The following is a 288,358-nucleotide window of genomic DNA, read 5'->3' as shown; positions in this document are numbered from 1 at the left end:
GAACAAAACAGAAGCTACATTAAGTGCTTACTAAAAACAATGAGTAGGTTTTTTTTACTTTAGCTTTCTTTTTTTTTCCCCCCCCCTTTAGCTTTCTTTTTAACTCTCATAGAACACCCTGTGTTAATTCCTTTACCATTATTAGATATTCATATTGCCTCCCATTTAACTTTCATTCATGTAGCAAAATAATATTTTTTTCCACCTGCAGGTGGAGAGCTTTGCAAGTGGTGAAGCAGTGTTGCAGGTGTCTCAGTTTCTCTCCCTCTTTACCAACCCCCCTTCCCTCTTGATATCTGGCTGTTTCTACCCAACAAAAAGAATAAAGATAATTTTTAAAAATTCTTTAAGTAACATTGCTATCTCCCCCCCTTTCTCTCTCTCTCTCTTTTAGACACAAGCACAGACGCACAGAGAAAAAAAGAGACGGACTACAGCATCAAAGCTTCCTTCAGTGCAGTGGGAGGAAGGCTCTAAACTGTGTCACACCCATGGCAAAGCAGCGCACTATCCAAATGAGCTATTCTGCCGGTCCTGGAAAGTGATGGATGGATAAGTTCCTGGCAATTTTGACTTTACCAAAAGGACAGATAAGATATGCAGGTCTTCAAATACTGTTTGAAATGACTGTTTCGACATCGGCCTGGTCTTTTTTATTTCTTCTAGTCAATGTTGTAACCAAATACTCAACTAAACGATGTCGAATGAGGAGAAGCTCAAAAAGCAACAGGAGTAAAATTTTTAATATGCTAATGAAGGCACAAAAGACTACGTACTTTGAGTCTATTTCTGTGACTCTGGAAAAAAGGTCAGTAGTCTCCAGGACAGAGGGGGGGTGGGGTGGGGTTGGGGAGCGGCAGGAATTTTGTGGGGGGATGATGGAGATGTTTTGGGTCTTGACTGCTCTGGTGGTAAAAGGTCAAACCTCAGAGGTCACCTCAAAGGAGGGGGTGACAAGAACTGCAGATCTAACCCACAAACATGAGGAAAGGGGGGGACGAAGAGAAGGAAGGAGAAAAAAAACCTCTTTTCCAGCAGCTCCAACAAGGAGGTAGCCGGGCCTCCAGAGCCTCCCGCACGCACCCCACAAAGCCGGCTGCCACCCCTGGCCCCCGAGGAACTGCGGGAGGTCAGGAGCAAACGTTTTGACAGGAAGAGAATTTATATTTTTTAAAATACTTATTTATTCCCTTTTGTTGCCCTTGTTTTATTGTTGTAGTTATTGATGTCGTCGTTGTTGGATAGGACAGAGAGAAATGGAGAGAGGGAGGGGAAGACAGAGAGGAGGAGAGAAAGATAGACACCTGCAGACCTGCTTCACCGCCTGTGAAGCGACTCCCCTACAGGTGGGGAGCCGGGGGCTCGAACCAGGATCCTTACACGGTCCTTGCGCTTTGGGCCACCTGCGCTTAACCCGCTGCGCCACCGCCCGACTCCCAGGAAGAGAATTTAAAGCCCCTCCGGGATGCACACAGCCGAGCTGGGCGGGAAGCCGCCCCCCCCCCCCACTCCTGCACCGGCCTCCCCTTTTCCAGGGGCCCCTTACCTATGTTCCCTTCGATGGAGATTTTCTTGATGCGGGTCCCCTCGGAGTTCGTCGCAGGAGACGGACAGCTCCTCTTCGGTGGGGAAGCCATTCCTCGTCGAGTAGCGGCTCGGAGGCGCCTTCAGCGGGAGAGGACCTGCCGGGACCTGCAGCTGGGCTCGGCGGCAGCGGGCTCCGGGGCTCGCAGCTGTGCAGCTTTGATTTTGGCGCGCAGAGCGGCTGCAAACGCAACCGAGGGCGGGCCCGAGGCGCAGCCGCCCGCCCAGCAGACGGAGCCCGCCCTCCTCCTCCGCCCCGCAGCCCGCGCGCCCGCCAACCCGCAGTTCTCAGGCGGCTCCCAGGACTTCGGGCGGGGCGGGATTCGGCGCGCGCGCGCGTCCGTCACGTCGGGTCACGAGGCGCGGGGCGGGGCTTCGCACTAGACGTCACACCAGGTCCCGGGGACTGGGCGGGGCCCTGGGTGCAGAAACCCGCGGGAACCGAAATTGCGAAGGGGCCGGGGGGCGCGTGTCCTCTGCTGCCGCCTTCAGGAAGAAGGCAGGCGGGCTCTGGCTCTGCCGTTCCCCCAAGCCAGGCGTTGAGATTAGATCAGGTGGTTGGTTGGACGAGAAATTGAATTAGTCAAGGGAAGAGCAGTGTGCAGCAGAGAAAGCAAACGGCTTCTCCTCGATGCTCTGAATGGAAAACAGTCCTGCAAAGTGACACTGCGACCCAGCCCTCAGGAAAAGTATTCCCGTCAGCACTATTTTGAGCGCTTTTCATGAGTTATCTGGCAATCGTTCTATCAGTGAGGAAACAGACCCTGAGAGGCTGCTTGTTCAAAGTCTTAGTCAATTGGGGTGGGAATTGAGGGGGGCAGACACCACACGCCAGGATGCTTATATGTTTTTCTTAATCGTTCATACACAATTTGATTTAGATGCTAGCTTATGCTGAAGGGAGTTGGCAGCAGAAAATGTCACCCACACATACTACCTTGGTTATTTTAAAAAGTTGCAAGAGCCCTATATTCTTTTGTCTTCCCACCACCCCACCCCTTGCTTGTGCACCCTCCCATTACATGAACGGTAGGAGGCATCCTTACCTCTTGTGAGGTTAAAAACTTAAGAGAGTCCAGAGGCTGAGGAGACATTCATTTTAACCAGAGGACTGTTCAGCTCTGGCTTACGGTGGTACAGGAGATTGAACCTGGGACCTTGGAGCCTCAGGCATGAGAGCCTCTTTGCATAACCATTACGCTGTATACCCCACCCTGTGTCATCATTTATAAAAATATATTTATTATTGCATAGAGACAGAAATTGAGAGGAGAGTGGAGATAAAGAGGGAGAGAGACAGAAACCTACAGCCCTACTTCACCACTCATGAAGCTTTCCCCAGGTGGAGACCAGGGACTTGAACCCGGGTCCTTGCTCACTGTAATGTGAGCATTTACCCAGTTGTGCCACCACCCAGCCCGTCATCACTTTCTCTTTTTTTTTCTATATTTATTTTCCCCTTGTTTATCGTTGTTGTAGTTGTTGTTATTGATGGTGTCATTGTTGGATAGGACAGAAATGGAGAGATGAGGGAAGACAGAGAGGAGAGAAAGATAGACACCTGCAGACCTGCTTCACCGCCTGTGAAGGGACTCCCCTGCAGGTGGGGAGTCGGGGGCTTGAACCGGGATCCTTATGCCGGTCCTTGCGCTTTACGCCTGTCATCATTTCCTATCCTCACTGAAATCCCTTTGTCTAGTCAATTCTTGACCACTTTGTCTAGAAAAACATGTTTCCTGCTTTGGTCACTCCTGAATGTACATTAAATGTTTTCTTCCTGTTAATGTTTTACATCCGCTTAACAAACCAGAGGGGGAAATTCTGCCCAACAATACTGTACAGAAGTTACCACACAAGGTCTGGGAACTGGCGCAGTGGATAAAGCTTTGGACTCTCCAGCAGGAGGTCCAGAGTTCAATCCCCAAGCAGCAAATGTATCAGAATGATAACTGGTTCTCTCTCTCCTCATATCTTTCTCATTAATAAAATCTTAAAAAGAAAAATAGAAGTCACTACACTGGAAAAGTTTCCGTTCATTGAAATTAATTTAGTTAACTCTTCATTACCTACACCAACAAATGTACACTGAATTTTTGAACACCCATTTATATACCATGTAGTCTCCTGCAAAGCTCATCATCTAGATGGCAGGCAACAAATGTCAGGCAGGTATGTCCAAGGAAATGCATTTTCAAAGATAGAAAAGACCAAGTCAACCAGACACTACTCAGTCTAGAAGTGAAACAAAAGGCAATGTTTTTTTTTTTAATCTTGCAACTGTCATCAAACCTAAAATTTATTTAAAGGTAAAATTAGATGCAAGGTAGTAGTGTAAATCCATTTTCAGAAATAAACATAAATCATTATCAAGTAAAGCTTACAGTGCAAACTAGTCCCAGTTTCACCACCCCAGATCTTTAGTACTACTTCAGTTCTTAAAATAGCAAGCTGTCTAGTCTTGATCTTCTGTGTGCTGCCCTTCCAGCTAAGTGCCCACCTCCACTTAAGATTTAGTATGAATAGCTCATCACTTTATTGTTTATTGGGTAGAGGAGACACCTGCAGCACTGCTTCACTACAAAGCTTTCCCTTTGTAGGTGGGGATGAGTGCTTGAACCCAGATCCTTGCACATTGTAATTTGCCCTCAGTCAAGTGTGCCACTGCCCAGCCCTGCTCTTTGTTTTTGTTTCTTTTTTTTTTATTAGATAGGACAGAGAGAAATTGGAAAAGGAGGGTGAGATAGGAAGACATCTGCAGCCCTGCTTCACCACTCATGAAGCATTTGCCCCATCCCCCCGCAGAGGCTTGAACCTTGGTAATATGTGCATTTAACTGTGTAGCCACCCACCACCTCCAGCCCCACTCTTTATTACTTTCCAAGTCTTTGGTGATGATGTTACTTCCCCCATGAAGCCAACTTCATCCAAATGATTCCTACACCATGCGCTTCTGAGTCTCATCTCCCCATTCATGTTCCTCCTCAACTTCATGTTCAATTTGCTCTCAGTGCACCCGTGAACTTGTGAAATTAAGCATCAGAGAATCACTCAACCTCACAGTCTCACAATGTGCAGACTTCCAGCTTGAAGAGCTTGGGTTTCAGAGTAAAATGAAGATTCTCCAATATTATTTAAATGGTTGAGAAAGTAAATATCAGATAATATCTCAGACTAGTGGGAAACAAATGATTATTTTTTAACTATTCTCTGTTCTTGTGGTGATAGTATATTTAAAGCAAAATAAAAAAAACATTGGCTTTAAGGCCAAGAATGTGGGGGGTGTGTGTGTGTGTGTGTGTGTGTGTGTGTGTGTGTGTGTGTATGCGCACACACACAATGCCACTGAGCCTGGTGGACTCTCCTGATGGACTATCCCCCACTACCCCCTTTTTCTTCTTCTAGCGTTTGCCACTACCCCCTTATTTACAATACCAGATAGAAGGGAAAGATACGAACAGAGCCAGAGAAAAGGGAAGACCACAGCACTGCTGGCAGCTTGACTATTGGTCCTCTTGCATGATTAAGTGTGCTCTCTACTAAATGAGCTACCTCCCTGACCCAAGAATATGAATGCTTAGAACCCAGTACTACTCAGTGACTTACACAGTTTCTAAGTTTTCATTTTGTAATAACACTCAGATATTAACTTTCAGAGTTGCAGTGAACCTTTAATATTACTCAAAGACTGTGTGGAAATACCTACCTATGGCAAAAATAAACAGCATCAAGTAAGGACTCATGAACAAACATAACTCTTTATTAACTTTTTAAATAAACATTAGGTTTTTTTCCTTTAAAAAAAAAACCCTAGATTGTAAATATATCCTATCACATACAAGTCTCTATTCTATACATTATTTACATCTCTAAATTAGAACATTATTACAGGGTGGGTTGTTTTTTTGTTTTTACATTTAGTCTACCCTTTTAAAATGAAAATGAAAGTTAAAACTCTCATCAGTAATTACAATTTCAGTTATTTTGGCACAGTTTACAATATAGTGCCCATGTTGCACTTCAGATTTTAAACCATATCCCCCTTTCTAAAGACTTCATTACAGAGATAAATTGTTTCTATCCAAGAGAGCAGGATTCTTCTCTTTGTGTATTTATTATCTGTACTTCCCTGCACAGTATAAACACTGCACCTATGCTTCCATTATCTAGCTGTGGCACTATTTTTCTGCATTTGTCCTTAGAAACTATCTCTAAACTTCAAGTGCTCATACTTACTGTATTCTCTCTTTACTTATATCTCACTACACCGTTCCTAGACAATCTGAAGCAGTAAATGTATAGCAAAAGTTCAAAGAGAACAAAAGTAATGTTCCCTGTAAGATTAGTGCCTTTACACTCTAGTTATGCATATACAGTGTCTACGTATTTTGTATGTATATAAAAATAACACAATTTAGTGGTCATAAAAAACTACTTCCCCTAAAAATAGTTATCTCTGCAGAATAATTTAAGGTCAAAGTGTCCTTTAAATGAAAATGTAGGTTATTTTGCAACCTTAATAATTTAAGAATTTTAAAAGCAGGGGCTGGGGGGGAGGGGAATAATTTTAAAAGCAGGGCCAAGTGGTTGTGAAATGGGTTAAACACACATGGTGCAAAGCGCAAGGATCCCGGTTCAAGCAGGGGGGTTGCCTCACAAGTGGTGAAGCAGGTCTGCAGCTGTCTTATCTTTCTCTCCCCATCTCTGTCTCTCGATTTCTCTCTGTCCTATCCAACAACGACAGCAATAACAACAATAATAACAGCGATAAACAACAAGGGCAACAAAAGGGAAAAAAATAGTCTCCAGGAGCAGTGGACTTGTAGCGCAGGCACCGAGCCCGCCCCATCAATAACCCAGGAGGCAAAAAAAAAAAAAAAAAAAAAAAACTAAAAAAGTGCTAAAAAAATGAATTTTAAAAGCAAAATAAAATAAAAACATGCAAACCTGTAAGGAACATCCACATATAAGAATTTAACAACAGGGGTCGGGCTGTAGCACAGCGGTTAAGCGCACAGGGCGCAAAACTTGAGGACTGGCATAAGGACCCTGGTTCGAGGCCCGGGGCTACTAACCTGCAGGGGGGTCACTTCACAAGCAGTGAAGCAGGTCAGCAGGTGTCTATCTTTCTCTCCCTCTCTCTGTCTTCCCCTCCTCTCTCCATTTCTCTCTTCCTATCTGGCAACGACATCATCAATAACAACAATAATAGTAACCACAACAGTGATAAAAACAACAAGAGCAACAAAAAAGGAAAATAAATAAAATATTTTTTTAAAAAAAGAATTTAAGTGGTCTGGAGGTGGCTCAGTGGATAAAGCATTGGATTCTCAACCATGAGGTCCTGAGTTCAATCCCCAGCAGCACATGTACCAGAGTGATGTCTGGTTCTTTCTCTCTCCTCCTATCTCCACCTGTCTTTCTCATGAAGAAATAAATAAATTCTTTTTTAAAAAAAAGAATTTAACAACAACATATAAAAGAGAAATTCTTAATGAACTTTTTTTTTTTACTTTATCACATTAACATTTTTTTAATTGCCACCAGGGTTAGCTCTAGGGTTTAATGCCTGCAAAATAAATTCACTGCTCCCAGCAGTTATATTTATTTTTTCCTTTCTAAATATTTTTCATTTTTTTTAATTTTACTAGTGACAATACTGATTTACAAAATTATAAGGTATCAGGGTATAATTCTGCACTGTTCCCACCACCAGAGTTCTATATCCCCAGCCCCTCCATTGGAAGCTACAGTAGTTCTCCCACAGTTGTTTTATCGTTCTTTCTTTTCTCACTTTTTTTTTTAATAGAGAGGGGGCATAAGCGGAGGAGGAGGGGTGTCGGGAGAAGGACACCTACAGCTCTGCTCCACCTCTTGTGAAACTTCCCCCTACAGCTGAGGACAGGGAACTTGAACTAGTGAGCTCTACCACATATGCCATCATTTTGCCCCAACAATTTCAGTGGCATAATTTAAAGAGTATTAACCCCCCCCAAAAAAAAAAAGCCCAAAAATAATCATGTTAGTTGCACCTTCCAAACAACTGTTAACCTATGTGTTGACAGAAAGTACTTCGGAATCACAAGACCACCTGCTTTGTCTTCAGAGTGTGTAGATGGGGAGGATAGATAGAAAGGTGTTGAAAGTCAATAGTAATACAAAAGTAATTTACTTCTAAGGAGTAAACATAAAACTAGAGAAACAGTGCAAGCGCTGGTGTAAGGAGCCCAGTTCCAGCCCCTGGCTCCCCACCTGCAGGGGGTCACTTCACAAGCTGTGAAGCAGGTCTGCAGGTGTCTATCTTTCTCTCTTCCTCTCTGTCTTGCCCTCCTGTCTCGATTTCTCTCTGTCCTATCCAACAATAACAACAGCTGTGACAATAATAACAATAACAACTACAACAGTGCAACAAAGGCAACAAAAAGGGAAAAATGGCCTCCAGGAACAATGGATTCTTAGTGCAGACAAGGAGCCCCAGAGATATTCCTGGAGGCAAAAAAAAAAAAAACTAGAGAAACAATGAGAACTAATTGTTAGATGAATGAGCAAATGAATCAGTTGGCAAGAACCAGGTCAGAATAAAAAAAAATTAAATCAGGAAAAAAAAAAAAACCTAGAGAAACAGAGTGATTTTCCTTTATACCTTTGAAAGCTATAATCCAAAATTTTATACTATTTACAGAAAAAGAAACTTCCATTACATTAGCAAAACAGTCATGTTTTAATCGGAATTTCCTCTTTTGTCAAAATTTAAGTGTCAAGTCAGCTACAAGTGAAAGACATGGAGTAGTTTCCTATAGATTCTTCTCTATGACCAGCTAATTATGAAAGCTGTGGAATTTCATACTGTATACAGAGTTATATCTTACAATTAAATTTTTACATTAAATCTTTAGGTTTTTTTGTATTTATTTTATTTATTTATTCCCTTTTGTTGCCCTTGTTGTTTTATTGTTGTAGTTATTATTGTTGTTGTCGTTGTTGGATAGGACAGAGAGAAATGGAGAGAGGGAGGGGAAGACAAAGAGGAGGAGAGAAAGATAGACACCTGCAGACCTGCTTCACCGCCTGTGAAGCGACTCCCCTGCAGGTGGGGAGCCGGGGTTCGAACCGGGCTCCTTATGCCGGTCCTTGTACTTTACGCCACCTGCGCTTAGCCCGCTGCACTACAGCCCGACTCCCTAAATCTTTAGTTTTAAATATCTGCCTTACAAACCAATTAACTGATATTTAAGCAACAATAAACCCCACAGTTATTTTAGTTACTTTAATTCTAGAAAAACATTTCTAAGAATGTTTACATTCTTTATCACAGAAAAGTTGTAAATAAACCGTTTTCTTCTTGGTGAGCTGTCATACTTAATGTTCAAACAAGACACCTGGGTCAATATCTTTTGAAAAGACTCACAATTTTAAAGTTATGAATGATACATGCAATATTTATAAAACGTTACCTGCTTTATCTGTGATGAGCAATAAAATTTGTTGTGATGTCTTCTACAATGATTCCTGGTCTTTCAACTCAACTGGTTTGTTTGAATGAAAACATTTTTAATGTCTTCAAGGCTCTCATACAAGATTCTTTCTTTTTCAAAGATGTCTATCTTATGAGAAAGAGGAAAGACCCTAGCACCAACCACTCCATCAAGTGCAATGCTGCAGATCAAATCCAAGTCCTCACACAGACAAGGAATACACTCTCCCGGTGAACCACAACCTTGGCCACTCAAAATACATTTTCAGAAAAGCAAGGGGGGAGAAAAGGGGGGGGGGGGTGTAGAACGTAAAGGTTGATATTTACTTGAGCTAATGCCGCTTAAATTTAAATCCACTTTTTCAATCAAAGCTATCTCACAATACTCAAGATAAAATTCAACAAATAAAGGAACAAAAAGTAGAAAACATGAAAGTAAATTAAGTCATATTTAACTGTGATCACTTAATCCTAAATAGCTTAAAGGTAAGTAAACTAAATAAAACAACATTTACCAATCCAAATAATACTGTCTACTTCAAGGAAACTATCCCTTTATTAAACAATGCTAACATGCTCAAAACATTCTCTTCTGCAAATTCAAAGGGTCTAATACATTCTTTTGGAGTTCTTTAATGATTTACATGTAAGAAAACAGCAGAGGTAATCTGTTGAATGAAATGGGTGATATTAAATTGTCAAAAAATTTGACACAACTAAACTGATAAAACTGATTTTCTTGCATAGTCATAAATCATTCTCAAGGCATCTGTGAGAGTACTCCTAAAACATTTCAAACCTTTAGAGCACAGCTAAAATAATGTTTCCACATGAGCAACTGTGAAGCTTAATTCATATATATGTTTATGGTATGACATTTATTATAAATGAAAGCCTAACAAACTTAGTAACTGCATGTCACATACCATTTCAGTGGTTATGCAAGCCTCTCTCAGGGTATAGACAAAGGTACAAAAGAAATCTAGGGTAGTTTGCAAAATGGTTATGCAAACAGACTCTCATGCCTGAGGCTCCAAAATCCCAGGTTTAATCCCCTGAAAACCTATCATTTTGCTATTTTCCCATATGCAAGGAAAGCATCAATACAGAAGAGTTAGGTGAGTAAATGTGAACTATATCCACAACAACTATACTTCCTGAACATAAGAGACTGTACTCCTGACAAAACAGGGAGTAATTCAATCTGAGATACACAGGCTACACACTAAACATGTCTTCTACCTAGTACATCTTAGGCTGAACAATTAGAATTTACAGGTAACAAAGAGAGAAACAACAATCTGAAATCTTTCAGTTTAAAGTACTTTGACTCCAAAGTCTCTCTACAAGCTCAAACATACACTTACTGTTTCAATGCAGCCCAATGCCACAGTTTTTGCAATCAAGTCAGCAAATGAAAGCCAGTAGCACCATGTGCTGCTAACAAAAAGATTTTCACTGTCACTAATTTTTCTCCACGATTATTCCATCATTTAAAATAATTTCTAAAAGTTGACTCATATCAACACTTAACCAAAGCATTGTGACAATACAGTGTTGTTTACTTCTTTATATTTTCTGGGATTTTTTTTTTTTATCAACAGATGAGAAAACTAATACTGTTGTATAAAGAGATGGGGGGGTCACTACTTTGGTTATTTATAAATTAAATAAAGATGTCTGGAAAGGATATAATAAACTTTTTTTATAATTAAACTGCTGCAAAACCAAGATTTGATCCTCATTTTACATAGGGCATTTGACAAATACTCATGGGAACCAACTCAATCAAAGCAACTTTTTATTAAGTGGACTATTTTTCATATGCTTTGGTTAATGTTCCATTACTTATTGACTAGTCAGATAACACCATATATAATGCCAGGACTCTTCCTGGCAGAAATTCTCTGCTTTGTTATCATATATACATATACACGTCTTATTTCCAATACCTTTGTTCAAATACTCAGAAGCAGGCAACTGAGATCCTGACACAGTGACAAGTCTTTTTTTTTTTTTTAATAGAGAGGACAGATGACGTTTAAGAATTTTTTATATATTTATTTATTTATTGGCTAGAGACAGCCAGAAATTGAGGGGGAAGGGAGATAGGAAGGGAGAGAGACAGAGACACCTGCAGCCCTGCTTCACCACTCACAAAGCTTTCCCCTTGCAAGTGGGGACCAGGGGCTCGAACCCGAGTCCTTGAGCACTATAACATGTACGCTCAACCAGGTGTGCCACCACCTAGCCCCACAGTGACAAGTCTTATCTGCATACAGTGAAAAAGTAGGTCATACTATTGAATACTAATTTATGAAAATATTTTCAATTTTTGAAAATAATTTCAATTTTTTTTTTTTTTAACCAGAGCACTAATTAGCTCTGGCTTATGGTGGTGCAGGGGACTGAATATGGGACTTCGGAGCCTCAGGCATGACTGTTTTGCATAACCATTTTGCTATCTACCCCCACCCATATTTCCCATTTTATACTGTACTCCTACATAAAGCTTAAAAGAAAAGGACAATTTTTCACTATTTTCTACACATGGCTACTGCAACCCCTATTACTAGGTTAGATGGATGCAAAGTCAAATCTAATGATGAAGACACTAATCACTACTTTGCTTTACTAGATAGGATCCAAATTCACTTGGTACCAAATTGTATTCCTGGATCAACCCAGAGTGACTGACATTATCTACCTGAATACTAATAGATTTCTTTTTCAGAAAATCAGTTAATTATCACTGCAGTTTACATATAAGTATTACAACTGAATGTCAAATAGATTCGACTCTATCAAGCTCTCCTACAAGTCCTACTGTTAGATGATGGCTAGAAACAAGACAGGAAAAGGCAGTCCCTAGTGATCACAACTGTGATGGCATTAAATTGTATCACTGTATTATTTGTTAATGACAAAAACTAATTTTATTGTACAATCTCTTTTAAGTGTTTCTACTCTGCATAATTTCAAATCAAGATTTCTACTCTCTTAGAAAGGAAACGGTATTCATTTCTAACAGAAGGAAGAGCACTGTATGTTTCTAACAAAAGTAAATAAGTTTACCAGAAATGAACAAATTAAAACTGTAAGTCTGAAAAGGCTATTTTCTAAGAAAAAAAACTAAAGTAAAAACATCAATACTAATTTGAAAACTAAGATTCTGAACTTTAACCTATGAGACTAATTCACTAAAAAGTCATGGCAAATAAAGTGTAAAAATTAATAACTAATAAGTTAGCACTTAAATTATCTGACACACAAAGAAAAATATTTTTTTCACAGTGAAAAATCAGAAGTCATAGTGCTTCAAAGTGAGTCTATAATAAGCAAAGAAAGTACTATATCATTTTTAAATTAAATGACAGGAAAACACCAGCTCCATTCACTGAATGGAATTGCTGAAAAGTTATCAATTTTCCCCCAAAACAGTCCTTAAATTCCACACTTAATATCTATCCCTAAAATTTTAATTTATTTTAACTTCTCACAGAAGTGTTAAAAGAAAATCTGAGGCTTTCTTTATAAGTAACTGATTCAGATCTTCCTATCATTCTATCCAAATGTCTTGACAGGACTTTATGGAACTTGACTCCCAATACTTACTCCCATCCCTATCTCCCAGAAGTAAATTTGTACTTCCCATAGCTAAACACACTCCTCCCTCCCTCCCCCTTCTCTTCAAAGCTGAGGAAGATTATAAAGATTTCTGGCTCATTTGGCAATTGCTAAAAAACCTCACAGTTCAGTATCAGTTCTGAAGATGGCAAACCTACATGTAACCTGAATTTTCATACCTATACTGCAGGTAATATGTAGAAAGAAGCCAAAATGCGATATATATTACATTTCAACATTCTCAACTTTCAATATCACAGATATCAAGAGACAGAAAAAAGACCTGTTTGTAGAATTTAAGCATTTGTTGAACAGAATTAGTCATCATCAATATCAAAAATAATTAAGAAATAACTAATTTTTATGTTCTACATGCACACCTTTACAAATAGTGTTCCTTCAAAACAGTAAAAGCTGGAGATCACCAATTTAAGGAAACTATGGCTTTTATCATAGATCTTTTAAAACATGCATTAGCAAGTGTCCTGGGTAAGAATCCTAGTATTTGTTTTAAGCCCTGTTAGTTCTATGTCTGTGCTTTGCACCTCAGAAGTGATCCTGCCAAGGCACTTAAAAACGTAAGTCTCTTAGGGACTTCAGAAATCAGCCACAAATTATACAACACAGAACCCTCATCCACCAGCCATCAGTTAATTAAATAAGTATTTCCTTTGCACACAAGATATTAAAAATTTCACAAGTAACCAAAACTGATATAAAATATATACTATATGGCACTAAAATTGTCCCTATTAAATGTATACAGAATGGTTCTTGATTTCCATTATAATAGATTATAATTTCAATTATTTAAAATTTAAAAATCCAAAGAGGCAACCCCAAACCTAAAACAAAAACAGTTGAACTAAAATAAAATACAATAAAAATCCAAATACGCTCCATACAGCTTCAACTGAGGAACAATTTGCACAGCTCTGCATGTTTTTATCTGTCCTTTGAGGATAGTTTTTCAATTAGTTCTTGAAGTGGTGCAAGTTCTCTTCTGTCAATAAGGTTGAATTCCTATGCATTTTAAAGAAAAGCAGGAGAAATAGCAAAAAAAAAAAAAAAAAAGCATCATTTACATCTCATTGAGAAAAAAAATCTCCATTAACATGTACTGGAAATTAACATTTGAAGTAAATATAAGTCAAATCTTAAAAAACTTTTTTTCCCTATTCCATTGTGCCAAATTTTAAGTAAATCACTAAACCATTTCTGACATTATATTTTTAAATCTGTAATAATATCAGGGTAGTCCTCCTTACCTCATAAAATTATTGTGGACACTAAATGCAATAGTTACTCTACGGTAGCATTGCAAACAATGGCCCAGGAAGTAGCACAGTGAAAGAGTACAAGACTTGGAAGGATGAAGTTCTAAATTCAAACCGTAGTAATACATGCAGCTGGGTAAGGCTCTAGTTCTTGCTCTCATCAGTAAATTATATAATAAAAGAAAAGACTCATGCTTGAGAGTTCAACACTTGATCCACTGTGCCACACACACCCCAGACCCCACAGTTAAGTAAATATTTTTAAATAAAATAAAAAATAAAACCACCCAGGTTCAAGCCTCCAGCTCCCCACCTGCAGGGGAGTCGCTTCACAGATGGTGAAGCAGATCTGCAGGTGTCTATCCTTCTCTCCTCCTCCTCTCTGTCTTCCCTTCCTCTCTCCATTTCTCTCTGTTCTATCCAACAACGCCTACAACAATAAAAAAAAAACCCACCCAATTCATCTATTGGTCTATCAAATTATCCAGGCTTCTTATTCAAGTTCCTATTTATGCCTTTTAACTGAAGCAAATCCAAAGGCAGACCTCTCAAAACATTTTAGATTTTCATGCCACCGCCATCAAGGCAAGTGTGGAAGAGGATGAAAACAAGAGAAATGCAGTTCGTGTGTGTGTGTGTGTGTGTGTGTGTGTGTGTGTGTGTGTGTGTGTGTGTGTGTGTGTGTGTGTGTGTGTGTGTGTGTGTGTGTGTTAATGCCACTAGGATTATTGCTGGGGCTTCATTCCTGTATGACGACTTACCTTTCCCAGTGGCTTCTGTGTCTCTCTGTCTCTCTTTATAAAGACCGAAAAAAAAGAGGGAGAGAGGGGTGGAGGGAGAGAGAGAGAAACAGAGACACGTGCAACACTGCTCCACCACTAGTGAAGCTTCCCCCTGGCAGGTGGGAACTGGTGCACAAACTCAGGTCCTTGCATGACAACTGTGCTTTCCTAGTATGCTACTGCCTGACCTTCAATGTAGAATATTTTATTCTAAAAATATGAATGCAGTATTCATCTCAAGACTCTGTAGATATGTACTCTTTACTGAACAAAAAGGGTTCTTAATCCAACTCACCTGGACAAAAAAAATAAAGTGCTTGAAAGATGTGTTGAGATGTGCTTCCTCCTGAAGCTGGATCACAGGGTCAAAATGCTGATGATAAATGTGAGCATAAACCCTAAAGAGACGTTTCAGTATAGTTTTTGCCACAGATATGAAATTTTTTGGGAATGGAACACCTAGTAAACAGAAAAACAAATAATCCACACAATTAACAAAAGATAAAAACAAGGCAAAATGAGCTTGTTGACAAATGTTAACATATCACCATGGCAAGACTAAAAGGAAATATTTGAGCTCAGAGCCAGGTGGTAGTGCAGCAGATTAAGTGCACAAGGACCAGCATAAAGATCCTGGTTCCAGTCCCGGGCTCCCCACCTGCAGGGTAGTCACTTCACAGGTGGTGAAGCAGGTCTGCAGGTGTGTCTACCTTTCTCTCCCCCTCTGTCTTCCCCTCCTCTCTCCATTTCTCTCTGTCCTATCCAACAATGACAGCAATAACAACAACAATAATAATAACAATAAACAAGGGCAACAAAAGGGGGAAAATAAATTCAAAAGGAAATATTTGAGTTATTATCCATTTATTTATTTATTATTATTTTTTAACCTCTAAGGTTATTGCTGGGGCTCGGTGCTTGCACTACAAATCTACTGCTCCTGGAGGGTATTTCTTTTACCTTTTGTTGCCCTTGTTGTTTATCATTATTATTGTTGTTGTTATTGCTGTCGTTGTTGTTGGATAGGACAGAGAGAGATCAAGAGAGGAAGACACTTGCAGACCTGCTTCACTACTTGTGAAGCAACCCCCCTGCAAGTGGGAAGCCGGGGGATTGAACTGGGAACCGAAACGAGATCCTTATACATGTCCTTCCACTTTGTGCCATGTGCACCATGTGCTACCACCCAGCCCCCTTGAGTTACTATTTAATATAACCACTGTACTTCTTAGAAGTTCACAACAGGGGGTCGGGCGGTAGCGCAGCGGGTTAAGCGCACATGGCGCAAAGCGCGAGGGCCGGCGTAAAGATCTCCCCACCTGCAGGGGAGTCACTTCACAGGCGGTGAAGCAGGTCTGCAGGTGTCTATCTTTCTCTGCCCCGTCTGTCTTCCCCTCCTCTCCCCATTTTTCTGTGTCCTATCCAACAACGAAAGGCATCAACAATAACAATAATAATAATAACCACAATGAGGCCACAACAACAAGGGCAACAAAAAGGGGGGAAAATGGCCTCCAGGAGCGGTGGATTCATGGTGCAGGCACTGAGTGAGCCCCAGCAATAACCCTGGAGGCAAAAAAAAAAAAAAGTTTACAACAAAGCATCTATGGAATAAGAACTAGTCTGTAGATACCCACACTAAGGTCCTCAAGTTTCTCTTTTCTTTTTTATTAATATTTTGTTAATTTATTATTGGATAGAGACAGAGAGAAATTGAAAGGCAAGGGGAGACAGAGAGGGAGAAAGACACCTGTAGCCCTGCTTCACCACTCCTGAAGCTTTCCCCCTGAAGGTGGGGAGCAGGGGCTTGAATCTGTCTTTGTGAGCATTTAACCAGGTGCACCACCACTTGGCCCCCGACCCTCATGTTTCTTAACATCAAGTCATAGTACACACTATTTGTTAAGCATAAATAATGCAATAACATGTTCACTTTTATTTAAAATGCTGTTGCTTCTGTTTTTCTATAAAAAATAATTCATTACTACTTCAAATAAAAATTTGTCCTCAAATTAGCTTACATTCTCTGCTCAGTCAGATTCACTGTTTAATGTAGTTATATCATTAAACAAATACAAAACTCAGAAAAATTAAAAAACAGTTATTATTCTGGATAAATTATACTGCCTGGCAAAAAAAACAAGTACTAGAGAGGCCGGGGCACCTGGTTGAGTGCACATTACAATGTTCAAGCCCCAGGTCCCCTACATGCAGGGGGAAAGCTTTCCAAGTGAAGTAGTGCTGCAGATGCCTCTCTTTTTCTCTCCCTCTCTACTTTCCCTACCCTTTCAATTTCTAGCAACCATTATCTAATAAACAAATAAAGTAAAGTAAAAGAGAGAGAGAGGGAAAGATGCAAAATTTCTTGGCAGCATTAAAAGAAGAAGAAAAAGAAGAAGAGGAGGAGGATGGGGAAGGGGAGGGGTGGGGGAGGGGGAGAAGGAGAAGGAGGAGGAGGAGGAGGAGGAGGAGGAGGAGGAGAAGGAGAAGGAGAAGGAGAAGGAGAAGGAGAAGGAGAAGGAGAAGGAGAAGGAGAAGGAGAAGGAGAAGGAGAAGGAGAAGGAGAAGAATAAGAGGAGGAGGAGGAGGTCGGGCAGTAGCACAGCAGGTTAAGCGCACGTGGTGCAAAGCGCAAGAACCGGTGTTAAGGATCCCAGTTCGAGCCCCGGCTCCCCACCTGCAGGGGAGTCGCTTCACAAGCGGTGAAGCAGGTCTGCAGGTGTCTATCTTTCTCTCCCCCTCTCTGTCTTCCCCTCCTCTCTCCATTTCTCTCTGTCCTATCCAACAACAACAACAACAATAATAATAACTACAACAATAAAACATCAAGGTGGTACAGGAGGTGACACAGTGGCTAAGGCACTAGACTCTCAAGCATGAGGTCTCAAGTTCAATCCCTGGCAGCACATGTACCAGAGTGATAGCTGGTTCTTTCTCTCCTCCTATCTTTCTCATGAATAAATAAGAATTCTTTAAAAAAGAAAAAAATTAGGGCATTCTTAGTGCTCTCAATTGATTTAAAAATAAATACAACAATAAATAAAACAACAAGGGCATAAAAGGGAATAAATATTAAAAAAAAAGAAGAAGAAGAAATGGATATGGCTGTGAAAGAGAATATTGTCTGCCCAACAGGCAGTTTCTTTTTTCCACAATATATATACCAGATACACTGATCTTCTCAATACTTAGAATTATAAGGAGGTTTATCGAAACAGTCATAATAAAGTTGGCGTGAAAAAGATAAAACACTTTTAAGTATTTGAAATCAGAAATGTGACTAGACAGGTTGGGGAAACAGCATAATGATTATGCAAAAGACTTTCATGCCTGAGGTTCTCAGTTCCCAGGTTTAATCCCTACGACCATCATAAACCAGAGCTGACAGCAGGTTAAGCGCAGGTGGCACAAAGCGCAAGGACCAGCATAAGGATCCCCCTGGCTCCCCACCTGCAGGGGAGTCGCTTCACAAGCGGTGAAGCAGGTCTGCAGGTGTCTGTCTCTCTCCCCTCAGTCTTCCTCTCCTCTCTCCATATCTTTCTGTCCTATCCAACAACAACAACATCAATAATAACTACAACAATAAAGCAACAAGGACAACAAAAGGGAATAAATAAATATAAGAAAAAAAAGGGAGTCGGGCTGTAGCGCAGCGGGTTAAGCACAGGTGGCGCAAAGCACAAGGACCCGCATAAGGATCCCGGTTCGAACCCGGCTCCCCACTTGCAGGGGAGTCACTTCACAGGCGGTGAAGCAGGTCTGCAGGTGTCTAGCTTTCTCTCCCCCTCTCTGTCTTCCCCTCCTCTCTCCATTTCTCTCTGTCCTATCCAACAACAACAATAATAATAACTACAACAATAAAACAACAAGGGCAACAAAAGGGAATAAATAAATTAAATAAATATTTTTTAAAAATTTAAAAAAAAAAAACCCAGAGCTGAGCACCGTACTGGCGTGTGTGCGCGTGTGTGTGTGTATACATATCTTCCACTGTCATTAAAGTAATGAAAATAAATAAACATTAAAAAAAGGAATGTGATAAATATGATAACCTAGCATGATTCTTGGAATAGAGCAAATAAACCCCAGAAACAAAATGAGAAGGGGGCCAGTCGGTGGTGCACCTAGTTAAGCACTCACATTACAGTGCACAAAGACCCCACGTTCAAGCTCTTTGTCCCCACCTGCAGAAGGAAAGCTTCATTGAGTAGTGAAGCAGGGCTGCAGGTCTCTGCCCCCGTCTGCCTCCCCTCTCAATTTCTATCTGCCTCTATCCAATATAAATAAATAAATAAATAAATAAATAAATAAATAAATAAATAATGAGAAGAATCGTGGTAAGATTCTAATTATATAAAAACTGTACCAATTTTTGATGGAAACAAGGTCTCATCATCCAACTGGTCCTGAACCCAAGTCATCAGGTAATCAATATACTTTGGTGCAGAACACTTAATAGGCTTCTTTATATTTGTTCCATCGGCCCAGTGATACTCATATCTGCATGGAAAGATAAAAGAACAATGTATATACTTGTAATTTGTGTATATTATGAATATATAGGCCATGTTTTAAACTCTATTCCTAATTTTTGCATTAGGCACTAAAATTTCCATTTTTAAATTTCTTCTGAGCTATTTTGAACTATCTGCCTTTATCACAATCCAAACTAAGCAGATCCCATCAAACCCAGTTTTATTTCCATGTTCTCTTCACATGTTTTTCTTGTATACCTTTCTTTCATACAAAATATTTACATTTCAAGAAATATACATTGCCATAATAGAAAACCAGTTTATTCTCCACTTCTATGGAGACCATCTTTAATTCTTATGGTTATTTTTGTTCTTTGAAAAACATTTTTTCTTATGCTGTACAACTTTTCTAACTTGGAGCTTAAACTTTTAGATTGAGAGAAAATGATAGGGAAACTCCAAAGTAAGATGAACAAAGAAGAGACGGAGTCAGTAGCTGAGTACAGTTAGTTAAAGAACTTAATACACCTATAAAGAAAATCAGAAACACAAATAAAGATGCCTATAGAACTGGACTGCTTACAGAACACTACCCTTTGGTATAATAAACATTTAATGTGTACCAGGCATATGAAAGATACCATGTCAAGAGTAAGAGAGACTGAGATGAAAGACACTTCCTTTACTCTCAAGGAGAATGGTTTAGTAGGGAAAAGTGGCTTGCAAATGAGTAAGTAAAAACAGTATTTCAGAGTATTAATGGAGCTACGCACACATGTATGTTGGCATATATAAGTGTGCACATACGCATGCTGATTTTTTTTGCTTCCAGTGTTACTGGGGCTCGGTACCTGCACTACGAATCCACTACTCCTGGAGGCCATTTTTTTCCCTTTTGTTGCCCTTGTTGTTTATCATTGTTATTGTTACTATTGTTGTCGTTAGTGCTGTTGTTGGATAGGACAGAGAGAAATGGAGAGAGGAGAGGAAGACAGAGAGGAGGAGAAAAAGATAGACACTTGCAGGCCTGCTTAACCTCTTGTGAGGCGACCCTCCTATAGGTGGGGAGCTGGAGGTTCGAACCAGGATCCTTTCACCAGTCCTTGCGCTTTGTGCCACCTGCACTTAACCTGCTGCACTATCTGGTGGTCCCCCACATGCTGATTTTTAAGTAAGGAAAAAGAGCACAGATGGTAAACCAAGATATAAAAATCTATATAGTGAAACAAAAATTAGATTTTTAGTTCCCAAAAAGTTTTTTCTACTACTTAACTTCTCTCTTTAAATAAAGTGTGTTTTTCTAACCCTGCTCCAATGTTTGGTCTGAAAGATTAATAAGCTCAGGATAAAAGATAAAATAAAATAAAATTGAAGAATACTACAATACACTTGATTCTTTTTTTTTTTTTTAAGGGGTGTCAGGCGCTGGCACACTCAATTTAAGGTCACATATCACCATGTGCAAGGATCCAGGTTCCAGCCTCCATTCCCCAACTGCAGGGAGGATGCATGAGCGGTAAAGCAGGTCTACAGGTGTCCTTCTCCCTTTCTCTCCCCTGCTCTCTGAATTTCTCTGTCCTGCCAAATAAAAATAAAATAGGAAGAAAAAAAAAAAGGAAAAAATGGCCACCGGGAACCATGGATTCATAGTGCCGACATTGGGCTCCAGCAATAATCTTTGTGGCAATTAAAGAGTCAGAGATATGGAGGGAGGGGGTAAAAAAAGATTGAGAGAGACAGAGAAACTACAGCACCAAAGCTTCCTTCAATATGGTGTGAGCTGGGCTCAAACCTGAGTCAGGGACATGGAAAAACAACGCACAATCCAAGTGAGCTATTTCACTCATCCATAAGGTACTTGAAATCATGAAATAAGGTAGATAACGGCCATTTTGCATTTAATCATAGTATTTCATACCTTAACAAGTAAATCTAAATAGGATATACCTATAAACACTCTAGCAACATATCTTACTACCTAGCCAGTGCAACTGAGATAATTGTCAAGTCTATTTTAAAGGTCACCAAGAATGGACTTTCCAATTCTTCTTGGAATCCCATCCCACTGTTTAATCACTTTGCTAATATAAAAACTCAAGTCAGAGTGTGACTTAAGCCTATTCTTGTTTGGGGCTGGGGTAGACAGCATAAAGTTCATGCAAAGAGGCTATGCCTAAAGCTCCAAAACCCAGGCTCAATCCCCTCCACACACACACATACACACACACCTGCAGGGGAGTTGCTTCACAAGCAGTGAAGCAGGTCTGCAGTTGTCTATCTTTCTCTCTTCTGTCTTCCCCTCCTCTCCATTTCTTTCTGTCCTATCCAACAACAACAACATTAATAACAACAATAACTACAACAATAAAAAAACAAGGGCAACAAAAGGGAATAAATAAATATTTAAAAAAAAAAAAGTAAGAGACTGCCTGGTGACACACCAGGTTGAGCAAATATATTACAGTGCGGGAGTCAGGCTGTAGCGCAGCGGGTTAAGCGCAGGTGGCGCAAAGCACAAGGACTGGCATAAGGATCCCGGTTCGAGCCCCGGCTCCCCACTTGCAGGGGAGTCGCTTCACAGGCGGTGAAGCAGGTCTGCAGGTGTCTATCTTTCTCTCCTCCTCTCTGTCTTCCTCTCCTCTCTCCATTTCTCTCTGTCCTATCCAACAACGATGACAACAACAATAACTACAACAATAAAAAAACAAGGGCAACAAAAGGGAATAAATAAAAATAAAATAAAATATTTAAAAAATATATATTACAGTGCATAAAGACCAGGGTTCAAACCTAGTCCCCACCTACAGGAAGAAAGTTTCATGAACAATGAAGCATAGTTGCAGATGTCTTGTCTACACTCCCCCTTCTCTCTCAATGTCTATCCAAAATAAATAAAAAACATTTAAAAAGAGGGGCCAAGTGGTGGCACACCCAGTTAAACGCATACAATTCAATGTACAAGGACCCAAGCAAGGATCCCAGTTCAAGCCCCTGCTCCCCACCTGTAGGGAGGACGCTTCACAAGCAATAAAGTAGGTCTGCAAGTGTCTTTCTCCCTTTCTCCCTTCACCTTTTTTTTTTGCATTATCGCTGGGGGTTGGTACCTGCACTACAAATCCACTGCTTCCGCAGCCATTTTTTTTTTATATGACAGAGAGAAATTAAGAGGAGTGGGGAAGATAGGGAGAGAAAATGATAAAGACATCTGCAGACCTGCTTCACCACTTGTGAAACAACCCCCAGGGGGCTCGAACCCAGATCCTTGCATGGGTCCTTATGTTTCCTACTATCTCTCTCCCTCTCCTCTCAATCTCTCTCTGCCTAACCAATAAAATGGAAAAAATGGCCGCCAGGAGTGGTGGATTCATAGTGCAGGCTCCCAGCCTTAGAGACAAGCCTGAAGGTGTAAAAAAAAAAAAAAAAAGGAAGAAAAAGAGAGAGGCAGTAAGACATGAAAAATCAACAAAATCAAAAACTTTTTTCTCCCACCAGTATAATAGATGAGGCTCAGTGCTATCACTGCCAATCCACTATTCCCACTAGCCATTCTATATTCTTTTTTTCCCCCCATGGGAAAGGACACAGAGAAACGAAATGAGCCAGGGTGGAGAGGGAGATATATAGAGAAAGATAAAGACAACTGGCAGACCTACCTCACTACTTGTTAAATGTCCCTACAAGTGGGGAGCAGGAATTTTAACCCAGGTCCTAGCAAATGGTAATGTATGCTACTACCCAGCCCCTAAGACTTTTTGAATTTGTCTTGGTGGGGTGAGCCTGTTCTGTCTGTCTCTGTGTGTGTGTGTGTTGATGATGCTTCAATACTCCCAGTTCTTCAGATAGAGAGAAAAGAGACACAAAAGAACTGAAGCTTCCTTCAACTCAGTGGGAGCCAAGGTTGCATGCAGAGCACAGCAGGCACAGTATCCAGGTGGGCTATTTTTGCCCCTCGTCCGAACCCCCTTTTAAAATCATTTAAGACAGAGACAAAAAAGAAAGAGAAAGACATGGGGTCCTAGTCAGGGAGTCCTAAAATTCCTAAACAGCCATGATGGACCTAGACCTCGAATGAATCCCTCTCTCCACTGTTATCTGTCATTTCTATCAGGAACAACACAATAGACTACTTTGTGGACCCCCATAGGACCTTGCCCTCAACATGGATCAACAACAGTATAGAATGTTCCATCCTCTGAAGAGGGGTTAAATAACATACTCTATTTACCACGTGAAGAAGATGGGTCCTGAAATTAGGGCAGCTTGGAACATTCCTACTCATGACCACAGAATGTGAGCTCAGATCTATAGGGATGCAGAGGTCACATAGGCTCCTAAGCTGACTATGGGCCCCAGATCACATCAAATCAATGGGGTTTACAGTCAGCAATATTTATATACCTTTCCCATATTTGGGAGCTACTCTCTTCCCAGATCCAGCTTTCTAGCCCTTTTTCCAGCCATGACATCATCTCCCCAGACAATAACTTGGGTTCACCTGCATATCAGATGTCAGGCTCAGGGGAAAAAAAAATAAAAACTAATATAGTTATGGGATCTTTGGAGTATAACTAAAATAGGACTACTAGCTATCTACAAAACAGAGAACCACCACCCCCCAACTCTTCATATGAACCATTCTAGCCTTTAGGTTCATGATTAGTCAACAATTTGTTTGGCTCTATATGTTAACTCTTTTTTCAGCCACCCGGTTCCAGATGCTAGCAGGATGCCAACTGGACTTCCCTGGGCAGATGACTCAACCAATGTGTCCTCGAGCTCTTCTTCCTCAGAGTCCTGCCCCACTAGGGAAAGAGAGAGACAGGCTAGGAGTATGGATTGACCTGTCAACAACCATGTTCAGTGAGAAAGCAATTACAGAAGCCAGACCTTCCACCTCCTGCACCCCATAATGACCCTGGGTCCATTCTCCTAGAGGGATAAAGAACAGGAAAGCTATCAGGGGAAGAGATGGGACACGGGAGTTCTGGAGGTGAGAAATGTGTGGAGTTGAAGGCTAGAAATGGACCTACCCTATGACCCTGCAATTCCCCTCCTGGGGATATATCCTAAGGAACCCAACACACCCATCCAAAAAGATCTGTGTACACATATGTTCTTGGCAGCACAATTTGTAATAGCCAAAACCTGGAAGAAACCCAGGTGTCCAACAACAGATGAGTGGCTGAGCAAGTTGTGGTATATATACACAATGGAATACTACTCAGCTGTAAAAAATGGTGACTTCACCGTTTTCAGCCGATCTTGGATGGACCTTGAAAAAATCATGTTGAGTGAAATAAGTCAGAAACAGAAGGATGAATATGGGATGATCTCACTCTCAGGCCGAAGTTGAAAAACAAGATTAGAAAAGAAAACACAAGTCGAACCTGAAATGGAATTGGAGTATTACACCAAAGTAAAAGACTCTGGGGTGGGTGGGTGGGTGGGGAGAATACAGGTCCATGAAAAATGATGAATGAAATAGTGGGGGTTGTATTGCTAAATGGGAATCTGGGGAATGTTATGCATGTAAAAAAAAAAAAAAAAAGAAGTAGAAACGCAAAGGAGAAATTGACTGAGTTTGGAGTATGGCACCAAAGTAAGAAAGCAGAAGTATACTAGAGTTTGCAGTGAGTACCTCCCTAATACTTCCTCTCCACTTTTCCAAGCTTTGGGTCCATGATTGCTCAACAATTTGTTTGGCTTTGTATGTTAACTCTCTTTTTAGTCACCAGGTTCCAGGTGTCATCAGGATGCCGGCCAGACTTCCCTGGATTGAAGACACCACCAATGTGTCCTAGAGCTCAGCTTCCCCAGAGACCCATCCTACTAGGGAAAGAGAGAGGCAGACTGGGAGTATGGACCGACCAGTCAACGCCCATGTTCAGCGAGGAAGCAATTACAGAAGCCAGACCTTCTACCTTCTGCAACCCTCAATGACCCTGGGTCCATGCTCCCAGAGGGATAAAGAATGGGAAAGCTATCGGGGGAGGGGGTGGGATATGGAGATTGGGTGGTGGGAATTGTGTGGAGTTGTACCCCTCCTACCCTATGGTTTTGTTAATTAATCCTTTCTTAAATAAAAAATAAAAATAAAATAAAAAAATTAAAAAAAAAAAAAAAAGAAATGTGTGGAGTTGTACCCCTCTTATCCTATGGTGTTTGTCAGTGCTTCCTTTTTATAAATAAAAAATTTTTAAAAAAAGAAACAAAGAAAAATATAACAGCACCTGCTGTGCATGGGCTCAAACCCGGGTCCTTGTGCACTGTAGCATGTGCGCTCAATCAGGTGTGCCACCACCCAGCCCCCCTTTATGTTTTATTGGAGTGGAACTAGCAGTATTTTTCCCCACATGGAAGCATGTGTCTCTTGTTGCTGACTACTGGGCGCTGGGAGTTAGCCATCCTGGACCATCAGCAGTTCTGCAAGTAACAGCATCCTGTGTGGCTAAAGTGGGCTGTTGTGTCCAACACAGCAGTATCTCCTCCCCCACCAGGCAGCCAGGGAGGTACCAAATTCCCATTTCAAGTTGTTTTTAGGTGTTCTTTACATGAATTCTAATGCCTCCTTAAACACATTCCATGTAGACCTTGGATCAAATGCACTTTTCCTTTACCTTTAAAAGTTTACTGCTTTGGGCCTAGAAAGTAGGTCACCTGGTAGACTGAACACTTTCCCACATATAAGAAACTGAGCTTGTGTCCCCAGGTTGAGTTTTTACCACCACATGAAAACAGGGTGCAAGGAGGTGGCTTCAAGATGGTGACACCTCCCCTTCTCCCTCTTTTCTCTCCCTGTCTCTCACCTGCTATCAAAAATAATAAAATAGGGTGTCAGGCAGTAGCACAGCGGGTTAAGCACACGTGGTGGCAAAGCGCAAGGACCGGCATAAGGATCCCAGTTCGAGCCCCTGGCTCCCCACCTACAGGGAAGTCACTTCACAGGCAGTGAAGCAGGTCTGCAGGTGTCTATCTTTCTCTCCCTCTCTCTGTCTTCCCCTCCTCTCTCTATTTCTCTCTGTCCTATCTAACAATGACAACATCAATAACAACAACAATAATAACTACTATAACAATAAAAAGACAACAAGGGCAACAAAAGGAAAAATAAATAAAATTAAAAATAATAACAATAAATAAATAAAAACAACAAGGGCAACAAAAAGGAGAGTAAATAAATATTAAAAATAATAATAATAAATAACAAGTCAATTGTTTGAAATTTAAATGCAAGGCACTTTTTGAAATCTAGTTTGGCGAGACCAGAAGAGATGAGTAAGAACACAGGAAAGACAAGGTAAAGGACAATACAGGGGAGATGATAAATGTTTGGAGCAAGAAATCTGGACTTCATGTAGAGAAGTAGCATGGTCAGAATCTTCTTATCTAAGAAAAATAAAATAAATTAAAAATAAGACTTGATCATTAAGCATATCTTACTTTGGGCCAGCTGACATCACTGGACAACTTTCCTCTGTGCAGAAATCTGTGATGGTTCCATAAAGCATGTTGATTTGATTGAAAAAGTCCACAGCTGCAAAGCAATTATGAGTCATAAGTAAAACAGAATTGTTTAAAAATTAAAATTAACTTTATTCAAGTACAGTCTTCAATTATAAATGTTCTTTCCTATAGAAAGAACAGATCAAAAACATACATAGAAACTACAGTATTTGACTATATTGAAATTAGAGGCTCCTGTTTATTAAGTCATTCCCTTAAGAATGCAAGTTATTTGCAACATATATAACCACCAAAACTCTCCAGCAGTTAGGTGGCAGTATACCTGATAGAGTGCATATATTACTATGTGCAAAGATCCTGGTTCAAGCTCTGGTCCCCACCTGCAGGGAGCGATACTTCATGAGCAGTGGAGCAGTGCTACCAGTGTCTCTGCTCTCTCCCCATACACGCCCCCCCCCCCCCCGCCACTGCTTGTCTTAGCCTTTATCAAAAATGGCAGGAGAGATCTTGTATCCAGGACATAAAAAGAACCCCTACAACTTAATAAGTGAAAGAAAACATAGGTAGAAGATAGTTTTAAACAAGAACCTCACAAAGAATGTTTTCACATGGCGTATGAAAACATGTTGGCAATCATGCAACTTCCAATTTAAAGAATGAAAGCTAAAATTTAGTTATGAATCAAGAATATTCAACATGGGAAGGGGCAAGATAGCACAGTGGTTATGCAAAGAGACTATCATGCCTGAGGCTCCGAAGTCCCAGGTTCAATCCCCCGCAAGACCATAAGCCAGAGCTGAGCAGTGCTCTGGTGTTTCTCTGCATCTTTCTCTCTCTGCATTTCTCTAAAAAATAAAATAAATAAAATACTTTTTAAAAAAGAAGAATATTCAACACATTCTTACAGAGGGAAAAGGTGTATATCAAAATGTATAATATGGCACTAGAAGCACAGGGACCGGCTTAAGGACCCCAATTCGAGCCCCCGGCTCCCCACCTGCAGGGGAATCGTTTCACAGGCAGTGAAGCAGGTCTGCAGGTGTCTATCTTTCTCTCCCCCCATCTTTTCCTCCTCTCTCCATTTCTCTCTGTCCTATCCAATAACAACGACAACAATAATAACTATAACAACAATAAAAAACAAGGGCAACAAAAGGGAATAAATAAAATTTTTTTTTAATGTGGCACTAGGAGCTAACCCAACAGAGTCAACACATTACCATGTATCGGTCCCTGAGTTTGAGGGCTGAAATCGTGTAGAAGCATCTCCACGGGCAGTGCCACATACCTCCTTCCCACTCTCTCTCCATACAATTTAAAATAGTAGAAATTAGGTCAGGGAGGGTACTTCATTTATACTACACATAACTGAGGCCCTAAGTCTACTGCCCGATGCCACAAAAAACAATTATATAGGGAGTCAGGCGCTAGCGCAGGGTTAAGCACACGTGGCACAAAGCGCAAGGACCAGCTGTTAGGATCCCTGTTCAAACCCTCGGGTCCCCACCTGTAGGGGGTTGCTTCACAAGCGATGAAGCAGGTGTCTATCTTTCTCTCCCCCTCTGTCTTCCCCTCCTCTCTCCATTTCTCTCTGTCTTATCCAACAACGATGACATCAATGACAACAATAATAACTACAATAAAACAAGTGCAACAAAAGGGAACAAATAAATATTTTAAAAAACAATTATATAAAGCAAAGTGAGAAATAACAGAGCAGCATAAAAAAAAGTGCACTATTAGTAAACCAAAGGAACAAAAAGGCGGGAGGGGGCTCAAAGACTTGTGAGAGCTATGGTGGTTATTATTTCCAAGGGGCCGTAGAACTTTGGTGGTAAGCATGATTTGGAAATATACCCCACAATCTCAGTATCCTGTAAAACATTATTAAATCACTAATAAATTTTATTTTAAAAAAAAGATAGGGGTATAATCCACACCATGTCCACCAGCAAAGATGAGGTATTATACTTCTAAGTTTTGCCACACGCATTAGCTAATATTCTTAAGACTTTTACATATACAGAAATAAGTTTATAAAGTAGATGATTTAGTTTCCTTTCTCATAATGTCTAAATAATGTCCATAAAGCAACATTACTCTCACTCTATAAGAGCTTGAGAAATACTGGAGATACATAGGTCTTTCTTAAATATTTGGTAAAAATGTCTATTGTGGAAATTAATTAAGATCATAACATTTTAAAAGGCAAGACTTTAGTCCTTTTTTTTTTCTTCTCAACTTTAGCAGGTTAGTGTTTTACTAAGAATTTATTCATTTTAACAACAACAACAAAAAGTAAAGGATGGCAAAATAGCTCACTTGGAGACAGTGTCTGCTTTACCACTCGAGGCCAGTCCCCAACACAATGGAGGAGGTCTCGGTGCTGTGGTGTCTTCACCTCTCTCTCTGTCTCTGTCTCTATCTCTTGATCATCCCAAAGTGGTAAAGTTCTGGCACGGACAAAAAAAAAAAAAAGAAAGACTAATTTAAAAGGAGCTAGGAAAATCATGTTATCATGAGATAAAATATATTCCCCCCTTTTGTTGCCCTTGTTGTTGTAGCCTTGTTGTTATTATTGTTGTTGTTGATGTCGTTCGTTTTTGGATAGGACAGAGAGAAATGGAGAGAGGAGGGGAAGACAGAGAGGGGGAGAGAATGATAGACACCTGCAGACCTGCTTCACCGCCTGTGAAGCGACTCCCCTGCAGGTGGGGAGCTGTAGGCTTGCAGCAGGATCCTTCTGCCGGTCCTTGCGCTTTGCACCACCTGCGCTTAAACCGCTGAGCTACTGCCCAAACCCCCGAGATAAGATATATTGCAAGACAAAAAATAATAATAATAAAGTGGGAACTTTTTAATTAAAAATACTTCAATTCGGGAGTCGGGCGGTAGTGCAGCAGGTTAAGCGTACATGGCGCAAAGACCCGTGTAAGAATCCCGGTTCGAGCCCCCAACTCCCCACCTGCAGGGGAATCGCTTCACAAGTGGTGAAGCAGGTCTGCAGGTGTCTATCTTTCTCTCCCCCTCTCTGTCTTTCCTTCCCCTCTCCATTTCTCTCTGTCCTATCCAACAACGACATCAATAATAGCTACAACAATAAAACAACAAGGACAACAAAAGGGAATAAATATTAAAATGTTTTTAAATAAAATACTTCAATTCACAAAATTATATCAGGCTTTAAATTTTTATATCTATTTTTAAAGATTTATTTATTTATTTATTTATATAATAAGTGAGAGAGCAAATAGAGCACCACACCAGCATAAATAATGTCAGACTGAACCTGTGGCCTCATGCGAGCATGCAAACCTTGCTTTCTACCCAATGAGTCATCTCCCCAGCCACCAAATTTATATACATGCATACTTTTATTTTTTTAAATTTTTTATTTTTTTGCTTCCACGGTTATTGCTGGGGCTCAGTGCCTACACAATGAATCCACTGCTCCTGGAGGCTATTTTTCCAGTTTTGTTGCCCTTGTTACGTTTTTGTTGTAGTTGCTATTGTCACTGTTGTCACAGCTGTTGTTGTTGTTGTTGTTGGATAGGTCAGAGGGAAATCAAGAGAGGATGGGAAGACAGGGGGAGAAGGATAGACCTGCAAACCTGTTTCACCGCTTGTGAAGCGACTCGAACTCGAACCAGGATCCTTAAGGGATTGGGAGATAGCTTATTTGGTAGTGACAGTGCATATAAGGCCCCAGGGGTCACAGGTCCAAGTCCTGGTACCACCTTATGACAAAGTTAAGTAGTGAGTTCACTAGTCTCTCTCATAAAAATAAACATAACGCAGCCCAGGAGGTTAGCAGTGGTAGAACTCTAGACGTGTAATCAAACGTCCTACAATCAAACTCTGATCATTCTCCCTCTTCTTGAAATAAATAAAACCTTTAGATAAAAGAGCCAGGGGGGTGGGGGTGGTCAGGCAGTAGCTCAGCAGGTTAAGCACGCAGAGCATGAAATGCAAGGACTGGCTCAAGGATCCCGGCTCATGGCCCCTGGCTCCCCACCTGCAGCGGAGTGGCTTCACAAGCTGTAAAGCTGGTCTGCAGCTGTCTGTTTTTCTCTCCCCCTCTGTCTTCACCTCCTCTCTCCATTTCTCTCTAGCCTATCCAACAACAACAACAATAATAATAATAATCACAACAATGATAAACAACAAGGGCAACAGAAGGGAAAAAATAGCCTTCAGAAGAAGTGGATTTGTGGTGCAGACACCGAACCCCAGCAATAATCCTGGAGGAATAAAAAACATAAAAGGCATCGAACTGGGATCCTTTTGCCAGTCCTTGTGCTCTCCCTCTCTATCTTCCCTCCTCTCTCAATTTCTCTCTGTCCTATCAAATAAAATGAAACTAAAAAATAAAAAAGGGGGGGATTGTTGTATGCCCTCCCCCTGCCAAGAAAATTGGTTCAAGGGCAACAAAAGGGAATAAATAAATAAAATAAATATTTTTTTTTAAAAAAAGAAAAAATTGGTTCAGTCCTGCTAGTTTTCGCGGGCCCGCTTGTCCCCACCCCAAGGAACCCCGCCAGAGTTCCAGAGTTCCAGAGTTGGAGAGTTCTTGGCGCCGCCATGTGAGAAAGAGGCAGGAGAGTTTTGTTTGGTGATTAGTTTGTCTTAGTTTATAAATTGTTGTTCCTGAATAAAGAAATACAGCTTCCCGGCCCAGCCGTATGTCTCTGGTCATCTCTGTTACCCGCCCGTGAAGCTAGCCCGGCCAGCTGGAGCCTCCGAATTTTAACAACAAGTGGCGCCCACGTGGACCTGACCTGAGCATCTCTCAGATAAGTGAAGACAATTTGGCTACCTATGTACTATGGCCTTCTCTTCTGCTTGTGAAGAGATCTCCTCTGCCCTTTCTTCACGAGACTGTTTCGCTGTTTCTGGAACATTTATCTCTGGACCACTCTGTGGTTTCTGTCAACTCCAGTTTCCTAATCTAATAAACTAGATTAAGAAAAATTATATGAGATTGTAAAAATGAAATAATGTTTGTAAAAAGAACAGCAGCATGCCAGGTACACAGTAGTTTTGAAAATACTAAACCTGCTTTATAATACATTATAAGAGAAGGACTAGAGGCACAACATAATGGTTCTGCAAAAGAATTTCATTCCTGGAGCTCTGAGGTTTCAGATTCAATGCCCAGCATCACCATCAGCCAGAGCCGAGCAGTGCTCTGGTCTTTCTCTGTTGTTCTCTAGCTCTCTTATTAAAATAAAATCAACAAAAAAGTTTTAAAATAAATAAAAGAAATGCTTTATAGTATAATAGGAGATAGGAATTTCATAAAACCTCATATTTATAAATGACATAACCATAAAACTAAAGTGGATGAATGTATTACTATACTATAATATTAGGTTACTATCAGGAGTTGAATCTTACCAGAAAAGACCTAGAATTGCCAAAACAATCTTGAGAAAAAAGAACAGAACTGGAGGCATCACACTCCCAGATCTCAAATTGTATTATAGGGCCATTGTCATCAAAACTGCTTGGTACTGGAACATGAATAGACATACTGACCAGTGGAATAGAATTCAGAGCCCAGAAGTGAGCCCTCACACCTATGGACATCTAATCTTTGACAAAGGTGCCCATACTATTAAATGGGGAAAGCAGAGTGTCTTCAACAAATGGTGTTGGAAACAATGGGTTGAAACATGCAGAAGAATGATACTGAACCACTGTATTTCACCAAATACAAAAGTAAATTCCAAGTGGATCAAGGACTTGGATGTTAGACCACAAACTATCAGATACTTAGAAGAAAATATTGGCAGAACTCTTTTCCGCATACATTTTAAAGACATCTTCAATGAAACGAATCCAATGACAAAGAAGACTAAGACAAGCATAAACCTATGGGACTACATCAAATTAAAAAGCTTCTGCACAGCTAAAGAAACCACTACCCAAACCAAGAGACCCCTCACAGAATGGGAGAAGATCTTTACATGCCATACATCAGACAAGAGGCTAATAACCAACATATATAAAGAGCTTGCCAAACTCAACAACAAGACAACAAAGAACCCCATCCAAAAATGGGGGGAGGAAATGGACAGAATATTCACCACAGAAGAGATCCAAAAGGCCAAGAAACACATGAAAAAATGCTCCAAGTTTCTGATTGTCAGAGAAATGTAAATAAAGACAACAATGAGATCCCACTTCACTCCTGTGAGAATGTCATACATCAGAAAAGGTAACAGCAGCAAATGCTGGAGAGGGTGTGGGGTCAAAGGAACCTTCCCTCCTACACTGCTGGTGGGAATGTAAACTGGTCCAACCTCTGTGGAGAACAGTCTGGAGAACTCTCAGAAGGCTAGAAATGGACCTACCCTATGACCCTGCAATTCCTCTCCTGGGGATATATCCTAAGGAACCCAACACATCCATCCAAAAAGATCTGTGTACACATATGTTCTTGGCAGCACAATTTGTAATAGCCAAAACCAGGAAGCAATCCAGGAGTCCAACAACAGATGAGTGGCTGAGCAAGTGGTGGTATATATACACAATGGAATACTACTCAGCTATAAAAAATGGTGACTTCACCGTTGTCAGCCGATCTTGGATGGACCTTGAAAAAAATCATGTTAAGTGAAGTAAGTCAGAAACAGAAAGATGAATATGGGATGATCTCACTCTGAGGCAGAAGTTGAAAAACAAGATCAGAAAAGAAAACAGAAGTAGAACCTGAAATGGAATTGGTGTACCGCACCAAAGTAAAAAACTCTGGGGTGGGTGGGTGGGGAGAATACAGGTCCAAGAAGGATTCAGAGGACCTAGTGGGGGTTGTATTGTTATATGGGAAACTGGGGAATGTTATGCATGTACAAACTACTGTACTTACTGTTGAGTGTAAAACATTAATTCCCCAATAATAATAAAAAAAAATTTTTTAAAGGAATTGAATCTTGAGATAGACAGCACTTCTACTCCTTTTCTTTCTTTTTTTTTTTTTTCTTTGCCTCCAGGGTTATTGCTTGGGCTCGGTGCCAGCGCTATGAATCCACTGCTCCCAGAGACTATTTTACCCATTTTGTTGCCCTTGTTGTGGTTGTTATTGCTATTGCTGGTGTTGTTGGGCAGGACAGAGAAGAATTGACAGAGGAGGGGAAGACAGAGAGAAGGTGAAGAGAGACACCTGCAGACCTGCTTCATTGCTTCTAAATGACACTCTCCCCCTCCCGTCCGCACGCAGGTAGGGACCCGGGGGCTTCTACCAGGGATCCTTACACCTGTCCTTGAGCTTTGAACCATGTGCACTTAACCCGCTGCGCTACCGCCCGGCCTCCTCCTCTACTTTTCTAACGTGGGGGATAGTGAGAAAGAGAAAGGCTACTTACTGTTCACTGCAACCCACTCATTTAGGTCTTCCCCCTCAGGAAGCATGACAGCCATCCGGAGGTTGCCACTGCCAAGTGTGGCTTCTGCATGCTTTAAGAGCTCATACTGGTGAGAACCTTCTGGAATGTTCTTCTTTGGTTTAAACGTTTTGGATGACCGACTACCACTATGAATAGAAAAGAGGGGGAAAGGCACTTCAGTATTTAAGGCACGACTTTCAACAGAGTATATTACTATATTATATTGCTGATAAAATAACACAGATGACATAGTAATGTGTGCTTTGCCAGAGCCACACACATCGCCATGCACAAGAGCCCAGGTTCAAGAACTGGCTTTCCCCCCCCCACCCGCACAAAGGAAGTTTTACCAGCAGTGGACAGACTGCAGGTGTCTCTTTCTCTTGTCCAGTCCCCATATGTTTTTAATATGTCAGATGAAACTAGTTTTAGAAATAGGTTCCAGGGCTAGGGAGCTAGTTCTATTTCTCATTTTACTATTTTCCTCTTATATTACTTAAGAAATCATAAATTGTGATGTGAGCTTCATTATTTTTTCCCTTTTTTCTGGAAAATAACTTCTGGGGCCAGGTGGAGTACCTGGTTGAGCGCACATGTTACAGTGCACAAGGACCCAGATTCAAGCCGCCCCCCCCCCCGTCCCCCTCTGCAGGGAGAATGCTTCTTGAGTGGTGAAGTATTGCTGCAAGTGTCTCTGTCTCTCTCCCGCTCTATCACCCCTTCCCTCTCAATTTGGCTGTCTATCCAATAAGTAGTTAATAAAAAAAAAATTTTTTAAAGAAAAAAGAAAATGTGGTCCAGGAGATGGCACAGTGGATAAAGCATTGGACTCTCAAGCATGAGGTCCTGAGTTCAATTCCTGGCAGCACATGTACCAGAGTGATGTCTGGTTCTTTCTCTCTCTTCCTATCTTTCTCATTAATAAATTAATAAAATATAAATACATTAATTTATAAAAAAATAATAACTTCTTACAAAAGGGTATAGATTTAAAATGTTATGTTTATAAAATGTGTTGTTTTTTTTTACTAAGAACTGTCAACTCCCTTCTCTATTGCTTTTAGAAATACATTTATACTTCTAAATTGCCTTCAAATCCTTCACCAAATGTCCCTTTTCATTTTAAAAATTAAATTAATTGTTTATATTAATGAGACAGGAGAAATAGAAATTCAGAACCATCACTCTGACATGGTGTGATATGGTGACCAAAGTCAGGACCTCATTCATGCCCAATGCTCTATCCATTGTGTCAGCTAGGACTGCTAATGTCCTTCTGACATGTCTACTTTATTCAGGAGTAATAACCAAGCCAATTCAATCCTCTATTTTAAAAATATTCCTTTTTAAAACTATACTCAGTTTTTTTGTTGTTTTTTTTTTCCCCGGGCTCGGTGCCTGCACCATGAATCTACCACTCGTGGAGGCCATTTTTCCCCCTTTTTGTTGCCCTTGTTGTTGTAGCCTCATTGTGGCTATTATTATTGCCATTGTGGATGTTGTTCGTTGTTGGACAGGACAGAGAGAAATGGAGAGAGGAGGGGAAGACAGAGGGGGAGAGAAAGATAAGACACCTGCAGACCTGCTTCAACGCCTGTGAAGCGACTCCCCTGCAGGTGGGGGGCCAGGGGCTCGAATCGGGATCCTTACGCTGGTTCCTGCGCTTTGCGCCACATGCGCTTAACCCACTGCGCCACCGCCCAACTCCCTATACTCAGTTTTTTTTTCCCCCAAATGCAACACTTTGTGAGAGAAACCAGATGAAAGAGAGGGATGAAGAGAGAAACACCAAAGCACTGATCCATCATCCATGCAGTTCCTTTGGTGCAGTGTCGGGCACTCCCCCGTGGTATATGAGATTGAACCCAGGACCTCACAGACAGTAAGGCATCCACCTTATTCACTGAGCCACTTCTCAATCCTTCTAATAATTTTTGTTTCGTTCTAACCATCTTATTAGGTAGTTTATGGTTTATAGTAGGCGTTGATACATGGGTTCAGTTTCTCATCTCTTTGCAACACTCTCACCCCCAATTTAGGTACTTACCACAAGGCCCTCTCCAGCCCACCCCTTCCCCAGCATCTCTTCCAACTTACATGACCACTTAGTACTGCCATTAAGGAAAAATAATTTATGGGAAACTACCAGAGAATAAATTTCCCCCAAAAGGGTGCCAAACATATTTAAGCTTCAGAAAAAAAAAATTGTTTGCATAACAAAAAAAAGAAAATGTCAAAATTAAGCAGAATATGTTCTAGAAATAATAAAGTGAAGCTAAGAGGTTAGACTTTAACCTTATTTTGGCTGTAAGTACCAAAAATGACAGCCTTAATTGAAGAATGTTAGCAATCTGAACAAGCACATCAACTTCTATTTCTAGCATTCCCTTTACATCACTATTATGAAAGCCAAGTAATAGCTCAACCAATACAACATGTGTCCTACCATGCACCAGTCCCAAGATTCAAGCACTGGAACTGGAACCAGATGGTAGAATGATGCTACAAGGCCTCTCCCTCCTTGTCTCTTTATCTCAAAACAAAAAGAATGAAGAGTCTGGGAAGAGTGGAATTACCCATGTGTGAGACTTTGGCACCAACAAATACAAAGAAAATGTTGGTAGTCTATCAGAAATTGAGGGCTTTTGTTAAGATTTAGAAAGTTGCCTCCTGGGGAGTTGTTGGTATGTTCCCTTCCCCCCCCCCCCACCTCTGAGAAGAGTTGGTTTGCCCTTTGCTAGTTTCGCGCCGCTTTCTCCCCGCCCCCTATGCTAAGGACGGGCAGAGTCCCAGCAGCAGCGGCAGAGAGAGGATGATGGAGAAAAGCACATGGTGTGGTGATTTGCCCATTCGTGAATAAAGATTAAACTGCGTTCTCAGCCCAGCCGTGTGTATCTGGTCGTCTCTGTTACACGCCCGTGAAGCCAGCCCGAATAAAACAACAAATGGCGCCTACAATGTGGGACTGGACCTGCACATCTCTCAGATAAGTGAAGACAATTTGGCTACCTATGCACTATGGCCTTCTCTTCTGCTTGTGAAAAGATCTCCAAAGGCGTCTGCCCTTTCTTCATGAGACTGTTTTGCTGTTTCTGGAACATTCATCTCTGGACCACTCTGTGGTTTCTGCCCAATGCCAGCCCGCAGGAGCCCAACGCCAGCCCGCAGGAGCTGGCTTTCCGCAGCGTGGCACGGGGCACTGGGCGTGGGCTCCCTCCACACTACTCGGCCACTGTGAGCAGGGCAGCAGACATGGCAGGGCCACGGGGCAGAGCCGCGGCAGCCTATCATGGCCGCCACCCCGGGGCACCTCGGCCTGTGCCTTCTGCACAGCTGGCCCGCCCGCCCTTGTGCTATGAAGTCTGGACAGATCCCGGACCACCTGGAGACCACGGGCTCCCTGCGAAACTGGGCCCCCTGGCCGAGATCTCCAGCTTGGGTCTGAAGGCAGACGAGCTAAAATACGCAGAGATTCGTCCAGAGATCGCAACCTGCAATTCCTAGAAGTGAAGCTGCCCAAGAGGCCACCGCTGGACAACGCACTCCCAGAACGGCTAAGACAGTATAGATCTAAATTCATGTTTAAAATGACATGTCTTCGTAACAAAAGTTTCTCTCCTTGTATATTGAAGACCATGTGTATGTGTGTGTTTAAAGTTTGGTAACATTAACTTTAAGGTTAAGAATATAACTTTAAGGCTAAATTCTTACCAGGCAAAGTTAAATGAAAAAGGTTTTCAACGTAATTCTCATAAAGATAAAATTAACTTATATTTAAAGTCTGAGGTAAAAATTAGTTAACAATCAATATATTTTAACTAAGTTGGTCTAAACAAAACCTGTGCACACCTAGGGCGTGTCTCCATCTTAAATGGGTGTAACAAAAGGTTAAATAGACTTGTTGATATGTACCTTCCCTATTAGAAATGGTAGATTACACAATGGCTATGCTAATGATACTCATGCCTGAGGTTTTCTTTCCTTGATTCTCATGTTTACCTTTTCACATTCTATTGTTTAAACTTTAACCAACCTTAAAATCATTCTAAAAAAGACTTCTAATTTTAATAGTTATCAATTGTGATAAACTTCTAACCTGCTACAAGTTTGTTTCATAGTAAGTAAATTGCAGCTGTCAAGTTCTCTACAGAAAAGCAGAATTCCGGCAGTGGACCTTCCTCATACAACGCTCCACCCCCTGGCATTCTTCCATGGACATCTGCTTTCGACTTGCACTCCTATTGGACTCACCGGTACACCCTTAGACACTTTGCACAAAAGTGCAAAAGTGCTGCTATATTTCTCTAACACTGACTGCAGCCAGCTGCCTTTGGGACTCTAGGCCGTTCCCCGCCCCCATGCTATAAAATGCCCGTCGAGGCAAGTATGCTCCCCAAAGGCAGGAAATGTTTTTTTTTTAAGCTGATAAAGTTTTCCCCACAGAGGCAAAAAAATGGCCCCCTCAGGCCCTCCCTTGGCAGCACACTGGTTCTTGTTACTGCTTACATGTTTCTCCATGTTTGTGCCAGTTTCTTTTTTGAAAATGCCTGTACGATATAGGTTTTCTGTTCACCCCACACCACTGATACTGTGGTCATTTAGTTAAAAACAGAAGGGGGAATTGTTGGTATGTTCCCTTCCCCCTGACCTTTGAGAAGAATTGGTTTGCCCCTTGCTAGTTTCACGCCCGCTTTCTCCCCGCCCCCTATGCTAAGGACGGGCAGAGTCCCAGCAGCAGTGGCGGAGAGAGGATGATGGAGAAAAGCACATGGTGTGGTGATTTGCCCATTCGTGAATAAAGATTAAACTGCGTTCTCAGCCCAGCCGTGTGTCTCTGGTCATCTCTGTTACCCGCCCATGAAGCCAGCCCGGATAAGACAACAGGAAGTGACACAGTTGATGAAATATTCTCAAGTATTAAGTCCCAAGTTCAATTCCCTGAGTAATACTCTTGTTCTTTCTCTCATAAATAAATATTTCTTAAAAAAAAAAAAAAGCCAAACACACAAGGACCTGCGTAAGGATTGCGGTTCGATCCCCCGGCTCCCCACCTGCAGGGGAATTGCTTCACAGGTGGTGAAGCAGGTCTGCAGGTGTCTGTCTTTCCCCCTCCCTGTCTTCCCCTCCCCTCTCCATTTCTCTCTGTCCTATCCAACAACGGCGACATCAATAACAACAACAATAACTACAACGATGAAAGACCAAGGGCAACAAAAGGGAATAAATAAATAAGTATTTTTTAAAAACTTAACTCAGTCTTTGAGCAAACAAATCTCAGTAATCTCCCCTGATCACTATTGTGAAAAGTTTTCAAAGTAGCAGGTATTTTAACATTTAGATCAAAACTCAGAATTTTGATGAGTGGAAGATATGCTTCTATTGGCACTTTATTAAAACTGAAAACTCGGGAGTCAGGCGGTAGTGCAGTGGGTTAAGCGCAGGTGGCACAAAATGCAAAAGAATCCCGGTTCGAGCCCCTGGCTCCCCACCTGCAGGGGAGTTGCTTCACAGGTGGTGAAGCAGGTCTGCAGGTGTCTATCTTTCTCTCACCCTGTCTTCCCCTCCTCTCTCCATTTCTCTCTGTCCTATCCAACATCGACGACATCAACAACAATAATAACTACAACAATAAAACAACTAGGGCAACAAAAGGGAATAAATAAATAAATATTTTAAAAATTAAAAAAAAAAAAACTGAAAACTCTGGGGAGTCGTGCAGTACTGCAGCAGATTAAGCACACTGGCCCGAAGCTCAACGACCAGCATAAGGATCCTGGTTGGAGGCCCAGCTGCCCACCTGCAAGGGAGTCGCTTCACAAGCTTCAATGAAGCAAGTCTGCAGGTGTCTTTCTCTTCCTCTCTCTGTCTTCCCCTCCTCTCTCCATTTTTCTCTGTCCTATCTAATAACGGTGACATCAATTACAACAACAATAAAATAAAACAACAAGGGTAATAAAATTGAAAACTCTGTTCTGTGCAGCCTGGGGTTCTGAACTTTGAAATATGAGGACTCAAGTTTGACCAGACATAGATATGTCAGATTGCTGTTCTCACCTGTCATGCTCAACTTTTTAAATTTTTAATTATTACTGGTCAGAGACATAAAGAAATTGAGAGAAGATAGGGAAGAAAGTCGGGCAGTAGTGCAGCAGGTTAAGAGCATGTGGCGCAAAGCATAAGGACCCGTGTAAGGATCCAGGTGCGAGCCCCTGCTTCCCACCTGCAGGGGAGTCGCTTCACAAATGGTGAAGCAAGTCTGTAGGTGTCTATCTTTCTCTCCCCCTGTCTTCCCTTCCTCTCTCCATTTCTCTCTGTCCTATCCAACAATGACAACATCAATAACAACAATAACTATGACAACAATAAAACAAACAAGAGCAACAAAAAGGAAATAAATATTTTTTAAAAAAATCTTTTAAAAAAAAAGAGAGAGGATAGGGAAATAGAGAAAGAGAGAAACCTGTGTCCTTTGGGACAAAATGGATAGAACTAGATGTGAAAATGCCTAGGGAAGGAAGGAAGAAAGGGTGGAAGGAAGGATGGGAGGAAGGTTGGGAGGGAGGGAGGAAGGAAAGATGGGAGGAGGGCAGAAGGAAAGAAGGGAGGGAGGGCAGGAGGAAGGGAGGGAGGGAAGAAGGAATGAAGGGAGGGAGGGAGGTAGGGAGGAAGGGGAAAAGGGCAGGGGGGAGGAAAGAAGGAAGGAAGGGAGGAAGTGAATGACAACTATCTGGTGATTTCACTCAAATGTGGAATACAGAGAATTGAAACATATGAACTTGAAAATAAATAAGTCAACACAAGTTTTCCCAAGAAATAACTTCTTGGGAGAACTATGATGGTTACCATTGGGACACAGGGTGTTGGTACTGGGAGTGTACAGAACTATGCCACTATTATCTTAATCACTATTAAATCTACAATAAAGAGTGGGAGGGGAAAAAAAGGAGACCTATATTTATACAAAAACCTGTGAATATTGGTAGCAATTTCAATCATAATTGTCAGAACTGGAGCAACACTGATGCCTTTCAATACGTAGAATGATAAACTGGTATGTCCATCATGGAATTTTGTGTTTGGTGACAAAAAGAAATAAGGCTAAGAACACAACTAGCTGAGCAAGCTAAAACAGTATCAGAACAGGGTAACAAAATAGATGAACTCCAGAAAAGAGTAGAGGGGAGAGAGAATAAAATCAATGAGGCTGAAGACAGAATTAGCAAGATCGAGGAGGAATTAGAGACAACTAAATAAGAAGTAAGTGATCTCAAAAAGAGATTAAGAGATACCGAAAACAACAACAGAGACCTATGGGATGACTTCAAAAGAAACAATATACACATTATTGGTTTACCAGAGGAAGAAAGAGAGGGAGAGGAAGAAACCATTCTTCAGGCCATAATAGCTGAAAACTTCTCTAGTCTAGACAACATCAAAGACATAAAGATTCAAGAAGCCCAGAGGGTCCCAAACAGAATTAACCCAGACTTAAAGGCACCACGACACATCATATTTAGAATGGAAAGGTATAAGGATAAAGAAAGGATCCTGAAGGCTGCAAGAGAAAAACAAAGAGTCACCTACAGAGGAAAAGCCATAAGATTAGCAGCAGACTTCTCCTCACAAACACAACAGGCCAGAAGAGAATGGCAAAACATCTATCGAATACTCAATGAGAAAGGTTTTCAACCAAGAATACTGTATCCTCCTAGACTGTCATTCAGACTAGATGGAGGCAGAAACACCTTCTCAGACAAGCAACAGTTGAAGGAATCAACTATCACCAAGCCTGCCCTGAAAGAAGTACTGAAAGGTCTCAGTACTTCAGTAAAGAGTCTGATCACCATAAATAGGCCATATGTCAGAACACTCTAAAACTCTACAAGAATGGCGTTAAAATATCTTCAATCTTTGATATCAATAATTGTCAATGGACTGTATTCACCTATTAAAAGGCGCAGAGTAGGAAGATGGATCAGAAAACACAACCTAGGGAGTCGGGCTGTAGTGCAGCGGGCTAAGCGCAGGTGGCGCAAAGCACAAGGACCGGCATATGGATCCCGGTTCGAACCCCGGCTCCCCACCTGCAGGGGAGTCGCTTCACAGGCGGTGAAGCAGGTCTGCAGGTGTCTATCTTTCTGTCCTCCTCTCTGTCTTCCCCTCCTCTCTCCATTTCTCTCTGTCCTATCCAACAACGACAACAACAATAATAACTACAGCAATAAAACAACAAGGGCAACAAAAGGGAATAAATAAATAAAATTTAAAAATATATATTAAAAATAATAATAATAATTTAAAAAAACACAACCCAACAATATGCTGTCTACAGGAAACCCACCTACCTCAACAAGACAAACACAGACTTAAAGTGAAAGGATAGAAAACTATCATACAAGGCAATGGCCAACAAAAAAAGGCAGGAACAATTATTGTCCTATCTGACATGATAGACTTTAAAATAGGTAATATTTAAAAAGATAGGAATGGACACTACTTAATGCTCAGAGAATCGATCAATCAAGAGGACTTAACAATTATTAACATCTATGCACCCAATGAGAAGCCATCTAAATACATTAAACATCTACTGAAAGAGCTATAGCAATATATTAACAGCAACACGGTCATAGAAGGGGACTTCAACACCCCACTTACTCAACTCAACAGATCTTCCAGGCAGAAAATCAATAAAGACATGAGGGAGCTAAATGAAGAGATAGATAAACTAGAATTATTGGACATTTTCAGAGTCATTCGTCCCAAGAAACTGGAATACACATTTAACTCAAGTCCACATGGATCATTCTCAAGGATAGACCATATGTTAGGCCACAAAGACAGCATCAGAAAATTCAAGAGCATTGAAATCATCCCAAGCATCTTCTCAGACCACAGTGGAATGAAACAAACACTTAACAATCAACAAAAGATTAGTAACAGTCTCAAAATGTGGAAGCTCAACAGTACACTTCTTAACAACTAATGGGTCAAAGAGGAAATCAAGGAAGAAATCAAAATGTTTCGAGAGTTCAATGAAAATGAAGACACAAGCTATCAAAATCTTTGGGACACTGCTAAGGCAGTACTGAGAGGGAAGTTCATAGCCATACAAGCACACATTAGGAAACAAGAAAAAGCACAAATAAACAGCCTGATTGCACATCTTAAGGACCTAGAAGAAAAAGAACAAAGGAACCCTAAAGCAACCAGAAGGACAGAAATCATTAAAGTTAGGGCAGAAATCAGTAACACTGAAAATAAGAAAACCGGAGTCCGGCGGTAGCGCACAGGGTTAAGCGCACAGGGTTAAGCGCACGTGGCGCAAAGTGCAAGGACCGGCGTAAGGATCCCGATTCAAGCCCTTGGCTCCCCACCTGCAGGGGAATCGCTTCACAAGTGGTGAAGCAGGTCTGCAAGTGTCTATCTTTCTCTCCCCCTCTCTGTCTTCCCCTACTCTCTCCATTTCTCTCTGTCCTATCCAACAACGAACAACAACAATAACCACAACAAGGCTACAACAACAAGGGCAACAAAAGGCAATAAATAAGTAAATATTTTTTTAAAGTTGTCAAAAAAATAAGAAAACCATACAAAAGATCAACGAAAGTAAATGTTGGTTCTTCGAAAGGGTGAACAAAATCAACAAACCTTTAGCCAAACTCACAAACAAAAAAGGGAGAATCAAATAAATCGGATACTAAATGAAAGAAGAGATACAACAACAGACACAACAGAAATTCAACATATCATGTAAGCCTTCTATGAACAACTATATGCCACCAAGCTAGAGAACCTGGAAGAAATGGACAATTTCCTAGATACCTACCAACTTCCAAAACTAAGTAAAGGGGAACTAGATAACATGAACAAGCCTATCACAGCTAATGAAATCGAAACAGTTATCAAAAATCTTCCCAAAAATAAAAGTCCTGGACCGGATGGGTTTAGAATTGAATTCTACAAAACCTTCAAAGAAGAACTAATACCTCTACTTTTAAAAGTCTTCCAGAAGATTGAAGACACTGGAATACTCCCTGCCAGCTTCTATGAAGCCAACATCACTCTGATACCAAAAACAGACAGGGACACAACCAAAAAAGAAAACTACAGACCAATATCTCTGATGAACATAGATGCGAAAATACTGAACAAAATTCTAGCCAACCGGATACAACAGTATATTAAAAGGATGGTTCATCATGACCAAGTGGGGTTTATCCCAGGCATGCAAAGTTGGTTTAATATACGTAAATCAATCAGCATGATCCACCACATCAACAAAAGCACGACCAAAAACCACATGGTCATATCAATAGATGCAGAGAAAGCCTTTGACAAAAACCAACATCCCTTTATGATGAAAACACTATAAAAAAATGGGAATAGATGGAAAATTCCTGAAGATAGTGGAGTCTATATATAGCAAACCTAAAGCCAACATCATACTCAATGGTGAAAAACTGGAAGCATTTCCACTTAGATCAGGTACTAGACAGGGCTGCCCACTATCACCATTACTATTCAACATAGTGTTGGAAGTTCTTGCCATAGCAATCAGGCAAGATCAAGGAATTAAAGGCATACAGATTGGAAGAGAAGAAGTCAAACTCTCCCTATTTGCAGATGACAAGATAGTATAAGTAGAAAAACCTAAAGACTCCAACAAGAGGCTTTTGGATATCATCAGGCAATACAGTAAGGTGTCAGACTACAAAATTAACATTCAAAAGTCAGTGGCATTCTTCTATGCAAACGCTAAGTTATAAGAAGTTGAAATCCAGAAATCAATTCCTTTTACTATAGAAACAAAAACAATAAAATATCTAGGAATAAACCTAACCAAAGAAGTGAAAGACTTGTATACTGAAAATTATGAGTCATTACTCAAGGAAATTGAAAAAGACACAAAAAGTAGAAAAATATTCCATGTTCATGGGTTGGAAGAATTAACATCATCAAAATGAATATACTACCCAGAGCCATCTACAAATTTAATGCTATCCCCATCAAGATCCCTACCACATTTTTTAGGAGAATAGAACAAATGCTACAAATGTTTATCTGGAATCAGAAAAGACCTCGAATTGGCAAAAACAATCTTGAGAAGAAAGAACAGAACTGGAGGAATCACACTCCCAGATCTCAAATTGTATTATAGTGCCATTGTCATCAGAACTGCTTAGTACTGGAACATGAATAGACATACTGACCAGTGGAATAGAATTCAGAGCCCAGAAGTATGCCCCACACCTATGGACATCTAATCTTTGACAAAGGTGCCCAAACTATTAAGTGGGGAAAGCAGAGTCTCTTCAACAAATGGTGTTGGAAATAAAATGGGTTGAAACATGCAGAAGAATGAAACTGAACCACTGTATTGAACCAAATTCAAAAGTAAGTTCCAAGTGGATCAAGGATTTGGATGTTAGACCAGAAACTATCAGATACTTAGAAGAAAATATTGGCAGAACTCTTTCCCGCATACATTTTAAAGACATCTTCAATGAAACTAATCCAATTACAAAGAAGACTAAGACAAGCATAAACCTATGGGACTACATCAAATTAAAAAGCTTCTGCACAGCTAAAGAAACTGCTACCCAAACCAAGAGACCCCTCACAGAATGGGAGAAGATCTTTACATGCCATACACCAGACAAGAGGCTAATAACCAGAATATATAAAGAACTCGCAAATCTCAACAACAAGACAACAAATAACCCCATCCAAAAATGGGGGGGATGACATGGACACAATATTCACCACAGAAGAAATCCAAAAGGCCAAGAAACACATAAAAAAAAAAAAATGCTCCAAGTCTCTGATTGTCAGAGAAATGCAAATAAAGACAACAAGGAGATCCCACTTCACTCCTGTGAGAATGTCATACATCAGAAAAGGTAACAACAGCAAATGCTGGAGAGGGTGACGGGGTCAAAGGAACCCCCCTGCACTGCTGGTGGGAATGTAAATTGGTCCAACCTCTGTGGAGAACAGTCTAGAGAACTCTCAGAAGGCTAGAAATGGACCTACCCTATGACCCTGCAATTCCTCTCCTGGGGATATATCCTAAGGAACCCAACACATCCATCCAAGAACATCTGTGTACACAGATGTTCTTGGCAGCACAATTTATAATAGCCACCTGGAAGCAACCCAGGTGTCCAACAACAGATGAATGGCTGAGCAAGTTGTGGTATATATACACAATGGAATACTACTCAGCTGTAAAAAATGGTGACTTCACCGTTTTCAACCGATCTTGGATGGACCTTGAAAAAATCATGTTGAGTAAATAAGTCAGAAACAGAAGGATGAATATGGGATGATCTCACTCTCAGGCAGAAGTTGAAAAACAATACCAGAAAAGAAAACACAAGTAGAACCTGAAATGGAATTGGCATATTGCACCCAAGTAAAAGACTCTGGGTGGGTGGGTGGGGAGAATACAGGTCCATGAAGGATGATAAATGACATAGTGGGGGTTGTATTGTTAAATGGGAAACTGGGGAATGTTATGCATGTACAAACTATTGTATTTACTGTTGAATGTAAAACATTAATTCCCCAATAAAGAAATAAGTTAAAAAAAAAAAAAAAAAAAGGTAACAGCAGCAAATGCTGGAGAGGGTGTGGGGTCAAAGGAACCTTCCCTCCTACACTGCTGGTGGGAATGTCAATTGGTCCATCCTCTGTGACCTACCCTATGATCCTGCAATTCCTCTCCTGGGGATATATCCTAAGGAACCCAACACATCTATCCAAAAAGATCTGTGTACACATATGTTCTTGGCAGCACAATTTGTAATAGCCAAAACCTGGAAGAAACCCAGGTGTCCAACAACAGATGAGTGGCTGAGCAAGCTGTGGTATATATACACAATGGAATACTACTCCGCTATAAAAAATGGTGACTTCACCATTTTCATCCAATCTTGGATGGACCTTGAAAAATTCATGTTCAGTGAAATAAGTCAGAAATAGAAGGATGAGTATGGGATGATCTCACTCTCAGGCAGAAGTTGAAAAACAAGATCAGAAAAGAAAACACAAATAGAACATGAACTGGAATTGGCGTACTGCACCAAAGTAAAAGATTCTGGGGTGGGGGGGTAGGGAGAATACAGATCCAAGAAGGACAACAGAGGACCTAGTGAGGGTTGTATTATTATATGGAAAACTCGGAAATGTTATGCATATACAAACTATTGTATTTACTGTTGAATGTAAAACATAAATTCCCCAATAAAGAAATTTTTTTAAAATGGATAAAAAAAAAAATCAATCACAGCAAGACATCTCAGCAAATCTTACCTTGTACAGTGGAAAGGAGAGGAAAAGAGGTAGCTAGTATACACAGACATGCACACATTAAGGGAGAGGGAGGGAGGAGGGAGAGAGGGGGGCAGAAGGGGTGAGAGAGAGGGGAAAAAAAAGGTCAAGAGAAACCACAGCACCAACTCTTCCTTCAATGTGGTGGGGATCGGGTTCGAACCTGGTTTGCACATGCGGCAAAGCAGGAGACTATACAAATAAGCTACCTCACCAACTCAGCTCTTATATTTTTTTAATGAATAAAAAAGTTGAAGTTTCCTCTCACAGTTTAAAATAATTTAACCATACTGTAAAAGCTAACAGGTACTTTCCTATAGGACAAGAAATTTTTTTTAGCTTTCAAGGTTTAAGAGCAGAATTTCCCCCTGCCATTCAATCCAAAAACCACAACTCATTATAAAGATTACAATAAAAGATTAAGTCTTTGTCCTTGGCAGTGATGGAACAATCTTTACATCAAGATCTCAAATTAACACTAGGGCAAAGATTGCCTGCAAATATGAAGCAGTAACACAATACCTATTCAATGTAATTAGTGACAAAGCAGTTTGTGGTCTAAATGCTTTGAAACTAAATTCTGTAATAAAGAAGTCAGTCGAACTAGAAATATACAAGCACAGTTAAAAATCAGATGGAATTTCCTTATCTCATACCATTATATTGAACATTCTTTTTTTTCTTTTTATTTTTACTAGATATCTAATCATCCCTAGAGAATTAATTCAAAGGTCATTTTTCTCAAGAAGCTTCCCTGATATCCTAAGCTGGGTGGGTAAAGGGCACCTCTTCTGTGCTCATATAGATGACTATCAAATGTCCCTAACTATAGTACATCATGCCTGGTGAATTAGGTCTGCAGATGTCTCTCTTTCTCCCCATCTCTTCTTTCACTCTCAAATTTTCTGTCTCTATCCAAAAAGGAAGGAAGGAAGGAAGGAAGAGAGAGAGAAAGAGAAAGGAAAAGAGAAAGGAAAGGAAAGGAAAGGAAAGGAAAGGAAAGGAAAGGAAAGGAAAGGAAAGGAAAGGAAAGGAAAGGAAAGGAAAGGAAAGGAAAGGAAAGGAAAGGAAAGGAAAGGAAAGGAAAGGGGATAAGAAAGGGGAAAGGGGAAAGGGGAAAGGAAAGGGAGAAAAGAAATAGGGAGTCAGGTGGTAGCAGGTCTGCAGCTGTGTCTCTTTCTCCCCCCTGTCTTCCCCTCCTCTCTCCATTTCTCTCTATCCTATCCAACAACAACAACAACAACAATAACAACAACAATAATAACAATGATAAAACAACAAGAACAAGAAAAGGGAATAAATATTTTTAAATAACCCTGGAGATAAATAAATATTAAAAAGGCCCCAAAAAACAGACCAGAGGGAAATAGTCTCATACAAAGGGTTAAGAATCAGAAATACTCTCTTATCCTATGGTTTTGTCAGTGTTTCCTGTTCATTAAAAAAAAAAAAAAATCAGAAATACTGTGTGGTCCAGGAAGTGGCACAGTGGATAAAGCGTCTGACTCTCAAGCATGAGGTCCTGAGTTCAATCCCCAGCAGCACATGTACCAGAGTGATGCCTGGTTCTTTCTCTCTCTCTTCCTTTATAATAAACAAACAAATAAAATATAAATCTTTTTTAAAAAATCAGAAATACAGGGACAGAGACACAGCTCACTAGAATAGTGTGCTACTTTGCCATATGTGTAACCTAGGCACTAGCCCAGCCGGCACAGAACTGAAGGAAGCTTTGGTTTCTTTTATTCTCTGCCTCCTTTGCTTGGCTTCTGTTTCTATAAACATATGCATACACACACACAATCACAAGTAGAGAACTTACATGTATAAGATCCTGGGCTCTTACACCCAGTACCACATATGCCAGAGCATCTTTCAATAGAATTGTGCTGTGGTTTCTCTCTCTCTCTCTCTCCCCGTTCCCTTTCTCTCTCTCACAGACACTTATACATACACCCCAAATCGTTTTGGGGGGTAAAGGAGGGTGGGGCATGGCAGGAGGGAATCTGAAATGCATTTGAACTACTAAATTACTAGGCCTTAGATCCCACAAAAAAATTAAAATTTCGGGGGTTGGGCGGTGGCGCGGTGGGTTAAACGCACGTGGCGCAAAACACAGGGACTGGAGTAAGGATCCCGGTTCAAGCCCCGGCTCCCCACCTGCAAGGGAGTCGCTTCACAGGCGGTGAATCAGGTCTGCAGGTGTCTATCTTTCTCTCCCCATCTTCCCCTCCTCTCTCCATTTCTCTCTGTCCTATCCAACAACAAACAACATTAACAATGGTAATAATAATAACCACAACGAGGCTACAACAACAAGGGCAACAAAAGGGGGAAAACATGGCCTCCAGAAGCAGTGGATTCATGGTGCAGGCACCAAGCCCAGCAATAACCCTGGAGGAAAAAAAAAATTAAAATTTCAGGGTGGGAGTAGACAGCATAATGGTTATGGAAACAGACTATCTTGCCTGAGGCTCCAAAGTCCCAGGTTCAATGCCCCACACCACCATAGCCTAGAGCTGAGCAGTGCTCTGGTAAAAAATAAATTATTTAATTAAATTAAAATTTCAGTTTGCATTAATATTTGTTAATAACATATCATTAACCATACAATATTATACTTTTTTTTTTAATTATTAACAGTCGATGGGAAATAGATTACTGTGATGTTCATTTTAAACTACATAGAGATGCTGTATATATGAAACTTACATAATATAATATGGTGGTCAGACTTCAATTTAAAAAAAATGGAGGCAGGTTTGAGATAGTTCAGGTAGGGAACAAGTACAGGTTCACTGTCAGCACATGGGGTGTTACACCACCAGGGGAAATTCCAGTACTGTGGTGTCTGTCTTTCTCTGAATGAAAAGGTTACCCAAGAAGTAGTGAATCATGCATATGCAAGAACCCAGTGACTCTCTCTCTCTCTCTCTCTCTCTCACACACACACACACTTATTTACAACTTAAACCTTATATTATGACATAAAGCAAACATGGCAGTAGAATATGTTTCCAGATAAGAGGTCTCAAAATATTTATATTCCATTTACTGTTTCTAGGGAGATTTTAGTGTCTGCCCCACCAAAAATAAGGGAATAAACTAAGAAAAAGGACATGAAATCTGAGAAACAGGAAATCAAACCCATAAGCCATATAAGGTGAGGGGAAATTCCAAAAATGACAATAGTTAAGCAGAACTAGTAATAACAAATATAGATGGGAGCAGGTCAGAAAGCTCTAGCTAGCACTCTTACTCTATTACTAATATATCTTATTCTTATTATCTTTTTTTCTTTTTTCAAAAAGAAATAGTGAAAGAACCTAAATATATCTGAAGTCCAATAGGGGGCATATTTGTGAATAAAAGAGTAATGAGGGAGTCGGGTGGTAGCGCAGTGGGTTAAGTGCAGGTGGCGAAAAGCGCAAGGACCAGCATAAGGATCCCAGTTCAAGCCCCAGGCTCCCCACCTGCAGGGGAGTTGCTTCATGGGTGGTGAAGCAGGTCTGCAGGTGTCTATCTTTCTCTCCCCGTCTTCCCCTTCTCTCTCCATTTTTTTTTTGTCCTATCCAACAATAATGACACCAATAACAACAATAATAACTACAGCAATAAAAAACATGGGCAACAAAAGGGAATAAAATAAATATTAGATTATAATATTTTTTTAAATCATAGTACAATTCAACCCAATTGTCAATAATGATTCTATAGTATTAACTACATTAAGAGGTTAACAGAATATATAAATATTAAATTATAAATTTTTTTTAAATCATAGTACAATTCAACCCAATTGTCAATAATGATTCTATAGTATTAACTACATTAAGAGGTCAACAGAATGGAAGCATGTACAGTGTGTGTGTGGGGGGGTACTAAGGGGTAAGATTGCTTTCTTCCAAAGGAATTATAAAAATATAAAGAAATCACTGGGGCCCGGTGGTGGCGCACCTGGTTGAGCACACGTTACAATGCACAAGGACCCAGGTTCGAGTCCCCAGTCCCCACCTGCAGGGGGAAAGGTTCACGAGTGAAGCAGGGCTGCAGGCGTCTCTCTTTCCCTCTTCCTCTCTATCCCCCCTTCCCTCTTGATTTCTGGCTGTCGCTGTCCAATAAATAAATAAAGATAATAAAAAAAATTAAATTAAATTAATTACATAGGAAATTTAAATGAAAACAATCCAAATGACGGAACCTAAAACCAGGAAATAGGGGGGTCTCTTTTATGACAAAGTTTTTAAAAATATTTGACATTTTTTAAAGATTTTTTAAAATATTTACTGATGGGATTGGGCAGTAGCACAGCGGGTTAAGTGCACATGACACAAAGCGCAAAGACCCGCGTAAGGATCCCGGTTGGAGACCCCGGCTCCCCACCTGCAGAGGAGTCGCTTCTCAGGCAGTGAAGCAGGTCTACAGGTGTCTATCTTTCTCTCCCCTCTGTCTTCCCCTCCTCTCTCCATTTCTCTCTGTCCTATCCAACAATAATGACATCAATAATAACTACAACAATAAACAACAAGGACAACTGTCGTATGCTTTACATTGGTTTGTTCTAGCCCTCCCCCGCCAAGAGAATTGGATCAGTCCAGTTTATTTCGAGGGCCTGCTTGGCCCCACCCCAAGGAACCCCGAGAGAGGGTTCCTGAGTTGAGAGTTCCTGAGTTCCAGAGTAAGAGAGAGTGCTTGCGCCGCAGCAAAGAGACTGCAGAGTTCTGTTTGGTGATTAGTTTGTCTTAGTTTATGAATCGTTGTTCCTGAATAAAGAAATACAGCTTCCCTGCCCAGCCGTTGTCTCCACGTCTCTGTTACCCGCCCGTGAAGCTACCCGCCCGGCTAGAGCCTCCGAATTTTAACAACAGACAACAAAAGGGAATAAAGAAATAAATATTAAAAAATTAAATATTTATTTATTCCTTTTTGTTGCCCTTGTTTTATTGTTGTTGTGGTTATTATTATTGTTGTTGTCATCGCTGTTGGATAGGACAGAGAGAAATGAAGAGGGGGGAAAGTCAGAGAGGGGGAGAGAAAGACACCTGCAGACCTGCTTCACCACCTGTGAAGCAACTCCCCCTCAGGTAGGGAGTTGGGGCTGGAACCAGGATCCTCACGTTGGTCTTTACGCTTTGCGCCATGTGCACTTAACCCACTGCACTACCACCCAACTCCCTATTTTACATATTTTAAGTTAAATATATACATAACTAACACTGACAAAAATTTTAACGTTTAAAAAGCTTAATTAAAAAATGGAATGTGGGAGTCGGCAGCACATCTATCAGAGTGATGCCTGGTTCTTTCTCTCCTATCTTTCTCATTAATAGATAAATAAAATCTTTAAAAAAAAAAAAGAGAAGAGAGAGAAAGAGAGAGAAGAAAAGTAGAACTGTAGGTCTCTCTCTTTCTATTTCTATCTCCTTCCCAATTTGTCTCTATCCAAAAATAGTAATTTTTTTTAGAACTTTAGTATATGGAATGGGATGAAAGTATGACACCAAGTGTATCAGACTTTCAAGCTTAAGGCACCAGAGGCCCAAAGTTTAATCTGCACCACCACCAGAGTTGAGCAGTGCTTTATAAAACAAAGAAAAGAAAAAGAACAACAGTGGTCTGAGAGGTGGCGCAGTGGATAAAGCATTGGATTCTCAACCATGAGGTCCCGAGTTTGATCCCCGCAGTAAATAAACCAGAGTGATGGCTGGTTCTTTCTCTTCTATCTTTCTCATGAATAAATAAATAAATAAATTCTAAAAAATAAAAAATCTAAAAAGGAAAAAGAAAAATATATCTGTATATATTAATATCTAGTCATATTGTACAATATATTTACAACTTAGAATGTTTATAGCATAATATATATATATATATATATATATATATATATATATGCCATAACATACACACAAACACCTCAATAATATATTAGGTGGTGGCCTGGTTCATCGATTTTTTTTTTCCTCCCCCACCAGAGTTAATGCTGGAGTTCAGTGTCTTCAAGACAAATCTATTGCTTGTGGAAGTTTGCTTTTTTTTTTTTTTTTTTTCAAATTTTTATTTATTTTTTGCCTCCAGGGTTATTGCTGGGGCTTGGTGCCTGCACTACGAATCCACTGCTCCTGGAGGCCATCTTCCCCCCTTATTGTCCTTGTTTATTGTTGTTGTTATTATTGTTGTTGTCGTCATTGTTGCTGGATGAGAGACAAGAGAGGAGGGGAAGACAGAAAGGGAAAGAGAAAGACAGACACCTGCAGACCTGCTTCACCGCCCATGAAGCGACTCCCCTGTAGGTGGGGAGCAGAGGGCTCCAACTGGGATCCTTACTCTGGTCCTTGCACTTCGCATCATGTGCGCTTAACCCACTGCGTTACCGACCACCACCAGCCCCCATTTTTTTTAAACAGAGACAGAGAAGTTGAGGAGGAGGTATAGAGAGTCGAGAAGAAAGATAGACACATGCAGCACTACTTCACCACACATAAACTTTTCCCTCCTGCAGATGAGGACCAGATTCTTGAGCCGGATCCTTAGTATGTTTGCGTTACACCAGTGTGCCACTGCTCAGCCATTGCTTGCTTTATCTTTCCCTGCCATCTTTAACACCACTGTTGAAATTGTTTCAAAACATTCATTTACTCTGGACAATCAATTTGATAAACCTATGGTCCCTGTGGAAAACAAAACCTGCAAGAGCAGCATGCAGCAGTAGTGGGAAAACATTACCTGCTGCTGCCTGGCATCCTATGACCCTGGAGTCATGTCACTGCTCCAATATTCAGCCTCACTAGTCTTATACGTCTCATCTACACAAGGATGAACAATGAAGAAAGCAATATGCTACAGAGTTCTTACAGCTCTGCAGTCAGAAACCAGAAAGTAAAATACTAGAGCAATATCTAACACAAGGATCAATAAGCCATCTTTAGTTATTATTTAACTGAATATTATCTATCTCATATGCAATAGTAGAAGCCTTCTTGATTTTATAACTAGATAACCTAATCTAAAAATTCCTGAATTGCTTTTGGACTAGTTATGCATAAGCAATTTAATCAATCTGCAGAAAGGAAGTCAGGGCCAGTAAGATAGTTCACTTGGGTAGTGCACCTGCTATGTCATGTGCATAACCTAGTTCCCAGTCAGACCCCTCCCTCTCTCCCACTCAGTCTTTTTCTTTTTATCTGAAAAACTTGGCATGAAGCACTGAAGCCCCAGTGATCGTGAGACACACACACACACACACACACACACACACACACACACACACACACACGGTAAATAATAACTTAAATCTATCATCTTCCATGCAGTGTGACTCTAAAAACTAAGCGATGGGAGTCGGGCGGTAGCATGGCAGCTTAAGCACAAGTGGCAAAGCACAAGGACCAGCGAAAGGATCCCAGTTCGAGCCCCCGGCTCCCCACCTGCAGGGGAGTCGCTTCACAAACGGTAAAGCAAGTCTGCAGGTGTCGATCTTTCTCTCCCCCTCTCTGTCTTCCCCTCCTTTCTCCATTTCTCCCTGTCCTATCCAACAACAACGATATCAATAACAACAACAATAAAACAACAGCAACAAAAGGGAATAAATAAATATTAAAAAAACTAAGTGATATGTATAAAAAATACAAAATAACAGTGGAAGCATAGAGCTCAATAACTGATAGCAGTTAAATATATCTACACTATTATCTTTTTTTAAAAAGATTTTATTTATTGATGAGAAAGATAGGCAAGAGAGAAAGAACCAGACATCACTCTGGTACATGTGCTGCCGGAGATGAAACTCAAGACCTCATGCTTGTGAGTCTAATGCCTTATCTACTGCACAACCTCCCAGACCACTCTCCATCATATCTTTATCCTAAATAGTGAAGTAGCTATGGCCATTTATACACCAGTTACATTTTACCTACACCGTGTACATTTTTTTAAAAAATAATCAGCTGTAAAATGAATGGAAAATCACGCAGTGTCACTGAAGGATAGTCCTCCCTACTACATTTAGAACAGGTATCCCGGAGACATGGATTATTTCCAGTTGAGGTCCACTGAGATTATACATACTCATGAGAAACTTCTACCAACCCATCACCTACTTAGGTGTATGAAGATGAGAGGAAGGCTATTATCAAGAAGTAGAGTTAGAATTCCATATTAATAACCTTTCTAGCAGAGAAACCTAGCCTTTTAGCTAGGACAATTACAGAATACTGCTCTCTGTCCCATGAATCTCCCCTTCATCATCATCACTAACCTGCCCTTCTCCTTGAAGCCCCAGGCCCTTGGTTCATTTGCAGTTCCAAAATCATAGCTCCATTTTCCTCACTGGCTCTGGAATCTCCATCTATGTAGATTCCCTGTACAAACTCATACAGATCTGGGATTTTCCTCCTAACTCGTCTGTCTGATGAAATTAAATATCTTTTTTTATTTTTTTGTATTCTGCTCTATAGACTATGTGTGCTAAAGTTGGAGAAAATAATTATTTTCTTAGTCAGTTATTACTATTTCATAATTAACTCTAACTCCAAAACACATTTACCTACAAAGGATTTTTATATTATGTTCACTAATTACTTTTCACATAGCCTTAATTTTTACTTTCATTTATTGACAAAGTATTCCATTTAAAATTTTTTTAAAAGAACTTTTTTTAAATTTTTTTTTATTTTCCTTTTTGTTGCCCTTGTTGTCTTTTTGTTGTTGTTGTAGTTATTATTGTTGTTGTTATAGATGTCATCTTTGTTGGATAGGACAGAGAGAAATGGAGAGAGGAGGGGAAGAGAGAGGGGGAGGAGAGAAAGATAGACACCTGCAGACCTGCTTCACCACCTGTGAAGCGACTCCCCTGCAGGTGGGGAGCCGGGGGGCTCGAACCGGGATCCTTATTCAGGTCCTTGTGCTTTGCGCCACGTGCGCTTAACCCGCTGTGCCACCGCCTGACTCCCCCATTTTAAATTTTAACATAAAAGATATATATAGTGGTTTGGGAGGTGGTGCAGTGGTTAAGGCACTAAACTCTCAAGCATGAGTTCAGTACCCGGCAGCATATGTACCAGAGTGATGTCTGGTTCTTTCTCTCTCCTCCTTTCTCATTAATAAAATCTTTTTAAAAAAAAACAAAAATTATATATATATATATATATATATATATATATATATATATATATATACTTTTTCCCTTCTAAAATATAAGAGGACTGGAAACAGGTAGAGTGCCTACAATGCCATGCTTACAGCCCAGGTTCAAACCCTGGCATCACATGGGAGGTGCTATGGCAAGACAGAAGGCTCTGATGCTGTGGTATCTCTCCACACTGTCTATATATGTCTGAATGAAAATAAGTGTCCTGGAAGGGTAAAATTATACATATGAAAGATGCCAGCCCCACAATAATAAACAAATAAATATGGGTGCCGGCTGTGCCACACTCAGCTGAGCATGTTATAATGTGCAATGACCCACGGTCAGCCCCTGAATCCCATCTGTAGGTGGAATGCTTCATGAGAGGTGAACCAGTGCTATAGGTGTCTCTCTGTCTCCCCTTTCCCTCTCAATTTTTTTTTCTGTCTCTACCCAATAAATAATAAGTTAAAATAAAAATAAATAAATAAATTATAAGAGAAAAAAGGCTGATGAAAAGCACACAGCCTAACTACACCATCAGAAATGAAGAAGAAAATCTTGGGGGGGGGGGTTTACTAGTAATTTATTTACTTGCTCTTAATGAAAAAAGCCCAAGAAATGTTTTAAAAATCCAAGTTAATTATTGCTTAAGTGATTCAATGATGGTGGTCATGCAGGGAACTGGGTACTCTCATTCACCAGATTGGAAATACAACTTACAGTGGTAGGTAGGAAACATGCTGTCTGTCCATCTTGGAGAAAGAAGAAAAAAAAAAAAAAAGCAGGTGTTCAACAATTTGTTTGGCTTTGTATGTTAACTTTCTTTGCAGCTACCAGGTTCCAGATGCTAGCAGGATGCCAATCAGACTTCCCTGGACAAACGACCCCACCAATATGTCCTGGAGCTCCGCTTCCCCAGAGCCCTTTCCCACTATGGAAAGAGAAAGACAGGCTGGGAGTATGGATCAACCTGGCAATGCCCATGTTCAGCAGGGAAGCAATTACAGAAGCCAAACCTTCCACCTTATGCATCCCACAATGACCTTGGGTCCATATACCCAGAGGGCTAAAGAATAGGAAAGCTATGGGGGGGGGGGGGGATACAGAGTTCTGGTGGTGGGAACTGTGTGGAATTGTACCCCTCTTATCCTATGATTTTGTCAATGCTTTTTTTTATAAATAAAGTTTTTTTTAAAAAAAAGTAGGGCAAGATCTCTATAAACAGGGAGATAAAGAGCCAGAAATTAGTATTCTGAATATTGCTGTGCAAAATAGTCATCTATTGACATTTTTCTGGAAGTCTTTAGAAAGGGGAAAATTAGAATAAGAAGAATCATTCCGACCTCTACCAATTACCATGAAAATACTTTAAAATGACATGATTTGTATACCAGGTACTATGCTAAGTGGTAAAATTAATTTTTTTAACTTTATTTATCTTATGTTTATTTGATAGGACAGAGAGAAATTGAGAGGGAAGGAGATAGAGTCAAAAAAAAAAAACACCTACAGCACTGCTTCACCACTCATAAAACTTTCCCTCTGCAGGTGGGGCCACAGGATTGAACCAAGGTCCTAGAACATTGTAACATGCACTCAACCAGGTGTACCACTACCCAGCCCCTAGTTAAAAAATAATAATAATAACTAAAAAAAAAAAAGTCACATCTTCAAGTGCGCTTAACCCACTGCACTACCGCCCAGCCAAAAGACACATTTTCAAAGAGGTCATACACTATGCTAAGAAAAGTCTGAGTGGTCTAGCACAGTGGATAAAGTGTTGGACATTCAAGCATGGGGTTCTGAGTTCAATGCCTGGCAGCATGTGTAATATCAGAATGATGTCTTGTTTATTTTCTGTCTCTCCACCTATCTCTCACTCATAAATACAATCTTTTTTTTAAAAAAAAAAAGTCTGAAAACTTATATGTATACTGTATTTTTGATAAGGACTAAAAGGATATGAAGGACACTGAAGGAGGAGAGGGTAAATTGGTTTCTGAATTTAAGAGATAAGAGGTGGGGAGGAAGGCAGTTCAGCCAGAATAACAGGTACACATTTACAAGGGAGGCATAAAAGCATGCTGAAATAAATGCTAATAGAATGACTGAGCTCCATGGGGGAGGACACAGCAGGACTTCACAGATGAGGGGTAAGCAGACACATAATCTACGCCTTGGTATTTTGCCAATTACTTCCACTCTATTAGAATTTCAACCTGAAAAGGCCCAAGTAAGTTGCAGAAAGGGGGAGAGAGGGGTCAAAAGACTCTAGTTTCTTCCTGCCTCTGTTTAAAAAAAAAGAAAACAAAACAAAACAAAACAAATCTCAGTGCTGGCTGGGGGTAGAGGGATGCACAGAGGGGTAATGCAACAGACTTTCATGCCCAGCCACTGGAGGTCCCAGCTTCAATCACCAAAGCCAAAGCCAAGTAGTACTCTGGTAAAAAATAGTAGTAATAAATAAAATAATTAATTTTTAAAAACACAATACAAATAGTATCAGCATTATCAAAACCAAGCAGAAGTCTCCCAAATTCAGCTACTAAAAGTGGTCTCTATTTAAAAGTGTTATGCACAAATCTGTAAAATTTCTGCTGTTTTGAATGAACATGCTAAACAAAGCTTACAGTTTTTTCATAAAAACATTTCAGACCCACACCCAAGAAAATTTGTATATTATCATCAATAATCTTTCTTTCTTTCTTTCTTTCTCCCTTCCTTCCTTTTTTGGATAGAGACAGGAATTGAAAGGGAAGCAGGAGATAAATATTTGGTTGGAGAAGGGAGAGGGAAGGGGGGGAGAGAGAGAGAGAGACTGAGACCTCTAGTACTGCTTCATCACTTGTGAAACCAGTCCTCCTGCAGGTGGGGACCAAGAGCTTAAACCAGGGTTCTTGTGAATGGTAAAGTGTGCACTCTACTGGATGTGCCACCACCCAGCTTCTCACCAACAATAATCTTAATAATATTTAACTGTCATTAATCAGCAGAGTCAAAACTGATGCATTAAAAAAAAAAAAAGGGAACATATCCATGTAATATGCTGATATCCAATTTAAGGCAAAAGCCTTAAATTCTGGAGGTAAAAAAAATTCTGAGCTGGGGAAACAGCAAATGTTCTGCAAAAAGTCTTTCCTGCCTGAGGCTAAGAGCTCCCAGGTTCAATCTCCAGCACCACCTTAAACCAGAGTTGAGCAGTGCTCTGGCAGAAACTAACAAAAGCCAAACCATGTCCCCACACCTATGGACATCTAATCATTGACAAAGGGGCCCAGACTATTACATGGGGAAAGCAGAGTCTCTTCAACAAATGGTGTTGGAAACAATGGGTTGAAACATGCAGAAGAATGAAACTGAACCACTGTATTTCACCAACTACAAAAGTAAATTCCAAGTGGATCAAGGACTTGGATGTTAGACCAGAAACTATCAGATACTTAGAAGAAAATATTAGCAGAAATCTATTCCGCATACATTTTAAAAACATCTTCAATGAAACGAATCCAATGACAAAGAAGACTAAGGCAAGTATAAACCTATGGGACTACATCAAATTAAAAAGCTTCTTCACAGCAAAAAGAAACCACTTCTTCTTCTAGCGTTTGCCCTTCTTCTGTAGCCAGTCAACAGCGTCAGGTTGAGCCTGATGTAAAGTTTCGAGACCTCCTTTGAATCTGGAGAGGTGGCAGTCGTTGAATATGTGGGTCATATAGTCTGTCTGTAGCCGCAGGGGCAGTTCAGGTCGTCTCTGGCTCCCCAGCGATGGAACATAGCAGCGCACCGGCCATGGCCTGTTCGATAGCGATTGAGGAGGGCCCAATCATAACGTGCTAGAAACCACTTACCCAAACCAACAGACCCCTCACAAAATGGGAGAAGATCTTTACATGCCATACATCAGACAAGAGTTTAATTACCAACATATATAAAGAGCTTGCCAAACTCAACAACAAGACAACAAATAACCCCATCCAAAAATGGGGGGAGGAAATGGACAGAATATTCACCACAGAAGAGATCCAAAAGGCCAAGAAACACATGAAAAAATGCTCCAAGTCTCTGATTGTCAGAGAAATGCAAATAAAGACAAGGAGATACCACTTCACTCCTGTGAGAATGTCATACACCAGAAAAGGTAACAGCAGCAAATGCTGGAGAGGGTGTGGGGTCAAAGGAACCCTCCCTCCTACACTGCTGGTGGGAATGTAAACTGGTCCAACCTCTGTGGAGAACAGTCTAGAGAACTCTCAGAAGGCTAGACATGGACCTACCCTATGATCCTGCAATTCCTCTCCTGGGGATATATCCTAAGGAACCCAACATATCCATCCAAAAAGATCTGTGTACACATATGTTCTTGGCAGCACAATTTGTAATAGCCAAAACCAGGAAGCAATCCAGGAGTCCAACAACAGATGAGTGGCTGAGCAAGTTGTGGTATATATACACAATGGAATACTACTCAGCTGTAAAAAATGGTGACTTCACCGTTTTCAGCCGATCTTGCATGGACCTTGAAAAATTCACGTTAAATGAATTAAGTCAGAAACAGAAGGATGAATATGGGATGATCTCACTCTCAGGCAGAAGTTGAAAAACAAGATCAGAAGAGAAAACACAAGTAGAACCTGAAATGGAATTGGTGTACTGCACCAAAGTAAAAGACTCTAGGGTGGGTGGGTGGGGAGAATACAGGTCCAAGAAGGATGACAGAGGACCTAGTGGGGGTTGTATTATTATATGGGAAACTGGGAAAATGTTATGCATGTACAAACTATTGTTCCTACTGTTGAGTGTAAAACATTAATTCCCCAATAATAAAAAAAAATTTGGGAGTAGGGCGGTAGCGCAGTGGGTTAAGCACAGGTGGCGCAAAGCGCAAGGACCGGCATAAGGATCCGGGTTCCAGCCCCCGGCTCCCCACCTGCAGGGGAGTCGCTTCACAGGTGGTGAAGCAGGTCTGCAGGTGTCTATCTTTCTCTCCCCCCTCTGTCTTCCCCTCCTCTCTCCATTTCTCTCTGTCCTATCCAATAACAACCACATCAATAACAACAACAATAATAACTACAACAACAATAAAAAAAGACAACAAGTACAACAAAAGGGAAAATAAATAAATAAAATTTTAAAAAATAAAAAATAATAATAATAAAAATTTTAAAAAAGAAAAAGTTAAAAACTATACAAAATTAAAATTAAAAAAATAAAAAAGAAACTAACAAAAGACAAATCCTAACACCTACCTATCTCCTCCCACTACCAACACCCAACACTGTTTCATACACAAGAGATGGCCAATAATTATCTATTTTATTATGCAAGAATGCCATGCATTTAATAATGGTTTACAAGATTATAAGATTACAGGGATACAGTTCCACACCACATCCACCATAAAAGTTCTGTGCCTCCCCAATGCCACCATGACAATCACCACAGATCTCACAAGTCTTAGAGACAATTTCATTACTTTTTTCTAGAAGTTCATGTGTTTCAACTTCTTATATTCCACATATGAAAAAGTCATCCAGTAGCTGTCTGTCACTTCCTTACTTCACTAAATTGCTGTGCTTTCGTAAAATAGCTCAACAAAATTTAGAAGGCAAAGTTTACACAACAGGTTTGGGATTTCCTGAGCAAGAATAACAAGTATCAATGTAGCAATCTCTGCTTTGTGAAAACTTCCATATGTATTATTTTATTTCATGCCATTACAAAACACTTGGATTCCCTAAGGTCAGGATTTTTAAAAAGATTTGTTTATCTTTTGAAATATATCATTTATTACCATATATATTCTTTCATTCAACTGTCATATTTATCCAACAGAACAGACATTCCTCTCCACCCATGAGAGACTTTTCAGAGCACCAACTTGCACGCCTGACGTCCCAGAGGCCAGAGGTTTGATCCCCAGCACCACTTTATGCTAGAACTCAGGGGGACTCTGGTCCTCTCCTGCCTCTTCTCTAATAATAAGCTTTTTTTTTTTTCCTCCAAGGTTACTGCTGGGGCTTGGTCCCAGCACTAGAAATCCACTGCTCCTGGAGGCCATTTTTTCCATTATATTGGCTAGGACAGAGAGAAATGGAGAGAGGAGGGGAAGATTGGGAGAGAAAGATAAGACATCTGCTGACCTGTTTCAACGCTTATGAAGCAACAACCCCCTGCAGGTGGCAATAAATAGAGTTTTTTTAATTTATGTATTTTTTAAAAATATTTTATTTATTAATGAGATAGAGAGAGAAAGAACCAGACATCACTCTGGTACATGTGCTGCCAGGGATTGAACTCAGGACCTCATGCTTGAAAGACCAATGTTTTATCCACTGCTCCACCTCCCAGACCACTAATTTATGTATTTATTTTCTCTTTCGTTGCCCTTGCAGTTTTTATTGTAGTTATTGTTGTTGCTATTGATGTCATCGCTGTCGGATAGGACAGAGAAAAATGGGGAGAGAAAGAAAAAAAAGAAAAATGGAGAGGAGGGAAAGACAGAGAGGGAAAGAGAAAGATAGACACCTGCAGACTTGCTTCACCGCCTGTGAAACAACACCCCTGCAGGTGGGGAGCCAGGGGCTCCAACCAGGATCCTTATGCCAGTCCTTGTGTTTTGTGCCACCTGTGCTTAACCCACTGTGCCCGACCCCCTAAATAAACATTTTTATACATTTTATTTTATATTTTATTTATATTTTATACATTTTATTTTTATTTATTTATTTATTTATTTACTTTGCCTCCAGGGTTATCACTGGGGCTCAGTGCCAGCACTACAAATCCACTGCTGCTGGAGGCTATTTTTCCCATTTTTTAATTTCTTTATTGGGGAATTAATGTTTTACATTCAACAGTAAATACAATAGTTTGTACATGCATAACATTTTCCCAGTTTCCCATATAACAATACAACCCCCACTAGGTCCTCTGTCATCCTTCTTGGACCTGTATTCTCCCCACCCCACCCCCACCCCAGAGTCTTTTACTTTGGTGCAATACGCCAATTCCATTTCAGGTTCTACTTGTGTTTTCTTTTCTGATCTTGTTTTTCAACTTCTGCCTGAGAGTGAGATCATCCCATATTCATCCTTCTGTTTCTGACTTATTTCCACTTAACATGAATTTTTCAAGGTCCATGCAAGATCGGCTGAAAACGGTGAAGTCACCATTTTTTATAGCTGAGAAAATAAACATTTTTTTTCCCTCCAGGGTTATTGCTGGGCTCAGTGCCTGCACCATGAATCCAACGCTCCTGGAGGCCATTTTTCCCCCTTTTGTTGTCCTTGTTGTTGTAGCCTCGTTGTGGTTATTATTATTACCATTGTTGATGCCGTTCGTTGTTGGATAGGACAGAGAGAAATGGAGAGAGGAAGGGAAGACAGAGGGGGAGAGAAAGACACCTGCAGACCCGCTTCACCGCCTGTGAAGCGACTCCCTTGCAGGTGGGGAGCAGGGCTCTAACCGGGATTCTTACAGTCCTTGCGCTTTGCGCCACGTGCGCTTAACCCACTGCGCCACCGCCCTGACCCCCGAAAATAAACATTTTTTTAAGTGATGTGCCAGTCACATAGCTAGCAACAGGTTTCCTCACTCATAGGTCACTGTTCTTTCCATGTCAAACATCAGTTAATTAAAAACACAGAGAGAGAGAGAGAGAGAATGAACATATTCGCCAAGCAACGTGCTACTATGCAAGGAAATTAAAACGTGGAAAAAACCCATAGTAAGGAATGTGGCTTAACACTAGCTCTTGAGACTTGCAAGTATGGGGTCCCAGGTTCAATCTGGAGAAAGACCATTATCACAATATGCCAGGATGGTAATGGTCTCTTACTTTTTCTTTCCCTCTCTCATTAAATAAGCAACTTTTTCCCCCCTGCCAGAGTACTGCTCAGCTGTAGCTTATGGTGGTGCTGGGGATGGAACCTGGGGTCTCAGCAACCCAGGTGTGTAAGTCTCTCTACATAACCATTAAGTAGTAACCTTTCCAAGAAGTAGACAGGTGGCGCACAGCGGAAGGACCAGCGGAAAGATCACAGTTCGGAAAGATCACAGTTCAGAAAGATCCCAGTTCGAGTCCCTGGCTCCCCACCTGCAGGGGAGTCGCTTCACAGGCAGTGAAACAGGTCTGCAAGTGTCTTAGCTTTCTCTCCCCCTGTCTTCTTTTCCTCTCTCCATTTCTCTCTGTCCCATCCAACAACAACAATAATAACTACAACAATAAAACAACAAGGGCAACAAAAGGAAATAAAAATAAATATTTTTTAAAAAGTAGACAAACCATATGAGACAGAAGAGGGAAAAGGATCTTAAATAATAACTATAAATTATTAATGTAGTGTGGGGGTATAACATAATGGTTATGCAAAGAGACTTTCATGCCTGAGGCTCTCAAGTCTCAGGTTCAATCCCCTATACCGCCACAAACCAGAGCTGAGCAGTGCTCTGGTAATAATAATAATAGTAATAATATTATTATTATTAATGTGCAAAGGTAACCTGAGAATTTAACTTCCATGAGTGCCATGGTGGGAGGGATGTTCAATGAAGCTAAAGATTGTTGTTTTTGCCGGGCTGGCTTCAAGGGCGGGTAACAGACAACCCCGGACTCATGGCTGGGTTGTACGCAGTATCTCTTTATTCATGCAGGACGCAGCGCAATCTATACCAAGCTAAGTTAAACTAAAAACTACCAACAATCTTGTCCTTATAAATATACTAGCCCAGTAGGGTGGGAACAGGATGCGACGCAGAGAGGGTGGAGAGAAAAGTGACTGGTGAAAATCAGGGTATGACAAGGAGAGGGGGCGGGCGGAGCAGGCAGGAATTCTACCACTGAACCACCAATGCCCTGGAGGGAGGGTGGTGCTTGTTAACAGAGGTTATATAAATAGAATACAGTGTTATGTAAATAGAATGCAGGGGGGATTAAACCAAATGAAACAGAAGGGGTTTTTAAAAGAAGAATTAGAAGCATACCAACAAAAGATGATGAGGCAGAATTTACTCAGAAATAGTGAGAGAGGTATAGGAACCACTGCAATGGGATTTCACAGCAGAGGAAAGAGATTGGGCTCAACTCCAAAACACTCGCAATTTTTAGACAGAGACGAGGGTGGAGGGTCAATGGATGGAAAGTGGGTAAGAGGAAAGGACAAGCCTGTAAAATGATTTGCTGAAGGCAGGTCAGAGTCATCAGACAACACCTCAGAGATGATATAGAATGAGGAACCTAATCAGATATCTAGCATGGAGGGTCCTGCTACAATTACTACAGATCTATCCACTTACTTCCAAATCACCTATGGACCTTATCAACATACATTTCAATTTGAGATTGGGGTCTATAATCTTGGATCTGTAACATTCCCTTTGTGGTGACACTAGGGAGTCGTGCGGTAGCGCTGCAGGTTAAGCGCATGTGGTGCAAAGCGCAAGGACCAGCGTAATGATCCCGGTTCGAACCCCCAACTCCCCCACCTGTAGGGGAGTCGCTTCACAGGCAGTTCTTCTTCTAGCGTTTGCCCTTCTTCCGTAGCCAGTCAACAGCATCAGGTTGAGCCTGATGTGAAGTTTCGAGACCTCCTTTGAATCTGGAGGGGTGGCAGTCGTTGACTATGTGGGTCATAGTCTGTCTGTAGCCGCAGGGGCAGTTCGGGTCGTCTCTGGCTCCCCAGCGGTGGAACATAGCGGCGCACCGGCCATGGCCTGTTCGATAGCGATTGAGGAGGGCCCAATCATAACGTGCTAGGTCAAAGCCGGGTTGACGCCTGCAGGGGTCTGTGATGAGGTGTTTGTTCTTTACCTCAGCTGACTGCCAACTCTGCTTCCAAGAGACTGGAACAGAGAAGTTCAGTGTAGGCGTAGGGGACCAGATTGGGTGCCGAGATGTCAAGCGTTGGACAGGGTGGGCGAAGATATCCGCGTATATTGGCAGGTCCGGTCGAGCGTAGACGTGGGAAATGAACTTAGATGATGCCGCATCCCGACGAATATCTGGCGGGGCGATGTTGCTAAGAACTGGCAGCCATGGAACCGGGGTGGAACGGATGGTTCCAGAAATTATCCTCATGGAGGAATATAATTTGGAATCGACCAAGTGGACATGGGGGCTGCAGAACCATACTGGGGCACAGTATTCTGCAGTGGAATAGCATAATGCCAGAGATGATGATCGTAGTGTGGAAGCGCTCGCGCCCCATGAGGAGCTGGCCAGTCTTGCAATGATGTTATTCCTCGCGCCCACCTTTGCTGCAGCTTTTATGAGATATTTGTGAAATGACAGAGTGCGATCGAGAGTAATGCCAAGATAGACTGGCTGGGCTTCATGCCGGATTCTCGTATCGCCAAGCTGCACATTAAGCTCACGCGAGGCCGAGGCATGGTGTAGATGGAAAACAGATGATACCGTTTTTGCAGTGCTAGGGATTAGTCGTCATTTTTTACAGTAATCAGATATCAGAGACATGTCTTTCGTGAGTGTTTCCTCGAGGATGTCGAACTTGGATGCCTGAGTTGCACAGCAGATGTCATTGGCGTAGATGAACTTCCTTGAAGAAGTTTCTGGGAGGTCATTGATGTAAATATTAAATAGCGTAGGAGCCAGAACAGAGCCCTGGGGGAGGCCACCTGAGACAGGTCTCCCCATCTGCTAGACTTGTCACCCAGATGCACCCGGAATCTTCTGTTTTGGAGAAGAAACGATATAGTGTTGGCCACCCATGGAGGCAGGCATCTTGAGATCTTGACTAGGAGACCACGGTGCCAGACTTCACAGGCAGTGAAGCAGGTCTACAGGTATCTGACTTTCTCTCCCCTTCTCTCTCTTCCCCTCTTCTCTCCATTTCTCTCTGTCCTATCTAACGATGACATCAATAACAACAATAATAACTACAACAACAATAAAAAGACAACAAGGGTAACAAACTGGAAAATAAAATAATAATAATAATAAAGAACCTGCTACACTGCCTGTGAAGCGACTCCCCTACGGGTGGAGAGCCGGGGGCTTGAACCAGGATCATTAGGCCGGTCTTTGTGCTTCATGCCACCTGCGCTTAACCCGCTGTGCTACTGCCGGACTCCCCCTTTTTAAATCTTTAAAATTTCTGTGGTCCGGGAGGCGGCGCAGTAGTAAAGCTTTGGACTCTCAAGGATGAGATCCTCAGTTTGATCCCCGCAGTACATGTGCCAGAGTGATGTCTGGTTCTTTCTCCTCCTTCCTATCTTTCTCATAAATAAATAAAATCTGTAAAAAAAAAAAAAAAAAAAAAAAAAAAAAACTGCTTAAATTTAAGTCGCTCTCCTAAATAGACTTACTTTAAATATTCTCATTAAAAAAAAAAACAGGATCAGGCAGTAGCGTAGACAGTTAAGCACTGGTGGCACAACGCGCAAGGACCAGCGTGAGGATCCTGGTTCAAGACTCTGGCTCCCCAACTGTAGGGAAGTTGCTTCACAAGCGGTGAAGCAGGTCTGCAGGTGTCTGTCTTTCCCTCCTCTCTCCATTTCTCTCTGTCCTATCCAACAATGACGACAACAATAATAACTACAACAATAAAACAGCAAGGGCAATGAAAGGAAATAAATATTTAAAAAAGAGAGAAAAAATGGTGAATTCACCTTCTTCACCCCATTAAAATAAAAAGACAAATGGATTGAATCTAGAATAAAAGTCAATAAAAACTTCCTTTTTCCTTTCTTTCCCAGCCTCTTTGTTTCTTCCTTTTCAGAATTTGAAATGGCTTATATTCACTCATAACTCTAAACCACTTTCCTACAGATTTCCACTTAAAAGCTAACTATATTTATCTCAGTTCGAAAGCTAACTATATTTATCTCAGTTTGAAACAAATAGACTTACACTAGAAAGTCACACCTTGGACTTTTCCAAGTTAAATGTTTCTGTAGAATTCCACAAGAAAAGGAGCTGGTGTGGGCCTGGAAACTGGTTTTTATGGGCCTTCTTTAGGCTCATCATCCTTGTAATGGACCAGGTTGCTTCCCACAGTGGACTCTTTCATAATTAACTCCCCTGACACAGGTGTCATTTGTCTTTTCAAAGTAAAAAAAAAAAAAAAAAAAAAAGCTGTTGGGGAAGGAAGGGGACAGTGGTTTCAGCTGTGTTTATATGCTTCTCTGTGTCTCCTACTTCTCTTTTTGCATCCACTTCATGCAAACTTCCTCCAGCCAAAAGAGAACAAATCAGTCCATATTTGTTAGACCCCATGATTATACTGCATCCATTAGAGATGACTATTTATAAACTGTCTACCACCTCTGGAGTGAGACATCTTGCACAATGCCTGGCACATAGCAGGTGCGGAGGATGTGTTTAAAGATTTAAGTCTTCAAAGCTAAGTTAGATTCCTGTTAAATTACCATCTGGGAGCTTAGCTTAATTTGAAGATACAGAGGTCAATTTGCAGCACAAGCAAAGCTTTGACCCAGTTGGATCCACATATGCCGTGCAAATTTATTTGGAACATTCATACAAAAACTACAGAAGAGATCACAGCTGCAGAGTGCCTGGGTAGCCCTTGGAGATTACATAATCTCCTTCAAATACCTATCCAGAAACCTCTTTACCCAACTCTACTTAATTCCACAGCACTGATGCTTAGTCCTTTATAGTTGCTTCCCAGAGCATAATAAAGCCCATTAAGAGAGGAATTCTGTGTTTTGTTCATAAATGATTCAATGCCTACCATCAGTATCTAGCAAATTAATGTTTTTTAGTCAATAATTATTTTCTTCCATCTCATAGCCTCTAACAGTTATAAGTCATCACCTTCATAACCTGATTTCAGGTTACTCTTACTTCCTTAGCTTAGTAGCCTTTTTTTTTTTTTTCTGTCACCAGTTATCACTAGGGCTAGGTGCCAGCACTACAAATTCACTGCTCCCAGTGGCCTTTTTTTTTCTTCTCCTATTTTAATTGATAGGACAGAGAGAAACTGAGGGGAGGGAGAGGTAGAAAGAAAGACACCTACAGACTTGTTGCATCACTTATGAAGTGAGGCAGGTGGGAGGGCCTCAAACCTGGGTCTTTGCACATAGTACTATGTGCATTTAACTGAGTGCACCAGCCCACTAAAAACATTTATGATGGTGAAGTTCTAGTTTTCTTCTTTTTCTTTTTTTCCCCCAAAGCACTTAGCTTCGAATTATAGTGGTGCTGGGGATTAAACCTAAACTAAGACCTAAGAGCATTGGCCATGAGAGTCTTTTTGCACAACCATTATGCTATCTATTTATTTATTTTCTCTTTTTTGTTGCCCTTGTTTTTCATTGTTGTAGTTATTGTTGTTATTGATGTCGTCGTTGTTGGACAGGACAGAGAGAAATGGAGAGAGGAGGGGAAGACAGAGAGGGGGAGAGAAAGACACATGCAGACCTGCTTCACCGCCTGTGAAGAGACTCCCCTGCAGGTGGGGAGCGGGGAGCTTGAACCGAAATCCTTCCGCGCCACCTGCGCTTAACCCGCTGCGCTACCGCCTGACTTTTTTTTTTTTTAAGATTTTATTATTTATGAGAAAGATGGGAGGAGAGAGAAAGAACCAGACATCACTCTGGCACTTGTGCTGCCGGGGATCAAACTAGGGACCTCATGCTAGAGAGTCCAAAGCTTTACCACTGTGCCACGTCCCAGACCACCATTATGCTATCTATGCTGCCCTCTTAGTAACCTTCTTAGTATGAGTCCAAGAGCTAGAGGGAAATATTTGTATTTAACTCCTAAACTGCAATCATTACTTTCTCTACTTTGCTGTAAGCACAGAATATGCAGGAAGCTACAGCAAATAACATGTAACATTTTCATAACGTTACCACTTTTTTTTTTTTTAAATCTTTATTTTACTTGGTAGAACAGAGAGAAATTGAGATGGAGGGAGAGACAGAGAAAGAGAAAGACAGAGAGACACATGCAGCCCGGCTTCACCACTTGTGAAGCTTTTCCCCTGCAAGTGAGGACCAGGGGCTTGAAGCCGGGTCCTTGTGCATGGTAATATATGCACTTAACCAGGTGTACCACCAACCGGCCCATAAATATTTTTCTTTTCTTTCTTTCTTTTTTTTTTTTTAACCAGAGCATTGCTTAGCTCTGGCTTATGGTGGTGCAGGGATGGAACCTGGAACTTTGGATGAGAGTCTCAGGCATGACAGTCTCTTTGCATAACCATTATGCTATCTACCTGCCCCTTTTTTCACTTCTAATAATAATCATTTCTCTCTATATGATCAACACTTTATATATTGAACTACTGGTGGACAAAAGGCCAAGACAAAAAAATGGATTAAATTTGGAGTACATGGACTAAATTTGTTGAGACTACATTAACTATTACATATTACCTAAAAAGTGTCCCCCGATACTGGAAATCCTCAAATATGCTTGTATCCAATACATTAACTATGTGTAGTCATTTTCCTAAGTGGCTAATATGCCTCATAAGAAATTAACTTATTCACTGTATTTCAGCATCTATTAAGTATCAAGTCATGGGGCAGCCTTGAAAAGAGGAATCTGGTGGGTGTGAAGGCTGGTGGGTCTAACGCCCTGTCCTGTGGCCCTTCCTTCGTCCAATGACAAGCACTCAACTTGAGCACTTCCGAATGATCTGCAAAACAGCTACCTAGTGGACGGACCTAATCAACCCAGGACACACCGCCCAGACCCTGGTGGGTAGGTAGCTGTCTAAAAAGACACATCAACCCAGGAAGCTGGGGGAGGGGGGTAGATGAAGACGCCTCCTGGGGAGGCAAACTGCTGCTCCGAACCCCGACACCCACATTTGCTCCCCAGGAGGGTCCCGACCCGCAAGCACCCTCTTTTGGTGCCCTGTCACAAAAAGGGACTTGTCACCCGCTCCCCCATCCCTGTGACACTCGTGACACCTGAGAGGGGAGTTAAAGCACAACGCTGTTTCCTCTGTGCTTGGGACCCAGAGGAAGAGCCGGGGGCCCTCCGGGTGCTGCTGAGGCTTGGGGTGCCCTGCGGAGCGCGCTCGAGCAGCCCAGGGCGGACAGCGAGGCGGGGACGCGCGTGAGGCGTCTCGGGGTCCCCGGAGCGAGGCGGGCTCGAGGGGACCTCGGGGGCGGGGGCGGCGGCCCAAGTCACGCGAACAAAGCCGGCGCGGCCCGGCGACTCACAACAAGAAGCTCATGTCGGCCGCGGCGGGCGAGGCCTCGGAGGCGGCGGCGAGCGGCCGGAGCAGCAGGCGCTGGGCGAGCGGAGCGGCGGGGACCGGGCGCGGGTGGCGAAGGGCAGCGCCGGCGGTGCGGCGGCCGCAACTTGTTCAGCTCTGCCAGTTCCAATGGCAGGCGGACGGGGCGGAAGTGGGAAGCGCACGGCCTGAATCGCTCAATGGGAGGGGAAGGAGAGGTAGGCGGGGAAAGGGCGGCTCCCAGACTCCCGGGAGAATCGCCGCCGCGGCAGCCCCGGCCCTGCGGCCCTCCGTAGCGCACACCCTCCCCAGCCTTCCCGCCAGCTCTCGCGAGAAGGTCCCCCCCACCGCGCTCCACCCCGCACCTGCCTTCTGAATGAACACCTTTCCCCACAGCTTCCCTGGCCGCCGGTGCCCCAGGTGCTCGGACCAGTGGACACCTGCCCTCCGGGTTGAGGGGTCTCTGGCAGAGTGCTCAGTGCTGCTTAGCCGGCTTTGGGGTGTCAAGAAGGAAGTGGACCTCAACTAGGAGACTGGGATCTTGGCGGCAGGAATGAAATTGCCATCAGAGCTCTGTCTGCTAGTTTAGCTAGGAAGGGATGATGAAATGTCATGGAATCTCTGCAAGTATCAACAAGGAACACTTCTGCTTGTAAGAAACAGTCTGGAGACTTCTCAGAACACTACAGATGGATCTACCCTATAACCCAGTAATGTCCTAGGGATGTTTCTAAAGGAAACAAAAATGCCTATCCAAAGACATCTATATACACCTATGTTCATAGCCGTTCTATTCGTAATAGCCCAAACTTGGAAGCTCAGATACCCTATGACAGATGAGCAGCTAAGAAAGTTATAAAGATGGGCAGGGAGTAAATGGCATAATGGTTATGCAAAGAGACTCTCATACCTGAGCCTCCAAAGTCCCAGGTTCAATCCCCTCCACCACTACCATAAGCCAGTAAGCCAGAGCTGGGCAGTGCTCTGGTGTTTCTCTCTCTCTCTGCATCTCTCTCAAAAATAAGTAAAATATTTTTTAAAAAGGCAAAGGAGCTTTGGTAAAGGCAGTCTAAAAAAATAGAAGATTTTTTTCTTAAATTATAAAGTCATAGAGATTCCTCAAATCCATGGAACCTCGTCTTTGATGGAACTTGAAAGAATCATGTTAAGTAAGATAAGCCAAAAAGAAAAGGATGACTACCTGATGATCTCACTTTTAGGCAGAACTTAGGAAACAAGTACAAGAAAAGAAAACACAAAGTGAAATCTGTGTTGTATATAATGTATTACACCAAAGCAAAAGACTACATGGAAGGAGAATGGAGAGGGTGGAGTCGAGGGTCCTAGTGCATAATGGTGGAAAAGGACCTAAGTTGAAAGTGTTCTGCAGACAGCTATGATGCAGTGATGAGAAACTGTACCTATGTGTCAACAACTGTAGTGTAAACTATTAAGTCCCTCAACCGATATATATATATAGAGAGAGAGAGAGAGAGAGATCAGAGCAGTATTCTAGCAGTGGTGAGGATCTTTTTTTTTTAATTTATTTATTATTGGACAGAGACAGAGAAATTGAGAAGGGGAGGGGAGTAGAGAAGGAGAGGGACAAAGGGACACCTGAAGCCCTACTTCACCAGTTGTGAAGCTTTCCCTCTGCAGGTAGGGACTAGAGGATTGATTGAACCCTCGTCCTTGTGCACTGTAATGTGTGCACTTAACCAGGTGCACCACCACCTGGCCACACAATGGTGGGGATATATATATATATATATATATATATATATATTCCATTTATTATGGAATAGAGACAGAGAGAAGTTGAGAGAGGAAGGAGGGTAGAGAGAGGGAAAGAGACATAGAGATACCTGCCGCGCTGCTTCACCACTTGTGAAGCTTTCTCCCTAAAGGTGGGGACCAGTGGCTTGAACCTAGGTAATTGCACACTGTAATGCATGCGCTTAACCATGTGCACCACAACCTGGCCCCATAATTTCTTTATATTTATTTGTTTTCCCTTTTTCTGCCCTTGTTTTTTAATATTTATTTATTCCCTATTGTTGCCCTTTTTTTTTTAATGCTGTAGTTATAATTTTTGTTGTTACTGATGTCATTGTTGGATAGGACAGAGAGACATGGAGAGAGGAGGGGAACAGAGGGGAAGAGAAAGACACCTGCAGACCTGCTTCACCACCTGTGAATCATCTCCCCTGCAGGTGGGGAGCTGGGGGCTCAAACCAGGAACCTTAAGCCAGTCCTTGCGCTTTGCCCCATCTGCGCTTAACCTGCTGCGTTACCGCCCATCTCCCTGCCCTTGTGTTTTTATTGTTGTTGTAGTTATTATTGTTGTTGTTATTGATGTCGTCGTCGTTGTTAGGACAGAGAGAAATGGAGGGAAGAGGGGAAGACAGAGAGGGGGAGAGAAAGACACCTGCAGACCTGCTTCACCGCCTGTGAAGTGACTCCCCTGCAAGTGGCCGGGGCTCACCAGGATCCTTAAGCCAGTCCTTGTTCTTCGGACCATGTACACTTAACCCGCTGCGCTACCACCCAGCCCCTAGTTTTTTCTTTTTTTAAGAATGAGTAGAATGGGGGCTGAGTGGTGCGCACCTGGTTGAGCGACATGTTACATGTACAAAAGGACCAGAGTTCGAGCCCCTGGCCCCCAACCACAGGGGGAAAGCTTTTTGAGTGATGAAGCAGGGCTGCAGGTGTCTCTCTATCTCCTCCTTCCCTCTCAATTTCTGGCTGTTTCTATGCAATAAATAAAGATAATAAAAAAATGTTTTAAAAAAAGAATGAGTAGAATGATTGAATTATTAATATTACTATTTTGGCAATCTCTGGTATATTAACAGATCTACATGTGGGCCAGCAGTGTAACCCTGCCATATATATATATCATAAATGTAATGAAATTGGCCATAAGCCAAGAGTTTAGTTTTGAAATTTTCTATGAAAAAAAAAAAAAGCAGGTTTCCTTTTGTAAAGACCTAGAAGAATTGGTTTGTTTGTTTTGTTTTAGGTTTTTTTAAAAAACCAGAATACTAATCAACTCTGGCTTGTATTAGGATGGGAAATTGAACCTGTTACTTTCGAGGCTCAGGCATGAGAGTCTCTTTGCATAAAAGTGCTGTCTACCCCTGCCCAATCACTGTTCATAGTGATAAGGATCTAAAATTTGCTGACATTGAAGATGATTTCTTGAACTAAAAAGTTCTTTATAGGGCCTGATGGTGGCGCACCTGGCTGAGCACACATATTACAATGCACAAGGATCTGGGTTTCAGCCTCCAGTCCCTACCTGCAGGGGGAAAGCTTTGTGAATGGTGAAGCAGGTCTGCCTGTGTCTCTCAGTGTCTCTCCCTCTCTATCACTATTTCCTCTTGATTTCTCGCTGTATCTATTCAGTAAATAAAGATAAAAAAATTAGTGGTCCGGGAGGTGGCACAGTGGATAAAGCACTGGATTCTCAACCATGAGATCCTGAGTTCAATCCCCGGCAGCACATGTACCAGAGTGATGTCTGGTTCTTTCTCTCCTCCTACCTTTCTCATGAATAAATAAATAAATAATTAGAAAAAAATTAGGGGGCCGGTGGTAGCACAGAGGGTTAAGCACACATGGCACGAAGCCCAAGGACCAGAGTAAGGATCCAGGTTAGAGCCCCTGCAGGGGGGTCGCTTTGCAAGAGGTGAAGCAGGTCTGCAGGTGTCTATCTTTCTCTCCCCTACTCTGTCTTCCTCTACTCTCTCGATTTCTCTTGGTCCTATCCAACAACAACAGCAATATCAACAATAACAAAAACAAGGGTGGTAACAAAAGGGGGGAAATGGCCTCCAGGAACAGTAGATTCTTAGTTCAGGCACCAAGCCCCAGCGATAATTCTGGGGCTTTTAAATATATATATATTTAAAAGTTCTTTCCTTTCCTCACATTAGCTGGCTTTTGTATATAGTAGACATTTTTTCAGATACCTCAAAAATTGAAAGCAAATACTATAAATGCAAAAGAGTAAAAAAAAAAAAAAAAAGGAAATAAAAAGTTCAATTCAAAAATTATGGCACTGCTCAGATCTGGCTTATGCTGGTGCAGGGGACTGAACCTGGGACTTTGGAGCCTCAGGCAGGAGAGTCTGTTTGCATAACCATTATGCCCCTTTACCCCCTTTCTTTCTTTCCTTTTTTTTTTTTTTTTGCCACTAGGGTGTTACTGGGGCTTCATGTCTACATGAATTCTCTGTTCCCAGAAGACTTTTTTTTTTTTTTTTTTTTGGCTACACGATTATTGCTGGGGCTTGGTGCCTGCACTATGAATCCACTGCTCCTGGAAGCTATTTTTTTCCCTTTGTTATCCTTGTTGTTTATCACTGTTGTTGTTATTGCTGTCGTTGTTGGATAGGACAGAGAGGGAGAGAGAAAGACAGACACCCACAGACCTGCTTCACCACTTGTGAAGAGAGCCCCCTGCAAGTGGGTGCCAGGCTAGTGTGGGGGTGCCTCTTCCTGGGCGTGTACCCTCTGGGTTGGAGAGAACTCCCAGCCAGCCTGGGCTGCTACTCACTAAGCGACGGGAGGGAGATGACTCAGGAACAGACTTGTGACAGAAAAGCAATGCAATATCTTTATTGATCAGAGAGCCAAGGCTTTTAAAGGGCAGACCTGGGAGTGGCAAGTCAGAAACAGAAATGGCTAGTAAAGGGGCGGAGAAAGGCAAAAGGGGCTGCAAGGGTTTTAACTGGTAGGATTAATAATACCCTGCAGGCAGGGAGGGTCTTGAGGGTAGAAAGAAGATAGATCAAAGGAATGGAATGGGTGGGGAATCTTTCAGGCAAAACAATGTTTATGTAGATAGGCCATAGTATCAGGAATGCAGGGTAAAGCAGGGGGAGCTGGCTTAAGGAATGGTTTTAAGGAATGCCAGGTTCCTGGAGGCAGAAAAATGCAGGGTGCTTTGTGAGGCTCCTCATAATTTTCTGACATCTCCCCCTTTCTTTTTATCTAATGGTCATAGTATCAGGAATGCAGGGTGCTTTGTGAAGCAGGGAGTCTGATAAGACAGGGTAAACCTTTGGGGTTACTCCTGTCCCTCCTTGGCCAACCTCTTGGTAGAGAGAGAGACTGACAGGATAGACACACTCCTAGGGTCAAGCCCCTGCCAGGCTCTACTACATCCTCACAATTTCCCGACAGGTGGGGAGTGGTGGGCTTGTACAGGATCCTTGCTCTGGTCCTTGTGCTTGGCTCCATGTGAGCTTAACCCACTGTCCTACCACCCGAGATCCCCGAAGACTTTTTTTTTCCATTTTGTTGCCCTTGTTGTTTTTCATTGTTATTGTAGTTATTATTGTTGTTATTGATGTCATTGTTGTTGGATAGGACAGAGAGAAATGGAGAGAGGAGGGGAAAACAGAGAGGGGGAGAGAAAGACACCTGCAGGCCTACTTCACCTCCTGTGAACAACTCCCCTGCAGGTGTGGAGTCGAGGGCTCAAACACGGATTCTTACTCCAGTTCTTGTGCTTTGCACCACATGCGCTTAACCCACTGCTCTACCACCCAACTCCCCCGAAGACTTTTTTTTTTCAAATACAAATTGAGAGACAGAAGGAACCACACTGAACCACACTGAAGCACCACACTGAAGCTTCCCAGTAGTGTGGTCCTCCCATGTGGGCTCTTGCACATTGTAAAATGTATGCTCTACTGGGTCAGCTATTTCCCAGTCCTCAAGCAGCATAAATTTCAAAAGTTCTACCTCTGCACTCATCATTAGCAAGCCACTTCCACAGTTTTGACACATAAAAGTACTTTTTTTTTTTTTCAGAGCTCTGCTCAGCTGTCACTTCACTCATGATGGTTCAGGGGGATTGAATCTGAGACCTCAGAGCTTCAGGCTTGACTGTCTCTCTGTATAACCATTATTCTATCTCCTCCATCCTGATTTTTTTTTCTTTGGCCTCCAGGGTTATTGCTGGGGCTTGGTGCCTGCACCACAAATCCACTGCTCCTGGAGGCTATTTTTTGCCCCTTTTTGTTGCCTTTGTTGTGGTTATCATTGTTGTTATTGCTGTCATTGTTGTTAGATGGGACAAAGAGAAATGGAGAGGGGAAGGGAAAACAGAGGGGGGGGAGAAAGATACCTGCAAGACCTGCTTCACCACTTATGAAGCAACTCCCCAGTCGGTGGGGAGCTGGGGCTTGAACCGAGATCCTTACTCTGGTCCTTGCACTTGACACCATGTGCGCTTAACATACTGTGCTACTGCCTGACCCCCCTGAGTTTTGTTTTTAATAAGATAGTCTTTTGGGAGTCTGGAGATAGCACAGCGGGTTAAGCACATGTGACACAAAGTGCAAGGACCGGATTAAGGATCCTGGTTCAAGCCCCTGGAACCCTGGCTCCCCACCTGCAGGGGAGTCACATTACAGGCGGTGAAGCAGGTCTGTAGGTGTCTATCTTTCTCTCCCCCTCTCTGTCTTCCCCTCTGCTCTCCATTTCTCTCTGTCATATCCAACAATGAAGACATCAACAACAATAATAACTACAACAAGAATAAAAACAAGGGAAACAAAAAGGAAATAAATCAATAAATATTTTGAAAATTTTTCAGTATAATTTTGAGAATCCTAGTCCATACAAAAGAAAACATTTTTTAAAATTCTTGCACTTACTAAATAGATATTCATTTGTCAGGTCTCTCATTGTCCACAATTAATTCTTTTCCCTACTAAACTTAAACCCTGTAGCTTCTTTTTCAGTCAGGGAGAAGGAAGATAAGAGATCTTTTGTTTTCATTTTTAAATATTTATTTATTCCCTTTTGTTGCCCTTGTTTTATTGTTGTTGTTATTATTGTTGTTGTTTTCGTCATTGTTGGACAGAACAGAGAGAAATGGAGAGAGGAGGGGAGGTCAGAGAGAGAGGTAGAGAAAGATAGACACCTGCAGACCTGCTTCACTGCCTGTGAAGCAACGCCCCTGCATGTGGGAGCCAGGGGCTCGAACCCAGATCCTTACTCTGATCCTTGTGCTTTGCACCATGTGCGCTTAACCTGCTGCACTACTGCCCGACTCCCAAGAGATCCTTTCTAAACCTATTCAAAGTTGCTTTTCTTAAATTGATAGGACATTCCCAAGGTCGAAAAGCTTAAAATTAACCCCCCAGCTGTGTTTTGGTATGCTTCATATAGCGTATGGGTTCTGGGGGCTCAGTCTGCTAGAGTCTTAAATTTTTGTTTACCTGGACCACATATTGTGCATAGCACGTGGTAACTAAGCAGCTGGTATTATATATGTGGGGACTAAACAAGTTTCTGTTTTAATCTCAACAAAGTCTAGCAACGTGCAGGGGTGGGAGGTAGAGAAGTCACTACTGAATATGTCAGATGTGCTGCTTAACTTTTTTTTTTGGCGGGGTGGAGGGGGGATGACACAGCAACACCGTGGCTATGCACAGGTGCCCCCAGAGTTGTGGCAGCTTTATTGAGTGCGGGTGGCCTTGTTGAAATTTCCCAGAGAGCAGGCTGCTGCTGTACTGTGGAGGGCCAAGAAATGACGATGTACTCCAGGGAGTGTATGTTTTTAGCCCACCCATCTCTACAGGGTCTCTGAAGCATGAAGGACCATATATAGACACAGCAAGTAGCCCAAATGACTGCAACTTAAAAATATCCCAAGAATCAGCAGTTGTTACTTTCACCCACACAAATTCACAGTTGGCTTAATTAAACAGTGCCTGTTCGCCAGAGCTGTAGTCCTTTGGGTTCTGCCCTAGGTAACTTATTCTGCTTCCCCTGTTTCAGCTCCCTGCCATTCCCCCTCACCTCAGAGTAACATAAAACAGACTATGCATGGAAAGTCTCATTTATGAGCACTCAGGATTTGAATCAATGTAAATAATGAAATATGATCATCAGATCTTCCTATTTGGTCTTGAATTTCTGCCTATGTAACCACTGGATTGCAAGGACTCTAAGCAGTCTTTAGGGGCAGGGGTAGAAAGCATAATGGTTATGCAAACAGACTGTCATCCCTGAGGCTTCGAAGTCCCAGGTTCAATCCCCTGCACCACGATAAATCAGAGCTGATCAGTGCTCTGGTAAAAAAAATAATAATAATAAAAGTAATAAAAAGCAGTCTTTAGTCTAGGCTTTTTGCTCTCCCTTATTCCTGACTTCTACCTCACCCTCTTCTTGGCATCTTTCTCACATTTTCCACAGTTGTCATATTCAGAGCCATAGCAACCTGAGCAGGCCACAATCCTCTTACAGCTGGACACATGAGCTACTGCTTTATGTGACATAATTCCCCTGTCCTGCGTCAACAGGAACCTGGTCCCAGATAGTCAAATTATTTGTTTTTTTCTCAAGAGAATCATCCCAACCTTCCCAAAATAACACTTGTTGTATGCTTTACATTGGGTTGTTCTAGCTCTCCCCCTGCCAAGAAAAATTGGATCAGTCCTGCTAATTTCGCGGGCCCGCTTGGCCCCGCCCCAAGGAACCCCGAGAGGGTTCCAGAGTTCCAGAGTTGGAGAGTTGCAGAGTTAGAGAGTGTTTGGCGCCGCCGCGGGAGCAAAGAGGCAACAGAGTTCTATTTGGTGATTAGTTTGGTTTAGTTTATGAATCGTTGTTCCTGAGTAAAGAAATACAGCTTCCCTGCCCAGCCGTATGTCTCTGGTCGTCTCTGTTATCCGTCCATGAAGCTATCCCGGCCAGCTGGAGCCTCCGAATTTTAACAACAAACACTATCCTTAATGTCTGTATGGCAGCAGGGCCACCAAGAAATATTCAAAGAAGACCAAGGTAATCAACCTCACCTGGATATTTGACCAAATGTTTCCAAGCCCTTTATTTATAGGTGCTACTCTATTTCCACACCACTCACTCTATTTGAGTACAGCAAGGAAGATAAAACTGCAGTGGATGTGGTCCGGGAGGTGGCACAGTGGTAAGTAAAGCTTTGGACTCTCAAGCATGAGGTCTGGAGTTCCATCCCCGGCAGCACATGTGCCAGAGTAATGTCTGGTTCTTCCTCTCTCTTCCTATCTTTCTATTAAATAAATAAAATCTTAAAAAAAAAAAACATTTAAATAAAAAAAAAAGTAGTGGAGAAGAGATTATTCTTTCCAAAGTAGAGTTTTCAAAAGGTGTGATATTTAAAGGATAATTTATTCCTCATATGGAATCTATCTGAGTACCTATTGGATTCCTATAGGAAGGGGGGAAACACTTGCAAGATTCATTAACAGAGGAACATTTATTGAAGATACCCTATAAAATTATTGTAACCCCAAGAAGGAAGTTACAAAAGAAGTATACAGCATCATGATGCTCCTAGAGTTTATTTCCCGTGGCAAAGGCTGACACAGAAACAACTAGAGCACAAAATGAGCACTCTTGAGCTATAGGAATGCAACAGAGAGAAAGTGTTATTTCTCAGTCCTGGGGGCTGTGCAGTGGGAAGGTACAGGACATCAAGTGTAAGGTCCCAAGTTTGAGCCCTAGCACTACATGATGATGCTCTGATGCTTTCACCCCACGACCACCTTTTTTACTCTAAGAGTGAAACTTAGTTTGAAGAGGAAGATAAAACACAGTTTAAGCAAGTTGGGCGGTAACACAGTGGGTTAAGCGCACATGGCCCAAAGTGCAAGGACGGGTAAGGATCCGGGTTTGAGCCCCGGGCTTCCCACCTGCAAGGGGGTTGCTTCACAAGCAGTGAAGCAGGTCTGCAGGTGTTTATCTTTCTCTCCCCCTCTCTGTTTTCCCTTCCTTTCTCCATTTCTCTCTGTCCTATCCAACAATGACATCAATAACAACAATAATAACTACAACAATAAAACAACAAGGGCAATAAAAGGCAATAAATAAATACTTAAAGAAACAAAACAACCACAGTTTAAAAAAAAGTGAATCTAAAAGGATATGTATTTTTTTACCAAATGAAAAAAGGACTATATAGAAATAAGAGGCAGAGAAGAAATACTGGGGAGATAGCATAGTGGCTATGCAGAAAGACCTTCATGCCTGAAGCACCAAAGTTTTGGTAGGTGAGCGCGCTGCCCATGGGCTGTTTCTCCCTCCAGCCAGCACCGAAGTTTTGAAGTTCAATCGAAGTACCACCAGAAGCCAGAGGTTAGCAGCATTGGGGAAGAGGGGCAGGAAGCAGAGAAGATACTGCAGAAACCCTCTGCAGCATATATAAAACTAGAGGAGTGAAAAAAAAGTACGTAACAACAAAAATTTTCGCTGCTATTATCACTACATCTTTTTTTTTTTTGCCTCCAGTGTTATTGTTGAGGCTCGGTGGTGCCTGCACCATGAATCCACTGTTCCTTGAGGCTATCTTTTTCCCTTTTGTTGCCCTGGTTATTATTATTATTGTTGTTATTGACGTTGTTGTTGGATAGGACAGAGAGAAATCGAGAGAGAAGGGGGAGGAGAGAATGATAGACACCTGCAGACCTGCTTCACCGCCTGTGAAGCGACTCCCCTGCAGGTGGGGAGCCCGGGCTTTGAACGCGGATCCTTAGGCCAGTCCTTGCACTTTGCGCCATGTGCGCTTAACTCGCGGCGCTACCGCCCAACCCCCATAACCACTACATCTTAGTATGATCTTTCATTTATTCAGCAAGTCTTTACTAATCATTAATTATATCCTAGTTAGTTATGGAATTACTAAGGTACAAAATAAAGTCCATGATCCTGGCTGGGGAGATAAAACAATTGTCACGCAATTTTTTTTTTCTTTTTTAAATAGACATACCTATCTTTATTTTATTATTTTATTTTAATGAGAGAGATACAGAGAAAGTGACCAAAGCACTGTTCAGTTCTAGTTTATGGTGGTGTGGGAGACTGATTCTGAGACTTGGAGGCCTCAGGCATAAACCTCTTTGCATAACCATTATGCTATCTCCCCTGCCCACAAAAGACTTTCATGCCTGAGGTTCTGAAATCCCAAATTCAAACTCTGGCAACATACACCAGAGCTGAGCAGTGCTCTGGAAAAACAAAAACAAAAAAATCCTGATCCCCAAAAGTTTGCATTCTATTGATAGTGGGGAGGACATCATATTCTAAATTTAAGTGTTCTAACTCTCTAATTGTATTCACATTTTAGTTATTAGTTATTGCATGAAATTGCAAACTTTTACAGATAACTGTTTTAAAATAGTAAAGGTATCAGGAATCAAGTAGAGTAGAAATTCTGGTATCACACCTTAAAAACAAAAGATCTCCAGACCACCAAGATAACAATAATTCCAAGGTCATTCAATGCACTGTTCTCTTGTTGATGGTACAAAAACACCTCCTACAGGAGGTGCTGCGAATACTTTAGAGCACAGCTTCCAGCTATAAACTAAATGATTGCATGACCAAACGGCAGGCCTAAAATTGGAGCAGTATATGTGTAAAAAAAATTCAAATGGACCTGCAACTCTGTTCCTAGGAATAAAGCCACTCTTGCCTCTTTCCTCCCTCAGGCAACCTCCAGGGACATTCATCATTTATCAGAGTCACTGTCACAAGGCTGTCAGGCTTGCAATTGTCATAAATTTTTCCTGGGTCATCAACAGCCCTCTTGAAGGTGGAGGTGAGGATTCACAGCTAGAGAGCTTGTATAATCATGGACTTAAATGAAAATTTATGCTAGTTCTGGAATGAGACTACCAAATCTTCAGGATATGAGAGGAACTAGTAGATATTTTTTTGTTGTTTAATTTGTTGCTGTTGTTGGATAGGACAGAGAGAAATCAAGAGAGGAGGGAAAGACAGAGGGGGAGAAAAAGATAGACACCTGCAGACCTGCTTCACTACCTGTAAAGTGACCCTCCCCTCCCTGCATGTGGGAAGCCAGGGGCTCCAAGCAGTATTATTTATTTATTTATTTATTTATTTATTTATTTTTTAAAGAATCATGTTTTTTTTTTTTTTTACCAGAGCACCAGTCAGTTCTGGTTTATGGTGGTGCAGGGGATTAAACCTGGTTCTTTGAAGCCTCAGGCACGAGAGTCTGTTTGCATAAACATTATGCTATCTACCCCTGCCCTCCAAGCAGTATTCTTGAGTGGGTCCTTGTTCTTCTCACCATGTACACTTAACCCGCTGCACCTGATAACAGCTTTTCACTAATAGTAGTTTCCTAGTTGCCGGGAGCCAAGGCCTTAGCTAAGACTCTCATATAGCCAGTGAGAGGACATTCCGACCATTGGAACTGAGATTACCATCTAGATGTTTGGAAAGTTGCTCACCCACCTCCCTCCCCCACTACCGTAGCAGAACTTCCTCTTTGTTTGTGCATAAATTGTGGCTGCAAAATAAAATTTTCAGAGCTTGATCAGACCTCCTGTCTTGCTCTCGTTCTTCGTGTCTCTTGTCCCCTCCATTCTCTCACCCCCTACCCTAGGTTTCTGTCGATAACCCCGCAGGCCGGGGCACCTATTTAAGTTCAAAATCTCTAGCTTCATACTGTACAGATTCAGCTTCTTACTAGCTGTTTGACCTTGAATAAGTGAATTAACCTCAGTTTCATCACTTGCAAAATAGGTCTAATAGTAGCATCTACCACATAGGGTTATGAATGGATTCAATGAGATATTGCATATCAACCACTTGGAACAATGTTTAAAATATACTGAGAGTTAATCATAGAAAGTTTAAAAGGAAATGAGCTGATTTAAGTCTGGATTTATGACTTAAAAAATGTTATTGGGGGATTAATAGTTTACAGTCCACAGTAAAATACAGTAATTTGTACATGTGTAACATTTTTGTTTTCCATATAACAATTCAACTCCCACTAGGTCCTACTCTGCCATCATATTCCAGGACCTGAGCCCTCCCCACCCACCCCAGTGTTTTTTACTTTGGTGTAATAAACCATGGATCTCTCATCTTTAGCATCCTGGTTTGAAAAATTCTGTAAGGGAGGCTGTACTGTGTATTGTATCACTGCCCTCCATCCACTAGATGCCAGCAGCACTCAGCTATAACAAAGGAAATGTCTCTAGACACTGTCAGGTATTCTGCCAGGGGCAAAATCAATCCTGGTTGTAAACCACAGATTTAAAAGAGAAATACTGGATGAAAGTCCTGGTGAGACATAATAGATAACTAAAATATTACTTAAAAGGAGGGGCTGTGAAATACTGGATTGTTGGAAAAGTCACGACACATTTTTGCATACAGACAAAACAAAAAAATTGTTATCTTTATTTATTTGACAGAGACAGCCAGATACTGAGAGGAAAGAGGGAGATACAGAGGAAGAGGGTGGTGTAGCGAGTTCAGCACACATAGTGCTAAGCACAAGGACCTGAGCAAAAATCTGGGTTTGAACCCCTGGCTCCTCACCTGCAGGGGGTACTCTTCACAAGTGGTGAAACAAATCTGCAGGTGTCTGTCTTACTCTCTCCCTCTCAATCACCCCTTCCTCTCTCTATTTCTCTCTATCCTATCTAATAAAAGTGGAAAATGGCTGCTGGGAGCAGTGGATTTGTAGTACTGGCACAGAGCTTCAGGGATAACCCTGGAGGTATAAATTAATTAATTAATTAATTAAAAAAGAGGTAGAGGGGGCTGGGGAGATAACATAATGGTTATGAAAATGCCTTAAAAGCCTGAGGCTCTAAGATCTCAGATTCAATTCCCAGCACTACCATAAGCCAGAACTGAGCAGTGTTCTGGTCAGAAAGAAAAAAAAAAAAAAAAAGGAAGAGGGAGTCAGGCGGTAGGTAGCACAGCGGGTTAAGCGTACATGGCTCGAATCTCAAGGTCCAGCCTAAACATCTAGGTTTGAGCCCCTGGCTCCCCACCTGCAGGGGAGTCGCTTCACAGGCAGTGAAGCAGGTCTGCAGTTGTCTTTCTTTCCTCTTCTCTGTCTTTCCCTCCTCTCTCCATTTCTCTCTGTCCTATCTAGCAGTGATGACATCAATAACATCAACAATAAAAAACAAGGGAAATAATTTTTTTTTAAATATATTTTATTTGTTTTATTTTTGAGAGAGATGCAGAGAGAGAAAGACACAGAGAGAAATACCAGAGCACTGCACAGCTCTGGCTTTTGGTGGTGTGGGGGATTGAACCTGGGACTTCAGAGCCTTAGGCATGTGAGTCTCTTTGAATAACCATTATGCTATCTACCCCCACCCAAAAATAAATATTTTTTAAAAAATTAAAAAAAAAAAGAGGAAGAGAGACATCTGCAGACCTGGTTTAGGATTCGTGAAGCTTTCCCCCTGCAGATGGAGACTGGGATTTGAACCTGAGTCCCTGTTCACTGTAACATGTGCACCCAACAAAGTGCCCCACCACCCTGCCACTGAGACAAAGTGGGAGGAATAATACTCTAAAACAGTGCTATTCAAAAAAACCAAGACAGGCAGGGGAGGACAGGGAGAAGAAACCACAGCACATAATAATAGCACCAAATTTTCTTTTAAATATAGTGGAAGCCAGATTGGAACCTGGGTCACACAAGTGGCAAAGCAATACACTACTCAGGTAAGCTATTTTTTTGGTCTGGGAATATTTTTTATAATCATGCATTTTTACCTCCTGTTTATTAAAAATAAAATAATAATTGACAGCTGAAATTTGCCATGTACTTCACAAAGTTATCATGAAGCCTAATAGTCTTAAAAATCCGTAAAATTTTCCTTTTTTTTTTTCTTTTTTTTCTTTCTTTATTGGGGAATTAATATTTTACATTCAACAGTAAATACAATAGTTTGTACATGCATAACTATTCCCCAGTTTCCCATATAACAATACAACCCCCACTAGGTCCTCTATCATGCTTCTTGGACCTGTATTCTCCCCACCAAATTTTCCTCTTTTTTAAAATTGTTGTAATTATTATTGTTGTTGTTACTGATGTCCTTGTTGGATAGAATAGAGAGAAATGGAGAAAGGAGGGGAAGACAGAGAGGGGGAGAGAAAGACAGACACCTGCAGACCTGCTTCACCGCCTGTGAAGTGACTCCCCTCCAGGTGGGGAGCCGGGGGACCCTTAAGCTAGTCCTTGCGCTTTGCACCACGCATGCTTAACCCACTGCGCTACCGCTGAGCTCCCTAAAATTCTCCAAAGAGACATGGGCATTACAACTGCCAAAACGTAAGTCCTAATGGCAAAGCATTACATATTATTCTGTATGTGTTATCTTAGTATAGCTCTGCTCATTGAAAGTAAACTATTAGTAAAGTAGATTTAGAAGCTTGGAAAGCTTCTGATCATTTCATTAGCCACTTAATGTGCCATTGGTTTCCCCACAACCTCTCCTTTTGAGTTTCCAACAAAGGCCACATAAGAACATTAACTCTGGGAGTCTAGCGGTAGCGCAACGGGTTAAGTGCATGTGGTGCAAAGCACTAGGACAGGTATAAGGTTCCTAGCATAAGGATTCTGGTTGGAGCCCAGGCTCCCCACCTACAGGGAAGTTGCTTTACAGGCGGTGAAACAGGTCTGTAGGTGTCTTTCTCTCCCTCCTGTGTCTTCTTCTTCTCTCTCCATTTCTCTCTGTCCTATCCCACAACGACGACAACAAGAATAACTACAACAGTAAAACAACAAGAGCAACAAAAGGGAATAAATAAATATTAAGAAAAAAAAAAAAAAGAACACGTGGTGTGGTCCGGGAGATGGCGCGGTGGATAATGCATTGGACTCTCAAGCATGAGGTCCTGAGTTCAATCCCAGACAGCACATGTACCAGAGTGATGTCTGGTTCTTTCTATTTCTCCTCCTATCTTTCTCATGAATAAATAAACAAAATCTTTAAAAAAAAAAAACATTAACTCTGTACAATCATATGGGGTGTAAGGTCATGTTATTAATTTTTATGTGGCTTTACGTGTAACAGTTCCTAAATTTAGTTGTATATCAGAATCACTCAGGAATGCACCCCAGGCCTACTGAGAGAAAAATAATGCAAGGGGTCATAAAAACAGTATCCTAAACAATGCCAAGTCCTTCTTATACAGACACCTAAGTACTTCTGCCTGTAAGTAACTGGGAACTTCTGGCCCATCTTACTTTAGTACAGCTTTTGTCTTCACTTTAGTGTTCTTTTTTTTTTAATTTATTTTTTATTTAAGAAGGGATAAATTAACAAAACCATAGGGTAAGAGGGGTACAACTCCACACAATTCCCACCACCCAATCTCCATATCCCATTCCCTCCTCTGATAGCTTTCCCATTCTCTATCCCTCTGGGAGCATGGACCCAGGGTTGTTGTGGGTTGCAGAAGGTGGAAGGTCTGGCTTCTGTAATTGCTTCCCCGCTGAAGATGGACGTTGACTAGTCGGTCCATACTCACTTTAGTGTTCTTTCCTTTGCTAGTGACTGTATTTCACAGGGTCCCCAATGTCAGGAACAAATCTATCTGATGTCATTAACACTCCAGTGTGACTTAATTTAATGTGCCTCTCTTCAGAAATGTTAATGGTGAGATTTGAGACCATGATAACTTGGGGTGAGGGTGGTTGAGAGTTTACTTCCCAAAATGACATTACTCAGGGAATAGCTTCCTTTTACAAACCAACCTTCTAGTAAAGTCCATTCTACATACAACTTATGCACACAGAGATAAAGTCCAGGAAAAGATGCAGTTAAGTCAGTGGAAATATCTGGATAGCACCTGGAATCTTGACCAGCGAGTTTCTACAAATACAAAACTTCCTTTTTTTTTTTTTTTTAATAAAGGGGGAGAGAAAGACAGATATCTGCAGACTTGTAATCCTCCTTGTCACAGATAGAAAAATATCAGACAGTGGTTCAGGAGGTGGCGCAGTGGATAAAGCATTGAACTCTCAAGCATGAGGTCCTGAGTTCAATCCCCGGCAACACATGTACGAGAGTGATATCTGGTTCTTTCTCTCTCCTCCTATCTTTCTCATGAATAAATAAATCAAATATTAAAAAAATAGAAAAATATCAGACAAAATTTTTATTTTTGTCATGTCAAAGAATAAATTGTTTTGAAAATAGAAGAAAATTAAAGATTATTAATAAACTCTAGTGCAGTGTTTGAACCCATCTTACACAACATCCCTGCCAAGTAGTGACTTGGTCTATGTTCGATAATTCTTGTGAGAACAACCCACTATTCCCTAAGAAAATTTTCAAACATTTGCTCTAATTTATTAAAAAAGGGAATAAATAAATATTTTTTTATTTATTCCCTTTTGTTGCCCTTCTTGTTTTATTGTTGTAGTTATTATTATTGTTATTGATGTTGTCATTGTTGGACAGGACAGAGAGAAATGGAGAGAGGAGGGGAAGACAGAGAGGGGGAGAGAAAGACAGACACCTGCAGACCTGCTTCACCGCCTGTGAAGCGACTCCCCTGCAGGTGGGGAGCCGGGGCTTGAACCGGGATCCTCATGCGGGTCCTTGTGCTTAGCGCCACGTGCGCTTACCCCGCTGCGCTACAGCCCGACCCCCCAATAAATATTTTTTAAAAAGAGAGAGGAGAGAGATAGTGGGGGCCCGAGCGGTAGCATAGCGGGTTAAGCGCACATGGCTCAATGCTCAAGGACCAGCTTAAGGTTCCCAGTTCGAGCCCCCCGACTCCCTACCTGCAGGGGGGTCGCTTCACAGGCAATGAAGTAGGTCTGCAGGTGTCTATTTTTCCCTCTGTCTGTCTTCTCCTCTTTCCATTTCTCTCTGTCCTATCTAACAATGACAGCAATAACAATAACAATAGCAATAACAACAACAGCAACAAATGGGAAAAAATAGCCTCCAGGAGCCGTGGATTCATAGTGCAGGCACTGAGCCTCAGCAATAACCCTGGAGAAAGAAAAGACACAGTGATGAAAGAGAGAGAGACAACAGCACTGAAACATCCTCTACCGTGGTAGGGGCTAGGTTTTAACATTGCATTGCATACATGAACATTGCATTGCATACATGAACATTGCATTGCATACATGAACATTGCATTGCATACATGAACATTGCATTGCATACATGAACATTGCATTGCATGCATGAACATTGCGTTGCATACATGGTAAAGAAGAGCACTAAGTCTGTTAATTTCTCAGGCCCCTCATACATAGGAGTTTTTCTTTTTAGTGATCTGACTTTTATTTTATTTTATTTTAGTCTTTTCAAATTTCCTGTTATGTTTGCACTTCTGCCACAAACCATTTGCAATTCCTTGGATTTTCTAGACCCTCTCATGCCTCTAGGTTTAAGAAAAAACTTCTATCTCTGCCTAGGTCAGCATCACCTCCTCCTCATTATTTATTTATTTATTTAGCTTTTTCCATAGGTTCACTGCTCTGGTTTTACTTTTTTTTTTTTAATTATCTTTATTTATTTATTGGATAGAGACAGCCAGAAATCCAGAGAGGAGGGGATGAGAGAGAGAGATACAGAGAGATACCTACAACACTGCCTCACCACTCCCAGTCGCAAAGCTTTCCCTCTGCAGGTGGGGACTAGAGGCTTGAACCTGGGTCCTTATGCATTGTATCATGTGTGCTTAACCAGGTGCACCACCACCTGGCCCCCTGGGTTTACTTTAAAAAAAAAGAAAGAAAAAGGAGGGCAGGGGTAAATAGCATAATAGTTATGCAAAGAAATACTTGTGCCTGAGGTTCCAAAGTCCCAGATTCGATCCCCTGCACCACCGTAAACCAGACCTGATCAGTGGTCTGGTATATATATATATATATATACAAACAGGGGCTTGAAGCCAAGTACTTGTGCATGGTAATGAGTAATGTGTGCACTCAACGGAATGAGCCACCAACCTGCCCCTTCTCTCTTCCTTCTTTTTATTGATTTATTCTCTTTTGTTGCCCTTGCTGTTTTATTATTATAGTTATTAATGTTGTCATTGTTGGATAGGACAGAGAGAAATGGAGAGAGGATTATGGAAAACTGAGGAATGTTATGCATGTACAAACTATTGTATTTACTGTTGAATGTAAAACATTAATTCCCCAATAAAGAAATTAAAAAGAAAAAAAAAAAGAAAAAAAGAATAGGGATCCTATCAAGGGAAGGGGTTGGATATGGAGCTCTGGGGGTGGACATTGTTTGGAAATGTACCTCTCTTATCCTGTGGTCTTGGCAATATTTCCATTTTATAAATGAAAAAAGGAAAAACAATAATAAAAAAAAGAAATGGAGAGAGGAGGGGAAGACAGAGAGGGGAAGAGAAAGATAGACACCTGCAGACCTGCTTCACAGCCTGTGAAGCGACTTCCTTGCAGGTAGGGAGCAGGGGGCTTGAACTGGGATCCTTATGTGGGGCCTTGCACTTTGCGCCACGTGCACTTAACCCGCTGCGCTACTGCCAAACTCCCTCTGTCTTCCTTCTTATCTCTCATTCTCCCCCCTCAATTTCTCCTTGTTCTATCAAATAAAAATAATCAAAAAAATGAAAAATGGCCACTGGGAGTGGTGGATTCATCATGTAGGCATAGAGCCCGAGGAATATCCCTGGTGACAGTTAAAAACAAACAAACAAATAAAAATCAATCCTTTTGTAGTTTAATAATATTTCACTTGTTTTCTAAGTCCATAGAATTTGCTTCCAAGGTAAATCTATTTTCCTGGATTCAGAGCTGCCTTACATCCTCATATACAGTATTTGCATGCCCCTGGTCTCACAACAAACTTACGATAAGCAGTCTCTGGTTAAAATAACATAATAAGTGGGCCAGCAAAATAGCTCACTTGGATAGTGTGTTACTTTGACATATTCAAGCCCTGCACCCAATACATGGGGGAAACTTTGGCTTTGCGGTCTCTTTCCTTCTCTCTGCCTCTCTTTCTCTTTCTTTCTTTTTTAAAATTTTATTTTATTAATGAGAAAGATAGGAGAGAGAGAGGGAGAAAGAAAGAAACCAGACATCACTCTGGTACATGTACTGCTGGGGATTGAACTAGGGACCTCATGCCTGAGAGTCCAGAGTGCCACCTCCAGGACAGAACACTCTGCCTCACTTTCTCTACCCTAGAAAAATAAAACTGACATAGTGGAAGGCTAGCTCTATTTTTTTTTAATTTATTTTTATTGTATAAAAACTGAGAGATCAAGAAGGAATGGGGGAAAAAGAGAGGGAGAGAGGAGAGACACCAGCTGTACTGCTTCATCACTTGTCAAGCTTTTGCCCTGCAGGTGGGGACTGGGGGCTTAAACCCAGGTCTTTGAACGTTATAATATGTATGCTTTACAGGACCCAGGGCCCCCTCCTTCCATCCTTTCTTCCTTCCTCCTCCTTTTCTTTTTTCTTTCTTTCTTCTTTTATTTTCATATATATATTCTTTTTTTTTTTTTTTTTTGTCACAGGGTTAACACTGGAGGCTGGATGCCTGCAAAACTGTTCGAGACAGCTACTTTTTTCTTTCTTCTCGAAAGAGGATGCGAAACAGGAAGAGAGAGAAAGGGAGAGAGGAGAAACACTGCATCACTTCACTGCTTGTGAATCTTCCCCCATGCAGGCATTCTCATATGGTGCCCATGGACTTGGATCCTTGCACATGGCAACATGTATCCACTACTGGGGGAGTCACTTACCAACCCTCCTCCTCCTCCCAATCTCTTATCTTTCTATCTGAAAAAGTCAGCCTGGAGCAGTGAAGTCCCAGTGATCAGTTTCTGGAACCATCCGTTCCACCCCGGTTCCATGGCTGCCAGTTCTTAGCAACATCGCCCCGCCAGATATTCTTCGGAATGCGGCATCATCTAAGTTCATTTCCCACGTCTACGCTCGACCGGACCTGCCAATATACGCGCATATCTTCGCCCACCCTGTGCAAAGCTTGACGTCTCATCACCCAATCTGGTCCCCTACGCCTACACTGAACTTCTCTGTTCCAGACTCTTGGAAACAGAGTTGGCGGTCAGCTGAGGTAAAGAACAAACACCTCATCACAGACCCCTGCAAGCGTCAACCCGGCTTTGACCTAGCATGTTATGATTGGGCCCTCCTCAATCGCTATCGAACAGGCCATGGCCAGTGTGCTGCTATGTTCCATCGCTGGGGAGCCAGAGACAACCCGAATTGCCCCTGTGGCTACAGACAGACTATGACCCACATAGTCAACGACTGCCACCTCTCCAGATTCAAAGGAGGTCTCAAAACTTTACATCAGGCTCAACCTGACGCTGTTGACTGGCTACGGAAGAAGGACAAACGCTAGAAGAAGTGATCAGTGATGACAAAAAGCAAAGCAAAACCAAATGACAACTACAAATACATATATACATATACACACACACATAAATATATATCTAAACAAACCAACACAATAACCATTTCCTTTAAACAATACCTAAGAACATATTAGTAACTACATTTTTGGTTCTTTCTAAATGCCAGATTTACCTTAAACCTTTATATGGTACTTAAAATTGTCTCTATTTTTATAATTTAGAAAATCAAAGCTCAGAAAAATCAACCATCAGTCACTTTAGCTAGGTGGTGACAGCCAGGCTTTCATCAGTGTCTGAAGTTTTATGTTTTGCCTTGACTAAGCTATGTTGTTAAAGAGGAGAATGTTATTCTTTCATAGCAGATTTACCTTTCATTTCATGTCTTTTTTTTTCCCCAGTGTTCTTTAGTTTGAAACAGGATCTCCTGCTTCCTTTTCCTTTTGCTCTCAGTGTAGAACACGTTGACTTGAGAATATCCTTTCACAGTAGGTAGAAAATGTGTTAGAATCCTAAATACACTGGAATTGCCACATTTAAAAGTGATGAAACACTATAGAAGCTATCTCTGAAAGAAAACACACACACACACACACACACACACACACACACACACACACCTGCCAGCAGTGTGTATCCTAAGGGGACTAGTATGACTAAAGAAACGTGGTAAGAGACAGACTCTGTTGTTGTGTAGTCCTATTACCCATTTCAAAGATAATGGCTCTTCACAATGATGTCCTTTAACAAGGTCTTCTGTTTTATGTTAAATCTTGTTACTGTCAATTGATGTTTGAACCTTGCACCCAAACTTTTTTGTCTTTTAGGAAAAGCTAGTTGATGTGGTGACTAATCAGCAGCTAACTAGTAAAACACTACAATAACCTTACTTTTCTAAATATGGGCAGAAAAATCTCACAGTCCATCACTCTACTTTTCTTTTTCTTTCCCCAGAGTGCTGATGTGCTCTGGCTTATGGTGGTGCAGGGGACTGAACATGGACGTTCAGAGGCTCAGTCATGAGAGTCTCTTTGCATAAACATTATGGTATCTACCCCTCCATCACTTTACTTTCTAAATAGCTTCTTTGTGAGCTTTACACTGTAGTGCTAACTCAGTATCTACAGGCAATTCAGTTTTGTAGCTGGTTTATCTATTTGAAGTAAGTCAGTTTCTTGTAATGCTTGTTTTGACATTCTATTCTTGTTTTGACACTATATTCTCAGGATTCCCTTAGGAATAAAGTTCTTATTTCCAATCTTATTAATATTTAAAAATATTTTCCATGGAAAATGTGCTTTGATTATAAAATAATCATTTTGCTTTCATTGTTTCTTAACAGTACATTTCATTTAAATAGCCCAGCTAACCTCTTTCCCAGAGACTTATTAGCACGGACTTGCTTATAGTGAAGATAGGCCAACTGAGAAAGTCAGCCGAAAAAACTGATCTTTGAGCTTGTTGCTCCAGTGATCTTGTTGATAAAACTCACCTCTTTGTCTTTCTTTGGAAGTAACTGGCAGCTCCAATTCCGAGAGTTCTCTTGCATCTACTCTACATAATAAGCTTCTTCCTTTAATCTTAGATGATGAATAGCACCTCAATCACAGGTTATACAAATGGGCACCAATTTTATGGTACTTGACTTCAATTCCTTTTCCTTTTGCCACCCTGGGCTTATTGACATCCTTGGTTCATGATTTTTTGTTTCTTTCAAATGCAAAGAAGACTGTGTGGTGGGGCACTTTGAGATTAACTAAACCTCATTGCATATCAGAAGAAAAGTATGCTCCCCTCTAAGAGTTGAGGGACACAGACAATAAAATGAGTTCCTTTACTTACTTATCAGCAATTTGCAATTACCTCCTTCTGCTCCAATAAATGTGTTCTTTTGAGCTCAGTGGGTTTCTTTTGAACATTCTTTCCTAGGGGTGGGAGTTAGTTGTTTTTCTCTTTCTTAGTCATTCTCCACTAAATCATCTTTCCAGCATTTTAAACTAGTTCAGATAACTTACCAGAAGCAAGCAAGCAAGAGTGAAAGACTTCCCAGCATTGAAGTTTTCTTCAGTACAATGGGAGCCAAATTCAAACTTGGGCCACACACAGCAAAGCAGCACACTAGCCAACGCACCTGAGTTTTGATGCCTAACCTCTTTTATCTTTCTAGGAACCTCAACATCAACAAGTCTGTTTTCTCCTGGTAACTCACTAAATCCTTATCAATTGAATTCTTTTCTACAATTATTTCAACATGCTCTAATCACACTCAATCTAATCTGAACAAAGCAAACCACCTTTGACTGCCTTATCCTTTCTTCTTCTAGCGTTTGCCCTTATTCCGTAGCCAGTCAACAGCGTCAGGTTGAGCCTGATGTAAAGTTTCGAGCCTCATCCCTTTATTTACTTCTCTCTTTAATCAAACTTTTTTGTACTTCCATCTCTATTTCCTCATATATGTTTAATTATAGACTCTTCCATCACCACCCCTAGAGGATTATAGATGATGTTACTAATAAAGACTTTCCTCATCACTAAATCTAAGACATATTTTCCTGTTCTCATTTCACTTGATAGGTAAGTATGGATCTTAGTAGAAGCATGACACTGTTGAATATCCCTTTTTCCTTCCAGAAACACTTTGCTATAATTACTTCTTAATTTTTAAAGAATTTTAAATACTTATTTATGTATTTTCCCTTTTGTTGCTGTTGTTTTAGTTCTTAATTTTTAAAAAATCATTATAATTAAAAAATTTTTTACCACAGCACTGCTCAGCTCTGGCATATGGTGGTGCAGGGGGATTGAATCTGGGACTTTGGAGCCTCAGGCATGAGAGTTTCTTTTTTCTTTTTTTTACCAGAGCACTGCTCAGCTGTGGTTTATGGGGGATTGAATCTGGGACTTGAGAGCCTCAGGCATGAAAGTCTCTTTGCATAGCCATTATGCTATACCCCCACCCTGGCATGACTTTCTTTACATAACCGTTGCGCTATCTACTCCCCTTTTTAAATTATTATTTTTAAATATTTATTTATTTTCCCTTTTGTTGCCCTTTTTTATTGTTGTAGTTACTATTGTTGTTGTTATTGATGTCGTCATTGTTAGACAGGACAGGGAGAAATGGAGAGGGGAGGGGAAGACAGAGAGGGGGAGAGAAAGACACCTGCAGACCTGCTTCACTGCTTGTGAAGTGACTCCCCTGCAGGTGGGGAGCCGGGGGCTCAAATCTGGATTCTTATACCTGGTCCTTGTGCTTTGCGGCAAGTGCACTTAACACACTGTGCTATCACCCGACTCCCTTTAAATTATTTTAATAAGAGAAATACAGAAAAAGAACGAAAAGACCAGAAAACAGCTCAACTCTGGTTTATAGTGGTGCTGGGATGGAGCCTCAAGCCTGAAGGTCATTTGCATAATCATTATGCGAACTCTCCAGCCCTGCTGGAATTTTCTTTTTATCTCTCTCTTTCTCTCTCTTTCTGGGCTCATTTTACATGGCATTTGATATTGTAGTACCTCAAAACTTGTTTCTAGGCCTTCTTCTTTTCTCACTCTAAACCTGGCACTAACAATCTCACTCACACCAGCAGTTCATTTATACTGACAACTCCCAAATGAATAGTTCTAGGACAGATTTCTCTTATTTAACATGAAGTGAATTTTAACACTAAGTGAGGCTGATTTGCTTTCAACACATGTATTCTGAATTCCAAAATTATTCAAGCGTGAAAAGTCATCCCCAGTGGCATGGGACTTATAAGCACAAAGTCGAGTTTGATGCCCAGCATCACATGTACCAGACTGATACTCTTTTCCCTCTAAAATTTTTATTTACTTATTATTGGATAGAGACAGAGAAATTGAAGTGAGAGGCAGAGATAGGGAAAGAGATGGAGAGACATTTGCAGCCCTGCTTCACTGCTCCTGAAGCTTTCCCTCTTCAGGTGGGCTCCAGGAGCTTGAACCGGAGGCCTTGAGCAATGTAATGTGTATGCCACTTGGCCCCCTCTGCTTCCCTCTCTTCCTCTTTTTTTTTTTAATATTTATTTATTTATTCCCTTTTGTTGCCCTTGTTTTATTTTTTATTGTTGTAGTTATTACTGTTGTTGCTATTGATGTCGTCATTGTTGGATAGCACAGAGAGAAATGGAGAGAGGTGCCCCGACTAGCAGGGCGGTGAACAGGGGCTAGGAACCTAAAAGACCTGGAATGACAGGGACAAGAGACACAAAAGAACGACAGCAAGACAAGTTTCTGATCAAGCTGCAAAATTTTATTGTGTTCACAGGCATTATAAGGCTTTGGGGAAGGGGGAGCATAGGGGGAAGGGGGAGGCAGAGATGCTGGAGGGTCCTTTGCAACTGTTTCTGTTAAACTATAACTGTATGGTATGTCACTTAGTTTCTGGCAAACATCCTTCCTACGGGAATTAGAAACTTATCTCAAGGGCTTCTGTTGTTTCAAGGATTAGCATCTATCAAGCAGAGAAATGGCTCCTGGCAGAGAGGAGGGGAAGACAGAGAGGGGAAGAGAAAGATAGACACCTGCAGACCTGCTTCACTGCCTGTGAAGCGACTCCCCTGCAGGTGGGGAGCCGGGGACTCAAACTGGGATCCTTATGCCCATCCTTGCACTTTGTGCCACGTGCACTTAACCCGTGGTGCTACTGCCCGACTCCTTTCTTGCTCTCTTTCTTAACTTCTTTTTCTTTTTTTAGATTTTATTTATTTATTAATGAGAAACATAGGAAGAGAGAGAAAGAGCCAGACATCACTCTGGTACATGTGCTGCTGGGGATTGAACTCAGGACCTCATGCTTGAGATTCCAATGCTTTATCCACTGCACCAACTCCTGGACTACATCTTGCTCTCTTATGTGCGTTCTCTGCCTCATTCACTTCTCCCAACTTAAAATAGCAACTAAATAAAACACCATATCATGTTGTCTGGGAGGTGGCACAGTGGCACTAGACTCTCAGGCATGAGGTTCTGAGTTCAATTCCCGGCCGCACATGTACCAGAGTGATGTCTAGTTCTCTCTCTCCTCCTATATTTCTCATTAATAAATAAATAAAATATTAAAAAAAACTATCCCTCATCTAGTCTACCTTCAAGTACTGCTGATACTATCTCATAAAAAATTCTTAAACCTCCCCTTTTTTTCTCCACTATTTTTTCCTCACACTATTTTATGCAGAAAGTCTCAATGTAATTTTTTTCCAAGAATCTTTTTTATTTCAGAATGGGAGTAGATAGCATAATGATTATGCAAAGAGACTGTTATGCCTGAGGCTATAGAATCCCAGGTTCAATCCCCTGCACCACCATAGGTCAGAGCTGATCAGTGCTCTGGGGAAAAAAAAAAAAATCTTTTGGGCTAGGGTAGATTTCATAATGGTTATGCAAAGAGATTCACATGCCTGAGGCTCCATGTCCCAGGTTCAATCCCCCACACCACTATAAACCAGAGTTGAGCAGTGCTCTGGTAAAAAAATAAACAAATAAATAAGAAAGGAAGAAAAATAATCTTTTTATCTCCATAGCAAAAAAATTTAACAAGCAATGGGTTTAGAATAACATTTGTAAACATAACCTTTAAAATCTAGAGTTCTAGGTGGTGGTAGATAGCATAGTGGTTATGCAAACAGACTCCCATGCTTGAGGCTCCATAGTACCAAATTCAGTCCCCCACACCACCATAAACCAGAGTTAAGCAGTGCTCTGGTACAAACAAACAAACAAGCAAACAAAACCCTAGAGTTCAGTAATTCATTATTCCAGTTTACAAAAGTTCTAGTTCTTTCTGTATAGTCTAGATTTCTAAACAGCATTTGGTTATCTAGTTTGTAAGCCTATTATATCCCTTAATACACATGCCATAGCATAGTGCCTAGAACACAAAAGCAATTAAAAATTATTGTGAGGGGAGTCGGGTGGTAGCATAGTGGGTTAAGCGCAGGTGGCACAAAGCTCAAGGATCTGGTGTAAGAATCCCGGTTCAAGCCCCTGGCTCCCCGCCTGCAGGGGAGTCACTTCACAAGCAGTGAAACAGGTCTGCAGGTGTCTTTCTCTCCCCCTCTCTCCATTTCTCTGTCCTATCCAACAATGACAACAGCAATAACTACAACAATAAAACAAGGGCAACAAAAGGGAATAAATAAATATAAAAACATTATTGTGAGATAAATGAATTTTCTCTTACCCTCCCCCAATTTCCACTAAATGAAAATTAAACCTTTCCAATATAAATCTCAAGTGTTATTCTTGATTATAATCTGCAGTTTCATTCTACATATTTAGGTTTCCTGACACATTCAGACTTATAAAATATAATAGCTTCTGTTTGGAAGAACATAAATGTAAGAGTGAACATGAGCAGAAACCCCACCATGCCCACATATTATGATCTATAATGATAGCGTGGTATGAAGGACTAGCCCCCCCACCTTTTTTTTCTTTGCATCCAGGGTTATCACTGGGGGCTTAGTGCCTGCACTATGAATCTACTGCTCCTGGAGGCTATGTTCCCCCCATTTGTTGCCCTTGAGGACTAACCTAATTTTTATGGCTAGACATTAATGTGGTACATGTGAGGCAGAGGTAGATAGCATAATGGTTATTCATAGAGACTCTCATGCCTGAGGGTCCAAAGACCCAGGTTCAGCTCCCTGTACCACCATAAACCAGAGCTGTGGTTAAAAAAAAAAAAAAGGCACAAGGAAATGTGGCACATGTGATCTGACCTGCTGTTTCAACAAAGCAGAATACAAGTAATTAATTGTGTATGGGCTTGAGGAACTAGTGGAACTAGATGAAATAGGATTCAAAAATATTGAACAGGGAGTTGGGCTGTAGCTCAGCGGGTTAAGCGCAGGCGGCGCTAAGCCCAAGGACCCACATAAGGATCCTGGTTCGAGGCCCAGCTCCCCACCGGCAGGGGGGTCGCTTCACAAGCGGTGAAGCAGATCTGCAGGTGTCTATCTTTCTCTCCCTCTCTCTGTCTTCCCCATCCCCTCTCCATTTCTCTCTGTCCTACCCACCAATGACAACAATAATAACTGCAACAATAAAACAACAAGGGCAACAAAAGGGAATAAATAAATAAAATAAAATAAAGTTAAAAAAAATATATATATATATATTGAACAGTGGCCCGGGAGGTGGCGCAGTGGTAAAGCTTTGGACTCTCAAGCATGAGGTTGCGAGTTTGATCCCCGGAAGCACATATGCCAGACTGATGTCTGGTTCTTTCTTTCTCTTCCTATCTTTCTCATAAATAAATAAAAAAAATTACTTTAAAAAAATATTGAACAATGTCTTTCTCTAGTCTTTTTTTTTTTTTTCCTCCAGGGTTATTGCTGGGCTCGGTGCCTGCACCATGAATCCACCGCTCCTGGAGGCCATTTTTCCCCTTTTTGTTGCCCTAGTTGTTGTAGCCTCGTTGCGGTTATTATTGCCATTGTTGACATTGCTTTGTTGTTGGATAGGACAGAGAGAAATGGAGAGAGGAGAGGAAGACAGAGAGGAGGAGAGAAAGACACCTGCAGACCTGTTTCACCGCCTGTGAAGCGACTCCCCTGCAGGTGGGGAGCCAGGTGATCAAACTGGGATCCTTGCACCAGTCATTGCGCTTCCCACCATGTGCGCTTAACCCTCTGTGCTACCCCCCCATTCCCTTATTTATTTTCCTTTTTGTTGCCCTTGTTTTTATCGTTGTGGTTATTACTGTTGTTGTTACTGATGTCGTTGTCGTCGTCAGATAGGATAGAGAGAAATGGAGAGAGGAGGGGGAAAATAGATAAGAGAGGTGGGGAGAGAAAGATACCTGCAGACCTGCTTCACTGCTTGTGAAGTGACACCCCTGCAGATGGGGAGCTGGGGGCTCGAACCAGTATCCTTTCACTTTGCACCATGTATGCTTAATCCGCTGCGCTACTGCCGGACCCCCTCCATCATCTTTTTATATTTCAGAGAGAGACAGACAGACATAGGGAGAGACAACAGCACCACTCCACCATTCCTGGAACTTTTCCTGATGCCACCAGGATGATCCTATATTGCTTTGGGTTCAAATCTCAGTCTTCCTACATAATAAGACCCGTGTTCTACCAGGTGACTTATCACCCAGACCTTTATATTTATTTTTTTATATGGAAGTTACTTTTTTTCTATTTATTTATTTATTTTTAAATTTAATTTATTTATTCCCTTTTGTTGCCCTTGTTGTTTTATTGTTGTAGTTATTATTGTTGTCATTGTTGGGTAGGACAGAGAGAAATGGAGAGGGGAGGGGGAAGACAGAGAGAGGGAGAGAAAGATAGACACCTGCAGACCTGCTTCACCGCTTGTGAAGTGACTCCCCTGCCGCCGTGGGGAGCTGGGCCTCGAACCAGGATTCTTATGTGGGTCCTTGTGCTTAGCGCCACCTGCGCTTAACCTGCTGCACTACAGCCCGACTCCTGTTACTTTTTATTTTTTAAAAAATATTTATTTTAACCGTTATTTAGTTACTAATGTAGAGAAGGAGAAAGAGAACCAGAGCATGACTGACACATTTGATGCCAGGAATTAAACTCAGGGTCCCATGCCTGGAAGTCCTACATTTTATCCTCTGTGCTACCTCCTGGGTTAACATTTAAAATTTTTTTTATTTATAAAATGGAAATATTGATAAGACTATAGGATAAGAGGGGTACATTTCCACACAATGTCCACCTCCAGGGTTATTTAACTTTTTAACTTTTAGCACTGCCCAGCTCTCTTTTATGGGGGTGCTGGGGTCAGAACCTGGGACCTCATGCCTTCAGGTGTCAAAGTCGGTTGAATAATCATCATTATGTTGTCTCCCCCACTCCGGAAGTTACTTTTTTCATTAGTGACTTGATGATGGATTACAAAATAGTGAAATTTTAGGGGCATCTACTTACTGCATTCTTTGCTTATTGTTTTTTATTAGAGCACTACTCAGATCTGGCTTATGGTGACGTAGGGGGTTGAACCTGTGCCTCTGGATCCTCAGGCATGATATATATATATATATATATATATATATATATATATATATATATATATATATATATATATATATATGTTGTAGAGCCAGATGTTGTAGTGCGCGGGCCGCAGAGAAGAGAGAGAGAGGGTCTGGAGCGAAGAGGAAACACAAATCTTTATTCCGCGCTGGCACCTCAGAGTTGGGTGTTAGAGAAGCAGGTTGGGCCACGTGGAGGTAGAGAAAATGGCCGCCTCACGCAGTAACCTTTCCTGCGTCTGAACACCAGAGTGGAGCGCCGGCAAGAGAACGAGGTGCGGAAAACGAAGGGTTTTTATAGGAGTGGCTTTCACGAGAATGGGAAGGGGGAGGAAGTAACCATAGCACTCCAGGATAGGATGATAACTCTCGTGAGAATGGGAGGGGGGAGGAGTAACCAGAGCACGGGGATATAGACAATGTCCTGAGGGCACAACATGGCTGAACAGGCACTCCGAGAATGTCCCAACTCTCCAGGGAACTAGCAGTAGCCTGAGGGGACAACATGGCAGATGTGACTGCATTGGCACAATTTCCCAGCATATATATATATAATCTTTATTTATTATTTATTGGATACTGACAGCCAGAAATCAAGAGTGAAGGGGGAGATAGAGAGGGAGAGCGACAGAGAGACACCTGAAGCCCTGCTTCACCACTCATGAAGCTTTCCCCCTGCAGGTGGGGACCGGGGGCTTGAACCTGGGTCCTTGCACACAGTAACATGTGCGCTCAACCAGGTGCACCACCACCCGGCCCCGATATATATATATATATTTTTGGCATGGCCATTATTATGCTATCTTTCACCCCTGCCTACCACCCCATTATTGCATTTAAAATCTTTAAAATTTATTTTGGATAGAGACAAAGAGAAGTTGATAGGGAAGGGAGAGATAGAGCGGGAAAGAGAGACACCTGCAGCCCTGCTTCAGGGTTTATGAGGCTTCTCCCCCCCCTGCAGGTGGGAACAGGTGCCTGAGCCCTGTTCCTGGTTTTGTTCGAGTGTTTGCCCCACAACACTGCTCAGCTCTGGCTGCTGGTGGTGCCAGGAATTGAATCTGGAACCTCTGAGCCTCAGGCATGAAAATCTTTTCACATAACCAATATGCTGTCTCCTCAGCTCTACATGCGCTTTAAATAACTAGCCCCCCCCAAAAAAAAATTGGCCTTGAGCACAAATCTTCAGCTTTGTGGGGAGCCGAGAGCAGATATGGTCTTTTTTTTTTTTTTTTACAAAAAAAATTATCTTTATTTATTGATTGGATAGAGACAGTCAGAATTCGAGAGGGAAGGGAGGGATAGAGAGGGTCAGAGACAGACACCTGCAGCCCTGTGGCACCACTTGTGAAGGAAGATTTCCCCCGCAGGTGGGGACTGCGGGCTCGAACCCAGATCTTGCGCATTGTAACATTTGCACTCAACCAGGTGCGCCACCACCCGGTCCCAGAAATGGCCTTTTTGCGTCTCACGTGACGAGCTGGGAGTTGCGTGGCTGCATGCGTGGCCTAGTCATAGCCCGCAGGCCCCTCGCCACTGTCTGGGGTTCAGGTTCCTGCACCCGAAAGGCGGGGGCGTCGTCCTTTGACCCCCTCGCCCCGCCCCTAAGGCGGAGTCCGGGCGGAGCGGCGCCCCCGGCCGCCTCCTCGCTTGCGGCTCCCGGCCCCGGCGCCCGCGCGCATGTGCCCGGCGTCCGTCCCCGCCCTGGATTCCGCTTCCCCTCCGCTGGCGCTGCAGTCGCAGCCGCCTCCAGGCCCCTTGCCGCCTCTGGAGTCCATGGCCGGGACGCGCTGGGTACTCGGGGCGTTGCTCCGGGGCTGTGGCTGCAACTGCAGCAGCTGCCGGCGCACCGGCGCCGCCTGCCTCCCCTTCTACTCCACCGCCGGCTCCTTCCCCGCGGGCGTCTCCGGCCGCCGCCGCCTGCTGTTGCTGCTCGGGGCCGCCGCCGCCTCGCATACGCGGGGCCTCCAGAGTGGGCCTGTGCCTGTCGGGAGGCTGGCGGGGCCTCTCCCCACCGCCGCCTCCGCCGCGGCCGCCGCCTCCTACTCTGCCCTGCGACCCCCTCTGCTGCCGCAGTCGCTGGCGGCGGCCGCGGGCCCGGCGCGCGGATACAGCCAGGTACGTGGGCGCCGCGAGGGGCCGCGCGCGCGGGACCCTGCCCCGGCCGCGCGCGCGCGCGCCCGTCCTCCCGCCCGTCTGTGCGCCCCTCCGCGTGCTCCCCGCGTGCGCGCCCGGGCACCGCGGCACGCGCCGCACACCCCCTCCGCCCAGTCCTCCCGCCTATTGGGCCTCGGGACAAGGGACGCTTTCCCGTCCAGGGCTTTTTCTCCTTGTTTTGTGCTCCCCTCGAGTCTCTCTGGTCGGTGGGGCAGTGTAAGTGGCCGGGGTGAATGTTGAGGCCTTGTTTCCCGCCGGCCCATGGTAGGTTTGGGGAGGCTGCTGGCGCCCCTTCCCAGCCCCCACCCCGCATCCGCGTCGCGCTCGGGCCGCTGGTGCTGAAGTTGGGGGGCTGCCCCGCCGAGGGTCGCGAGTCCCCGCAGCCGGAGCGCTAGGCCTGGTGGCGGCTGCACGCGCGGCTGCGTGGGCTGGTCCCGGGGGGAGGCCGGGTCCGGGGAGGCGGCCCGCCAGGTCACTGAAGGTCACCTTTGCACCTGCCGCTCCACCGGCGGAAAAGGTCCTTTAGGAACCCGGGTCGTCGCCGGCGGGGGAGGGGACCAGTTTGCAGACCGAGACTGGGGGAGGGGGAGTCTGGCGATTTGGCGACGCGGGAGTGAGTCTACAGTGTCCCCCCCTTTTTTAAAACTTTATTTTTTTTAATTATTGGATAGAGACAGAAATAGAGGAGGGGGAAGATGGAGTGGGAGAGAGACCGACAGAGACAGACACCTGCAGACCTGCTTCACCGCTTGTGAAGCTTTCCCCCTGCAGGTGGGAACCAGGGGCTTGAACCTGGGTGGGTGCTTAACCAGATGCGCCACCGCCTGGCCCCCGCCCCCTCCCTTTTTTTTTTTTTTTAAGGACTCATTGCAAATCTTTATGCCAGGTAGGACTCTTTCCTTTTTTTTTTTTTCTTTTTTTTTTTTTTCTTTTCTTTTTTCCTCTTGTTATGTGGCATCTGGGAAATGTCAGTACACCTTTTGGCTACCCAGTTCTCTCGATGCCTTGGGCCATAGTTATCTTAATTCAATTTCTGCTTCTCCTTGAATTGAAGGAAATCTGGAGGCTAATCTGCATGGCTTCTGTCTGCCAGCGACTGAGCTAATTGATTTGAATCCTGGCCCAATACTTTCTTCTGCCCATTCCTGTAAAAGCTTATTATGCTTATGGAATTTTGGGGACATAGGGGGTATGGTGTTTATTGAAACAGTGTCTACTAATCCTTTGTGAGAAAACTCGTTTTCTTCACTTGATTATTATTTTTTTCCTGTGAAATTAATATCTGTTGGGCCTCTTTTACCTTTAGACACGCTGCTTAACATTTGTAGATTACTTCTTGAAAGTATATGTAAGTTCATGAAATTTTGGGAACATACAGAGTGATGAAGTGACAGACAGCTCAGTAAACAGTGCAAATCACTGGGTTGGCCATGCTTTTAGTCAGTAGTGCTTGTTGCTTCTTTATTAAATATGTGTTAGACCTCTGCTAGAGGTTTACATTTACCATTGATTCCTTAAAGTTAGAGATAAGTAGTAATGTGAATAATGGATGATATATATGTATTACTGTCTTTCACCCTGTAATGTGAAAAACTTAACATCTGAGTTGTCTTTTTTAAATTTTTTATATTTATTTATTTTCCCTTTTTGTTGCCCTTGTTTTTTAATTGTTGTTATTGATGTCGTCGTTGTTAGATAGGACAGAGAGAAATAGAGGAGGGGAAGTTAGAGAGGGGGAGAGAAAGAGAGACACCTGCAGCAGACCTGCTCAGCCTGTGAAGTGACCCCCTGCAGGTGGTCCTTGCCCTTTACCACCTGACTCCTTTGAGTTGTCTTTCTTGATAATGATTTTTATATTAAATTCCACATCTGGCTTTGTCTTATAAAGTAGAGCTTGTTAGTTATGTGTCAGGATCCTGTTACCACATTGCTGTTACAGTCTTTTCTGATCCTTTTTCTCTTTTGACATAGCAGTTGACAGATTAATCTTTTCAAGTATCTTGATGTCTTGTTTTAGGTAAAAAGACTCTTACATGTCTTAATTTTTAAAAAAAAATCAACCATTCAACCCCCTCTTATCTGCCTTTCTACAAATTCCCATTTGCCTACCAGCTTAAGGACATAGAGAACACAACCCACTGCTTCATGGCACCAAGTTCTGCAGATGGGCTATAATAAACTCTCAGAATTATATTTTTTTTCCTTAAGGCCCATCTCATATGTCTCAGTTCTTTTTCTCCTACTGCTATGTTTTAAGTTTTTTTTTTTAAGATTTTTAAAAAATATTCCTTTTTGTTGCCCTTCTTTTATTGTAGTTATTGATGTCATTGTTGGACAGGACAGAGAAAAATGGAGAGAGGAAGGGAAGACGGGGAGAGAAAGATGAACACCTGCAGACCTGCTTCACTGCTTGTGAGGTGACTTCCCTGAAGATGGGGAGGGGGGATCGAACCAGGATCCTTACGCTGGTCCTTGCGCTTTGTGCCATGTGCATGCCCTGTGTCCTTAACCTGTTGCACTACCCCCGACTCCCTCTGATTTAAATTTTATAAGGCTTTGTTTCTTGTTTGTAGCACTTGCAGTATCTTGTCTTGTATTCTCATTTTAGTTTAGTCTGTTTTTGTAGATGAGGTCCAGATATACCTACACCTGTTTGTTAAAATGAAAGAACCTTTTTGACCTACTTTAAGCCTCTTTAGTGAGGTGTAATTTGTAACTGATACACTTAAAAACAATCCCTGAAGCCGAAGGAATGTACCTGTTTGTTACTGTAAGAAGTATACTTGAGCAGAAGTTGAAAAACAAGATCATGGTTGAGTGAACGTGGCACAAAGCACAAGGACCAGTGTAAGGATCCTGGTTCAAGCCCCTGGTCCCCCACCTGCAGGGGAGTCTCTTCACAAGTGGTGAAGCAGGTCTGCAGGTGTCTTTCTCTCCCCCTCTCTGTCTTCCCCTCCTCTCCATTTCTCTCTGTACTATCCAACAACAATGACAACAATAATAACTACAACAACAATAAAGAACAAGGGCCCCAAAAGGGAAAATAAATAAAATATAAAAAAAAAGAGAAGAAAAACAAGATCATAAGAGAAAATACTAAGCAGAACCTGGACTGGAGTGGTGTATTGCACCAAAGTAAAAGATTCTCGGGTTGGGGGTCGGGCCATAGCTCAGTGGGTTAAGTGCACATGGCACATATCACAAGAACCAGCCTGGGCTCCCCACCTGCAGGTGAGTCGCTTCATAGGTGGTGAAGCAGGTCTGCAGGTGTTTCTTTTTCTCCCCCTTTCTGTCTCCCCTCTTATCTCAATTTCTCTCTGTCCTATCCAACAATAACAATAAGGACAACAGCATGGGCAAAAATGGCCTCCAGGAGCTGTGGATTTGAGCCCCAGTGATAACCCTGGAGGCAAAAAAAAAAAAAAAAAAAGACTCTGGGGTGGGTGGGGGAGAGTACAGGTCCTGGAAAAGGATAACAGAGAACCTAGTGGGGGTTGTATTGTTATGTGGAAAACTGAGAAATGTTATGCATGTACAACTATTGTATTTAATATTGACTATAAGACATATAAAGGTAAAAATGTAAAAACAGAAAAAAAGTATAATTTAAGCCAAAATAGGATGAGTTAGATTTGTGGCGTTTACTTTTTGCTTCTGAAATGGTAGCTATCTTGAAAGAATTAACACTCAGACATGGTTTGTAAATACAAACTTTTCTGAGTACATCATCAAAAATATTTTGATTATATTAGTTTTAATTTTATTATTATTTTTTAATTTCCTTTGGAAGGAGTCTAAAAGTACCTACTTGGAAGAGCTTCCATCTCTCCCTGAGTATGAAGTGGCTCCATCCAAGTTAGGAGAAGAAGTGGATGATGTTTATCTCATTCGAGCTCAAGGGTTACCATGGTCCTGCACTGTGGAAGATGTGGTGAACTTTTTCTCAGGTATAGTTTATGTGTTTTTTTTGATAGAACAGAGAACGTGAGAGGAGACACACACACACACACACACACACACACACAAATATGGAGAGAGGGAGAGTAAGAAAGACACAACTGCAGACTTCTATCTGTGGAACTCCCTCTGATGTAGTGATTGCTCCATACCATATTGTGCTGGGACTCAAGCCCAGGGCTTCACACAATATAAAGTACACACCCTGCCAGCTGAATAATAGTTTTTTTTTTTTCCTTTGAGTTCTTGTGTTTATAATTGTAAGATAGGAAGACACTTACCTTTAAGGTCAGGGGGAGATAGCATAATGGTTATGCAAAGAAACTGTCATGCCTGAGGCTCCAAAGTCCCAGGTTCAATCCCCTGCACCACCATATGCCAGAGTTGAGCAGTGCTCTGGTTTAAAAAGAAAAAAAAAAAAATATATATATATATATATACTTTAAACCTAACCAAATTTTTAATTCCTTAAGTGGCTGGAAACTGATTATAGCAACATTGGTAAAGACACTTGTGTTGGGCCTCATTTGATTTGCCATTAAATGATTAAGAGATCATAGATTTCTATCCTCATTTGTTTATCTTTTTCACTTAGAATATATTAGAAGCTACCAACTCATTAGTTTTGGAGTGACTGCATTAATGTAGAGTTGTGTAAGATACATGACAGATATTTGCTTTGTATTGGAAAATTTGTACACTTGAGCTAAAACTCTGATTTTAGTTAATTTGACTTAAATGTGCTTAGATTGCAGAATTCGCAATGGTGAGAATGGAATACATTTCCTGTTAAATAGAGATGGGAAACGAAGGGGTGATGCCTTAATTGAAATGGAGTCAGACCAGGATGTGCAAAAAGCCTTAGAAAAGCACCGTATGTACATGGGGCAGCGATATGTGGAAGGTATGTGGTATGTGAAATCATTTCATAGCTTTGGGGACCATACCATTAGAATATTAACTTCTGAGGCATTTTTTTTTAAATTTATAAAATATAAACAGGAAACACTGACAAAACCATAGGATAAGAAGGGTACAATTCCCACCACCAGAACTCTGTATCCCCTCCCCTCCCCTGATAGCTTTCCTATTCTTTAACACTCTGGGAGTATGGACCCAAGGTCATTGTGGGATGCAGAAGGTGGAAGGTTTGGCTTCTGTAATTGCTTCCCCATTGAACATGGGCATTGACAGGTCTATCCATACTCCCAGTCTGAGGCAATTTTTATTTGATTCTTAACAGTAGTGAAATGGAGATATATGAATACAGATTTTTCTTCCTCTTTCCAGAGCACAACTGAGCTCTGGCTTACTGTGGTGTGGGGGATTGAACCTGGGAGTCTGTTCCCTTAACAGTTAGCCTTTGTACTCCACTCTGCCTTTTGTTTTCCCAGAACCCAGCTCTGGTATATGGTGGTGCTGATGGTTGGACCTGAGACCTTGGAACCTCAAGCATGAGAATGTGTTTATAAAACCATTATGCTATCTCCACAATCCTTAAGTATATACTGTTAGGTGAAAAAATAGAGAAGAGAGAATTTCCCTTCTCTGTCCTCTTCCTTCCTCTCTTCCTCCTTCCCTCTCTCTCTTTCTCAGAGCACTGTTCACCTCTGATCTATGGTGGTATGGAAGGTTGAATCTGGGACCTCAAAGTCCCAGGCATGAAAGAAAGATCTTTTTGCATAACCATCATGGTATCTCCCCAATACAATCTTTCTTTTTTTTTTTTAATTAGCAATGTAATATTGATTTACAAAAATATAAGATAACAGGGGTATAATTCCACACCATTCCACCACCAGAGTTGTGTTGTCCCCATTTCCTCCACTAGAAACTGTTCTCCCAAGATCATAGACATGGGTTGACAATTATTTTTATAAATATATATCTATATCTGTCTGTCTATATATTTTCCCTTTTTTCTATGATCCTGCTTCCCTCCCCTCCTTTCCCCCCTCTTCTCTCAGTATTCTGATGGGCCTTTTACTCATCTTCCGCAAACATTTAACCCTCAGGGAGTATGGACCAAAATTCTTTATGCGGTGCAGAGGTGGCAGTTCTGGCTTCATAACTGCTTTTCTGCTGGATATGGGCATTGGTAGGTTGGTGCATACCCTCAGCCTGTTTCTATCTTTCCCTAGTGCTAATCTTAGTTTCTTATCTAGAAGATGTCAGCCATGGTCACTTCATGGTTGGTTAATGACGTTTAAAGGAGTTATGTTTGGCTCAAGTAAATATTCCATAAAATACCTGTTATTTTATCTAGAGAAGTACACATTAAAATTAACAACGGTAGTAGTCTGGAAGGTGGTATACTCAATACAGTATTGAACTCTCAAGCATGAGATTTTGAATTTGATCCTTAGCGCATTGCATGTGCCAGAGGGATGGTCTGGTTTTCTCTCACCCCCCCTTTTTTCTTTTATAATTTCTTTATTGGGAGATTAATGGTTTACAGTCAACAGTAAAATACAATAGTTTGTACATGTGTAACATTTCTCAATTTTCCACATTTCCATTCAGTCCCCACTAGGTCCTCCTACACTATCATGTTCCAGGATTCGAGCCCTTCCCCTCCTCCCCAGTCTGTTTTACTTTGGTGCAATACACCAACTCTAGTCCAAGTTTGGCTTTGTGTTTTTCCCTTCCTTTTTTAAACACCAGTCAACCAATTAATAAATCTTTTTCTTTTTTTAAAGAAAATAAGTTTAGAATTATAAAATTACCTCCACGTGGTGACATTCTTCTTTTCTAAATAAATGGCTTCATCCTTTCGTACCTACATTTTGCATGGCTTTTGTGTTCTTTTCTTGTAGTATATGAAATAAACAATGAAGATGTGGATGCCTTAATGAAGAACCTGCAGGTCAAGTCTTCACCTGTGGTAAATGATGGAGTGGTTCGCTTGAGAGGACTTCCTTATAGCTGTAATGAGAAAGACATTGTAGACTTCTTTGCAGGTGCTTTTCAGTTACATGATATTTTATGTTGCTGGGCTAGCTTCGCGGGCGGGAGACAGACGACCAGGGACTCATGGCTGAGCTGGGAAGCAGTATCTCTTTATTCATGTGGAAAGCAGCACAATCTAAACTAAGCTATCCCTAATCACAACCCTGTCCTTATGCCAAGTAGGGTGGAAACAGGATGTGACACAGAGAGGGTGGAGCGAAAAGAGATTGGTGAAAATGAGGGTGTGACAAGGAGAGGGGGCGGAGCAAAAAGACATCATGAACCAGTGGGAGTTAAACCAGTGCCCTGGAGGAAGGGTGGTGCTTAATTAACAGTGGTTTACATAAATAGAATACAGTGTTAAACGGGGGATTAAACCAATGAAACAGAAGGGGTTTTAGAAGCAGAATTAGAAGCAGACCAACATTATGTCTTCTGTTTTTCTTTGCCCGTTGTGTCCTGTAGCTTAGGTGAATATTTTTCTAGGAGACTTGTAGTTATACTATGTTCATTAGGGGAGAATTCTTTTTTTTAACCTTTTTATTATTTATTGGATAGAAATAGTGAAGACTTGAGAGAAAGGGGAGGTAGGGAGGGAGAGAAACAGAGAGACATCTGCACTGCTTCACCACTTGGGAAACTTAGCTTTCCCCTGCAGGTGTGGACTGGGGACTTGAACTCAGGTCCATGTGCATAGTGACGTGCTCAAGTAGGTGCGCCACCACCTAGCGCCAGGAAGAATTCTTCACTTGAGATTTTAATGTTCAGAAATCTTAAGTGTTTTAAATTGGCCTTACTGTTTGGAAGATGTCAGACTTTAAAATAATTTCATGTGGGCTTATTTTTACTATTGAAAATATTCCTTCATCAAGTGGTCATGCTTACAAAAAATTTTATCTTTATTTATTTATTGGATAGAGACAGCCAGAAATTGAGAGGGAAGGGGGTGATACGAAGGGAGAGAGACAGAGATAGCTGCAACCCTGCTTCAACACTGAAAGCTTTATCTTGCAGGTGGGGACTGGGGGCTCAAACCCAAGTCCTTGAGCACTGTAACATGTACACTTAACCAGGTGTGGCACCACCCGTCCATATGGCCATAATTTTCTAAAGCAATGACAATTGATGTGGGTTTAAAAAATTTCCAGGTAGGGAGTCGGGCGGTTAGCACAGCGGGTTAAATGCAGTTGGCGCAAAGTGCAAGGACCAGCGTAAGGATCCTGGTTCTAGCCCCGGCTCCCCACCTGCAGGGGAGTCACTTCACAGGCGGTGAAGCAGGTCTGCAGGTGTCAGTCTTTCTCTCCCCCTCTCTGTCTTCCCCTCCTCTCTCCATTTTTCTTTGTTCTACCTAACAATGATGACATCAGTAACAACAACAATAATAATAACTACAACAATGAAAAAACAAGGACAACAAAAAGGGAAAATAAATATAAATAAAATTTCCGGGAGTCGGGCAGTAGCACAATGGGTTAAGTGCAGGTGGTGCAAAGCGGAAGGACTTGCATAAGCACCCAGGTTTGAGACCCTGGCTCCCCACCTGCAGGGGAGTCAATTCACAGGTGGTGTAGCAGATCTGCAGGTGTCTTTATCTTTCTCTCTTCCTCTGTGTCTTCCCCTCCTCTCTCCATTTCTCTCTAATATCCAACAATGACAATAATAGTAACTACAACAATAAAAAGAAACTAGGGCAACAAAGGAATAAATAAGTAAATAAAAAGAAATTTTAAAAAAGTTTCCACCTAATTCCTGACTATAAAATGTGAACCTTTAAAAAAGTGATCTGAATCTCTATTGTTCCATAATATAAAACCAACGACTAAAAAGGAGAGAGATACCACATGGAGTGCCTAGACCCCAACATTGTGAGACCCAGTTTTGAGGCCCAACACAAAATGGGAGACATGTAGCAGTGGAGGTCACTTTACTGCCATCCTCTCCGGAGTGTCTGAAAGAGTGGCCAGGAGTGGTACACTTCATGCAGGTTCCATTGAAAAATAAAAGGCTTAGTAACATGTGATTGAATCTGCTAAATTTAAATATCCCAAGCACCTATTAGCACTAATTTGTTAATTTTACTTGGTGTTCTAGGACTGAATATAGTAGACATTACTTTTGTTATGGACTACAGAGGGAGAAGAAAAACAGGAGAAGCCTATGTGCAGTTTGAAGAACCAGAAATGGCTAACCAAGCCCTGTTGAAACACAGGGAAGAGATTGGTAACCGGTGAGTGAAGTAGATGTTAATAATGATGACATATCTTGGTGGGTGCGTTCTATAAAAAGTTGCTTAAACGGGAGTTGGGCGGTAGCGTAGCGGGTTAAGCGCATGTGGCCCAAAGCGCAAGGACCAGCTTAAGGATCCGGGTTCGAGCCCCAGCTCCCCACCTGCAGGGGAGTTGCTTCACACACGGTGAAGCAGGTCTGCAGATGTCTCTTTCTCTCCCCCTTTCTGCCTTCCCCATCTCTCCATTTCTCTCTGTCCTATCCAACAATGACAACATCAATAACAATAAAGTAACAAGGGCAACAAAAGGGAACAAATAGATATTTTTTAAAAATGTAAAAAAATAGTTATCTAAACATAGAAAAGAGGGATAGGTATGATGATTTAAAAAAATTTTTAATTTTTATATATATTTTTAAATTATTTATTCCCTTTTGTTGCCCTTGTTGTTTTATTGTTGTAGTTATTATTGATGTTGCTGTTGTTGGATAGGACAGAGAGAAATCAAGAGGAGGGGGAGACAGAGAGGGGGAGAGAAAGACAGACACCTGCAGACCTGCTTCACCGCCTGTGAAGGGACTCCCCTACAGGTGGGGAGCCGGGGGCTTGAACCGGGATCCTTACGCCGGTCCTTGTGCTTTGCGCCACCTGCGCTTAACCCGCTGCGCTACTGCCCGACTCCCTAGGTATGATGATTTTGTAAATGCTCCTCAGATTAACAAATTATTATTTAAATATTCCCTTTTGTTGCCCTTGTTTTATTGTTGTAGTTATTGTTGTTATTGATGTTGTTGCTGTTGGATAGGACAGAGAGAAATGGAGAGAGGAGGGAAAGACAGGGGAAGAGAAAGATAGACACCTGCAGACCTGCTTCACCGCCTGTGAAGTGACTCCCCTGCAGGTGGGGAGCCAGGGGCTCAAACCAGGATGCTTATGCCGGTCCTTGCGCTTCACGCCACGTGCTAATCTTTTCATTATCTTTATTTATTGGATAGAGACAGCCAGAAATTGCGATGGTAGGGGAAATCGACACCTGCAGCCCTACTTCACCACTTGTGAAGCTTCCCCCCCCTGCAGGTGGGGACCAGGGACTTGAACCTGCATCCTTGTGCACTGTGATATGAGTCCTTAACCAGGGGTACCACTACCTGGCCCCAGAGCTAAAGTCTTTTTTATTAGTTTTTAATAGGCTTGTCAGTGAGTGATAATTCAAAGAGAGCAACCTGAATACCAGTTGGTACTTGTATATGTACTCCTGGGGATTGAGTCTTGGACCTCAGGCATGCAGGTCCAGAGCTCTACTTTCTGAGCCAACCTTCCTGGTTGCAATAACTTAAGTCTTCATTTCTGTCTGCAGCACTGCATATATTCTCCCCTTCTCCAACACAAACACACTCCATATATATGTTATTTTCAGGCTAGAGACAGAAATCGAGATGAAAGGAGGGGAGAGAGAGACAAGAATGCACGTGAGAGCGACTGAGACCTGCAACACTGCTTTACCACTTGTGAAGCTTCCCTGCTTGCAGGTGGGGACTAGGGACTTGAACCTAGGTTCTCATGTACTGTAACAAGAACTCTACCAAACGTGCCACCACTCAGCTCCTCAAGGTTTTTTTAAAGGACTTAGGTATTAATGACAGAACCACAGCAGCTCTTTGCCCGGTATAATTCTGGGGATCAGCCGCAGGACCTCATGTTTAAATCTCAGTATCTTTGAAGTTACCATACAAGGACCCTGGTTCAAGCCCTCTGTTCTCCCTTGAAATTGGGAATTTCATTCTCTCCCTCCCTCCCTATCTCCCTACTTTTCCCTGTTTCTGTCATAATTAAAATATTCATAAATAAAAAATAAAAGATTTGTATTAAAAAAGGATGCAAACAAAAAAATCTCAGTGCCTTAATTTTTAAAAAAGTTTTATTTATTTCCCCTTTTGTTGCTCTTGTTGTTTTATTTTTGTAGTTATTGTTGTTATTGATGTCGTTGTTGCATAGGACAGAGAGAAATGGAGAGAGGAGGGGAAGACGGGGAGAGAAAGAGAGATACCTGCAGACCTGCTTCATGTGCACTTAACCAGCTGTGCTACAGCCTGACTTCCCATGGGTAGCTTTCTTTTTTTTTAAAATATTTATTTATTCATTTTCCCTTTTTGTTGCCCTTGTTGTTTTTATTGTTGTTATTAATGTCATTGTTGGATAGAACAGAGAGAAATGGAGAGAGGAGGGGAAGACAGAGGGGGAGAGAAAGATAGACACCTGCAGACCTGCTTCACCGCCTGTGAAGGGACCCCCCCTGCAGGTGGGGAGCCGGGGTCTTGAACCGGGATCCTTGTGCCGGTCCTTGTGCTTTGCGCCAAACCCACTGCATTATCGCCTGACTCCCCATGGGTAGCTTTCAAATCACTCTTGTTCCTTCAAGACCATTTTCTTTCTTTTTTCTTTAAATTTTTTTATATTCATTTATTTTCCCTTTTGTTGCCCTTGTTTTTTTAAAATATTTTTTCATTCCTTTTTGTTGCCCTTGTTTTTTATTATTGTAGTTATTATTGTTGTTATTGCTGTCGTTGTTGGATAGGACAGAGAAATGGAGAGAGGAGGGGAAATAGAGAGGGGAGAGAAAGATAGACACCTGCAGACCTTCTTCACCTCTTATGAAGCGACTCCCCTGCAGGTGGGGAGCTGGGGTCTGGAACTGGGATCCTTAGTATGTCCTTGCGCTTAACCCTCTGCCCTACCGCCTGATTCCCTAGAGCATTTTATTTCTTTGAAATTAAAAAGGCCATTCTTAAACCTATTTATTTCAGGATTTAATTACAGAATTGGTTCGAAGGTCCTTGTTTAATTTTTTCTAAACAAAATTTTAAAGCACTTTGAACCTCCTACTTTTCACTTTTTTTTTCCTTTTTCCTTTTTTTTTTTTTGGCTTCCAGAGTTATTGCTGGGTCTTGGTGCCAGCACTATGAATCTACTATTCCTGGCTACCATTTTCCCCATTTTATTAGATTAGGACAGAGAGAAATTGAGAGAGGATGGGAAGATAGGGAGAGAAAGATAGATACCTGCAGACCTGTTTTACTGCTTGTGAAGTAATCCCTCCTGCAAGTGGGGGTTGGGGGCTCTAACCAGGGTAATTCACAGGTCCTTGCGTTTTGTACTAGGTGCGCTTAACCTAGTGTGCCACTGCCTGGCCCCCTCACATTACTTCATATTTACTTTTTTTTTTTAAATTTTAAGATAGAGTATATTTTGGGGAGGGTGAAGAAAGAGAAGGAGCCAGCACCCACAGCTCCACCTGTGCAGGTGCTCCCTATGCAGGTTGTTTCTGTGTGGGAATCAAGGGCCCAACCTTGGGTCTTTGCACAGGGGAGAGTGTTGCTGGGGCTTGATGCTTGCAGGATGAGTCCATTGCTTCTGCTGGGTCTTTTTAAAAAGTTAATTCATTATTATTATTTTAAAAATTTTATATTTATTTTTCCTTTTTGTTGCCCTTGTTTTTTATTGTTGTTGTAGTTATTACTATTGTTGGTGTTGTCATCGTCCTTGGATAGGACAGAGAGAAATGAAGAGAGGAGGGGAAGGCAGAGGGGGAGAGAAAGACACTTGCAGACCTGCTTCACCAGCCTGTGAAGTGACTCTCCTGCAGTTAGGGAGCTGGGGCCTCGAACCGGGATCCTTATGCTGGTCCTTCCACTTCATGCTACCTGTGCTTAACCCTCTGCGCTACCTCCCGACCCCTAGATCTATATAAAGGAGTTTTTTGTACAATTGAAGTTTAATTAGCCTAGTTTGGTATTGAGAAAAAGGAAACTGGTTCTAATGGTCAAGGAAATTAATTCAAGCTGCTGGCATGTAGGACTCACACCTCCGAGGTTCCTAGTTTTATACCTGGCTCAGCATATCTTATACAAATGTTAAGATGTTTCTCTTTGTCTTGCATGTTTAACTATATTATATAAAATAAATATATCTTTAAGGAAAATTGGCGGAAGCTTGGGTTTGATAAAGATCCACTGTCACTATTGGAAGTCAAATTGATGTTCACTTTAGTTCATGAAGTCTCATTAGAATTTTTGTGAAGTTCTGAGGGAAGGTAGTTTTTTTTTTTTTAACATACTGATAGAGAGGGGGAGAAACAGAGATACCTGCAGCCCTGCTTCACCACTTGTGAAGCTTTCCCCCCTGCATGTGGGGACTGAGGGCTTAAACGTGGGTCCTTGAGTATTATAATGTGCGCTCAGTCAGCTGCACTACCACCCTGCCGCTCTGTTGTTTTCTCTCCTAGCTGTTATCATATCTGTATTTTATAAACTAATTATATGCAGATTTTATTTGTCATCACAAGGGCTTCATTGCTTTGGGCTAACTTTTCCAGATAGCAGAAGATACAGAGAGGCAGTGAGAAGAAAAGGAAAGCCATAGCTCCCTTTCATACTGTGGGAGCCATGCTTGAACTTAGTCATGTGCATAGGAGAGCAGCACACTATCCAAGTGAGCTATTTTGCCAGCCCTGGTTTTTTTTTTTTTTTTTTTCAATGAGTTCAATACTTTATACTACATAAGCTTGTTAACTTCTGCTTTGACATAGATATATAGAGATATTTCCAAGCAGAAGGAATGAAGTTCGAACACATGTTGGTTCTCATAAGGGAAAGAAAATGGTATCTTCTCCTACTGCTAAGTATATAACGGAGCCAGAGCTGGTATTTGAGGAGCAGGAAGTAAATGAGGATATTCGACCCACAACAGCTTTTGAAAGTGAGAAGGAAATAGGTAAGGATCTGGCTTCTGTTCTATGTTCTGACTTTGTTAAAATGTTTTTAGGGTGGAGGGTAGATAGCATAATGATTATGCAAACATACTCTCATGCCTGAGGCACCAGAGTCCCAGGTTCAATCCCCCGTACCACCATAAGCCAGAGCTGAACAGTGCTCTGGTTAAAAAAAAAAAAAGTTTTTAATGATCATGTATGAAATTATAAGATTATGGGATAAGAGAACTGGGTCGGGTGGGGCAGATAGCATAATGGTACTACTACTACTACTACTATTAGCGTTTGCCCTTCTTCCGTAGCCAGTCAACAGCGTCAGGTTGAGCCTGATGTAAGTTTCGAGACCTCCTTTGAATCTGGAGAGGTGGCAGTCGTTGACTATGTGGGTCATTGTCTGTAGCCGCAGGGGCAGTTCGGGTCGTCTCTGGCTCCCCAGCGATGGAACATAGCAGCGCACCGGCCATGGCCTGTTCGATAGCGATTGAGGAGGGCCCAATCATAACGTGCTAGGTCAAAGCCGGGTTGACGCTTGCAGGGGTCTGTGATGAGGTGTTTGTTCTTTACCTCAGCTGACTGCCAACTCTGTTTCCAAGAGTCTGGAACAGAGAAGTTCAGTGTAGGCGTAGGGGACCAGATTGGATGACGAGATGTCAAGCGTTGGACAGGGTGGGCGAAGATAGCATGATGGTTATGCACATAGACTCTCATGCTTAAGGCTCCTAAATCCTAGGTTTAATTCCCCGCACCACCATAAGCCAGAGCTGAGCAGTGCTCTGGTGTTTCTGTGTGTGTGTGTCTCTCTCTCTCTCTGAATCTCTCAAAGATGAAAAATAAATAAATAAATAAATTAATTAATTAAAAAATAACTGGGTCAAAGTATACACTTCAAACATACATAGAAAGAGTAATTTCATTTGATATTATTGTCACCAGGATTATTAATTCATTTGACTTTTAAATATTTGATTTATTAATGAGATTTTATTAATTAGAAAGAGGAGGAGGAGAGAGAAAGAAACACATCACTGCTACATGTGGTGCCAGAGATTGAACTCAGGACCTTATGCTTGAGAGTCTAACCCATGTAAGAAAAAAATATATATATATAATATTTTATGTAAGAATATATATATATATAATATGTAAGAAAAAAATATATATAATATTTTATTTATTTTCCTTTTTGTTGCCCTTTTTGTTTTTATCATTGTTGTGGTTATTATTATTGTTCTTTTTGATGTTGTTGCCAGATAGGACAGAGAGAAATGGAGAAAGGAGGGGAAGACAAAGGAGGAAAGATAGACACCCTGCAGCCCTGCTTCACCATTTGTGAAGCGACCCCCCTTGCAAGTGGGGAGCCAGGGCTCAAACCGGGATCCTTATGCCAGTCTTTGCCCTTTGCACCATGTGCGCTTAACCCGCTGCGCTGCTGCCTGATCCCCCCCATGTAATATTTGTATAGATTTAAAACAAAACAAAACAAAACCAGAGCACTGCTCAGCCCTGGCTTGTGGTACAGGGGATTGAATTTGGGACTTGGAAGCCTCAGGCGTGAGAGTCTCTTTGCATAACCATTATGCTTCTCTGCCTGCCCAATATTTATAAGGATTATATTGAACACTGGTACAAATGAAAAATCATGTGAATTGACAATATTTAAACTAAAGTGTGAGCAGCCATGTATGTAAACTAGAGACTTTTGTTTACTTCTCATTTAATTATCCTGTTGACTTCTTAACCCCAAAGCAATCTTGGGAACCTAAAATGTGGTACCCCGCCCCCCCGCCCCAATGGGGCTTCACTACTACAAACAGACTTCACAGGTTGAGAGAAGTCAGGAGAGAGGAAACACACTGAAACTTCGCCAGTGTGCTGGGGGTCAGGCTTGAACACATGTTGCATGTTAAGTGTTTTGTTTGTTTATTTATTTTGCCTTTATGATTTATTCACTTTCACAAAAAAATTGCTAACCTGGTAATGGTTTGGGCCACTGAATGCTTATGCATGTGTCAGTGATACTTATTGCATGTCAGGAATTTCAGGTAGAATTTCATATAATTTTGCTTATAATATTAAAGGCCTTCCTTTGGTTTAAGAGGAATTGAAGTATTAAATATAAAGGTCATACCTTCTTACTATCTTTTAATAACTGTTGAAGTTTATGTTTTTGACAATACTTTGTATTCTACTTTTCAGAATTGCCTAAGGAAATTGTGGAAAAACTTCCAGAGGCTGAATTTGGAACTACACCATCACTACATTTTGTTCACATGAGAGGGTTGCCTTTCCAAGCCAATGCCCAAGATATTATTAATGTATGTAGGAATAATATACCTATTCTTAGTAGATTTGAACTAAAGTTTTAAAATTGAGCTTCAATTTATTTGGAGGAGGTAGAAAAAAAAATACAGTATTTCTGGAGTAACTTTTTGTGTATGTGCTAGAGTTGAACCCAAGGCATGAGCATGGAAGGCATGTGTTAGCCACTGTGCCATACCTCCCCTACTGGACTGTCTTTGGACAGTAGAATGGTAGTTCCACATTTTAGGGGGCTGGCTTCCTTCCTTCCTTCCTTCCTTCCTTCCTATCTATGTATAATGAATAAAAGCATTGTATAGGTACAAATTATACACTGTAGGCTTACTATTTAATGTAGCAAAGTTTAATTTTTTAAAAATGTTTATTCCTGTTTGTTGCCCTTGTTTTTATTATTGTAGTTATAATTGTTGTTATTGATGTTGTTGTTGATGGATAGGACAGAGAGGAATGGAGAGGGGGGGACAGAAAGGGGGAGAGAAAGATAGACACCTGCAGACCTGCTTCAAAGCTTGTGAAGCGACTCCCCTGCAGGTGGGGAGCCTGGGGCCCATCCTTGAGCTTTGTGCCACCTGCACTTAACCTGCTACGCTACTGCCCGGCTCCTGAGTTTAATTTTTTCCTTAATTTTTAAAAAATTCTTTTAGTGTTTGAGCTTAACAAACAAGAGGTTTGAAGGAATTACTTTATATGTGTGTGTGTAGAGGGTGGGGTAGGGGAGAGAGTGAACTCAATTATAAACTTATTTTGATTGCTACCAGGGTTGTCATTGGGGCTCAGTGCTGTCATTTGAAATCCACTACTCTGAGCTGCCATTTTTTCCTTTTTTGAGGAAAGGGGGTGGTAGAAAGGGAGAGAGAGAGAGAAAGAGAGGCACTTGTATACCTGCTTCATGGCTCATGAAACAACCCCCTGCAGGTGGGGAGTGGGGGCTCAAACCTGAGTCCTTGTTCATGCTAATTTGTTTGCTCAACCAGTGTGCCATTGCATGGCCCCCTATATACGTCCTTTAAAACTAATTTTATATGGGGCCAGGTGGTAGTAGAGCAGGTTAAATGCACAGACCGGTGCAAGGATCTCCTTTTGAGCCCCAGTTCCCCACCTACAGGGGGTTCACTTCACAAGCTGTGAAGCAAGTCTGCAGATGTCTGTCTTTCTCCCTCTCTGTCTTCCCCTCCTCTCTCCATTTCTCTCTGTCCTATCCAGCAACAACAGTGGAAAAAAGATGGCCTTCAGTAGCAGTGGATTTATAGTGCAGGCACTAAGCCCCAGAGTTAACCCTGGAAGCAAAAAAAAAAAAAATAACAAAGGCAACAAAATGTCAAAAATGACCCCAGGACTAGTGGATTCATAGTGTGGTACCCAGCTCCCGCCATAACCCTGGAGGCAAAAAAAAAAAAAATTAGAATATATGAGATTAAAAAAAAAATGAAATCACCCCCGGCTCCCCACCTGCAGTGGAGTTGCTTCACAAGTGGGTGGTGAAGCAGGTCTGCAGGTGTCTTTTTCTCCTCCTCTGTCTTCCCCTCCTCTATCCATCTCTCTCTGTCCTATGCAACAACGACATCATCAACAATAATAACTACAACAATAAAACAAGGGCAACAAAAGGGAATAAATAAATAAACATTATTAAAAAAACAGTTTATCAGGTGTATGAATCAAAAGTCTGACAGAAAAACATAGACCTGCCAGAATTTTAGAAATTGAGTCTAGTACCTTTTTGTTTCTTGTTTGTTAACCTTTTTGCCTTTGTTTCTTGTGTAGTTTTTCGCGCCACTAAAGCCTGTTAGGATCACCATGGAATACAGTTCGAGTGGGAAGGCCACTGGAGAAGCTGATGTGCACTTCGATACCCATGAGGATGCTGTTGCTGCCATGCTCAAGGATCGGTCCCATGTTCGTAAGTACTGAGCTTAAAGAGCTTTGCTTTGCTTTTGCTTTTGCTCTTGGCCCCTCCCCTCCATTCCCTTCTCTTGTCCCCTACATTTCCTCTCCCTTTCCTTGCCCTACCCTCTTCAAAATTTATGTATTTATTCATGATAGAGAGGAAAGAAGGAATAGAGGGAGAGCGAACCAGAGCAGTACGACCTGGCACATACTACCCCAGGGATTGAAATCAGGAACCCAGACTTGAGAGTGTATGTATATGTATATATATTAAATATTAAATGTTTACTTATTTTCCCTTTGGTTGTTTTATTGTTGTAGTTGTTATTGATGTCATCATTGTTGGATAGGAGAGAGGAGGGAAAGAGGGGGGAGAGAAAGATAGACACCTGCAGACCTGCTTAACTGCCTATGAAGCTTAACCCACTGCGCCACCGCCTGACTTACTGAGAGTCTATATTTAATGTACTGTGCCACCTCCTGGGCCTTATCCATGTCTTTCATTGCTACTTTTCTTATAAAAGTACTTTTCTTCCTGTACAAATACTTTTGTTTTATAGTTAGCTTAGTACATTTACTTGGGAGAATTGAACTATGTTGTACTGTTAAGCTAATATATATAAAGAACAGAGCACTAATGATATTATTATTGCCACCAGGGTTATTGCTAGGGTTTGGTACCTTCATGATTCCACTGCTGCCAGTGGGCTTTTTTTTTCTTTTTCTTTTGATACCAGGCGGAGGCAGAGAGAGGGAAGGACAGAGAGGAAAAACGCCTGTAGCACTGCTCCACCACTCGTCAAGGTGGGGAACAGGGGCTTTAACCTGGGTCCCCACACATATTAACATGTCCACTTTACTGTTGCACTACTGCCTGGCCCCCAAATACATTATTTTGTCTAGTTATCCCACATATTTCAACCCAGAGTATTTGGTGGTGTTTAGTTTTGTTGTTTGGTTTTAATTACAAAAGGGGTGGATAAAAAGTTTGATAGAGTATCGTGTATTATGTTAATGGTAACTGTCCACTTTGTAATAAAATTGTCTATTTAAAAAAGTTTGGTGGTCCGGGAGGTGGTGCAGTGGATAAAGCACTGGACTCAGAAGCATGAGATCTTGAGTTCAGTCCCCGGCAGTACATGTACCGGAGTAATGTCTGGTTCTTTCTCCTTCTATCCTTCTCATAAATAAATATATATTAAAAAAAAAAAACTTTGATGGGTGATCTGAACTACAAGAAGAGGGACTAAAATGTTTTTCTTTTTCTGCTTAAAAATTTTTTTTTCTTTCTTAGAACATAGGTATATTGAATTGTTCCTGAATTCATGTCCTAAAGGAAAATAAGATTTCCAAGAACTACAGATAATAAGGTAAATTTAAGAATTGCAGGTGTGGAAATTATTTTCAGCCAGGAAGTCATTAATTTGTATATTCTATAAACTGTGCTTTTAAAAAAACTTTTCTATGAAATGTTAAATCTCTAAAAAATGCATTTATTATTTTAATGAGAAAGATAACAAGGAGACACACCTGGTTAAGTGTACACATTAGAGTGCACAAGGACCCAAGTTCAAGTCCCTGGTCCCCACCTGCAGGGGGAAAGCTTAATGAGTGATGAAGCAGAGATGTAGGTATCTATCTCTCCATCTCCCTTCTCAGTTTCTCTCTTTATTCAATAATAAATAAATAATAATAATAAAAAAAGATACAGGGAGACAGTCACCGGAACACTGCTCAGCTCTGGCTTATGGTGAGGCAGAGGATTGAACCTGGGGCCTCAAGATCCTCAGGCATGAAAGTTTTTTTGAAGAACCATTATACTATCTCCCCAGCCTGAACCATCCCCCCCACCCCCGTATGTGTATGTGCACGCACATACAGATAGTGATTTGATAATGACTTACAAAATTTTAAGATAATGGGTATAATTTCATACCACTCCAACAACCAGAGTTGTATGTCCCCATACCCCTCCAGTGGAAACTTCAGTACTGGATTCTATTGCCTTTCCCCCCCCCTTTTCTTTTCTTTTTTCTTTTTTCTTTTTTATTAGTGATTTGATTTACAAGATTGTAAGACAGGATATAATTCCATACAGTTGTCACTGCCAGAGTTGTGTCCCATCTCCTCCATTGGAAATTTCCCTATTACTTACCCCTCTGAGAGTATGGACCAGAATTCTTTTGTGATACAGAAAAGGTTGAATGTCTGGCCTCTGTAATTGCTTCTCTGCTGGACATGGGCATTGGCTGGTGGATTCATACCCCCAGCCTGTTTCTGTCTTTCCCTAGTGGGTTAGGGCTCTGGGAAGGTGAGGTTTCAGGAAGCATTGTTGAGGTCATCTACCCAGGGAAGTCAGGATGGAATCATATTAACATCTGGAACTTGGTGGATGAAATGCAGTGAGATGGAGAACAGAACAGTTTAAACTTTTTTTTTTTTTAAGGTGCATGGGGACCTCAGAACATCAGGCATTAGAGTCTCTTTGCATAACCATTATGCTATCTACTCCCACCAGAACAAAATGTTTAATAAACAGGAGCCATAATGTAGGAATGCAGCAGATGAAAGCAGGGGATTTAGGGTAGAAGGAAGCTATGATGTCTATTTTATAAATGTTCTTAGGAGCCTATGTCTTAATAATCTTTGTTTGAGCTTGACAGGTAACAGTGGGGATGGATTAGAAAGATTGTCTGGGAAGATGGTGTCAGAATTGAGAGTAGAACTAGGAAGCAGGATTAAGACAGACAATTGCTTGCTAACTTGAAGAAGATACATAAATGCAATTAACTGTTCACCACAATGAACAGTTCTACTCTCAGTTCTAACCTAGGGCCTATACCCATTCATACTTAGCACAGGAACTTGTACAACCTATGAGTCTTTGTCAGACTGAGCTTACAGTCCATAGTCACAGCTGGGAACATTCTAGGCTGTGCTCATTTCAGAGCTAGTCTTCCTTTAGTGGCAGGGTAGGATGACCCAGCCTCCCTTTAGAGAGCAAGGCGGTCCCTGCCATTGCTATTTCATAATGAGGCAACTGTCCTGACTTAGCTCACAAAGGGGCTTATAATGACGTTCCCAATAGGTGTGAGTAGAGAGGGTCTAGGCCCATGTCATCTAAGGGGGAGTCCAAGGATTCCCTGTCTAGGACCCCAGTGATGGGGTGGCCTGCTAGCATCCAAAAAGGGCATAATTAAGTGAGCCAGTCTCTTGCCCATATCCAGCTTTCGTAGTCACTTCTTTATCTGACAAACTTAGACTTCCTCCTAGTCATACCCAAACCAGTATTAGGTTTATGGGATGTAGCTTCAAGTTAGGGAGGAAATAGACCTAGGATTTTAGTGGGGTCATAGGGACAGTAATTGTCCTTTACTTGATACATTGTTTTTGCCAGTATAACTCTTGGCCAGTTGTATAGCTTTTCTTCTGAAGCTTATCAAAGGCTAACAGTAATGCTGATGTTCTGTCAGAAGAGATTAAAAAAGACCAGCGGTGAAGCAGGTCTGCAGATGTCTTTCTTTCTCTCCCCCTTTGTCTTTCCCATCTCTCTCAGTTTCTGTCCTATGCAATAACAACAGTAACTATAAACAAAGGCAACAGAAAAATGTGCAAAATGGCTTCCAGGAACAGTGGATTTGTAGTATAGTAGTGCTGGCATCGTGCCCCAGGCATAACTCTGGAGGCAAAAAAGAATAGAAAATGTGGAAAAATAGATCTTACTTACTTTTGTATAGTTCTCTAGTGTCTTTTAAAGAAAGAACAGGTGGGAAGGGGTAGATAGCATAATGGATATGCAAAGTGTCTCCAAAGTCCCAGGTTTGGTCCTCACATCACCATAAGCCAGAGCTGATCAGTGCTCTGGTAAAAATTAAAAAAAGGAAAACCAGATGATAGTAATTAAATAAAACATCTGTATAAGGAATGAAAATCATCCTGTGAGTTGAATTTTATTATAATTGTATAGTATCTGAATATTTTCTTCACATAAAATCTTTCCCCGTCATTCTCAACATTGATTTGCTATGTGCTTAAGTTTTTTTCAGTTACTAGTTATAATCATACATAATACATTGAAATTGTGTTTTCTGTTAGCTTTATTTATTGCCACCTAGGGTTACTGCTGGAGTTCTGTGGCTGCGTGATGATTCTGCCAGTCCCAGTGACTTGCTTTTTCCACCACAGAGCTAGAGAGAAGGTGGTAGGGGAGGGGCAGGTTACAGCAGGGCTCCACCACCACTTTTGGAACTTCACTACTGCAGATGGGGACCAGGAACTTGAACCCATCTCTTCATGCTTAGTAATGTGTGCACTTGGCTGTGTGTCCCACAACCTATCCTGTCTGCATTAGCTTTTTTGCCTAGACTATTTTAACATATCTCCTCAGATACTGTAACACATGTCAGATTTGCCTTGATGCTTTTCTCTAAACGAAATTTTTGTGGTCTTTTTTTCTCCCCATACAATATTTCAGAATATTATAATCATTTTCTTGCATGTAGTGGTGTATTTTTTCCTGCCAACTACCTGTAAAGACTTTTTTTTTTAAAGTACAACTGGACCATTCCAGCAGTATTGTTTTGTTAACAGGGTATTTCTGGCTATCAAGTCCCATAATATTTTGATGTTAAGTATTTTAAATTGGCTAAAATCTATGAGAATGTACTCTGGTCAGGTATAAAAATTACTACCTTCAAAGTATTGACTATATTTTAATTTATTTGTTCCCTTTTTGTTGCCCTTTTTTATTTTGTAGTTATTGTTGGCTATAGATGTCGTTGTTAGATAGGACAGAGAGAAATGGAGAGAGGAGGGGAAGACATAGGGGGAGAGAAAGATAGACACCTGCAGGCCTGCTTCACCGCTTGTGAATCGACTCCACTGCAGGTGGGGAGCTGGGGACTGAACTGGGGCTCGAACCGGGATTCTTAGCCGCTCCTTGAGCTTTGTGCCACGTGTGCTTAACCTGCTGCATTACCACCTGACTCCCTAAAATTTATTTTTAAATGTTTGATAGAGACAGAAATTGAATGGAGAGATTCAGATAGAGAGGAGGGAGAGAGACTCTTGTAGTAGGTGTTGGTTAAGGATTTGAACCTTGAATTTGTAATTTTAAATTTTGTGGAAATGTGCATCCTTTCTCATTTGAGTAAATGTTAATCATTTCTGTTGTATTTTCAGGTTGAAGCAAGACGCATTTCATTTGCACATCTTCCTTGGAGATGGGATATATAAAGTTCCAGTTTCTTAGCAGCAACTGTTAGAAAGTATTTTGGAGTTTTGGATGATTGCTTCTAAGAAAAATTCAGTAGTGGACTGTTTAGAAAGAAAAAGGAAGAGATTCAGTTTAAGATTATGAAATAAACCACAAATATTAAGCTTTCCTTTAAACTGTCCAGGATCTGAATTTGAGGTGTGGTCTTTATTTTATGATTAAGTTTTTTTTTCATAGAAGATAATGTCATTCTCTGTAAAGACTACATATTTTTTATTCAGCCCTGTCCTCTAAAATTTTGCCCATATAAAAAATGACCTATTTGACTATGAGTTGATTGTGCTAATGAAAATCTTATGGAACAAAAATTCTGATTTGTTTTTAACCAAATACTCACCAAAGCAAGGAAAGGCTTTAGACTTTTGACTACTATGATTTGTCATAGTAGTTTTAGTTTTAGATGTATTGATATTTGATTACGTAGATGGGGTAGAAATTGAACCCAAAAAAAGGAAAGAAAACCAAGACAAAAAACATGAACGAATGGCATGGGTAACCAAATGGCAGCAGTTTGGCAGTTTTACACACTTAAGAAATGTTTTGCCTTTCTAAGCCTTGTGCTGAAGGCATTTAACTCTTGTGCCTGTATACTTAAGGTGGGAATTCTACTTTCAACTTAAAAGTTGTCAAGCATCTGTTTACCCCCTTTGCTTTTGGTTTTGGTTAAATCTTAAGGGGATGTGTTAAGCTTAAGTGAAGTGACATGTCAAAACAGTCCTGTCTAGGAAGGACATTAATGGCTTCACTTGAATTTAAACCAGCTCACAATAGGAAAGATCCAAGTCTCCTCATTTGCTTTTTCAATGGGATAGCATATCCCATATTTTAGAACAAGTAGGGGTGCCTTGCTTAAATAAAATAGCATTTAACGTATAATTGTGTGAAGGGTTTATGAATAAAGCTGTTCTTCTGTCACATTGTGACAGTACCTTCTGCTTTAATATTAAACAGCTTGTTGTTTAAATATTGGATTAAAATGGCTGGCTTCCAAATGTAGTCATTAATAAACTAACTTTATGTGCACCTTTATGTGTAGGAGATTAAAGTCCTGTACACTTTGTTTGCCTTGTTCCTGTTCTCAGGGTGTGACTGCCATGTAGTTCCAAGGAAATGCAATTCTAGTTCTTAAAATTGATTTGGCCCATATTTATGAGAGTTGATGCCCGGAAGAGAGACTCTCATTTAACACATAACCATCTTTTGATTGCCAGGTGAGATACAAATATCTCTATACTGTAAGTAGTCAATAATGAAGGCTTGTTTCAGGCTGGAGATTACCTAAGAGTATTTATTTTGGAGTGAGTCAACTGGATATATTTTTGTTACATCAAATCCTGGAATATTATTATCAGAAGAAATGGCTAATTTTCAGTTTATTTTTATCATCTTAACAACTTAACATCCTCAGAACTGCTACAGTGATGAGAATATGCTCTCTTGTAGGGTTTAGTGTGCTGAGTTGTAAGAACAGGTGTTTGATTGTATCATCTATTAGATGGTGATAATTTTTTCTTTCCTGTAGGGTCTGTTGATATTGATGAATAATTCATTTGCAGTTGCTTTGAAGGTTTTATTTGCACATGTGTAGAAAAATGAGCATTAAAATATTATGTGATTGGCTGGCAAGGCAGCTCATCTGGAAGGCTGCCTGCTTTGCCGTGCATGTGACCCAGGTTTGAACCTGCTGTTCGCACCCCCCCTCCCATGGGGAAACTTCGTTGCTGTGGTGTCATTCCTTCCTCACCCATCTGAAAAAGTCAGCCCAGAGCAGTGAAACCCCAATGATGATAATAAATAAATAAATGTGATGATTTGATGATAATTTGGTGTATCTTCTTAACATACTACGAATGACTGAGTTCTTAAAGAGCCACAGAAAGTGAGTGGCTATTCTTGGAAGCTAAGGGATTCATACACTTTCCTCCTCCACAGTATATTACTCAGAATTCAGATTAGTAAATTAATGCATTGTTGTTAAAAACCGATGTAGTTACTGAAAGGGGAAGAAAAACATAAAAATAATTTTTTTATTCAACAAATGACATATTTCTCCCCAAATTTGACAAAACAGGCTACATTTGACTAACAGGCTACATTTGCTCTTTAAGAAGTGATGCTAGTCAGTTGTGCTCTATTTGGAGTCTTTGTTTTTTAAATCTCCTTTGTGGTCAGATTACCAAAAAATGCCAGGACAGGAGTATGACGAGCTTACCCAAACCCTGCTTTGTCTGAGGAGAATTTTAACGAACTTGTAGGCATCAAGGAGAAAATTGCTCAAGACTGAACAGAGTAAAACAGCCAGAATGTTGGGTCCTCTATGTTTAGATGAATGTTGTTTTGGCCTGGTGGGGAGGGAGACGGTTGAAAGAAAGACAATTCTTCTCACTGCTTCTATGTGGTTGGAGATACAGGAGAAAGTCACATCTAGGTAGATGATTATTTTTTTTAATACTTCAGGGCATCATTCATATGTGATTTCACACTCTAGATGCACTTCTCTATTCAGACAGAAACAGGGAGAGGGAGAGAGATTGTAGCACCAGAGCTTCCATAGTGCCACTTGCCATGTGCTGCTGGGACTTGATCCTGGACCATGTGGATGTCAAGGCAGGTGCCTCACCAGGTGAGCTATGCTCTGGTCTTATGTGACATTTTGAGGAAACAAGCCTGCTTATTCCTAGTTGGTGTATCCTTTTAACATCCGTTGCCCTAAATAGTCCTTGATGGATGCTATTTTTTTTTTTATTTTTATTTATTCCTTTTTGGTGCCCTTGTTTTATTGTTATGGATGTTGTTGTTGCTGGATAGGACAGAGAAAATGAGAGAGGAGGTGGAAACGGGGAGAGAAAGATAGACACCAGCAGACCTTCTTCACCGCCAGGGAAGCGACTCCCTTGCAGGTGGGGAGCCGGGGGCCTCGAACCCGGACCCTTACTCTGGTCCTTGCGCTTTGCGCCACGTGGCCTTAATCTGCTGCCTGACTCCCTGTGGATGCTATTTCTATGGGTTACATCCTGTCAATTATGCCCTCCTCCCTTACTGGAATACTGTTGACAAACAGTACTGTGTAAATTTAAATATGTATTGCATTCTGGTCTGACACGTGATTACTCACAGTAAATTCAGTTATTTGCCATTATTGCAGATATAAAAAAAGCTAAATTTTACAGTGAAGAAATGTATGGGTTTGTGTTGAGTTGTGATATAGAACTATATTACAGGACATTTCCATCACATCAGGATTTCTCACCCCAGTGAGTTCCTCTACCATGTCTGTCCTTACTCCATGAGGATTTTCACTATAGATTAGCTCATTCTAAAATGTAAGCAGAATCACTGTATATTTTTTAACTACTTGGCATTTTGAGAGTTTACCCGGTTCAGCTTCTTCACAACTTAATAGTACTCCATTGTATGTACATTTTAGTCTTTCACTTATTAGGTGATTGATTAACTGGAGATAATGGGCTATTTCCTATTTTTTGGTTATTGTGAATAAAGTTGCAATGAACAATGTGTGCAAACCTTTTTGTGGGGCTACATTTTAATTTATTTGCAGTAAACAAATAGAATATACTGAATTTTAACGTGAATGTATTTTTAAAAAAACACTCATCTGACAAGAAATCAAGAAGTACAGATGGGGGGGCTGGGTGGTGGCACACCTGGTTAAATGCACATTATAATGTGCAAGGACCCAGACTCAAGCTCCCGATCCCCACCGACAGGGGGAAAGCTTTGCAAGTGGTGAAGCAGTGCTGCAGGTGTCTCCCTCCCTCTCTTATTACTCCCCCTCTCAATTTCTGGCTGTCTCTATCCAATAAATAAAAAACAATGATAAAAAAGAAGATATAGATGGGGGAAGATACTTTCAGCACTTAGGAAGATTCCCCCCCCCCCCCCCCCGCCCGGCATTGGTGACTGGGGGCTTGGACCCAGGTCCTTAGTTATATGTGCATCCAACCTGGTGTGCCACCAGCCACCCCCAGCACTGATGTATTAACTGCTAGAAGCTTATGTTCATCTTGCTGGAGTGGCCATCCTAAGCACACATCCACAAGCAACATCAGGTTTTCAGTAAGTCCACACACTTGGTGTACCAAACTGTTATTTTACCATACTTAGTTTAAATTAAAAAAGTATTATTGGATAGTGAGAAGGTGAAAGAGACACCTGCAGCCATGCTTCACCACTTGTAGTTTCCCCTTGCAGGTGGGGACCAGGGGCTTGAACCCAGGTCCTTCTGCACTACCCCCCAGCCTTTTTTTTTAAAATTTTTAAAAAATATTTTATTCCCTTTTGTTGCCCTTGTTTTATTGTTGTAGTTATTATTGTTGTTGTTGTTGGATAGGACAGAGAGGAGGAGAGAAAGATAGACACCTGCAGACCTGCTTCACCGCCTGTGAAGCAACTCCCCTGTAGGTGGGGAGCCGGGGTTCGAACCGGGATCCTTATGCCGGTCTTTGTGCTTTGCGCCACCTGCGCTTAACCCGCTGCGCTACAGCCCGACTCCCCCCCCCCCCAGCCTTTTATTTTATCCCCTCCCCCAGCCTGAAATCTGGCATGCAGGTGGATCCAAGTTATTGTCTGGTGAGATGGTGTTATGGATGGAAAAAGGACCAGAATGCTGGATCAGGGAAGAGAGTAGCTCCCAAATAAGGGGAAGGGGTATAAATATTGTTGACTGTAACCAGTTTTGGCATTTTAATCAGTGTATAAGTAGTAGCATCTTGATAGTTTTGATTTGCTTTGCACTTCTTTTCCTAACTGTTGAAGAATGGAAGTAGCCCGTAAAGAGTTCTGCTATCTAATTGTGCTGATTGGCTTTCTGACCACTATTCTAGTGTACTTGATCTTTATTTTTTGAAAAGATGAGGAAAGCAGCATCACTCTGTTTTATACAGTACAGGGGGTTGAGCCTAACACATGCAAGTCTGGGATTCTTCTGCAGGGTTGTCTTCCCTACCACCAAAGTCCACTGGACCCTTTCCACCCTTCTATCCTTTGATAACCCCAGTTGTGCAGCTGTACAGAGCTGCATTTTTTTTGGTTTTGTTCTTTTTTTTTTTCTCCAGGGTTATTGCTGGGCTCAGTGCCTGCACCATGAATCCACCGCTCCTGGAGGCCATTTTCCCCCCTTTTGTTGCCCTTGTTGTAGTAGCCTCGTTGTGGTTATTATTATTACCATTGATGTTCATTGTTGGATAGGACAGAGAGAAATGGAGAGAGGAGGGGAAGACACGGCCTGTGAAGCGACTCCCTTGCAGGTGGGGAGCCGGGGGCTCCAACTGGGATCCTTACGCCTATACTTGGGCTTTGCGCCACGTGCGCTTAACCCACTGAGCCACCGCCTGACCCCCTTTTTTTGTTTTTCTATGTGGTGCTTCACCACATATGCTGAGAGGTCTCCCATTTCTAATTTTCAGGTACATATTTTAATTTTTTTTAATGTTTATTTCCCCTTTTGTTGGCCTTGTTTATTGTAGTTATTCTTGTTATTGATGTCCTTAGGACAGAGAACTGGAGAGAGGAGGGGAAGACAGAGGAGGAAAGATAGACACCTAGAGACCTGCTTCACCGTCTGTGAAGCAACTCCCCTGCAGGTGGGGAGCCTGGGGCTCGAACCGGGATCCTTACTCCTGTCCTTGCACTTTGTGCCACCTGCACTTAACCTGCTGCGCTACCACCCGACTCCCCCTATATTTTAAGATTTAAAAAAAATTTTTTTGTTGCCCTTGTTTTTATTGCTGTTGTAATTATTATTGTTGTTATTGATGTTATCGTTGGACAGAAGAGAGAGAAATGGAGAGAGGAGGGGAAGACGGGAGACACCTGCAGACCTTCACTGCCTGTGAAGTGACTCCCCTGCAAGTGGGGAGCTGGGGGCTCCAATTGGGATCCTCACACTGGTCCTTGCGCTTTGCACTGCATGCGCTTAACCCTTCACTACCACCTGACTACCATATTTTTATTTTAATGTGAGAAAGCAGAGTACTACTGCTCTGCTCTGGTTTATGGTGATGCTGAGGACTGAACCTAGGGCCTTAGCCTCAGACATTAAAGTCATTTTGCATAACCATCATACTAGCTCCCAGCCCATTATATATACTGGATTGTCAGAAAAATGTTTTTCTATGCAAAAATGTATCCTAACTTTTCCAATTTTTTTTTTTTAAGATTTTTATTTATTTATGAGAAAGATAGGAGAGAAAGAACCGGACATCACTCTGGCACATGTGCTGCCGGGGATTGAACTTGGGACCTCATGCTTGAGAGTCCAAAGCTTTATCACTGCACCACCTCCTGGACCACTCCAATCTTTTTTTTTTTTTAAGAGAGGAGATAATTGTAGTACTGGTCTACTACTCATGGTCCTCTTTGGCATCACTCAGTATTCGCTGATGGAGCCTGAGCTTGAACCCATCTTCCACCATAGCAAGGCATCTAATTCTAACTATAAAACTTGGCTTCTTTTGACTAATTCCGTATTATCCATAGCACCTAAGGCAGTGCAGGTATCAAAGAAAGAGAATGAGTCTCAAAGGTTTTATTTATTTATTTTAAAGTAGAGACAATACAGACAGGCAGAGTGAAAGAGACCACAGCACCAGAGCGTCCTTCAGTGCGGGTGGTGGCAGGTGTGAACCTGGGTCATGCACACGGCAAAGCAGTGCTCTATCCAAGGGAGCTATCCTGCAGGCCCAAAAAGTCTTATTTAAAAGAGACAACTAGGTTAGGGCTGTTGTAATTTATTTTGCTTCTGTACTCTAAAACTCAAGTTTCAACAAGTAGTAGGCCATATTTGTGGAAGAACAACTCCTTCGCCAGGCTGTAATCCTTCCCTGGAGACATTTTAACAAATAGCACATTTTCCTGGTGTTCCCACCCTAGGGTTCCAAACCAGTTACAGAAGAACCTTATCTTCTTAGATCAAATGTTGCAGACACGTGTAACATAATCAAAATAGTATATACTCATTTCCTATATCTTGCTGACAGTCTTCCATTTTCTCCCTAAAGGGTCTGTTACAATGAGATATTTCAAGTCTCATACTTTCATAATTCTTGGCTCAGATTAATGAATACCTTATTTAAGAATAATTGAAAAAACTCATCCGTTGGAATTAGAGCTTTGCACATGTGTGATTTCACTGTTCTGGCCACTGGTTTTCAGAGAGGGAGAATGAATAGGAATCCCCCTCCTCATGCTCCCCAGACCACAGCACTGAAATTTCTTCCCTTAATTGCCATAGTACCTCTCATGTAGTGCTGGGGCGTGAACCTGGGCTGTACATTTGGCAATGCAGGTGCCCTACCTGTTGCGCTATGTCAAAACTAATAAAATAACTGATCGCAGCCAGTAACAACTTCTACTCTCCACCTAATTTAGCACTGCTTTCAGTGCTTCCTAGTCACAAAAATCAAGCCCTTTCTTCCTCTCAATTTCCATAATGATTTGCAACTGAAGTGGGGCCTAGGGTAAGAGTTGGTTTGAAAAGGTCAGATATTTACTTATGAAGTCTTTGGTGAAAAATCAGCAAAATGTTCTTCTGTGCTCTGATAAAGAAAACACACAGGTCAAGCCCAGGAGATTTTAGTCCTGAAATTATAATACGCTACAGTGTTGTCTTAAGTACATTCAGAATTTGTATTACTCTAATTTCTCTTCCCTGAGTTTAGATTCACAGTTTGGTAGACGTGTTTTAAGAAGAGGTAGGTAGTGGGGGGTGATGGTGAAGAGAAGCAATTATGTCTAGCAGCACCAGGAAAAATACATCCTAACATCTGTCATTTTGATTTCAGTTAATGTTAACCTTTCCCTCTTGAATTTACAAGTGTACTCATTTCCTTTTCTACTCTTTTCTGCTTGGACTCTTCTACTGTTGCATCTACCCCACTACATTTAACACTATTCATAAAAATGAATAGCCCTTTCGCAGGTGTGCTTCAAACTTTTCAAAGTGGAGTGGTTTAGATTTAGAAGAGAGGCTCACCGAGTAACATTTATTCTTAGTCATTAGGAAAAATGAGCAAAATTTCCAACGCTCCCAACCACTGCCTTTTCTCCCTGGACCTGGTTGATTTCTCATTCTTACCAACTCCTGAACTGATTCTAAGGTTTGGGCTCTAGAGGATCCTTTCATCTAACCCAGATAAAGGTTTTGGTCCAGGTGCTGGTTTCCAGTCTTAGGACGGGCTGGTGGAATATTGTTCCATCAGATGCTTGTGACAAGGATTGCAAACTCGCTCAGGCTTGATACTTGAAGGAAGTGGCAGTTCATTTGTTGAACAGGCACTACAGAAGGTTCCCCTGCAGTTCTTACATACATTCTACAAGAGAAAGTTAGGTGGGAATTAGCTGCACAAGACATAGGATGGGATATAAAAAAGGCCAAACATATAAATAAATGCTCAAGGCTAGTATTGATTACATGTTTTGTTATGAACCACACAGTATCTAGCCAATCTCTGTCTACAAACACACTTAGTCGTGCTCCTAGATATAAAGGAAAAGAACTATTACCACGCACAGTGTTTACAAGAATGGCTGATACGTGAATTACTTGTTTCTGGTATACATACTTTTTGTTCATTGCATTTGCTTTTTAGGCAGGCTAATTCTTTTTTTTTTTTTTCTTTCTGATTTTTTTTTATTGGGGAATTAATGTTTTACATTCAACAGTAAGTACAATAGTTTGTACATGCATAACATTCCCCAGTTTCCCATATAACAATACAACCCCCACTAGGTCCTCTGAATCCTTCTTGGACCTGTATTCTCCCCACCCACCCACCCCAGTCTTTTACTTTGGTGTGATATGCCAATTCTATTTCAGGTTCTACTTGTGTTTTCTTTTCTGATCTTGTTTTTCAACTTCTAGGCAGGCTAATTCTAAATTCTAATTCTAGTTTGAAAACACCCAGCAAATGGCAGACGAGGCAGGAAGTGACCTAGCAGTTGCAAAGTATGAATTCCTAATACACTGATGTGCTCAACATTCTGTGGAGCACTGCAAGTTTTTTTTTAAAATATATATTTTATATTATATTATATATAATATATATATAATATATATTATATATATTATATTATATATAATATATTATATATTATAATATATATAAAAAATATATATTAATATATATATATTTTAAAAGATTTTATTTATTCTTGAGAAATTATAGGAGAGAAAGAACCAGACATCATTCTGGTACATGTGCTCCCAGGGATTGAACTCAGGACCTCATGTTTGAGAGTCCAATGCCTCATCCACTGCGCTACCTCCTGGACCACAGAGCACTGCAAGTTCTTTGGGATGTCACCGCAGCAGGAACACAGCTCCCTTATCCTATTGGTGGGTAAATGTCTCTCTCTTGCTTCTTTTATCCTTGTCACTAGGGTCTTGGTGCCTGCCCCATTGCTGAATCTACCACTCCTGATGCCCCCCCACTTCAATACAGGGAGAGAGACAAGGGAGAAAGACCTGCTCTGAAGATGCCCCCTCCAGGTGTGGACCAAGGGTTTAAACATAGGTTCTTGCCTATGGCAATGTGTGTGCTCTTAACAGATGTGTCAACACCCAGCCACTAGGAAAGGTAGTAGCCAAGCAGGCTGGCTAATAGCATGTAGATGATCATTGTAGATTGTTAAGGTAGTGGCTAGCTGGTACAACTTAGTTTCAAGAGTCCCTATATAAAGGCTGTGAGGAATAATTTCCCTTAAGAAATGCTACACTCTCCAAGCCAAGTTCCTAAGAGTACAGTGGAGTAAGGGATTTTGACATTCCTTTGATAAAATGCAATATAGCAGAACTGAAAAGCCAGAATTAAACAAGAATTTCCTTCTACTTTAAAACGGGGAGGTGTTGCATAATGCTTATACAGAAAGGTTCATGCTTGAGGCTCCAATGTCCCAGGTTCAATCCCCACAGCTCTATAATCAGTTGTGCTCTGGTCTGTGTATCTCTCTCATAAAGAAAAAAGAAGAAAGATTAAAGATATTTAAAAGGGTCTGGGTTGTGGCAAACAAGTTGAGCTCACACATTACTACACAAAAGGACCAGGGTGTGCAAGCCCCTGCTCCCCACCTGCAGCGGGGACACTTCCTGAGTAGTGAAGCAAGTCAGCAGGTGCTTCTCCTCTATGTTTCTCTCTATCCTATCAAAATAGGACAAAAAAGAAAGAAATGCACTGCCCCCTCCCCAGCATTAGATTCATAGTGCCAGCTCTGAGCCTCAGTGGTAAAGTGACCCTGGCCATAAAAAAAAAATTGTATTATATAAATCATAACCTCCAATTTCTTAACAAAATTTTATTTTCCCATTTGTTGCCCTTGTTTTATTGTTATAGTTATTATTGTTGGATAGGACAGATAGAAATGGAGAGAGGAGGGGAAGACAGAGAGGGGGAGAGAAAGATAGACACCTGCAGACCTGCTTCACTGCCTGTGAAGCGACTCCCCTGCAGGTGGGAGCTGGGGGCTTAAACCAGGGTCTTTACACCAGTCCTTGTGCTGCTCAGCCCCTGACAACCTCTAATTTTATACAGGAAGTTCATCTGATACCTTGCTAACTTCAAGTCATAATTCTGCTTGTTCAAATTCAATGTGAAGGGGCCGGGTGGCGGCGCACCCAGTCAAGCACACACAATATCGTGTACCTACTGGGAGTAAATTTCAGGAGTGAAAGAACAATGCTGGCAACTTTTCTCTCTCTGACTCTCCTTGTCTCTATAGGCATTAAAAAAAAAAAAGTGATGTGATCACAAATGGTAGCATGCAGATTGGAATCGAGAATTCGGGCATACTTCCTTTTCCCCAACCATTTGGCATGTATTTCCCAGAAACCTTCTATGTGTCATATTAGATGTTGGAGGGACTGATCATGAGCTGGGTGGAGTTCTAGCTGTCAGAGATGCCTACTTCAGCCTAGGGAGGTGTAGCACTTTCTTTTATTATTATTATTATTTATTTTCCCTTTTCTTCCCCCCTTTTTTATTGTTGTAGTTGTTGTTGACACAGAGAAATAGAGAGAGGGGGGAAGGCCAAGAGGGGGAGAGAAAGACACCTGCAGACCTGCTTCACCGCCTGTGAAGCGACTCGCCTGCAGGTGGGGGGAGCCAGGGGCTCAAACTGGGATCCTTACACTGATCCTTGTGCTTTGTGCCACATGCTTAACCCACTGTGCTATTGCCTAAGCCCTGCTGGAGCACTTTCTTTGCACAAGCCCTGAGGATTTGTGGGGAAAACATCAGCTTAGAGACCACAGCTCCCCTTCCCTCTCAGTGGCTCTTCCCACAAAGAATCTGAAGGACCCCACCCCCACACCTCTCCCATCTGTTCTAAAGTGGATGGTTCTAGAGCAAGTAGATCTTCAAGATAAGGTCAGACTCTCTTGGCTTTGTTACTTATAAACTATCTTTAGGAAATGTACTGAACATCTCAAGAGTCCAAGGTTCTTGTAAAATGATGGCACAAGTGACATAAGCTTCACAAGAATGTGAACTTAGGTGGTCCAGGAGGTGGCACAGTGGATAAAGCATCGGACTCTCAAGTGTGAAGTCCTGAGTTCAATCCCCGGCAACACATGTACCAGAGTGATGTCTGGTTCTTTCTCTCTCCTCCTATCTTTCTCATTAATAAATAAATAGTTAAAAAAAAAAAAATCATGTGAACTTAGTCTATACATAGTCCATGACGTTTTTTTCCTCCCCCTCTCTCCAGCACATGGATCAGCACTGAAACAACAGGTACACAAGAGATACTTGTTCCTTTTGCTTGTTTCCCAACTTTCTGATGACAGAACAAGGTGAACGGTTGTTAACGGTTGCCACCGTTACCTGTGCTAGGCTGCCGTCTTCCTGGCACAGCTGACACATCTGCAGTTTTTCACAAAGTAGCTGCTGATCCTAAACCACATAGTAAACTGTTAGTTTCCTTTGGTTTCCAAATATTAACACTTTCAAAACTGTGCATTTTTAATTACAGCATTTATATAATGATATAAATATGCAGAAATGACAACTTTAATAAACCTATCATTATTCTTGGGACTCTTATTTTATAAGCAACATGATTTTACTTATAAAAAGAAAGTTCAAATAGATAAGTAACAGATAACCCCAGGGTTATCGTGGGGCTTGGTGTTGGCACTATGAATCCACTGCCACTGGTGGCCATTTTTTTCCATTTTATTGGGTAGGATAGGATAGAGAGAAATTGAGAGAGGAAGGAAGGCGGGGGAGAGGGGAGAGAAAGATAGACACCTGCAGACCTGCTTCACTGCTTGTGATGCGATCCCCCCTGCAGGTGGGGAGCCTGGGGCTTGAACCGTGATTCTTGAGCCGGTTCTTGTGCTTTGTGCCATATGCGCTTAACCTGCTGCACTACCCCCCCTTTTTTTTTTTTTACTATATTTATTGGATAGAGACAGCTAGAAATCAAGAGGGAAGGGGGAAAACAGAGGGAGAGAGATACCTGCAATATAGCTTTGCCACTCTCACAAAGCTTTCCCCCTGAAGGTGGGGGCTGGGGGCCTCAAACCCTGGTACTTGTAACGTGCTCAACCAGATATGCCACCACCCAACCCTCACTTTATATTCTAATAGATAAATGCCAAGGTAACTATTTTATCATCTTCAGGACCTCATGGTTGAGAATACAATGCTATATCCACTGCACCACCTCCTGGACCACAAAAGAGAACTTTAAAGAAGAAAGAACTGCTACTAAGGAATTTGTGCTACTTCCTGTTTAAGCTTAAGCCAAATTCATGTTTGCTTAGGGCACTGTTTGTTTGGGACAGGGCATTGGTACACCTGGTTGAGTGCACATGTTAACATGTGCAAGGACCTGGGTTTAAGCCAAGTCTCCATCAGCAGAGGGAATGCTTCACAAGCAAGGAAGCAGAGTTGTAGATGGCTTTTTTTCTCCTTCACTCAATTTTTCTTTGTCCTGTCAGAAAAAAAAGGGAGCATAATAAAAAGAGTGGGGGGAGGAATGGCCCCTAGCAGCAGTGCAGACATTGATCCCCAGTGATAATCCACGTGGAGGCGGGGGGGGGGGGGGGGAACGTGAGACAGAGGGACTTTAAGCATTCATCTCTCTCCTTTGTTGTCTTATTTAGAGGAAGGCCGGGTACAGCCAACTGCACAATTTCTATAAGCCATCTGAGAATAGGAAACAGTTACCTGTTCATCCACAGGGAGAGTCTGGAGCCTAAAGTGGAAACAATAAAAAGATAAAAGACATTGACTTAATTCCCATTTGTATTATTTCTAAAGTTCCAAAAAAGCAAAACCATGGTTCTCTTATGTTGGGGTACCCTCCAAAGAGAGGAAGTTCTGTTAGTTACCTTAATTACTAAAATAGATCCCTATCATACATTATATTTTATGTTTAAAAATAGACTGGTCTAAGGATCCCGGTTTGAGCCCCCGGCTCCCCACCTGCAGGGGAGTTGCTTCATAGGCAGTGAAGCAGGTCTGCAGGTGTCTGTCTTTCTCTCCCCCCTCTGTTTCTCTCTGTCCTGTCCAGCAGCGATGGCATCAATAACAACAACAATAATAACTACAACAATAAAACAACAAGGGCAACAAAAGGGAAAAAAAAAAATTTTTAAAGCCTCCAGGAGCAGTGGATTCCTAGAACCCCAACAACAACCCTGGAGGCAAAAAAAAAAAGTTTTAGAGGTAGGGGAAGAAGGAAATGGTTATGCAAAAAGACCTGCATTCCTGAAAGTTCAATCCCCCACACTATCATATGCCAGAGCTCTGGTTTCTCCCCCTGTATTTTTCTCTTTGTATCTCTCTCAGCAGGGAAGCAATTACAGAAGCCAGACCTTCCACCTTCTGCACCCCGTAATGACCCTGGGTCCAAACTCCCAGAGGGATAAAGAATAGGAAAGCTATCACAGGAGGGGATGGGATACGGAGTTCTGGTGGTGGAACTGTTTGGAAATATACCCCTCTTATCCTATGGTCTTGTCAGTGATTCCATTTTATAAATTAAAAAAAAAATCGACTTATTATTTTTTGTGGGGTTGTGAAGTAACGACAAGTGGTGGCACAGTGGTAGTGTACAAGTTACCATGTGTGAGGACCTGAACTCAAGGCTCTGTTCCCCACCTGCAAAAGTGAAGCTTCATGAGCAGTGGAGCAGTGTTGCAGGTATCAAAAAAGAAAGAAAAAGGAAACAAAAAAGAGATAAATGGCTGCTGTGAATGGCAGAGTCTTCCTATAAGCACCTGCCCCAGCAATAACACCAGTAGCACAACATAAATAAAGGTCAGATCTGGAGTTATACTTTATTATTATTTATTACCAATAAAATAGTTTGTGCTTATTTCCCAACTTGTAAACTCCAATGGCCAATGCCAAATGTTATCAGAAGCTTTTTTCCCCCTGATGTTATCCTTTTTTTTTTTTTAAGTTTTTTTTTTTTAAAGATTTTATTTATTTATAAATGAGAAAGATAGGTGGAGAGAAAGAAAGAACCAGACATTAAAGGTGGTACAGCTCAGTGGTAGAGCATTTGACTGCAGAAAGAACCAGGCATCACTCTGGTACATGTGCTGCTGGGGATTGAACTCAGGACCTCATGCTTGAGAGTCCAATGCTTTATCCACTGTGCCACCTCCCAGACCACTCCTTTACTTTTCTGTCACATTTTGTGCATTAGTCCTTTCTCCAAAGTACTCTTAACATTTATTTTTAATGAAAGAGAGATACAGAGGGAAAGAGACAGGGAGAGAGAGAGATAAGAGCACTGCACAGCTCTGGTTGGTGATGGTGCTAGGGATTGAACCTGGGACCTTAGAGCCTCAGGCATGAAAGCCTTTCACATAACTATTACATTGTCTCCCCAACACCTCTCCAAATACTCTCTCTTCTTTTAATATTTTACTTATTTATTAATAAGAAGGATAGGAGGGGCCAGGGGGTGGCACATCTGGTTGAGCACACATGTTACTATGCACAAGGACCCAGGTTGGAGCACCCTGTACCCACCTGCAGGGGGAAGGCTTCACAAGTGGTGAAGAAGTGTTGCAGGTGTCTCTCTGTCTCTTACCCTTTCTATCCCTCCCTTCCCTCTCAATTTCTGACTGTCTCTATGCAATAAATAAGTAAAGATAATAAAAAGGCTAAAAAAAAAAAGGAGGAGAGAGAGAGTAAGAACCAGCTATCACTCTGGTACATGTGCTACTGGGGATTGAACTCAGGACCCTGTGCTTGAGAGTCCAATGCTTTACACACTGCACAACCTCCCAGATCCCCAATACGCTTAAAATGTAGACTTCAGCAAATTATTCATGGGGAAAGGAAATACATGAGACTGTTATACAAAACCAATTTTGGTAAAAATATTTCTTCCTAAGACCCAGTGGAACTAACCTTGAGTTTCCCAGCTTAAAATAAAACCTAAAGAGAAGATAAGCAAACCCCACTCTTGGTTCAGAAGAAAATACACCACAGCACATGCTGTTTTTATTAATAGTTCTGAGTGGCTGTGTGACTACCAGTGCAAACAGATTTTCATGTTTCTTGAAACATAATTCCAGAAAGCTCAAGACATGTTTATGAGTGTATTTTTTTCTTTTTGACGTTTTATTATTATAATTATTATCTTTATTTATTGCATAGAGACAGCCAGAAATTGAAAGGGAAGGGTTGGATAGAGAGGAAGAGAGACAGACACCTGAAGCATAGCTTCACCACTTGTGAAGCTTTCCCCCAGCAGGTGGAGACCAGGGACTTGAACCTGGGTCCTTGCACATTGTAACGTGTGCTCAAACAGGTGCACCACCACCCAGACCCCTATGAGTATATTTCTAATCAGGATAGTCCCTGGAGGCAGGTACTGTGTTAGGCATAGGCAGGGACTAAGAAATTAAAAGGCACTGTAAGTAGAGGCACTGAGCTGCTCCTTAGTGGCCTCATCTGTAGACGAGAAATGGGTACTTATAGTTTTTTTTTTAAATGTTTTTTTTTTTTTAAAGATTTTATTTATTTATGAGAAAGATAGGAGGAGAGAGAAAGAACCAGACATCACTCTGGCACGTGCTGCTGGGGATCGAACTTGGGACCTCATGCTTGAGAGACCAAAGCTTTATCACTGTGCCACCTCCACATGGATACTTATAGTTTTATAAGGAAAATCAAATCCCCAAGAAAATCTTATGAAGTACATTTAAAATTCTTAAAAGTCTGACACACAGACACACACACACACAGACAGACACACACACACACACAGAGAGACACAGAGAGACACACACAGACACACACACACACACACACACACACACGGTCACTGACCCATATGTGATGGGGAGACTGCGACAGGGTTCTTATGAATGTAAAGCATGCAAGCCACTTCCCAAGTTGTAATTTAAGTTTACTTTTTTTTTTTTTAATTTGGTCCCAGAGATTGAGCCAAAGGTTTCACGCATACAGGGCATTCTACAACTGAGCAGATAACTTGATCCTAAAATATACAGCTTACATTCTACAGGTGGGGAATGGCGACTTGAACTCAGGTCCTTGAGTACTAACATGAATGTGTCCAACCACTCTGAAATATCTTTTCCAAGCTGTGGAGAATAATACAGATAGAAGATAGTATTGTCTTTTATTTCCAGCTCCTAAATCAGAACCTATGTCAGACACTTCTGATTGTAAATGACTTGTTATTAGTCTGAAACTGGTTGATTCTGAAAGGTACATGGAAGTCCAGGTTAATTGGGGCCTTTCTGATTCCCTCTGTGGCCTATGTTAGGAGGACTATGGTCTAAGGTTAGTCCTATAATAGACCATGATGTTTGGGAGAAATCTTTCTGGCATGGAGACAAAGGTATGCCATTTAGGCCAAGTAGCTGCATTATTGTACTAGCCTACACATTGGCCTGTGTGAGTTACCTTTTCCAACAGCTACTTTTGTTGCATATACTACTTCGTTTACTTATTTCTTTATTTTTTAAAATATTTATTTTATTTATTCCCTTTTGTTGCCCTTGTTGTTTTATTGTTGTAGTTATTATTGTTGTTGTTGTTGTTGGATAGGACAGAGAGAAATGGAGAGAGGAGGGGAAGACAGAGAGGAGGAGAGAAAGATAGACACCTGCAGACCTGTTTCACCGCCTGTGAAGCGACTCCCCTACAGGTGGGGAGCCGGGGTTTGAACCGGGATCCTTATGCAGGTCCTTGTGCTTTGCACCACCTGCGCTTAACCCGCTGCGCTACAGCCCGACTCCCTATTTCTTTAATTTTTTAAAAAATCATCTTTACTTATTAGAGACAGCCAAAAATCAAAAGGGAAGGGGGTGACAGGGAGAAAGACAAGAGAGACAGACAACTGCAGACCTGTTTCACCACTTGTGAAGCTTTCCCCCTGTGGTAGTGAACAGGGGCTCGAACCTGGATCCTCCCACATTTTAACGTGTGCTCAAACAGGTGCGCGACTACCTGGCCGCTTTATTACTTTTTTTTTTTTTTAATATTTATTTCCTTTTGTTGCCCATGTTGTTTTATTATTGTTGTTGTCGTTGTTAGGCAGGACAGAGAGAAATGGAGAGAGGAGGGAAAGACAGAGAGGGGGAGAGAAAGATAAACACCTGCAGACCTGCTTCACTGCTTGTGAAGTGACTTCTTTATAGGTGTGGAGCCGGCCGGGGGCTCAAACCGGGATTCTTAACGCCAGGTCCTTGTGCTTTGCGCCATGTGCGCTTAACATACTGCGCTATTGCACGACTCCTTACTTTTTTTTTTTTTTTTTTTAACAAATCACTGCTCAGCTCTGGTTTATGGTGGTGTGGAAGATTGATCCCAGCTCGAACCGGGATCCTTACACCGGTCCTTGCTCTTCGCGCCACGTGCGCTTAACCCGCCGCTCTACCGCCGGACCCCCCTTTTTTAAAAGATAAAGAGGCAGGTGGTCGGAAAGGTGGCACAGTGGATAAAACACTGGGCTCTCAAGCAGGAGGTCCTGAGGTCAATCCCCGGCAGTCTTTCTCTCTCCCTTCTATCTTTCTCATGAATAAATAAGTAAAATCTTAAAAAAAAAAAAAAAAAGAAGAGAAAGAGAGGCAGTGACAGAGTCAGTCCATAACACTGAAGTTCCTTCAATGCATCAGGGGCTGGACTTGAACCTAGGTCATGCACATGGCAAAGCAGTGCACTATCCAAGGAAGCTATTTCTGTGGCCCACTATCTCAGTCTTAAGGCATCTGGATGGAGATAGTTGTTAAAAACGAACACTGTGGGAGTTAGGTGTAGAGGAGCGGGTTAAGCGCAAGTGAAGCAAAGCACAACGACCAGCATAAGGATCCCGGTTCAAGCCCCTGGCTCCCCACTTGCCGTGGAGTCGCTTCACAAGCTGTGAAGCAGGTCTGCAGGTGTCTGTCTTTCTCTCCCCCTCTGTCTTATCCTCCTCTCTCCATTTCTCTCTGTCCTATCCAACAATGACATCAATAATGACAACAATAAAAAAACAACAAAAGCAACAAAAGGGAATAAATTAAAAAATACAAAAAAAAATTTAAAAAAATGAACACTGTGCAGCTCTTTGGAAACACTTATATAGCACATTTTCTTGTTACTAAACCTATCTTGTGGTAACAGACTTGGTTGTGTCGTAGAGAGCACTTTGTGCTAAGATATTCTGTGCTTTGCCTATTTATCTGCATACAGCCACTGATTTATAGTAACCACTATCTCCCTGGTTTTTGTCTTTTCTAGTATGTGATATATTTAGACTTTCTTAATTTTTTTTTTTTATAACTAGGACACTGCTTCTCTCAGGCTTGTGGTAGTGTGGGGGATTGAAGCTGGAACTTCAGACCTTAATTTTTCAATGCAATGGCACTGTGTAATATTGTATTTGTAACTGCTAAAATAATTAACTCAAAATCGTCAAAATGATTCCATGGTCTTCATAGTTACCAGATCAGATGAAAAATTAAGAAAGAAACTAAGTTAAAACACTGTGAGGTGCTTAACGTAAAAGAAATATGGTAAATTAGAGGAATTATTTGAAAAATAGCTGCCTTTTACTTTGAAAAAAAGGGGTAAAAAATCATACTCGAGTACATTTAAAAATCTAAGAAATGTTATGACATATCAATTTAGGGAGTCGGGCAGTAGCGCAGCGGGTTAAGTGCACGTGGCGCAAAGCGCAAGGACATATCAATTTAGTAAATGTCAGAGATAACTGCAGCTTAGGAGGTGGCACAGTGCTTCAGGCAACAGGCTCTCAAGCATAAGGTCCAGTACTGCATGTGCCAGAATGTTTCGGTTTGTTCTCTTACACATTAATAAATGAGTAAGACTTAAAAAAACAAATTATTAGACGTATCTCCCCCACACCCAGCTAACAGAGAGACAGGTAGAAAGACAGGTTACACACACACACACACACACACACACACACACACACACACACACACACTGAATGGGCTGGATGGTGGTGCCCCTGGTTGAGCACGTACATTACAGTATGCAAGGTTACAGGGTCAATCCCCTCCCCCTCGCAATTTATCTCTGTTCTATTAAGTAAAATAATAATAGAGGGTGAAAGGAAAAAGGGGGGAGGCCACCAGGAGTAGTGGATTTATCCTGCAGGCACTGAGCCCTAGGATAAACTGGGGGTTGGGCTCAAGCCTGGGTCATGCACTTGGCAAAGCAAAACAGTATCCAAGTGAGCTATTATGCTGGTCCAGAAACAGTCTTTTAAGTGATAATTTTAGTTTGGAGTTAACCAAGAAAAATCAGAGGGCAGTCTTCTGAGATGGATTAAACTTTTCGTTTTTTTTTTTTTTTCTTTTTCTTTTTTAAAACAGAGCATTGCTCTGGCTTATGGTGGTGCTGAGTATTGATTGAACCTGGGACTTTGGAGCTTCGGGCACGAGAGTCACTTTGCATAACCATTACACTAGCTATCCCAGTGAGTTGTTTAATGTTTTTAGTTTTATCATTATTCATTTCCCCTTCAAATGGTCTTTCTGGGAATAATCAGTGTTATAAATCAGTGTCTATGTCACTGCCAATATATGTCAGGTGTTTGCTCTTTCCCACCACCCCAAAATAATATCTTAGGTAATACTTTAGTAAGAGACACCTGTGGTTTTCTTCCAAGGTTTTTTTTAGTTTAACATTTTCCTCTTGAATTTTGTGCTTCCCATCCTGTCAAAAGAAAATAGACTAGTTTATTAGCTATTCAGAACGGTAAACAATGGTGATGCTGCACACATTTTCTTCTGTACTGTCCCAGCAGGGGTATAACACTAAGCAGATTTTTATTTGAGAAGGAACTGAGTGGTCTGACAGGTGGCACAATGGATAAAGCACTGAGGTGCCGAGTTCAGTCCCTGGCAGCACATGTACCAGAGTGACGTCTGGTTCTTTCTCCCTCTCCTCCTATCTTTCTCATTAATAAAATAAATAAAATCTTAAAAAAAAAAAAGGAATTGAATTCTCATGATGCTTTCTCTGAGATTCAAATGAAATCTAGAGTGTGTCTTATTTGTGAAGTAGATGGACTCAAGTTAGCAAATACTTAGTGAGATTAAAAAAAAAAAAAGACTTTTCCCTAGATAAGATCTGAAAATGGTAACCCAAGCATGGTTATAAACAACAGACTAAATAACCTTTTGGACACTCAGGTAGATATCAAGGCCAAAACAACTTTCACAGTCTGTATAACTTGGAGTGTTTTTACTCTGTAAGATCAATAGAAAGACCAAAAGTACTTTAAGCCCACAGGCACTGATGTCAATCTTGAAATGCTTCCCATCAGTCCCAAAATTAGGACACATGAATTTAATAAGATCACTCAAATCTCATGGAATATTTACCTTTTGTCAAAGCAATATTTACCCTTTTGGAAGTACCAGTATAAGGCAACTCAACACTGAGTGTAACATAAGGCCCTGTTAGCAAAGTCGGATAAGGCAAGGTTTTAAGTAACTGCTCGTTTACACAGATTGTTGTGTCATTAAATTGAAATAATAAGGACAGCATGCTTGTGAGATAGCACAGTAATTATGCAGAAAGTTCTTCAGGTCCATGGTACTAGAGTTCTAGGCCAAATGTCCAGTACTACAAGAAGCCTGAGTTGAGCAGAACTCTGGTAAATAAATAAATAAATAAACAGATAAATAAAATAAAACAACAAAGACACACAAAACATGCCAAACAGAGAATGCTGCTTTGCATGGTTTAACAACGATGCACACTCAGTAGCACTTCTCCATTTTATTTTTTAATTTATTTATTTTACTGTCAGACTAGTAGCTCATTTTCTAAAAATTTTAAGTACGAAGCTTATAAATTTCCACTGCTTCATATACAAAGAAGGTAATTTTCCCTCCCATGTTTGACTGTCAGAAAGTATATTTCACTATTCTAACTTTATTATTTGAAGAGTGAGGTTGTTGGGTTTGGGCCCCAGAGGCTCTCTTATCCAATTTTAGCTCCCTCACCACCACAGGTGCAAAAGGTCGCTTTCCTAATGCTATTTTGGGGAAACTTCTACTGTTGCTCTTTAAGCTATCAATACATCACTGAGAGGTGGGGTAGAGGATGGAATTTGGGGGCTCATGTTTGGAGGGCCTGGGGCAGAGCTCAGGGCTGAGCCCAGGTCACCATGGTAACTAACCACCAAGCACACCTACACCTGTCTCTACATTATTTTCTCTTCCTTAAACCCAATTCCCATTTTTTTTCTAGGTGAGCTGAGATGGAACTGAAATCCTTTGGTTGGTGAGATAACTGAGTTGGAGGATGGCTGGCTTTGGCATGTGTACGACCCAGGGTCCAGGTCCAGGTCCATGGGCCTACTACTGCCCTGGGAGAAGCTTTGATGCTGTAGTATTTCCCTCTCTCTTTATTTTTCTTTTTAAAATTTTATTTATTTTCCCTTTTGTTGCCCTTGTTGTCTTTTTATTGTTGTAGTTATTATTGTTGTCATTATTATTAGATAGGACAGAGAGAAATGGAGAGGAGGGAAAGACACAGAGGGGGAGAGAAAGACACCTGCAGACCTGCTTCACCACCTGTGAAGCGACTCCCCTGCAGGTGGGGAGCCAGGGGCTCAAACCGGGATCCTTACACCGGTCCTTGTGCTTTGCACCATGTGCGCTTAACCAGCTGCGCTACCAGCCTACTCCCCCCCCCCCTTCTATCTAAAGAAGTTGGTTCAGAACAGTGAAGTACTAGTGGCACCAAGACAAAACAAAAAAAATCCCCCTGAATTGAAATCCACATTTGAAAAGCTATAGAGATGCAAACCCACATTTAAGATACTTCTGTCAGAGGGGAATTTGGCTGGGAAGAGAACACCATACCAAATTACTAAAGTATATTCAGAGAAAAATTATTCAGCACAAGTCCCTTACAATACATGTTTTAGTTGACATATCAAAATATCTTACTTAACAAACTGAAAAAGGCTTAAGAGGGTCACCGGAAGTTATAGTTATTAATCCCCTTTTCAAAATGAAACCAAGTGGACAATGTTCCAAAGGTAGGCTCAGAATCAAGCTTTCATAGCTTCAGTCTGTTATCTATGCATTCAGCCATAGCAACCAAATGTTTTCTTTCTTTCTTTTTTTATTATCTATTTATTTATTGGATAGAGATGGCCAGAAATCTAGAGGAAAGGGGGATGTAGAGAGAGAGAGAGAGAGAGAGAGAGAGAGAGGGACAGAGAGACACCTGCAACACTGCTTTACCACTGGCAAAGCCTTCCCCCTACAGGTGGGGACCAGGGGCTCAAACCCAGGTTATCACACATTGTAACATGTGCACTCAACCAGGTGTGCCACCACTTGGCTCCTGCATCCAAATGTTTTTTCATGAAAGAAACTGTGTGGCCCAGGAAGGTAAGATCAAAGAATCAAGTAAATGAACAAGGAACTAGGAAACATTACCGATTTGGGTTCTGGCTTCTGGGAACTCTTTGCTGGGATGCCCCTGTTGTTCTGTAACCTTCTTTCTCTTTCCTGTTTTAGTTCAAATTCAAGCTGGTTCCTGGGGTGATAAGAGACAAAGGGTGAAAACTTAGATTTTTGTACTTAATATTCTCTACATAGTGCCAAGCCACGCTTTTTAAAAATAGCTTAGTATCTGAAGTTTAATGCTTCATTCAGGTAGGGCTAGCAACACAGCTCTCTTGGGTAGTGTGCTGCTGCTCTGACATGTGTGACACTCAGGTTCAAGCTCAGCTTCCATTTAATTGAAGGAAGTTTTGGTGCTGTGGTCTCTTTTCAATAAATAAACTTACCAGATATAGGGGCAACTAAGTTTGAAACTACAAACACAAGAGACCAAGTAACACCAAAATACATACAATGTTTACCCTTAAATTTTTTTTTTTTTTTTTTTTTTGGTGGGAGGCAGCACAGCAGGTTAAGCGCACTGTGGCGTGAAATGCAAGGACTGCCCGACTCCCAAGGCACCTATTACATCTTAATGAATAGCCGTGGTCAAATGAATGACAGTCAGTAGGATTTATTATAACTAAAGAAATACTGGGAGTTGGTAGCACAGCGGGCTAAGTGCATGGGGTGCAAAGCGCAAGGATTGGCGTAAGGGTCCTGGTTGGAGCACCGGGCTCCCCACCTGCAGGGGAGTCGCTTCACAGGTGGTGAAGCAGGTCTGTAGGTGTCTATCTTTCTCTCCCCCTCTCTCCATTTCTCTCTGTCCTATCCAATGATGACAACATCAGTAACAACAATAATAACTACAACAATAAAACAACAAGGGCAACAAAAGGGAATAAATATTAAAAAATTTACAGATGCTTTATGATTATAAAGATTTTATTTATTTATGAGAAAGATAGGAGGAGAAAGAACCAGACATCACTCTGGCACATGTGCTGCCAGGGATCGAACTCGGGACCTCATGCTTGAGAGTCCAAAGCTTTACCACTCTGCTACCTCCTGGACCACGCCTTATTATTTCTTTTAAAGAAATATTTATAAATTTTCAGCAAGATTTAGTATGAAAATACCAAAATTATAGCCCTAGTCCATATTAATTAGTTGCTGTATCTCTCTTTTCTTGTCATCACTGGGAATTCCCAGCTCCAGGCTAACTTTTCCAAATTAAAAAGAAAACAGCACCAAGTTTTCCTTCAGTGCAGGGGTGCATTATTCAAGTGCATTATACATGTGAGCTATCTTGCTGGCTCTAGCTGTTCTCTCCTTATAGGCATACTGTCTGATCCAGTTACACACTCAACCCTCAACCACTAGTGTTTTTAGTAACAAAGCTCTCTTTGTTTGAAGTCAGTGGCTTCAGCACAGAATTGACCTTATTTGAGAGAGAAGATAAGGGAATGGTAAGGGCTTAGAATCACAGAGACAGGATTTTAAATTAGAGTATTGCTACTTATTCACTTAACTGTGACTTTGGATAAATTTACCCCCTCCAGGGAGTCGGGCGTTAGCGCAGTGGGTTAAGTGCACGTGGCGCAAAGCGCAAGGATCGGTGTAAGGATCCCAGATCGAGCCCCTGGCTCCCCACCTGTAGGGGAGTCGCTTCACAGGCGGTGAAGCAGGTCTGCAGGTGTCTATCTTTCTCTTCTCCCCTCTGTCTCCCCCTCCTCTCTCCATTTCTCTCTGTCCTACCTAACAACGACGACATCAACAACAACAACAATAGCTACAACAACAATGAAAAACAAGGGCAACAAAAAGGGAAAAATAAATATAAAACAAACAAAAAAATTTACTCCCTCTAAATTTTAATTTCCCCTCAAAGAGGATACACGGTGATAGGAAAATATTGAGAGAAGTCATGTGAAATCTTACTAAAGTGTGTGGTACACACTAATATTTCAGGAAATATTGTTATTACTTATAATAGGTTGGTCACTGATGCTCATACTCTTTCCTATTTATCTGGTACGTTGGATTCTAATTTTCTAATTCTTTAAAGAGTGTTGGCGAGATTATGGGAATGCTGATGTATGTGAAGCTTTGTGAGTTCTAATCCAGAGAGAGGGCATTTTGCAAAGACAGAACAAAGATGGACTGAAAGTTAGGAGGCCTGTAGTTATCCAGCCTTAGAATTACCCATGACCACCCTGTCAGCTCAGGCTGCCCTCTCTTCACCGCTGCCTGGTGAGTTCCTCCACTTCCAGCTGCAGACTGTTGATCTTGTCTCCGAAGTCCTGCTTGAAGAGCCGATTGTCCAACTCAGCAGACTGGCGGCCTCGCTCAGCCTGGCGCAATCTGGATGTGAGCCACATGAACTTGTGATAAAAACAAAAGCCTTGGTGGGGGAGGGTGGGGGAGACCAAGTTCACAACACAAAATAAAACCCAAAGAAGGAGGCAGAGAGAGACAAAGGGGGACAAATAAATATATTTTAAGGACACAGGGCCAAAAAAAAAAAAGGTGGGAAAAAGATGGAGAAGCAAATTCTAAAGAAAAGCAAGATGAAGGTGAACCAGGCAGAGGAGATCTGATTTTCCATTTTTTTTTTATTCTAGTACTACAGTTTACAGCCATTAGATGATAAACAATAAAACATCACTTTTTTTTTTTTTTAGAAAATTCATATTCAAAGTCAACCTCAGGTACACTGTAATTAAAGTTAAACTCAACTTTAGAAAGTTTATTTTCCTATTACGTTTGGTACTTTGTATTTCTTCTTACACACGTGACTGAACTTGCTAGTGGGATACTACCTGCTTAGATGTGGAGATAGGACATTTTTTCTCAGACTTTACCTAAACCACAAATTATGTTAAGTCATTAGACATTAAACATTAGCCTTTCACACTGACTTTGGGATATTATGTAAGGAGAAACCTTTGTCAAACTTTGGCCACCTACTTCCTTTTCCATTTCTATCAAGTAGTGAATGTGTGACTACGTGGACAAACAACTCAGCACCAGGTTTGTGTAAGATTCCTGACCATATTCTCTGGAAGATTCTGATTAATGACAGATATGTGATAGATCCCATAACTATAAAGAAGCATATTCTAAAGCACCTATACAGAAACATATTTTAAAAGGTGAAATATTTGGGGATATGTATAATGGAATTTGGGAACATGCTACATGTAGTCGCTAATGTATTTTATTTTGCCGTATGAGCACTCCTTCTGAATGCTCCTATAAAAGGCAACTCCTTATCACAAAAGTATGATTAAGCTAGTAAGAGATTTATTCGTATAGGGGCAAAATTATCAACAACTTAATAAGTCTAAAGCTTAAGTTCTTCCATGACACGGGTCATATGCTCTTTGACTTGACGGGTTCAAGCCTTCAAGTGCCTATGAAAACATACATGACGAAATCTATCTCACTCCTCTAATTCTGTTTTTCTCTTTAAGAATGGTGGTAAAGAAGGTCAAGAATGGGAAAGCAAAGGGATTATCTGCTCTCATCTCAGCAGCTGAAATGCTGCAAACCATACCGGAATGAGAAAAGGCTTGTCAAGACTTTTTGAAGGAATGAAGGCTTAGGTGAAACCTACACTCCAAATCAAAAGTCTTTTTTTTTAATCAAAGTTTTTATAGAGTTATTTACAATGTAAAGCCTAGAAAGGGTTGGATCTGTGGTCACTTAGAAAAAAAGAAGCCCTGCTAATTATTGTTTAAGGATGTCTACTGGGAATCTTCATTTTTAGGTTAAATAATAGTAAGCTTGTCATTTTGCTATTTCCTACTGAAATGGTTTTCTTTTTTTTTAAAAAATATATTTATTTATTTATTATTGGATAGATACAGAGAGAAATTGAGAGGGGAAGGGGAGATAGAGAGGGAGAGAGACAGAGAAACACCTGCAGCCCTGCTTCACCACTTGTGAAGCTTTCCCCCTACAGGTTGAAATGGTTTTCTATTAGGCTGTTAGTTTCCCAGAAACTTTAGCAAATCCCTATATAAGCAAAAAGTTACGGTAAATGTTTCCACACAAGGGATGAAAGGCAGGAAATTGTCACTTGTGTCTATAACTTGTCTTTAATCTAAAAGGAAAAGCAGGATAGATTTGAAAAGTGTGTAAGGTTTTAATTTTAATAGGAGAGGACTAATTTTTGTTGAAATTGTTCTCTCTGAGTTACCTAAATGGGAAGAATTGCAGGCAAGTGGCAGAGGTAGAAAATAAATATTAGGAGGGTTTTCTCAAGCTTCCACATTATGTTATCATAGATTACCTAATCACTAACTTTATCTCTACGTACTTTAAAGAAATGTAAGGATGCTGTGTTTTCTTTTTTCTTTTTCTCCAAAGTCACTAAGGCAAGAAATTGCAAGCAATCTTGGTTATTGAGAGTAGAACTGTAGTGAAATATTAAGTGCTTATCCTTGGCTTGGGGAGTAAACCTATATGATGAAAGTGAAAAGAGATTATGGTCTAAGGGACACAGAACTGTTTTAGAAGAGTCCAAGTTCACATGGCAGTCACCTCTAGTTCATTACATTGCAGTGGCAGAAAGGCTTGCTGATGAAAAACAATGCACCTAGAATCTGATATTACCAGGGTCTGGGTTGTAAAGGCATCAATAATATATGTCTGGGTCTCAATTTCCTAGGCTTATTTTTTTAAGTGGTGTGTTTACTGGCTAATTCAAAAGTAATTTCTTAATTATTATTTGGCATTTAGTTAAGACTAATACTAAATTTTCTAACTACAAGAAAAATAAAGAAAAAAAATCAAAATATATTTTATCAAACTTTTTTTCAAAAGCCCAGTATGTTCAAAGTCAATTTTTGGTGACATTTTATAAAGAACTGAAGCTTAAAGGTAATAACTTTCAAATTTCTTCCTTTTACAATTAAACTCTGATGTCAGACTTGTGAGGTGACTAATTGGAAAATGCCTAATGATGTTTGGGAATCAGTTTGTTTGCTGCACTATTTAAGGTCTTTGCCTGTTTCACCAAATCCTTTTCACTAAATTAAAAATAAATAAATAAAAAATGGGGGGAAAAGAGAACAAGAAAATGGATAAACAGAAAAACAAAAATAGTAAGAAAACAAGTCAGAAAGACTTCTAGAGGTAGATACATCATTACTTTAGTTCTGCCAGTTTTAAATGTCAAATTTAAAACCACTGAAAAATAATGTGATACATTCAAAATGCACAAGTTAAAAATATTAAAATTAATTTTTAAAATAATAATCATGCAACTACTTTTAAGTAAGCACAAAAATAACTTTTTAGATAAATTGATTTCTTTTTACACAAAACCAGCCAGACCTGATTATTTCAGGATTATTTAAGTTGTAATTCACATTAAGTTAACATTAATATACAGTGTTGTTTTAGGACCCTCTCTGGTTAAGAATCATCTTAGTAAAAGATATATTCATGTATTTACTAAATGAAAGCCTTGTTTGTTCAAGGCACTGTGACAGAATCAATTAAAAAAAGATTAGTTAAAATAATTAAGAAATTCACTATTTTATTGCAAAACTTATACACATAAGGAATTTAAAAAGATGTACAAAGTGACAAGTGCTATAAGTAGTATAGATTTACCAAGTGAATTCCAATACGCATAGATTGACAGGTTTTTAGCTGAGAAGACATATCAGACAGAGGACACTCTGGGTTAGTGGCAGTTGAGCTTGAATGTAAAAAATGTTTCTAGAGTGGTCCAGGAGGTGGTGCAGTGGATAAAGCACTGGACTCTCAAGCATGAGGTCCTGAGTTCAATCCCCAACAGCACATACATCTGCATGATGTTTGGATCTTTCTCTCTCCTCCATCTTTCTCATTAATAAGTAAACTAAATTAAAATTTTTTTTAAAGTTTCTAGAAAGAGAAGGATAAATATGGGACTATTTCACGGGCAGAACAGAAAGAGGAAGGTAAGTAAAACTTGGGGCTGGGTGGTGGTGCACCTGGTTGAGCACACATGTTACAATGCGCAAGGAAACAGGTTCAAGCCCCCGGCCCCCACCTGTAGGGGAAAGCTTTGCAAGTAGTGAAGCAGTGTTGCAGGTGTCTCCCTGTCTCTCTTCCTCTCTATCACCCCCTCTCTCTAGATTTCTGGCTTTCTCTAAAAAATAAATAAATAAATAAAGATTTTTTTTTAAAAAAAGGAAGTAAAACCTTACTGATTTGGTATATTGTATCAAAGCAAAGGTGTCTGGGGAAGAATTGGGAGAGTGGGAGGTGCTCAGGCCCTAATGCACGATGTTGGACCTAATTTGGGGGTAAGAGCGTTTTGCAGACATCTCTCTTGGTGAGATGAGAAATTGTACCCATCTGCCAACAATAGTACCATAAACCACTCCTCCAAATTACAAAATAAAAAAAATAAAGTAAAAAAATAATAATAAACAGGGAAAAAAACAAAAACAAACAAACAAAAAAGAACAGGGGAGTAGGACGAGGAGGGCATTTAAAAATTTTTTTGTTTGTTTGTTTCTTTTTTTTTTTTTTTTTTTTTGCCTCCAGGGTTATTGCTGGGGCTCAGTGCCTGCACCATGAGTCCTCTGCTCCTGGAGACTACTTTCCCCCTTTTGTTGCCCTTGTTGTTTTTTTAAAATCATTGTTGTGGTTATTATTATTATTATTGTTCTTATTGATGTCATTGTTGCTGGATAGGACAAAGAGAAATGATAGAGAGGAAGACAGAGAGGGGGAAGAAAGGTAGACACCTGCAGACCTGCTTCATCACCAATGAAGCGAGAGGAGGGCCTTTTTAATGTGCCGTTGGAAAATAAATGGATGAGTGGTGTGCGAGGTGGCACAGTGGATAAAGTGTTGGACTCTCAAGCATGAGGTCCTGAGTTCCATCCCTGGCAGCACATTTACCAGAGTGATGTGTCTGGTTCTTTCTCTCTCTCCTCCTTTCTCATTAATAAATAAAATCTTTAAAAAAGAAAAGAAGATAAATGGATGAGAACAATGGCATGTTTGATAGCAGTTGAATTTTGCTCAAGTGCAAGAAGGTGAACTGTAGTGCTGAACATGCCAAGATAGGCTGACAGCATTGTATGACAATAGGTGGTGTGGTTTACTCAATCTTGCATACTCCTCCATTTTTCTGGGAAGTCAAGTTATCAGGCAGAAAATAGTGTTTTTAGGATAAATAGAGAAATAGAAGTATATCACAGTGAGAAAATATGCTTTGGTTAGACTAAATTGTAGGTTCGGCTGAGAATAAGCTGGTCAAAGGAAAAAAAATGCTAGACTGGCCTCCAGATAGAAGTCACAATGGAGACACATCTAAGAATATGAGAAGGAGGTGGCACTGGAAGCAACAGAGCAGGTCAAAAGGATATAGAGACAGAAGAAGATAGGAGAGTAGAGAATAGAATTATTTTTTAAAAAAGAGATTTAGTACCTTTTCAAACTTTAAAAAAATTTATTTATTATTGAATAGAGACAGAGAGAAATTAAGAAAGGAGGGGGTAACAGAGAAAGACACAGAGACACCTATAGACAACTGCAGCCCTGCTTTACCAATTGTGAAGCTTTCCTCCTGTAGGTGGGGACAAGCTGCTTGAAGCTGGGTCCTTGAGCACTGTAATGTGTGTGCTTAACTAGGTGCACCACTGCCTGGCCCCTAGAATTAAATTTTTGTGTTTTTTTTGCCTCGAGGTTATGGTTGGGGTTTGGTGCTGGCACTATGAATCCACTGCTCCTGGTGGCTGTTTTTTCCCCATTTTATAGGATAGGACAGAGAGAAATTGAGAGGGGAGAGGAAAGTAGAGAGGGGAGAGAAATATAGATACTATTTTTGAAGCATTCCTCTTTAGGTAGGGAGCTGAGGGCTCAAACTCGGGTCCTTGCGTTTTCTACTATGTGTGCTTAACCTGGTGCACCACCACCTGACATCCTAGAATTAAATTTTTAAAAGGGGGAGTCGGGCGGTAGCATAGTGGGTTAAGCACAGTTGGCGCAAAGCACAAGGACCGGCATAAGGATCCTGGTTCGAGCCCCGGCTCCCCACCCACAGGGGAGTCGCTTCACAGGCAGTGAAGTAGGTCTGCAGGTGTCTATCTTTCTTTCCTCCTCTCCGTCTTACCCTCCTCTCTTTCTCTCTGTCCTATCCAACAACAACGACACCAATAACAACAATAATAGCTACAACAATAAAAAAATAACAAGGGCAACAAAAAACGGAATAAATAAATATAAAAAATGTTTTAAGGGCCCTCAATACCCTTGTATCACCTGGCACCAAGTATCAAACAACTTTTGTGCTGAAACATTAAAAAAAATAGTAGTTACAGACATATTTAAAAGCCCCTGTAAGTATTGTTCTTCTAACACATGACACTGAAGGGGTTGGGCGGTGGCGCACTGGAATAAGTGCTCATAGGATGAAGTGCAAGGACCTGTGCAAGAATCCTGGTTCGAGCCCCTTGTTCCCCACCTGCAGGGGGGTTGCTTCACAAATGGTGAAGCAGGTCAGCAGTGGTCTCTCCCCCTCTCTGTATACCCCTCCCCTCTAATTTCTCTTTGTCCTATCCAGTAAAAATGGGGAAAAAAACGTTGAATTCGCAGTGCAGGCACTGAGCCACAGTAATAACCCTGGAGACAAAAAACAAGCAAGCAAGCAAGCAAGCAAACAAACAAACAAAAATAAAATGCACACATTTTCCCTCTGTCCTACAACAAGGGCAATAAAAGGGAATAAGTAAATATTAAAAAAAAAAAAAGCCATTGGTCTTTCAAGCATAAGATTCCAAGTTCAATCCCTGAAATACCACATACCAGAGTGATGCTCTGGTATCATCTCTCTCTCTCTTTCTCTTCCACCTTTCATACATTAAAAAAAAAAAAAGAACTATGGGATCTACAAAAAAAAAGTCTATCTTCTTTGCATCTTTATTGCATTTTAAAAAGAAACCTTTGTTAAAAAAAAAGAAAAAATGCACATAGAATGAAGCACATGACACTGAAATGGAATTATGTAGGAGTTGTGCTATCTGAAACAGTCAAGAAGGTAGATGTTTCTTCAAATTGTTTTCAGTGACATCTTAGAAAACAGAATTTAATAGTCTTTCTACTGGTGTTAAATCATTAGAATTTCATATACTTTGCCAAACTCATAGCACATTCTTTTCACCACCAGTACTGACAGTATAATGTGTTTCACCAATGAAACAGCACTTTTACCTTTGCTCAAGCTGTTTAATTGTAGCAGCCATCTGATTGGTCTTCTCTTCCAAGCGACTGTTTAGTTCACTTTTCTGTTTTACTCCTAAGTCTGAACTCTGTTATGGAAAATAATTATATGTGATTTATATAAAATTTAAAATTCTAAAACAAAATACACAAGCCTTTTGAGCCTGAAACAAAAAACAAAAACAAGACAAGTTTTTATGTATTTGTATACCAGTTAATTGCTAAATGAAAAACAAATGAAAAGATGTCTATAATTAATACTGAGCCATAGTGCTTTTATCATAAAAATTAGAATATTCATCAATGTATTATATTCTAGTATAAGCTACTGGGATATACCACTCAGCTGACATGTTAGAATGGAGAACAGAAATTCATTTAAAGGATAAAAAAGGGAAAACAAATAAACAAGCAACAACAACAACAAACCTCGACTCTTTAGGGCAAGGGAGATATCTTAGTGGTAGTACCCAGGACTTGCATATGAGATATCCCCACTTCAGCCCCTAGCACCATCAAGAACCAGAACTAACCCTGTTCCAAAAACAAAAACTTTCTCCCCATACAATTTGGGAAGCAGCCATGGCTTTTCAGAACAGTGACACAGGATCCTACATGGTCTGACTCCTGCAGTGGTTTACTGGCAGTTAACTTCAAAATGAGATGTGACTCTTCCCACTGGAATTTAAAATGTGGTTTTGGAGGTCAACAGAGGGAGAGGGAAGGTCAGGGGCTTTCGGAGAGCCAGTGAGTCTATTCCTCACACTCCCCTCACCTGCAGCTTAAAGGCAAGTTCATGCTTGAGAGCCCTGAGATCATCCAGCTGCTGCCGCAGGGACACCAGGGCATCCTGCTTCTCACACACATCCTTCTCCAGCATCTTCATGGCCAATTCCATCTCCTGTCTCATGCTGATTTGGATTTCTAGTTCTTTCTCAACATCCTGTTGAAAAAGATAAGAAAACTGATTAACTGTGGTCTAGAAGGTGGTGCAACGGATAAAGCCTTGGATTCTCAAGCAGGAGGTCCCACTGTGACACTGCGACAGCAACCCCTGGCAGCACACGTGCCAGAGTGATGTATGGTTCTTTCTCTCTCTTCTCCTAGCTTTCTCATCAATAAATAAATAGACTCTTAGGAGTTGGGCGGTAGTGCAGCGGGTTAAGTGCAGGTGGCTTAAAGCGCAAGGACCGGTGTAAGGATCCCGGTTCAAGCCCCCAGCTCCCCACCTGCAGGGGGTCGCTTCACAGGTGGTGAAGCAGGTCTGCAGGTGTCTATCTTTCTTTCCCCCTCTCTCTCCATTTCTCTGTCTTATTCAACAACAACATCAATAATAATTACAATAATAAAACAAGGGCAACAAAAGGGAATAAATAAATTTAAAAAATGAAAAAATAAATAGAATCTTTAAAAAAATTAACTCTCTTTCATAAGTACAAACCCACAGGAAAAGGTGGAATAAAAGCCTGAATATTCTATAAAAATAGCTACAAATTATCATTAACAGCAACAAAGAACAACTACGATTTTTATAGTATTTTTAAAAAATTTTATTTATTTATTCCCTTTTGTTGCCCTTGTTTTTTTTTCTTTTTAAATATTTATTTATTTACTCCCTTTTGTTGCCCTTGTTTTATTGTTGTAGTCGTTGTTGGAAAGAACAGAGAAATGGAGAGAGGAGGGGAAGGCAGGGAGGAGGAGAGAAAGACACCTGCAGACCTGCTTCACTGCCTGTGAAGGGACTCCCCTGCAGGTGGGGAGCCGGGGGCTCGAACCAGGACCCTTAGGTTGGTCCTTCTTTGTGCCACCTGTGCTTAACCCACTGCACTACCACCCGACTCCCACACTTGTTTTTTTATTGTTGTAGTTATTGTTGTTATTGATGTCATTGTTGTTGGATAGGACAGAGAGAAATGGGGAGAGGTGGGGAAGACAGAAAGGGGGAGAAAAAGACACCTGCAGACCTGCTTCACTGCTTGTGAAGCAACTCCCCTGCAGATGAAGAGCCGGGGGCTCGAACCGGGTTCCTTACGCCGGTCCTTGCGCTTAACCTGTTGTGCTACCGCCCGACTCCCACCAATTAGTATTTTTAAAAAATATTTATTTATTCCCTTTTGTTGCCCTTGTTGCTTTATTGTTGTAGTTATTATTGTTGTTGTTATTAATGTCGTCATTGTTGGATAGGACAGAGAGAAATGGAGAGAGGAGGGGAAGACAGAGGGGGAGAGAAAGACAGACACCTGCAGATCTGCTTCACCGCCTGTGAAGCGACTCCCCTGCAGGTGGGGAGCCGGGGGATCTAACTGGGATCCTTAAGCCAGTCCTTGTGCTTTGCACCACATGCGCTTAACCTGCTGTGCTACCGCCTGACTCCCCCAATTAGAATTTTTATAATAATATCTACTACAAAAAGCCATAGCTTTGAAAAACTTGTTAGGCCAGAGATAGTGCTATTTAACATATATAAAGTATACACTCTGATATTATGACCTATTGTAGAACTCTATTTGCACTGTGACAGTAGCCAGCGCTTATAGCTTTCTTCAGAATGTATTCTGTTGACATATTTCAAAGCCCAAGGAACCCTAATGATCCTCTGGGTCTCTCCAGTGCAACTTAGATCTAAATTACTGAGAATTTGGCTGTCACATGGCTAAGTGTTTACATTCACTTAACATTAAGCCCCTTTTTGTTTTAACCATCATTACTGCAACATTATATGAATGATCAAAGATACAAACAGCCCATGTTCTTCAGCATCCATGCAGCACCCAACACATGCACAAGACCATGCCTCTGTACTTGGCTTCTTGTATTTGTAAAGTTATCTCTTCATGACAAAGGATGGAGAATTTTGTTTAGGAGTTTTATCATTTTAACTGAGGCACTGCTCTGTACATGAAAATAATCAAGACTGCTTCTTAGAATATTTTCCATAAGGAAAGTCCTAGACATAATTTTAAGATTTAATTCACAAGTACACAGAGGGAAAATGATAGATTTTTAAAGGATATTAAAATAACCCTTCTCAAAAAAACCTGGAAATTCTGTCCTACAAACTATTAATTTGTAGAAAATTTTATCAAACAAGTCACACTAGAGCTGATTTTCAGGTTTCTTTCTAGTCTTAAGACACAATAAGAGGGTCCTTTTGTTTGTCTTTTTTGGTTTAATACATTAAGACTTGGATAAAATCTAGTATTAAGCCTTATAATTTTATCTTTATTTTTACTTTATAAAACACCTTAAGACTAGCAATGGATGATACATTTCTTTTTAATTTATGTATAAAAACAAGAATCAATTAAGAAATGACAGCTGAAAGAATACAATTCCAGTGGACAGGAAGGTGACTCAGCAGGTAGAACATAGGACTTGTGGATTCAAGGCCCAGGTTTGATTCCCAGCACCATATATGCTAGAGTGGAATGAAGTACTCTGGTCTTTCACAAAAAATACATGTATTTTTTTGCCTCCAGGGTTATCACTGGGGCTCGGTGCCTGCACTACAAATCCATTCCTCCTGGAGGCCATATTTTCCATTTTGTTGCCCTTGTTGTTGTTACTGTTATTTTTATTATAGCTGTTGTTGTTGTTGTTGGATAGGACCAAGAGAAATCGAGAGAGGAGGGGAAGACAGAGAGGGGGAGAGAAAGATAGACACCTGCAGACCTGCTTTATCACTTCTGAAGTGACCCCCCTCCCTGCAGGTGGGGAGCCAGGGGCTCTAACTGGAATCCTTAAGCCAGTCCTTGTGCTTCATGCCATATGCGCTTAACCCGCTGCACTACCATCCAGGCCCCTACAAAAATTTTTTTTTTAAAAAAGAGTACAATTCTAGGGGGCTAGGCGGTGGCACACCTGGCTAAGTGCATGCACTGCAGTGCACAAGGATCCAGGTTTAAGCTCCTGGTCCCCACCTGTTAGGTGAAAATTTCACAAGTGTTTTACCAGGTCTGAAGCTTTCTCTCTATCTACCCCTCCTCTCTCAATTTCTATCTCTATTCAATAATAAATAAATAAGGAGGCTGGTTGGTAGTGCAGTGGGTAAAGTTCACTTGGCTCGAAGCACAAGAACTGGCTTAAGGATCCGGGTTTGAACTCCCGGCTCCCCACCTGCAGGGGGTTCGCTTCATGGGTGGTGAAGCAGGTCTGCAGGCGTCTATCTTTCTCTCCCCCTCTCTGTCTTCCCTGCCTCTCTCCATTTCTCTCTGTCCTATCCAACAACAGCAATGGCAACAGTAACAATGACAAGGGCAACAAAATGGGAAAAATGGCCTCCAGGATCAGTGGATTCATAGTGCAAGCACCTAGCTGCAGCAATAACCCAGGAGGGAAAAAAAAAAAAGTAAAAAAAAAAAATTTTTTTTAAAGTACAATTCTATATGAATGATTATTTATTTATTTATTTTCCTTTTCGTTGCCCTTGTTGTTTAACATTGTTGTGGTTATTAATGTCGTTGTTGGTGGATTAGGACAGAGAGAAATGGAGAGAGGAGGCGAAGACAGAAAGAAGGAGAGAAAGACAGACACCTGCAGACCTGCTTCACCGCTTGTGAAGCGACTCCCCTGCAGGTGGGGAGCTGGGGGCTCGAACTGGGATCCTTACGCAGGTCCTGGCGATTTGTGCCACGCGCGCTTAACCCGCTGCGCCACCGCCCGACTCCCTATATGAATGGTTTTAACAAGAGAACTGCCCATTTCCTGGAAACAGCAGACTTAGCATGGATGAGGACTGAGATAGGAGTGAAAGTTGTAGAGCTTGGTAGGTTCTATATAGCTTTTTTTTTTTTTTATTAATAAAAATTCTATTAAAAAATTACTAAAATCCTACTGGATATCGAGGTTACTCAGAAAATGAACTGCTTAGAAAGTATTTTTTTAACTGAATTTTTTAAAAAAAAATTAAAAAAATTTTTTTAATTAATGTTTATTCCCTTTTGTTGCCCTTGTTGTTTTATTGTAGTTATTATTGTGGTTGTTACTGATGTCGTAGTTGTTGGACAGGACAGAGAGAAATGGAGAGAGGAGGGGAAGACAGAGAGGGGGAGAGAAAGACAGACACCTACAGACCTGCTTCACCACCTGTGAAACAACTCTCCTGCAGGTGGGGAGCTGGGGGCTCGAACCGGGATCCTTATGCCGGTCCTTGCGCTTTGGCCATATGCGCTTAACCCGTTGTGCTACTGCCCGACTCCCGTTGAGAAAGCATTATAGGCAATATGGGTTTAAGACTGTCAGATAGTTTTAAAGATCTCATAATAATGTTAGAACATACTGCTGATATTCTTGATCTGTAGGATAAAGCCTCCAGCAGGCTGGTTGACTTTTTGAAGTTTTTTTTTCTTTTTTTTTTTAAATTAAGTTTTTATTTATTTTCCTTTTTGTTGCCCTTGTTTAACATTGTTGTGGTTATTAATGTCGTTGTTAGATAGGACAGAGAGAAATGGAGAGAGGAGGGGAAGACTGAGAGAGGGAAAGACAGACACCTGCAGACCTGCTTCACCGCTTGTGAAGCGACTCCCTTGCAGGTGGGGAGCCGGGGGCTCGAACTGGGATCCTTACGCAGGTCCTGGCGATTTGCGCCACGTGCGCTTTACCCGCTGCACGACTCCCTTGAACAGTTTTTAAAAAGATTCATTATTTATTTATAAGAGGAGATGCTGGAGGGAAACAGAGAACCAGACTATCACTCTGGCATCTGAGATACTGGGGATTGAACTCATGACCTTGTTTTGAAGTCCCGAGCTTCAGTCACTGTGTTATATCGCGGGACACCTTTTCATATGTTCTTGAATATTTGAACTTAAACAAAAGTTTACCAGACGTAATTGTGTCTCCTCCTTTAAATGTTTTCTTGCTTCACTTAATGCTTGCCCTTCTGAAGCTCTGTCTTGCTTAGGACCCTTGAAAAGATAGGTAAGAGCACATATTAATGGATTTAATGATTCAATAGAGCTAATAACACTTGCATTATCATTTTCTACTAACACTTGCATTATCATTTACTGTGGGGAAATGGTTACAGTAAGCAGGTATAATAGTAAATGAAAAAGAAAAGGGGGGCAGGGGGAGACTTATTGACATTTTATTTAAAGTGTTAGAATAAGTGACCAAACCAAGTGATAAAAACATTTAAAAAAATCAGTCTCTAAAAACATATACCATTCACTATAAAGTATGAATTGGGTCAAAAGTTTTGATCCAAATGGCAATATATTCCTTTCTCCAGAGATCTAGAATCTGGATTCTCTAGTCATTTAGAGAGACCATAGCTAAAAATGAACCAGTCATTGGGAAACTCAATTTGAGCAGTGACATTTGTTTTTACAAAGTTCATGTGCTACAATCAAACTTGTCACTAACAAAAGAATACTTTAGTCCCACTCTGAGACTAGTTATTTATTTGTTAGGAATAGTATTAGTGACTGGATATTTGGACTCCTGGGTCACAGTAAAAAAAGCATGAATATAAAAGGAGAGGAAACCTTCCCAGGGATAGCAGTGTCAAGTGAGAGATGACAGTGAAGTCATAAATGGTAGAAAAAAAAAAAAGTCTTCCATAAAAAATCTGGGAATATTTAAGCATAAGTGCTAGAAGTTTTTCAATTCGAACAGTCCTTTATAGTGGGCATCATTACAATTTGGTACAGCATTGACAATGTTGATAATTATGACCTTCAATTGTCATTAGGTATGTTTTAAATTATGCCTTCAGAGGCCAGGGGTGGCACACCTGGTTAAATGCTCACATTACAGTGCACAAGGACCCAGGTTCAAGCCCCCGGTCCCCATCTGCAAGCGGAGAGCTTCACAAATGGTGAAGCAGGGATGTAGGTGTCTCTCATCTAATAAGAAGTAAATAAAAATATTTAAAAAAGAAACAAGGGACTTAAGTTATGCCCTCTAGTTAAGAAGATTTGGAATTGTGTAACAGAATGTTTGCAAAAAATCTAATTAGGGGAGTCGGGCTGTAGCGCAGCAGGTTAAGCGCAGGTGGCGCAAAGCACAAGGACCGGCATAAGGATCCCGGTTCGAACCCCGGCTCCCCACTTGCAGGGGAGTCGCTTCACAGGCGGTGAAGCAGGTCTGCAGGTGTCTATCTTTCTCTCCTCCTCTCTGTCTTCCCCTCCTCTCTCCATTTCTCTCTGTCCTATCCAACAACGACAACAACAATAATAACTACAACAATAAAACAACAAGGGCATCAAAAGGGAATAAATAAATAAAATAAATATTTTTTAAAAATCTAATTAGACTGATATTCAAACTTTGGTACTTTAAGGGACAAAATACTTAGATAATTAATTAAAAAAAAAAACCAGTAACATGGTCTAAAAATAATGGTATATTTAACACAATGAATATGTATGTCTATTAACATAGTACAAATCATTAGTATGTAAGAACATGAAACAGAATTAGATCTTTCTTGAAGTCTCTAAACAGACTTCAGTCTGGGGAAGGGACATCCATCACTCTTCCATAACCTTTATGAGTTACTAGTCACTCAATTCTGTGGAGTCTTAGTAGAAAGAGTGTTCTTGGGAAAGGCAAATACTTTAGAGGTTAAGATTCCCCCATGACTATAATGCTTCCTAGGAGCAGACTTTAAATCCACTGGGATTAACCTTGCGATTGGATTCCAGTATGTAGGAGCTTTCTTCTTTTACTCGTTCCATTTCTTCTTGCAAGGTAATAATCCTGTTGTTTGCAACTGCAAGCTGTTGATAAAATAAAAAGAAAACAACTTTTTAAAAGTATATATTTATTTTCCCTTTTGTTGCCCTTATTGTTTTATTGTTGTGATTATTATTGTTGTTATTGATGTGGTTGTTGTTGGATAGGACAGAGAGAAATGGACAGAGGGGAAGACAGAGGGGGAGAGAAAGACATCTGCAGACCTGCTTCACCGCCTGTGAAGCGACTCCCCTGCAGATGGGGAGTTGGGGGCTCGAACCTGGGATCCTTACGCCTGAGCCACGTGCACTTTACCTGCTGTGCTACCCACCAACTTTTGAAAACAACTTACTTTTATTAACACAGGATGATTCAGTGGTAGAACCACATTTCACATGCATGAGATATTGAGGTTTGATCTCCAGAACAAAAGCAAAATCTCATAAAAACTATCTGGCTCACCACACGCACACACACAAAACCCCCTACAAAAGAATGTGCTCTTAAATGACGGTTAGCTAGAACATGTATTCTTTAAATGTTTAATAAAGAGGCCACCTCTTTGAAAGGGTACTATTATTAGCACTATGTTGTATGGAAAAATAAAATGGAAGTTCTTTCCTTCTCCGCATACATTGAGCTCAATGCTCCTTACTCCCTAATGTGAAGATAGGAAAGTCAAATAGAGAAAAAAACAGAGAGGGGTTCTGTCTTCTGGGTTAGATATTCCATTCTCAGTTTCTCTTCATTAGCACTGAGTACAGGCTCTGCTTGGCTTTGTTCTAATGTTGTCAGAACAAAGCCAGGGTTCCAGCATGCTTTTGAGACCTGGAAGTCTCCTTCTCTAGAAGTAATTCTGGGCAAGAGGACCTACTCTCGAAATTCCTCAGACAGGTTCTGCTGTCTTAGAAAAATCAGAGAAAGTGTAAGGAGATTATGGCTGTAGATCCAGTAGGTTTTCTTTTTATTTATTTTAATTTTACTTAATTTTTTTGCCTCCACGGTTATTACTGGGGGTCAGTGCCTGCACTACGAATCCACTGCTCCTGGAGGCTATTTTATCAATTTTTGTTGCCCTTGTTGTTATTATTGTTGCTATTGTTGGATAGGATAGAGAGAAATGGAGAGAGGAGGGGAAGAAAGAGAGGAGGAGAGAAAGATAAGACACCTGCAGACCTGCTTCAGCACTTGTGAAGCGACCCCCCGCTGCAGATGGGGAGCCGGGGGCTCGAACTGGGATCCTTAAGCTGGTCCTTGCACTTGGTGCCATGTGCACTTAACTCTCTGTGCTGCTGCCCAGACCTGACCCAGTAGGTTTTCTAATGCTGCTATTTTACTTACAAAGTGGATGTATATGTCTCCTTATCTGCTTAATTTTTCTGATTTTGTCATATCAGTTCAGAGTTCAAGAGGAGGAAAGAAATCTATTAGTTTACTGGTTCTTTTAAATTCAAAATATGTGGAGCCTGAAAGATATTTGTTCATTTGGGGAGCTACCTGCTTTGCCCAACACATAACCCAGGTTTTAGTCTGGCCCCCACTGCACTGGGGGAAGCTTTGGTGCTGTTTATTTCTCTCTCTACTTGCCTTTCTATCTCAGTCACTATCTGGAAATGCTGGCCCAGAGGAGTGAAGCTCTACCAACAGTAACTACGGCATACCTAGTTAACTTAATCTGTGCTCATTATAAAGCCTGCAATATAGTGCCTAGCATTCATTAAGAAAGTACAAAGTTCTGGCGGCCAGGCAGTAGCGCAGTGGGTTAAGCACAGGTGGCATGAGCGAAAGGACCGGTGTAAGGATCCTGGTTCAAGCCCCTGACTCCCCACCTGCAGGGGAGTTGCGGTGGTATATATATATAATGGAATACTACGCAGCTATTAAGAACAATGAACCCACCTTCTCTGACCTATCTTGGGTGGAGCTAGAAGGAATTATGTTAAGTGAGCTAAGTCAAAAAGATAAAGATAAGTATGGGATGATACCACTCACCAACAGAAGTTGAGAAAGAATAACAGAAAGGGAAACTCAAAGCAGGATTTGACTGAATTTGGAGTAGGGCACCAAAGTAAAAACCCTGGGTTGAGGATGAAGGTGGATATTCAGCTTCACTGGGTGGAGGGGGAAGGGAAGGGGAGGGGGGATGGGATGGGACACAGTCTTTTGGTGGTGGGAATGGTGTTTATGTACACTCCTATCAATTTGTAGTCATATAAATCACTATTTAATTAATATGAGAAGGGAAAAATTGATTGAATGTCTCAAACTTTTTAAATCACAGACTGAGTCTTTTTAATACATAGGCTGAGTCTTTGATATGTCAACTCTCTTAAAAGCTTAGACCTCGTGCCTGAGCCTCCAAAGTCCCAAGTTGAATCCCCTGCACCACCATAAGCTAGAGCTGAGCAGTGCTCTGGTAAAAAAAAGAAAAAAAATTTAGACCAGGGAGAACAAAAGCAACCGGTGGCACAGCTATGTACAAATAATGTCAAAGGACATAAATTATGGTGATGTTGTGTATGATATAGCAAATCCTAACAAAGGGATATTTCAAAGTTAACACAATTGCCAAATAGTTATAGCAATAACTATCTATTGTCTTCTTAAACCGTAAGAGAGGAGGAACCTGCCGCGTCCTCTATAGAGCCTATATTTCCCCTAGTCCTGGAACCTCTAGGGTGGGGCTCACTTTCCTGCATGCTTCTCTCAATTCATACCAAATGATATTGGATCCGCTGATCCCGACCTAATCAACACAATGAGTACCACCTCAGCATGCTTCACTTCACACTGTGTCCAGAGACGTCAGGCATGGAATGTCAACTCTTCACCCTCATTACTCAGGTGAGACTTTTCCTTTCATAGTATTCTCTAATTCCATTACAGGTGGTTCACTTCCTAACAAAGTCCCAAAACCTAGATATAGACCAGATGCCATAAGATAGAGCATATGGGGAGTCAGGTGGTAGCACAGTGGCTTAAGCACACGTGGCGCAAAGCGCAAGGACCTGCAGAAGGATCCTGGTTTGAGACCCTGGTTCCTCACCTGTAGGGGAGTCGCTTCACAAGCAGTGAAGTAGGTCTGCAGGCATCTGTCTTTTCTCTCCTCTCTATCTTCCCGCCCTCTCTCCATTTCTCTCTGTCCTATCCAACTATGAAGACAATAATAATAATCACAACAATAAAGCAACAAGGGCAACAAAAGGGAATAAATAAATACATTTAAAAAAATAGATCATGTGTTTACATGTATCCATAAATTAGGGCAAAATATATACCTGAAAGCACAATAATCTGTAGTGAATCAGTATCAAGTTCATAATGAAATAGTGTCTACTTAGACTTAGATACCCTCCTCACCTACTTCCTATAACAATTGTCTCACTCACTCCAAAGCTAACCTCATCAAAGCAAGGACTGCAAAAGCTGAATAAGGGCAAGAGACTGGCATACTTTAACGATGACTCTCTAGTCACTATTAGGCCACCCCATCAGCTGGGGCCCTAATCAGGGAATCCTGAGATTCTCAAACAGACATAATGGGCCTAGACCTCAAATCCCTCTCTCCATTGTTACTGGTCATTTCTATCAGGAACAACAAAATAGACCCCTTTGTGGGCTCCCATAGGACCTTGCCCTCAACTTGGATCAACAATGGTAGAGAAGGTTCCACCTTCCAAAGGGAGGCTGGACAATATACTACACCTGAGGAAGATGGGTCCTGATATTAGGGCAGCTTGGAACGTTCCTACTTATGACCACAGAATGTGAGCTCAGATCTACAGGGATGCAGAGGTCACATAGGCTCCTAAGCTGAATATGGGCCCCAGATCACATCAAATCGATGGGGTTTACAGTCAACAATATTTATACCCCTTTCCCATATTTGGGAGCCACTCTCTTCCCTGATCCAGCTTTCTGGTCCTTCTGCCAGCCATGACATCATCTCCCCAGAAAATAGGATCTACCTGAATATCAGATTTCAGGCTCAGGCAAAAACAAACACCAAACTGGTATAGGTACAGGCCCTTTGGAATATAACTAAAATATGCCTACTAGCTATCTATAAAATGGAGACCCCCCCCCCCAACTCTTCATCTGCACTATTCCAGCCTTTAGGTCCACGATTGGTCAACAATTTGGTTTGCTTGTATGTTAACTCTCTTTTCAACTTCCAGGTTCCAGATGCTAGCATGATGCCAACCAGACTTCCCTGGACAGACACCCCACCAATGTGTGCTGGAGCTCTGTTTCCTCAGATCCCTGCCCCACCAGGGAAAGAGAGAGACAGCCTGGGAGTATGGATCAACCTGTCAATGCTCATGTTCAGCATGGAAGCAATTATAGAAGCCAGACCTTCAGCCTTCTGCATCCCACAATGACCTTGGGTCCATACTCCCAGAGGGATAAAGAATAGGAAGGCTATCAGGGGAGGGGATGGGATATGGAGTTCTGGTGATGTGAATTGTGTGGAGTTGTACCCCTCTTATCCTATGGTTTAATCAATGTTTCCTTTTTATAAATAAAAAATTTAATTAAAAAGAAAAAAAAGAATATAGAGAATTGAACACATGAACTTGCAACAAACAAACAAAGAAATAAACTGCCTCTAAGACTTTGTGAGAACTATGGTGGTTATTGTTGGGAGGAGGGTGGGGGGACAGAACGTTGATGCTCGGTATGGTGTGAAACTACACCTTGTAATCTTACAGTCCTGTAAACCACTATTAATCACAAATGGAAAAAAAAAAACTGGCTTAGGGGCAACAAAAAAGAGAAAGAAAGAGAGAAGAGAGAGAGGAAGGGTGACAAAAACACCAGTTTCCTTCAATGAAGGGGGGACCAGGGCTGAACCTGGCTCACACATACGGTACAAAAGTACACTATCCAAGTGAGTTATTTTGCTGACCCAGTAAAGAACACTTCTTTTCTTTTTTAGTTTTTTGCCTCCAGGGTTATTGCTGGGGCTCAGTGTTTGAACTATGAATCTACTGCTCCTGGAGGCCTTCCCCCCCCCAATACTGTTGCCCTTTTTGTTGCAGTTATTGTTGTTATTGATGTCGTTGTTGTTGGATAGGACAAAGAGAAATGGAGAGAGGAGGGGAAGACAGAGAGGGGAAGAGAAAGACAGAACCTGCAGACTTGCTTCACCACTTATGAAGCGACCTCCCCCGTGTAGGTAGGGAGCCGGAGGCAGTAGAACATTTCTGTATAAAATATTTTTTACTGGTACATGCAAAAAAAGAAGTCCAAAAAACTAAGAAGGAAGATGCTTTTATGACAATAAAAATGTTTGTTCTGGAAAAAACTGATTAAGCTGTATCTTAGTGTTTAACTTGGTCTTATTTAAACCAAATTTATTTCATTTGTATGTAACTGGATAATTATAATTCAAAAGAGAAGGTAAAGAAAATCTTTACTATTTAGAAATTTATATTTAAGATTTAAAAAAAAAATCAACAGTTCCAATACAACTGAAGAAGAGATATATAGCTTTGCCTTTGGCAGACATAAAAAATCCATATTAATCAGTAAAACATGAAGATATATATCAATGTATATAAACCAATGTTCACATTCTTGACTAATCTTTAGAGAAACTACAAGGGCAAAAGGGGAAGTGTATACATTATTACCTGCCAGTGAGAGTCTCTTTCAGAGGTCAAGTACTTGCTCCGAAAGTTCATGGCATTTAAACAGGGATCACTTATGTATTTTGATCAGTGCTTTTATGTTATCTACTTTACCAGCCCAAGAGGAAAATAAGATCTGTGCAAGTAAAGAACTTGCCAATCTGATACACAGAAATCAGTGCCTGACATGTAAAAATCTTTGTCAAGCTCCAGAAGTAGTCCCCAAAACATTTAATAATTGATAAATATCATGCTATACACTAAACATTAACTCTTGACTATATCAGACAAAATAGTCACCCATTAGAAAGCCAGACATTTAATCAGCCCAGTTTCTATGCCTACAGCATCTAACTGAGACCCAAAATAAGCCAGCGAGTCATTCTTAGACACAAGGAGTTGTGAATGTGCTATACCAGGTAGTATCTGAAAAATCACCTTCTTTATTTTTCAAAGTTCCTTGAAAGTTATTGAATAGTTCACTAATGCACATCATTAAATTCTATGTCAACCAAAAACTTTCTAAAACACTTACTTCCTCTGTCAGTTTAGTGTTGGATTTCTCTAATGCATCCACTTTTGCTTGAAGGTTGTTTACAGTAGCACTATAAAGAGAAGGAAAACACAGTAGTCTCTTTAGAAATGGAATAATATCTTGTAGTTCCCTTCACATGGCACAAGACCTCTCATACAAGGGGTTATGTTTTTTAAATATTTATTTATTTATTCCCTTTTGTTGCCCTTTTTTATTGTTGTAGTTATTATTGTTGTTGTCATCGTTGTTGGATAGGTCAGAGAGAAATGGAGAGAGATGGGGAAGACAGAGAGGGGGAGAGAAAGAGACACCTGCAGACCTGCTTCACTGCTTGTGAAGCGACTCCCCTGCAGGTAGGGAGCCAGGGGCTCAAACCAGGATCCTTATGCCCAGTCCTTGCGCTTTGCGACACCTGCGCTTAACCCACTGTGCTACCGCCTGACTCCCCAAGGGGCTATGTTTTAACTGCTACATCCTTGGAACTGAACTTTGTATTTAGTAAGTATTTACTGAAGCAAGGACTCCTCTACATGATCTGACTTGTATTATCTCACTTAGCCTTTTTCAACAATCCCATGTTAGGTGTGTCAAATCAGAAATAAAGAAGTTGAGGCTAGAGAAACTGAGAGTCATGCTTACATTTCGCTTTCAACTGTAATTATGTATGAGGCTGACTTTTTTTTTTTTGCCTCCAGGGTTATTGCTGGGGCTCAGTGCCTACACCATGAATACACTGCTCGTGGAGGCCATTTTTTCCCCTTTTGTTGCCCTTGTTGTTGTAGCCTTGTTGTGGTTATTATTGTTGTTGTTGTTCATTATTGGATAGGACAGAGAGAAATGGAGAGAGGAGGGGAAGACAGAGAGGGGGCGAGAAAGATAGACACCTGCAGACCTGCTTCACTGCCTGTGAAGCAACTCCCCTGCAGGTGGGGAGCTGGGACCTTGAACTGGGATCCTTACACTGGTCCTTGCGCTTTGTGCCACGTGTGCTTAATCCGCTGCGCTACTGCCTGACTCCCGAGGCTGACTTTCTTATAGTAAAGATCAGTTCTCATGAAGCAAACTGTTCTTAAATTTTCAAGCCAGAACCAAGACTAATTAATATTGCATCAATAATAGTATAGTCACATTATAGTTCCTGACTAAATTATCTTTCATAAGTAAACCATAAACTAGGTAATACTCAATGGTTGTATTAATTTCTCTGAATTATTTAATAGTCTTAAGCTTACCAAGGACATACATAAGGGGCCAGGCGGTGGCACACCTGGTTAAGCACTCACAATACAGTGTGCAAGCCCCTGGGTTCAAGCCCCTGGTCCCCACCCACAGGAGGAAAGCTTCACAAGTGGTGAAGCAGGTCTGCAGGTATCACTGTCTCTCCCCTTCCTTCTCAATTTCTCTGTCTAGCAATAAATAAAAATGCTTTCAAAAAAAATAAAATACTTACTGCCAATAGATTTTGAATAGCCCTCCTTTGTGAGTATTTAGTAAATTAATGTTAGTTAAGATGAAAAACAAATTAATCCTATCAATTCAATATATAAATGAGAGATGCACATGGCCAACAGAAAATGATTAAAGGTGCATGCAGTCTACCCAAAATCAGTCTAGCTGGATCTACTAAATCAAGAGGGCCTCCAATTTCAACTGTATAGTCACATACTTAAAAATTTTTAATTGAATGTGTTTATTTCATTAAGAGTTATTACATACTAACCTTATACTGGTTTCCACTAAAGGTCACCAAAAAGAGTTAAATGCCATTTATCTAATTGCCTAACTCAGTGACTGGAAAGCTTAAATTCTATGTATATTCGTTATGTCTTGTCTGAATTTACATTATGCACATTATTTTACTTGTCACTCCCTCCCCACCCAATAAAACCCCCCATAAAGGATTTATTCATTATTTACTTTAGATGTCTGTTGAGTTCTTCCACATAGTTCTTCTGATCCAGAATTGCAGTAATCTGCCCATCACTGGGGTAGGGTGGGGGTGGGGGTAGGAGTGGGGGCAGGGTAGTGGTAGAAGGGAAGGATAAAAGAAAAGAAAATAACATTTAAAATCACAAAAATTCTGCTCCTCTTCTCCTGACATCTTCTGATTAAATGTAGTAAGGAAACTGTAGCACAGACAGAATGATATACAATACCCTCAACATATCAACAAAAGAAACCCAGGCTATATATTTACCTTTTAAGTGTTCTTTCTATTTTAAAGTGAATAGTATAGAAGCCTTTCATAGAGATCAAATATTTATTACTATATGATAAAATAAAGTGTGAGAAAGTGAAAGTTACTTCTAGAGTTAACTTATCTATAGCAGGAAATAATTAAAGTCAAACATTTCAACATCTTCTTCTTCTAGCGTTTGCCCTTCTTCCATAGCTAGTCAACAGCGTCAGGTTGAGCCTGATGTAAAGTTTCGAGACCTCCTTTGAATCTGGAGAGGTGGCAGTCGTTTCAACTAAAAGAGCTATACATCTCTATGACAAACTAAAGAACAAGTGCTGTATCACCTCAGAGCAATGTCCAAAGTCAGACTGTTCGTGGCTAATGATTTATAAAGGGGAAAAATGGTGTTTCTGGTTGAAAACAAGAACAGAGGGGAAAACACATAGCAGAACTTGTACTGGATTTGGTGTTATTGCACCAAAGTAAAGGACTGGGGTGGGTGGTGGTGTTCAGGTTCTGGAACATGATGGTGGAGGAGGACCTAGGTGGGAGGTTAAGAGTCTTATGCAGAAAACTGAAAAATGGAGGTGGGGGGAGGCAGGTGGTGGTGCACCTGGTTGAGCATATATGTTACACTGCACAAGGACCCAGGTTTAAGCCCCAGGTCTCCACTTACAGGGAGAAAGCTTTGCAAAATGGTGAAGCAATGCTACAGGTGTCTCTCTGTCTCTCTCCTTCTGTTATCTCCCCCTTTCCTCGATTTCTGACTGTTGCTATTCAGTAAATAAAGATACTGGAGTTTGGTGTATTGCACCAAAGTAAAAAGACTGCGGTGGTGGGGAGGGCTCAGGACCTGGAATATGATGGCGGAGGAAGACCTAGTAGGGGTTGAATTGTTATGTGGAAAACTGAGAAATGTTACACATGTACAAACTATTATATTTTACTGTCAACTGTAAACCATTAATTCCCCAATAAAGAAATAAAAAATAAAGAAAAAAATGAATGTGCTTTTCAGTTGTCTTAAAAAAATGGAATATGTTACATATGTACCAACTACTATATTTTACTGCCAACTGTAAACCATTAATCCCTTTTTTATAAATTTTTAAAAAATATTTATTTGCTGGATAGAGACAGTCAGAAATTGAGAGGGAAGGGGGTGATAGAGAGGGAGAGAGACAGAGACACCTGTAGCACTGCTTCACCACTTGTGAAGCTTTCTCCCTGTAGGTGGGGGCCAGGCGCTGGAACCTGGGTCCTGTGCACTGTAACATGTGCGCTCAACTAGGTGCGGCACCACCACTTGGTACCCCATTAATCTCTTTAATAAATAAAAAAGTGTACTTCTGAACTCTACTTCCATATATATATTCCCCTATCCATCTATTTCCACCAGGGTTATTACTTGGGCTCAGTATGCCCATTACCCCACCATTCTTGGTGGATAATTTTTCCCTTTGTTTTTGGTAAAGGTGAAAATGGTGAGAGACTGAGAGAGAGAGAGAGAATGAGAGACTGAGGGAGGAGGGGGGATAGGTGGTGGCACACTTGATTAAGTGCACATATTATCATGCACAAAGACCCGGGTTCGAGTTCTTAGTCCCCACTAACAGGGGAAAAGTTTCACAAATGGTGAAGCAGTGCTACAGGTCTCCCTCTCTCTCTCTCTCTCTAGCTCTCTTTCTATGTAGCACCCTCTCTCAATTTCTCTCTGTTCTATCAAGTAAAATAAGTAAAGTTAAAAAAATTAAAACAGGGAGTCGGGCTGTAGCACAGCGGGTTAAGCGCAGGTGGCACAAAGTGCAAGGACCGGCAGAAGAATCCCGGTTCGAGCCCCGGCTCCCCACCTGCAAGGGAGTCGCTTCACAGGCGGTGAAGCAGGTCTGCAGGTGTCTTATCTTTCTCCCCTCCTCTCTGTCTTCCCCTCCTCTCTCCATTTCTCTCTGTCCTATCCAACAACGACAACAACAATAATAACTACAACAATAAAATAACAAGGGCAACAAAGGGAATAAATAAATAAAATAAATATTAAAAAAAATTAAAACAGAGAAATTTACTTATCTAGTGTGAAGTGGTACAGTAGATAAAGCATTATCTGGACTGTCAAGCATGAATTCCTGAATTAGATTCCCAGCATTGCTTGTGGCAGAGTGATGCTTTTCCCCCCCACTCCAAACTCCCCTCTCAATAACAAATCTTTTAAAAAATGCATTTAAAGTTTGAAATAATTTCAGCTACACAGGAGTTATAGACACAGAGTTTCCATTCTTCTTTCAGCTAAACTAGAAATTAATTCCTCTAGTTCACAAATATAACATCTCCAAACATCTTAAGAGATGGATGACTAGACTTTTAATTTTTTTTTACATTTTCTTTTTAAAAAATGTTTTATTTATTTTTGGATATAGATAGAAATTGAGTGGGTGGGGGAAGACAGTGAGAGAAACCTCTGACCCTGCTTCATCACTCATAAAGCTTTCTTTCTTTCTTTTTTTTTTTTGCCTCCAGGATTATTGCTGGGTCTCAGTGCCTACACCATGAATCCACTGCTCCTGGAGGCCATTTTTTTCACCCTTTTGTTGTTCTTGTTGTTGTAGCCTTGTTTCGGTTATTATTGTTGTTGTTGATGTCGCTCGTTGTTGGATAGGACAGAGAGAAATGGAGAGAGGAGGGGAAGAGAGGGAGATAGGAAAATAGACACCTGCAGACCTGCTTCACCGCCTGTGAAGCGACTCCCCTGCAGATGGCGAGTCGGAGGCTGGAACCTGGATCCTTCCGCAGGTCCTTGCGCCTTCGTGCGCTTAACCTGCTGTGCTACCGCCCGGAAACACCCCCCACCCCCAAAGCTTTCTTGTGCAGCTGGCGACCTGGAGCTTGAACCCATGTCCTTACACATGATTATGTATTAATTCAACTAAATGTGCCACCACTTGGCCCCAGATTATTATTATTATTATTACTTTAAAATGTCCCTGAATCACAAAGCTGAAAAATCATGTCACTTAATTAAAACACTTTAGCTATCAGATACTATTGGTAAGTCTCTATTTAAACTGTTATTAGCAGCAAAATATTAAAGTAGTACTGTTGCAAAAGATTTACTTGAGGGCTGGGGAGACAGCATCATGGGTGTTTTTTTTGCCTCCAGGGTTATCGCTGGGACTTGGTGCCTGCACCACGAATCCACCGCTCCTGGAGGCCATTTTTTTTCCCTTGTTGTTGGATAGGACAGAGAGAAATGGAGAGGGGTGGGGAAGACAAAGGGGAGAGAGAAAGACACCTGCAGACCTGCTTCACCGCCTGTGAAGCGACTCCCCTGCAAGTGGGGAGCCCGGGGCTCGAACTGGGATCTTTATGCCTGGTCCTTGCGCTTTGCGCCACATGCGCTTAACCCGCTGTGCTACCACCCGGCCCCGACTGCATCACGGTTCTGCAAAAGCCTCTCATGCTTTAGTTTCTGAGGACTCAGGTTCAATCCCCAGCATCACCATAAGCCAGAGCTTAGCAGTGCACTGGTCTCTTTTTCCTCTGTATCTCTCTCATTTAAAATAAATAAAAAAAAAAGATTTACTTGATTTATTACATAAGAGACAGATGGTTTCACATATGACAAAAAGAGACAAAGCACTTGGGTACAAACTGGGAACCCAAAGCATGCAAATGAAAGTCTGATACTCTACCAGGTGACATTTTTTCCCAGTACTATCAAACGTTAAAAAGAAAAACACCTTAGTTTTTATTGTACATACCCTTCACTTCCTTTACTGCTGTTACCATCCTTGAGATACATTGAGAAATCTATTACTCCAACCTACAGAGAATTTTCAGAATTTAATAAAATTAGATAAATTTTACAAGGCATAATACAATATCACTTTCTAACTCAAAAGAGTAATATTAATATAGTCATGACAATAACTAGACAACAGAGTAATTTATGTAAAACTTCTTTCTTTTTTGCTTACTTCAAGTATTCTACTACTGATCATCTTGCCCTAACATTTACTCCTGTGGGAGTATGGACCAAAATTCTTTATGGGGAGCAGAAAGTGGAAGTTCTGGCTTCTGGAATTGCTTCTCTGCTGGACATAGGTGTGGCAGGTTGATCCATACCCCCTTCCTATTTCTATCTTTCTTTAACAAAGAGATATTCTTTAACACTCCTTTATAATGGTTAAGAAATCTGGAGCATCAAGAAATGAAGTAACTACAAAATATAGTCAACTAAAAAATAAAGAAGTTAGTACTAGAACCTTAAAATTTGGCTTCAGAAAAAAAAAATTTTTGGCTTCATATCTATCACCCTTAACTTACCAAGCTACATTGGATTTCAGTATTTAGTCTGTACACACACACACACCCTGTTCAAAATATTTTAAACAGCTATTACAAGGAAGATATTATTTTAAAAAGATAATGCATAAATTTACCACAAAGAAAGGAAAAATAAACTAGTAGTTTAACAGAACTCAGTGAGTATTCTTCCCATACCTGAGAGTCTAAATCTTCACCTTTCATACAGAAATTGGCATCAATGACATTCAGACCCACCAAAAGACCAGCAATTATGGCGCCTTCTTCTTCCATCATGAGGGCATTGGGTTCATAGAACTCACTGTAATGTAAAAGAAACTCATGAAATGTTCTATTAGAATTAAGTTTCAAAATCCAATGAGATAATGAGATTTATTCCAGGTACACATGGACGGTAGCAAGACAAATCAATCAACCTAATATACTATATCAATAAAAGGAAAGAGAAGAATCATGACTATGCCAATAAATGCTGAAAAAGCATTTGCTGAGAAGGGATCCAGCACCTATTTAAGACAAAAACTTCTGATAAAGAGAAGGAAGATGAAACATGCCTCAGCAAAATAAAAGCCATATATATAACACAGACCATGAGAAACTAAAAGCTTTTTCCATGGATATAAATGAGAGCTAATACAGGAAAAATGTTCATAGTACCAAAAACACTACATAGATTTGATGCAATCAAATTAAATTCCAATGATATTTTTCAGTAAAGAGAACCAAAAATACTAAGTTATATGGAATCATTAAAGATTCCCCCCCCCCCCATGGGCGCCAGGTGGTGGCGCACCTGGTTGAAAGCACATGTTACAGTGTGCAATGACGCAGGTTCGAGTCCCCAGTCCCCACCTGCAGGAGGAAAGCTTCACAAGTGGTGAAACAGGGCTGCAGGTGTTTCTCTCTCCCTCTCTATCACCCCCTTCCCTCTCAATTTCTGACTGTCTCTATCCAACAAATAAAGTTTAAAAAAAAAAGACCCCCCCAAAAAAAATCCCAAAGAAAGCAATACTGAAAGAAAAAAGAAGAAAAAAGAAAAATGGAGGCATACTGTTACCTGTTACTGTTTCAAAAAAGTGACAGAAATTAAGATACACACACACACACACACACACGTTGGTAGTGGTGTACATGTTATAATGTTCAAGGACCCGGGGATTCATGCCCCTGGTCCCTGTAGGGGAAAGCTTCACAGATGGTGAAGCAGTGCTGCTGGTCTCTCTTTCCTCACCCCTCTTTATCTCTCCCTTCTTGAAATCTCTCTCTTTATCCAATAAATAAAGTAAAAATTTTTAAGTTCATAATAATTAACACACACACACACAGAAACAGAATTAAAAGCCCAGAAATAAACCCACATATTTATTAGTATTCTAACAGTGTCTGGAAAACTAAACAGCTTCAGGCAAAAATATGAAACTGAACTATTCACTAGGGGCCTGGATGGTGGCACATAGTAACAAGTGCAAGGATCCGGGTTTGAGCTCCCAGTTCCCCACCTGCAAGGGGTGGGCACTTCATAAGTGATGAAGCAGGTCTGCAGGTGTCTATTTTTCTTTTCCCCTCTTTATCCCCCCCCCCCCAATCTCTGTCAATTTCTCTCTGTCCTATCCAATAAAATGGAAAAAATAGCCACCAGGAGTAATGGATTTGTAGTACTGGCATTGAGCCTCAGCAATAACCCTGGAGAAACAACAACAACAACAACAACAACAAAAACCTATTCTCTAGATCCATACACAAAAATAAATTAAAATTGGATTAAAGAGGTCTAAGGAGATAAGCATAATATTAGGCAAAATGCTTTCATGCCTAAACCACCAGAAGTCCCAGGTTCAATCCCAGTACCATCATAAGCTAGAGCTAAGCAATTCTTGGGCAAAAATAAATAAAGAACTGGATATAAGACCCAAAACATAAAGTACATAAAAGCTATAATAGGGGGAATTGGTCGGTAGCACAGCAGGTTAAGCACAGGTGGTGCAAAGTGCAAGGACCGGCGTAAGGATCCGGGTTCAAGCCCTCGGCTTCCCACCTGAGGGGAGTGTAAGGATCCGGGTTCAAGCCCTCGGCTTCCCACCTGAGGGGGAGTTGCATCACAAGCGGTGAAGCAGGTCTGCAGGTGTCTTTCTCTCTCCCTCTCTGTCTTCCCCTCCTCTCGCCATTTCTCTCTGTCCTATCCAACAACAACGACATCAACAATAAAACAACAAGGACAACAAAAGGGAATAAGTAATCAATATATATTAAATTAAAAAAAAGCTATCATGGGGGAGTTGGGCGGTAGCTCAGGGGGTTAAACGCACGTGGCACAAAGCGCACAGACTGGCATAAGGTTCAAGCCGGCTCCCCACATGTAGGGGAGTCACTTCACAGGCGGTGAAGCAGGTCTGCAGGTGTCTTTCTCTCTCCTTCCCTGTCTTCCCCATCTCTCTCCATTTCTCTCTGACCTAACAACGATGACATCAATAATAACAACAATAATAACTACAACAACAATGAAAAAACAAGGGCAACAAAAGGGAAAATAAATAAATACAAATCATAAAAAAAATTTTAAAAGTCATCATAGAAAAAAATGCTCAATGTGGACTTGAGACATCTTTGGAGAATTAATCCCAACTGTAATGAAAGCAATGATAAACAATTGGAACTACATTAAATTCAAAGTGTTTGCACTGCAAAAGAATTTCTAAACAGAACAAATACACAGCCTGTTGAATGAGAAGAGGCACTGTACATCATGTTTGGATATGGGGTTAATATAATAGGTATAAAAAAAGGCAAAAGATTTGAATAGATACTTCTCTAAAGAGGACATATAGATGGCATAGGAAAAGATGCTAATGGTACTGAGCCAACCCTCTTATACTTCGGAAAATGCAGTTATTATTTACAATTGCTAAGATATAGAGACAACTAAGTGCCTATCAGTAACTGATAACTGGATAAAGAAGATGTGTCTGGGTCGGACATAGCACAGTGGGTTAAGTGCATGTAGCGCAAAGTGCAAGGACCGGCGGAATGATCCCGGTTCAAGCCCCCGGCTCCCCACCTGAAGGGGAGTTGTGGTGAAGCAGGTCTGCAGGTGTCCATTTTTCTCTCCCCCTCTGTCTTCCCCTTCTCTTTTCATTTCTCTCTGTCCTATCCAACAACGAGCGACATCAACAACAATAATAACCGCAAGAAGGCTACAACAACAAGGGCAACAAAAGGGAAAAAATGGCCTCTAAGAGGAGTGGATTCATGGTGCAGGCACTGAGGCCTGCAATAACCCTGGAGGCAAAAAAAAAAAAAAGATGTGTCAAACTGAGGAGACTGAACACATGTCATGTCAAATAAGAAAACATATTTTTCTTTTCTTTTTGTGGAACTGAGGCCTTACACATTCATGATTTTACTACTGCTGGCTTTTTCATTCTTTTTTTTTTTTTTTATAGAGAGAGGTGAAGAAAGAGGAGGAGACATCACTGTATTGGAGTTTCTCATGGTGTTATGGCACCCCCACACGGTGCCAGAGCTCCAATCTAGTTTTTTTTTTTAATGTGGTCTACTTGCTGAGCTATCTCCCAACCCCTCTGCCCCAACATCTATTCTTGAACGTGTATGCATATTGTATGAGAGGAACTATTAACTGAACCGTGTAAAAAATGCCACGCATCAACAGTTTTCATCTATGAAAACAACAACTCTATACGATCTGACATCACATGATGTGGGCCATGTCAAGGAAAATAAAATCAAAACAAGATTTTCACACCTGAGAAGTTCTTTCTTGTTGATCAAAGCCTTCATATATTCTGAAAGTTTCTTTTGCATTAATGCCAAACGAAGCCAGGCTCTTCCTCTCCCTACCGGTGTCCTACAAAAACAGAGAAAGTAAACAACTAAAAGTAGCAGAGGTAGGGCCACAGTGGGATAGATTCACTGACGCTTGCTAATAGTCCTCCAGTGTACCGTGCACTCGGAGGTGACTCTTCACAACCTCTCCCAAGACATTCTTATGCAAAGGATTTTTCTGTGGGCTAGTGCAACCAAATGCTCTAGTGAAGAATTAATGAAAGGTACTGCAACTTAAAGACACAACCTCTAGGAGCCCCAAGTGCAAATTTGCAAATTAGTACTGGTAAATTCTTACCTAGATAAGTACTGGCAAATCCTCATAAATTTAGTGGGAATCATAAAAGTAGCCAAGTATTGCCAATGTGAGAGAGTACAGACCACTTAGACTTCTAACTTATTAGAATTAAATTAATCTAATTTGGGAAGGTGACTACTACCATTTTCGTAAATTCTAAGGCAGGTTCTAGATGTTGGCTCCTGAGGCTCACTTTACAACTATTTTAATCTTGCCTCTCAAAGGCTAGCAAACACGTTGCTTTTCTAAAAGTCAGCCTAGCATATTACCTCCTTAGATTTAATTTCTCAAGACTGATTCCCACAAGTGTCTTAAAAAATAGGAGCAAAGAAAAAACTAAAAAAAGAAAAATTAAAAAAAATAGGAGCAAGTGGCATTTTAACATGAAAACCACCTTTCTTAGATCAGTAACACATTATCTCTTAAAAACACATTTGTCTTAGTGAAGACTATTTTACCTCATGATGAAGAAAATTCAAGCTTAAACTTACTTAAGCCCTGGAAGATCTTTGACACTTGCTGTTATCTCTGCTGCTTCTGGAACAAGCTTTTCTACCAGCTCTAGAGGCCCCCAAAAAGATTTATTTTGTCCAAGAAAAGTTTTCTTAGCTAAAGAGATAAAAACAAAGCGATGTTTCAATATTCTTTACAACATAAACATGCCCTCAATACATACATACATATATATATATACACACACATACACCCTCTCTAATTTATTCAGTGCTCTTTTCAAGGAGCTAATCATAGATTGTTAGATAGTTCTAAAATAATTCATGCTTTCAAAGCAGATACTTTTTTAAAGTAAAAATATTCCTTAAGGGGGGCTGTGTGGTGGTGCACCTGGCTGAGTGCAAATGTTACCATGTGCAAGGACTAGGATTTGAGTGTCTACTCCTCCACCTGCAGGAGGGATGCTTCATGAGCAGTCTCTCCCTCTCTTCTCAATTTCTATCTGGCCTATTAAAAAAAAAAGGGGGGGAAGGAAGGAGGGTAGATAGCATAATGGTTATGAAAGAGACTCTTGTGCCCGAGGATCTGAAGTCCCAGGTTCAATCCCCCCACCACTATAAGCCAGAGCTGATCAGTGCTCTGGTAAAATAAATAAATAAGTAAATAGAAAAAAGTGACCACGGAGCAGTCAATTTGTAGTGGCAGCTCTGAACCCCAGTCATAACTCTGGTGGATACATATATACAATTTCATGATAGTTTCACATGCGATAGAAAGGAGACAACATTCTCATACATGTACCAGGAATCAAACTGGGAGTCTCAGGCATTACACTCTACCAGCTGAGCTATCTCCCCAATTGTAGCCTACCTTTCAACCCATGTTTCAGGCAGTGTTCCATCACTACAAAGAACTGCTGGAGAGGTGCGTAGTCAGAATCCAGAGTCCTCCCCAGGTTCAGAGCTGACTCAATCAGTCCCTTGATACTCAGCTTAGCCATGTTCATCAAGTTCATACGTTCATTAGCCATGAGATAATTAGGATCTGCAACAAAAGACAGAAAGAATAAAACTTAGTTACTGCAAACAATGCATTTAAAGAATTCAGTATGATTTCACTGTGCTGACACTTGCATTTCATGGTTCAAAACAAATAGTGGGAGGGAGTCTGGTGGTAGTGCAGCGTGTAAAGCGCACATGGCGCAAAGCGCAAGGACCGAGTTAAGGATCCCGGTTTGAGTCCCTGGCTTCCCACCTGCAGGGTAGTTACTTCACAAGCGGTGAAGCAGGTCTGCAGGTGTCTTTCTCTCCCCCTCTCTCCATTTCTCTCTGTCCTATCTAACAACAACGACACCAATAATAACTACAATAAAACAACAAGGCAACAAAAGGGAATAAATAAGTAAGTATTAAAAAAACCAAATAGTGGGTAAGACTGTTGGTGTGTTGGCAAGAATCAGTGCAGTAGTACCAAATATACTATAGTTGTGTTTCCATCATGCATTTTCCATTTAAAGAAAGATGCCAGTTTCCTTTAGGGATATCCTTTACTATAAAATAGTAAAACTAATTCTATTTTGAGTGCAGTCTTTTAATATTCTCTCCACTATCCTCTCCTTAGTCTACACCACAGTGCACTATTGCATAAGCACTTTCTATTTGTTTTCAGTCTTCCCGCCCATCTCATTCTCTACAGTATCTCTAAAGGGGAAAAATGCTTAAATACTATTTTTTATCTGCTACTCATCATTATTAGGGCCACTGGTATTTTTTTTTTAAATATTTATTTATTCCCTTTTGTTGCCCTTGTTTTTATTGTTGTAATTATTGTTGTTGTTGTTATTGTTGCCGCCGTTGTTAGATAAGACAGAGAGAAATGGAGAGAGGAGGGGAAGACAGAGAAGGGTAGAGATAGACATCTGCAGACCTGCTTCACCACTTGTGAAGCGACTCCTCTGCAGGTGGGGAGCCGGGGGCTTGAACCCGGATCCTTACGCCTGTCCTTCCGCTTTGCACCACCTGTGCTTAAACCGCTGCACTACAGCCTGACTCCCAGGCCACTGGTATTTATCAGTATAAATATCAGCTCCTTATTAAAGCATTGCTAGACTAAAAATAGTATATTATTGTTATAGTGCAGTATTTGAACTTAACCAACTCTCAAGTTTTTAAGGCTTGCAGCCTAGAGCATATGGCTGTCATTATCCAGACAAACTCAAGAAAAGGACTGTCCACTTACTGTAAGACAACTCCAAACAATCTAGGCAACAATCTAGGCACTCACTAGTTTTCACTTACTGGTGTGGTTTTAAGGGTTGCTTCTTATAATTATGATGTCAGTTCCTACTTACAACATGCAATGGAACCCTTAGCAGTAGCACAAGTTTACATAGAAAAAAAATCAGTTTAAATAGTAAAAGCAATGACCCTTGGTATAACCTGTAGGAGAGAACAGTGACACTACACCCTCTTCCTCTGATTTCAAACCCTGTGCTCTTGACTACTACTGGTATAGTATATAATTTATTTATAAGTAAACAGTGACTCCAAATAACATTTTTTCTTGTTAACTATTCTTTTTTACTCATTAAATTCTTGTGACTCTGTCACATAAACACTGACCCTTCTTTTCAGGTGGTAAAGTAAGCATATGATAGACAGCTAAATGAACAAAATTAAACAGTTCACAAATTGCAGAATTTGAATCAGACATGAAAACAAATGTTCTTTCCACTAAGAAATATGCATCTTCCTAAACATCAAATGTGAAATTTCTATAAATACTGAAAAGGGCTCAGATATTTGTATTTTACAGTTCCTAAGGAAGGTCAAAATCATCAGTAAAACTGTTCTTGTAATACAAAGAAGCCACAAGACAGATTATTTTGTTCAAACTATTCTAAATTATTTTCAGTTATATCTTGCTTCTACAGTTAAACAAGGAGAATCAAATGGCCAAATTCTAAGCTAATAATCTTCACTGAGTTTAGAACCTGTGCATTTATAATACCAAATATACAAATCTCATTCACTGTAGTGTTCTGAGGTAATTTCTAAAAGAAACCATTTAAAGTCAGGATTGTTGACCCAGACAAATAACTCACTGGAGCAGGGTATGTCACTTATCATATGATACATGTGGACTAGATTTCAGACCCAGCACTGTTGCATGCTTTACATTGGTTTGTTCTAGCTCTCCCCCTGCCAGGAAAATTGGTTTAGTCCTGCTAGTTTTCGGGGCCTGCTTGTCCCCGCCCCAAGGAACCCCGAGAGAGTTCCAGAGTTTGAGAGTTGTTGGCGCCGCCGCGGGGGAAGGAGGCAGGAGAGTTCTGTTTGGTGATTAGTTTGGGTTAGTTTATGAATCGTTGTTCCTGAATAAAGAAATACAGCTTCCCTGCCCAGCCGTGTGTCCCCAAGTCTCTGTCTACCACCGCGACGCTAGCCCGGCCTGCTGGAGCTCCGAATATAAACATCACAGCACCAAAAGGAGTTGCATAGCATGAGGGGAAGGTCTGCTGCTATGGCATCTCTTCCTCCTTATCTGAAATACAACAGCCTGGCAGCAGTGACTTCACACATGTAGACACTGAGATAGACAGAGACAGATACACCATTACTTCTTACAAACCAACAGTGCTTTATGGTCATGCCTCAAAGGCAGATCAACTAATCCAGACTCAAGTTCACAAAGGGTCACTCAAGTACACAAAAAAACTACCCCCTGATAAAAAGTCATGAAGAAAAAAAATTATCAAAGAGCAACTTCTAGCAACCCTACAAGCATCTGTGTGCATTCTGGTGTTTCTAACTTGCACAATCATCAGGAGAAAGGAATCGCGGGGGTACGGGGGCCACTCAAGAATATCTGTGGAGAATTACTGAGTTCATCACTTAACACCTTCCACTCCTAACAGATGACTAGGAAATGAGAAGCTGACTAACCGGGTGCTCATAAGGTCCCGCTTTCTTTCCCTCAAGCCTGTCAACTATTAATTCAAGGAGCTAATAACAAATTTAACAATGCTGTTAGTCAAGGGTTATAACCTAATTTCAACCTAGTGAGAACTGATCACATGAAGAGACTTACGTTTTAAAGCAAGTACAAAGCACTCTAAGATGTTTTTCCATAAGTAGTGATTCGATTAGTTTTGTTTTTGGTGCCAGGGCCTTAGGTAAATGAAGCATGTGGCTCAACCACTGATCCTTTTTGACTTTTGCATTTGTTTCTTTTCTTTTCTTTTCTTTTCTTTTCTTTTCTTTTCTTTTCTTTTTTTTTTTTTTTGTTGTTAAGGTTTTATTTATTTATGAGAAAGATAGGAGGAGAAAGAACCAGGCATCACTCTGGCACACATGCTGCCGGGGATCGAACTAAGGACCTCATGCTTGAGAGTCCAAAGCTTTATCACTGTGCCACTTCCCAGACCACAGTATTTGTTTATTTTCTAATCGGTTATTTTTTTTCTAAATGATTCAGGAATCAGGAAACACCTCATCTAGAAAGTATGAAAGGGGGGGTCTGGGTGGTGGCACACCTGGTTAAGTGCACACATTACAGTGTGCAAGGACCTGAGTTCAAGTCCCTGTTCCCCACCTGCAGGGGAAAGCTTCACGAAGTGGTGAAACAGGGCTGTAGGTGTCTCTCTGTCTCTCTCTCCCTTCTCTCTCAATTTCTGGCTGTCTCCAATAAATAAAGATAATACAAATGTTTTAAGAAAAAAAAAAGAAAGTAAGAAAGGGTAGCTTAGAAGTGGTGATGAACTTACACCAGGCCTTCTGATTTTGCTTACTCTAATTCTTTTTGTAACCAGTAGCAGTATGTTCAAGATACCTGGTTGGGGCCTGGGGAGCATTAAGTACAGTAAGACTAACAAGTTCTTAGGGATATTAAATACCTTGAAGTCCATTAGCTATAACTTATTTGAGATAATCAGCGTCAAACACAAAAACCCACCCATTCTTTAGAAAATACTGGTATTGCTGCTGGGTGGTGGTGCACCTGGTAGAGTGCACACATCTACCATGTGCCAGGACCTGGGTTTAAGTCCCACCTACAGGGGGAAGAAGCGTCACAAGCAGTGGAGCAAACGACAGGTGTTTCTCTTTCTATCTTCCCACCTTCTCTCAATTTTCCTTTGTCCTGTCAAAACAGTAGTAAATATTTTTAAAACAGGGGTATCAGTCTTAACAGTTCTGACATATTAGATGTAATCATTTTTTTTCTGTTGGGGACTGCTGTTTGCATTAAATATAGTGCCAATTCAGGTCTTTCCTTTGTAGATGCTGGTAACACCCTTTACCTACTACAACTACAAGTGTCTTTTTAAAAATATTTATTTATTCCCTTTTGTTGCCTTGCTGTTTTATTGTTGTAGTTATTGTTATTGATGTCGTCATTGTTGGATAGGACAGAGAGAAATGGAGAGAGGAGGGGAAGACAGAGAGGGGGAGAGAAAGATTAGACACCCACAGACCTTGGGGAGCCGGGGCTCCAACAGGGATCCTTATGCCTGGTACTTGCGCTTTGAGCCGCCTGCACTTAACCTGCTGTAATATAGCCCAACTCCCACAACTACAAATGTCTTTAAAAAAAAAAAAACATTTATTTCCTTTTGTTGCCCTTGTTATTTTATTGTTGTAATTTTTGTTAATGATGTCGTCGTTATTTGATAGGACAGAGAGAAATGGAGAGGGGAGAGGAAGATAGAGAGGGGGAGAGAAAGATAGACACTTGCAGACCTGCTTCACTGCCTGTGAAGCAACACCCCTGCAGGTGGGGAGCTGGGGGCTCGAACCGGGATTCTTATGCCCTGTCCCTGCGCTTTGCACCATGTGCGCTTAACCCGCTGCGCTACCACCTGCCTCTCTTTTTTTTCTTTTTTACTCATTGATACTTATAATACAGAAGTTGAAATGATTATTACCTACGGCTTTTTTTGTTGGGCAGTGATGCACTGGGCTAAGCACATATAGTATGAAGTGCAAGGACCCCCCCCCCACACACACACACACAAGATCCTGGTTCGAGCCTCTACTTCCCCCCTGCTGGGGGATTGCTTCAGCGGTGGGTGAAGTAGGTCTGCAGATGTTTCTCCTTCTCTATCTCCCCCCTCTTCTCTCAACTTCTTTCTGAATTATCTGGGAAAAATGAAAACTGGCCACCAGGAGTAGTGGATTTGTAGTGCAGACACTAAGTCCCAGCAATAACCCTGGAGGGGGGGGCAGGGGGAAGAAAAATCCCTAGTGCTTTCATTGCATGTTGAGTAGTATACATGAGTATGATCATCACAAATTATAATTTGTCACAGAATTACTTGGGTAATACAGACTTATGGCAAACAAAGTATCATCTTTGACAAAGATCATTTGTACTCTAGGATATTTTTAATATTAAATCAAATATTCCAATATGAAATAAGGGCAAAGCTAAGATAACAGACGTTGGTTTAAGATTTCAGGAAGGCTGCAAGTCTAATACAATTTCCTCTACCATTAGTTGTACTTCAGTTCATGGAAATGTTTGAGAATAGCAAACATACAACAATAATAAAAGTGCTACCAAAGCTGTACACAGGATATTGTGGGAATATACACAGAAGAAAAGATCTGGCCGGGTCTCCCTATGACTACTTTATATTGTGAGGCAGATATGTGTATCTAAGTTCTCAGAGGATGAGGTGGTGGGTTTTTTTTGCCTCCAAGGTTATTGCTGGGGCTCGGTAGTGCTTGCACTAGGAATCCACTGCTCCTGAAGGCTATTTTCCCCCCTTTTGTTGCCCTTATTGTTTACTGTTGTTGTTGTTATTACTGATGTTGTTGTTGGATAGGACAGAGAAAAATCGAGAGAGGGTGGGAAACAGAAAGGGGGAGAGAAAGACAGACACCTGCAGACCTGCTTCATGGCTTGTGAAGTGATCCTCCTGCAGGTGGGGAGCTGGGGGCTCGAAGTATGATCTTAAGTCCTTGTGCTTCATGCCATGTGTGCTTAACATACTTTGCTATCGCCCAGCCCCTGTGTTTTGTTTTTTTAAATGTATATATCTACTATCATATTTTGTGGAAATTAAGAACTATCCATTAATATGGCTCTTTAAAAAAATTGCTTATTTACTGGCTGTTATTGGGACTTCACTGTTCCAGGCTGATTTTTTTTTTTCCTTTCATATAGACAAAGACAGAGAAAGAGACAGAGAGACAGATATCACAACATCAAAGTTTCTGTCAGGGAGATCAGGGCCAGGCTCAAACGTGGGTCATGCTCATGACAAAGCCATTGCAATGCATCATTCAAGTGAGCTGTCTTGCTGACCACAACATGCTCTTACTTAACATTGTACTAGTTGATTTTCAAACCAAAGTTCTCTCAAGACTGTGAGCCATATGAAGAAATTTTAACCAACTTTTCAGATTCATGTGACTCATGCAGTTTAATAATGACAAAACTAAATTCAAAGTCACATCTACTAAGAGTGACAGTGAGTCACACTATTCTGTAAACCAATCATCTGACCAAGACCCCATTTACAGTGCAATGACAAATATTCACAGAACAAAATCTTGAAATGTTTTATAACTGAAAGAGTATATTTAACATTATGCTGGTATTAAGTATATTATACTAACTGTAAGTAAGCCACTTTGTACCCAGTTCTTGGTGAAGTAGGGATAACTTACATGTTGCACAAGAGTAGTTTGTCTGCAAAATTTACTAGTTATGTGTCCAGTAAGAACTTTTATCTAGGGTTGGGGAGACAGCACAATGGTTATGCAAAAAAGGCTCTCATGCCTGAGGCTCTGAAGCCCCAGGTTCAATCCCCAGCACCAGTATAAGACGAGCACAGCAGTGTTCTGGTCTCTCTATTCTTTCTGTCTGTAAATCTTTCATCAAAATAATAATATATCTTTAAAAAAAAGTTCTATATGAGAAACAAGTGTCATATGGAGATTTTTTTCAATAATACATAAAACAGCATTAACAAGAGATTTAAAATGTCACATTAACAGGAATATACAGAAAAAGAAACTACCCTATGATCAGGTCAATAATTGCTAAGTAAGTCTATTTTTTAAAAACGAGGCACCAGGAAATGAATTCGCCTCATACATGAATGATACCACCGCTAAGCAGCATTTCTGAGCCAATTCTTTCATTCTATTTTATTTTTAAAAATTATTTATTTGATAGGACAAAGAGAAATTGAGAGGGGGAAGTGGAGGTAGGGAGAAAGACAACTGCTGTACTGCTTAACTGCTAGTGAAGCTTTCTCCTTGCAGGTGGGGATCACAACTTGAACTGGGGTGCTTGTGCATTCTAATGTGTGCACTAAATGAGATGTGTGTGCCACTGTGTGGCTCCTCATCCTTTATTTTTAAGAGATAAAGGACAGAAAAGATACTCCAAGCTGTCCTGGCACTCCCATGTAGTGCTGGGGCTCAAAGTTAGGTTACTGTGCATTGGCAGGCATATGCTCTACTGGATGAGCTACCCAGGCCCCAGAAAACTTTTCTTTTTTTTAAAGACTTCATTTTAGCTGCCAAGGAGATGGTTCAGATGTAGATCTAAAGACTGCATGTGAGAGGTCCACAGTTTTGATTCCTGGCACCACATAGGTTCTGGTCTCATTAACACTGGATCTCAAAGATGGATGGGGTGGGAGGTAGATGGCTATGTAGAGACTCTCATGCCTGAGGCTCCAAAGTCCCAGGTTCAGTCCCCAACACCACCACAAGCCAGAGATGAGCAGTGCTCTGGTAAAGGAAAAAAAAACAAGGGCAACAAAAGGGAATAAATAAATTTTAAAAAATCATAATAAAATATTTGTACAAGAGAACGTAGTAAAAATAACCAAGGGGCCTAAGACCCTTAGATTTTACTTACATATGCACATATATAACTAGTCTCCGAATGCCCTTTTAAACATCACATGTTCTCCTATTTAAAAAGTTGGGGAACTGGGAAATGGCTCACATCAGAGTGCCCATTTTGTCATTAATGAGGGCTTAGATTTGGACCCCTCTCCACCAGATAAGAGTACCTGCATAGGGGAAGAGTTACAAGCAAAAGAAGCAGTGTCTCTTCACTCCTCCAACCTGTCTCTCACTATCTTTCAAGAAAAAAAAAGGGAGTCGGCGTAGCACAGCAGGTTAAGCATACATGTTAACATGTGAAGTTCAAGGACCTCAGTAAGGATCCATTTCTCCATCTCTCTCTGTTCTAACAACGACAACACAATAACAACAATAATAACTACAACAACAATAAAAAACAAGGGCAACAAAAAGGGAAAAAATTATAAAAAAAAAAAAAAAACACAAAACAACCTGAAGGGAGGGGGAGTATGCTGGGAGTGGTGGGAGTACTATTCAGGCATGGAGCTCCAGAAACAGGCTTGGTCACAAAAACCAAAAGCCAAAAACAAAACAAAATCCTAATTAAAATCTATGAATCTATCGGGAAGAGGGGATATTCACTTAAGTAACATTTTTTGAGTTGAATCTGTTAATAGAGTCATAAGAACTTACCTTAACATTATCTTTACTGCATAATTAAAGATGAACTTTGCTAAAATTAAGCCTTATCATAAGAATAATCATATCTACTGACTATTCTTAATTTGTTTGATACAAATCATCTATTTATCACATGACTCCAGGCAAGGAATCTCATTTCTTTGAGATCTGTTCCCTCCTCAACAAAATGAAAGTTAAAACCTGCTCAAAGAGGCCAGGTAGTGGCACACCTAGTGGAGCTCAAGTTACTGTGCTCAGGATTCAATCCCCTGGTCCCCACCTGCAGGGGAAAGCTTCACAAGTGGTGAAGCAGGGCTGCAGGTGTCTCTCTGTCTCTCTATCTCTTCTTCCCTCTCAATTTCTGGCTATCTCTATCTAATAAATAGAAAGAAAAAAAAAACCCTTACTCAATACCCAGTCCCCACCAGCAGGAGGAAAGCTTCATGAGCAGTGGAGCAGAGCTGCAGGTATTTTTCCTTCTTCCTTCTCTGTCTTTTTTTCTCCTCTCTCCCCCATATACACACACACACACACACACGCACATGCACACGCACACGCCACCAGGAACAGTGGAGTCATGCAGACAACAAACCTTAGAAACAACTAACTTTATGGCAAACAAAACAAAAAACAAATACCCTTGCTTGATAACAGTTTTTAAAATGCTTGGGACATATTAACAACAAAAAAGTTAAGTTAATTTTTAAAATTTTGCATTATGATTATTAAATTATACCTCATAATAATAAAGTATAATGATTATAAAGAGTAACAATTTTGTTTAAAATAAGCCTTGTAGTCGGGGAACTGGCACAACTAGCAGTACATCACACTCTCATGTCTGAGATTTCTGCTTCCATTCCTTCACCCAACAAGTACCAGAGTGGCTTGTCTTTTTTTTTTTTAAGTTTTTAAAAATTATCTTTATTTATTTGATAGAGACAGCCAGAGAGACACCTACAGCACTGCTTCACCACTTGTGTGAAACTTTCCCCCTGCAGGTGGGGACCAGGGACTCGAACCAGGGTCTTTGTGCACTGTAACATGTACGCTCAACCAGGTATGCCATCACCTGGTCCCTGTCTGTCTTTCTGTCTCATATAGAACTCCGTCTCTCATAGATAATAAAATTTAATAATCTTAAACAACAACAACAACAACAACCCTTTATCATAACTTAGGAGGTAGCTCAGCGAGGAGAGGAGGAGAGGGAAGGGGGGGAGGGGAGAGCAGAGTCGAGGACATGCACACATGAGGCTCTGGGTTCAACCCCTAGTATTGCATATACTGAAACACAGCAGTGCTGTTTTTCTCTCTCTCTCATTAAATAAATAAATCTTTAAAAACAGACCTTTAGGGTCAGGCGGTGGTGTGCCTAATTGAGTGTACACAACACTATGTGCAAGTATCTGGGTTCAAGCCCCTTATCCTCACCTGCAGGGGGGAAGCTTCATGAGCAGTGAAGCAGCACTACAGGCCTCTCTCTCTCCCTCTGTCTTCCTCTCCCTTTCTACTTCCCCTTTCCTTCTCAATTTCCCTGTCTTGATCCAATAAATAAAATAAAATAAAATAATAATAAACAGGTTCCAAGGTAAAGGACTCTGTGGGGTGGGGGTGAGGGTAGGTTTCAGGTCCTGGTGCAAGATGGTGGAGAAGGACCTAGGCTGGGAGTGAGAGTGTTTTACAAAAGCCAGAAATTTTACACATGTACCAAATAACTGTTTCAACTATAAACTATTAATCCCCCCAATAAAAAAATCTGGGTGGGGGTAGATAGCATAATGGTTATGAAAAGAGACTCTTATGACTGAGGTTTCAAAGTCCCAGGCTCAATCCTCTGCACCACCATAAGCCAGAGCTGAGCAGTGCTCTGAGGGGGGGTGGTGGTGGAGGGAGATCTGCTGGATGCAAAAAAAAAGTAAATAAATAAGCCTTTATAAAATGATAATGTGACACAGTACTAAATGCTAAATTAAGATCTCTCGAGATATATATTCCCTCATTGTAAAGAGTATACTTAAGTCTTAACTCTAAACTCTAAAGTATAACAAGTAAGCAGGATATCATATTGATCCGGAATATGTCACATAGGCATATATTTTTTTAAGATTTTATTTATTTATGAGAAAGATAGTAGGAGAGAGAAAGAACCAGACATTACTCTGGTACATGTGCTGCCGGGAATTAAACTCAGAACCTCATGCTTGAGAATCCAAAGCTTTATCACTGTACCACCTCCCGAATAGTTATTTTTTAATTCAAGTAATATCCACCACTTCAGCACTCAGATTTGTAATAACCTAAACAGCTACAAGTTCACACAATCTGTTTAAAAGGCTTGTCATTGGTATAGAAAAGAATTTAGTAGTATTTTTATTATTTTAAAAAATATTTATTTATTTCCCTTTTGTTGCCCTTGTTGTTTTTTATTGTTGTAGTGCTTATTTTTGTTGTTATTTATGTCATTGTTAGACAGGACAGAGAGAAATGGAGAGAGGAGGGGAAGACAGAGAGGGGGAGAGAAAGATAAGACACCTGCAGACCTGCTTCACTGCCTGTGAAGCGACTCCCCTGCAGGTGGGGAGCTGGGGGCTCGAAGTGGGGTTCTTGAGCCAGTCCTCGAACTCTGTGCCACCTGCGCGTAACCTGCTGCACTACCACCCGGCTCCCAGAATTTAGTAGTATTTATTGAAAACACTAAACATAGTAAATTACTGTAAATAATTTTTTTAATCTTTATTTATTTATTGGATAAAGACAGCCAGAAATCAAGAGGGAAGGGGGTGATAAGAGCGGGAGAGAGATAGAGAGACACCTTCAGCCCTGCTTCACCACTTGTGAAGCTTTTCCCCTGCAGGTGGGGACCGGGGGCCTGAACCTGGGTCCTTGCACATTGTAACATGTGCACTCAACCAGGTGTGCCACCACCTAGTCTCTGTAAATGATTTTTCTTATCTCATTTAATCTGTATAATCTTCTATTGAGTCTTAAAACTGTCATAAACAAGTTAATAGGAGATAAGATGGAGATAATTCACCAGTGATGTCAATATACAATTTCAAACCTAGGTAGACACTTGCACAAGTTACAGACACGTTCAATCAATATAAAAACCAACCATCACTGTAACAAATTTAACTTGCTAGAAAAAAAAAGCTTAATATCTTTCTAAAGTTTAAAAATAGAAAACAATCTCTTCAACAAATGGTGTTGGAAAAACTGGGTTGAAACATGCAGATGAATGAAACTGAACCACTGTATTTCACCAACTACAAAAGTAAATTCCAAGTGGATCAAGGACTTGGATGTTAGACCACAAACTATCAGATACTTAGAAGAAAATACTGGCAGAACTCTTTTCCGCATACATTTTAAAGACATCTTCAATGAAACGAATCCAATTACAAAGAAGACTAAAGCAAGTATAAACCTATGGGACTACATCAAATTAAAAGCTTCTTCACAGCAAAAGTAACCACTACCCAAACCAAGAGACCCCTCACAGAATGGGAGATCTTTACATGCCATATATCAGATAAGAGTTTAATAACAAACATATATAAAGAGCTTGCCAAACTCAACAAGACAACAAGTAACCCCATCCAAAAATGGGGGGAGGACATGGACAGAATATTCACCACAGAAGAGATCCAAAAGGCCAAGAAACACATGAAAAAATGCTCCAAGTTTCTGATTGTCAGAGAAATGCAAATAAAGACAACAACAAGATACCACTTCACTCCTGTGAGAATGTCATACATCAGAAAAGGTAACAGCAGCAAATGCTGGAGAGGGTGTGGAGTCAAAGGAACCCTCCTACCCTGCTGGTGGGAATGTAAATTGGTCCAACCTCTGTGGAGAACAGTCTGGAGAACTCTCAGAAGGCTAGACATGGACCTACCCTATGATCCTGCAATTCCTCTCCTGGGGATATATCCTAAGGAACCCAACATATCCATCCAAAAAGAACATATGTACACATATGTTCTTGGCAGCACAATTTGTAATAGCCAAAACCTGGAAGCAACCCAGGTGTCCAACAACAGATGAGTGGCTGGCTGAGCAAGCTGTGGTATATATACATAATAGAATACTATTCAACTGTAAAAAATGGTGACTGCACTGTTTTCAGCCGATCTTGGATGGACCTTGAAAAAATCATGTTGAGTGAAATAAGTCAGAAACAGAAGGATGAATATGGGATGATCTCACTCTCAGGCAGAAGTTGAAAAACAAGATCAGAAAAGAAAACACAAGTAGAACCTGAAATGGAATTGACATATTGCACCAAAGTAAAAGACTCTGGGATGGGTGGGTGGGGAGAATACAAGTCTAGGAAGGATTCAGAGGACCTAGTGGGGGTTGTATTGTTATATGGGAAATTGGGGAATGTTATGCATGTACAAACTATTGTACTTACTGTTGAATGTAAAACATTAATTCCCCAATTAAAAAAAATAAAACAATTAAAAATAAAAAATTATTATAAAAAATAAAATAGAAAACAAAACAAAAAAATAATAGTAAGACAAAAAATTCCAAAGTTAACAGCTAATATCTACATCCTCCTAGGTTTATCATTTAAAAAAAAATTCAGGAAGCAGTAAGCCGATGTTCACACTTCACCTGTTAAGAAAACAAATGTTAAAATATATACATAGTAACAACAGACTTTCTCTGTTACAACAACATAGTAACAGAATTTAAAAAATTCACTTCCCCCACTTTTTTAAAAACTATTTTTCAGGGGCCAAAAAATAGCTCACATGGATAAGGTACTGCTTTTCACAGCCTTCCTGTGAGCCCAATCTCACCACACTGGAGGAACCTTTGGTGTGGTGAATCTCTCTGTGGGAGGTGGGGGGGGTGTGGAGAACTACTAAGTAAAAAAGCTTTAAGCTCCAAATTCAGCAGGACTTGAATGAATGGAGAGAAGGTGAGGCCAAGTTGTGGATCTGGGAGAAGGGCTCTGGGTGCAATGTCACAGGAACAAGGTACGAAGGAGCCTGGGGGCAGCTGAGGCAGTGGTGCCCACAAGCAGAATGGTTAATGTCTGTTAAGAGTATGGCCTCGGTGTGGTGCATTCAGGGTATAGGAACCTTTACTTCCTCAGGTAAAGTTGAGAGCATGAAAATAATAAAGTGGAGGGAGTAGGGCGGCAGCACAGAGAGTTACGTACACGTGGCTAAGCCCATGTGGTGTGAAGCGCAAGGACCAGTTATGGATGCTGGTTTGAGTCCCCGGCTCCCCACCTGCAGGGCAGTGCCTTCACAAGTGGTGAAGCAGGTCTGCAGGTGTCTATCTTTCTCTCCCCCCTCTCTGTCTTCCCCTCTTCTCTCCATTTCTCTCTGTCCTAACAACAATGACATCAATAACAACAATAATAACTGTAACAACAACAACAACAAAAAAAAAACAAGGGCAACAAAAGGGAAACTAAATAAAAAAAAGAAAAAATAAAGTGGAGACATCCCCCCATTTTATTATAAATAAATTATAAACAAATCACCTTAAGCTCTCTAAAGTTAGGTGCCAATTACAGAAAAAACAATTACTGGTTTGAGGACCTACACACATTAGAACATCTACGCTAAACTTCAGGATAATTCCACCCCAAAAGGAATCCTATTATATAACCAAGCCGAGACTGCTCACTATTATGACAATCTACAAATCACAGCAAAATTCTAGATCAAATACTTCATATTCCCAGGATTGCTTTGTTTTTGACTGCTGGAGAATCCATAGAAATCAGTATATACATGTTGTCACGAGTGATTAAATAACATCTCAACAAATAGTCTCAGACAATTTGATATGATTTTGAAATAATGTCCCTCTTAGAATTACTAACCGATAACCTAAAGGAACAACGTAAACAGACACCAGTGCTGCTTTAGTTAGATTCACAAGGATAAAGGCTCGGAAGTGCAAGGCCCTGCAAACTTGGTCCTGTAAGTACCTGCATGGGAAAGCTGCTGCAGTTATTGCCATGGGGAATAAGACCGACACTGACACTGCCTCTTATGGAAATCAGTCAAAAGGTGGTTAGAGATTTTGAAAAGGAAAAAAGAAAAAGAAAAGAAAGAAAAAACAAAAAACAAAAACCAACTGAAACGTGTTGGTGTGGCACGCACCTTCTGTATCATCACGCATTTGCTCCACCAAATCTGTCAAATCCTCCCAAGAGTCTTTGCAAACGGCAAAAGAAAGGAAAAGAAAGAAAATGTCATGCAGGCCAGGAAAGAAAAGTGCTATTAAAAACAGGATTTCTCTGCCCTGATCCAGCTTTCTAGTCCTATTCCCAATTCTGACACCATCTTCCCACACAATACTTTTAGCCCACCTGCATGTTAGCTGTCAGGCTCAAGCAAAAAGTAGTAAAGTCATGGGCCACTTGGAATATACCTAAGAGACTTCCTAGCTTCTTCCAACATGAAGACCCCCAAATCTCATCTGTTATATTCTTACCTTTAGGTTAGATTATGAAACAATTTGTTCTGCTTTATAACTTAATGTTTTTCAGCCAACCAAGTTGCAACCTGACTTCCCCGGGCAGATGACCACCTGGACCCCCCACCTCCCCAGAGCTCTGCCCCACTAGGAAAAGAGAGAAACAGGCTGGGGGTATAGATCAGCCTGTCAACGCTGATGTCCAATGGTGAAGCAATTACAGAAGAAGCAAGACCTTCCACCTTCTGTACCCCATAAAGATCCTGGGTCCATCTTCCCAGAGGGATGGAGGGGGGATGGGATACAGAACTCTGGTGGTGGGAACTGTATGGAATATATACCCCTCTTATCCCACAATCTTGTTGATCATTATTAAATCATTAATAAAACAAAAACAACAGGGTTTCCAAAGGGATAACTGACTGAAAGGGAGGATCCCTAGAACTCATTCTGCTTACCCCAGGAATGAATAATGACATGGGCTGGGAACACACCCAAAGAGGAATATGCTAATAAGCAAAAACATCCATTGTGATTATTCAATATGTTTCAAAGTTAAGGAGAATGTTTTCAAAGTCTCCAATAAAAGGAAATACAAGTAGCTACTTTTTTTTTCTCACTGGAAGTTTCCAAGTGTATCCATTACCTCATTGGACATTTCTTTTGATCACTTCAGTCAGGTTGAAAAATGTGGAATATTTTTCAAGACAATATTTGTATCAAGACAAACACTATGATACAAACTAGTGACTTTCCTTATTATAATCAAAGAAAAACCTAAATGTTCTTCTCACTGTCCACCACCCTTCTCAGCTATTCTCTCTGCCCAGAAAGGAAAACATAACTTTGAAGACAGGCAAATCAGTAACCCAACAGAGAGAGAGTTATTCAGTTGAAAGTACTTTTTTTTTATTACAAAGTTATCACTCCTGTAGATAGTACATTCCACATCAGACAAAAGAACAGGAAAGAAGAGTACAAAGATAACAGATACTAATAGATACTTTTGTAAGACCATCTGTTCTGAAAATTTTGAAAATCTTAACATTAAAAAAAAGATTTAGCTCCCCCACCTGCGGGGAGGGGGTCACTTGACAGACAGTGAAGCAGGTCTATCTCTCCCCCCCCATCTTTCCCTCCTCTCTCGATTTATCTCTGTCCTATCCAACAACAACAACAACAACAACAACAACAACAACGGCAACAAAAATAAGAAAAATGGCCTCCAGAAGCAGTGGATTTGGAGTGCAGGCACCAAGCCTCAGTGATAACCCTGGAGGCAAAAAAAAAAAAAAAAAAAGATTTAGCTCCACCCTTCAGTTATCCTGAAGCTTGCCAAACAAAACTGAAACATTCCTACCTGAACTCACAAAGTAATGCGAATTTCCTGTAAATATATACACAGGAAGCAAAGTTCTCCTGACTGGGGAATGGAGTGCATAGTAGAGTACACAGTAGCATCTAAGGACCCAGGTTTGTGACTCTGGCTTCCACCTGCAATGACCTTTAACCTGCAATGAGAAGTGGTGAAGCAGTGCTGCAAGTGCCTCTCTTTCCCTTTCTATCCCCTCTTCACTTTCAGTTTCTCTCTGTTTCTACCAACAAAAGAATGGGGGAAATGGCCACCAGGAGAGGTGGCTTCCTTGTGCAGGAACTGAAACCCAGAGGTAATGCTGTTGGCACAAAAGAATTAAAAAAGTTCCCAAGTTCAATCCCCGGCAGCACATGTATCAGAGTGATGTATGGTTCTTTCTTTCTCTCTGCCTATCTTCTTCATGAATAAATAAAATAAAATCTTAAAAAAGAAAAGAAAAAATGTTCATGATAAGCCTTCATTCTTGAGAAATAAATTACAAGATAACTTGAAATAATCTAAGAAAATAACATTTGTCCTATTTTCCCACTAGTTTATAAAATTATCACTGCAACTAAGCTGATCTTGATCTTTTATTTTATTTTCTATCTCAAAAATTGCTCAGTTTTCACTCATGGTGGTGCCAGAGATTGAACCCAATATCGTTGGTGCCTCAAGCATAAAAGTCTTTTTTTCCTTTCTTCTTATCCATTATGCTATCTCTCCAGCCCTTTTTTTACTTTGATATAGTGTAATGATTTTCAGCTGTAGAATTTTGTGCTGTACTTTAAAAAAAATTTTTAAAAATCTTTATTTTTAAAAATTATTTATTTATTCCCTTTTGTTGCCCTTGTTTTATTGTTGTTGTAGTTATTACTGTTGTCATCGTTGTTGGATAGGACAGAGAGAAATGGAGAGAGGAGGGGAAGACAGAGAAGGGGGAGAGAAAGACAGACATCTGCAGACCTGCTTCACTGCCTGTGAAGGGACTCCTCTGAGGGGGGGAGCCGGGGGCTTGAATGGGGATCCTTAAGCTGGTCCTTGCACTTTGCGCCACCTGCGCTTAAACCTGCTACACTACTGCCCGACTCTGTATCTTTATTTATTTTATTGGATAGAAATAGAAATTGAGGGAGATAGAGAGACAGAGAGACAGAAGACACCTGCAGTCCTGCTTCACCACTCGTGAAGCTTTCCCCCTGCAGGTGGGGATCAGGAGCTTGAAACCAGGTCCTGGCACATTATATCATGTGGGCTCAGCCAGGTGTGGCACCACCCAGCCCCCTAGACTGTACTTCTTTTTTTAATATATTTATTTATTTATTCCCTTTTGTTGCCCTTGTTGTTTTATTGTTGTAGTTATTATTACTGTTGCCATTGTTGTTGGATAGGTCAGAGAGAAATGGAAAAAGGAGGGGAAGACAGAGAGGGGGAGAGAAAGATAGACCCCTGCAGACCTGCTTTACGGCCTGTGAAGGGAATTTGAATTTGAAGGATCTGGGTCCTTAGGCCTGCAAGCTGATACATTATATTCCTGGCCTAGCCTGCAATGGGGATATATTTTTCTTTTTTAAAAATGTATTTACTTGCTAAATTATGACAGGGACAGAGAGAAATGGGGGGGGTTGGGCAGTGGCACACTTGGTTGAGTGCACCATTACAATGCTCAAGGACGAGGGTTCAAGGCTCTGGTCCCCACCTACAAGGGGAAAGTTTCATGAGTGTAAAGCAGTGCTGCAAGTCTCTCTCTTTCTCCCTTCCCCTCTCAATTTCTGGCTGTCTCTAGCCAATAAATAAATAACGATAATAGAGAAATGGGGCTGGGTGGGTAGTGGGAGAGCACTACTCCATCACCTGTGAAGTTCTTTACCTGCAGGTGGGAAGCAGAGGCTTGAACCTGAGTCCTCACACATGGTAACTTGAGTGCTTTACCAGTTGAACCATCTCCTAGCCCCTTGCAAGGGTATATTCTAATGTCAGATGTATGGCCAGTTCTACAACGATGTCTGAGAGGATATACAAAATGTCAGAACTCAAATCTAGGGACTGTGAGATAACTCACCCAGAAGGGTGCATACTTCACCATACACAAAGTCCTAGGTTCAAGCCCTGGGACTTCATGGCAGCATGGTAACAGTACTGGTGACGATGGCACAGTGCTATAGTGTTTCCCTCTCTCTATGCATCTCTCTGTATCTGAAACAAAAAGATGAAAGAAGGGGAAAAAACAAAAATGAAACAGCCAAAAAAAAAACCCCAGCTTGGGCTAATGGAATTTCCATGTACAAGGTTTCACTTGTCTCCTAAAATAATATTAACCACCATAATAATGACAACTTAAATTCACTGGCCTGTGAGGGTGTGCAGTGAGTAAAGTGTGATTCTCAACTATGAGGCCCTGAGATTGCTCCCCAGCATTACATATGTCAGAATAATGTTCTGGTTATTTTTTATTAAAAATATTAAAAATTAATCCTAAAAAATAAAATCTGAAGCCAGAAATACAGGTGGAGAAATTCAGTAAGTTGATATCTGATTAAAGTGGAACTTTCCATCCATCCAGTCCAAACTGGAATCACATTTTAAAGCAAACTGAGACTTAATACTTAACCTAACTGCTGTTTCAGTTGTTTTCAGAAATGACCTTCAACTGGGAAGTCTGGAATTACGAGGTCAGCACTAAACAGTGGCTAATTTCCTCTATTCTTAGCTCACACTTCCTGTCTGTAATAAAAATCTGCCATTCTGTATATGTCTTTCAACTTTTCAATTAGTATTTATTTATTTAAGGTAAAGAGAGGAACTGAAGAAAAGGGGGAGAGAGGGAAAGGAGAAGAAGAAAGAGGGAGAGAGGGTGATAACTACAGCAGTGCTTCACCACTAGTGAAGCTTCCCTCCTGCAGGTAGGGACCAGGAGCTTGAACCTGGGTCCTTTGTGCATGGTGTTCCACTGCCCAGCCTCCTTCATTTCATTTTTTTTTTATTCTGTACAATTCTATGAACTTCCTTCCTTTGTACTTGTTAGATGGAATAATGTCCAGTTCATAAAGCCAGTAAGACTCCAACTCTACTCAGATGAACTTTGTTTTGACTACAGGTTACTTAGGTCAGGTACAAGGAAAAGTAATACAAAAGGACTATATGTATCAGAGGTAGTAGGGAAGATAGCATAAAGGTTATGCAAAAAAACTCTCATGCCAGAGGCTCCAAAGTTCCAGGTTTACTCCCCTGCCATAAGCCAGAACAGAGCAGTACTCTGGTCTGTTGGTCACATTCACTCCATCCATTCATCCGTCCATCCATCCATCCATCCATCCATCCAATCTATCTATCTCATTAAAATAATTGCAATGGATAAGCTGGGCCCTTAAACAGGTCCTGAGTTCAATCCTTGACAATGCATATGCCAGAGTGATGCTCTGCTTCTCTCTTTTTTTCTCATTAATAAATGATTCTTAGGAGGAGGAACCAGGTGGTTGAGTGTACAAGTTACAAGGACCTGGGTCAAGCCCCTGATCCCAACCTGTTAGGGGGAAGCTTCAGGAGTGGTTTCTGTTGCTTTCTTTCTCTCTATCTCCCCTTTCTATTTTTTTTTTTTCTCCTCCAGGGTTATTGCTGGGCTCGGTGCCTGTACCATGAGTCCACCGCTCCTGGAGGCCATTCCGCCCCCCTTTTGTTGCCCTTGTTGTAGCTTCGTTGTGGTTATTATTATTATTGCCCTTGTTGACGCAATTCGTTGCTGGATAGAAAAGAGAGAAATGGAGAGAGGAGGGGAAGACAGAGAGAGAGGGGAGAGAAAGATAGACACCTGCAGACCTGCTTCACCGCCTGTGAAGTGACTCCCCTGCAGGTGGGGAGCCGGGGGCTCGAACCGGGATCCTTACGCCGGTCCCTGCGCTTTGCGCCACATGCGCTTAACCCACTGCGCCACCACCCGACCCCCTCTATCTCCCCTTTCTCAGTTTTTCTTGGTCTCTACCCAGCAAATGAACGAATATATACAGGGGTGGTGGAGGAAGTGGGCAATGGAGAGGAGCAGGGGAAGAAGGAAAGTCATGGGTAAGTTATAGTAAAGAACACCAGGGGACAAATTTCTAACTTTCATCAGCATAAGGATCCCAGTTCAAACCCCCCTTGCTCCCCACCTGCAGGGGAGTCACTTCACAAGTGGTGAAGCAGGTCTGCAGGTGTCTATCTTTCTTCCCCCTCTCTGTCTTCCCCTCCTCTTAATGTTCTTTGTTCATCATATGTGCTCAGTAAACATTAAGTAACTATGAGTGTTGATAACTTAATATCCTTTTCAGACCCATTTGCATTTATTTGATATTTTTTATTTTACTGTACTGTAGGGAGAAGATAGGTGTTTTCACAAATTGCAAGCTTATTAGAACAGAACTTCGCAGCGCTTTTAAAAATTAACTTGACAGTTCCCTTGGTAGTTTTTACAAATACATTACTGTGCTAATTATGTTATTGCTAGTTTAACAACACTTCAGCTATCATTTTCTCTGTTTGCCTTGACGTCTTCTTACCCCTATTTATTATTTTTATTATTTAATTTCCCTTCTGTTTCCGCTTCTTAGAAATATAGAAATCCACAGAGACCCATCCTACTAGGGAAAGAGAGAGGCAGACTGGGAGTATGGACCGACCAGTCAACGCCCATGTTCAGCGAGGAAGCAATTACAGAAGCCAGACCTTCTACCTTCTGCAACCCTCAATGACCCTGGGTCCATGCTCCCAGAGGGATAGAGAATGGGAAAGCTATCGGGGGAGGGGGTGGGATATGGAGATTGAGCGGTGGGAATTGTGTGGAGTTGTACCCCTCCTACCCTATGGTTTTGTTAATTAATCCTTTCTTTAATAAAAAAAAAAAGAAAGAAAAAAAAAAAGAAATATAGAAATCCAGCCTGTAACTAAATTAGAGTACAGAGGACACACCAGTTTCTTATAAACATTGAACACCCATGATGTACAAAATGATCTATGTTCATTAGCTTTTATTTTCACAAAAATCTACAAAATTATTTCTAATCAATAACTGAACTGGGGCTTCAGAAAGGTTTTTCTCTACAAGAAACTATAATAAACATTACAAAAGTAACACATTCAAAAACACATGACCTCCAAGAGGCAATATTAACTATTGAATATGTATTCATCTCTGACCTTAACTAAAATGTGGCTGCCTGAGGTAATTCTGTGAAGAAAGAAAGAATATGTCAAGAAGAAAAGATTTGGTAGATATGGATATTTCAACCCATTTAAACTTTCTGTGGAGGGGAGTCATGACAGCCCATAGCTGAGGTAGAACAAATGGCTTCACCCTAACTCTCTCAAAGCCAGGATCTTTTCCACCAGACTACACTACCTCTCTTTATGTACTATTACAACAAATGTTATACAGAACCACTTAACTAAATACAAGTTTACTAAAGTACACTGATTGATTAAGACAGATAAGTACTCTAGATAGGACATACCAAGAGGAAAGTCAGATCTCTTGTACTCACTAACTGCTGCTGACTAGAAATTCACTTTTGGGGGACCAGGCAGTGGCACGCCTGGTTAAACGCACACATTACAGTGCACAAGGACCTGTGTTCAATCCCCTGATCCCCACCTGCAGGGGTAAAGCTTAATGAATCATGAAGCAGTGCTGCAGGTGTTTCTCTGTCTCTTTCCCTCTCTAGCTCCCCCTTCCCTCTCAGTTCCTTTCTGTATCTATCCAATAATAAATTCATAAAAATATTTGAAAAAAGAAATTCACTTTTAAGAACTCTTTTATTTTGTAGGGCTGTTCCCATTTTACCTTTTTTTTTTTTTTAAGATTTATTTATTCCTTGGAGGGAAAAAAAAAAGATTTATTTATTTATTTAAGAGATGGAGAAGGAAATAAATTCTAGCAATTTCTTTTAAAAAGTATGAAATTTGGGGGTCAGGCGGTAGCGCAGTGGGTTAAGTGCGCGTGGCACAAAGTGCAAGGACCGGCTTAAGGATGCCGGTTTGAGGCCCCGGCTCCCCACCTGCAGAGTCACTTCAAGGTGGTGAAGCAGGTCTGCAGGTATCTATCTTTCTCTCCCCCTCTCTGGCTTCCCCTCTTCTCTCCATTTCTCTATGTCCCATCCAACAACGACGACATCATCAACAACAATAATAACTACAACAACAATAAAACAAGGGCAACAAAAGGGAAAAAATTTTTTTAAAAAAAGTATGAAATTTATCCTTGCATAATTAACAGTAAAAGCATATTCTTTTCTGGAGTTTTAGCTTAAAGAAAATGCAAGATGAAATATTATACTATTTCTAGTTGCTGAGTCAACTATTCTAAAATACCACAACTTCAAACTTTGAAAAGTTCAGATCTAATATACTGAGTACCTACCAGGGCAGCAAAAGATAAAAAATGAGTTGCAAAGAAGAATGATAACACACTAATAGCATGATATCATGCTATAAAAAAAAAAAGTTGTGGAACTTGAGGTGGTTTAGGCCCAGCAAAATAGAGAATAGAAGACAATTACCATATGGCTTCTCATATGTGGGATCCAAATAACCAAAACCAAAACAAACAAACAAAAAACTAGCAATTCATAGCAAAAATAGTTCTTAGATTCTGGGGAAAATATGATTATAAGAGAGGAGGGGAGTAGGAAGGAGTCTAATAATGAGAACAGAGATGGGTTTGGTGAGGCTTACACACAAACGGTGGAGTGAAACTATACTCCTGAAGCTTATGTGGTACTGTAAACCTATAACAGTTTCTTTACAAAGAAAACAGGCTTTTTTTGTTTGTTTGTTTGGTTTGGTTTTGGTATGTATGTGCCACCTCCCCCCACTTAGCTCTGGTTTATGGTGGTGCAAGGGACTGAATCTTGAATCTTTGGTGCCTCATGCACCAAGGAAAAAAAAAATTACAAAATGTTCACAGTAGTTTTGGAAATGTGTATAAAATTAAAAGACATCATTATTTGACCTGAAAATTTCACCTTAAAAATGGAAATTGGTAAAGTTTTCAAGTTATAAACACAATGATGTACCAAAATTGACTATGGTTGCAAGATTTAGAAACCACCTGAATGTCTGTGATAAGGGAGTCAAAGAATTGATGGCATATCTGAACAACTGAAAACAGTAGGTGAAGTAACACAGATTTCTATTTTCTGTGTGGAAAGATTCTGTAGAGGGGCTGGGGAGAGGACACAATGTTTATGCAGAAGACTCTTATGCCTTAGGCTTTGAGGTCCCAGCTTCAATCCCCAACTACTATAAGCCAGAACTCAGCAGTGCTCTGGTCTGTCTCTCTCTCTCTGCACCCTCTCTCTTTCTCAAAAAGTAAACAGAATTTAAAACAAAACAAAACAAAACAAAAAAAAAACAATTCTGCAGAGTAGCAAAGGGAGGCCACAGGACAAGTGTTATTTCATATGTATAGAATTATGTGAACTTGTAAATGAGCTCTTCAGGTATTCATTAAAAAAAAAGTTAGTTACTAAAACTCATCAATAGTTATTTCTTTTTTTATTTCTTTATTGGGGGATTAATGTTTTACAGTTGATAGTAAATACAATAGTTTGTATATGCATAACATTTCTCAGTTTTCCACATAACAATACAACCTCCACTAGGTCCTCTGTTATCCTTTTCCAGGACCTGTACTCCACTCCCACACACCAGTCTTTACTTTGGTGCAATAATAGTTATTTCCAAGTTCTAGAATTTCAGGCAAATTCTATTAGTCTGTGTTTATACTTTTCTGCATTAGTTAACTCATAACACAAAAACATAATTTTTAGAATTAGAAAAATTAAATGGTGGGTTAGGGAGACAGTATAGTGGCTATGCAAAGAGACATTCACACCTGAGGCTCCAAGGTCCTGGGTTCAGTCCCCAGCACCACCATAAGCCAGAGCTAAGCAGTGTTCTGGTGGAAAAAGAAAAAGAATTTCACTAAGATCCATATGTACACAACTCTACTAAATACATTTTCTTTACTTTTCTTTTTTTTTTTTTCACCAGGGTTATCACTGGAGCCTGGTGCCTGCACTACCAATCCACTGCTCCTGGAGGCCACTTTTTCCATTTTGTTGCCCCTGTTGTTGTTATTGGATAGGACAGAGAAAAATCGAGAAAGGAAGGGATGACAGAGAGAGAAAGAAAGAGAGAGAGAGAGAGAGAGAGAGAGAGAGAGACAGACCTGCAGACCTGCCTGTGAAATGACCCCCCCTACAGGTTGGGAGCCAGGGGCTCAAACCAGGATCCTTGCACTTTGTGCCATGTGCACTTAACCTGCTGTGCTACCCTGCCTGCCCCCCAAACACATTTTCTAAACAAACAACAACAACAACAGTAGTAGTTGAATATCCTGCACTCAAAAGCACGTCACAGCTGTTAGAATGAACGACTGGGGCTTGCAGAACCACAATGGAAACTGCACCATTATACTCTCCACACCCCCTAAAAGAAAGGTACATTGCAGCACCACAAACTGAAGAGCAGATGGTACTGAGGGAGCTCTCCAAGCATTTGCTCTCTCTCTAGCCAGGTTTCATGAGCACCCAGAATTGGAATCCAGCAAGCTGAATTTCCAATCTAAGTTCCTTAACCAAATAGTAGGTATCTAACCTGATGCAATACTTAACCCTAGAAATTTATAAATATGTTGGTAATTAGTTTAGACCGCTGGTTCTTACAGAAGCTGATAAACCAACAAAGAGCTCATTCAAACTACATCAAGAAAAGATTCAGAAATGGCTCAACAATACAAGGTAAACTGTAAGGCACTGTGCCTAATGACGGCAGATGCCAGTACAGGTGGACTGAGCTAGAAACTCAGAGTACAGGGTCAGGCAGTGGCACATCTGGTTGAACACACATACTACAGTGCACAAGGATACAAGTTCAAACCCCTGGTCCCCCCCTGTAGAGGGGAAAGCTTCATGAGTGGTGAAGCAGTGCTGCAGGTGTCTGTACATCTCTCTCCCATTCTATCTTTCCCTTCCACCTCAATTTATCTGTCGGTATCCAATAATAAATAATTAATTAAAGGAAGTCAGGCGGTAGCATAGCGGGTTAAGCACATGTGGCATGAAGCGCAAGGTCCAGCATAAGGATCCCGATTCGAATCCCCCTCCCCTCTTCTCACCTGCAGGGGAGTCACCTCACAAGCAGTGAAGCAGGTCTACAGGTGTCTTTCTCTCCCCCTGTCTTCCCCTCCTCTCTCCATTTCTCTGTCCTGACAATGATATCATCATCAACAACAACAATAAAAAACTAGGACAACAAAAGGGAAAATAAATAAATATAAAAAATTTAAAAATAATTTTAAAAAAAGAGAGAAACTGAAAGTATACCAGAAACAGGAGAAAGCTGATGTTATAGTTAGCTACGGGTCCCATGTACCTCCTCTGTGGCTTGAGTCTTTTGCATAACCATTATGCTGTCTCCCCAGTTCCTCTGCAGAATCTTTACACACAGTTAACAGAAATCTGTGTTGCTTCGTTTACTGTTTTCAGTTGTTCAAATGTGCCATCGATTCTTTGACTCCCTTATTACAAACATTTAGGTGGTTTCTAAATCTTGCAACCATAGTCAATTTTAGTATGATTTGCTGATATTCCTCTCCCTGATTACGATTTTATAAAATCCCAGAGAGAGGTGGGTAAGACTTACCTTTAAACAATGGCCAGCCAGCCAGGCTATTCCCCAAAGAACAACTAGTACAGATGAACTCTGCCCAGCAAACTTCTGACATAGCTATACTTTCTGATTTCTCACAAAAACTGCCTTGTACACATGTAATCACAATTTAGAGATTTTAACAATTTGAATCAGCTAATGGCAACAAATGTTCCAGTAATGTCACCAAGGACAGATTACAAGAGGAGACATATCATAATGAAAACAACAGCAACAAGATTCTGTGGGGGAGGTGGGGGGAGAGAAGATAACTGTAATGGTTTTCTGAATGTTTAGGAAAGAAATAAAGCGAAGGCTGCACCAAAGGAATCTAAGTCTGGAAGAGTTATCCTGGTGTACTGCAAGCAGCACAAGGCAGCTTTGAAAACAGCATGCCAGGATGGGGGTATAGCATAATGGTTATGCAAAGGGACTTTCTTGCCTGAGGCTCTCAAGTCCCAGGTTCAGTCCCCCACACCGTCATAAGCCACAGCTGAGCAGTGCTCCAGTTAAAAAAAAAAAAAAAAAAAAAAAAGAAAAGGGGAGTCGGGCTGTAGCGCAGCGGGTTAAGCGCAGGTGGCGCAAAGCACAAGGACGGGCATAAGGATCCCGGTTCGAACCCCGGCTCCCCACCTGCAGGGGAGTCGCTCCACAGGCGGTGAAGCAGGTCTGCAGGTGTCTATCTTTCTCTCCTCCTCTCTGTCTTCCCCTCCTCTCTCCATTTCTCTCTGTCCTATCCAACAACGACAACAACAATAATAACTACAACAATAAAACAACAAGGGCAACAAAAGGGAATAAATAAATAAAATAAATATAAAAAAAAGAAAAGAAAACAGCACGTCAGAAGATAAACACAGACCTATGTCCTAGAAAAATTCAAGACTATTTAATAGAAACAACTATGCAAAAAGTCTCATGCCTGCGGCACCAAAAGCCCTAAATTTAGCCCCTCTGCACCATTATAAAGCCAGAGCTGAGAAATGCTCTGGGAAAAAAAAATAAAATAAAATAAATAAGAGGGGAGTTGGGCGGTAGCACAGCAGCTTAAGCACACGTGGCGCAAAGCGCATGGGTGTAAGGATCCCGGTTCCAACCCCAGCTCCCTACCTGCAGGGGCGTCGCTTCACAGAGAGTGAAGCAGGTCTGCAGGTGTCTGTCTTTCTCTCCCCCTCTCTGTCTTCCCCTCCTCTCTCTATTTCTCTCTCTGTCCTATCCAACAATGGCATCAATAACAGTAATAACTATAACAATAGGGAATCGGGCGGTAGCGCAGCGGGTTAAGGCGTTAAGGGTTAAGCAGGGACCAGCGAAGGATCCTGGCTGAAACCCTGGCTCCGCCACCTGCAGGGGAGTTGCTTCACAAGCGGTGAAGCAGGTTTGCAGGTGTCTGTCTTTCTTTCCCCCTCTGTATTCCCCTCCTCTCTCCATTTCTCTCTATCCTATTCAACAATGATATCAGCAATAAGAAGTACAACAATAAAACAAGGGCAGCAAAAGGAAATAAATAATATTAAAAAAATAACTATAACAATAAAACAAAGGCAACAAAAGGGAATAAATAAGTAAAAGTTAATAAGAAAGAAGTGGAGGAGTCAGGTGGTAGGCAGAGGGTTAAGCGCGCGTGGCACGTAAGGATCCAGGTTCAAGCCCCCAGCTCCTCCTCACAAGCAGTGAAGCAGGTCTGCAGGTATCTTTCTCTCCCCCTCTCCCTCTCCATTTCTCTCTGTTCTATCCAACAATGACGACATCAATAACAACAACAACTACAACAACATTAAAAAAACAAGGGCAAAAAAAAAAAGGAAAAAATAAATAAAATTTAAAGGGGGGGCAGGTGGTGGCACACCTGGTTGGGCGCACGTTACAATTCGCAAGGACCCAGGTTCGAACCCCCGGTCCCCACCTGCAGGGGGAAAGCTTTGCAAGTGGTAAAGCAGTGCTGCAGGTGTCTCTCTGTCTCTCTCCCTCTCTGTCACCCCCTACCCTCTTGATTTCTGGCTGTCTCTATCCAATAAATAAAGAGGTATAATAAAAAAAGAAGTGTAAATATATATATATATATAGAGAGAGAGAGAAATGGAAACTACAGCAGCTCTGCTTCTGGACAGCTGTTCCTGCTCATAGATGTATGGAAGTGTCATGAAGGTTCTTAAGCAACATGTATCAGGTGGAAAACTGACAGTTACAGTTGTTCTTTTATAAATTTAATTTTCCTGCTTATGATAATACATACTCTTTTTTTTTTTTTTGGTAATACATACTCTTATAGACAATATGGAAGATACAAATCAGTGTGGTAAATATCATAAAAACCACCTTCATTTCCACTACCCAGAAATAATCACTTACTTCTTGGTATATTTTCTTTTTACTAGTGGGAACATGAACCTACATTTCAAACAATGAATGAACATGGAACAAATGTGGCCTAGCGGACAGATTTTAAAATTTGTGTTTGTTGTGTAGATGTTTTACAATTTACTTAATACTTTTGTTACTAGGCATTGAAGTTGATTTTAAGGCTTACTATACAACAGTGCTGTGATAAAAGTACATATATAAGTATAAAATCTGCCCATATATATGTTTCTTTAGGATGCTTGGTATAATCAGTGAGAATGAATTTTTGAAAGACCAAAACAAGGACAAATTCCAGATGATCTCACTTAAAAGTGGGATCTTAATTAAGAACACATATAGGTGGGAACTTAAGAAACAATGACAGAAAGGTAAAACACAAAGTGAAACTTGGACTGGGTAAGACATCCTGCACCAAAACAAAGGACTCTGGGAGGGGCTGGGCAGTGGCACACCTACTTGAGTGCCACTGAGTGCACACTGAGTGCTACTAAGTCCACAATAACCCAAGTTCAAACCCCAGGTCCCCACCTGTAAGGGGAAGCTTCACTGAGTGGTGAAGCCATACTGCAGGTGTCTCTTTCTCTTCTGTATCTCCCTCTTCTGTCTCAATTTCAGTGTCTTATCAATAAGATTATGCTACCTGGGCCTGGATCAAAGCATAAAGACTGAGTTCAATCCAGAGTATCCTATGTGCTGGAGTGATGCTTTCTCTCTCAGATATATACAAATCTTTTTTAAAAGCAGCTTTGTTCCAAAGAACTTCCTGTACAATCTCATAAATGAAAAGCCACATAGATTAAATTACTGAAAAATGTTTCCAAGTGCACAGAGTGAGGCAGATAGAACCAAATGATTCAGGAGATGAGAGGTGCTGGATTTTTCTCTTTGAAAGGTATTTTATTTTAATGAGAGAGAAACAGACAGAGTAAGACCAGAGCACTGCTCAGCTCTGCCTTATAGTGGCGCCTGAGATTGAATCTGGACCTTGGGAGCCTTTGGCATGAAAGTTATTTGCATCAACATGCTGTCTCCCTGTCCTCTAGCTGGAATTTTTGTTACCAAAGTCTAGTGCAGGGAGGCTGCATAAGAGTTGAACTGTGGCAGCATGAGTTTGACGACTGGTCTACCACCTATCATACAGTTTAATATGTTTATTTTATTTAATTATAGAAGCAAATATAAATATAAGTATAGCTTACTCACTGCTAAAAATACTTCAGATTTTGTTGTTCTTACCAGAGCATCACTGCTCCAGGCTAACATTCTTCAGCTAGAACAGAGATAGAGGGAGAGACACCAGGGCACCAAAACTTGCCTCAGTACAGTGGGGTTGGAACCTGGGTTGTACACATAGCAAAGTAGGCACCTCCCCAGATGAGCTAGGTTGCTGGTCCAATGTTTCTGACTTTAATGCTGAAAAACACAAATGCTGCATAAAATCAGAAGAGAAAACAAAATCTCTTTCACTCCTACCGCTAGTATTTTATCTCTAGCACCGCATGTGGTTTTGTGAGTATTTCTGATCAAAGACATGAAAAATTCACTGGAAAGGAGCTGAGGATATATATCCAAAATTTTTCAACTCTAGTGTTTGGCTCTCTGCAATTGCTGTCTGCTTCCTAACACCCTTGCCTCCAGTATATATCTTAATTCAAACACTATTTCAACTATAAATCCCTAAGACAAAATTTTGGTTATCCATTTAGTGTAGAAATGACAGCAGCTCACATGTTATAATGTGCAAGAACTGGGGTTCAAGCCCCTGGCCCCCACCTGGAGGGGGAAAGCTTCAGTGAAGCAGTGCAATAACCCTGGAGGCAAGAATAATAACCCAGCAATGACCCTGGAGGCAAGAAACAAACAAAAAAACTGTCTCTTTGTACATTATAGTATAAACCCCAGGTATTCTAAATGAAAACGAAAGAAAATGGGGAAGCACAAGGGGGAAACTACAGAGTTATGCAATAGAAGTGTCATGGGGTTTGCCATCAGATACCGTTCTCTATAGTAAGACTAAAATCAGAAATCTGACCTCTTTTTTTTTTTTTTAAGCATTTTAAATTATTTATTTATTTATTTTCCCTTTTGTTGCCCTTGTTTTATTGTTGTAATTATTATTGTTGTGGTTACTGATGTCGTCATTGTTTGATAGGACAGAGAGAAATGGAGAGAGGAGGGGAAGATAGAGAAGGGGAGAGAAAAAACAGACACCTGCAGACCTGCTTCACCACCTGTGAAGGGACTCCCCTGCAGGTGGGGAGCCAGGGGCTCGAACCGGGATCCTTCCGCCGGTCCTTGCGCTTTGTGCCACGTGCACTTAACCACAGCGCCACTGCTGGACTCCCCAATCTGACCTCTTTCTAATGTGTCTGTTCAATATATTACTTTTCAGTCTGTCTCTATCTGTATTTGAAATGGAAGTTTTCCAAGTTTAAAAAAAAAAGTAATTTCACAGTGTATAGTTGTCTGTATAACTAAATAGACATTTATTTTACTGTTAAACAGATCATTTGTACAATACCTCTCAATGTTGAATTTCTAGCTCCAAAAGGTTAATGGGAAACAATTATTCCCTGAAAACTTGAGTTTTTGTTTTGTTTTACCAGAGTACTGCTCAGCTTGGCATATGGTGGGGATTGAACCTGGGACCTTTGATGCTTCAGGCACGGAAGGCTTTTTGCATATCAATTATGCTCTCTCCCCAGTCTAATTTGAATTTAATTTTAACCAAATGTTTTCTTTTTATAGAGGTCCAAGAAAGTACAATGTTAAAACGTAAATTTAAGCTACTCATGTTTATCTTTAGTTTGTCTAGTAAACAGGTAGTTTAGACTGCTCCAGAGGTTAGACAATTTTTGGGTACACAGATTTTTGGTGATGGGACTGGTGAATAAATAAATAAACAAACAAACAAAAGAAAGAAACTGATTGTTAAAAATCAGCTAGGCAGGTTGGGTAGATAGTGGTTCTGCAAAGGACTCATGTCTGAGCTTCTGAGTTCCCAGGTTCAAGTCCCAGCACCACTAGAAACCAGAGCTGAGCAGTGCTCTAGTCTCTGAATCTTTCTTTATATCTCTCATCAAAATCAAATAAAATATTTTTTTAAAAAATCAATCAGTAGAACAAGGAAATAAAAACCCTATGAAGTACTAGATTGTTTCCTATCATTAAAAATTTAGACACGGTTTTCTGGACGTTTTATTTATTTTCTATATTTATTTATTTTCCCTTTTGTTGCCCTTGTTGTTTTTTATTATTGTTGTTGTTATGGATGTCGTCGTTGTTGGCTAGGGCAGAGAAAAATGAAGAGAAGAAGGGAAGACAGAGAGGGGGAGAGAAAGATAGACACCTGCAGACCTGCTTCACCGCCTGTGAAGTGACTCTCCTGCAGGTGGGGAGCCCAGGGCTCAAACTTGGATTCTCATTTTATTCTGTTTCTTGCACTTTGTGCCATATGTGCTTAACCCGCTGTGCTACAGCCTGACTCCCCCTTGATTTCTTTTATTATTTCAATTTCTAATCATTTGAAATTACTGGTTCTTCTTTTTTTTTTTTTCCCTTTGTCTTTGCTCAACCTATGGTAAAATTCAAAATCGACAGTATGTATTTTCTTCTGTATCCTCTATGATAGATTTTAAGATACTGGAAAATCCCCCTTTGTCTGCCTTAATCAAAGGATGTGCCATATACGATTCAGGTTGTAGCTTCATGCATTTCTCATCACACAGCTCTCCATGAAGATTCAAACAATGCTACTAGAAATATTTACACGAGACAAACAGTTCGGTTTTGGCTCATTCAAGAATCTTGCTCAGAAAACAGACACATACTACAACTTTAAAAATTAATTCTGAGACACTCATACACTTTTTTTTTTGTAACTCAAGGAATAGTTCATATTCTATGACTTCAAAAATGAATGGGAATTTCATAAAAAACAAAACATTCAAATTAAAGCACACAAAAAAAGGCATCTTGGCTGCTTTCTGAAAATGTGGTTTTTCTTCTCCAAAGATTCAGGAAGCTTTGGAGGCTGTTTTAAATAGTACTGGTATTATATGAAATTCTAACCCTGATGTCTTCTAACCCTAGTGCAGTCTGAAATTTACAGTCAAAGGCAACTGTCCAGCTGACAACCAATTGTTAAAAGATGCTAAGAGTCTTAAACACTACTGAATGCACTTCAAGTCATATCTCAAAAGACTGCTTTGTGTGCCAGAAAGTTGACCCTGTCTAAAACTTTCTCAAGGCTAAATCTGAGAAACAAAATCTGTACCAAACACAAAAGGTGAAATCTGAGTACTGATAAGATTGCATCAGAGGTCAAAGGCAAGAAATCACTTTTCCTAATAGGATCTAAAATGTCTGATTTGTCTTATGTTTTCTGTGCTGCGGATATGCCTAATCATCAGAAAGATGTTTATGAAGATTCTTCTCCCCATAAGGGCTGAGAATGGACTCGAGTTGAAAGACCACTATATTAAAAGCAAAGCAATCTGTAGCACCAACTCAATTATTGTTGCTTATGGTAAGAATTAAGGGGTAGAGGCTGAAAAATAATTCAGCAAAAGTTCTGATAAAAAAGTTACAAGGTAAGAGTCCACAAAGGTCTCAAATATATCGATAGTGGAAATTTCTGGGTCATCACAATGACCATAAATATCTTGTGGAAATCAATAAATAATTGATTCAATGGTTAAGGATTACCTTATTGTGTTTACAAGACATGCTTTTAAGAGTCCACCTTCATTAAATACATAAGAATATTTAAAAATATAAACACTGAATATAAAACTATTTTCTAATCTCACTTGATAATCTGTATTATGAAAAAACCAAGATGTTTTTCAAATATTTTCTAGATGTCAGTCTATTTATATCCAGATGTTGTATCCTAACATTATCATATCCTCACATTAGGGCTATATCTTGATATAGTCCTCATATTATACCCCTCATATTAACTATATCATCATGTACAGTCTTATAAATAGTCATGTTTACCTTAACTTACTCTAACACAAATCACTACAATTTTTGTAACATTTTAACACATGATCAAAACTAAGTTCTTTTCAATCTTGATTAGGAGCAAATGTGATAATGGCATCAAATGTTTTCTTTAGAGGTTTAAAGAATCCTAAACAAGAACCTACATTTTCTAAAATAATAATTATAGAGGGGAAAAAAATTCCCCCACCTCTCTCAGCAAAGGACAGAAAGGGTAGGAGGTAAGGATGAAAGGTTTTCAGAGCTATTAACAGTTTCGAGTATGGGAGTATGGGTACTCCCTGCCTCCCAACCTGCCTTAACAATAAGGGTGGTGGAGTCCTAGTGAATGGGGTCTGACCATACCTTCATGGGTAGGCTCTGGGTCAGGTGTAAGAGAGATGTCATCCAGCTCTCGCAGGCAGAGCCATTCTCCATCCATGGACACTCGGAATTTGCAAAGGTAGATGGTCTCCATGGCAGCCTGTGTGATCTTGTCAGTGGTGGGGGTTGGCATATCGGTCGGAGGTGTCAGAGCAGACATGATGACTCAGCTGAGACCACAACACACACACAACACACACCAACAAAAATAAATAAAACCTCCTCACCAAACCCCCCCTAAGTCCAAAGCTCTGAAACAAAAGCTCTCAAGAAAAGGGGTGTGGGAGGCTTACACTTACACACACACACACACACACACACACACACACACACACACACACACGGAAAAATACCTTATGGTTTAAGAACCAATGGTTCAAGATAAACAATTCTATCTTTTCTCATAGACAGCTCCTACCACTTATTAAAGTAAGATGATGCTTGTCTTCTCCCAGCTTTCTCTTCTTTTATCTTCCCTTCCCTACCCCCTTCTTTCAGTGGAGCTATCAGCTTTAAATCCTGCACAGTCGACGCCACGTTAGCTGGCTTAAAAAAAACTGGTCTCTGCATGAATAAGTGAAAAATCCTCCTTCTTTGTGCAGGAACAAAAAAACACAAAAGGGAAAAAAAAAGATGGATGAAAAAATAAAAACCTGTATTTTCAATTTAGCTTGAAAAAATCCTGAACTGCAGAAATCACTTCCAGGGTCTGCTCAGAGGAGGTGGGATGCTGAGTTCTAATAGGATTGGTTGTGCGCAGTAAGCAGGGTGTTGACCAAAATGGCTGACTAATGAACTGAACTGAAAATTCAGGCTCATGTGACCAGCTGCTCTGAACACAGGGCAAGCAAGCAATTCCCAGGATGCTTTATAGATTCTGCAGCTGATGCAGGGAGAGCAATTAGGCTGCTAGCTCTCATCCTGCACAACCCACTTCCAGACTGTGCTAGTCAAACTGTGATCAGACATAACACAATGCACATATCCTCATCAATTCCCCTCACTTTGAGATACAGTAACTGGATTATAAAAGGACAATTAATAATGGGAAATACTCAATGACAAAGACTGTAAAAGAGACAGATTAATTTAACAAGCACCTATTTAACTTCTATGTACTACCTTTATACAAATAGTTATTAAAATTCTTTTGTGTGCTAAAGGTGATGTTTTAAGAAAAGCTGGAGCAATTTTCATTTGAATATCATACTGAAGGCTTTATAATTTCCTTCTCCCAGGTACAAAGACTTTTTTTTAGACTAGACAGAAACATAAGAGAAAAAAAAAAAAGACTGGGTCAACCTACTCTGCCACTCTGGTCCAGAAATGAGTGCAGCCTAGAATATTCCCAGCTTGATGCAGAGGTTACAAAGGCTCCTGTGCTAAATATGAATAGATGCAGGCCCCAGGTCACATTGATGAGGTTTACAGTTAATAATATTTATATACATTCCTTTTGGAAATCATCAGGAAATACAGTAAGGTATCAGGCTACAAAATTAACATTCCTCTATGCAAACACTAAGCTAGAATAAACTGAAATCCAGAAATCAATTCCTTTTACTATAGCAACTAAAACAATAAAATAACTAGGATTAAACCTAACCAAAGAAGTGAAAGACTTATATACTGAAAATTATGAGTCACTACTCAAGGAAATTGAAAGAGACAGAAAGAAGTGGAAAGATATTCCATGTTCATGGGTTGGTAGAATTAACATCATCAAAATGAATATACTATCCAGAGCCATCTACAAATTTAATGCTATCCTCATCAAGATCCCAAGCACATTTTTTAGGAGAATAGAACAAATGCTACAAATGTTTATCTGGAACCAGAAAAGACCTAGAATTGCCAAAACAATCTTGAGAAAAAAGAACAGAACCAGAGGCATCACACTCCCAGATCTCAAATTGTATTATAGGACCATTGTCATCAAAACTGCCTCGTACTGGAACATGAATAGACACACTGACCAGTGGAATAGAATTGAGAGCCCAGAAGTGAGCCCCCCACACGTATGGACATCTAATCTTTGACAAAGGGGCCCAGACTATTCAATGGGGAAAGCAGAGTCTCTTCAACAAATGGTGTTGGAAAAACTGGGTTGAAACATGCAGACGAATGAAACTGAACCACTGTATTTCACCGAATACAAAAGTAAATTCCAAGTGGATCAAGGACTTGGATGTTAGACCACAAACTATTAGATACTTAGAAGAAAATATTGGCAGAACTCTTTTCCGCATACATTTTAAAGACATCTTCAATGAAACGAATCCAATTACAAAGAAGACTAAAGCAAGTATAAACCTATGGGACTACATCAAATTAAAAGCTTCTTCACAGCAAAAGTAACCACTACCCAAACCAAGAGACCCCTCACAGAATGGGAGAAGATCTTTACATGCTATACATCAGACAAGAGGTTAATAACCAACATATATAAAGAGCTTGCCAAACTCAACAACAAGACAACAAATATCCCCATCCAAAAATGGGGGGAGGACATGGACAGAATATTCACCACAGAAGAGATCCAAAAGGCCGAGAAACACATGAAAAAATGCTCCAAGTTTCTGATTGTCAGAGAAATGCAAATAAAGACAACAACAAGATACCACTTCACTCCTGTGAGAATGTCATACATTAGAAAAGGTAACAGCAGCAAATGCTGGAGAGGGTGTGGGGTCAAAGGAACCCTCCTACCCTGCTGGTGGGAATGTAAATTGGTCCAACCTCTGTGGAGAATAGTCTGGAGAACTCTCAGAAGGCTAGACATGGACCTACCCTATGATCCTGCAATTCCTCTCCTGGGGATATATCCTAAGGAACCCAACATATCCATCCAAAAAGATCTGTGTACACATATGTTCTTGGCAGCACAATTTGTAATAGCCAAAACCTGGAAGCAACCCAGGTGTCCAACAACAGATGAGTGGCTGAGCAAGCTGTAGTATATATACACAATAGAATACTACTCAGCTATTAAAAAAAAAAAGGTGACTTCACTGTTTTCAGCCGATCTTGGATGGACCTTGAAAAATTTATGTTGAGTGAAATAAGTCAGAAACAGAAGGATGAATGTGGGATGATCTCACTCTCAGGCAGAAGTTGAAAAACAAGATCAGAAAAGAAAACACAAATAGAACCTGAAATGGAATTGGCGTATTGCACCAAAGTAAAAGACTCTGGGGTGGGTGGGAAAAGGTCCAAGAAGGATTCAGAGGACCTAGTGGGGGTTGTATTGTTATATGTGAAACTGGGGAATGTTATGCATGTACAAACTATTGTACTTACTGTTGAATGTAAAACATTAATTCCCCAATAAAAAAAAGAGAGAAGAAAAAAAAAGAAAAAAAATTTATATACATTCCTCATATCAGGGAGCTACTCTGACCCCTAATCCAGCTTTCTAATCCTATCCTCAACTCTGACACCATCTTCCCAGACAATAATTTTAGCCAATCTGCATGTTAGCTATCTAGCTCAGGCAAAAATCACAAAAGTCATGGGCCCCTTAGAACATACCTAAAAGACTTCCTAGCTTCTTTCCACACAAAGACCCCTAATTTCATCTGCTCTATTCCTACCTTTGGGTTCCTTTTATTATGCTACCATGATTCCATCCTGACTTCACTGTGCAGACGACTTCATCAATGTATCTTGGAAACTCACCTCCCCAGAGCCCTACCCCACTAGGGAAACACCCATGTCCAGTGAAGAAGCAATTACAGGAGCCACACCTTCCACCTTCTGCACCCCATAAAGATTTTTGGCCCATTCTTCCTGAGGGATAAAGAACAGGGAACTTCCGTTCCAATGGAGGAGATGGGACATGGAACTCTGGTAGTGGGAACTATAAGGAATTATACCCCTGTTACCTCAGTCTTGTTAATCATTACTAAATTACTAATAAAAAAAAAAAAAGAGGGCAGTCGAGCAGTAGTGCACACAGCGCAGGTAGCACAAAGCGTAAGAACCAGAGTAAGGATCCCGGTTCGAGTCCCGGCTCCCCACCTGCAGGGAAGTCACTTCACAAGCTGTGAAGCAGGTCTGTAGGTGTCTATCTTTCTCTCCCCCTCTCTGTCTTCCCCTCCTTTCTCCATTTCTCTCTGTCTTCTCCAACAACAACGACATCAATAACAACAATAACTACAACAATAAAACGACAAGAGCAACAAAAGGGAATAAATAAATAAATATTTAAAAAAAGAACTTCACCAGTGTGTCCACCGATGTGTCCTGGAGCCCTGCGACACTAGGGAAAGAGAGAGACAAGCTGGGAGTATGGATCGACCTGCCAATGCCCATGTTCAGCAGAGAAGCAATTACAGAAGCCAGACCTCTCACCTTCTGCATCCAATAATGATCCTGGGTCCTGCTCTCAGAGGGATAAAGAATAGGAAAGTTTTCAAGGGAGGGGATGGGATACAGAGCTTTGGCGGTGGGAATTTTGTGTATTGTACTTCTCTTATCCTCTAGTCTTGTCAATATTTCCATTTCTTTATTTTTTTAATTTCTTTATTGGGGATTAATGTTTTACATTTGACAGTAAATATAATAGTTTGTACATGCATAACACTTCTCAGTTTTCCACATAACAATACAACCCCCACTAGGTCCTCTGTCATCCTTTCCCAGGACCTGTACCCTGCCCCCCCACCTCACCCCCACCAGAGTCTTTTACTTTGGTGCAATACACCAACTCCAGTTCAGGTTCTATATGTGTTTTCTCTTCTGACCTTGTTTTTCAACTTCTGCCTGAGAATATTACCAATTTTATAAATAAATAAAAAGAAGAAAGAAAAAAAGCTAGGGCCAGGCAGTAGTGCACTTGTTTAAGTGCACACACTACAGTGTGCAAGAGTCCAGGTTCAAGCCCCTCCCTGGTTCCACCTGCAGGGGAAAAGCTTCAGGAGTGGTGAAACAGGGCTGCAGGTATCTCTTTATCTCTCTTCTTCTCTATTCCCCCTCTCCTCTTAAATTTTCCCCATCTCTATCCAGTAATAAATAAATAAAAAGAAAAAAAGGCGTGAAGTTAAAAACACTTTTAAAAACACTTCTCAGTGATAATCCCCTTTCCTGATGTTGCCATTTTAATTAAATCTGCACTAAGAATGTTTTTATGTTTCTAATCACAAGGTGACAGTGTTATATTTTAAAAGTTCTACCATCCTGTAATGTCCAAAAGTACACATTAGCATATTTTCTGAGCATTACCAACCAGCTCACCCAACTGACTCACATATCAAGTTTATCCAATGAGGCATTTAAATGCTTTGGTAGTGCAAAGTGTGGTCCTTCACTTCTGAGCTAGGAAAATAATGGAGGATGTGGAATGATAAAGACTTTTCATTGAAAATGTGAGTGTGAATAAAAGCGTTTTTCCAGGGAGTCAGGCAGTAGCTCAGCTGGTTAAGCACAGGTGACGCAAAGCGTAAGGACCAGCGTAAGGATCCGGGTTCAAGCCCACAGCTCACTGCCTGAAGGGGAGTCGCTTCACAAGCAGTGAAGCAGGTCTGTAGGTATCTTTCTCTCTCCCTGTCTTCCCTTTCTCTCTCCATTTATCTCTGTCCTATCCAACAATGACAACATCAATAACAACAACAATAATTATGACAATAAAACAACAAGAGCAACAAAAGGGAATAAATATTTAAAAAAAGAAACTTAAAAAATATTTAAAAGTGCAAGCACCGGCATAAGGATCCCGGTTTGAGCATCCGGCTCTCCACCTGCAGGGGAGTCGCTTCACAATCCGTGAAGCAGGTCTGCAGGTGTCTATCTCTCCCCCCTCTGTCTTCCCCTCCTCTCTCCATTTCTCTCTATCCTAACAATGACGACATCAATAACAACAATAATAACTACAAAAACAATAAAAAACAAGGGCAACAAAAGGGAAAATAAATAAAAAATAAACATCTATTTATTATATATATATATATTTTTAAAAAGTGTTTTTCCATTTAAGGAGGAATATACAACTTTAAGAAATATATACTGAGAGTCAGGTGGTAGCGGGTTAAGCGCAGGTGGCACAAAGCCAAAGGACAGGCCTAAGGATCCCCGTTAGAGCCCACGACTCCCCACCTGCAGGGGAGTCACTTCACAAGCGGTGAGGCAGGTCTGCAGGTGTCTCTGTCTTTCTCTCCCCTTCTCTGTCTTCTCCTCCTCTCTCCATTTCTCTCTGTCCTATCCAACAACATCAATAACAACAACAATAATAAATAACAATGGCCAGTAGTACTTCACCTACTGTGCCACATCCTATTTTTTTTTCTAGCCCTAGTGGTTAGCACACAGTATTGTCATATTCATGTGAAATGAATAAATCTATTATGTATAGAATAGTAGGACCTGCATAAGAGTAATGTGTTTGAACTATAAATAACTTGAGTTCTTCAAATTTGGGGTTTTTATGAACTAAAAGGGAGAGTAGAGATACACCGTTGCAAGAATATAGAGTGCTTTAGAATTACTTATTTATCCCGGTTTGAGCCCCGGCTCCCCACCTGCAGGGGAGTCGCTTCACAGGCGGTGAAGCAGGTCTGCAGGTGTCTATCTTTCTCTCCTCCTCTCTGTCTTCCCCTCCTCTCTCCATTTTCTCTCTGTCCTTTCCAATGACATCAATAACAACAACAATAATCACTACAACAATAAAACAACAAGGGCAACAAAAAGGTAATAAATATTTTTTAAAAATTAAAAAAATTAATGGACCTACCCTATGACCCTGCAGTTCCTCTCCTGGGGATATATTCTAAGGAACCCAACACACCCATCCAAAAAGATCTGTGTACACATATGTTCTTGGCAGCACAATTTGTAATAGCCAAAACCTGGAAGCAACCCAGGTGTCCAACAACAGATGAGTGGCTGAGCAAGTTGTGGTATATATGCACAATAGAATACTACTCAGCTGTAAAGAATGGTGACTTCACCGCTGTCAGCCGATCTTGGATGGACCTTGAAAAATTCATGTTGACTGAAATAAGTCAGAAACAGAAGGATGAATATGAGATGATCTCACTCTCAGGCAGAAGTTGAAAAACAAGATCAGAAAAGAAAACACAAATAGAACCTGAAATGGAATTGGCATATCGCTCCAAAGTAAAAGACTCTGGGGAGGGTGGGTGGTTGGGAAACATGAAGGATGATAGAGGACCTAGTGGGGATTGTATTGTTATATGGGAAACTGGGGAATGTTATGCATGTACAAACTATTGTATTTACTGTTAAATGTAAAACATTAATTCCCCAATAAAGAAAAAAAAATTTTAATTGGGAGTCGGGCAGTATTGCAGCGGGTTAAGCGCACATGTGGCGCGAAGTGAAGCACAAGGACGGGCCTAAGGATCCCAGTTCGAGCTTCCAGCTCCCCACCTGCAGGGGAGTCACTTCACAAGCTGTGAAGCAGGTCTGCTGGTGTCTATCTTTCTCTCCCCCTCTCTGGCTTCCCCTCCTCTATTTCTCTGTCATATCTAACAAAGCTGACATCAATAACAACAATAATAAAACAAGGGCAACAAATGGGAAAATAAATTTAAAAAATTTAAAAAACATATATCCCAAGAAGATTTATTCCACTCTAGGGATTTCTAACTAAATTCTAAAAGTTAAAAAAATATCTTTGAATATTATTTAAAGTTGCTTCATTCTAACTTGAGACTGGGTTCAAAGGGGGGAAAACACAAAAAAACCTAAAAGTCTGATTCTCTGTAAACAGGCATTTATGCTGTCAAAAGGAAGACAAACTGGTAAGATGTACTATAAGTAGTGTGTTTCTTTATACTTCTGGAAAAATAGAAAGTTATTAAGTAAAACAAAAGTTTACAGGTCTACTTATTTCTGTGTAAGTCTCTTCCAATATAACCAACCTCTGGTTTCTTTTCATTCTATCAGTATTCACTGAGAGCCAGCACTGCACACACAAACAGCACTGGGTATGCAGCAGTAAGGCAGGATCACTTTTTGCAAGAAAGCAGGTTTACATATCCAAATACTGAACACAAACCCTCATTTAACACATTCAAATTTAATTACAGTTGAGGCTCTTCTTTCTTTTCGTTTTTTTTTTTTTTTTTGTCTCCAGGGTTACAGTTGGGGCTCGGTGCCAGCACTAAGGATGCACTGTTCCTGGAGGCTATTTTTTCCCCTTTTGTTGCCCTTGTTGTTTATCGATGTTGTCATTATTATTATTGTTGCTGTCGTTGTTGTTGGATAAGACAGAGAGAAATCAAGAGGGGAAAGGCAGAGGGTGGGGAAAGATAGACACCTGCAGACCTGCTTCACCGCTTGTGAAGCGACCCCCCCACACACACACACACACACACACTTGCAGGTGAGGAGCCAGGATCCTCACGCCCGTCAGTGTGCTTTGCGCCATGTGCGCCTAACCTGTTGCGCTACCGCTCTGGCCCGGAAACCCTACTTAGACATACTTTCCTTTCATACATTAAAACTTAAGAGAGATACAGAGTTCTGGTGGTGGGAATTGTGGAGTTGTACCCCTCTTATCCTATGGTTTCGTCAGTTTCCTTTTTATAAATAAAAAATCAAAAAAAAAATCATGAGGACTCAAGCCATACCCTAATTCAAGTTGGATGTGCTAAGATCGACCCAGTCTGGAAAAGAGAAATTTCCCATGAGTGGTCATCCCACTTCCGGTTATCTTGTCCATCTCCAAACTCTCTCCCTTTACACTGTCTGAACTGGAAGACGCTTTGAAGAGGGTTAAACCGGGAACAGCTGCTGGCTATGATAACATCACCCCAGAACTCATTCTTAACCTGGGTCCCGCAGCAAAGAAGTGGCTCCCTTCATTCCTGTCCCACATCTTGGAATCTGAATCTATGCCCAAAATTTCGCGTCGTGCGAAGATAATAGCAGTTTTGAAACCAAAGAAAGACCCAACACTGGCCGCCAGCTATAGACCAATTTCTCTCCTCTCCGTGTGTTACAAACTCCTTGAGAGGCTGCTTCTGTCACGTATTTCTCATCTTACAGAGAAATTCCTATCACCCGCCCAACCTGGTTTCCGCCCAGGAAGATCTACCTGCGAACAAGCCCTGGCCCTCTCAACTTACATTGAAAATGGATTCCAGAAGAATTTAAAGACGGGTGCTGTCTTTGTTGATCTCACAGCAGCCTATGACACGGTCTGGCACCGTGGTCTCCTAGTCAAGATCTCAAGATGCCTGCCTCCATGAGTGGCCAACACTATATCATTTCTTCTCCAAAACAGAAGATTCCGGGTGCATCTGGGTGACAAGTCTAGCAGATGGAGACTTGTCTCAAGTGGCCTCCCCCAGGGCTCTGTTCTGGCTCCTACGCTATTTAATATTTACATCAATGACCTCCCAGAAACTTCTTCAAGGAAGTTCATCTACGCCGATGACATCTGCTGTGCAACTCAGGCATCCAAGAAGTTCGACATCCTCGAGGAAACACTCACGAAAGACATGTCTCTGATATCTGATTACCGTAAAAAATGGTGACTAATCCCTAGCACTGCAAAAACGGTATCATCTGTTTTCCATCTACACCATGCCTCGGCCTCGCGTGAGCTTAATGTGCGGCTTGGCGATACGAGAATCCGGCATGAAGCCCAGCCAGTCTATCTTGGCGTTACTCTCGATCGCACTCTGTCATTTCACGAACATCTCATAAAAACTGTAGCAAAGGTGGGCGCGAGGAATAACAGCATTGCAAAACTGGCCAGCTCCTCATGGGGCGCGAGCGCTTCCACACTACGATCATCATCTCTGGCATTATGCTATTCCACTGCAGAATACTGTGCCCCAGTATGGTTCCGTAGCCCCCATGTCCACTTGGTCGATTCCAAATTATATTCCTCCATGAGGATAATTTCTGGAACCATCCGTTCCACCCCGGTTCCATGGCTGCCAGTTCTTAGCAACATCGCCCCGCCAGATATTCGTTGGGATGCGGCATCATCTAAGTTCATTTCCCACGTCTACGCTGGACCGGACCTGCCAATATACGTGGATATCTTCGCCCACCCTGTCCAACGCTTGACGACTCATCACCCAATCTGATCCCCCATGCCTACACTGAACTTCTCTGTTCCAGTCTCTTGGAAACAGAGTTGGCAGTCAGCTGAGGTAAAGAACAAACACCTCATCACAGACCCCTGCAAGCGTCAACCCGGCTTTGACCTAGCACGTTATGATTGGGCCCTCCTCAATCGCTGTCGAACAGGCCATGGCCGGTATGCCGCTATGTTCCACTGCTGGGGAGCCAGAGACGACCCGAACTGCCCCTGCGGCTACAGACAGACTATGACCCACATAGTCAACGACTGCCACCTCTCCAGATTCAAAGGAGGTCTCGAAACTTTACATCAGGTTCAACCTGATGCCGTTGACTGGCTACGGAAGAAGGGCAAACGCTAGAAGAAGAAGAAAGCCATACCCCTGGAATTATTGAAAATTATGTTTAAGAAACAATATAAAAGGGCAATATTTATAAAAATGATAGCAAAACATGGCTAGGCTATCAACCTATGACCTTTCAAAGCTATAAAATATATATGATTTTCTGGAAAAAAAAACTTAGAGAACACAGTAGTTTTTAAAAATCTTTAAATCAGAAGCTTGGCGGACCAGGCAGTGGTGCACCTGATTAAGCACACACACTACAGTGTTCAAGCCCCTGGTCCCCATTTGTAGGGGGAAAGCTTCACAACTGGTGAAGCAGGGGTCTCTCTGTCTCTCTCCTTATTTCCTCCTTCCCTCCCAATTTCTATCTATACCTAACAAACAAACAAACAAATAAATAAAATTACATAAATAAATAAAACAACAAATCAGAAGCCTGGGAGATGGCCAAGCAGGTAAACTGTGTGTATGTATGTATGCATGTATATATGTATGTGTGTATTTTCCCAGAGCACTGCTCAGTTCTGGTTTATGGTGGTGCAGGTGATTGAACCTGGGACTTTGGACTCTCTCTCCCACCTCCCTCTCAATTTTTGACTATGTCCATCCAATAAATAAATATAGTAAAAAAAATTATTTAAAAAAAAAGAAAAGAAAAGAAAATATCACACATTGGTAAGAAGGCTGAATTACAGTCTATAGACCTAGGTCCACATGAAGTTCAAAATGAAGCTCTAAATTCCGGCAGGTCCAGCTGTTTACAAAGTCTTTTTTTTTTGGTCTTTCTTTCCTTCTTAAGAAATAAATACCATCAGAAGTGTTATAATGCATAATCTTCTAAATTAACCAATGTTTTGACTAAGAATGCAATTCAGTGGCAGAGCATGTGGAATGAGACCATGAGTTAAAATCCAATCACCAAAACTGGCCCCCAACAAACAAAGAAATCAATAACAGTTTAAGAGTGTTCCTGGGAAATTTACCCTCTTGTCTCAACTTACTAAATGGTAAAATGAAACTAAGTAAATTAGCTGTACAAAGACTATCATAAAATCCATGAGTAGAATTCTGCTTGCTTTACATACCCACTGTAGGCTTAAAGTGGCGCCTACCAAATACTAAACTTTTAATAGATGCTTGTTGGAATAAATAAGTAATTCTTTTTTTGTTGTTGTTGCTGTTGTGGTTATTATTGTTGTTGTTATTGATGTCATCATCGTTGTTAGATAGGACAGAGAGAAATGGAGAGAAGAGGGGAAGACAGAGAAGGGGAGAGAAAGATAGACAGCTGCAGACCTGCTTCGCCTGTGAAGGGACTCCCCTGCAGGTGGGGAGCCGGGGCTCAAACGGGGATAAATAAGTAATTCTAAAGTACTCTATATTCTTGCAACAGTGTATCTCTACTCTCCCTTTTAGTTCATAAAAACCTCAAATTTGAAGAACTCAAGTTATTTATAGTTCGAACAAACATTAGTCTTATGGAGGTCCTACTATTCTATACATAATAGATTTATTCATTTCACATGAATATGACAATATTATGTGCTAACCACTAGGGCTAGAAAAAAAAATAGGATGTGGCACAGTAGGTGAAGTACTACTGGCCATTCAAGCATGAGGTCCTGAGTTTGATTATTAGCAGTACATTTCCAGAGTGATGGCTCTGGCTCTCTCTTTCTTGTAAATATATAAGTAAGTCTTTCTAAAAAGAACAAGACAACAAGCAGGTAATTAGAGGTGTTGAAGAAAACACCAAACTGCTATTCAGTGTTGTTTACATATATATAACTACTTTCTCTATTAAACAGATGACTTGTGATCTTTACCCTTAGTAATTAGTTTTTAGTAAGTAGAGATTTAATGAGCAAGTGGTCCGAGAGGTGGCATAATGGATAAAGCACTGGATTCTCAAGCACGAGGTCCTGGGTTCAATCCCCAATAGCACAGTGTACCAGAGTGATGTGTGGCTCGTTCATTCTCTCTCTCTCTATCCTCTCCTATCCTTTTCATTAATAAATGAGCAAAATACTTTTAAAAATAAGAAAAAGGGACCGGCTGAAGAATCCCAGTTCGAGTCTGGTTCCCCACCTGCAGGGGGGTCACTTCACAGGTGGTGAAGCAGGTCTGCAGGTGTCTTTCTCTCCTTCTCTGTTTCCCCCTCCTCTCTCCATTTCTCTCTGTCCTATCCAACAATGACAACATCAATAACAATAACAATAATAACTACAAGAATAAAAAAAAAACAAAGGTACAAAAGAGAAAATAAATATTTTTTAAAAAATAAGAAAAAGAGCTTTAGTGAGTAGAATAAAGAACTAGCAGTCTGCTGCTACCTGAACAGGAGCCTGTGAAGAAGGCTGAGAAAGCACAGTCTCTAGAATCAGAATATCCACGGCGAATCCTAAATTCACCACTTACACTTGTTTCTTCCCTGACAAAATGGTCATATTAACTACTCCAGAATTGAATGATATAAGTAGAACGCTTATTAGCATGGCACAAGACAAGTAGTCAGTAAATGTTGCCATTAGCATTGTTATACTAGGTGCTTCTACCTTTGGGAGTTCCGGAAAGAAACAAGTACACTGTCACTACATGAAGTGACAAGCCAGTGAGGATGAGGAGTAGGTGATGTAGCTCAGTGGTAGAGCAAACACTGTGCATGTACGAGAGTTCAATCTTCAGCAACAAAATACAAAACCAAAACTCAACAAACAAGAATGACAGGATGAATTTTCAGGGGACTGGGGCACTTCTCAGCCTTGAAGGAAGGGGCAAGGGAAGGGTCTAAATTCTACCAAGCATTCACATCACATGACCAGACAGTATGCAGAAAACAAAGGCAGCGGAAACAGGTGTCTGTGGAGAGTCCCCTAAACAGATCTGAAAGTAAAAAGAGCTGCTTTTTTAAAAAGGCAGAATGCTAAAACTTCTGCTTTCTATATACCTCTTAACTTTCAGAGTCTGCTAAGGTCTCCTTTCTTATGCATTATGAGGTTTCAAACTTTCCAATCTCAGCCCTACTCTTTTTTAAATTTTATTTTATTTAGTTACTTTGGATAGACACAGAAATTGAGAGGGAAAGGAAGGAGGGAGAGACAGAGACAGAGAGAGAGCTGCAGCACTGCTTCACTGCTTATGAAACTTCCCCCTGCAGGTGGGGACCAGGGCCTTGAACCCTGGACCGTGGGCATGGGGGTAATATGTGCCCGCAATGTGTGTCACATGCACCACCACCCAGCTTCATCAGCTCTACTCTCCATGCTGCACCTTGTCATGCTGTCATATCCACTTGGTATAAAAGAAGTCTAGAATCAGACATCACTAACACACTCCAAAGTAAGAATTACCACCTTGGTCAGCAGCTCTTAAATTCTGTTAAGTTTTAGGAAGACTATGAATTTTTCATATTTATTCAAATACAACCACAGTAGAGCACCTGACTATTTAGACCTGCCTTTTCAAATACTATTATTCTGTAACTGCTAAAAGCATTTCCTTTCCAGCTGGGGAAGATATCATAATGATTATGCAAAAAGACTTTCATACCTGAGACAGAAAAGAGCTCAGGTTCAATCCTTAATACCACTATAATTCAAAACTGCGTAGTGCTCTGACAAACATAAAATAAAATAGCATTTCCTTTCACCTAATTTAAAGCCAATTCTCATATTTATAATGAAAGAGACACACAGAGAAACCAGAATACTGTTCAGCTCGGGCTTATGGTGGTAGTAAGGACTGAACCTGGACCTCAGAGCCTCTGGCATGAAAGTATTTTGAATAACCATTATGCTATTTCCACAGCCCAAAGCCAATTTTTTTTTTCTTCCAGGATTATCGCTGGGGCTCGGTGCCTGAACTACGTATCCACTGCTCCCAGAGGCCACCTTTCCTATTTTGTTGCCCCTGTTGTTGCCCTTGTCACTGTTACCGTTGCCATTGCTGCTGCTGCTGTTGTTGTTGGATAGGACAGAGAGAAATGGAGAGAGGAGGGGAAGCCAGAAAGGAGGAAAGATAGACACCTGCAGACCTGCTTCACCACTTGGGAAGTGACCACCCCTGTAGGTGGGGAGCTGGGGCTAAAACCGGGATCCTTACGTTGGTCCTTGTGCTTCGTGCCATGTGCACTTAACCTGCTGTGCTACTGCTTGGCCTCCCAAAGCCTTATTTTTTATGCTTATGGTACAATACTAATTTTACCAAATTTTAAAGCCTATCCATGGATCATTTTGCACTATAGGAAAACACTTATTTCAGTGTTGGTAAACTCTGGCTAGAAAAGCAACAGTTATAATGCACTGCAAAATATATTGAAGTGGGATGCTACCTTTATTTATAATGGTTACCGGCTACCTATTGTGCAATGACAACGGAGCACCACATCTTCTAGGCAAGTATTTCAGTTATGTAAGTAATTTTCAAAAATATTAGCTAACAAGGAGACATTACGTCATTTCGTTAGATAACTATACATCTGTGTCACCAATATCCACAGACATTTCCTACCTGTAACCATCACTGGAAAATATGTTCCCTTAGCTTCTTGATAAAACTCTTCTTCTTATCTAATTTACATGAACTTGTCAAAAACAAACAAACAGGGGCTGGGTGGTGGTGCATCTGGTTGAATGCGCATGTTACAGTGCGCAAGGACCCGGGTTCGAGCCCCAGGTCCCCACCTACAGGGTGGAAGCTTCACAAGTGGTGAAGTAGGGCTGCAGGTGTATCTCTGTCTTTCTCCCTCTCTCTCTCCTCCTTGCCTCTGAATTTCTGGCTGCCTCTATCCAAGAAATAAATAAAGATAACAACAACAAAATAAAACCCTTAATTAAAGTTTAAAAAAAAATCCAAAGAAGGCAAGACACAGGGTCAAACCCCAACATGCCTTTATGCTAGCGCTGAGCAGTGCTCTGGTCTTTTTTCATAATAAAAATAAACATTAAAAAATAAAAAGTAAAGAGGGCTGGGAAAAATAGTTCACTGCTTTGCCATATAAATGACCCATGTTCAAACCCAGCCCACTACAACGAAGGAAGCTTCTGTCGTGTGGTCTCTTTCACTTTCTTACCCCTTTCTGCTTCTTTGTCTCCATTAGGCAAGAAAAGAAAAAAGATAAATAAAAGACCAATGGTTATCACAAGAGGATCAAAACAAAGTGCAAGACTCAAAGATGACAGCTAATATTCTGAAAACATTATTTTGTCAATCAGAGACACAACCTGACTTTGATAATACTACGCTAGAAGAGTACATGAACACTTAGGGAAGCTCTCAAAACTGGAAGAAAAAAAGAATGTCAACAGGGAGTCGGGCGGTAGCACGTGGCGCAAAGTGCAAGGACCTGCATAAGGATCCTGGTTCGAGCCCCCGGCTCCCCACCTGCAGGGGAGTCACTTCACAGGCGGTGAAGCAAGTCTTCAGGTATCTATCTCTCCCGCTCTCTGTCTTCCCCTCTCCTCTCCATTACTCTCTGTCCTATCCAACAATGACAACATCAACAACAATAATAACTACAACAACAATAAGACAATAAGGGCAACAAAAGGGAAAATAAATAATAATAATAAATTTTTTTTAAAAAGAACATCAACAGAATATGGGTACAAATACACAAATGGCATCAGTGCCTTCTCCTTTTAACACCAACGAGTAACCTTGTAATCATATCCACAACATGACCTCTAAGGTTAGAATGAAAAATAAAGTCATCAAGGGAGGCCAGGTGGTGGCACATCTGGTTAAGCACACACATTACAGTGTGCACGGACCCAGGTTCAAGTCCCTGGTCCCCAACTGCAGGGGTGAAGCTTCACGAGTGGTGAAGGAGGGCTGCAGGTGTCTCTCTGTCTCTCTCCCTTCCTATCGCCCCCTCCCTTCTCAATTTCTCTGTTTCTATGCAATAATAAAGATTAAAAAAAATTTTAATTTTATTTAATTTCCCTTTTGTTGCCCTTGTTTTTTATTGTTATTGTTGTTGTTATTGATGTCGTTGTTGTTCGATAGGACAGAGAGAAATGGATAGTGGAAGGGAAGACAGAGGGGGAGAGAAAGATAGACACCTGCAGACCTGCTTCACTGTCTGTGAAGCGACTCCCCGGCAGATAGGGAGCTGGGGGCTCGAACCAGGATCTTTACTCAGGTACTTGCGCTTTGCGCCAAGTGTGCTTAACCCGCTGCGCTACCACCCGACTCCCCTTAAAAAATTTTTTAAAGGCATCAAAAGTATTGCTCCAGGGGTAAGGAGGTGCACCTGGTAGAGCGCACACATCCCAATGTGCAAGGACCCAGGTTCAAATTCCTGGTCTCCACCCGCAGGGGGGAAGCTTCATGAGCAGTGACACAGTGCTGCAGGTGTCTCTCTTCCTCTCCCTCTCTGTCTTTTTAAGTTTTTTTTTAATTGTCTGTATTCACCACCATAATCCAGAGCTGAGCAGTGTTCTGATAAAAAAATATATAAAGCATAATAGTTATGCCAACAGACTCTCATGCTTGAGGCTCCAAAGTCCCAGGTTCAATTCCCCGCACCACAATAAGCCAGAGCTGAACAGTGCTCTGTTAAAAAAAATAAATAAGGGAGTCGGGCGGTAGTACAGCGGGTTAAGCGTAGGTGGCGCAAAACACAAGGACTGGTGTAAGGATCTCTGGAGCCCCTGATTCCCCACCTGCAGGGGAGTCACTTCACAAGCAGTGAAGCAGGTCTGTAGGTGTCTATCTTTCTCTCCCCCGTCTTCCTCTCCTCTCTCCATTTCTCTGTCCTATCCAACAATGACGACACCAATAACAACAACAATAACTATAACAATAAAACAACAAGGGCAACACAGAACAGTATTTGAAGAAATATCAGTGTGAATTCCTCCATATTGATGAAGACAGATGTTAAAAAAATAAATAAGCAACCTGAAAAATATACATATATATATATTTATATATATACACGTATTTATTTATTGGATAGACACAGGCAGAAATGGTGAGGGGAGGGGAAGATAGAGGAAGAGAGAGGGGCGGGGTGCTGGTACACCTGGTTGAGCCCACTTGTTACAATGTGCAAGGACCTGGGTTTGAGCGCCGTCCCCACCTGTAGGGGAAAGCTTTGCAAGTGTGAAGCAATGCTACAGATGTCTCTCTCTCTCTCCCCTCCCTCTTGATTTCTCTGTCTTTATCTAATAAACAAGTAAAGATAATAAAGAGAGAAGGGGAGGAAGGCAGAGATACCTTCAGCACTGCTTCACCACTCACAAAGCTTTCTCTCTGCAGGTAGGGACTTTGGTCTCAAGGCTGGGTCCTTGTGCATTGTAACATGAGCTAAACCAGGCACACCACCAGCCAGCTCCTCTTTCTCTCCCTTTCCTCTCAATATCAGTCTCTATCCAAAATAAATAAATATTAAAAAATAAAATGAAGTTTTTGTTAAATATATATATTGCACCAAGTGGGCTGATAGGTATTGGTAGGGAGTAAAATAGCACAGATTTACAGAACAGTCTTTCAGGCTTAAAGCAATAGAACTCCCAGGTTTAATTCTTGCACCACCATAAACCAGAGGTAAGCAGTGTTCTAGTAAATAATAATAATAAATAGTTAAGTCAGCTTGGGAGGTGGTAGTGACTAGAGTGTTGGACTTGAAAAAGCTTGAGGGGAGCTATTTACCTTTTATGTTTATAAAAAGCTTCATTTCCCCCATGATTAGACATTCCCAGCCTCAAGATTAGTCGTCCAGATTAATTCAATACACAAACTGTGGTTTTTACTAAAATTCTTAGTTAATGCTCAGTGTTAACACTGTTTCTAGTTAATAAAGGGACACTGAACTACCTCCAGCGAAAGGCAAAGGGTCCTAATCTAGGAGGAGCTGTCTCTTTAGAGCATGGGCTTGGCAGGCAAGGAATCTGGGTCAACCTCATTCTTCTGATGCTCTAACTTAGGAGAAATCATTTACAGCCATCCTTAGCATGAAAAGGAAAAAGTGGCATTTTTGCCTCACAACGGATTAAGAGTGACAATCACAACACACACACAGAGGTAATAACCAACGACGCTTAATCTTTTTTTAGGGGCTAGCTGGGAGCAGAAAAAGGAAAAGCCAGGGGCAAAGTCAGGGTCACCTGGCAGTGTGGAGAGCAGGTAATCGGTCTGCTTTGGTGTTAAAACAAAACCTCTAGCTGTGTGGGGAGAGGGGTGGGAGGGAAGGAGGTTCCCTCACTCCCCTAGGCAAGTTTCTCTTCAGAACTCACACAGCATAAGCATGTGGCATTATATCCTGCTTTGTATCTTTGATTATACTCCCAAACAATAAGACCATGTCTTTTTTAAAACCAGATTCAACTCTATTCCAAAAACCTTCTTTTAATACACACAGCCTATTTGACAACTCCACTCACTGTAAATAGCCATAAACATCTGTTGATAGAAATAGCAAAAAGGAAAGTTAAGGGGGGGGGTGAAGTCCCCCCCCCCACCCCCGATAGTGAGAGGTGGTGGAGGCCTCTCCCTGCAAATGCTATTTCATCCTGGGTGGTGTCCTTGCATGGCCACGCAACCCGGTCTTGGCTCCTGCTGTCTCTGCCCACTGGGGGAGGGGGGTGGGAGTGGGGAGAAGGCCCGGCGCATTCAGGGGCGCGGAGGGAGCGTCCAGGAAACGTGTCTGTGGGATCGTGAGGCGGCCCGGGCGGCAGCGGCCACACCTACGCGGCTCTCGGGGCGCCGGGGCTTGCGGGGCTCGCGGGGCTTGCGGGGCGCGGGCGCCGCCCCCTTCCCCACTCCCCCAGGAGCTTCTCGCCGCGACACCCAGGGGCCCGCGAGCACGTGGCGGCCGGCGAGGACGAGCGCCGGGTGGATGCAGGGACTGGAGGCCGAGCTGGGCAGGACCCCGCGGCCTGGGAGGCCAATCGCGCGGCGCCCCGAGCGCGGCCGCCCCCCTTAGTCCCGGGACAGTTGCTCCCCGCGGGCTGCCCTCGCCTCCCCCCGGCCCGGCGCCCCCTCTCGGGGCTCGGGGAGGCGGGGCTCCGCCGGCCGGCCCGACCCAGCCCTTGCCGGCCCAGGCCACCCTCTCCCCGCCGCCACTCACGGTGTTTGCCGCCGCCGCCACCGCCGCCACCGCCGCCGCCCGGGTAGCTCAGCAGCAGGAAGGGCAGCGGGGAGCCCGGCGACGGCGGGGTTCTCCAGGCGCGCTGCGGCGGCGGGCGCGCTGCGAAGCCGGCGCCCCCATCGCCCGGGTAGAGCAGGAAGAAGGGGGCGGCCACCGGCGAGTCCGGCTCCGGCTGCCCCGCGGGGGAGGCCGCCGCCCGCCCCGTGTCGTCGCCGGGCTCCGCGCTCCCCGCTGGAGCTCCGCGCGGCTCCTCCAGCCGCGGCTCCCCGCCCCTCGCCGGCTCCTCGCTGCAACTTTCCGCGCCGGCGGCGAGCGGCGACTGGGTCTCGGCCATGCTCGCTCCTTCCTCTGTCGCCGCCTCCGACGCGACGCGCGCCCGGGCCTGGGCGGGGGGAGCCGGGGGTCACGGCGGGGAGCAGCCGCCCCGTCCCGTCCGCGCCGCCGCCGCCGCCACCTTTCTCCTTGGCTGCCAGCCGGCGTCTGGGCTCCGCCGCTCGCTCCACAGCCCGCCCAGCCGGGGTCCGAGCCCGAGGGAGGGAGGGGCGGCCCCGCCCGACGGCGCGGTGAGTCTACCGGCCGCCTCCGCGCCGGCTCCCCAGCCTGCGCCGGCTCCCCAGCCTGCGCCGGCTCCCCTAGGGGGCGCGTCCGTCGCTTCCCGCCGCCCCTCTTTGCGCTTCCCCCCGCGGCAGCGCGGCTCTCGCTCCCGGCCCCGTCCTTCCCTCGCCCTCCTGGGCCGCCCGGGGCACCCCCTTCCCCAGCTGGTGGTCCCCTGAAGGGGGGGACCTGTCGTTTAGGGTGTGACCCCCCCCAACTTTCTCGCTAGCACAGAGGCTCACACATCTGGGCTGAAGAACAGCGAAAGCTAATTTTAAAAAAGGACTGCCTCCTCCTCCCCCAGGATAAAACTGCCTTTCGCACATGAGGAACTTTAATAACCGTTGATTCACGGTTTTTTGACTCGAGCTTTTTTATGGGAGAAATCCGAAGTGGATGTCTTCCTTCCACTGCTTCTTTTGTTCCTTGTCATGTGCATTTGTGTAGAAATCTGATATTTGCTTTGACTGACTCTCGTTTTCTAAGGGTGTTGCAGGTGCGTATTTTTTTAACCAAACGTTTCAAGCCAAACAGTTTAGGATTTATGTGACTAAGCAGCTGTTAGAGGCCCACAGCTCTCACCCTTATGACGTCTCTGTCTTCGCTTGTAATTGGCCACTCTTGGCTTTATTTTGGATATTTGAATCAGTGATCATTGATCCAGTAATTTCCATCAGTACTCATTTTCTTCTCTAATAAAAACAATTTCCAGCTACCCTAGTGATTTCTTACCCTGAGTACCGTGGTCCCCCTGTACTTCCTACCTGATTGGCTTTGTGTGCCGGTTGCACAATGTTGGCATAGAATCCATGTTGACAACATGAACGATCACTGTTGTGTAACATTTTGCCCACCTGCTTTTCTCCCTGGTCTGTCTTTTCTGGCAAGGAAGTTTTGCATCTCTGGAAGGAAAAGTAAATCTTTTTGTTACCCCTTCTGTAAGTCACTCTTGATATTACCAACAGAAATTAATATGAGAATTGTAATGCGCTTCACTAAGTCTCTCGAGATGTTTACAAGAATCTAATTCTAAGCAGTCAAGAAATTTTCTAGTAACTTTTCAGTTTATAATTTGCAATTCCTAAAAGTCAAAAAACGTCTTTATCAAAGCTCATACTCACCAAGACTGAAAGGAAAAGTTCCAACAACTTCTAAAATACTAAAGCTTTTAAATTTCCCTGACCTGTTGATCCAGCCCTGCTTATTCCTTGAATAAGTTATCCCTTCTTTGAGCCTGGTTTCCTCTTCTGGAAGGTGATTATATTACTTTATTCATATAGATAGGAGAATTAAGACATACAAGTTTCAAGACATAGTAAAATTTCTAAAACAGCATCTGTCTTAGGGTAAAATTATATTAGCTTTATTATGTCAATTTGACAAACTAGCATTGATTTGCAATAATAAACCATTGAGAAAGTTTTTAATTATATCTTTGGCGTCTTAGAAGTGTTGGAACTTTTCCTTTTAGTCTTGGTGTGTCTTGAAAAAAGCATATTTTGTGGTCCGGGACGTGGCACAGTGGATAAAGCCCTTGGCTCTCAAGTGTGATGTCCTGAGTTCAAGCCCCGGCAGCACATGTACCAGAGTGATGTCTGGTTCTTTCTCTCTCCTATCTTTCTCATCAATAAATAAAATCTAAATATAAAAAAAAGAAAAAAGCATATTTTGCATTTTAGGAATTGCAAACTATAAGAGAAAGACTAAATTATATATGTATATATATCCTACATATGAATATACTAAATTATGTATACATATACATCCAGTTATATATGATTATATATATATATATATATATTTTTTGCCTCCAGGGTTATTGCTGGGGCTCAGTGCCTGCACCATGAATCCACTGCTCCTGGAGGCCATTTTTTCCCACTTTTTGTTGCCCTTGTTGTGATTATTACTGTTATTTTTTTATGTTGTTCATTGTTGGATAGGACAGAGAGAAATGGAGAGAGAAGGGGAAGACAGAGAGGGGGAGAGAAAGACAGACACCTGCAGACCTGTTTCACCGCCTGTGAAGCGACTCCCCTGCAGGTGGGGAGCCGGGGGCTTGAACTGGGATCCCTACACCAGTCCTTGTGCCTTGTGCCACATGCACTTAACCTGCTGCGCTACTGCCCAACCCCCCATGATTATATTTAAAAAAAATTATTTTAATGAGAGACCAGACTACTGCTTACCTCTGGCTTATGATGTAGAGGATTGAATGTGGGGACTTTAGAGCCTGAGGCATGAGGTTTTTTTTGGTCTTTTTTTAGGCATAATTATTATGCTATCTCCCCTGTCTCATTTGTTACATTTCAAAGGCACATATCAAAAAACTAGTGTAAGGACTCAATCTGGTTATTGAAATCCCTTCTGAAGCATCAGAAACTGCACTCAATTCCAGTGGGTTAAAAACTCAGATTTTGGGCTTCCAAGCCCAGTCCTCACCTGTAGGGAGGAAGCAGCACAAGCTATAATAAAACAAGTGCTTCAAGTGTCTCTCTCAATCTCTCCCTCCCTTCTCAATTTCTCTCAATCCTATCAAATTAAAAAAAGAAAAAAGGCTGGGTAGTGGTGTACCTGGTTGAGTGCACACACTACAGTGTCCAAGGACTGGGGTTTGAGCCCCCTCCATCTGTGGAGAGAACACTTCACAAGCAGTGAAGCAGTTCTGCAGGTATCTTTCTCCCTGTATATCTCCCCCTGCCTTCTCAATTTCTTTCTGTCATAGTAAATAAAAAAGGAAGGGAGGGAGGGAGGTAAGAGAGAAAAAATGGCCACCAGGAGCGGTGAATTCATAGTGCTGGCACAGAGTACCAGAGATAAGCCTGGTGGCAAATTTTTTTAAAGCGTATTAACAATTTCGACCACTATAGACTGACTAGCAAGTAAAAATGTTGACTTCAGGGACCAAGCGGTGACACTTTTGGTGGAATGTTACAATGCTCAGGGATGTAGGTTCAAACCCATGGTGCCCACCTTCAAGGGGTAAGCTTTGCAAGTGGTGAAGCAGTGTTGCGGATGCCTCTCTATCTCCCTTTTCCCTCTCAATTTTTCTTGGTTTATCCAATAAATAAATGAAATATATATATATATATATATATATAAAGTTGACTTCATAAAACCTGTGATGCTTCTCTCCTGCAACTACCCCCATGTGGGAAGGGATGGGATTCAAATCCAGACCCTGGCACACAGTAATGTATATACTTCACTGGGTGAACCACCATCTGACCTACACACAAATACACACAAAAACTTTTTTTTCTCCTCCAGGTTTATCGTGGCGGCACAGTGGGTGTCTACATTACAAATCCAGTGCTCCTTTGGCCATTTTTTCAATATTTGGGGTAGGACAGAGAGAAATTGAGAGGGAGAAGGGAAGACAGAGAGGGAGAAAGACACCTGTAGAACTGATTCACTGCTTGTGAACGACGCCCCCTGCAGGTGGTCCTTGCGCTTCCTATTATGTGTGCTTAAAATGGTGCGCCACCACCCAGCCACCACCTCCATTTTCCCCTTCACTGTTGATTTCTGTCTCTATCCAATTAAAAAGGGGGGGGGGCGGGGCTGCTACAATGCCCAAGGACCCAGGTTCAGTCCCCCAGTTCCCACCTGCAGGGGGCAAGCTTTGCAAGTAGTGAAGCAGTGCTGCAGGTGTCGGGCTTTCTCCCTATCTCCCCAACTCCTTTGTCAATTTCTGTCTCTATCCAACTAAATAAATTTTTAAAAATTTATTTATTTATTTTCCCTTTTGTTGCCCTTGTTGTTTATTTTAGCATTATTGTGGTTATTCATGTGGTTGCTGTTGGATAGGACAGAGAGAAATGGAGAGAGGAGGGAAAGACAGAGAGGTGGAGAGAAAGACACTTGCAGACCTGCTTCAAGCTTGTGAAGCGACTCCCCTGCAGGTGGGGAGCCGGGGGCTCGAACCGGGATCCTTTAGCCAGTCCTTGAGCTTTGCGCCACGTGCGCTTAACCTGCTGCTCCACCGCCCGGCTCCCGTAAATAAAATTTTTTAAAAAATTATTTATTTATTTATTCCCTTTTGTTGCCCAAGTTTTATTATTGTAGTCATTATTGTTGTTGTTATTCATGTCATCATTGTTGGATAGGACAGAGATACGTGGAGAGAGGAGGGGATGACAGAAAGGGGGAGAGAAAGATAGACACCTCCAGACCTGCTTCACCTGCAGGTGGGGAGCCGGGGGCTCAAACCGGGATCCTTATGAGGTCCTTGCACTATATGCCACCTGAGATTAGCCCGCTGCACTACCACCCGACTCCCATAAGTAAAATATATACATATTTTTTGTTTCTAAGATTTATATATTTATTCTTTTAATTTATAAAAAGGAAACATTGACAAAACCATATAATAAGAGGGGTAAAACTCCACACAATTCCCACCACCAGATCTCCATATCCCATCCCCTCCCCTGATAGCTTTCCTATTCTTTATCCCTCTGGGAGTATGGACCCAAAGTCATTGTGGGATGCAGAAGGTGGAAGGTCTGACTTCTGTGATTACTTCCCTGCTGAACATGGGCATTGACAGGTCAATCCATACTTCCAGCCTGCCTCTCTCTTTCCCTAGTAGGGTGGGAAATGTGTCCCTAGCAGAGCTCCAGGACACATTGGTGGGGTTGTCTGTCCAGGGAAGTCTGGTTGGCATCATACTAGCATCAGGAACCTGGTGGCTGATAAAAGAGACTTAACATACAAAGCCAAACAAATTGTTGACCAATCATGGACTTAAAGGCTGGAATAGTGCAGATGAAATGTTGGGGCCCTCCATTTTGTAGATAGCTAGTAGGCATATTTTAGTTTTATTCCAAAGGGCCTGTGGCTATACTAGAGTTTTTTTTTTTTTTTTTTTTTTTTTTTCCCTGAGCCTGAAATCTGATATGCAGGTGGATCCTAATTATTGTCTGGGGAGATGATGTCATGGCTGGAAGAAGGACCAGAAAGCTGGATCAGGGAAGAGAGTAGTTCCCTAATATGGGAAAGAGGTATAAATATTGTTGACTGTAAACCCCATTGATTTGATGTGATCTGGGGCCCATAATCACCTTAGTAGCCTATGTGACCTCTGCATCCCTGTAGATCTGAGCTCATATTCTGTGGTCATGAGTAGGAACATTCCAAGCTGCCCCAATATCAGGACTCATCTTCCTCAGGTGTAGCATAGAGTATGTTGTTCAGACTCCATTCAGAGGATGGAACATTCTCTACCATTGTTGATACAAGTTGAGGGCAAGGTACTATGGGGGTCCCACAAAGGGTTCTATTGTGTTGTTCCTGATAAGAGATGACCAGTAACAATGGAGAGAGGGTTTTTTTTTTGAGGTTTAGGCCCATCATGTCTGTTTGGGAATCTCAGGACTCCCTGAATAGGGCCCCAGCTGTTGGGGAGGCCTGATAGTAACTAAAGAGTCATCATTAAAGTATGCCAGTCTCTTGCCCTTATTCAGCTTTTACAGTCCTTGCTTTGATGAGTTTAGCTTTGGAGTGAGTGAGAGAACTGTACTAGGAAGTAGGTGACGAAGGTATCTAAGTCTAATTAAATACTATTTCACTAGGAATTTTATACTGACTCACTGCAGACTACTGTGTATTTTTGCTTTCAGGTATATATTTTGCCCTAGTTTGTGGATACATGTGAACATATGCTCTATCGCATGGGAACTGGTCTATATCTAGGTTTTGGGACTTTGTTAGGAAGTGAACTGCCTGGAATGGAATTAGAGAATACTATGAAAGGAAAGGAAAAGTCTCACCTGAGTAATGAGGCTGAAGGGTTGACATTCCATGCCTGAAGTCTCTGGACACAGTCTGAAGTGAAGCATGCTGAGGTGGTACTTGTATTGATTAGGTTGGGATCAGCGGATGCAACATCATTTGGTATGAATTGAGAGAAGCATGCAGGAAAGTGAATCCCATCCTAGAGGTTGCAGAACTAGGGGAAATATAGGCTCTATAGAGGAAATGGGAAGGTTCCTGCTGTCTTCGGGTTAAGAAGACAATAGATAGTTATTGGTATAATCACATTATTTGGTAATTGGGCTAACTTTGAAATATCCCTTTCTTAGGATTTGCTGTATCATACACAACATCACCATAATTTATGTCCTTTGACATTATTTGTATATAGCTGTGCCAAAGAAAAATATTTTTAAGAATTTAAATAAGGTCAGTAAATGCATGTGTGCTTCCCCTATTGTGGGTAAAAATGTCCAGAGTCCTGATAAATTACTTAAAAAAAAAAGTCAGTAATCAGCTAAGAGAGCTACCAAATTAACAAAATATGAAATACTTCTTGTTTCTAGCTAGCAAAACTATCTTCAGGTATTGGGAATATTGATATGCTGTGATGTTTTATCTAGTCCCAGGCCACTGTTTTTTTCTTTTTCTTTGATAGTGAGACTAGGTACAGAGGGATGGAGACAGTGGAGGTGAGACACATTCTCCTTTGAAGGTTATTTCCTCCAGGTAGGGACTGAGGGCTTGAACCCACCACCTGACCCCAGCGATCTGCATTTTATTACTTACTTCACCAGAGCATTTCACAGCTCTGAGTTATGGTAGTGCAGGAGATTGAATCCAAGACCTCTGGGACCTCAAGCATGAAAGTTGTTTACCTAACCACTATGCTCTCTCCCCAGCCCCAAGTATCTACATTTAAGATCCACTAATCCTTAGGTAATTTGGATAAAGAACCTAAAGACCTAAAGAATAAATGAACTTTAGGGCTGGGGTAAATAGCATAATGGCTATGCAAAGAGACTCTCATGCCTGAGGCTCCAAAGTTCCAGGTTCAGTCTCGTGCACCACCATAAGCCAGAGCTGAGCAGTGTTCTGGTTATAGAAAATATTTAAAAAAGTAAATGAGGGAGTCGGGCTGTAGCGCAGCGGGTTAAGCGCAGGTGGCGCAAAGCACAAGGACCGGCATAAGGATCCCGGTTCGAACCCCGGCTCCCCACCTGCAGGGGAGTCGCTTCACAGGCGGTGAAGCAGGTCTGCAGGTGTCTGTCTTTCTCTCCTCCTCTCTGTCTTCCCCTCCTCTCTCCATTTCTCTCTGTCCTATCCAACAACGACAACAACAATAATAACTACAACAATAAAACAACAAGGGCAACAAAAGGGAATAAATAAAATAAATATTAAAAAAAAAGTAAATGAACTTTCAAGTGGTGTAAATTCACATAAAATGGATTAACTGGGGCCAGGCAGTGGCACACCTGGTTAAGGGCACATGTTAGCATCCACTAATCCAGGTTGAAGTCTGGTTTCTACCTGCAAAGGGGCTAAGCTTAACAAGTGGTGAAGCAGCGCTGTGGGTGTTTCTTTCCCTATTTCCCCTCTCCCTCTCTGGTTCTCCCTGTCCTACCAGGTGTGATTCTAGACACATCTGAATTATTTAAATGGTTAGCACAATCATATATTATTAAATGTGAAGAAAGTAGGATAGAGAGGTTAAGTAGATCAAAGTGAAGTTGAAATTTAAACATATTCTGGCTCCACAGGTCTAACTTTTCATTGCTAAACTGTATCATCTTTCAGATTTATCTATTTATGAGAGACAGAAAGAGAACAAGAGTATCACTCTGGCACAGGTGATACTATTGCACCTCCTCAAGGGCCGCTAAACTGTATTTTATGAATATTTTGTTCTGGGGTAGATAGCATAATGGTTATGCAAAGAGACTCTCATGCCAGAGACTCCAAACTTCCAGTTTGAATACCCTACACCACCCACCACAAATCAGAGCTGAGCAGTGCTTTGGGGGAAAGTGTTTTATTCATTCCACATTGAAAAAAAAATTTTTTTTTTTCAGTTAAAAAATGTTGATTCTTCAGGCTGGGGATATGGATCAAACTACCTAAGTCCATCTCCAGCAGAGAAGCAATCAAATAAGTCAGACCTTCTATCTTCTGCACCCCATAAAGAATTTTGGCCCATACGCCCAGAGGGATAAAGAATAGAGAACCTTCCAATGGAGGGGACGGGACATGGAACTCCAGTGGTGTGAACTGTATGGAATTGTACCCCTGTTATCTTACAAGCTTGTTAATCATTATTAAATCACTAATACATTTTTTTAATGTTGACTCTTATGTTTTAATGTTTAAAAAGACATTTATATATTGAGAGAACTTGAGTATCATTCTGGCAGATGTGAAGTGGGGATCAAACTCAGGACTTCAAGCATGCAAGTCCTGTATTGATGTGCCATCCCCCAGACTGAAAATTATTAAATATTAAATATTTAAATATTAATACTTTAAGCTTCACTTAGAAGCAAGTACAAAATCTCCACTCTTAAAAACGAGTAGCTGTTGGGAGTCGGGTGGTAGTGCAGCAGGTTAAGCACAGATGGTGCAAAGTGCAAGGATAGGTTCAAGCCCCCGGCTCCCCACCTGCAGGGCAGTTGCTTCACAAGTGGTGAAGCAGGTCTGCAGGTGTCTTATCTTTCTCTCCTCCTCTTTGTCTTCCCCTTCTCTCTCCATTTCTCTCTGTCCTAGCCAGCAATGACAATAATAACTACAATAAAACAACAAGGGCAACAAAAGGGAATAAATATTTTAAAAAATGAACAGCTCTTGGGCCGGGCAGTGGTGCATCGGGTTAAGCGCATATAATACATAAGCTCAGGGACCCGCTCAGGGATCCCAGTTTGAGCCCCCGGTTCGCCCAGGTGCGGGTGGAGGTGTGTGTGGGGGGGTCGCTTCACAAGCGGTGAAGTAGGTCTGCCACTGTCTTTCTCCCTCTCTGCCTCTCCCCTCCCCTCTTAATTTCTCTGTCCTATCCAATAAAATGGAAAAAATAGCCACTAGAAGCAGTGGATTCATAGTGCTGGCACCGATGAATTGTCCCAGGAATAACTTTGGAGGCAAAAAAAAAAAAAGTATTTGTCTAAACCAGTTTGTCAGTGAGGGAAGGAGCTTTCAGTTCGAGCCAGCTCCCCATTGTGTCATGAGTCCCCTAGTTTCTCCCTCCCCCAGATCGGATCAATGCTAATCACACCATATTTCACTCCACAGACTTGAACTGCCTTTAGGAAAAGCCCCTATATGAATTCAGAGGCCGCTGCAAGCTGAATTGGGACTGGAGTGCGGACTTGTGTCCACACAAAGCCTAGGTGTTAGATTTTGAGTAGGACGTCAGTGGAATCTGTTATGACAAATACCCACCCCTCACTGCACTGTAAAGACCAAAGGCACCTGCACCTCCATGCTCTCCTGTTCAGAAAACTGAGCACAGGCAGAGGGTCGATAGAATAATGGTTATGCAAACAGACTCTCATGCCTGAGGCTCCAAAGTCTCAAATTCAATCCCCTGTACCACCATAAGCCAGAGCTGAACAATGCTCTGGTTAAATAAAAAATAGGGAGTTGGGCGGTAGTGCAATGGGTTAAGCACAGGTGGTGCAAAGCTCAAGGACTGGCATAAGGATTAGAGGCCCCTGCTCCCCACCTGGGACGGGCGGGGGGGGGGGGGGGGGTGGCTTCACAAGTTGCGAAGCAGGTCTGTAGGTGTCTATCTTTCTCTCCCCCCTCTCTCCATTTCTCTCTGTCCTATCCAACAATGACATCAATAACAAAAATAACTACAACAATAAAACAAGGGCAACAAAAGTGAATAATAATAATAATAATAAAAAAAACAGAAAATTGAGCCTGCCTGCAAGGCTTGGTCCCTGTAGCTCTGGGCAGGCCAGCCTGGGCTCCCTCATCCCAGATGTGGCTCTGTGCCCACCGGACCATTTTGTAGATCTGTGCTTTTTAATAAAGCATGTACAGTAAGCACCACCCTCCCCCCCCAAAAAATGAATAGTTGAAAAAAATAAAATTTGGAAAATATAGCTGAAGCACAATAGAAAAAAAATGCACTTTAAGCAAAATTTAAAATACAGATGTAAACATTTGAATAGGGCTAACTTTTTCTATACTATTGTTATTTAAGATTTACTCATGATATATATCCTAAGGAATCCAACACATCCATCCAAAAAGATCTGTGTACACATATGTTCTTGGCAGCACAATTTGTAATAGCCAAAACCTGGAAGCAACCCAGGTGTCCAACAACAGATGAGTGGCTGAGCAAACTGTGGTATATACACACAATGGAATACTACTCAGCTGTAAAAAATGGTGACTTCACCGTTTTCAGCCGATCTTGGATGGACCTTGAAAAAATCATGTTGAGTGAAATAAGTCAGAAACAGAAGGATGAATATGGGATGATCTCACTCTCAGGCCGAAGTTGAAAAACAAGATTAGAAAAGAAAACACAAGTCGAACCTGAAATGGAATTGGAGTATTACACCAAAGTAAAAGACTGGGGTGGGTGGGTGGGTGGGGAGAATACAGGTCCATGAAAAATGATGAATGAAATAGTGGGGGTTGTATTGCTAAATGGGAATCTGGGGAATGTTATGCATGTAAAAAAAAAAAAAGAAGTAGAAACGCAAAGCAGAAATTGACTGAGTTTGGAGTATGGCACCAAAGTAAGAAAGCAGAAGTATACTAGAGTTTGCAGTGAGTACCTCCCTAATACTTCCTCTCCACTTTTCCAAGCTTTGGGTCCATGATTGCTCAACAATTTGTTTGGCTTTGTATGTTAACTCTCTTTTTAGTCACCAGGTTCCAGGTGTCATCAGGATGCCGGCCAGACTTCCCTGGATTGAAGACACCACCAATGTGTCCTGGAGCTCAGCTTCCCCAGAGACCCATCCTACTAGGGAAAGAGAGAGGCAGACTGGGAGTATGGACCGACCAGTCAACGCCCATGTTCAGCGAGGAAGCAATTACAGAAGCCAGACCTTCTACCTTCTGCAACCCTCAATGACCCTGGGTCCATGCTCCCAGAGCGATAGAGAATGGGAAAGCTATCGGGGGAGGGGGTGGGATTATGGAGATTGGGTGGTGGGAATTGTGTGGAGTTGTACCCCTCCTACCCTATGGTTTTGTTAATTAATCCTTTCTTAAATAATTAAAAAAAAAAAAAAAAGATTTACTCATGAGAAATGATAGGACAGAAAGAACCAGACATTGCTCTGGTACATGTGCTGCTGGGGATTGAACTCAGGACCTCACACTTGAGTCCAATGCCTTATACACTGTGCCACCTCCCAGACCAAGGTACTTGTTTACTTAATGAATAAATGAGTGTGAATCACTGTATTTTAGTTAGTGTGCTGAACACTGTGGCTGGTAAAACTGACAGATCCCACAGGCCTCTCAGTGGCTTGGTAAGTGGTGTTGTGGCAGGTGTGAGGTCTGAGTTTGATCTCTGGCATCATATGTACTAGCATGATGTTCTCTCGGAATAAAACTCTTTCCTCACTCTAAGCTGTCCACCTGTGCTTCTCACCCATACAAATCTGTAGTTTCTGTCTTCGCCCAGGTTTGTTTGAGTTGTTAGTGTCTTATGGAAATGTTTGCCAGTTTATTAAAGGGTAACAGTCAGATGAAACACCTAGCTAGGTCTGGGATGGTTAACAATGCAGAAGCTTCCATAATTGGAATTCGGGTGCATTACTTATCATCAGGTAGGTGGACACGTTCATCCATTTGGATATTCCTGAACCCCACACTTCTGGAATTTTATGAAGTCCTCATTCGATCAGTTAATGACTTCACTCTATGACCCTCTCTTGAGGAATGGAGGAGGGTGGCAGAGGCAAGGCTGAAAATTCCAAGTTTCTAATGACTTAGTCTTTCTGCTGGCCAACCCCCACTCAACAGCCTACTCAGCCTTGCCTCTTTAGAACTATGAATCCACTGCTCCTAGAGGCCATTTTCTCCATTTTGCGGTTGTTGTCATTGTTGTTGTTGCTGGATAGGACAGAAAGAAATTGAGAGAGGAGGGAAAACCAGAGAGGGGGAAAAGATAGACACCTGCCAACCTGCTTCATCGCTTGCGAAGAGACTCCCCTGTAGGTGGGGAACCAGGGGCTAGAACTGGAATCCTTACACTGATCCTTGTGCTTGACCTGCTGCCTACCATCCAACCCCCATCTCACAGCTCTTAATCACAGTTTTATCACTTCTCCAGGGTAGAAATACTACTACCAGGTAAGTTTGGAAAATGGGTCAGTTATCAAGTAATTAAAATTTAACCAAGTCAATTCATTTGCAAACTTGTACTTTGGGGAGCTGGTGGTGGTGCACCCTGTTAAGTGCAGAAATTATCATGTACAAGGATCTGGGTTCAAGCCCATTTCCCACACATGGAGGGAAGTTTTGTGAGTGGAGGAGCTGGTCTGCTGGTCTCTCTCTCTCCCTATCTCCCCTTTCCTGTCAATTTTTCTCTGTCCTGTCAAGTAAATAGGAAGAAAAAAATAAATGAAAAAATGACTGCTAGGAGCCATGGATTCCTAGTGCCAGCACTGAGCCATAGCAATAGCCCTGGTGGCAAAACAACAACAAAAAACAACAAAAAACACCTGTACACAGAAAAGGAAGTATTGGCTAGGCCTTCATGCCAGAGACTGGGCTGAAATCCTGACTCTGCTACTTAAGTTTATGACCTTGAAAAAGTAACTTTTGCCAGTTTCATCATCTTTAAAATACAACTAGAATTTGCCACATAAAGGTTTTTGTGACAAAGTATAAAAAAGTACCTTAGTAATGTTAGTTGCATTTTCAACTTACTCTTCTTTGTAAGAAATCAAAAGACTTAAAGAGTTAAGACTTTTGTAGTTTCCTTAACATTCTTCCCATTTCCTTCTCTGGCATTTTAAATAATTTTTAAGTTCATCATCTCAACATCTTCCCTCTGCTGTAAAGACCAGAGTAGCTGTAAAAAAAAAGTAATCTGGATGGGGCCAAGTGCATATTACGATGCACAGGGACTTGGGTTCAAGCTCCCAGTTCTCTCCTGCAGCTTCACAAATGGTGAGGCTGCCTCTCTATTACACCCTCCCCCCCTTGATTTCTGGCTGTCTCTATCCAATAAATAAAGATAATAAAAAATGTAAGTTTGCTACCACTTGATATAGCCACTTACCTAGAAGTAACCAGATTAAATTTTCAGTAAACAGAAATGGAATTTTTATCTTATTTGCTACATTAAGGACCTGTAGAAAATATTCACAATAGAATTAAGGCATATATTTTAACCAAAGTTCCTCTTCATTTCTAAGCTTTTACCATGTAGAATATACAAAATGCTTACTATTAAATTCACTTATTAAGCACCCAACCCAAGACTTCTAATTATGTAAATGAAATATGGCCAAACTATTTCATTGGTTTTTTTCCAAAGTGCATTCTTTTCACTTTATTAAAAAAATAATTGTTCACCACAAATAGGTATGAAGGTTTTTCTAGGCTTGACAGAAAATTAAACTTTTTTAAATCACTATCTTTTCCTAAACACTTTCATATTGCTCCCACAGTTGTTGATGTCACCCTCAGTATAAATCCAAGGGCAAATAAATCGAACAATAGCCAATAAACTTCAGTTGACAGAAAAAAAAAATTAACAATGCTAAAGTCATATTCTAATACAATCAATTCACTAGTAAACAAACAAACAACAAGGGTATTGACCCAGAATCAGTACCAATAACCACAAGGTCAGCAGGCCCTTTATTTAAGTTTAATGCTCTTTTTAACTCCCGCACGGATGCCGGAAAGTTCCCCGCTGTATCGCTGTTCTTCTCTGCGCACTTCGCGAACCTGGCCCCTCCGGCGAATCCTGGCCCTTCGGAACTTCTCCCGGTGTTTCACTCTGGGGTTGCGATCGATCTTCTTCCTCCTAGGCGTGAGTCCCCGGTTTTTAGCTATCTGGTAGGTAATGGCTCTCTTGGCATTTGGATCTTCGAGAGCCGCTTCTTCGGCATCCCTTTCCTCCTTCTTTCTCTTTAACTTCTGCTTGTCTTCCATCTCTTGGTAGTAACTCAACGCGGCTTCTTCCTCCAGGTCGGAGCCGTCGCCGACCTGGGTGACAGCTGCGCTGCCTGTTGCCCGTCTGGGTTTGGCTCTGGTCAGTTTTGCTTTGGGGTCAGTCCCATCCCTCAGTGCCAGGAGACAGCGGATCTCCGGGGTCAGCTGCTGGTCCACGGGCGCCAGCTGGTTGATGAGGTTCCGGTAGGTCACCAGCCTTTCGATGACGGGGTGTCCGCTGGCGGGGATTCTCCGGGCTTTCAGGACCAGGTAGAAACTGATGTTGGCGCAGTAGTTGAGGTAGAGGTGGTACTTGGTCCTCAGGTACTGACTCCCGCGGCCGGGCGCGATGACCCCCTGCTCCGCCATCTGCAGCAGGGGCTCCAGCTCGTCGCTCACCTCCGTCAACTTGGCTTTCAGGTCGTCCAGCAGCTCCAGCAGCTCCGGCGACTCCTTGCGCAGCATCTTCAGCTTCTCTTTCACGGAAACTTTCGCCAGGTCCTTGGCGACCCGCGTCTCGGCCTCCTCCGGCCGCGACACTGGCTTCGCAAAGGCCTCCACCCAGGTGACCCCGAAGTCGTCCTCCTGCAGGGCCTGGGCCAGGCGGCGCTGAATCAGCTGCGCCTCCTCCTCCTCCTCCCGCTCCTCCTCCTCCTCCTCCTGCTGGCTCCGCCGGCCCCGCGCCTTGGAGCCGCCGTAGTCCGTGTCGTAGTAAAGCTTCTTCCTCTGACCCCACGATAAACTGGGGTCCGCCGAGGCCTCCGCCTCACTGTGCTCGGAGCTCCCACCGCCATCATCATCATCGTCGTCGTCGTCGTCGTCCCGCTCACTGTCTCCATCTTCCTCGTCCTCAACATCGAGCGCCATCACCTCCTCCTCGTCGTCCTCGTCCTCGTCCCCGCTCTCCGTCGCGTCCCAGCCCTTGGCCAGGGCGGCCCGGGCTCGGGCCTCGTGGAAATGGTCGACCTGGTCCTGGAAGTAGCTGGGGTCTCCCGGCGACGGCGGCGGGTCCATATCGTTGTCGTTCACGTCCGCGGCGCCGTGTGCGGCCTTGGCTCGCACAGCAGCCCATTTGGCCGCTCCGCGACGCCGGGATCGCCCCACCATCGTTCACTGGCGCCGGCCTCCCCGTCACTTCAGACCCCGGCGCTCAAGCCAAGAGCTCCGGCGACACGCGTCTATAAGCTGCCACGCGCCCGCCAACCACGCGTTCGAGCGGACGCTCTGCCAGCCGGCCTGTGGCCGCCGGTGGAAACTCCTTCCGGCCTCCAGAACGCTCTCCGAAAAGCGTGGAACCGGACTTCCGTTCGGCGCGGGGTCATCCATTCCGCTGAGTTTACCCGTCCGTGTAGAAAACAGCCGGAAAAGGAAATTTCGTTCCCCTGAGCCATTCTGGGAGAAGTCTGTTCTCGCGATCTTTGTAAGCGTGGTTGGGAGCGGGATCGTGACGCGAGCCCGCGACCAGATTTCGGAGGCCAGTAGAGGGTGTTCTACCTCCACGCTTAGGAGACCTCCCGGCCGGACCACCGAGCCGCGCGCCCACGTGCTGTCTCCAGCCACTCAAACCAAATGCTGGTTTTGGTGTGGTCCGTGAATCTACTTTTCTCGGGCGATTCCTCTGAAAGTCAGAATTTTGACTGTGCGCTGTGCAAATACTTAATTTCGGAGTATTCTTGGCGATGTCGAGGATCGTGGCGTGCGGGCAGGGAGGGAGTTCTCGCCGCTGGTCAAAACCCGGCTTTGACTTTCTGGGCTGTTCGTCTGGAGTTGAGCGCACACTGCGGGGGCAGACCCTTTACTTATAAGCCCTTCAGCATTTGTGAGACACGAGGCTGCGTGTTAGGCTCTGGGACAACGGGGGATAAAAGCAGGTGCTGTCCTTGTATCTGGAACTTGCACTCTCTTTAAACTTACAGAGACAGCCAGAAATCGAGAGGGAAGTGGGTGACAGGGAGAGAGACAGAGACACCTGCAGCCCTGCTTCACCACTCGCAAGGCTTTCTCCCTGCAGGTGGGGGCCGGGGGCTCGAACACTGGTCCTTGCTCATTATAAGCTGTGCGCTCAACCAGGTGCGTTACCACTGGACCCTGGAACTTGCAGTCTCACAAGGGACTTGCCTTAATCAGTTGATGACACAAAACATCCCTGCTTATAACGGGAACTTCAGGCACTTATCTTACCCAGCTTTCACTTGCTGAAAAAGCCTTTGATACAGCTGTCTTTGTACACATCCTTCACCCCCTCATACTCAAAAGGGTGTAGTGCTCTCGTCTCTTATTTATTTATTTTTTAATTTGGGTAAAAGACAGCTTAAGCACCATCCATTTCTCTTCTTTCTCTCCCCCCCTCTCTCGTCAATGTTTTGGGGGTAGGAGCTAAGAGTGTCTAATTTTTTTTTCTCTCCAGGGTTATTACTGGGGCTCTGTGCCTGCACTACGAATCCACTGCTCCTGGAGGCTATTTTAACCCCTTTTGTTGCCCTGGTTGTTTATTGTTATTGTTACTATTATTATTGTTATTGCTGTTGTTTGATAGGACAGAGAGAAATCGAGGGAGGAGGGGAAGACAGGGGGGCGAGAGTGATAGACACCTGCAGGCCTGCTTCACTACCTGTGAAGTGACCCCCTCTGCAGGTGGGGAGCCGGGGCTCGAACCGGCCTTTGTCTTCTCTTTAACTCCATTAGTTGTCTTAGCCCCCCCATTTCTTCCACATCTCCAGTTAATTTCTTTTTCTATTTGAAAAATTGAGAAAAATTTCAGAAAAAATTGAGACATAAAGAGGGTAGATGGGGGGTCGGGCGGTGGCGCAGTGGGTTAAGTGCATGTGGCGCAAAGCGCAAGCACCGGCTAAGGATCCTGGTTGGAGCCCCCGGCTCCCCACCTGCAGGGGAGTCGCTTCACAGGCGGTGAAGCAGGTCTGCAGGTGTCTATCTTTCTCTCCCCCTCTCTGTCTTCCCCTCCTCTCTCCATTTCTCTCTGTCCTGTCCAACAACGAACAACATCAACAATGGCAATAATAATAACCACAACGAGGCTACAACAACAAGGGCAACAAAAGGGGGAAAAATGGCCTCCAGGAGCGGTGGATTCATGGTGCAGGCACCGAGCCCAGCAATAACCCTGGAGGAAAAAAAAAAAAAAGAGGGTAGATGGAGAAAGATGCCTGCAAACCTGATTCACCACTCACTCACGCTTGAGGCTTGACTTACACCTCCCCCCCTCCCCCCCGCAGGTGGGGAGCTGAGGTGGAACCAGGGTCCTGGCTCCTGGGAACCTGTCGCTCAACCCGGTGACCTGCAGCCAGACTCCTTCTGATATATTTCTTTTTCTTTTCTTTTTTTTTTTTTGAGATATTTTTATTTAATGTTTTATTTATAAAAAGAAAACAATGTTGGTCTGGGAGATGGCACAGTGGATAAAGCATTGGATTCTCAACCATGAGGTCCTGAGTTTGTCCCCAGCAGCACATGTACCAGAGTAATGTCTGGTTCTTTCTGTCCTATCTCTCTCATGAATAAGTAAATAAATAAATTCCTTTAAAAAAAAGGAAACATTGACTAAACCATAGGATAAGAGGGCTATAACTTAACACAATTCCCACCACCAGAGCTCTGTATCTCATCCCATCCCCTGATAGCTTTCCTATTCTTTAATCCTCTGGGAGCATGGACCCAAGGTCATTGTGGGATGCAGAAGGTTGAAGGTCTGGCTTCTGTAGTTGCTTCCCCACTGAACATGGGCGTTGACAGGTCAATCCATACTCTCAGGGTGTCTCTCTCTTTCCCTAGTGGGGAAGGGCTCTGGGGAAGCGGAGCTCCAGGACACATTGGTGGGGTTGTCTGTCCAGGGAAGTCTGGTTGGCATCATGCTAGCATCTGGAACCTGGTGGCTGAAAAGAGAGTTAACATACAAAGCCAAACAAATTGTTGACCAATCATGGACCTAAAGGCTTGAATAGTGCAGATGAAGAGTTGGGGGCCCTCCTAGATAGCTAGTAGGCATATTTTAGTTTTATTCCAAAGGGCCTGTGTCTATACTAGAGTTTTTTTTTTTTTTTTTTTCCCCTGAGCCTGAAATCTGATATGCAGGTGGATGCAAGTTATTGTCTGGGGAGGTGATGTCATGGCTAGCAGAAGGACCAGAAAGCTGGATCAGGGAAAAGAGTAGCTCCCAAATACGGAAAAGGTATAAATATTGTTGACTTGCTGGGGGGCCAGCCCCAGCAGGTTATTAGGGTCAGCCTGAAGGAGGGCGAAGAATGAAGGATGAGAGACGAGTGAGTTGATGCTAAATCAAGCTCAAGCAGACATCTCTGTTTTACTTAAGCAGAACTTTATTTTTATAGTCTCATAAGGCTTACATCATTTAAACAAAAATCACCAAGGTATTGATTATTAAAACAAAAATCACCAAGGCTTTGATTATTGAAACAAAAATCACCAAGTAAGAACAGCACAGGTAGGGAACACCTCCTGCTTTGTGGAACATTTACATTCCAGGGGCACTTTCTGCCCTAGAGATCACATCACCGTTTCTATGTCTTTTGTTTTTCCTGTACCTGTGTGCTAGGCAAATGTCCTATTGATTAAGATTAATATTCTACCTTTTATGCCATTCTCTTAGCTCTAAGCATCAGAAGACAATGGTTTATAGAAAGTTCAAGCTTGTTATGTTTCTAGGGGCCTTAAACAAATTGAGTAGCCCATTTTTCACAAAATCTGTTCCATTATTTGATCAAGGAGCCTTGTTTTATTTTGTTCCAAGTTAAACTCTCTAGCTAGAATCCATCTTCTGTGTATGCTCACTATGTGACCTAGGTTCTTGTATATTATTCCTGCAAAAGGAGGTGGGAGCATAGTGGTGGATGGTAGATTAAAAGGCCCATTGTATCTAGGCAGGTACCATAACTTTCCATTAATTATTTATGTAAGTTGGCCCCTCCACTGTGGGAACCACCAATCTTTTTCTATATTTTAGGGGGAATACTAAAGGAAGTGGTGTAGATAAAGGGGAAAACATTTTTTTCCTGTTGGGACCTCCTGAAAAATTCTGCAGTACTGATATTGCTTGTTCCATTATGTTCAATCTTACAGAGTGCAGTGCAGGTTTTGTCATTATTTTTGTCATTTGGTCAGGCTCTGAGCCTGGCCATAGGTAAATATTATTAAGACCACACAGAGCTTAATTCTGGCAAAAGGAGAGATGGTTTCAGTTTGGCCTGGAGAGTCCAACTGTGCTGAACTTCCTGCGAAGCTGGTACCGTGTCAAGCAGCTGGCATGGCGGTGCCTGTGCCATTGACTGTAAACCCCATCGATTTGATGTGATCTGGGGCCCATATTCAGCTTAGGAGCCTATGTGACCTCTGCATCTCTGTAGATCTGAGTTCACATTCTATGGACATAAGTAGGAACGTTCCGAGCTGCCCCAATATCAGGACCCATCTTCCTTAGGTGTAGCATAGAGTATGCTGTCCAGCCTCCCTTTGGAGGATGGAACATTCTCTACCTTTGTTGATCCAAGTTGAGGGAAAGGTCGTATGGGGGCCCACAAAGGGGTCTGTCGTGTTGTTCCTGATAGAAATGACCGATAAAAATGGAGAGAGGGGTTTATTTGAGGTCTAGGCCCATCATGTCTGTTTGGGAATCTCAGGACTCCCTGAATAGGGCCCCAGCTGATGGGGTTCCTGATGTATGTCTACAGACACCCATCTTGCAAGCTCCCAGTACAAGTTTGGCACAGAATAGATGTATTATATTGCTGAAGACAGATTAATTGCATTGTCTACTATTGCATCATTTACTATGCTAATTAAGAAGAAAAACACCAGGTTCCCAGAGAAAAATAGACAAAATTAAATTTTAAATGCAGTTTCTGACAACTATAACTACCACAATGCTCATCTCAGGAGTTTATACATAATTTTTAACTGTTAAAGAAGTTAGTAACAATGATTTGAAAGTAATGTCAAAGTAATTTGAGAATAGTAATGGTAAAATGTACTCTTTGATTTAATATAGAAGATTTAATATAATCACTGAAACTCCTTGAACTATTATGAGGTACAAAAATGAAAGAACAGTTATTTTTGGCTTAAGAAAAAAATGGGAGATAATTATTGTTGCTATCTGCTTTCATTTCTGTCGGAAACCACTTACACTGAAACCAGTAGGTAATATGTTATTTTTGCAACTAAGTTTTGTATCTATTTAAAGACACAAAAATCCTAAAAATGACTTAAATAAGATAGAATTTCTACTGAAATATCTCAGGATTTCTTTTGTTAGGAATGATTTGGAATGGTCATTTTAATTAAAAAAATAAAAATTTTAATAAAAAATATTATACTTCTCTCTTCCAAACTCTAATCCCCTGAAATACTTTGTCATTATTTTCTAGACATTATTTTACTGTTTAATGTTTTCATTATTATGAATAGCCTTGTAGATACAATTGTTTATCAATGAGTTGTTCAATGAGAATTATAGTTTTGATGGTAAAAGTCTTTTGAAACACAGTTGATGTAAAAATTTTGTTTTTAACCATCCCCTCCCACCCACCCCTACCCCCAGAGTACTGCTAAACTTTGGTTTCTGGTGGTACTGGGATTTGAACCTGGAATCTTTGGTGCCATAGGAATGAACGTCTTTCTGCATAGCTCCTATGCTATCCCAATTTTATACTTTGTTTTTTGTTTTTTAACAGAGCACTGCTGAACCTTGCTTTATGGTGGTGTTAGGGATTGAACTTTTTGCATAATCATTATGCTATTTCCTCAGACTCCTGTTATTTTTATTGATGAAATCTATATAAAAGGGAAGCTAAAATACTCATTGTTCTTTTTTTTCTTTTTTGAGATTTCTTTTTCTCAGTTTTTCCTTAGACTTCCACAGCTCAGTTCTGAGATGCTCTGCAGACTATAGCTAAAATTTTAGTTGATGAAGGCTCAATTCCTGATGTTTCCTGCCAGCAACATGGAGCAGCTTTTTTTTCTCCCTCACACCAGAACACTGCTCAGCTCTGGCTTATGGTGGGGCAGGGGGTTTGGAGCCTGGGTCTTTGGAGCCTCAAGCATGAAATTCTCTTTGCATAATCATTGTGCTATCTATCCCTGCCCCCTTTTAACTTTTCTTATGTTGTTTTTTTTTTTTTTTAACATTTTCTCTGTTGCTTTAACATGATTTATATACTTGTCTTTTCTGCAAGATACATCAACATTCATCTCTCTGACCCTTGTAATATCTAATAAGGTACCAATGCATAACAAGTACTGACAAATAATGAGAAATGAGCTTGGAAAATTCAATTTAACAAAGATGTTATAAAAACAAAAGACTCGGGGGAGTCGGGCTGTAGAGCAGCGGGTTAAGCGCAGGTGGCGCAAAGCACAAGGACCGGCATAAGGATCCCTGTTCGAACCCGGGCTCCCCACCTGCAGGGGAGTCGCTTCACAGGTCTGCAGGTGTCTATCTTTCTCTCCTCCTCTCTGTCTTCCCCTCCTCTCTCCATTTCTCTCTGTCCTATCCAACAACGACAACAACAATAATAACTACAACAATAAAACAACAAGGGCAACAAAAGGGAATAAATAAATAAAATAAATATTAAAGATGGGGTAGAGTACCCAGGTTTCTCACTAAGGAGTTCCCTTGGATTCACATAGGCAAACAGTTGACTGCAGTGTTTTGAATATGTTTTCTGGTTGTCAAAGAAGTGAAAATGAACCAGAGTGTGGGCATGTGCAACCTTTAATTCATATATATATTGAATGATATTTTATTCATATATATATAATTCATATAATATATATATTGCCTCCAGGGTTATTGCTGGTGCTAGGTGATGTTGGTACTACCAATACACTGCTCCTGGAGGCCATTTTCCCCATTTTGTTGCCCTTGTTGTTGCTGTTGTTGTTGTTGGATAGGACAGAGCAATCGAGAGAGGAGGGGAAGACAGAGAAGGGGAAAGAAGGATAGACACCTGCTTCACTGCTTGTGAAACGACCCCCCTCCAGTTGAGGAGCCAGGGGCTCAAACCTGGGGCTTGAACCCCTATTCTTATGCCAGTCCTGTGCTCTGCATCATGTGTGCTTAACCGGCTGCGCTACCTCTGCCCCCCATCAGGATTTTAAAAAAATAATAACCATTCAGAAACAGAAGAGTATTGTTCATTCAGTACTTGATGCTAGTAATGCTGTTGAACATTTTCTACACATGAATAAAGTAGCAATAAACTGTTCCCTTAAAGCTATTTGTATTTTTTTCTCCAATAAACAAAACAAAACAAAAGACAAAGACTTTAATAAGCCATTTATACATGTGGCAACCTATATTTTTGCTTATTTATTTTTACCTTTTTATTTACAGGTAACTTCAACTTTCTGCTAACAGCATGGAAGAATCATTTGGAGGGTTATAACAAGATGATATTAAGAGTATTGATAAAAGGTAAGATTCCAGATAGAAAGTTACCCTGAAGCTATTAAAATCATCTAATTGCTGAATTTTAGTATCAAACTAGCATCCCAGGGGTAAGGTAAATATATAAAAGCCGATTAAGAGCTATTTAGGAGGTCTTAAATCTTTTGTCAATGTCTGCTGGTTTATTTTAATTTTACTTTGATGATCAATTTTATATCTTTGTACTTCATTCTCTTAGGTGAAATAACCCAATATTATCTTGATCTTTCTGAGTTATTTCACTTACATAATTCCTTAGAATTCCTTCTGTTTTCAGTTTTTTCCCTTAGACTTGAACAACATCTCGTGGTTTATATATCCCACATCTTCTTTGTCTAGTCATCCATGAGTGGGCACTTTCACTGTTTCCATATCTTTGCCATTTAAAAAATTTTTTAAAATATTTATTTTTATTTTCCCTCTTGTTGCCCTTGTTTTTTTTTTCCCATTGTTGTTATAGTTACTGATGTCGTCATTGTTGGCTGTGACAGAGAGAAATAGAAAGAGGAGGGGAAGACAGAGGGGGAAGAGAAAGATAGACACCTGCAGACCTGCTGCAACACCTGTGAAGCAACTCCCCTGCAGGTAGGGAGCTGGGGGCTGGAACCCGGATCCTTAAGCCAGTCCTTGTGATTTGTGCCACGTGTGCTTAACCTGCTGCATTACCTCCCAACTCCCCATATCTTTGCTATTTTACACATATATTTTTTTTGCCTCTAGGGTTATTGCTGGGGCTTGGTGCTGACAGTAGGAATCCACTGCTCCTGGTGGCCATTTTTCCCTTTTTTATGGTAATGTGTGTCACCAACCAGTTGCACCATCACCCAGCCCCCAATAAGAGAAATATATTTAGTGGGCCTTCCATACTGAATTGAAACTGGGAGGGTTGGGGAGACAGCATAATAGTTATGCAAAAAGACTTTCATACCTGAGAAACCGAAGGTCTCAGGTTCAGTTCCCATCACCATAAGCCAGAGCTGAGCACTTCTCTGATAAGTAAACAAACACAAACAACTGTACAAAAAGACAGAGAAACATGGGACTATAATTTATATTTAATTAAATACAAAGAGAGATTTTAGACTGTTTTTACTTGAGTTGGTAGTGGTGGTCCGGGAGGTGGGGCAGTGGGTAAAGTATGAGGTCCCAAGTTAAATCCCCAGCAGCACATGCACCATGATGTCTGGTTCTGTCTGTCTTTTTTTTTCTTTTTGCCTCCAGGGTTATAGCAGGGGCTCAGGTGCCTGCACTGCAAAGAGACCATTTTTATCCCCTTTTGTAGTCCTTGTTCATCGATGCTATTATTTATTATTGTTGTTGTTATTGCTATCGTTGTTGTTGGATAGGACAGAGAGAAATCGAGAGAGATGGAAAAGACAGAGGAGGGTAGAGAGCGAGACACCTGCAGGCCTGCTTCACCGCTTGTGGGGAGCCGGGGCTTGAACCGGGATCCTTACAACGGTCTTTACTCTTTGTGCAATGTGCACTTTACCCGCTGCGCTACCTCCTGGGCCCCCTCTCTGTCCTTCTATCTTTCTCATTTATTTAATTTTTTTTTTTTTTTGAGTAACTAGTGTACATGAACTGATAGACCAGGAAGAGTCTGCTGCCTATCTGCCACTATAGTTACAGGACTGTCTTCTGTCTTATCTTTGGGTATCAAAATGTAAAAGGTCTAGATTAATAAATGAGCTGTATGTAACAAACAATATGGCATTTACATTTGATATAAAATCTTGTTTTTAATTTTTTTCTTGTTTTCCCTTTTTTGTGTTTCTTTTCTTTTTAAAAATATTTATTCATTCCCTTTTGTTGCCCTTGTTTTATTGTTGTAGTTATTATTATTATTGATGTCGTCACTGTTGGATAGGACAGAGAGAAATGGAGAGAGGAGGGGAAGACAGAGAGGGGGAGAGAAAGATACCTGCAGACCTGCTTCACTGCTTGTGAAGCGACTCCCATGCAGATAGGGAGCTGGGGGCTCGAACTGGTCCTTGCGCTTTGCGCCGTGTGCGCTTAACCTGCTGCGCTACCACCCGATTCCCTCTTTTCTTTTTTTTAAGCTAGAGGTAGAGAGAGAGAAAGATAGAGAGAGAGACTAACATACTAGAATGCCAAACTTTTCCTTCAATGCGGTCAGGGGCAGGCTCAAAGTTGAGTCCTCCAGCTGAGCTATTTCAGTGCCTGTTATATAAAATCTGAGTAGAAGAGTTGGAAGAGAAAAAAAATTTTTTTCTTACTTATTTCCCTAATTCAGTCTTTACAGTTCCCCTTTGATATTTCTTCTACTTTAATTTAATTAATAAATACTACTACTAGTTATTATTATTATTTTTTTTACCAGAGCATTGCTCAGCTCTGGCTAGTGGTGGTAGGGGAATTGAATTTGGGACCTTAGAGCCTCAGGCAAGAGAGTCCTTTTGCATAACTATTATACTATCTCCCCCACCCTCAATTAAAATTTTTTTATATTTATTTATTCCCTTTTGTTGTCATTGTTTTTTTTAGAATTGTCTTTTTTAAAATATATTTTATTTATTTATTTTATTGTTTTTGTTATTGATGTTGTTGTTGTTGGATAGGACAGAGAGAAATGGAGAGAGGAGGGGAAGACAGAGAGGAGGAGAGAAAGATAGACACCTGCAAACCTGCTTCACCGCCTGTGATGCGACTCCCCTGCAGGTGAGGAGCCCCTGGAGCTCAGAACCGGGGGCTCGAACTGGGATCCTTACGCTGGTCCTTGTGCTTTGTGCCACGTGCGCTTAACCCGCTGCACTATCACCCAACTCCCCTCAATTTTTTTTTTAAGATTTAATTCATTTAATTCATTTATTAATGAGAAAGCTAGGAAGAGAGAGAAAGAACCAGACATCATTCTGATACATGTGTTGCCAGGGATTAAACTCTGGACCTCATACTTGAGAGTCTAATGCTTTATCCACTGTACCACCTCCCAGACCACAAAATCTTTTTTTTTTTTGGATGCAGATTTATACTGCTTTTTATAAACATAGCTCTGCATCTTGAAAGCATAAATTTAGTGTAAGAGGCAAACTGTCTCCATATGCAGAAAAGTGATGAAATGTGATTTGTCAATGCATGTGAGTTATGAGACCTTATTAACAATGGAAATAATAAAAATAATGGAGTGAGCAGAGTGGTATGACATTAAGCAGGGAAGGCTTGCTTAAATTACTTTAGTTTTTCTTTTTTCTTTTTTTTGCCACCAGGTTTATCACTGGGACTCAGTGCCTGCATTACGAATCCACTGCTCCTGGAGGCTATCTTTTCCCTTTTGTTGCACTTGCTGTTTATCGTTGTTGTTATTGTTGTTATTGTTGTCGTAGTTGTTGGATAGGACAGAGAGGGAGAGAAAGACACCTGCAGACCTGCTTCACCGCTTGTGAAGTGACACCCCTGCAGGTGGGGAACCGGAGGCTTGAACTGGGATCCTTACACTGGTCCTTGTGCTTCAAGCCATGTGCACTTAACCCGATGTGCTACTGCCCGGCCCCTTAAATTAGTTTTTTTTAAAAAAATTATTTATTAGATAGAGACAAAGACAGAGACAGTGAAAGAGATCACAGCGTCCTTCTACTTGGTGGAGCACTGGGGGCCAGGCTAGTACCGGGCCATGTACTTGACAAAGCAGCACACTATCTAGGTGAACTGTTGTTAAAATTCGGAGGCTCCAGCTGGCCGGGCTAGCTTCACGGGCGGGTAACAGAGACTCGAGGACACATGGCTGGGCAGGGAAGCTATATTTCTTTATTCAGGAACAACAATTCATAAACTAAACCAAACTAATCACCAAACAGAACTCTCCTGCATCCTTCCCCCGCGGCAGCGCCAAGAACTCTCAAACTCTCCAACTCTGGAACTCTGGAACTCTGGAACTCTCTCGGGGTTCCTTGGGGGGGGGGACAAGCGGGCCCGCGAAAACTAGCAGGACTGAACCAATTTTCTTGGCAGGGGGAGAGCATACAACAGTGAACTACCGCACTGGCCCATTAAATTCCTTTTAGAGGGTTTAGAGATGACTCCCTCAGTAGAGTATCTTATGTAGCACACGAGGTCCTGGGTTAAAGCCCCAGCACCCTGTGAAAGCAGCACAATGTGGCAATAGTGAGCTCTTCTTTTTTCTCTTTTTCTCTCTTTTTTGTACCAGAGCATGGCTCATCTCTGGCTTATGGTTGTGCCAGGGTTTGAACCTGGAACTATGAAGCCTCAGGAATAAGTGTCTGTTTTTATAACCATTATGCTATTTATCCCCACCCAAATTAAATTTATTTATTTTTCTCTTTTATTAGAGAACTACTCAGCTCTGGTTTATGGTGTGCCAGGGGACTAAACCTGGGACCTTAGAGTCTCAGGCATGAGAGTCTTTTTCCATAACAAACAGACTCTCCCTTTCTCTCTAAAGAATGAGAAAATTGGACCTGGCTCAGCAGTGGCACTGTACATATGTAAATCCCTCACTTCATTATCTGATGCTACTCTCTGTGTATGTGTACATATTCATTTAAAATAATTAAAGTATTGTGGTCCGGGAGGTGATGCAGTGATAAAGCTCTGGTCTCTCAAGCATGAGGTCCCAAGTTCAATCCCTGGCAGCAAATGTGCCAGAGTGATGTATGGTTCTTTCTCTCTCCTCCTATCTTTCTCATAAATAAATAAAATCTTTTTAAAAAATTAAAAAAAAATAAAGTATTTATTTATTTATTCTTCCAGGATTATCGCTGGGGCTCGGTGCCTACACTACTGGAGGCCATTTTCCCCGTTTTTGTTGCCCTTGTTGTTATAATTGTTATTGTTCTTGTTGTTGGATAGGACAGAGAGAAATCAAGAGTGGAGGGAAGACAGAGGGGGAGAAAAAGATAGATACCCATAAACGCTTGCTAAGCAACTCCCCTGAGGTGGGGAACCGGAGACTAGAACCGATATCCTTGCATGGGTCCTTGGGCTTCACGCCATGTATGCTTAGCCTGCTGCACTACCGCCTGCCCTGTCAAAATTTTATTTTAAAATTTATTTATTATTGGATAGAGACAGAGAGAAATTGAGAGTGGAGGGGGCAATAGAGCAGGAGAGAGACAGAGACACCCACAGCCCTGCTTCACTACCCATGAAGCTTTCCCCCTGCATTTGGGGACCAGGGGCTTGAACCCAGGTCCTTGTAATGTAACATGTGTGCTCAACCAGATGCGTCACCAGCTGCCCCCAAAATAGTTTTTAAAAACATTAATTTGGTAGGACAGAAAGAAATTGAGAGGGCAAGGGGAGATGAAGAGGGAAAGAGAGAGAGAGAGAGACAGAGAGAGAGACACTTGCAGCACTGCTTCACCACTTGTGAAACATCCCCTCTGTAGGTGGGGGTTACGGGCTTGAGCCTTGGCTCTTATGCATGGTAATACGTGTTTTTAACCTGGTGCATTACTGTCCAGTGCCTTATTTTAAAGATTTAAAGATTGCTGGCAAGGATTAGCAGGAAGTAAAAAGAAATTTATGATGAAGAAAATGAGTAATTAAAAAGTAGTCTGAGAGGCCAGGTGGTGGCACTTCTGTTTGAGCACACAGGTTATAATGCACAAGGATCCAGTTCAAACCGCCCCCCCACCCCACCTAAAGGGGGAAATCTTCTCAAGTGGTGAAGTACTGTACTGTTCTAAATGTCTCTCTGTCTCTTTCCCTTTTTCCCCAACCTTTTTTTTTCTTTTACCAGAGCACTGCTCAGCTCCAGCTTATATGGAGTTGTAGAGCGGGGGATTGAACCTGGGACTTTGGAGCCTTAGGCGTTAGAGTCTCTTTGCATAACTATTATGCTATCTACCCCCCATCACCTACTCCTCTCTTGATTTCTGGCTGTCTCTATCCAGTAATATAATTTAAATAAAGATAATTAAAAAATAATCTGAAATAGGAATTGACATATCATGAACAGGAAAAATAAAGCAAATATATCTCAGTAGCTCAGAGGTTTCGCCCTAAAAATAGATTAGAATTTCCTTAAACCAGTGAAAGACCAGGCTTCCGAAATTGATAAACTATAAACATATTTTTTTGGGAACCTTCATTATTATTGTATTACCAAATAAATTCTCATGAAATATAAGCAGTTTTTTTTTTTAAATAAGCAGTTGTTTTTCAAACTCATTTTCAGAAATAAGTGGTTAGAATTGGACCTTTCCAGAAAGTAGTGTGGTGAGAGTAGGTCTGCATAATGGTCAAATGAATGACATGTCATATCCCAAATAGTAGTTCTGTGAAAAGTAACTGCAGGTGCAAGTTTATTTAAAAACAGACCACAAGACAGGTGCAGTTCTCCTCATAAACATTTAACCACAAACCCCTACCTTAAAAGTCTTATGTGGAAAGCCTTGGAATAGAGAGAATTCAGTTTTTTGATTGCCTGAATTTTTATTTATTTTTATTGTTTTAAACAAGTAATTGAAATGAAGATTCACCATGTTTTGGGTTCTTGTGAAATTTAGTTACTATCTACTGAAATTTGATGTGTGCAATATAAATTTTACAAATACTATGAGAATACAGGTACATATTGGTAAGAACCAATATTTAAAGAGTTAAGAAATGGCAGAAGAAACTTGTGAATACAGGTACATATTGGTAAGAACCAATATTTAAAGAGTTAAGAATATTTAACCAATATTTAAAGAGTGAAGAAATGGCAGAAGAAACTTGTGAGTAATAGTATATGAATAATAGTATTATGGACTTCAGGCTTTAAGGAAGAGGAAATGAAGCAGAGGTTCATTCAGAGACCTGTGTGTCACCTTTAACTTTAGAATGACTAAGATTGCTTCTAAAATTCAAAATAGATTCTAAACTTGTACAATTTAAATGGGGGGGGGATTAGTCTTATAAAGAAATACATGGTCTCATCTGCTATGGTTCTCCCTTTTACTCTGCTGCCGTTCTGGAACCATTCTCCCTGATGCTCAACCTATATTGGCCCAACTCACCCATCTTGGGCCTTTTACTTCTGTTTCTTTTCTTCTTGAAACAGTGTTTATTGGAATCTATGGTAGCAGAATAATACCTTCCCCCCACACACACGCCTGTATTTGCCCTAATCCCTAGAATCTGTGAATAGGAAGAGACTTTGCTGATCTGATTAAAGGTTTGAGTCTTAAAATGAGGGAGATTGTGGTCCGGGAGGTGGCACAGTGGATAAAGCATTGTATTCTCATCCATGAGGTCCTCAGTTCAGTCCCTGGAAGCACATGTACCAGAGTGATGTCTGGTTCTTTCTCTCCTCCTATCTTTCTCGTGAATAAATAAATAAATTCTTTTAAAAAATGGGGGAGAGGGCTGGATAATAGCGCAGCAGGTTAAGCACATGTGGTGCAAGGACCCATGTAAGGATCCTGGTTCGAGCTCCCGCCTCCCCACCTGCAGGGGAGTCACTTCACAAGCGGTAAAGTAGGTCTGCAGGTGTCTATCTTTCTCTCCCCCCTCTGTCTTCCCCTCCTCTCTATTTTTCTCTGTTCTATCCAACAACGAACGGCATCAGCGACAAAAATAATAACCACAAGGCTACAACAACAAGGGCAACAAAAGGGGAAACAAATGGCCTCCGTGAAAAAAAAAAAATGCCTCCATGAAGTAGTGGATTCATGGTGCATGCACCAAGCCCCAGCAAATAACCCTGGAGGCAAAAAAAAAAACAAAAAACAAAAAAATGGGGGAGATTATTCTTAATTCATCTGGATAAACCCAATGTAATCACACAAATCTTTGAAAATAGAGAACTTTCTCTGCCTGGAAGTAGGAGAGATGTAGCAAAAGCAGAGACCAGAGAAACTTGAGGTTTGACAAGGGCCTGACCCTTTTTTTTTTTTTGTCTTTGAAGACCAAGGAGGTCTGTAACCGGGGAATGCTCTCAGCATCCAGAAGGAGGCTAAAGACAGTCTCCACAGTCTCCATCTGACAGCAGGCAAGTCAATGGGGCCCCCAGAGCTTAAACTTCAAGAGTCTGCCAACAACCTGAATGAGCTTGAAATAGACAGTGAATTCTCAGTCAGAACATCATGATGAGAGACAGGGTGACTAATATCATGGTATTGAGATATCTTAGCAGAGGAATTAACTTAGTCTGTCCTGGCTTGAACTTAGAGAATAGTGAGGTAACTCATTTGTGTTAAGTCATTTAATTTTGGGTAGAAAGGTCATATAGGCTTTTGCTCACTTGTTCCTGTTTCAGGATAGATGTTATAGTCTCAGAAAGAGTTTCTGAGTTTGTCTTCTAAGATAGACTATTTCAGTCCTACCCCGGCTGCTCTTTGTCACACTATTTATTATATTTGTAGCAAAATAATTGTTCTTCTTAACATTTTCTTTATTTATTAATGAGAAAGGAGAGAGAGGAAGTACCAGACACCACTCTGGTATATGTGCTACCAGGGTTTAAACTCAGGACATCACATGGAGAGCCTAATGTTTTATCCACTGCACCAACTCCACAAAATTATTATTATTTTTTCATATCTTTCTTATTAGAGTACTTTTTCTGGAAGGGCAAGGCTTCACCGGTCATAGTCATCACTGTAAAAGGATATCAGGACTGCAACATACTTTTGTTGAAAAATCATTTTTGATAAAATAGCAAATAGGAGACTACCTCAAAGGAGCAACTGGGACTTTATCATGCTGATGGAAATAATAACCACTGTAAGTCAAATTCAAAAAGAAGTTGTGGGGGTAGATAGCATAATGGTTATGTAAAGAGACTCCCATGCCTAAGTCTCCAGAGTCCCAGATTCAGTCCCCCACACTGCTTTAAACCAGAGCTGAGCAGTGCTCTGGTAAATAAATAAATAAATTAGTTGTGTGTTTTTTTTTTTCTTTACATTTTAGTGACTTAATACAATGAAAAAATTTTCCATGAGGGACAAAAATTCTCATGTAACTTTTCCAGCCTCCTTGCCCCTACTCCAGTTGGCAATTCTCTATTAACCACTTCCAATAGAATTATAAACTCACTTTATTTTCCCTTTATTACTAGAGATTAAATATCATATAAGATTGATTAGACCTCTTTTGTGTACCTGTCCAGTGAATTTAGCAAGTAATGGCAGCATTATAGCTTTCTTCTCATATAATTTCCTCATTTTTCCTTTGGGAATGTCTTACACTTTTTCTATGTAATTATCCCAAGGTGATATCAATATAATGTAGTTTATTTATTTATTTATTGGATAGAGACAGAAATTGAGAGGGAAGGAGGAGACAGAGAGACACCTGCAGCACTGCTTCACCACTCATAAAGCTCTTAAAGTGGGGACTGGGTGCTTGAACCCTTGTACACTGTAGCATGTTCACTCAGCTAGGTGCAATAACACCCAGCCCCATATTTATTTATACAGAAGAGTCCAGTGGGCATTAATGGGTATGGCAGTTCAATTTCACAGTTATTTGGGGACCCAGACGTAAGGCTGACAGTTTTAGCAAATGCATTTCTCTTTGAAGATGCAGTATGAACCCAAGGAGTATTGCACAAATGATTTTAGACACTGGGGCTAGAAGTGGCAGGCATCACCGTCACTAACCCTCCCTTGGTCAGAGTTTATGTGTACCATCTCAGTTGCAAGTGACTAGGATTATCCTTTTAGGCCCTTCTGATATTACAAGTGCCAGAATATAAGTATGTTTAGAGTCCCCCCCCACCCCCAGCATTAGCTGTGATCCTTCAATAATATATCTTGTTTTTCTTCAGTGTTGGGAAAGTCTTAAGCATTTTGTTTTGAAGAAGAATTTCTCCTGGAGAGTGCATTGAGTGGGGGTAGATAGCATAATTGTTATGCAAAGAGACTCCCATGCCTGAGGCTCCACTGTCCTAGGTTCAGTCCACCATACCACCACCAAAAACCAGAGCTGATCAGTGCTCTGTTTTTTTTTTTTTTTTAAGTGCATTAACTGTTCCTATCATCTCCCCTGTGCTTATTAGTAAAAGAGAAATTTATTAAAGAGGCTATTCAGAACCAAACTGAGAACCTAGAGCCAGGCAAGGGACAGCACATTTCTCTGAATGACTGACCTCCCTTTCATGTTCTTACTATATTTAGCTTGTGAAGATGGGCTGCATGTACAGAAGAAAAGAGATAATTCTTTTCTAAGATAAAGGAGAAATCTGTTTACATCTTTGGATAATGATAAAGGAGGAATACTGTGGATAATACCAAAATGATATCTTATTCTACAGTGTCAGATGCTGTCTGCATGTGAGGAAGTGCTAGAATCAATGCTTATAAAGATTTTCTTTTTAAAATTTTAAAATATTGTATTTATTTTATTTTAATGAGACAGCTAAACAGAGATACAGAGAGAAAGATACAGAGAGAGACTGGAGCACAATTCAGCTCGGCTTTATAATAATGGTGCTGGGGATTGAACCTGGGACCTTGGAGTCTCAGGCATAAGAAGTCTCCTGAGGGAGTTGGGCTGTAGCATAGTGGGCTAAGCACACGTGGCGCAAAGCACAAGGACCCTAGTAAGGATCCCCGTTTGAGCCCCTGGCTCCCCACCTGCAGGGGAGTCACTTCACAGGCGGTGACACAGATCTGCAGGTGTCTATCTTTCTCTCCCCCTCTCTGTCTTGCCCTCCTCTCTCGATTTCTCTCTCATTTTCAACCGACTGCCAGCCTCTGCAGATACTCTGAAGGGCTGTTAGGACAGAGATATCTCTAACAGACAGTAGAATTCAACTTAAAAAATTTTTAAATTTAATTTACTGGATAGTGACAGAGAGAAATTGAGCAAGCAGGGCAGGGGGAACAGAGAGGGAGACAGGCAGAGAGACACATGCAGCCCTGCTTCACCACTTGTGAAGCTTTCCCCCTGCAGGTGGGGATCGGGGGCTTGAACCTAGGTCCTTGAGCATTGTTTTATTTTTTTATTTTTATTTATTTATTTATTTATTTATTTTGAGCATTGTAATGTGTGCGCTTAACCAGGTGTGCCACCGCCTGGCCCAGAATTCAACTTTTTAGTAGCATGGCAGAGCAGCACAATATAATATTACATAACTACTATATAAGTTAACATCTTTTGTTTAATCATCTTTTTAAAATTTTGCATAGAAAATATAGAAGTGATTAAAAAAAAAAGTAACACAGGGGTTGGGTGGTAGCGCAGCAGGTTAAACCACATGGCGCGAATTACAAGGACTGGAATAAGGATCCGGGTTCAAACTCACTGGCTCCCCGAATTTTCAGGGGGTCACTTCTCCGCAGTGAAGCAGGTCTGCAGTTGTCTGTCTTTCTCTCCCTCTCTATCTTCCCATCTCTTTCAATTTCTCTCTGTCCTATCCAATAACAACATTGACAACAACAACAAGGACAACAGAATGGGAAAAATGGCCTCCAAGAGCAATGGATTCCTAGTGCAGGCACTGAGCCCCAGCCATAACCCTGGAGGCAAAAAAAAAAAAAAAAGGAACAGAACAGTTCGTACAAAAGCACAGTTATGTAAAATGCATTTATATATGCTCTTAAAAGTCAGAAGTTAATTTTGGATATAAGTTTAATGTTATTAATTTTGCACATTACTCTAAGCATTTGCTTAACCTATAGTGGTATGCAGAATCTGGGCTCATTATTTAATTCTTAACCTATTAAATAGATCTGGGGTGAAGACTCTTCAAGGAAAGGAAGAGGCATGCATTGCTTGGAGTGATAATTGGTCTTTCAAAATAGCAACTCTTTATTTTTTACTACATTGTGAATTTACAGGTTGTTAAGGATAATATAACAGACACTCAGGTTAAGATGTAAAATATTACAATATCTCAGTTTTGGCTTATGATAGTGCTGGAGATTGAACCTGGGACCTCTGGTATTTCAGGCCTAAAAGTCTGTTGTGCTACTGATGGTTATTATCTCCTGGCCCCCAAGTTTTTTTTTTTTTTTTTTTAATGCCACTAAACTTAACTTTAAATTGTTGATAATTATTCTTGTTATTTTAAAAACTTTCTTTTAAAAATATTTATTTATTTATTCCCTTTTGTTGCCCTTGTTTTTTTATTGTTGTAGCTATTATTAATGTCGTGGTTGCTGGATAGGACAGAGAGAAATGGAGAGAGGAGGGGAAGACAGAGAAGGGGAGAGAAAGATATAGACACCTGCAAACCTGCTTCAGTGCCTGTGAGGTGACTCCCCTGCAGGTGGGGAGCCGGGGCCTCGAACCCGGACCCTTACGCAGGTCCTTGCACTTTGTGCCACCTGCGCTTAACCCGCTTAACTTGCTGCGCTACCACCCGACTCCCTATTCTTTGTTAATTTTATCTGTTGTTGTGAGATTGGAGAGATAATGTTCTCCAGAAGTTCAGGGACATTCAGAGCAACCTACCATATGTTTGTAGGGAGAGCTAGAGTGTCAGTTTCATCAAGGACTTGCTATTAACGTTTGTCATAGAGAATGCTTGCTGGAGGTCGGGCAGTACCGCAGTGGGTTAATCGCAAGGACCAGGAAGGAGAAAGGATCCCGGTTTGAGCCACCGACTTCCCACCTGTAGGCGGGTCACTTCACAAGCAGTGAAGCAGATCTGCAGGTATCTATCTTTCTTTCCCCCCTGTCTTCCCCTCCCCTCTCCATTTCTCTCTGTCCTATCCAACATCAAGGACAGCAATAACAATAGCAATAAGAACAACAATGATGATAAACAACAGGGGCAACAAAAAAGGGAAAAATAGCCTCCAAGAGCAGTGGATTTGTAGCCCCAGAGATAAGGCTGGAGACAGGAAAAAAAAAAAGAGAGAAAATGCCTGCTTTGTCTTTCTCCAGCCACTTTATATACAATTGATTTGTGGGACTTTGAATAATTGTGGAATGTTGCAATTGGAGGGACTATTTCTAAGTTTAATATTTAATTGTTACAGCTATGTATTCATTGTATATGTATGTTTACATAATAAAAAAATTTCCCCTCTTGAATGCTTTATCTTGCTTTACTTTTTGTGGACACCATTTTTCTGTTAGATTATAATGGCAGACCATCTTTTCTCCAGTGCTAATAGGATCTCCTCTGAGTTTAATTTTCTTTTTTAAAAACATTTATTTATTTATAAAATGGAAACACTGACCAGACCATAGGATAAGAGGGGGACAATTCCTACCACCAGAGCTCAGTATCCCATCCCCTCCCCTGATAGCTTTCCTATTCTTTATCCCTCTGGAAGTATGGACTCAGGCATATTAGGGAGTGCAGAAGGTGGAAGGTCTGGCTTCTGTAATTGCTTCCCCATTGAACATGGGCATTGACAGGTCAATCCATACTTCCAGCCTGTCTCTTTCTTTCCCTGGGGGTTGGGGTGGGGTGGGTAGGGCTCTGAGGAAGCAGAGCTCCAGGACACATTGGTGGGATCATCTGTCCAGGGAAGTCTGGTTGGCATCATGGCAGCATCTGGAACCTGGTGGCTGAAAAAGAGTGATATGACATATGAAGTCATACAAACTGTTGATTAAGCATGAACCTAAAGGCTGGAATATTGCAGATGAAGATTTGGGGTCTCTGTTTTGTAAATAGCTATAGGTCTATTTTAGGTATATTCCAAAGGACATTTGACTTTATTAGTTTTTTCCTGAGCTTGACCTTGATATGCAGGTGGACCAAGGTTATTGTCTGGGGACATGATGTCATGGATGGCAAATGGGCTAGAAAGCTGGATCAGGGAAGAGAGTGACTCCCAAATATGGTAAAGTGTATAAATATTGTTGACTATAAATGCCATCGATTTGATCTGGGGTCCACATTCAGCATAGGAGCCTATGTAACCTCTATATCCCTGTAGGTCCAAACTTGCATTCTGTGGTCATCAGTAGGAATATTATGAGTTGCACCAATTTCAGGACCCATCTTCTTCAGGTGGTAGATAGAGTATGTTATCTAACCCCCCTTCAGAGGATGGAACATTTACCATTGTTGATCCACATTGTGGGCCAAGTTCCTATGGGGGCCCCCAAAGGGGTCCATTGTGTTGTTCCTAATGGAGATGACCAGTGATAATGGAGACAGGGATCTATTCAAGGTTTAGGCTCATCGTATTTGTATGGGATTTAAAAAAAATTTTTTTTTTTTTATTTAAGAAAGGATTAATTAACAAATCCATAGGGTAGGACGGGTACAACTCCACACAATTCCCACCATCCAACCTCCATATCCCACCCCCTCCCCTGATAGCTTTCCCATTCTCTATCCCTCTGGGAGCAATGGACCCAGGGTCATTGAGGGTTGCGGAAGGTAGAAAGTCTGGCTTCTGTAATTGCTTCCTCGCTGAACATGGGCGTTGACTGGTCGGTCCATACTCCCAGTCTGCCTCTCTCTTTCCCTAGTAGGGTGGGTCTCTAGGGAAGCAGAGCTCCAGGGCACATTGGTGGGGTCTTCAGTCCAGGGAAGCCTGGCTGGCATCCTGATGACATCTGGAACCTGATGACTGAAAAGAGAGTTAACATACAAAGCCAAACAAATTGTTGAGCAATCATGGACCCAAAGCTTAGAATAGTGGAGAGGAAGTGTTAGGGGGGTACTCACTGCAAACTCTAGTGTACTTCTGCTTTCAGGTATATGTTTTGCAGTAGTTTATGGATACGTGTGAGCATATGCTCTCTCTCACAGAAACTGGTGTATATCCAGGTTTTGGGACTTTGTTAGAAAGTGAACCACCTCGGATGGAATTAGAGAATACTATGAAAGGAAAGGTCTCATCCGAGTAATGAAGCTGAAGGGTTGTCATTCCATACCTGAAGTCTGTGGACACAGTCTGAGCTGAAGCATGTTGAGGTGGCAATCATTGTGTTGATTAGGTTGCGATCGGCAGATGCAATATTATTTGATATGGATTGGGAGAGGCATACAGGAAAGTGGGCCCTATCCAAAGGTTCCAGGACTGGGGGAAGTAGAGGCTCTATAGTGGAGATGTGAGGTTCCTGCTGTCTTAGGGTTCAGAAAGACAATGGATAAGTTAATGTTATCATCATATTATTTGGTAATTGGGTTAACTTTGAAAAGTCCTTTTGTTAGGGTTTGTTGTACAGTACCCAGTATCTTGTATATAGCTGTGCTATTGGTTGCTTCTGATCTACTTGGTCTAGGCTTTTGAGAGAGTCCACATATCAAATACACAGCCTATATATTAAAAAAGACTCAGTCTGTGTTTTAAAAACTTTGAGACATACAATTAATTTTCCCCCTCTCATATTAATTGACTAGTGATTTATATGACTACACTTTACTAGGAGTGTACATAAACACCATTCCCACCACCAAAGGGGTCCATTGTGTTCTTCCTAATGGATATCACCAGTGATAATAGAGACAGGGATCTATTCCAGGTTTAGGCTCATCATGTTTGTATGGGATTTTTTTTTTTAAAAAGAATTTATTTATTTATTCATGAGAAAGATAGGAGAGAGAGAAACAACCAGACATCACTCTGGTTCATGGCTGCTGGGGATTGAACTCAGGACCTCATGCTTGATAGTTCAAGAGTTTATCCATTATGCCACCTCCTGGACCATTCTCAGTTTAATTTTCTGGGTGAATTAAAAAGTTACTTCTGGGGAACTGGGTGGTAGCACAGTGGGTTAAGCGCACCTGACGCAAAGCACAAGAACTGGTGTAAGGATTCCAGTTCGAGCCCCTGGCTCCCCACCTGCAGGGGGTTCACTTCACAGGCGGTAAAGCAGGTCTATAGATGCCTATCTCTTTCTCCCCCTCTCTGTCTTCCACTCCTCTTTCGATTTCTCTCTGTCCTATCCAACAACAATGATAGCATTAATAACAACAAAAACAATAAACAAGGGCAACAAAAGGGGAAAAATGAAAAATAAAATTTAAATAAAAGTTACTTCTGTATTTTCTAGTGTTTCAAAGGCACCGCAGGTAGAAATGTAGTATATATGGTAAGGTATAAATGCTGGGTTCATGATGACTCTAACATATTCTAGGAGCTGATTTAGCTAATACTTTTCATTACCAAAACTTGTTTTTCATATAATTTTCAAGGGCAAATGGAAATAAAAGACTGTTACACTAAGCAAAGAATTTAATACATTAAGAGGACAATCAAGAGGTTTCTGCTATCTTAAAGCCAAGAAGGCTATTAAAAACATCATCATTCCTTTTAAGTGTTTAAGTGGCAAGATGCCAGGGTTTCAAGGATTTTTTTATTTTATAAAAGCCTTTCAAGGGGAGAAATCACATGCTAGCAAATAGAGACCAAGGAGAAACCAATTGCTGAAGTATTCATACTGTCCTTATGGGTGAAATGGATAGATACAGGCTCTGTGATAATATGATTACTATGTATTAAAACTGGAACTGCTCTCCTCATATTGTGTTTATGCATTGATGTTAGCTAAGAGATAGAACTTCAAATGTATGCGGTAAAACTCTTGTCTTCAACACTATCCAAGTAAATATTTTCTTAAATTTTTATATTTATTTATTTTCTCTTTTGTTGCCCTCATTGTTATTGTTGTTGTAGTTATTATTATTGTTATTGATGTTATCGTGGTTGTTGGATAGGACAGAGAGAAATGGAGAAGGGAGGGGAAGACAGAGGGGGTGAGAAAGACAGACACCTGCAGACCTGCTTCATGATTGTGAAACAATTCCCCTGTAGGTTGGGAGCTGGGGGCTTGAACCAGGATCTTTATGCTGGTCCTTGTGCTTTGTGCCACATGCGCTTAACCTGCTGAGTTACCACCTGATTCGCACGAACATTTTCTTAATGAGTGTAATGAGGGTTTTTATGTATCAAGTTTGTAGATGTTGTAATATGCTATGTTTCAGAATCTGGATGTGAAAATATATAATACTTTGTAATGTTGACCTGAATTTAGCAAGATAAAACTTGTGAGCTAATTCTGACTCTTATACCCAAATCCCAGTTGTCTGAGGACTAAATGTATGGGAGTTATTACTTTATGGAAACACTTAATATTTTGTGATGCTGAGGATCAAACCCAGGTGCCCAGCAAGGAAAGCATGTCTTCTATATCCCTCTCCCACATTTATTTTTAAAAGATAATAATTGTTGACTATACATTTACTTGAAGCTAACAGTATAACATAGTTGTCAAAAAAAAAAAAGATACTCTTACTTTCAGCAGCCCTTGGAAAAAAATATTCATTGCTGCTTTTTTTTTAACTTGGTAAATACTACTTGAATATATATATATATATATATAAAGGGTGGCATTGGAAATATGGAGCGTATTCAAAAAAGAGAATAATATTGGTAGAGAATTTAAATGTGGAGGTCATTTTCAACTTTTTGTAAAAGTGTTCCACTTTCTGCCTTTATCAATGAATTTAGTTTAGTCATTTTTGGAAACAAATGAACAAGACAATGGTGTTCTCAAGGAACTTTTTTTTAAAGTTTATTTATTTATTTATTTAATTTATTTATTCCCTTTGTTGCCCTTGTTGTTTTATTGTTGTAGTTATTATTGTTGTTGTCGTCGTTGTTGGATAGGACAGAGAGAAATGGAGAGAGGAGGGGAAGACAGAGAGGGGGAGAGAAAGACAGACACCTGCAGACCTGCTTCACTGCCTGTGAAGTGACTCTCCTGTAGGTGGGGAGCCGGGGCTCAAGCCGGGATCCTTATGCCAGTCCTTGTGCTTTGCACCACCTGCGCTTAACCCTCTGCTCTACAGCCTGACTCCCAAGGAACTTTTATATACTGAGGAGACATAATAAATAAGTAAGAATTTCTCTTGTGGGCCAGTGAAATAGCTCACTTGGATTGTGTACTCCTTTACCATGTGTGTGATTCAGGTTTGAGCCAGGCCTCTGCTACATTGAAGGAAGCTTTGCTGCTATGATTGATTTTATTCTCTCTGTTCCTGTCTTCTCTGTTTTAAGAAAGAAAGAAAGAAAGAAAGAAAGAAAGAAAGAAAGAAAGAAAGAAAGAAGCAAAGGGAGAGAGAGAGAGAGAGAGAAAAGAAGAAGAAGAAGAAGGAGAAGGAGAAGAAGGAGGAAGAGGAGGAGAAGGAGAAGGAGGAGGAGGAGGAGGAGGAGGAGAAGGAGAAGGAGAAGGAGAAGGAGAAGGAGAAGGAGAAGGAGAAGGAGAAGGAGAAGAAGAAGAAGAAGAAGAAGAAGAAGAAGAAGAAGAAGAAGAAGAAGAAGTTCAGTTATTTCCAACAATGTGGGTGGACTTTGAGAAGGTTATGCTAAATGAAATAAGTTAGGAGAAGGGCAAATATCATGATTTCACTCATGTGGAAAATAAAGAAACAAAGCAAATGAAAACTCAAGATCAGAGAACAGATTAGGGATAACAAGAAGTTAAGGTGTTGGAGACCAAGGGAAATGGTTTTGGGTAGCAATAGATTGTTGGTATTGATTATAAAGTGTAGATGTCAAATTATAGTGGTATATATCTGAAAAAATATATAACATTATAAACCGGTATTACCTCAGTGAAATCTACAAGTTACATAATTTCCAATGGCAAATACTGTGACTAAAATAAAATAAGGTAATATATTTGTGCCTGGTGATTCATTAGGGTGATTATAAACCAGGGAAAGATTTGAATGATGAGAGGACAGACATGCAAAGATATGGAAAGTGTTTCCTGCAAGGGATCTGCAAAAGCCCTGAGCAGAAGTAGCTGGAGAGTGATGAATCTAGGGGAGAATTGTGGACTATCAGGTACAATAATGATTTAGATTTATTCTAGGTAGAATAAGAAGCCAGAGTAAGGCTTTAATATATATATATATATATATATATATATATATATATATATATATATAATCTTATTTACCTTTTGAGAAGATCATTTTCTCTCTTGAATGAACCCCCTTACTGGGTTAAGATTGGTTGTAGAGAAGAATTTAAAGCAGTGAATAGTTTAGTGAGTTGTAAACAAGCAATATTTTTTCTCAGTTGTTGCTTCCAAATTAACATAATTTTTCCTTTGCCTCCTCATGATGTCTTAAGAAGATGAAATAATTTTGGTAATTTGCTATTACTATAAGTCTAATTTATATGCAGTAATACTAAAACTTTAACAAACAAGTTTACTTAAACAGTTTAGTTCAGGGGGTCAGGCAGTAGCACAGTGGGTTAAGCGCATGTGGTGCAAACCGCCAAGGACCTCTGTTCAAGAGCCCAGCTCCCCACCTGCAGGGGAGTCACTTCACAATCATAAAGCAGGTCTGCCAGTGTCTGTCTTTCTCTCCCCATCTCTGTCTTCCCCTCCTTTCTCCATTTCTTTCTGTTCTCTCCAACAACGATGACATCAATAACAACAACAATAATAACTACAACAATAAAATAGCAAAGGCAACAAAAGGGAAAATAAATAAATAAATAGATTTAAAAAACTTAAAAAAAAGTTTAGTTCAAGGCTGATGAAATAGCTTACTTGGTAGTGCTGCTTTGCCATGTCTCTGATCCAGGTTAAAACCTGGTCCCTACTATATTAAAGGGAAGGAAGCTTCTGTGTTGTGCTGTCTTCCTTTCTTTACCCACCCATCCATCCTTCTGTCTATCTGTCTGTTTCTCTGTCTATCTATCTATCTATCTATCTATCTATCTATCTATCTCTATCTATTGATATTCAATCTGTCTAAAAAAAAGTCTAGTCCAGACCAGGGAGAACAGAAGCAACCAGTGGCACAGCTATATACAAATGATATCAAAAGACATACATTATGGTGATGTTGAATATTATACAGCAAATCCTAACAAAGAGATTTTTCAAAGTTAACCCAATTACCAAATAATGTGATTATAACCATAACTATCTATTGTCTTCCTGAACCCTAAGACAGCAGGAAGCTCACATTTTCCCTATAGAGCCTATATTTCCCCCAGTCCTGGAAGGTCTAGGGTGGGGCACACTTAACTGCATGCTTCTCTCAATTCATACCAAATAATATTGCATCCACTGATCCCAACCTAATCAATACAATGAGTACCACCTCAGCCTGCTTCACTTCAGACTATGTCCAGAGACTTCAGGTGTGGAATGACAACCCTTCAGCTTCATTACTCAGGTGAGACTTTTCCTTTCATAGTATTCTCTAATTTCATTCCAGGTGGTTCACTTCCTAACAAAGTCCCAAAACCTAGATATAGACCAGGTCCCATGAGATAAAGCATATGTTCACATGTATCCACAAACTAGGGCAAAATATATACCTGAAAGCAAAAGTACACAATAATCTGCAGTGAGTCAGTATAAAGTTCCTAAGGAAATAGTATCTAATTAGACTTAGACACCCTCCTCACCTACTTCCTAATGCAGTTCTCTCACTCACTCCAAAGCTAACCTTAGCAAAGCAAGGACTTTAAAAGCTGAATAAGGGCAAGAGACTGGCATACTTTAATGATGACTCTTTAGTTACTATCAGGCCACCCCAACAGCTGGGGCTCTATTAAGGGAGTCCTGAGATTCCCAAACAGACATGGTGGGTCTAGACCTCATATAACTCCCTTTCTCCATTGTTACTGGTCATCTCTATCAGGAACAACAAAATAGTCCCCATTGTCGGCCCTCCATTAGTACCTTGCCCTCAACTTGGATCAACAACAGTAGAAAATATTCCATCCTCTGAAAGGAAGATGGACAAGATCCTCTATGCTACACCTGAGGAAGATGGGTCGATATTGGGGCAGCTTGGAATGATCCTGTTCATGACCACAGAATGTGAGCTCAGATCTATAGGGATGCAGAGGTCACAAAGGCTCCTAAGCTGAATATGGGCTCCAGACCAAATCAAATCAATGGGGTTTGCAGTCAAGAATATTTATACCCCTTTCCCATATTAGGGAGCTACTGTCTTCCCTGATCCAGTTTTCTGGTCCCTCTTCCAGCCATGACATCATCTCCCCAGATAATAACTTGGATCCACCTGAATATCAGATTTCAGGCTCAGGCAAAAAAGAAAACAAATCAAAACAAACAAACAAACAAACAAACAAAAAACACTAGTATAGCCACAGGCCCTTTGGAATAAAACTAAAATATGCCTACTAGCTATCTATAAAATGGAGGACCCCCCAACACTTCATCTGCACTATTCCAACCTTTTGGTCCATGATTGTTCAACACTTTGTTTGGCTTTGTATGTTAACTCTTTTTTCAGCCACCAGGTTCCAGATGCTAGCATGATGCCGACCAGACTTCCCTGGACAGACAACCCCACCAATGTGTCCTGGAGCTCTGCTTCCCCAGAGCTCTTCCCCACTAGGGAAAGAGAGAGGCAGGCTGGGAGTATGGATTGACCTGTCAATGCCCATGTTTAGTGGGGAAGCAATTATAGAAGCCAGATTTTCAACCTTCTGCATCCCACAATGACCTTGGGTCCATACTCCCAGAGGGATAAAGAATAGAAAAGCTATCAGGGGAGGGGATGGGATATGGAGATCTGGTGGTGGGAATTGTGTGGAGTTGTAACTTTCTTATCCTATGGTTTTGTCAATGTCATATATATGTGTGTGTGTGTGTGTGTGTGTGTGTGTGTGTGTGTATGTATGTTTAGTCCAGTCTAAAAGCATATCTCAAGAATTAGGTGGTGGCACCTAGTTCTGCACACACCTAACAGTTCACGAGGACCCAGGTTCAAACCCTTGGTCCCACTTGCTGGGGGAAAACTTCACAAGCAGTGGAGCAGTGCTGGAGGTGTTTTTCTCTTCTACCTTCTTCTCCTCTCTCAGTTTCTGTCTTTATCCAAAAGAAATAAATAAAAAATATTTTTTAGAAAGCTCATTTGAAATTCACTTTTAATTTCAAGCAGTTAATACTAATAACCAATTTAAAAAAGTAGACTAGGGCCAGGGAGATAGCATAATGCTTATGCAAAAAGATTCTCATGCCTAAGACTCTGAGGCCCTAAGTTCACTCTCCCACAGCACCGTGAGCCAAAGCTGAGTAGTGCTCTAATTATGAATGAATGAATGAATGAATGAATAAAATAAAGAAATGGACTAGCTGAAACCAGATCTACCATTTTACTTGAAGAAACTAAAAAAACTTGCACAATTACGAAATAGTGGTCTTTTAGACAGTCATGCTAGGTAATGAAGGTTACTGTTCTCTGAGAGACAGAAAACTAGTGAGAAGAGAGCTATTTATACAATTGCTTGGTGCCCTGTAACTTCTCAGGTTATGGCTTCATTACTGAATTCTGCCAAACACTTTAGGAAAATAGTAATTCTATACAAATCCCTCCAGAAAACTGAAAAGGAGTATCTACTTCTAAACTCATTATATCAGCCTAGCATTGTTCTGATAGCAAAAATAGGCAAAGATATTACATGAAAAAAAAATTTCAAGGGATCCAGATGGCAGTGCACCTGGTTGAGTGCACATATTACAACGTGCAAGGACTTGGGTTTGAGTCCCTGTTTCTCACTTGCAGGGGGAAAGCTTCGGTAGTGGTGAAGCAGTGCTGCAGGTATCTCTTTGTCTCTCTCCCTATCTCTCCCTACCTTCTCAAATTCTGGCTGTCTCTATCCAATAAAGATAATAAAAATTAAAGAAAGATATTATGTAAGAAAAAAATCATTTCAAAATACATATCTTTCTTAAATGAAACTCTCCCTCACTTTCCTTTTAGGAGAGAAAAGCACCACACCTTTTTCTCTCCCAAGAATAAAGGAGGAGAATAGTCTTACCAGGATACTGTTATTTCCATAAGGTCAATATGATTTCCATAAGGTCCTGTGATGTCATTCCCTTCTTACTTTACAAATCTTCTCAAAAGTAGAGGAAGGAGCTGGGATGGTGGTGAAGTGATGCCTGGTGGTATTAAGTTGAGTTCTATTGCTTTTATTGTCTTGAAGTTTATTTAATTAGAAACTGGGGTACTGGGATTTGGGCAGTAGTGCAGCAGGTTAAGCACAGGTGGCACAAAGGGCAAGGACTAGCGTAAGGATCCTGGTTTGAGCCCCCAGCTCCCCACCTGCAGGGGGGTCGCTTCATAGGTGGTGAAACAGGTCTGCTGTTGTCTATCTTTCTCTCCCCCTCTCTGTCTTTCCCTCCTCTCTCCATTTCTCTCTGTCCTATCCAACAATGATGACATCAATAATAATAATAATAACTACAACAATAAAACAATAAGGGCAATAAAAGAGAATATAAATAAATAAATATTAAAAAAAAGAAACTGGTACTTAAGTACTTTTTGTTTGTTAAGTACTTTTGTTTGTTAGTACTTTTGTTTGTTAGCTTAAGTACTTTTGTTTGTTTTGTTTGTGAGTACTTTTGTTTGTTAGCTGTGAGCCCTAGTTGCCAAAGTAGAGAAGAAAAAAAAATTTAACTTTTTATTGTATTGTGTGGGTGTATTGCACCAAACCGAAGGACTCTGGGGCAGGACAGGAAGGAGTTATGAGGGGAGGAGGGCTATCAGGTTCTGATATATGTTGATGGGCCTAATTTGGTGGTGAGAGTGTTTTCTGCAGACATCTATCTATCTTGATGAGGTAAGAAATTGTACCCATGTGTCAATAACTGTTGACATTAACCTTCCACTTGAAAACTAAATAAGTAAAGAAAGAAAGGAAGAAAGCTCACGTTTTATTAGTGAGGCTATTGTAGTAGTCTGGAAAGAGGATGGAAGGCTGGACATGGATGGAATCCGATAAATTTGGGTTGTATTTTGAAAATAAAGCCAACAGGACAAAGTAATAAACTTAATGTGGGGGAGAAGAAAAAGAAAGAAGCCGAAGAAAATGGTTTTGGCTTGAGCAACTAGATGGTTTAACTTTTTATTGTATTGTGTGGGTGTATTGCACCAAACCGAAGGACTCTGGGGCAGGACAGGAAGGAGTTATGATGAGAAAGACCAGAGAGGAAAGATAGGAACAGACTTTGAGGGCCCTTTGGTCATCCTGAGTGCTGTTTTGTTTGGTTACCTATTGGATAACCAAGGGAGGTATGAAATGCAAAGCTGGCCTTAGGAGTTTGGAGCTCTATGGCAAGGCCAAATCTAGAGTTCTATAATTCAAGGTCTTAGCATGTCCTATAGTCATTAGATAAAATGAATTAGAAAGAGGATAGGAGAAGGGGCCAGGTAGTGGCGCACCTGGTTGAGCGCAGTTACAGTTACACTGAGTAACTGAGTTACAGTTACACTGAGTTACAGTGCCCAAGGACCCTGGTTCAAGCCCCTAGTCCCCACCTGCAAGAGGAAAGCTTCATGAGTGGTGAAGAAGGACTGCAGGTGTCTCTCTATCTTTCTCTCTCTCCCCTCTCCATTTCTGACTACCTCTATCCGATAAATAAATAAAGATAATAGAAAGAGGATAGGAGAAAAGACAGAGGATGAAGTCTTAATGTTCAGAGAGAAATTGAGCAAGAATTATCAAATAAATATGTATTCTTTTCACATTTGCATTTAAAATACATACATATATTCATTTTTAGTTTATTATTATTATTATTTGATAGGACAGAAAGAAATTGAGAAGAAGAGAGGATAGAGAGTGCGAGATACAGAGAGACACCTGCAGTACTGTTTTACTGCCTGTGAAGCTTCTCCCTCTGCAGTGGGCATGAGGGCTTGAACCTTGTGTTTGGTAACTGTCCATTTAACTGAGTGTGCCATTTAACCGGCCCCCCTCAATATTATATTCAAATTTTATATTAATCACTATTATATCAAATATAATTTATTTTGGTACATATTGTTTACAACATGAACTTACATGTCCATATAGCATGCATTCTGATATTGACATGACTTATAATTAATGTGTAATATTACATATGTTCATTATTCAAAATATGTATATATATGTCAAATAGAATATATATGTGCTTCACTGTTGAAAAGGAGTTGCTAATGAGAGAGGAGGGATATGCTGCTAGCACAAAATAGTTAAGAGTTCCGTTTTTTTTTTTTTTTTTTGCCTCTAGGGTTATTGCTGGGGCTTAGTGCCTGCACCATGAATCCACTGCTTCTGGAGGCCACTTTTCCCCCCTTTTGTTGCCCTTGTTGTTGTAGCCTTGTTGTGGTTATTATTGTTGTGGTTGATGTCGTTCGTTGTTGGATAGGACAGAGAGAAATGGAGAGAGGAGGGGAAGAGAAAGATAAACACCTGCAGACAGTGGGGAGCCCCGGCTCCAACCGGTATTCTTCCGCTGGTCCTTGTGCTTTGTGCCACTTGTGCTTTACCTGCTACCACAGGACCCCCCCACCAAATGCTGTTTTCTTAATCCGGAGTAGTTTCTAATTCTATGATAGTAGAAGTCAAAATGAGAAGAAAGTTTGACAATACAGTAGTGTGGTGGGTTTTAGTGTCTCTGGTACTTTGCTTTTTTATTTAAAATTTTAAAATATTTTTTATTCCCTTTTTGTTGCCCTTGTTTTACTGTGGTAGTTATTACTGTTGTTATTGATGTCGTTGTTGGATAGGACAAAGAGAAATGGAGAGAGGAGAGGAAAACAGAGAGAGGGAGCGAAAGATAGACACCTGCAGACCTGCTTCACTGTTTGTGAAGCGACTCCCGTGCAGGTGGGGAGCTGGGGGCTCCAACCAGGATCCTTATTCCAGTCCTTGTGCTTTGCTCCACGTGAGCTTAACCTGCAGCACTACCGCCTGACTCCCGGTACTTTGCTTTTGCTATACAGTCAATATATTGTATATTGATAGAAGGAGTGCAGTTATGTTCTAACCCTTAATAGCTCTTTCATTCTATCATTTTCTACTGCTGACTATGCTATCCACCTGTTTATGTACTATCTTGAAGTATTTCATTTTGTAAAGTTCAGTTTATTTATTACATGTGAGAGACAGAGTTTCAAGTGAGACAGAAACCTGAACAGCATTCTAATCCATGTGGCATCAGGGCTTCATTGAACCAGGAATTTAGGGATGCAAGTCTTGTGCTATACAAGTGAAGCTATCTCCCCAGTGTATCTGAAAGTATTTCTATTTAAAATTTCTGTTTCATTTCATTTATTTATTGGGTAGAAACAGAGAGAAACTGAGATAGAAGGGGGACATAGAGTAGGAGAGAGAAAGACATTTGCAGTACTGCTTTGCTGATTATGAAGCTTTCCCCCTACAGATGGGGAGCAGGGGCTTTAGTCTAGGTCCTTGAGCAAGATAACAAGTTTGGCTGGTGCACCACCACCAAGCCCCTGAAGTATTTCTTATATTACTGTTCAAAATTTTTAGGAGACCCTTTAAAATGGAAATGTATTCTTGTGACAACAAAACCCTACAAATCAATATTTCTTCAATAAAGTGATCCTCAATTTAAAAAAAAAGCAATGAAAAGAAAGAAGATTCTAGGAGACCCTTAAAAAACCAAGAAAGCTGAAAACCAAAACTTCATGTAGATTTCACGCAGTTGCATATAAATATAACCAATATGCTCTCTGAACTAACCCAGCCTAGAAGACAGGGAGTTCTAGCATGTTGTGGTGAGGGTAACAAGATCCTCTGTTTGAAAAAAACAGTTCTGTTTTTGTTCAACACTAGTGAAAAAATAAATCACAAGAAATATTACAACGATTCAGCATTCTATTGAGACATTGCAAGTGAAAACCATTTCACAAGTTTACAATTCTGAAAGCTGTTATCAGTTGAGCAAACACCAAATCTGCTTCAATGCTGTCAAATTAAAATATGGCACTGATAAACTTAGTACTCATCTGTTTTTTATTTTATTATTATTATTTTACTTTTTATTTATAAAAAGGAAACACTGACAAAA

General features: G+C 41.3%; 5 protein-coding genes across 19 annotated transcripts in view; 1 reads left to right on the top strand and 4 right to left on the bottom strand.

Annotated features, from left to right (window-relative positions):
- DCK (deoxycytidine kinase) overlaps positions 1-1,905 on the bottom strand; it is a 27,870-nt gene extending 25,965 nt beyond the window's left edge. Inside the window, exon 1 of the mRNA XM_060188456.1 lies at positions 1,472-1,905. Within this exon, the coding sequence (XP_060044439.1) occupies positions 1,472-1,637 (166 nt within the window). The 5' untranslated portion in view covers positions 1,638-1,905. The remainder of the gene's footprint in view (positions 1-1,471) is intronic.
- Positions 1,906-11,101: 9,196 nt separating this feature from the next.
- Positions 11,102-72,010, bottom strand: MOB1B (MOB kinase activator 1B). The gene is made up of 6 exons (XM_016188364.2): positions 71,690-72,010; positions 34,048-34,214; positions 26,657-26,750; positions 19,108-19,241; positions 15,037-15,200; positions 11,102-13,705 (listed from the first exon to the last, which is right to left on the bottom strand). The coding sequence occupies exons 1-6, from the start codon at positions 71,701-71,703 to the stop codon at positions 13,628-13,630; spliced, it is 651 nt and encodes a 216-aa protein (XP_016043850.1). The 5' UTR covers positions 71,704-72,010; the 3' UTR covers positions 11,102-13,627.
- Positions 72,011-103,585: 31,575 nt separating this feature from the next.
- On the top strand, positions 103,586-129,271 carry GRSF1 (G-rich RNA sequence binding factor 1). 2 transcript variants are annotated; one of them, XM_060187835.1, is made up of 10 exons: positions 103,586-104,028; positions 107,858-108,014; positions 108,773-108,928; positions 110,841-110,984; positions 113,065-113,200; positions 117,786-117,970; positions 120,165-120,283; positions 122,052-122,187; positions 123,469-123,544; positions 127,356-129,271. In XM_060187835.1, the coding sequence occupies exons 1-9, from the start codon at positions 103,591-103,593 to the stop codon at positions 123,516-123,518; spliced, it is 1,521 nt and encodes a 506-aa protein (XP_060043818.1). In that variant the 5' UTR covers positions 103,586-103,590; the 3' UTR covers positions 123,519-123,544; positions 127,356-129,271. The 2 variants fall into 2 exon arrangements, with proteins under 2 accessions (XP_060043818.1, XP_007523600.1); XM_007523538.3 differs by lacking the exon at positions 103,586-104,028 and adding an exon at positions 104,192-104,331.
- A 6,167-nt stretch (positions 129,272-135,438) lies between these two features.
- Positions 135,439-239,242, bottom strand: RUFY3 (RUN and FYVE domain containing 3). Of its 14 annotated transcripts, none has more exons than XM_016188353.2 (20): positions 219,570-220,057; positions 219,199-219,386; positions 200,129-200,182; positions 185,356-185,529; positions 184,524-184,641; positions 183,655-183,756; positions 180,072-180,195; positions 179,330-179,391; positions 175,313-175,378; positions 173,396-173,465; positions 167,179-167,271; positions 165,370-165,453; positions 160,323-160,490; positions 159,539-159,636; positions 152,561-152,680; positions 150,371-150,470; positions 147,559-147,623; positions 140,637-140,664; positions 139,287-139,355; positions 135,439-135,779 (listed from the first exon to the last, which is right to left on the bottom strand). In XM_016188353.2, the coding sequence occupies exons 2-20, from the start codon at positions 219,374-219,376 to the stop codon at positions 135,636-135,638; spliced, it is 1,917 nt and encodes a 638-aa protein (XP_016043839.1). In that variant the 5' UTR covers positions 219,377-219,386; positions 219,570-220,057; the 3' UTR covers positions 135,439-135,635. The 14 variants fall into 14 exon arrangements, 12 of the variants coding, with proteins under 12 accessions (XP_016043839.1, XP_016043840.1, XP_060043811.1 ...); XM_016188354.2 differs by having other exon boundaries at positions 219,635-220,057; XM_060187828.1 differs by having other exon boundaries at positions 219,199-220,057.
- A 13,319-nt stretch (positions 239,243-252,561) lies between these two features.
- Positions 252,562-254,510, bottom strand: UTP3 (UTP3 small subunit processome component). The gene has a single exon (XM_007523531.3). The coding sequence runs from the start codon at positions 254,302-254,304 to the stop codon at positions 252,901-252,903; it is 1,404 nt and encodes a 467-aa protein (XP_007523593.1). The 5' UTR covers positions 254,305-254,510; the 3' UTR covers positions 252,562-252,900.
- Between the last annotated feature and the right edge of the window lie 33,848 nt (positions 254,511-288,358).

This window comes from Erinaceus europaeus, chromosome 3, assembly GCF_950295315.1.
Source record: "Erinaceus europaeus chromosome 3, mEriEur2.1, whole genome shotgun sequence".
Classification (NCBI taxonomy): Eukaryota; Metazoa; Chordata; class Mammalia; order Eulipotyphla; family Erinaceidae; genus Erinaceus; species Erinaceus europaeus.
Note: the sequence above shows the minus strand (reverse complement) of the source record. Positions and strands in the feature narration are given on the sequence as shown.

Excerpts from the sequence above, each read along its gene's own strand:
- MOB1B (XM_016188364.2), bottom strand. Across the intron at positions 26,751-34,047 it reads TGAGTGGGTTGCAGTGAACA|CTGTGGACTTTTTCAATCAA; the intron begins GTAAGTAGCCTT and ends ATTGCTTTGCAG. Across the intron at positions 19,242-26,656 it reads GTGATGTCAGCTGGCCCAAA|ATATGAGTATCACTGGGCCG; the intron begins GTAAGATATGCT and ends CTTTCCATGCAG.
- GRSF1 (XM_060187835.1), top strand. The coding sequence starts at position 103,591 with ATGTGCCCGGCGTCCGTCCCCGCCCTGGATTCCGCTTCCCCTCCGCTG. Across the intron at positions 120,284-122,051 it reads ATGCCCAAGATATTATTAAT|TTTTTCGCGCCACTAAAGCC; the intron begins GTATGTAGGAAT and ends TTTCTTGTGTAG. Across the intron at positions 122,188-123,468 it reads CAAGGATCGGTCCCATGTTC|AACATAGGTATATTGAATTG; the intron begins GTAAGTACTGAG and ends TTTCTTTCTTAG.
- RUFY3 (XM_060187825.1), bottom strand. The coding sequence starts at position 239,047 with ATGGCCGAGACCCAGTCGCCGCTCGCCGCCGGCGCGGAAAGTTGCAGC. Across the intron at positions 184,642-185,355 it reads CCTGAAACATGGGTTGAAAG|CTAAGAAAACTTTTCTTGGA; the intron begins GTAGGCTACAAT and ends TTATCTCTTTAG. Across the intron at positions 147,624-150,370 it reads AGAAGCCAGAACCCAAATCG|GATGGGAAGCACAAAATTCA; the intron begins GTAATGTTTCCT and ends TTCTTTTGACAG.
- UTP3 (XM_007523531.3), bottom strand. The coding sequence starts at position 254,304 with ATGGTGGGGCGATCCCGGCGTCGCGGAGCGGCCAAATGGGCTGCTGTG.